This window comes from Cygnus atratus, chromosome 6 (genome assembly GCF_013377495.2).
Source record: "Cygnus atratus isolate AKBS03 ecotype Queensland, Australia chromosome 6, CAtr_DNAZoo_HiC_assembly, whole genome shotgun sequence".
NCBI lineage: Eukaryota > Metazoa > Chordata > Aves > Anseriformes > Anatidae > Cygnus > Cygnus atratus.
This window is the reverse complement of record NC_066367.1, coordinates 29,292,581-29,578,836: the sequence shown is the minus strand read 5'-3', so window position 1 is coordinate 29,578,836 and position 286,256 is coordinate 29,292,581. Positions and strand designations below refer to the sequence as shown.

At 47.2% G+C, this 286,256-nt stretch overlaps 4 protein-coding genes and 2 long non-coding RNA genes across 15 annotated transcripts; 1 reads left to right on the top strand and 5 right to left on the bottom strand.

The window, feature by feature from the left end:
• Window positions 1-102,094: 102,094 nt before the first annotated feature.
• Window positions 102,095-117,097, bottom strand: LOC126913357 (uncharacterized). Its single transcript, XR_007708506.1, has 3 exons — window positions 117,013-117,097; window positions 105,727-105,806; window positions 102,095-102,204 (listed from the first exon to the last, which is right to left on the bottom strand). It is a non-coding gene; the product is annotated as an uncharacterized LOC126913357 (long non-coding RNA).
• Window positions 117,098-119,915: 2,818 nt separating this feature from the next.
• IGFBP5 (insulin like growth factor binding protein 5) lies at window positions 119,916-142,238 on the top strand. The gene is made up of 4 exons (XM_035565692.2): window positions 119,916-120,246; window positions 137,307-137,533; window positions 137,670-137,789; window positions 138,160-142,238. Exons 1-4 carry the CDS (start codon window positions 119,916-119,918, stop codon window positions 138,289-138,291), a joined length of 810 nt encoding a protein of 269 aa, XP_035421585.1. The 3' UTR covers window positions 138,292-142,238.
• A 3,256-nt stretch (window positions 142,239-145,494) lies between these two features.
• On the bottom strand, window positions 145,495-200,272 carry IGFBP2 (insulin like growth factor binding protein 2). 2 transcript variants are annotated; one of them, XM_035565681.2, is made up of 4 exons: window positions 199,840-200,272; window positions 149,608-149,831; window positions 148,327-148,467; window positions 145,495-146,780 (listed from the first exon to the last, which is right to left on the bottom strand). In XM_035565681.2, the coding sequence occupies exons 1-4, from the start codon at window positions 200,255-200,257 to the stop codon at window positions 146,613-146,615; spliced, it is 951 nt and encodes a 316-aa protein (XP_035421574.1). In that variant the 5' UTR covers window positions 200,258-200,272; the 3' UTR covers window positions 145,495-146,612. The 2 variants fall into 2 exon arrangements, with proteins under 2 accessions (XP_035421574.1, XP_050567345.1); XM_050711388.1 differs by lacking the exon at window positions 199,840-200,272 and adding an exon at window positions 198,891-199,075.
• A 548-nt stretch (window positions 200,273-200,820) lies between these two features.
• Window positions 200,821-227,133, bottom strand: LOC118257571 (uncharacterized). 4 transcript variants are annotated; one of them, XR_007708444.1, is made up of 8 exons: window positions 227,019-227,133; window positions 226,483-226,640; window positions 212,176-212,718; window positions 210,583-210,702; window positions 208,621-208,740; window positions 208,063-208,209; window positions 202,726-206,699; window positions 200,823-202,152 (listed from the first exon to the last, which is right to left on the bottom strand). It is a non-coding gene; the product is annotated as an uncharacterized LOC118257571 (long non-coding RNA). The 4 variants fall into 4 exon arrangements; XR_004781631.2 differs by lacking the exon at window positions 227,019-227,133 and having other exon boundaries at window positions 200,821-202,152; window positions 226,483-227,000; XR_004781632.2 differs by lacking the exons at window positions 208,621-208,740; window positions 227,019-227,133 and having other exon boundaries at window positions 200,821-202,152; window positions 226,483-227,000.
• Window positions 227,134-228,408: 1,275 nt separating this feature from the next.
• On the bottom strand, window positions 228,409-233,458 carry RPL37A (ribosomal protein L37a). 3 transcript variants are annotated; one of them, XR_007708442.1, is made up of 5 exons: window positions 233,292-233,458; window positions 232,697-232,825; window positions 231,413-231,495; window positions 230,049-230,188; window positions 228,409-228,894 (listed from the first exon to the last, which is right to left on the bottom strand). XR_007708442.1 is itself a non-coding variant. In XM_035565661.2 (4 exons), the coding sequence occupies exons 1-4, from the start codon at window positions 233,292-233,294 to the stop codon at window positions 230,125-230,127; spliced, it is 279 nt and encodes a 92-aa protein (XP_035421554.1). In that variant the 5' UTR covers window positions 233,295-233,458; the 3' UTR covers window positions 230,033-230,124. The 3 variants fall into 3 exon arrangements, 1 of the variants encoding a protein (XP_035421554.1); XR_004781628.2 differs by having other exon boundaries at window positions 228,409-228,841; XM_035565661.2 differs by lacking the exon at window positions 228,409-228,894 and having other exon boundaries at window positions 230,033-230,188.
• A 3,820-nt stretch (window positions 233,459-237,278) lies between these two features.
• On the bottom strand, window positions 237,279-272,497 carry SMARCAL1 (SWI/SNF related, matrix associated, actin dependent regulator of chromatin, subfamily a like 1). Of its 4 annotated transcripts, XM_050711679.1 has the most exons (18): window positions 272,398-272,497; window positions 270,607-271,564; window positions 269,874-269,924; window positions 267,907-268,167; window positions 267,699-267,749; window positions 263,751-263,934; window positions 262,556-262,706; window positions 259,581-259,739; window positions 257,766-257,831; window positions 250,405-250,545; window positions 245,353-245,571; window positions 244,467-244,537; window positions 242,130-242,232; window positions 240,851-241,033; window positions 240,293-240,393; window positions 238,829-238,925; window positions 238,130-238,356; window positions 237,279-238,036 (listed from the first exon to the last, which is right to left on the bottom strand). In XM_050711679.1, the coding sequence occupies exons 2-17, from the start codon at window positions 271,475-271,477 to the stop codon at window positions 238,144-238,146; spliced, it is 2,922 nt and encodes a 973-aa protein (XP_050567636.1). In that variant the 5' UTR covers window positions 271,478-271,564; window positions 272,398-272,497; the 3' UTR covers window positions 237,279-238,036; window positions 238,130-238,143. The 4 variants fall into 4 exon arrangements, with proteins under 4 accessions (XP_050567636.1, XP_035428543.1, XP_050567637.1 ...); XM_035572650.2 differs by having other exon boundaries at window positions 237,279-238,356; window positions 270,607-271,887; window positions 272,398-272,467; XM_050711680.1 differs by lacking the exon at window positions 272,398-272,497 and adding an exon at window positions 272,166-272,309 and having other exon boundaries at window positions 237,279-238,356; window positions 270,607-271,887.
• Window positions 272,498-286,256: the final 13,759 nt, after the last annotated feature.

Here is a 286,256-nt window from a genome sequence, read left to right as displayed (position 1 = left end):
TTCTGGTTTTGAGAAAGGCTTGGGCAGCTGCTCTTATTAAGATGCACAAGACATCCTGGGCCCATCTACAACTAGAGAGCTGTGACCTTAAAAATAGTTTTCTGAAACAGAAAGATGCAGGAAGAAGGGGGGAGGTGGCCAACTTCACCTTCTGAGCTTCATCATAGCAGCCTTGCAGCAAAACCTCTGACATTATTACTGACTAGTCATTATTAGCTGGACAGAAGTGCAGTATGCAGCAGGCTCAGCCCATGGGAACAGCCTGTGTATGGGATGTGCTCTGCACCTGACTATTTCAGAATGAGATTCGACAGCACTGGAGTTAAAATACCTTTTATATGCCTCTCACAGGGTGACTTACTTTTTGTTGGGTGCCCTCCCCCTGTTATTTTCATCCCTTCAGTTTCACAGCTGGAGTCACATTCATCACAAGTCATATATATAGGCCAGGACAGGCCATAAGGTCTCATTTCAAGCCTCCACAGTGGCATCACAACCCACTTTCCTTTCTGAAAAGATCAGTTTAAAATGCCTTGAAACCACAGAAAGGGACAAACTAAGAGATGAGCTTGCTGCACCCCTGGCTGTTTGGCTTGCTGCCTCGGGGGAGCCAGGGGTGCGGTTACAGTTCAAACTAGGACGGGCTCTTTTTCCCTTTCCCTTTTTTCTGGTCCCTTTAAAGCACTACCTGAACCCATAACCTGAGGAGCAAGGGACGGTCATCAATGCTATAGCAGAGGATCAGAGTGTGGGATGCTGTATTGTGTCTTCTCTTCTTATGTCCCTAGCTAGACACAGAAAATGAGAAAAGAGCCACACCAAAAGTGAGAAAATGAATCAAAACTCATATTCCCTGCTGCAAAGGAAAGCAGATGGTGAGAAAAGTTTAAACTTGGAAATATGTTTACACTTTTTTTTTTTTTAAGACTCTGTGATTCCTATGTCTGCTAGATACTCCTGAAGACATCAGTGCACGGCTGTGCACTGATAAACTTTATTGCACCATCTTGTTGAAACTGTTTCTAAAAATGTGCATCTCTGTAAGTAAGAAGATTGTACGCTAACTGCCCATAAAGGTAACTAAAGTAACTCTGAGGCAATTATTCCAGTGAAGCTCAAGGGCAGGATGAATATTTCAGAACAAGCCCTAGAGCACTGTTGAAAAGTGGCAGTTGTGAAACCAAAACTGATCACCCGTAAGAGGTGCCTAAGGGTGGTGTTCAGAAGGCCATCTGGCTTGCACAGAGTGCTCCTGCCAGTAGTCTCTAGTCTGAATCAAGCCTCAGCAACTGTGACATTGCAGAATGATACTTTGGAAAGAGTTAAGTGAGGCAGGAAATGTGGAAGATTTGGGGTGGGAAAGGAATTACTAAAAGATTAATTGCAAGCTCTCCCTGGGCTTTGGACCTAACCCAATGATCTGTTCCTTCCTCAGAACATTTGGTTGAGAATTTGAGGCTGAAAATGAGTGTTGGTAATATCTTTGCAGATGACCTTTCACTGTTACAGGCTACAGTGACTCTTTATTGGCAGTCTCTAAACCAAGATTTGGCTCTACTATTACTTGCCTCCTTGCAAAACTTGCTGTCGCCTAAAGTCTTTGGCAGAAGATATGAAAGATGCTTTACAAAATAAAGCAGAAGGGGGTTCCCACTGCTACTAGAGAGAGGTTGTTGCTAGCTCAGCATTAGCCTTTGTAATGTGCTTTCACACGAGGTATGTTACCCTTCTGGCAGCACCTCCAGGCCTGACTTTTCTCCTTTGTCTTCATGTGGGTCTGGGATAGGGGTTGCTCAGGGAAAGGTTCTCACAGTTTCCAGCAGAAAAGCTGCCTCCACACCATGACCCCCCATTCCAGTGGCTGTTTGGAGCTCACTCCCAAGTGATCCTGTACTCTTAAGATCGGTAACCCCTGCTGCGTGGATGTCACCTGAAATCATCTTTTCTCTTTGTTGTTTCTGAATTACTCCATTGACCTATGGATTTGATTTTTAATGCTTTTGTTCAAAGCAGGATAACTCTGTTCTAATCATATGAACAGAAAAGCATAAAATGTGTATGTGTGAACCATGGCCTCTTGTGGGATGTGGATGAGCAAAAGGCTCAGACAGTGACAGAGCACAGAGGTGTTCATCATAGTTGAAGCACAAAGGAAGGGTGCTAATGTGCAGGTACTTCACCAGAATGACTAAAACATTTGTCTTAAGGACCTTTCCTGAAGGTCATCTTTGTTCTTAAAAAAAAAAATAGGACTGGGAGTAAAGATTTTGAGGTACTGATTTTTGCTTTGCATCTGACTTTCAGCCTTTGAAATCTTGCACTATATTGTCCCTCCGCGGTAATTTGTGACGATGCCAGCAGGTACATTGATTTATCATTAACAGATTACTCTGCTTGAGACCTATACTTCACACCAAAAGACAAAACCCTTCAAAGTCTCTGTCACTTAGGGAAAAGCTACCCTTATTTGCTCTGCATTTGAGGATCATGGTAACCCTAAGCAAGCCATGTGTGCCTGGCAACCTGCAAAGATTTCCCATTTGCCACTTTCTTTTTCTTCTCCAGTTCCTCTACCCTACTCTGCTCTACAGCCAAGGATCAAGCTCCCTGTCCTATACTGGCAAGTTCCCAGACTTTTCCATAATCACAATCTTTCTGGCTCCAACATGAACTTTGAGGCAACGGCACGAACTTCCTTGCACCAACACAAGCCAGCCCAGACCAACACAGACAATGAAGACAATGCCAGGCCATAAATCCCTCCACCCCTAGAAAAAGCTTAACTTCTGAAATTCTCTGAGCTCCTTGACCTTTTGCTGTCCAAATTTTGAACTGAAAACTGAGGTCACGGGCTGCCTCAAACATTAGGCCTTTTCAATCATATTACACATTTAACAAATACTAATAAAAATCACCAATCTAGTTAATTAAGCAGCCCCAAACTCTTTGGACACAAGGGCACTACAAAATCGTACTTTCCAGTTTGTTCAGCAACACAATGCAACCAATATTGTTAAAACTCTTACAATATATATATTTTTAGTGTGAAATAAGGTGCTGTAAGGGTTTGTTTGTTTCAGAATTACAAAGTTTCATTAGGTATGTACAGGACAGAACATGAATGGCTTGCACATTTGCCCAGTCAGATTGCTGACACGTATCTCCAAGTTTCCCAAGCTTATAAATAGCATCTTCGTGGTATTGTACTGCCTTACTGGTCTTACACCACAAGCTTAGACATTTGGAGGCTTGCATGCTGTCAGTTACACTACAGTTCGTCCAATGCTCAGATGTATAGTATCAACATTCCCAGGCTGGTCCCCAACCATCCCAGGACCACATCCAGGAACCATGATATTATGTATAACTTCTGCTGTAAAGCCTCTGTCATAAGCAGGAGCTAATAGCTGGTGAGTTGAGACACTTCTAAAGCTTTCAGCACATATTTCTCAGCAGTCTTCAGCTCTTCTTAGCATCTGCTTCTTGAGGATCTCATGGCATTTGATGCATCAAGCTGTTTAACACCTATTTCGACACATCAGCAAGCTTAGCCCTGTGTTTCAAATAAGCAGGGTGAACCAATAGAAAGGAATACAAACACAGTCACTTTGCATTGGTTGCACATGGAACTGTTTCACAAACTACTGTTCTTGCAAAGTCCCCTTTTTGCCTGATGTCCCATCAACTCTTCTGGTCAGTTTTCTGGACTAACCCTACCAATGATTCCAAAACTTTGTATTTAAGAGCTTGTGGATGGGTAGGATCTCCTTCTTTGAAGGATTTTAATGATAGCTTTCAGGATGTTCTTCAAGTCTGACTCTCACTTGGGCCAATTCCTCACAAACGTAACTGTTATTTCCATTTCTTGTCTACATAGATTAAGAGTATGGGGAGGCATTGACACCAGCTTAGGGAAACAAACTGACCATATGTTTTCTGATCACATTGCTAAGTTGTGTCTTTTCTGGAGTTATTTCTGTTGTCACGACATTACATATTTTTGTCCTTAAAAAATAAGTTTTTTGAGAAGATCTGGCAAAACAGTTGCGGACTGTGTGAGATACAGAGAAATGTGTGATGCCCAAGATGGCTTCTGCTCTGTGAAAAGTAGAGTTGCATTGCCTGCTTCTGCACTTTCAGCACAGTGAAGGAAAATGCTGCCCCTTTTGATATTGCTAAACTGCCTCAAATTGGGATCCTTAGGACTGAATTAGAAAGACATTTCTCTCACTTTTCCTGATATGCACTTTGGGAAAGAAATGTTAATTTCTGAGCAATCTGCCCCAAATTTTCCATGGGACGCAGTATGTTTTGGCATGGCATTCTTTGGATTATTTAGTTCTATACCTTGTCAGCCTCTCTCTCAGCTGGAAAAAAAAGTCTGTAAAAGCTACTGCTTCTTTACCTTAAGGCCAAGTCTTGAAGTGTTAAAGCACAACTCCTAGTAACATGGATTACAATAAAATCCGAGTTCCTTTAGTTCACTTTCACCGCCAGTTTATAACATTGGGACCAAAAAGGTTGTTTTGCAAAATTAAAGAGGATCAAGTGTCCAGTAAACTTTTTAATACCATGTGAAATTTGAAAGTCTTAACAGCAGAGGCTTAGTTGTAGTGTCTATCAAGGCTTGGGCATTTAATGAGTTGCATTTTATGAGTCTGTTTTTCTTGGGGGCAATAAAAGGATATATGAAGGGGTCAAAGTTAGGCAACTAGTACAACATACCTTGCCAGGGTCTGTCTAGAACTTTCCCAAGGGAAGGATGGGTTAGGTCTGCAGCCATGGAGTGTCCTGGGTGATTTTTAAAGGCCTTTGAAAAGAAGAGGGCACTATAGACATTTTTGTTGAAGTGGAGGTAGAGGGGCGGCAGAGACAGACATTGGCAGGCATCTGCATCCTGTACGGTTCAGTGCACAAATGCAATTACAAAGCAAATTGCATGTGCCTGGCTCTGATGATGTGGTCCCCACTCCTTTTATCTCATGACTTTTGTTTCTTATTTTTTTCCCATAAAGCGTAAGTATGTGACATGAGACCAAAACTTGTCTAGCTATTCTCTTGACTGCCATATGAACTTCCAATTATCTAATTGTTGGTTTGTATTAATATCATTGCAGTTATTACAGAGAAATCTCTGCTCTAGAGACCTCATCTATGACAGCTGAAGTGGAAGTGTCCCAGAAACCAAAGGCAGGTCAATCAATTCCTAAGTTGGTTCTGATCAGTCCATACTGAAGCTAAATTCCCACAGAATGCATTTTCTTCATTAATTCTCACCTGAAATCTTTCCTGATACAGTGTTTCCTCAGATAGATGTTTCCAAAATGTATTTGTACAGGGCTGAGAGACAGAAGTAAAGAACATGACAGCAGCCTGTCAAAAAGCAACTTCTTTTTCATCTACCTCCTGACTGCAGGATATACTTCTGTAACACCTGAGAAATCTTTAACCCCTTTTTGTTGTTCTTCACTTTTGGGAAGGGGAAAGCTCACCATTTTCTGTATTATTAAGTAAAACCAATGTGTTTTCCATATTTTGTTTATTATTAAAATTGAAACTCTTGGAAATAACTGCAATGTGGATATGCAGAAAGTCATGCAAAAAAATTGTAGTCATTCCAGACTCCCTTCTCCTTTGGTCAGCATGCCACATCTTCTGCACAGTCGTGTATTGAAATACATATCTGGGTCCACATATTACCCATGCTATCTCCATCCCCAATGACTTTAGACCTGCACTGGATAAACATCATTATGCCATCAAGTTTATTCATTACTGACTCTTGGCAGCAGCCTCACAGTCCTGTGGGTAGTGGAGAATGTGTATCTGGGTCTGAGCAGTGGCCCTTCACTCCTCGGGGAACAGCCCTTGTCGCTCTTAACCTAGGCTGTGCTTTGTCTAGCAGCGGATGCTACAAGAGTGCCTCCCAGCTACCAGTGGGTGGGTGATGACTAACTAGGACATCTCCCTTTTTCCAGGGCCAGCTCCTCCTCACCAGTGATGAACCCGCTGTGCTGGGGCTGCTGCCCCCGGCATTCCCTGCCTCTCCAGCTCGAAGCAGCTGGGCTTTGCCAAACCCCAGATTCATGCGGTTTGGCACCCTCTGTTCATCAGGAGCAGGAGCTCCATCCAACACATACTGCTGCATACAAGTCAAGCAACAGCCGCAGCAAGGACTGGGCCAGAAGCTGGCCCACAAGCTCCTTTTTAAGCTTTGGGAGGTGGGTTAGTAGCCGCAGGGACAGGGTGACGGGAATGCTGTGTGCTGGGATAAATAACGAGCCAAACATTTGGCTGAAAAGGAAGGGAGGCAGCGGGAGTTTTACAAGCTGCAAGGGAGGTAAGGAAGAGGCTAATAGAACAGCTATGATGTATTTTAAATACTTATTTCTCTAAAAATATGTCCCCTCCCCCTTCTCCTGTTTGCAGACCTGGTTTTCAAGGCCAGAGTGATAACCCCTGTGGTGCCTGCTATTAAGAAGATAGTGCATAGGCTTTTGTTCAGCCCTCAGCACGAACCAGAGGCAAGTGTGTGTGGGAACACAGAGGGACATGACTTGGGGGAAAAGAGCAGCTGCTTGAATTGTCCTTCTGAGCTACTTCTGCCAAGACATGGTGCAACATCTTATTTTTATTGTCATTGCTACCATCCATCACAACAAGTCCGCTTACGCTTGTTAAACATCATCTGCCCAGCCTAAGGATGTGAGAGAGGTAACATTGGGTTCGTGTTGGTCCCCAGGGACTTAGCCACAGCATGTCCCCAGCAGCTTCCAGGGATCCTGCAGCCCTTCTGGGAACCATAACTTCCCCTCCAAACACCCATGTGGCCAAGGCTGGGGTGGGGAAGAGCCAGCACTGGTGGAAGGAGGTAGGGGTGGGAAGAAGGGATTTGCAATGCTCACACACCCCGAGCAAGCCAGAGCTTTCTCAGCAGCAGAAAGAGCCAGCTTTCGCCTCCGCCCTGGCCCAGCGAGGCTATGGGAAGCACAGCCAGCTTGTTTCCTGTAAACAGGCTGCTGTTCCCAAAGCCATGGCAGTAAGACAAGCCACTGAAACACAAGCGAGTCCAAGATTGGGACAGGTGCCACTGTTGGTGATGGACTGAAAGGCTTCACGTCTCCCATCCTCCTACAGTGCTCTCCTTCCCCCACACTTTCATCTTCTTTGCTGTCCCCTTTAGCTGTCCTCCTTTCTTCTCTCGTCCAACCTATTCAGTTTCCAGGTCTTAGTATAAGAGGGACCTTTCCAGTTGCAACCTTATGGTAAAGCCATGGGCATTGTCATTTCTTTATATCCCTTGTGGGCTACTCCTGGCCAACATTCAGGACCTCTATGATATGACAGATAAACTTGTTTCAGCCTTTTCCTAGTACTTCTCCGTTTTGAGGGATAGGGCAGAGGGTTACGTGGCTGTACGTATGTCATTCTAGGATGAAACTGGGCAAATAAATTCTCTTCTGAGCAATATTTTTTAAAAAGAATCTAAGATATCACCACAAAAGACAAACCAAACCCTCCTGCACATCCATTTCTCCAGCTTCTACTACCTGCTTTAGTCTGACAATGAACTGTGGCTGTATCAAACCAAAGCTATTACTGTGGTAAGTATCCATCTGGTCCCACATCCTGCTCCTAACTAGGCAGCAACAAGAGGTTGGGGACCACTAGCCACTTGTTAGCTCTTAACACGTGATATAGTCCATCACAACTTCTTATCTCACTCCCAGCTGAAAACTGGGAAGCTGAACAAAGTGATAATGGTCTTTGACACTAGCTGTGGACTGCAGTTTAGGCACTTCTGTTTTAAAAGACAGGCAGATTGCCAATTCTTGTGGTAGCTGGTGTTTCCCATTAAACCTCATCTCCTGAGATCCTTACTGCTACCATATAACCTCTGTTTTCCTTTCTTTATAAATCATGTATTCACACAGATATCAGAATTTTTGAGAAAATCCTGGTGATGTGAACAGAAGTAATTCAAATATCAAAGTGCAGAAAAATATATCTTGAATAGCCTTATTTCAAAGTTGATTTCTTTTTTTCTATCAAATCTTGTAATTTTTGCTTGTCTGCCTCATGACTATTTATCACTTATTACTTGGTAACATTAGGGAAATGATGAGCTGGCAAAAACTTTGGTGAATTCCTCAAAATAAAGACATGGCGCCTTTGTCTTCCACTGAAACATAAATTCAGGATACCCAGTAACATTGCATTCTGTAGCTGCACAATGCTGGACAAAATGTTTAAGCCAGACAATGGCAAGGTGTAGGGAAAAAAATAAAATAGCTTCAGTTTTTTGTCTGCTAAGAAGGTGGATTTTTTTTGGGGGGTGGGGGTTAAAATTCACTGAGTATTGAGTTTTAACCTTGTTCTATACGCACACAGTTTGTCCTCTTTTCTTGCTTAAAAAAACAGGGCACTAGTGAGAAAATGAATACAAGGAAAAAATGAGGAAAAAAAAAAAAAAGGGAAATTTCTGCTTGTTCTATCGATTACACGTGTGTGTGCTGTGTGTGACTACCAGTTCTTGAATCATGCTTTCTCTCCCTGGACTACATGGGCCTCCAAGGTCATGAAGAAGAACGTGTCACCTCCAGAGGCCTTCTCTGTCCTGCCTATTTGCTGTTGCTGAGGAGAATGAGGAAGGGCTCTGTCACCATGGTAATGCGGAGTTGTACCTGTTTTGGAAAATATATAAGCGCCTACAACTAAATCTTTCCAAGTCAAAGCCTGCCATGATAAGCTTAGTTCTCTCCCTCTGATGACAGATATTGAGTGTAAAAGACATTTCATTACAACTATGAGAGAAAAACCTGATCAGAGCATGGCCAAAAGGCACTCCCTGGGGTAAGCTGTGCAGAGGTCAGTGAGTAGCAACCAAAACACACTCTAACTCAGTAAAGGCCATGAAACCCTTCCCTGAGCTGTGGGTGGGTCACTGCAAGGTGCAGTTTTTTTAAGTTCAAGCCTGAATCCTTCAGAGGTGGAAAGTGCAGCTGTCAAAAATGAGAGCAGTGGGAAAATGCAAAGGTGCAGAGCCAGCCTGTTGTCAGCAGTGATGCCACCCAAGGTAAACCTTGCCCTGAGAGCAGAGGATCACCCCTTCTGGAGAGGAAACATTGAGGAAGGACATGCAGAAAGCCTTGGAAGCCTGCAGAAAAACCCCAAAGTATAAGATGGTGAGAGGGCTATCCCTTACTACAGCTGAAGAAAGAGTATAGCCAGGATGGGTTTCTCTTGGACATATCACATTCAGTCTTGCTTCAGAGGGAGTTCTAGAGTTCTAGAGAAGCTATCACCTTCCTTCCTATCTTCTTATTTTCACGTGGTATGAATCTGGGGACATCCCTCAACTTTGATTCTTCTTTCTTTGAAAGGATACTTCTTATCCAGTGCCTTGTAGATCCTCCAGGTATCTCTTTGCTTTGCCTTTCAGCAGGGATTACACAGGATGGCACAGGTTGATCTGGCATCTGCACTGAATACAGTAAATTGTGAGCGTCCTTTAACATGTTTTATTCCAAAAGGAAACTGGGGTTGGTCTCCCAGAGGATTTCCAGGACCCTCACTGGATGACAAACTTGGTGTCATATCGTGTGTGACTGAATTTACTGACATTTACTTTATATTCTTCTGGAAAGTTTTGCTAGGAGGAGGCTGCTTTACTGTCTGTCCCTGTGGAATTTGTTCTACACTAGTTCTGAAGTTTTAAAGTTTATGTTTGTTTGCTTGTTTGTTTGTTGTTGATTTATTTGTTTGTTCGTTTACTTATTGTAACCCTGAAAGGAGATGACCCTTTGCAGGAGGAATGACAGTTCTGTTTGTTTGTTTGTTTTAATTTTGAATGCCACAGTCCACCACTGAAAACACCCTGTATTCAGGCACTGTGAATCCAAAACCAAAACCCAGGACTGGGCAAGATCCACATGTGATATGGGCCTCTGAGATTGAAAATAAACAGCCAGAAATTTGGCTGGAAGTAGAAGCCCTCCCTTCTGCCTTCTTTCCATGAGTGGCTAAGCAAGACAAAGCTGGCTTGATGCACAGAAGCTGCTGATTCTCAAAGCAGTACTGTCAAGGTGGGGTGTTGAGGAGGAGCGATAATGCCTATTCACGCACCGCCTTTTAAAGTATTTAGAGTTCCTTTCATACCTTTTCTGCTTTTTGCCATGAGACAGAGCAGATCCTCTTTACAGGATGCTCTACAGCTAGCTAGCACGTAATGAAAACTGTTACCGGCTCTGGAGCAGCTCAGTATAAGCTAATCTAATAAACAAATTATTCAAGGTCATCCCAACAACACCTCTGAAAAGCACCACAAAGTAACCTCTGTCACTCTTTCTGCATCTCTGAAATGCAATCAAGAGCATCATGAGAGCTGTAACGTACAGGCCATGAGAAAACACGTGTCTGGATCATCACAGTTAAAAGCTTGAGTAAGAACTAAAAGATTTGGCCTTTGAAAGGCACACTGGCTCTGGTTTGGAATGGCTTCATCTCTAAGTAAGAATTGCCCGTGTCTGGCAGTATGTAGAAATGTACACAACTGACTGGCAAAATAGCAGGAAATGACTCTGTTTGAAAATTAGACCATAAATTTAGATATAGCTGTTTTGATCCTGGCACAATTAGTTACAAGTAAATATATGCATTTTTTGCAAAGATCATGAAACAGAGAGAGAGAGAGAGAGAGAGAGGAGCAATAGGGTTTTATAGAGTAAACTAAACAGAGAGATGCCAGTGTGTGTATCAAACATTTCAAGTCATTAGTGCTCCAGCCTATTGACAGCTGCCTCCTGATGTACTCAGTACAACCAGGTGGAAGGGACTCTAGAGACTTAAATCCTTTCTCTGTCTCTGGCTCAGACTTGTCACTGTCCCTTCAGCTGTCCTTGCCCTTGGCAATTCTCCTACCTTTCATCTGCTTAAAGGGCAATATCTGGGGCAAGGGCAGGGGCAGCCAAAGCTATCTCCATGACCAGAAAGCTAGATGTCAAGAACAGGTTGTCTCTGCTGCTGAAGATCAGGGAGGCAATTTCTGGTGCAACCACAGAGTTGCAAAGGCTTAGAGCAGTGACTGAAAGCAATCCAGACTTGAGAAAGGAGTAGGAGCAGTCCTAGGCTTCATATGCACAGGCTAACAGGGGTTAAGTGTCTGTAACTAACTGGCCCAGGAACGAATGCCCTAACTAGCAATGCACAAATCCCAATACCACAAGAACATGGCGATCCGGGCTGAACAAAGCCAGTAGTGCAACTCTGCTCTGCTCCGCTCCACCCACTCTGCTCGATCTGTAAAGCCCCCTCATCAGCCGTCTGGTTACTTCTTAGCAGAAGCACTGCAGCAGGTTAGCAAAGTCCGGGCATGTTATTACAGCTGGAAAGGAACTTCCTGAGAGAGTTTCTCCTTTTGGTTGAATGTAGCTGGACAAGCTGAGCTGAGGGAATCCTCCTTTATAGCCTCTGCATCCCCAGGCTGAATGCCACAACAGGAAAGCAAAGGACCACTTAAGAAAATGTCCCACATCTGGGAGGGGACTTGGCAGAGTAAATGTTTCCTAAGGTTTGATTCCAGAAATCTGGTTAAAGTGAAGCCCTGGAAAAAATATCCAGGTCTGCTGATCTGCATCATGAAAAGGTGGCTTGTGTCACCCAGAAGGGTGGGGAAGGCAGAGGAAGAGCCCAGAACATGATTCACTTGGCACTATTCTCATTTCCTCTGGTGTACTGTCACTAAAACCTGAGCAGCAGGCAGGGTTGTATCCCTACCTCTGGTCTTCTGTCATGCATGCACTTCAGGAGCAATACATGCCTGGCCTGCTGCAGTGCATCCTACGGTGGAGGATGATGGAGCTGCACTGGTTCACAGAAAGGAAAGACCAAGCCCGGCAGCTGCTAGAAAGTGTAATTCAGAGTCCAGTTTCTAAGAAATGGCTTGCAAGGAAAAGTAAAGAAACAGCAAAATTGCTGGGAGAATCTAGCTACACAGAATACTATTTCTTCCATTCACTTTTAGTGAAAATACTGTGGTTAGACTCTGCAAACAGAACATTTCTAGCAGCCACATGCAGATAGGTCCTTGTTTTTCTGTCCTGTCTACCTACCAGTATAGCCCTATGTAGCTCTTTGGCTCTGTAGAGAAAGCCTGAAATTCCAAATTAGACCCTCACAAAGTAACTGTCTCATACTTAGATTGCGTTTAGACATTTACGCCTGTGCAATGCAAATAGTACCAAATGAGCAATAATATTTGTAAGACAAGCATTTATAAGACAACGGCCAAGAATTACGGCAGTGGAAAGAGCTTCACAATCCCATTGTAGAAAGCAAAACATTTTACCCTCTTAGAGAGACTGTCTTTCTTCATTGATGTTCACGTCATACCCATCTTAAATAGACCCAGAAATACTAGAGGAAAATAGGAAAAGAACATAGCATCAGAGCTGAGGTCAACATCTGGATGGACTTAGGCTTCACAAAGGAATTCACTGACTCATTGGCACATGTGAGGACTGTCATCTCCTCTGCAACATTTAATCTTTAATCATGAGAGCCCATCAGAGTAAGGCTTGGCTTTCAGGAATATTAATGGAATAATAATGCTATGAAAAGGAAAGAAAAAGAAAAGAAAAAAAAAGGCAAGTAACTGAACAGTTCCAAAAAACGCCAGTATGACTCCCTCCCTACATACACACACATACATATACACACACAAGGAGAAAGTAGCCAAAAGACTGACGCTGAAATCTAAAAAAGTTCCCCACTGAATGTTTGAACAGGAATGGGATAGGAGTCCCATCTGTGCTCTGATCCCACCTGACCTTCAGAGGCTCCACCAGTGATGTCAAAGGTTTGTGGGGTGACAGAGATCTCCCTGTGACCTTGGTGGGGTGTGATACAGACCCTCCTGGCAGGAAATCCACACCTGCAAGTCCCTACTGCTCCAGGGGAGTGGTGCTCAACCTGGGGAGAGGGAAGAAAGAGGAAATAGAGTAAGAGATGCTGGGCAGGGCTTTCCTGTCACAATTGTTTGGAAGGACATGAGCCATAATGTCACCTCTCGACAAAATGTACCTCAGATGTGTTGCTAAGGGCAGAACACTTTCCGTCATACACTCAGTCCACCCCTCTCCCACCTCATCAGAGAACTCCAGAGCCAACTGAGACCACCAGCTGGTAGATCTATGTCCAGGCATGGTCACTAACCTGGGCCGCATCCTTGCCTTGCCACTCCTTGGAGACCTTTGTCCATGGATGGACCCCCACTGGCCAAGGATGCTGGGGAAGGACATAGAGCTAGTGTGCTGTCCCAAGCATCTGGGCCTACTGTCCTGTTCTCCTTCAGATTAGGAACAAATTCCTGAACTTTTTGAGGTTCAGAAATCACAGGCAATGACAGGAAATGATGGGAAACTTATTTGCTTCTGCCTACTCAGCTGATGTTCTTCTTCATTAGCTTCACTGCTTGTGATCAGGAGGATTTGGAAACAGGCCTGCTTTGGTTATCCTATTGCACTGACATCATGATCTGCAAGGCCACAAACCATATTCCTCAGAGAGCTAAGGAATTTCCAGTGGCAGTTCCTTCAAAGCAGGGAGGACAGTGGCTGCTCAGGTGTCCCCTGTTTCATATGGGAAAGGCCTTGGTAGAGGAAGAAATTTAGATTCTGACTTAACTTTGCATGATCAGCTGCTTCCCCAAGCTGGTGTTTTGCTTAGCAGGTCATGAACTGTCGCTATCCTGCTCTAACTGTATGTTGTTACATGAACTTGAAAGCCATTCTCTAGGCAGCTAATGATGGCCTTTCCTGGACAAGGGTAATTAATGCAGCAGTGAGTTTCAAGTGTTTGTATTGTGCACAATAATCAGCTGAATAACAGATTAACAGCTAAAAAAATTCCAGCAACTAGGGAGATAATTTTGTTTTCAGACTGTGGTTGAATGGCTACTCTAAGACAAGCCTCAACCATTTGCTTCTTCATTTTCAGTAATTCCTCTCAGTTCTGGATGACACAGAACATCTTTGTGTGCAGCCAACATAACGGTCTCTGAGATTACATTCTAGGGACACCCTCCAAAAAAATATATATTTATATATAAATAAAATTTTAAAAGAAAACAAAATGCATCCAGGCCTGTTTATTGCAAGTTGATTATGTCAGGCTGCTCCTATGCCAAGCTCTTCCCAGAAAGCAGAATTATTTGTCATGCAACTGATGTGGCAGCTTGTTTCTACACTGTTTCTACATGGCAGAGAAGGCTGGGTCTCAATATATCACTCGCCTCCTGTAGTGGTACTTCTTGCTCCCTGTGGAAGAAAAGGTAGGAAAGCAAGGATGAGAAACATTCTCCTTAGTCAGAAAGCTGAAAAGGGCATTGATGGCAATAGTTAATTGTCCAGGCATAATGCTCTCAAGAGCCATGCTCTAGAACTGAAGATTTCTTGGTACATAAGAGAGGATGTCAGTAAGGGTTTCTGTTTGCCTAAATGTGATAATTTATTAGTTTAACCGGGTAGTCAAAGTTACCTCTTCAGGCAACAGAGAGACATGTATTTTCAGAATATATTTGACCTATATTGGTCTACCTTAGAAAACCTGTCTACAAATTCAGCTGAGTGTTTAACGAGCCCTATAAACATCTGCTTCACCACCAGTTATTCTATACTATATTGTAGGAGTACACATGAATGTTTCCAGATTGCTCCTATGTCATCAGAGGTAGTTTGGGGATGAACACCTGGTACAAATTGATAGTTAAGGCCTGTGTTTTTGTGGAACTCTTCCTCATTCCCCCATATTCCCCACCCAACTATGAGCTGTTATCATAAAAGTTTTAAAGATGACAGTTTGACAGCCTTCAGCCACCTAAAATATCCTGGACACTTTACGGCTGTGGCCAATATGATCATTCCAATTTTAATGTTGGCTCCACAGTGAGAATCTTAAACTCATATTTTCCCCTCAAAGATGCATCGTCCTTGAGCCAAAAAGAGTTTTCCATGGCTGGTCACAAGATGGTCCCTGAAGCACTATGGTTCCACCCGGATTTCTCAAAAAGTCTCATCCCGTGACAGCCTTTCCACCACTTAGCCTGAAAGAACCGTACCTCCTGCCCTTCTCCTCATTCTCCCTTGCCTCCTTTTTTGTCTCCTGCCTCTGACTCTCTGCCTCCGCTGGGAGCATCCCCTGCTGCGTTGCTCCCAATATCGCCTGGATCTCACCATTGCAGCTTTCAAGGTATCTGTAAGGGGGTGGCAGCCTCCAGGCAGAGCTGCCTGTTTCTCTGATGTTGCTCTGTATCAGATGGTGAGCTGACATATATCTGGCCTATCCTGAGAGGCCAGCAATTATGACATATAAAGGTCATGGAGTGTTTGTGATGCAAAAGAATATGGAACAATTTTGCCATATATGGAAATAACCATATTTGGCCACTTGGCTTTCCAACACAGTAGAAACTGTTTCATGATCAGCATTTGGCTGTGATATAAGAATTTTTACTTCCATCTCAGAATCCATGAACTTAGACTCAAGGCTAAAAAAAAAAAATTTACCACTGGGATTTTACTTTAGGGTTTTCCCTGGCTTGGGGAGTGAACAAAGATGCTGAAATTGAGTTTTGTGATCTTCAGAACAGTGGTGAAGCTTAGCATCCAAAGCCCACCCGTGTAATGTTGTCTTCTGCAAGGCCCATCTCTTATAACCAGCTTTGACAGTGAAAGGGAAAAACAAACCAAACCAACCAACCAATCAAAACCAACAACAACAACAAAACAACAACACAGAGAAACAGGGAATTTTGTCAAGGGCAGGAAACACAGATTTGTAATTGGTTTCTACTAATGAGTTTGCTTTCATTCCAAAATTCTCTCCCATTAAAGCACTGATGCCTGCCATGTAAGAATTAAATGTCAGGAAAACCAAACCACCCTGTTGCTACATGAGTATTTTCTTCTGCTTTCTTGTTGAAGTGACATATGAATACTGTGAAGTTACTTCCATTGTGCAACTGATGCATTGTTATGCCACATAGCAGGATGGAGCTGACCCTAGAAACTCCCAACACACAATAAATTGAGATCCTCTCTTGGAAATGACGCTAGCAGTATGCATCGCAGTAATGATAGCCTTTGGGCCTTGTTCTGGAGTCATAGGGAGTTTATGAGATGTTATATTCTCCCATTTCCTCCCTGCTGAAACTTCCCTGGGAAGGTCTTTCAGCATCAGGATGTGTCACTTCCAAAAGGAAGTTTGGGCAGAGTCCATGGCAAAAAATCAGACTACTAGGTAGGCAGGAGGATGCAACCCAGAGCTGGAGCTGTTCCCAGGCCCGTTCCCCTGCTCTGATTTCCAGAACTAGCTGTTCAAAAACCCTGAGCCCCAGAAACAGCTTCGATTAATTTAGACACTTTGGTTGGCCTTTATACATCAAATACAAATTCTATGCAGTCATATTGTTCTGAGCAGTAAAACATCTTAAAAAGAGGACTCAGAATCTGGCCAGGAAATACTGAAGTAAGTACTAAAACCAAACCCAACATTTCAGACAGCAGAAAGATTCTGGCATTTAACATAAAAGATGTAGCAAGCATAATCTGTTACAACCCAAAAGCCTACACCAGGATGTGGACACCATAGTGATGATTTCATAACAGTAGATAAAGAAATAATAGACCTTGTTTTTCCGTCATATCCAGAAAATCAGAAGAGCACAGTCACTTAATGAATACATCTTTTTATTAATTGCAGGTCAAATACATGGTATGATTATTACTAGTTATTACTTTCAGTATCTTTATCAATGACACCATGACAAAGATTCACAACTAACAATTATCTACTGATTATAACAAGTTTAATGCATATAACAGTTAATGCCATTGAGTTCTTAATACTAACTATAACTAATTTAGTAACTACATTTATGTTACTCTTGCCACAACAGATATTGTGATATTGTGGACAGATAGATCCTTTACTAGCACAAGAAAGAGTTCCCAAAAATAGCTGGAAAGAAAAACATAAAGCAGTAATAGTCCTCATGGAAGTTCAGTTACAATACACCAGTAACCAAATAAAGGTATTTTGTGTAGAACACGGAGCAAGAGGGCTTTAAGGCAGCTGAGAGATCATGATGAAAGTTTGTAGAAGTTTGGGGGGAGTTTCTCCCAGGCAGTAGGATCAGAGTGAGACAAGGAGCAAAGACATTTCTAGATCTGTTAAGTAGAAGCAGAATGAAGGCAGTACCTTAGATAACCACAAAGCTACAAGAAGCTGAACGCAAGCGCAACGTCACATAGTGGGAATGCATTGATTGCAGTCACAAAATTATTCTACAACAAATATTAAAACTGCATGTGTATGATCAGGCATCATTTTTTCATGTTTAACAAGTTCCGGGTTTTTGTTTGTTTGTTTGTTTTGTTTTTTTCCTTACATGAAGGCTACTAGTAAAATAGATAGATAGATAGATAGATAGATAGATAAGCAAGCAGTTAGGTCATATGATTCAGCCAGCCTGAGGTGCAACTTTTTGAAAAAAAATTGTCTATGATATTGCATTGTGCCCAAACTAATACCTAGTCCCACAGCATATGAACATTTGTGAAATTAGATCCCAATGCCTCGGTTTAACATAAGAACCCCAATATGCTGAAGAACATCTACTGACACATCAAATCACTCTATCACCTTTTCCAAATAAGAGAGAAGATTAATTGGGAATGAGATTTTGACTGCTCCCACAAAATGTACAGAAGCAGACTTATTTGGAATAGCAAAGCAACTGGAGACAGATGCCAGTTCTTCCCAAATCCTTCCTTTGTTTATTAGTGCAAATTTGAGAGACTGCCACTGAAGAGGGGACATATGAATGATCTGAGCAGACAATGCACCAGACCTGGTTGTATTTTGTCCTTAAAACTGCATTGCTGAGGTGTGTCCCACAGTTATTAGACGTGTAGTGAAACTTCAGGTCTCTATCAACATAAAGCAAGTCAGTTCTCTGATAACTTGCTTGTAAATCAGGAGCCAGTTCCTTGCTGTCAACAAATATCTAGTACACACAGCTACAAAACAGACATGAGAACACAGGCAACCCTCTAGCATCTGGGCTCTCTGGTTTTCCTCAGCATTGTGATTTGTGCCATTAAGCTACTTCTCTTGTACAATTGACCCAATGGGCCAAGTTCTTCTTTTGCCTTTTCCCAGTTGAGGCAAAGAAATACATGAGGGATAAGTTTGTTCCTAACCACCACACTTTTTCTTTTTTTTTTCTTTTTTTCCCCTTTGTTTATAATCTTGAGGGCCGTCATAAGAGAAGTTTAATAATGTCTAAAGGTTTTTACGCTTCACTGAAAGATAGCAATGCACTTCTTAGGCATTTTGTCCAGAGTAACTCTATGCAAATATCTCCCTTGACAACAGTATAGAGTCATTCTTTTAAAATCATCACTTGTGGTTTTTCTTTAGTGTGTTTATTTTACTGCTAAAGAGGGTTCCTCATGAATAAAAAGTGCACTTGTTCTGTAAAAAAATGTAGATAGACTGATAGATCTTTTATAGAAAGAGCACCTACTTTAAAACAAGGACAGAAATTTGCTTTTTTTGCAGTCAGAAAGTGTTTTCTCATTGACTTTCACACTCCTGTTTCATTTTCAAGGCTACTCAAAAAGTACGCATGGTTAAGTGTACCTTGCTGGCCATGATTGAGGATGTAAACCAGTAGAAATCCATAAACTGGAAATACGTCCTCACTGTTTGCTGATAATAGTCTCAAAATGGATAGGACATAAGTATCCACTGTGCAAGAAAATGAAGTCAGGTACTTGCAGTTGTAGTGACTGACACTGCTAACAGGTACATGCATAAAGCATTTTAATGAATTCAAGGATCAAAATCTATCAAAAAGGCTTTGATACCATTTCTGGCTTGGGTAGTCCAGCCAGGGGGAGTATGGTTAGCCATGTGTTTTGTTTTGTGTGTTAGTAGCCATGAAGCAGATGATGTGATTGATGACTGTCAAGCTAATGCAGAGGTGGATATCTGTAGACAGGTCTTTAAGGGACAAACCCAAAGAACTCCTTGGGACTTGCCTTATTGTGAAGATCTTATGACTTAGGCACTGAAGACTCCCACCTCACACCTGCCACAGACTCTGTGATGACCCTGGACATTGTCAAACTATTTCTGCTCCCCGCTTCTTTCCCTCTCCTCTATTATCTTTGCATGTATCTGCCTAGGGTCATCCTCTCTTCATTGCAAATTGCTCCTCTTAGTTTGTACAGCATAGGACTCCCTCCACGTGACCTAGCCAAGCCTTCAAGTTAGGAGTATGGTCACCATAGGTACCAGAGATGTCTGGGTGAGGAGAGGGGCACACCCAGTTCAGAACTTCAGAGCTGCTGAGCCACTTTTTCTCCTTGTGCCTAGAGGGAAACTGATGTTCCTGCACTCTGCTCTTGGGAATGCCAAGGACCGGCTGAATTGTTAAACTCTCGTTCTGGAGGGAACTGTATTCCACTCCTTTTGTTTTGATGCCTCTTAGCAAAGCCAATAATGACATTCTCAGAAGCTGGGGTGGAAAAGATCTACTGTCCCCACACACATGCTATATGAAAAGTGATTATTTCTTACTGAAAAGGACAAGGAGAGTCAATGTCTCTCTCCTTAGGGATTGTCATGAGCAGAAATTCACTCTGTGGTCTTTCAAAAATCACCACACACTGTGTACCTCCACTCTCCAGCTTCAGCCAGGGCTGGCCCTCTTTCTTGGCTTCAGCTATGGCCTTAAAACCATTCCTTAGCCCAAAATATTTCTATTTGTTTTGTATTTAGACACATGTTTCTAGGATATAAAGCCTTCTGAGGGGGCCATATCTTTTATTTTGATGGTAGGGCAACTTTTTGGAGTCCCTGGTTGTTTATCCTTGTTTACCTTCTGATAGCTGTGTTTCCTGGATAGCTGCCATGTGTTTTTCCTTTCTAGTTAATCTTACGGCAATGATCCTGGCCTTCAACAGATACAGAGTGTTTGTCCTCCTTGTATTCAATGGACTTCTAAAACATAAATGCTTTTTTCATGTGTTTCTGGGTACATCAGCATTCAGAAATCAAACTCCTTTATGAGTAGCAATCACATCCAGCACTTCACATTTTCAAACCTCTAGAGACACATGAATTTGTGCTCTCTCTGCCTCGCAAGGTAATAAAGTTTACAAACGACTCTCCACACTTTCAGGGAAAAAAAAAAAGGGGGATGAGAAATGAAAAGCTCCACGTTGTAGGAGAAAAAACTCATCATATATACAGGTAACCCAGCAAAGGTTCCAAGGAACCTTTCTAGCAGAGGTAACATTTCATAGCAGGAAACCCTGGCTTCATGCTGGAGCACAGCATGGATTTGATCCTTCGTCTGCTTATTTTTTTCCTCAAGGTGCATGTTACTGACTTGGGAACTTGGGAACCTCACTGATGTTTTTTAGCTCTGGAGCTCTTTTTTTTTTTTTTTTTTTTTTTTTTTTTTTGTGTGTGTGTGTGTGCTGTTTTGGTCCCACAAAGTACTCTAGGAATGCTGTTAACTGAGCAAGACTTTTCCCTGACATCAGCACTCAGCAATGTTGAGTTGAAAAAGCGACAGACCATGGCATCTTATTGTATTTGTCTGAGATAGGATTCAATATGAAGAATTGACACATTGTTTCAATGTCTACACACCAGTTAACTATTAATGAATTCACAGCCAATAAAATATACTCTCTGGGTAATAACCGGTCAACAGTTAAACTAGTAGTTAAGTTTGGAAAAAAGTTTATGATCAATCCCCTGTTGCCACAACCTTACATGTTCTGGAACATTCAATTTTTGGCCTGAAACATCCCAGCAATTTTAGGGGGCAAAATCAAATTTTACATGTGCAGGGAAAAGAATACAGCTTCCCCAAAAATCAGCTTTAATATTTTCGAGCCAGTGCTAAAAGAAATATGCAACAGTTTGTGAATAAAGTTTGCCAGGGTAGGTATTTTTTTTCCAAGAAATAATTACTGTTGCTTTTTGAGGAAAGAACATGTATGGCTATCCCAAAGTTAGAAACACTGGGGAAAAAAAAAAAAAAAAACATGCTGAGAATTTATTTTTTTATTCTCTTTTTCTTACATGTATTACTATTGGGACATTTCTGGGAGAAATTTTCCTATGCCCATTAATGAGATGAACAGTTCTCAAGATGGCTTTGTCAAACTCCGCTGTTCACAAGTTTTATTTACATGACTGCACTGCAAGTCTTCAAACTCGATTGCTTGGGAATCTCACTGGGACCTTAAAAAGAAACTAGGTTTGAATAAACTTGGTGGAGTTATAAACCAACTTCAGAGTTATCAACAATACACACACACAGATATATGTATCACAGCATTAAGCATTCACTTGCAGTCTTCAAACACTTAAAATGTTAATACTGCCACAGTTGGCATCACACTTCATGTCTAAATGCCTTAAAGATGCACAAAACCAAACAGCCAAACCAATAAAACTCCCACAGTTCTTAGCTCAGTAGTTTTAAAACGACTCATATTTCAGCAAAGGACCCAAAACCATCTCAAAGTGAAATCACAGCTCTCAGAATCTGGTCCTTTTCTGACCTAGTGCTCCCTTTCCACACACAAATCTCTTACCCAGTAAAGGCACACATACTACCTGGTGGGGTGGCACAGGAGTGGGTACAAAGCAGCTTAATGGGCTGGCTAGAAAGCTATGATATGGAGGGGGTAGAAACACAGTTTCTCCTGTGTTGGAGCTTTCCATACACTAATACAGAGTGACTTGATTTTGTTTATGGTGTGGGACCCGGATTGCCCACAAAGTTCTTTTTCATGGGATGCATTTTCTCAGTCCCCCCTCATTAAAGTAAATCTGATTACATTTCAGACTCATTTTTTAAAGAGAGGGGAGCTAGCAAGGGGAGCTGGAACCACACACTTAGATAATTTCCATTCAAATCCAGCACAGTGGTCCTCTCAGCCAAGTTGCACTTAGAGGAAGGAGACAGCAGGGGAAAATGTTGTGCTATTCTTTGGTGGCCTTCATCGGGTGGATGAAGCATGACCAATCATCCATAACCTGACAAGGCCTTGGAAAAAGCAGAATCGCGCCTACATCACGTATACCTCCGATGCGAGGACAATACGGGGTACTGTTGTGGGCTGCAGGGGTGGAAAGGAAGAGCATTTAAAGTTGTAGTAACAAGGAGAAATTATAATCTTGAGGGGGAGTAGGGGCTGTCTGGCAGAGGACATCAGAAGAAGCTGGAGGGGTGGGTGAGGTGTCTCGTCCCCTCCCTGTCCCAGCCCCCATCCTACCCGAGACATTTCAACATTAGTTGTCCAAGCAGCAAGCTCTTTTCTGTGACGGGGAAGAAAGAAATTGATTGTGCTTTTAAAAGCTACTTGGAGCCCACAAAAGGTGCATTGTTTCAAAATGGGTTGAGGGGGCTGGGTGCTTTGGGGGGAAAGAGCTGAACTTATACCATCATTTCGTCTAATTATGCCTGATGTTATTCCTGTTGTCATGTGGGTTACTACAAAGCCAACTGCCAGCTTGTGTCCCTGAGAGCAAAGACTAAACTGTTACGCTTACAAGGACACGAGGCTTGCTCTCCTCTCCCTCCTCCCTCTGCCACACTACCGCAGGCGCTGGCTCCTCCTTGGGATACCCACATTGTGAAGAGATGTCGGGAAACAAGTGTGGGGGCAGAAACTACCTAGGAGATACCAGTCATTTCTGCTAGTAAGGACACAACCACCAGACTTATCCTGTAAAACTCCAGGGACATGCTAAAAGATGTCCAGCTAGTGACCTGGATGGTGTCCTTGCCATCTCTTTGGACAGTCATGGGATATCCTGAGTTGGAAGCAACCCACAAGGATCATCGAGTCCAACTCCTGACTCCAAATGCATTTGCCATGTCTGATTCGCAGTCCAGACAACACTGAGGTTGATCCTGAAGCACACTGTCCTGTCACTTCATCTAGGTTTCTTCTCAGAGACGGCTGTCTTTGACAGAAGGGAAGATGGAGGCCACCTGGTTGTTGCATATTGCCATCAAGGAAAGGCACAGGCCCCAGGCCAAAACAGAGCAGACCACAAAAGCAGAGCAGTAACAGCTATCACCAGTAAAAAACCTCCATCAATAAGGTCCACCTCTGTACCTGAAGGCCACCTCTGGCGGGTCAGTGACTTGCCTGTGTCTTGCTTGCTCTTCTCATCAAGGTGGGGCACCTCACTGACTTTCTAAGAGACCCTCTGGTGTGTTTAGAAAACAAGCAGCTCTGGGCCGCCCCTGAGCAGGCTCTTAGACACACATGCATGCACACTCCTGCCACTCTGGTTCAGCTTGGCCCAGTGAGAGTGTATCCCAAAGGGTGCTAGAGGTGACAGTGGGCTTCCAGCTCTGCCCCTGGATTTACGCCAGCAGAAGTCAAAATAAACGTGGTTGGAACCTGATTCTTTGGCAGACCCCACCAACTCAGGCAGGGTCATGCCAAATAGCTGGGAATGGGTGAATCTGAGTCACAGGACACAAACAATAAGCCAAAAGCCTAACACAGTGTTGAAGGCTGCTTAGCAAAGCTTTTGTTTGCTTTCTCTGCAACTCTCCTAGGTTGTACACCCTGCCCTCTGCTGTCATCTTAGCCTTACAGGATGCACCATTTCGTCACTGACATGGAGTGGACATTCAGCAGAGAAACACGTGTGTTTCTTCAGTGCTGGTGCAAAATCTCTTGGTCCTGAGGCACTAAGGCACACTGTAAGCCTTGCCAAGAACTTCCTAAGCCCTACTGGTTCAGGCAGGTTTTTACAATATTCTTCTCCTGTTTGCACATCTCAAAATAAATTAATTAATAAAATAATAACAATTTAAAAAAGATCTGATGGGAAATTAGCTTGGGAAAATAAACTTACTTGTTTAAGGAGGCCATGCAAGGGATTCTTTTAATTTTGAGGAAAACTGATTTATAAAAACACATCACCTGCCCCTGTCCCAGTCTCATCTGAGCACTTTCTGCTGTACTGCACAGAACATCCTTCATGTGACCGTTCTCCCACACTTAAACACTGTTCTGCTTTGGTTTGCTTTTAATATGCAGGGACACACGTTGCCATACACCTATGCTAGAGATGGCAAAGCCAAAAACCAGATGCTTACCTCTAAAAGCCGTCCTTGTTTTACATTCACCAACCTCAAATACTCCTCCCCCCTCATCCACTTGCTCCTTTCTTTATTACACTGAATTACAGTGAAGGACTTGGAAGAGAAAGCGGGTCTTGGAGCTGACTTGGAAGCTATCTGACCTGGTTTCTGTAGATCAGACATACTGACCTTCAAAGCTAGACTGTAGGGCTCACCTTCACCTTCAGCATTCCCAGCTCCAGCAAATGACTGTTGGGACAGACATGCTGGAAGCTGTAACAATAGCTGTATTGATGGGAGGGAAGATTTTATTGTAAGTTGGATTTAGGAATGAGTAATTATGCAAACAAGCAATTAACTAAAATAAATATGAATGGCTTCCTCTTGGGGGATGCTTTTAGTTTGACTTGTAGCAGGATCAGAGGCAGGAGATTTCTGAGGGCTGAATCAAGCCTTTAAAACAAAGATAATGGAGGCATTGGCAATGAGGGGAAAAATACTGCTCTGTCTCTCTTATGCATCATTAAATGCTATGTGCATATGTCTGCAACAGGGCTGCTGTAATTTACAGAATCAGGAAATACATTAAAATACCAAAGATTTGAGGCCAGGTAAGGCCCGCTTTATTGACCTACCATCTGCTGAGCAGCATCATTCTATTTATTCTTATAAATTTCATTGATGCAAAACAGGACTCTTTTTTTTTTTTTCCTTTTTTTTTGGTGGTGGTGGCTGTTTTCTGATTTCTTTCTGACCTCAGAAGGCAGGGTGTAGGATGGTTGTAAGACAGCTGAATACTGCAATATTGTTGCATGTCTTAGAGCTTCAGCTAGCTCAGTTCATCAGACAAGACACTTTGGAAATCCAAATGTTTCTGAGGTCAGCCTTCTCCTTCTGTAGTGCATCACCACCTTGTTTACAAGGCCTGTTCTGCCCCTTGCTCCTGAGCTGATGGAAGGCAGCTGGGCTGAGAAACCAGTGCCAGATTTCAGGAAGAAAGAGAGACCTTCCTGGAAGAGAAAAGGCAGCCCTGCAAGTTTCTGACTGGGAGAGGAAGTAGTGGCAGAAAACGTACATCACCTTTCCCTATTCAGGGTCATTTCAGCAAAAAGGGCTGGATCCAGGCTTCCCTTTGGGAACATCATGCAGATGAGCCCACAGAGAGGAATTTGCTGGAGATGCAATTTGAGTTCCAAATTGACAAGAAGGAAAAAAAAGATTGTCCCTCCTGCCCCTTCCCCATTACCTCCAAGATTCGACTTCAACATTTTGGAAAAAAAAAGGGTTCCCAAATGACTTCAACTTTGTGTTCCCAAATAATTCCCTTCATTTTGAAATTCACCAGTCTTTTTTGAAGGTAACATTAAAAATAATAATAATAATAATCCGAAATTAAAATAGGTTGTTTCATTTCAGGTTAAAGGATTATTCTGTAGAACAGAAACAATTCTCTTCCCTATTATTTAGGTCAGATGCTAGGCTGAACCATTTGTTGTTTGCAAGTCCTTTTGTTATCAGCTCAGTACTCGAATCTCATCCCCTGGAGTCAGGTGATTATGTTGGAAGCTTTGGTTGCTTTTGACATTTCTAGACCTTGTGGTTTGGAAGCAGATCTTGAAAATGTGTTTTAAGTGTAATGAATGCTGTGGTGTCTGCCTGAGCCTCATCTGGAAAACAAAAGATTCATGTAGTTTCATCTGTTCCAAGTTTATCAGGCCAGTGTTAACTCCAAGGCTCACTGCTGAGGCTCTGGCAACATCACCTATGGAGAGCTTGCATAGGCCTAGATGCTTTTATTCAAACTGAGTAGTACCTAGGTTATCCCCTCAGATGACCCACTAGGGTAAGCCAGAAGGAAAAACCTACTTGACACGGATAAGGATAAGGTTCTTCCTCTGTCTAATAGGATACCAAGACTATTTATTTCCTGTCCCCTTCAATGATTTGCATTCAATCTTCTTGTTCACAGGCAATATCAATGAACATTAATTACCATTCAGTTCAGACCCCAAAAAAAGAAGAAAAAACACTGAACAAGAACATTTGTGTTTCATGAGGCTGCAATGGAGATGGGGTAAAGGCCAGTCTGTGCTAGAGCTACAGTCATGCAGGAGACTCATTTACAGTATGGCCATCCGCAATGGTAAAGTCAAAAAAGAACCATGTTCAGTCTGAGCCAGTACCTGGTCCAGGGCCAAGACCATTTCCTCTTTGGCCATGGTATTTACACCCATCAGCAATCTGGAGGTTTATCAAGACTCTGCCACTGCTTCTCTCAACCAATTTACAGTTATTCATGAAGCCATGGCAACTTGACTGTGAGTCTGAGCCCTTCACTGTCACTTGGCCAAGCTGGGCAGATTTCGTTTTCTCAATTGCAGCTCAGAAACCAAGCTAGCTCAGCCACCTCTGGTCATTTTGGTCATCCTTCCCCTGAACTGCCTCCACTTTGTCTCTCTCTTCCTGGCAATGACAGGCAAAATCAAGCTGTCTTCTCACCACTCTTTCAAAACAACAAATTAACTAGAAAGAGGTCTTCTCTCCCAAGGACAGAGGCTGCTGTTTAGGATTTCTGAGCTCCCTGCTCTCCCACAGACTCAATGTCAGGCCTTGGACAATTAAAATCCACCCCTGGTGCCTCAGGTCCAACTGTCAAAGGACAATTGCAATCCTTTTTTCTAATTTGCATTACTGTTAGAGTGGATAATGAAAAGCCACATGAGCTCCTCACTGAAACAAGAACATGATTTTTTGTTTGTTTGTTTGTTTTCTATCAATGCTTCCTAAACAGAGAAGTCTGTCACAATTCAGGGTGTCACCCATTTGTAGTGCTCTTCACTGGAACTCTCTGCTACCACCTCATGCACATACATTGCAGCCAGCTCTACAGAGCTCTTTGTTTCTCATTTGGACCCTCAAACCCTTCCCTGGCAGGTCTCATCAAGCCTTTCCCCCATTTGACTAAGTTTATTTATCCCTCTGCTACATGCTCAGCTCTTCCTGAGTTTGTCTCTCCTTTCTAGTCCATTCCTTTTTCCCCTGTAGTTCCCATCATCCCATGCAAGGCATTTAATGAAGAGCACAGTGCTCACATGCTTTCTTCAAAGCACCTCACTCAGTTCAGACAGGGAGCTAATGATTTCCCAGGGCAGTGCCATGGGCTTCTGCACCGTCTCTGCTGACACAGCATCTCCAAAAATTCCCTAAGAGAACCTGTCCTCCTCCTTTTGACAGAAGAGTGGGTCAGAAACCTTTCTGCTGAGGGGTCTTTCTGAGGTTTGCAATCTCTGGATGTTCAGGGGAAGGATGAAAAAAGGAAAATGAAGAGAGCCAAGAAAGCCAGAGCAGCTGCAGAGGCTGCTGCTGAACAAGGAGACGGTGGCTTGGCACACCCATTGAATGCACCAGAGGTGAGGCTAGAAGGCAGAAAGGCATTGGGGGGTGGGAGAAGAGAGGAACAGATTTAAAGGAGAGGGCAAGGGCAGATGAGGTCAGAAATGATGGAAGGAGGGGAAATGTTGAGGTGGGAAGAGTTGATGTAAGAGGAGGAAAGCAGGTGAATGGGCCACAGGAGACTAAGAGGACTGGAGAAATGAGGCTGTGCAGAAGGGAAACATTTCCTGGACATCTTCCTAATGGTTGCAGGAGGGATGGAGGGGGAAGGAGCCCCAGTCTGTTCTCTGACCTCTGAAATTACACAGCCTTCAAGGATATTTTGTGCCATTTCTCCCTGATGTGAAGAGGATGCCAACAGCTCCAGGTGAGCAACCCAGACCACCCTCTGAAACTTGCTGCAGAAGGAGACTTTCATTATCCCATTCTCCTATGCTAAAAGATTAAGGGAATGATCCAGGCCACTAGCAGCACCTAGATTAGGAATTATAAATTAACCCACCTGAGGGTCCCATGTCCTTGTCTCAGACAAAATGAACCAGACACAGAGAACATACCTCTTCCAGACACATAGAAAGAGAATGCATTGAACCGCTGCACATAACTTCAGAGCTGCTAAGAAATATCCCTGGGAAGTAACTTCTGAACTGCATCAGGCATTTTTCTGCCCCCCAAATGCCTAAAGAATAACAGCATCCCAGACAAAAAGCAAGAGGGCAGCTGTCTGAGGTGGCAGTGTATGCTTTGCAAGATGTGCTTGGGAGAGGCAGGGCTGCTGACAGGGCATGGCGAGGGACCCCCAGGACCCATCCTGCATACAGAGAGTGGTCCTCAGCCTTCAGGCCCACCTTTTACAGAAGCAAAAGAGCATTCTGGATTCACAGCAAGCAGCAGCTCCAGGGCACTAGATTAGGAACCATCACAGCTCTGGCGAGCAGCTGGGTACCTTCTGCTGCAGGTCTCTGAAGCAGGGACAGAGTCTGTCCCCCACCCTATCCCTCAGCATGCTGCGCCAAGAGAGGGCAAAGTCTGAAAGGAAAAGCAGTATCTTTAATTAAAACAGGCCCTATGTGACTTCATCACTGCACAATTCCTACTGCCTCTGCCCCATAGAGCTTCTAGCAGATCATCTGCTGGGGGTGAGCAGAGGAGAGCTGCAGCCCTGGCCTGCCAATTGTGTGCAAAATGTAGGCGGTTTTACTCCGGGGACCAAAACATCAGCGAAAGTGCAAGTGAATCTGGTTACTGGAAAGCCAGGACGCAATGCACATTTCTAATGTTTCAGGGGATGATGCTGTCCTAAAGATGATAGGATAGCACGCCAGCTGCTGGCCTTGCAGCACTTGGAAAGAAGCTGGGGACAAAGTTCCTGTTTATGCAGAAGTGACTGAGTAACTAGCAATTTTGGGAAGGGAGCATAACACACTCCTAAAGAGCAGTCTTCCACTGGGAGGTTTTCAGTTTGTGGTCAGTCGTTGCAGTGTGAGATTCATAAGCTGCCATCCAACATGCCTCAGGCCCGGGTCATGGCTGAGCAGCTCAGAGAAAGTCCACCAGAAACAGCAGGGAATCTGGTTCCTGGCAAATGGGAAGCAGATTTGGGACAGGGAGGTGACATGAATGGGGAGTCACACAACAGGCTTGCAGACATAGGAGTCGAACGTCACCTAGTGAGAAAGACACTCTAAGGCTGGACATGTCACCGGGAGCAAACAGTGGGGGAAGGAGCTTTCTGCCATGAGCTCTGGACCCCAGCCAGTCGCGTGCTGCTACCCAGAACATTGTGCTTTTTCTCTGTCCTCCTGATAGATGCAAAATCTGGTCATTTCTCTATCATCTCACAGCTTGCTGTTGTGGTGTTTGCTGTCCAACCCAGGGGCTGAGGGGAGCAGGAACTGCCCATGTTGTTGAATGAAAAGGGAGGGGATGAGCCCATGTTCACTTCACCAAGGATCTCAATACTCAGCAGGTTTGGAGGCCAGACTCGACCACAGAGACATCAGAATTTGGAGGTCCTGCTAGACCAGGCAGGTGAGACGCTGCTCTGGCTGTCCCCTCATGCTCAGCAATACTGTCTGTGATGAGCCCTGTGGAGTGTCACCCATAGCCCCCATGCAGGCTGAGATCCTGCAAGAGGGGTGCTGTCTGAGCAGGCCTCTCCTGGGGCTGCTGGAGGACGTGGGGCTCTCTGTGAAGGCACCCTGGGGAGCCAGGAGCCCCCTCACAAGCAGTGCTCAGACAAGGATCTGGCAGCATTCAGGGCCCAGTGGGTAGGGAATACGGTGGTGAGGAAGGATGCCTGCTGAAAAGGGGGGATGCTTGCAGTGCAAAGGTAATTAGTCTTTTGCTGATGCAAAACTATCTCCTCCCCACACTCAGGACTCCTTCATTCCTCATCCACCTCATTTTATCACTTGCGTGACAAGCTCCAGGCACAGGGTGTTGCTACCTCTTCCAGGTGCATCTCTGCCCTCCTCTGCAATTCACTTATCAAAGCAAGAAAATGTTTGGCTTAAGTTTCCATTTGTGCTGAGACAAAGCAGAGGGGACTCAGTGGTACTCTCAGAGGACAAGTCTCATTTTTGTAAGTGGCAGGCTGCTGTCACCAGGTGATGCTGTAGCTGCAGTGCCCCTTAGCCTTGCTGCAGTCAGGATCTCATTCACGTTTTTTTCCTTTTCTGTGGAACTTCAAGGCAAAGCTGAAAGATACCCCAAAGCCTTGGTTCCCAGAGTGTCAAATCCCTGTTACAACAAATGACAAATTTTAAAAAGTTTAAAAACAAAACAAGCAGACAAACAAAACACAACAAAATACAGCTCAACAAAGTAAACAAAACAACAACAAGAAAGAAACAACTCATCCCAAAGCTCCACGCTTGAGCACTGCTAAAGTGCAGGAGGGGCTGGCAAGTAATTAAAAGGAAAGAGACAACTCTCTGTGGGTTGCACTACACTTAGGTGCTGGGAAGTCTGGGTGGGAAAGCAAGCACGGACTCTCAGAAGAGAGAGCTGCTGGTACAGTGGTTACTTGAAGTCTAAGTATCTAAAAAGAAAAAAAAAAGTCAATTAAAAAAGAAAAAAGGAGTTCTGATGGTTTGTCCAACTCCACCAGTTTACAGCTTTCCTACATTTGCCCTGGAAACTTGCCAGGCAGTGTACAGTGAACATAAAACATTGCAGGCTTGTGACTGCTTCCCTTTGCTTTTTCAAGTTCCAAAGTCAGAGACGGGACTTTTTTTTTCTTTTTTCCTTTTCTACTTATTTTTCCCAAAGGGCAGAGACAAAGCTATTCCTCATGTGAAGAAGCTGAGCTCCTGAAAGGATCTGAGCCTTTGCGTGCCTGGCTTTACATGTCCCCCTTGCTCGGCTCCGAGAAGTGCTCTGCTCTAAAAGAATAGCGTGGTGTGAGATGCCTATAAATGGAAGATGAAATTGTTACTACTAAGCCTGGGCCCTGCCAAGGCAAACAAGTGTAGGGCAAACTGTGTGTGCAAAGGAAGGGAGCTGAGAAAACTCGAAGTCAGCTGAATCATAGCTTCACTTTAATTTTAACATCACTTAAAACTACATAAACACAGCCATCTTATTAATAACAAAACTAGCCCCTCAGTAGAGCTGTTGTTTGGAAAGCCAAGCCCGTGCGCACGGGTACAATGGGAAGAATGCTGCAGGAGAGACGTGCCTTCCAAAGCTGTGTTTTAAATTTAAAATAGTTGGGATGTCTGAGATGCAACAGCTTTACAGGAGCCATGAATAGCATTTGATGTCTCTGCTGTGGTTCACCAGGGTCCCTACCTCCGCAGGGCCAGCAGTTTGTCACGGCCGGTGCAACAAAAGAGAGCACACTGCGGGCAGCTGCTACCTGCCAAGGTGGGGCACAGCCCCACCTGAATGGGAAAACACTCCCAAATCCCGGATGCTGCTCAGCCTGGTGTTCTGCTTTCTCAGTGTAGGATGATGCATGAGAACTCTTGCATTGTCCTCATGTCAGGCTTTGCAAGAGCTGTCAGTACGAGCTTGAAGGAGAAAATTGTGTGCACACATTTTTAAAGCATACACACCCACACTGCTCATGCAGAAGTTGACAGGGTGCAGCAGTGTAAATCCCTGGTGCATTTCTCCACCTACCACCTTGACTTGCCAGTGAGATTTCTGTGGGATATTGGGATTGTGCAGAAGTGAGCATGCTCCAGGGGTGCACTGGTGCAAATGCATATGGCTCAGTCCTGTGCTCTGTCTGACGTTTAGTGAAAGGGCTAAAATACCATTCGCTAATTAGGCGGTGAAAGTGATAAAGTTACAGGAACAATCTGCAGGGGTTTTGAGATGCTCCATAGCAGACTGCAGAGCAGAGCAAAACATTTTTACTGTTGTCTACCAGGAATGATTTGGTATCAGTGGTGATCTGATAATCTCAGGGTGAGGAGTGAAAACACACTGGTAAGAGGCTTGCTCTTTATTACTTCTGACATTTTATAAAGTCAGGCTGGCTCAGCAGCTCCCCTAATATATAGCCCCTAAAGCAGAGATGCAATTCCTAACGCTTTCCTAATGAAACTCCCCTGACTTCCATGGCCTTGTGTTAAGACCGAATTTGGCCCCATCAGCAAAGCACATTTGGATTTCCAAACTGCAAACTGCCTCTTGATTCCAGAGGGACTTGAAAAACTCCCAGAGCACTGGAGTGCAGCAGTGAGATTTATGCTTTTCCCTGACTTTTCACTACTCACTAATATGTTTGTAGGGCCAAAGTAAAGCCAGATCTGGCATTCTCCACTCCCAGTTTCTCTACTACCCAGGGAACTAAATGACAGTGTAGACTGAAACAGTAATGCTTTAAGCCCTAAAAGAGCTTTTCTGGGGTACTTGCACAGCCTGTGGAAAGAATGTATACATAGATATTTGGAATATGAGGGCTCAGCTCTTTATCTTTCCTGTCTGCAGACCCACTGATGACACAGGTTCCTGTGCAGAGGCAGAGAAGTGAAGCCAAAATAAAGCTTCTTCTGTTATTTGTTTGTAGGAAAGTAGCACCTCTAGGCTTGGTTGTGTTGGGTACTATTTGTACCCACTGCCCAAACCAGTCCCAACACTGGAAAAAGGTGACTGCTAAACAGATAAGACAAGCAAGTGAAAGGAGGAAAGAGGCACAGGGAAAGTTTTAGAGAGCCAGAGCAGCCCAGCACAGGCTCAGGGTTTCTCAGCAGCATGGGAAAGAGGGGCTTTGCTGCTCCTTCTTTTGCCTGGGGATTAGTGGATGTGGGGGCTACATGTCCACCAGCCTTAACCATGGCCCCTGATCTCCCTTCAGTTTTCAGCTCCCTCCTGCTGCCTTCCAAGCACGGGTCTCCCATGCACCCCTCAAAAGCCAGTTGAGGTTGCTCCAGTGAAATTTCCCTGGCCTCCCTGTTGATCATCTTGCATCTTCTTTTCTTGGTGGCAGGGCTGGCTTAAAGCTCTCAATCACTACCACCATCGCACTCAGAGGTCTCACATTCTTTCAGCCCCAATGGTTAGAAGAAATCATAAAGTCTGAGTCCTGCTGTTAGCAGCAGCCACATTCCCACAACCCCTCTTGTGAGTGTATCAAGAAAGAAAGATGCTTTAGATGCTTGTGACAGGGCATTGGAGCAAGGAATTGCAGTAGAGCAGTATTTCTCATCCAGTTGTCCATGAGGCACTGTTAGATGAAGGGCTGTGAAATGATTGTAAATTATTAATTATACTAATTCATGTTCTCGCATACAAACATGCAGCCAAATGGGGAAAACAATAAGAGGAACATGCAGGTAATCATCTTCTTTTTAGTAAGCTGTAAATGAAAATTGTTGTGGTCACATTAGCATTTGTCATATTGCCAAAGATTAAAAAGCTCAAAATGAGCAGATCTCTGGAGGCTTTTCTCAGTTCCATTTTTATGACTTTATAATCTGAAAATGACTTTGTCTGTGGGTTTTGTTGTTGTTGCTTGTTTTTTGTTTTTAACTTTTGTATTACTGTTTTCCATCTATTCACATTGTCTAGATGCATTCATGGGCAGCCTGTACCCAGCTGTTCCTGTGCCAACATTGTAGGACAGTTAAATAGCTCTCTTTCCTCCCCAGAATTTAGTCCCCTGATGTATCTGTGGCAGTGAATCCTACCCTTTTCAGCCTTCATTTCACTAAATTCAACCAGCTAAGCCTTTCCCATCACTGTCCCCCAACACAAGCACACTCTTCTCCAGGCTGTTCCAGGACCCCTCCTCCACACTTCCTATTGCTTTAACGTTGGTAGGATTATGGTTGTCCCACCAAGATTTGCTGCTCAGAAAATACTGTCTAGGGGAAAGCTATTAGCTGTAGTTGGATACAGAATAAATTAGGAATTGATGGAAAGAGGAACACCACTATAACACCATTTTCTGGTAGCAGAACTGGCTGCAAAATGGGTGCTATTGCCAGCACAATTTTTCTGTGCTTTGCACTGTAGCTCAATAGTTCAGATAGATAATCAAGGCTACTAACCAATTAATTTGTTTATCTATTCATGGTTGGTACTTCTCACCATAGTTTGCCCAGACCCCTGACTTCAAACTGGATCACAGCACCCCACTCTACCAAGACAGATGAGCTGTCCTGCAAACATTGCAGCCAGTATGAACCTGCTGCCCTTGGGCTCTGCATTCTCCCCAATGACCTTTTTTGAGGTCAAATCCTAGTTTCCCGCCTTCTTTTCCAGGTGCCTTCTGGCTAGTGGCACAAACTGCTGAGGCACCCACCTTTATCCCAGATGACATTATCCCTTGTGAGGCCATAAACTTCAGTCCTCTCTGAGCCACCAAACAGGAGTCAGGGTATGAAGAAAGGCTTGCTTTGCTCTGAGGACAAGGTAAGGATGGGCCACTGCTTGTTGAACACAGAGAGCAAACATCCTGCTCCTATCTAGCTGAGGAACAGCAGTAGCTGTGAAGAAAGAGAAGAGAAACAGACTGAGTAGTGAAAAGTCATCATGTACTAAAAAAATTTGTAGCTGTATTTAAAGAGAAAGGGGAGCCTTATACTCCTGGAAGGATTTTATTGTTTGCATTTGTAAGACACCAGGCATTTTTAATGATGTGTTAATGACCATATTCTATTCAGATGAGATTCATCACACTGCCCTTTCTCTATTTAAAAATTTAACATCTCATATTAGTTGGCCATTTAGGATCCCTCTCTCCTGAAGAGCAGGAGATCTGTCTCTCTCCAAGAATACTCTACAACTGAGGGATGCACTGACATCCAGAGCTGTCAGCCTCTTTCTGTGGGCTGTAGCAGCACATCCAAGCTCCAACCCAGCTGTGCCTCACAATTGTCCCTTCAACAACAGCCACCCACCCCTGCCATGGCCAAGGATTTGAAAAACCTAAGTTGAATTGCCCCAGAGGTAGATGCCAAGTCAAAATTCGATGATAGGAATCCCATTGTTTACTCTGGTGAACAATGGACACACATAGTCCCACAGGATCAGAAACACCCCCTGACTGCATGTCACATATTATTCTCCCTACCCGTTAAGATTCACATATTTGCAACCGCCATTAAGCTTAGAAAAATAACATATGGGACTTCCTTGCTCTGTAAATTGCCTTCCTCCCCTCCCTCCAAAAGAAATGCTGCTGAACAAGTCCACACACTGTTGACCTGGGCCAGACCGAAAGGGCTGATTAAGGGCAAATGTCTGTGGGCACTTGTTGATGTGTGAACCAAGACTTCCCAAAGGGCCTGGTGGTGTAACCAGCTCGCTGGTGCTAAAAGGACTATCCCATGTGAAATCATACTCATTTCACTCTCTGCTACATGGTGCAGTCAAAATTGGCAACCACCATAATCCTGAGTCATCACTGAAGATGTCAGTCTTTATTTAAGGTAATTTGAGGAAGGACTGCAAGCATTGGCTGCTATGACTATTGTCTGTTTTCAGTTCTTCAGCCCTCAATGAAGATGATTATAGAAAGGCAGAGCTAAACCAGGAGACCTGGCCCTGCCGTCACAGATATTTGTATCATACAACGCCATTCACTGATTGATGCAGTTCATGGCATCATTTTTTTACAGGTGCTGTACCAATGGTGGATGTACTTCAGACATCTTCCCCTCCGCTGCTTAGAAACACTCTTCTAATTTACAGTTTCTAAGTTTATTCATGTATCATTCTGAAACCCTTTTTTTTTTTTTTTTTTTAACTCTTAAGCTCTATATAAGTAACCCCCCTAGTCTGGATAGCTTATTAGTCAGGCACAAGTTGCTCCCCGCTTTGAGAACCCCAGACTTTGGCACAAATCAGATCACAGCTAATTGCATTCTCTGTGTTTCGCAGGGAAGGAAAGTGGGCTGTGTGGCTCAGATACTGCTGTGACCTGAGTGCTGTGCTGGAAGACACATTTTCTGTAACAGCCGTTTTATCTGCAGCATTAGTCAGAGCTGACTTTTCTCTGTCCTTTGTCCCGGGGCTCTGGTTTTTGGCACCACCTGACATTTGACTCAAGAATCAGTCAGTATTTCCATAATGATTAACCCACTGGTTGTAAGCATCCATAGTCTGGTGTTAAATATGGGAATACTTTGATTTCACAGATGCCAAGTGACCGTTGCTAACCAAATAAAAACGTGTCTTGAAAGCCACCCTCCAGGGCACCCTCTGTGCTCCAGGGAGGCCTCATGAAACAATCAGGAGAGCTCTTTCTTTTGGATGGCTTACACAGCACTTCCAATACAATAATGGCAGTTCAGAGCCAAATGGGTGACTGGACTCATCAGTAATTTCAAGGAAAGAAATATTTTAAAAATTAAGAAATTTTGGCACTGGAAAAATCTGAAGGAAATGACATTTTTGTGGGGGGAATTTAGTTTCTTGAAATACAAAGTTGTGTTCAACTTTAAGCCATTTTCTGTCCCTTTTGAAGCTAATTTGCTTCTCCAGAAATGCCAAAGCTTTCATTTTTAGCTCCTCTGGAAGACTTGGGACTTATTTATTTTTTATCTTCTGAATGTTTTCAGAAGAGAATGCAGAGCCAGAAAGTCATTACAAAGAAACAAATGAGAAAATAACAAAATGCCTGATTACATAATGAAGCATTTCAGGTTTTATTCTGTTGCAACCCCTCAAAAATTTGACAGATTTTGAGATTTCTCTTTCTCCTTATTTTTTTTTTGTTAGAGAAATTTTCATTTGGGAAGTGTTGCTGGGAGCTAACCAGAGGTGCTCTCTGGATTACCAGTGTAGCAGGGTAGCCTGTTTCTGTGGAAAGACAGGGAGCTGGGAAACGTCTCTCTATCTCATTTTAATTAATTTGTGTCTCTTCCTTTGCACTCAGGCAGCCAGTAAGAACTTAAAGACCAGCAAAATACAAATACTTCAGCATAAGAATTGATAAGGGTATGAATTCTTTATCTATAGTGCCTTGCATCCTGTAAGGAGTGGAACAAGCTCTTTTCTTCCATAATTGATTGTTGTTGACTTACGTGAGTCACTGCATGGAGTGTGACGGAGTAAAACTTTCCTAGTGTCCTGAAAGTCATGGAGAAACTCTGAGAAGAGCATGGAGAAACTCTGCGAAGAGCATGCATTCGTAACCAGTTTAATTGGGAGAGGAAAGAATATGGTTCCTAGGTTGAGAGCACTAAAGGGAGGAAGAGTCTGCTGGGAGACAGCAAAAAAGCAGGTCAGAATATGGACCTGCCACTCGGGTGATGCAACTCTGACCTGGAATGACCGCATGGACGGGTCCAGGAGATCACGGGATGTTTGTAAAATAGATCTTCTCTCTTGTGTAAGCAAGAGGATAAAATTATCCTGGCAGCAGCTGTTGTTTCCCAGAATGAGGATCAAGGCTGGCTGTTTTTCCTGCAGAATTCAAGACATCAGGCTTTCCTATCCCCATGATCCTGCGGTTGCTGTCCTGTGCAAGTGGTCTCAAACACGCAGACATACACATTTCTCTCTGATACAGTATTCTCGCCAGCGTGGCATAAGGTTCCTCTTAACATTTCACACCACGTAAATCTGCTTCCTTACTCATTTCTGCAACATGAAAAGCAGGAGAAGGAAGAATGGGGAATGCAGAGAAAAAAAAAAAAAAAAGAAAAAAAAAAGGAAAACAGAAGAAAAAAACAGAGTCAGCCAAGGAGTTTTGGCAATATAGTACCATTTTGTAGCATCTCCAGGGCTTGAGCAACACATAGGATTGAAGCTGCTTTACAGAGTTAGAAGTTAGACCCCATTTCCAGTCCTCAGAGAGGATGTGGACCTTCACAAAGCCCCCGTTGAGATGTGTGCTCAGCCGGTGTGGTAAGGACAGGACCCACAGGTGAGGATAGGATGGCAGGCAGTCATCATTCAGCTGGGCAGGGGAGGGAGCAGAGTGGCTGGAGGAGATGTCTCACCCCGTGACACCTGACAAGCCAGCATCGCCGTGGAAGATAAGAGAGCCGGAGATGTGCAGCGTTCCACTTTGACAGGCTGTGGGCGTCTTTGGGGCTCGTTGGCTGGCCCACGCAGCCCCTGCAACATCATGTCTGTAAGTCAGATGTGAGCTCAGCAAAGGTAAAGCACCCTTTCACCGCTCCATGAAATCTCACTGCTCCCTCTTCCCCCTCCAAAGGAGTCCGCAGACTTGAGATTTTATTTTCCTGGGCAAAGGGGGGGGCAGGGGGGTGAGTAAAGGATTTGCTTTGTTACTGGCAGCGCTCACCAACCAAGCGTGGGCCTGCATCTGCTGCTGAGATAAATCAGAGGAGATGGCAGGGTGGTCGGGCGAGCATTTGGCCTGGAGCTTTAACAGAGCATTTAATTTACAAGCAGGGGGAAGGTTTAATATTTCTGTCCCTCTGTAAATATGCGGCACCCCCCCACCTGTCTCCTGGGCACTTGGTCTAACCGCCACCAGCAGAGGAACAGAGCCCAGACTGATTTTGCAGGGCACTGCAGCCGAGCACGGATGTTGAGCAGAAGCATTTGGCACTACAATATTGCAGTAACGGACCCCGATATCAGCGGCTGAGGAGCAAGCGAACACCTGGCCAGCTATGGTGCATTTATTGTTATATAAAAGTTTCTTCAGAAAGAGGTGTGCAACCAGATGCTGTCTGTGGCAGGTAAGATGCAGAAAGTTTCCAGTTTCAGTATCTCTATCAAGACCTGGCTCCCAGAGCATGCTGTCCCCATCACTCGTTCGTGGATGTGTCCCTTCGTGTCCCATCCTCAGGGCTCTGTCCTGACCACACGTCCTGATGTCTTCCCATGCTGTAGCCCTGGCAGGATTTGGCTCCGGCAGGCTCAAGAAGGAGAGCATCACATCCGTCCTATCAATAATTTCATGTTTCAGTGGCTTGGGGATTTCTCCAGTGTCTGGGGCAGCGTCTCCTGGGTTGTGACTCACGGTGGGTGAGAGCAGAGGAGAGCCAGGGTGTCTGTCAATAGTGGGAAAGCCTTGCCTCCCTCTTCCTGCACTTGCCTGTTGAGCTTTGGGAAATAGTGCCCCAGAGTACTCCGCGGCTGGCTGGATTATCAAAGATCTTCATCTGAGATCTTTTCACACGGTGCAAAGTGTCAGCTGCTGAGCATCTAACCTGATATTGAAGGGCACATTGCATTACAGCCTCTGAAACAGCTTTGTTTTAAAAGTGCTGTCTTTTGTCTGCTACTCTTCAACTTTCCATCTCTTTTTACCTTCGCTGGGGCTGCTCTCTGCTTCCTTTTTCAGCCCTTATTTTTCTTCTCCTGATCAACAGTTTCCCTCTCTGTGACATGGTTGTGGTTTCACATCATTGAACCTAAATTTTAGGTGTCTGCCCTAAATTGTCCTAAATCTAAACTCCCCTGGCTGATGAAGAAGGAGACACTGAAAAACAAATCTTCCCTGCTCATTTTGATTTATTATTTTTTTTGGTTGGGCTGGCAGAAATCTTTTCCTGAAGTTTCCAGTATCTCTCTAGCAGATGTAGAGCAAGTCTTATTTATATGTCACCCACTTTTTAGGTAGCCAGAATATAGTGAGACGACTCCTGCCTCTATTTTCAGAGAACTAAAAGGGAAACTTTCTCTTGTAGCTTCCTGGTGGCCTTTTTAAATAAACATAAACACATGGAACGCTTTAGGGGTTTTTCCTTTTGAAGAACAAAGAGGTTGATATGACTAGACTATTAGGAAGGTTTAATGTTGATACCAAAGTAGTGTTTTCCACCTTTAGTTCACATCAAACTGTTGTTTGCTTCATCCCTACAACAGTTCATACATAACAACATGGGGGTGGCCTGCCACCTCCAGATGTGACAGATGTTGTCTTGCTTAGTCTACAGGAGCTAGACAGGAGGCTTTCATAGTGAAAGCCATGAGTTTTCAGTGTTTCTTCCCCAAATCATCTTCTCTCTACCACCTGGGACCCTCAATACAACCAGGAGCCTTGTGCAAGGTCTCACCAGTGGATTAGACTGGCATTTCTCATCGCCAACACCCCTTGAATGCTTTTAAAGCATAGTATCCATGGGAATCATTTCACCTAGGACTTGATTACAAATACTCCACAACAGGATGAGACTCTTGTTTCTGGCAGAGATTTACTGTGTGGCCAATGGATCAGTGAAAGATGGTTCTGTTCAGCCAGGCACCACTGCGTCTTCATTGCCCTCCTTGCGTGCTGGAGGGATCATGTCTTTTTAACAGCTTTCAGGAACACATAACTCTAAAGGGAGGGAAAGGAAGAATATTGCTTCCAGTTTAGGCCAGTATTAAATCCACATTTCTGAGACCAAGTATTCAAAAGCATGAGTTCTTCTGCAGAAATCAGGAATTAAACTTTACAGCATAAAGGGTCATTTAACATGAAGAAGTATGAAAGGGATAGGTTTTGATTTCAAGTCTTTCAGACCTTTAAATGTAAGTCTCTAACTGTATAGGCCAATTCCAGAAGTTAAAGAGCTTTATTATTCTCAGCAAACTCTGAGATGATATGCAGCCATCTGACTCCAAGAGCAGTGCTCTGAGGAAAAACACCTGTAATTTGTCAGGGTGGGCTGGGGGGCAATTTTAATGAAGAAATTTGATGAAAGGATTCAATTCTTCCATTCTCCTCCTCTCCCCATCCCAAACCTGGAGGTGAAAATGCGAATGCAGATCAATTTAAATCATAGCTTCAGGCTATGGGGTTTTGGCCCTCTCAGTGCTTACTGTTAATATCAAAGCATGAAGAGTTCTACATGTGGAGCAAGATTTCTTTTTTAACCAAGCTAACACCCTTTTCTTTGACTGTAGCTACAGAGCAACAGAGATGTGGCAGAGCTGGGTGGAGAGATGGATATCCCTGGCTCTTTTCGCTGTCTCTTCCTCACCACCACCACTGACCACCTCCCCTGAATCACCAGGGCCGGCAGCTCTGCAATCACCTTCAAACACAACTTCCTCAGATTGGCCTGGGTCACTTTTTGGAGCACTTAACCAGCAGTTGAGCTGGTGGGTTGGGAAGGGAATAGAGATGAACAGCTGGAGAGTAATAACTTTCTAAGGGGATCAGCTGCCACTGGAACAGCACATCTGATCGCAGCTTTACTGCCAAGCATCTGTTTTCCTCCTGCCTCCTGATGTGGTCCAGCTTCTTTGCTCTGACTCTGCTCCCTTTCATTTTGGTGACTGTGTTTCTCCAATCCTTATGCATCCTCCTGGGTACAGAAATGGCTCAGCAACTCCTTGTCAGTGCAATTGAGAATTGCCCCCCATCCCCTTGGGTGCTGTTCTGCCTAACAACGTCATGTCAAACTGGCTTAATCAAGCTCTCCTGAAACAGTCAGATCTCTGGGGAGTCCAAATTTGTATATTTTCATAGGCGGAGTAATATCACACAGAGTATTGAATGACAGTTAAAAACCACATCTGGATCTTGCTCTATTATAATACATCCATAGCCCCAAGGGGAAGCAGTGTGGTTTAGTGATTCATGAAACCTGGATTTTATTCCCAGCTCCTCCACTGCCTCCTTGGGTGACCTTAACTAAGTTTTTTTCACTGTCCCGTGTTTCCGTTTTGCCATCTGTGAACATGAGGGTCAGTGATGCTACCTCCTGCCCAAAGGCCCTCGACATCTTCTGAAGACAAGTGCCAAGTATTACTGCTCAGCCTCACATACCATCTTCACTTGGGCTTTCATTACAGCAGGCAGTGTGCTCCATGCCATTTCTCCCCATGCACACACAGGTTCCCCACACGTAGGTGCACCTCTGTGGGCTCTGTGAGGCTCCTAAATATTTTTCCTCTGCCTCCACAACTGGCCATGCCCAACATAGCCAGAGCTGTGATCCCATGCCTGCTGTATGAGACTCAAAAGCAGAAGGGAAGGCAGATCATGGAGCAGCATCTGGGGACTGTGACATCTAGCGTGTCCTCCTAGGAAGCACCATGTTCAGTGGCAGTCCTGTCATCTCACCAGCTGTGACAGACATATTTCATGGCCTGACATACTAGTTTGCCTCTTTGTGTTGACAGAGAGTTCTGTGCAAATTGAACCTCCCAGTCTCTCTTCTTACATGAAAAGAAAATCTCTGGGAGAAAAATAAAATTAAATTAAATTAAAAAAAAAAAAAAAGAAAAACAGTGATTATGACATAAAAAAAATGTGTCCCTTGGAGATGGTCAGCACAAAGTAGTGTTTGTCCCTCTGTGTGGTATATAGCTCATCTAACTGTAACCTACTGAGACACAAACAGTTAAGCTCCTAAAGAGCACAAAGTGACAAGGCCGTCTTTTCCTTTGAGAAATATTCCCATATTTCCCAGGTTACAACCCACTAGATAACAACCTTGAGCTGCATGTTATCACGGCTGAGATTTCCCACCGCAGCAACATACAGGATACTTTTTTGGTTTACTACCCACCCCCCCCAAAAAAAAAAAAATGCATACAGCTAAATAAAGTGAAGGTTCACAGTTCTGACAAAGCCTTTCAGTGGGAATCTGGGACGCTTTTCAAGTGTTACCGACTGCTTTATTTTCCCATGGCTCTTTCCAAGATAATAATTGCTCCACAGATGTTTCCCTCAGGACAGTGAGATGTTCAGGTACTGGGGCGAAAGCTGAGGCTTTGAGCTATCATTCACAAGGCTACTGTTACCTGCTGTGTTCTTGCGGAGTGCAGCCTTTTCCCATCACAGAATTTCTTAGGCATCTGGTTTATCAGAAATGTTGTAAATTTGAGCCCTCTGGCTAACTGTGCCTGATTTATGTGAATGGCGCGGTTGTATCTGTATGCAACACGAATAAGAAAAAGGAAGACACTTTATTTCTGCCACACACAGTAACTTGCACATGCCCAAATACACGACTCTGAAATATGTTACTCAGCACTTTGGGAAATCACGGCTGCTAGATATCCATGAAGGTTTGTGTTCCAGCTTTCAGCACAATCCCAACTTCTGAATAGGTCCTGCAAAACTAAAAATGCAATGCTTTGTTTGACTTTTCCACATTGCATGTGCCTTTCTCTATCCTCCAACTTGCAGAAGTCATGTGGACTCTGCTTTTTTTTGAGGATGGAGTACCACCTTAGGGAGACAGGACTTCATGCCACAGTGTCACAATGAAGATGGTAGTTATCACTCTTCCTAGTTGTGCTGCCACTTCTTCCTCCTTCATTTAAAAATAGGTCCCATTAAACAAGTGACTCAGGCCTTGAGAACAACTATCCCCTCGTGTGGTAATTTAAGGTCTATAAAAGTCAGCCCCACGGGCACTTACTGAGTCACAAAACCAGTGTGGACAATGTTTATGACTGTTTTTGGTGGGTATGATTACACAAACTCACGTGAGGGGAAGAACAGCTTCCGTTTGTGGTGCAAACCCTGAGCATCTGGCTGCTAGCCTTTGTCTTGGTGGGCCACCAGGGGAGAATATTGGATGTGCTCACAGCAGTCCTGCTACCTGAGGTATGGGTTAACCAAGACACAGGGATGGTAAGTTCAGGTACCAAGTCAAATACAAAAGCAGCAAAACAACACTGAAAGTGCAGCACATACAGACCTAATGCAAATCAAAGGAAGGGCTGCTTCATATCCCATCAAACACAAAAATCATCCATTCTGAGGAACTGATAGCACAAAACTGCATCCCTCTTTCTTCTGAATCTGCTCACAATACTGGTTTTACCCGGCTTGAAAAGACCTAGGCCAGAGCTGCAAACTACCAGTGTTTCTCTGTAGGAGCAGGGAATGGGACTAGCCTCCCTTTCCCCTCACCTACCCTGTCCAGAAAATGTGACAACCTAATAGCTCCTCCTAACAACCTGACCAGGAGGTCATTCAGATAACTGAGAACATGGTGCATAGAAAGATCTCTTTCTTCCCTTCCCACATAGCAGCCTTTACACAGGGCCTATGAAATTACAAGGAATACCTTGCAGTCTTCCCTCTGCTGCTGTAGGTCCGGCCAACCCATGTGTCACATGCTTCCAGACACAACAGAGGTTCTCTTTTCTCTGCAAATGTAGGGGAGAGGAAAGGACTGAGAATCCCTGAATACAGCTGCAAAACTTGGCTTTGACTTTGTTGGGCAGAATATTGAGCACTATGGAGGTCTGGCCAGACAGGGATTTGTGTGGAGTTAAAAGAAAAATGTACTCCGCCCAACATTTCTCTCTTAAACTGGTCTTTCTTTGCTTCTTTCCTATATAACAATGGAAGAAGTATTTTCTGCCTAGTCACATTCACACACACACACTCATACAAACCAGCCTGGAAAAGAAGCCAGATATATCACTTGGGATCCTATCCAACAGTCTCCTAGAAATAGAAAGCCAACAAGAAAAAACACTTGGTCACTGCCAGACTCCAGTGCCTCTGTCTGAGCTGAGCTCCTTGGAGCCAGAGCGGTCACTGTAATGTCAGGACATTGGCTTTCATCAAAGCTGTGTTCGTTGCAAGGAGCCCTGCTTGGGAAAGGCAGCCAGCCCCACAGACAATCAGAGGGGGTGATCTTTGATCTTCAAAGCTTCCTGAGAGCCTGCGTGGTATTGAGGGCCTGTGCCACTGCCTGATTTTGGCTATGAGCGGCAATGCTCTTACAACGTAGAAACTCACAGGAATTGTTTTCCATGTAAACTTCTTTTGCCAGAAACTCAGGACTGTGACTTCACTCGAGTATTGCTGCTATAGCCTGAATAGACAGAGGGCGCAGGACAAAGCTGGATTTGGAACCAATTTTTTTCTGAAGGACAAACAGGCCAAAAACCTAATAACACTATGTTTGTCCCCTGATGCACTTGGATGCAGATTGGAGTAGTAGTTTGAGGGACCTCTTTAAACTTTGGACAAGCCACATTCCTGCAGAAGCTGCCCAAACTCACCCTACTGGGCTACCCCACAATGGCATCTACTTTATGAGAAAGCAAAACACCCTCCTTCCTTCCCCATTGCACAATCCTGCAGGGGAGAGAGAAAGCAGGAGGATCACCTCCCTACAATCAGCTAATTAATTAGCACATGCCTGGGTGTAATGCTTTCAGCAAATCCCTGTCTGTTTGCTAATTAGTATCATTAGCTGGTGCCCCAGGGAACTGGCTTTGATTATCCTTCTCTTACTGATTATACAGGAACAACAGGCAAGTACTTTTATTGGTCATAAAATTATTTCAACTCTTCTAAAAGCCCATCTACAGCCTTTAGCTCTCTGACCTGCTGTGCTGATGAGTCATCTCTTCACTGTCTGAAAAGGATTGCTTCTTATTAGCTAACACCTGTCTTAGACAACCAGGCACACAGGCACAGAAAGAAGAAAGAAGAAAAAAAAAAAAAACAACTTCCACCACCTGTCTTTTATGCTTTGTTTGGAGATTTACGTATTATTTTAGGCCTAGTCTAAGAGAGAAGGCATATTTGCTTGGGTCATCCTGTAAGAAGCAACTCCCTACCCCAGATTCCTCGGTGACTCCTGACCGAGCTGTGTAAGAAGTTAGGTTCATCACTTTATTTTATTATCTGTGGATACTTTTCACCTGCACCCCTCAGATCTCCAACAGCAACACCTGGATGTCTGGGATCTCCAAGCTCCATGGAGGAAGAGAAAGAACTGAGTATCTCCTGCAAAACATCCATGATCAATCAGAAGTTCCCTCTGTAGATGTAGATCTGTTCACTTGTCTCTGGATTACTAAGCATAATGGGCACCAAATAAATAATAAAACTTTTCTTTAAGCAGGATATATGTTATAGAGGTTCACTAGGTAAGCTGGGATGTCACCACTCTTAGCCTGGTCCTTCCCTTTCCACCTGGAGGGGCTAAGCATTACAAAAGACAAAGGCTCCATGCAACTGGTATACTCCCCACTGAGTCTGAATTTCTTTCCACAGTTATCCTGCCATACCTATATATGTTTCCCCTGTTGACTGCCCACAGAATCTTCCAGTAATTTCAGTTTTGCTAGCAGAAGTCACATTTCAAGCCCATGTGCTCAAACATTTTGTAAAACCAAACATTTATCTCTAGGTATGAAGACACTCATGCATTTATGCGCACTTTCCTTCAAACTGGAACTTGAAGCTTGGGAAAACAGATATAATTATCTGTGTCACTCAGCTTGAGATAAAACTTGATAAAACCTACATTCAAATAAGGTGCCAATCAAATGAATGCAAAATAACCATGAACCATTCTCTCTTCATGGCTAGATTAATAGGATGAATTAATAACTGCAAATTACTTAGGTCAAAGGAGAATTTCTGTAGTAGTGATGGACACTCTTAAACAATCATGAGGAACTCTTTCACCCCTCTGTAGGCAATCTTCTTTTGTGCCAGAACACGGAGAGTGGTGGAATGAGAAAATGGGACTTGCAAGAAGAAACTAATAATGTCATAGAAAGAAAGAAAGAAAAAAAAGAGAAGTGGATGGGGGAAAAAAAATGGCAAAGGCAAGGGCATAACTGTCCCAGGTCTGACAGATAAATGTGAAAGGGGTTGGTCTGTAGTTGAGTGCCCTTTTTGCTGCAAGATAGAACTGAAAATAGCTGATAGTAAATGCAGAAGAAAATGAAATGCAAGCAGACATTTTCAGCTCTCCAAGATTAGTCCACCATACGCATTTATAGTGTTTGGTAGGGACAAGAGAGGAGAAGAGAGACACTAAAATCCTAGAAGTGCTTTTCAACCCACAGAAACAGGAACGTTGTCCAAGGAGCTGAAAAAAACAATAGATCAGTATATTGCCAAACTACGCAAAATGGCTGACTTATGCAATTATCAGAGCCTCTATCACCAAGCAGAACAATATGCCCAAATTGAAAAGGAATGTTAGAAGGACATGGGAAGACTCAACTGAACCAGTCTTATGCCAGTTTCAAAATCAGGGCTGGAAGGAAGCCGGGAATACATAGTACAAGACAAAAATTTACAAATGTTCTCATTCATCTTCCTGTCAAGCAAAGCGGGCACCCAGAGCAAAGGCCCAGATGCCTTTTGGGTAAGGAGTTCTTCAGACAAGCTGACCTGCCACCCTATGTAGCCTAGTACGCAGATGAGGTATAAGCTGGAGCGTCATCCTGCTCAGTTTCTCAAGAGCATGTTGTGGAACAGGAGCCAGGATCCAGGAAACCAAGACTGATGAAACTGCCTGACCTTCTCACAACGCCCATTACAAGACAAAACAATGAAAAACCTCAGCCAGCAGTTACTGGGCAAAGAAACCCCATTTCATATCATCTACATTCATAGTTTATCCAGGAATTGCTTTTGGGTCATGTTCGACCAGATCATTGCTACTGTCAGGCAAAAGATGAATTTTCTAATTTTAATAAATTAAATTATAATAAATTCAATTTTAAAATTGCTAACACACTCTCACAGAAAGAAGCAAAACCCAACAAAGATATTAGGTCAACCATTCTTAAATTTCTATTTGCAGCCTTGGTAGCAGCCACAATGACCAGTGTTAATACACACATATCTAATATACCCCTCTGTGCTACCAGTTTTAGATCTGTTAGAGCCTGCAGCAAAGGAGTAGCAGTGGAAAAGGACAGTAAGGTATTTAAAGAACGTAGCCTACTCTGAATGAAAAGCTGAATCTTAGGACTACTGCACAGATCCCCTGTCAGGATCCAATTATTTCCTCAGAATAAATCAAGTTCCTAGGAGGAAGAGACATCAGTAGAAATCATAAATCCGTGTTTGTGTAACAAGCAGGTTAGTGGCCATGGGCTTCACTGAAGCCAAACAACAAGAACTGGGTAAGAGCAGAAGCTACACTCTCATCATACAAATAAATAAATAAATAAATAAAATAAAAAAAAATTAAAAAAAAATCGAAGGGAGGCTCCTTGTGTAGACCCTGCTACTTGTGCTCACTCTTATTCAACCATACCTGGGCATTTCTATAAAGCAGATATTTGGCTAGGCATCTGCTCTTCTGCTCAGTAAATATCAAATAGATGCCAGAACATACCTTACCCATCAGAAAATCAAATCGAGAACAGACTCCTGTGGTCAGAAGACAAATGTTCATTCAATCACCAGCCCACTTGTGCAGTGTTATGGTGGCAGAATACTCTTTGAAATTCTACTTCCTAAGAGCACGTGAGCTAACACTATCCTTCCTGTCTGATCTAAGCTGTAGTTCTGTGGATTTTAAGATCATTGCTAGCACATTAGCTACCTGAGCAGGACATGGCATTTGAGATTCATTTTACTCTCTCTTATAAATGAGACTGTTTAAATGGATTGTCATACAACCAGGAGGGATTGTGCAATGCTGAAGTATAGGGAGTGAAGAGTGCTTTAGTCTCCAAACATTCTTATTGTGGAAGGACCTGTGCTGCACTCAGCCATGACTTGGTCCTCCCTCTTCCTGTGCTGGGAAAAAATGTACGTAATGTACCTGACCTGACCCAATGTACCTGGTTCTCTTTAGCTGAAGACTTGCTCGGGTCCCAAAACACAGAATGGTAAAACTGCAAGAAGTTTCACAACACAATAACGACTCACTGTCCTTATCATCACCTGCCCCGGCTGCCTTGCTCATGTGGCCCGACCAATTTCTGAACAAAAGCTGATTTGTCTGGGATGCAGCTATTTTTAAGAACATGTACCAACCGATTGCTCACAAAGCCTTCATTATTTAAGTCTGCAGTGAGGGCTTTGCAGATGTGAAAATGCTTTTATATGTTGCACACAGCCATGAGCCTGTATATTTTCTCTTTTTGTTTTGAGAAGAAAAGTTGGAACAAAGATAAGCAGTACTAAACCAGAGTCCCTTTTTCTTGCTGGTAATCCTATTGGACCCAGTCCAATTCTGTGTCACTGTGTAACTCTTTCCTCTCTCACAGTGTTTGCATCCATATCCTTCCTCTCCATATTTCCTTGAAGAAAAACTGTATGCTCTGCTAGTATTTGAGATGTAAATAGAAGCCCTGGTTGGCATCATCTTTTCCTATATTTCAGGTTCTTCTTAAATTATGTGAGTCATATATTTCATAAACCAGTTCCTGCTCCATCCAACCATAAGCTTCTAGGCCAATGGAAGTGTCATCCTTCTGCTGTAATAGGGAAATCAGCAGTTGCTCTTTGAGTACAAAGTAATGGTGTACCCAGGCTGTTAAGAAAGGGTATTTTTGTCTTTAGGGCAGTTTTTTATTTTTTCAGAGCAGTTGAAGTACTTCAGCTCTGGGAAATAAAATTGGTCTTATTCTTTGTAGTTTCGATATTCCTATCATAAAATCTCTTATAAAAATGTTACATTTTTCATAAATGTGACACCTAAAAATTTACTTTCTAACCAGAAAATGGTAACCTTATTAAAAACGTATCTTGAAGTAGACAATCATCAAAATCCACGTGTGTGCATGGAGTATTTTTCTTTCCGTGCATTGTTATTTTACGAGAGAAAAGATGTTTCCTTGGGAAATTTCCAAACTACCTTTACCTTACTATATTGTCTGTTTGTATAGTATCTGAACACTGGTTCCCTAAAATTGGTAGCAATAAACATTTGTTTAGGTTCGAATTCTCCGGTCACTTATATCCTGCATGTCTCTGGAACAAGATGATAGGTCAATGCAGAATGACAGTAAGGCTCTATGGATCAGTGGTAGGCTCATACTTTTCTGATCAGATCAGTCCCCCTCACCTGTGCTGGGTAGATGAGGATCTGTTGGACCTATGCATTCTTCGTGGAAGACAAGTTTTCTCTGAGGCTTTGTTTTTAAGAGCATGTAGCAACCAATTCCTCACAAAGAAACTGTTCTTTAATTCTTCAAGAGGCTTTGCAGAAATGAAAATGCTTTTATATTTTGCATGAAGCCAAGAGCCCGTATATATCTGTCTTTGTTTTCAGAGGGAAACAGAACACAGAGAGCATGAGTAAATCAAAGTCATTTATTTATTTATTTATTTATTTTTTAAGCTTGCCAGCCCTCTTTGGTCTGATCCAGACTCTTGAGTAACTGTTTTCCCTGTTCTCTGAACAGCCATGCAAAGCCATAAGGTTATGTTTGCACAGTTTGTGGTGGTTCAGTTGATTTGGTGGTTGGGTTCCAAACACAGTGGCAATGAGAGGAAAGATCACACAGACAGCAAGAGCTAGTCCCTCCTAACATACCTGTCATGAAACTGGGCCCCCAAACTTGCTGTTCTTCTTTGGAGACTGCCGCTAAACTGCAATGAAATCGTATCAAGAATGAATGGAGGGGATTGTTTTATAGATTGTGTCCATCTTGCCAGTGGGATGACAAAGTCTAGATAGAATCCTGGGATAGTTTAAATGACAAATGTCCACTGATGCAGCTATGTAAACACCACAGGAAATGTGTCAGGCGATAACACTGCCCAACATTTCCATTTTTAAACATTTCATTTTTTAAGTTGAAAAAACTTATAGAGACCATGAATTTAGGAGCAGAGAGGCCATCCTAGCCCTGACCCATAGTGCTCCACTGGTTATGGCTGGGAGAAATAAATTCCCTAACAGCATGGGAGAGCACTGTGTTGAATCTGGAGCCTCTCTTTCCCCCTAGAAAAAGAGGTTCTTAACTGAGAACCCTGGCGTCTCACAGAGGATTTGCTGCAGACCTAGCTGCCATGCCCATTCAATGACTCATTTGAAAACAACCATTTTCTGAAAGTCTTTGTTTATGGATATTTGAGCAAATAAATGTCAGCTCCTCCTCTCTGGTTATTAATGATACAGTTGCTTGGCTCTGCCTGCAAAAATTCTGCATCCTTATCTGGTGCCTCATCTCAGACACAAACTGAATGACTGAGATAAGCCATGTGCATCTCCTGTACTTCAGCGTCATCAGCAACAGCTAATCTCTGGGATCACCAACCAAACTCTACCTTCAGGAGATCCGTGGGGGTGGATATTGTAACAAGAGCTATCATCTCTTCATGTCCAGATATCCTCCTGGCATCCATGGGAAGGGGGTAGCACAGCCTTGTCAAAGAAAAACAGGACTAAGGTGACCTTTGTGGGAGTGGTCTAGACAACCAACCTGGTAGTCAGCTCAAGAAACTAAGAACATTCTGATTCTTCTTTCTTTTCACATCATAATTTTCATAGAGGTTTGCATACAGATCACTGAAGATTCTGGTACAAGAGCAGTATAGCAAAGCAGGTTGGATTTTTTATTTTTTATAATGTAGAAAAATGCAGTTCATCACAACTTAAACCGTTAAAAAGAAAGAGTTAGAACTATTTAATTTTGCTTTAAAAGCCATAATTGGAGAAGCATATGTTCTATTTTTTTAATTCAAAATTAAAATTCCATTTTAAACTGTAAACTGTAGAACAATTTTATTTAAATCTTAAAATCTAAGCAAAGCATTTCAAAAATCTGATTTGTTACAGTTTGTCAATCCAAAGAAATTGTTCATGTTTGACATCTTTCTCAACAATTCAAGAGAAGAAAAATGAATAAAATGTTCAAAGATCTCAAAAAAAAATCCATAAAGGAAAAGTTTCTTTCATCAACTTATATTTGTCTATCAAGGGCAAACGAACTGTTTTGACTTTACCTCATAAGTGCACTGACAGTAATGGAAAAATAGACTACAGTAACACTGTAACTTCTAAGTCATTCATTTTGTCTCTGTCTCATTTTCAGGCAATTTAATTTTTTTAAAAGGGCATGATTGATATCTGTAATAACTTAATCTTTAATTTTATTCATGCACTTGTACCAGCCACCACCATTTCTCTCCCTTACACCTTTCATCTCTTATGAGGTGGAATCCAGCTGCTCATTCTCTAATGTAAGCCCCTGATTAGCTTCTTTCTACACTTGCAGTTACTGTAGCAAAGAGGCATGAAAATGATTTTATTGTTTTTGGAGCCAGAGACCTGGATTGTCCTTTATTTCCTAGCTCTCTTAAGCTAGGATACTGCAGTCTCAACCATGATTGGTCCCAAAATGCTCATGAAACTTCCTATAGTCCATGTTTCCAGACAGAACTAAGGATTGTCTTTCATCTGAGATACTCTAACAGACTTATTGCCAAATTGTCTGAGTGTCTCATAGTCTTCCCTGTATTTATTTTCCCAGCATTTCTGGGAAAACTCTGTTAGGAATCAGACAGATTAAGGCTCTCCTTGAGCCCAGATTTTTCTTAGGTACCTGACACTTGTTCAAGCGGAAAACTCCCACTCATTTCAAATGAAAGTAAAGCTGTCAAGTACACTGGGAGGCCACAGATACAGCCACTTAATTATGGCAGCTTAGCAAGTTACCACCTCTTCCTCTGAGGTTTAAGGTAACCCCTTCCACTTCATGGTTAGGTCCTGGTCAAATATTCACAAGTGCACCAACTGATGAGCAATGGCATCACTCTCTCAGCACATGTAGCCGCACTCTCGTATTAAAGTTTATGAACTTTTTAAATGTAAGGAACATGTAATTGTTCAGAAATAATACATATATATATATATATCCATAGGCCTGTTCATGTAGTTTTACTGTTTGGTTTTCATCCCAGCCCATTAGAAATAAGACAAGACTTCGTGTTTTTTTACCACCTTTATTTTCTCAGGTTTTGCTTCCTCATTTGCATGTATGGGAATGCACATTCCAGCTGGGGAACAGTGTATTCATCTTGATTTTAATTCTCAGACATTTTGAGGTTACTTTCTGATGGATAAGTTTTCAAACATTCTTCTAAATGACTTATCTGGGGTCACATGCCAGCAGGACTTACTCCTGCATCAGTTTTTGATAGAGGCTATACTAACATCTTCAGGACTGAAACAGCTTTCCCAACATTGCTCTCACAACATTTATGCTGGTTATTCCCACAGCTGAAACTGTGGTGCACCTTAGAAATAATTTGTGATAACAGCTAAAAACGTAAAAATAAAGGGAACCCACCTCACTTTTGCAAACAGATTAGGAATTGTGACAAAAATTGACAGTGTCTCAGAGCTGATAGGATATTCTCATTTGAGCTAGCTTTGATTCTGTCTCTAAATCATGTTCCTCTTCAGACTGAGGTTGTTACAGAAAGGTGTATGGGTTCCATCTGCCTCTGTTCCTCAGCTAAAGTAGTAATGACCTTTGGCAAAGGAGCAAGCTAATGGGCTATGGGCAATAACTCCAAGGTGTAAATGAGGCAGGTAAATATGCCTGGCTTAATTAGCTCAGAGCTTGCTCACAGTTTCAGTGTAGACCCAAAATAAGATAAACCCAATAGTCAGTGATAGGAACTTAACTCTGTTATTCTGCTATCTACAAAGGCAGGCAGATATTAGATAGATAGACAGATAGATAGATAGAACAGCCTGAAGTCATTTTAGTGATAAATCTATTTATTTCGCTGTATTTATATGGGATAATCTTCTTGGCTGAAAAATGCCCTCAAAAGAAGTCCCTGCGGCGTCAGTTTGCACAAACAAAGGCAAAGCAGCAACAAATAAATAATTCCATTGTGCATGTTGCATAGGACATGAAACACAAGGCAAGCATTTTGCCCCTGGAATATTTCCAGAAAAATCTTACCAGAGGCAATTTTGAAGGAGATACTCCACGTTTGTTTGGGGATCTGTGTGCACATGCCATTATTCTGAAGGCAAAAGAAATTCATTTGTGAAGCTGCACCATGAAACGCAAAGAAGTTGGTGTAAGATCAGTTCCAGAGTCATGTGCTTGGGTTCACTTATTTGCTAAATCTGGGTAATCTTTATTTTTTAAGGCTATGTTTATTTGGATGGGAATAGATATGGAGGGTGGGGAAAAACAAAAGGTGGGGAAAAACAAAAGTTAGGGAAAAAATAAGCTCATTTTCTGGGGAATCTGTTTCAATGTATTTACAAAGAACAGCCTTTGTGCAGTGGAAAAATTTTTGGAAAAAAAAATCCAAGCAGAAGATTAAGGGCAAGGGAAGGGTCACACTTTTCTGAATCATCTGTTATCATCAGAGACAAGATACTGATTGAGCTGAGCCCTGGCATGTTCTTGTCTACCCTCTTTAATACTCCTGTCACAACAGTATTTTAGGTTTCTGGCCAAAGATTTCTTCTCTAGCTATTGACCTGTCTGTTATCCAGCAGGACCTGAAACAAGATAGTCAGGGAGACACTGTCTTGAAACACAGGCAGGAGCCATTTGCTTAAGCATAACCCATTTTAGACTTCCTAGGGTATCGTCAGCATCCTCAGGGACCTTTCAGGTATGGGTCAGGACCTATGAGAAACAATCTCCACCCACCTCATTCTGCATCATCCAACAGAGGTCAGGTGGGGCACTCCACCATTCCTGAAAATCCCACACTAATCTTAGTCCTGCACAAATCTTAAATGTAGTGCTTTCACCACCAGAAACACAGCTTCATGAAAAACAAAAGTCCTCCCAGACTGATGCCCCCGTCATTCCCTGGCCTTTCTGGTGTTATGCCATTTGCCCATCCATCTTCTGTATCTAGAAGAGTCTGTGAAAGTCTTCTGTCACCAAGCAGTGCCACTGGGGGTGTGTGTGTTGTGTGCAATCTCTGTGGTCCCAGCATCATCCTCTAGACCTCAAATCTGCTGCATCCAGAGTCCAATGGCAAGCTGGCTCCCCACACATCTGTTCACACAGCAGCCTTGAGAAGACAGGATCAAGGCAGGTTTGGGCTTATGGACATCTGAGTACAAATGCAGCCACTGGATCAGAGGACCTACACCCACCTGAAGATACGGGCTGTTGGATGGAGACTACCTTCCCATTTCATATTCCAATACTTTCCCACAGGCAGAGGTTCAGAGCAGTCCCATCTCAAGAAGCAAGTGTGAATACCCTGGGCCACCTGGCCTTCAAGAGGTTCAGCTAATTCATTTGTTTTACCATGTAAATAAGCTTTCATCAGACTCTTCATCATCTTGTTTAAACACAAGGCTGGTGAAACCCATATCCCTTTTAACACATTATTCATTCTGTTCCTTTCCTTTTTAAAATTCCTCACCGGTGCTCAAATACCAGAAGTCAGTGTCATTGTCAGATGTGTCATTTAAGTCCCAATAAATCATTATTAATGCCAGTGTTGTTTAGAAACACAGCTATTAATAGAGTGCTCCAGTGGAAATGCAGAGAGGCAGCCAAGCCAGAGGTGATGGGTGAGCTGGCATCACCTCCTTTTTGCCAACAGGGACTCCCCCTCCACCACCTGAGATGGCCAGTGGACAATGAGACAAGGGGAATGTCCCACCTGCCTGGTAAAGGCAAACCCCTGCACTGGCCCATAGCAAGCTGAGCCTTCCAAGGGAGATAGACTGTGTCACAGGGAAATACATAAAAAATCAACATTTAACTCAAAACTGGAAGCGATGGTTCACAACAGCAAGACTGTGCTGTACCCAACCGCCTTTCATTAGCAGCTGGCTCAGAGAGGTATTTCGACATCTCATGGCAGACTGGACCTTCTCTCATCCCCATGTGGGAGTGCTCACTCCCCCGTGCACATCGATGTTGTGATGAGTCAAGGCAACTTTGATGGATAGATGTTTGAATTAGCTGGGTAGCACACGCCGACTAGCAAAGCACATGGAGACCTAGTGTTTATTTTTCACATACAGCAGCATAAATCCTAAGCAACCATCCCTCCCCCAATGGGGAGCAGCCTGGCTCTCAATGCACACCATACCTCTCCATCCCACCTGCTCCTGTGCCAGAGCTGGCTTTCTAGCTTTGCTGTCTAGCCCACAAGGCTGGCTGAGGACCCTCATGCAAGGGGTCTGGAGAGTGCCTGTGTAGAGAGGCAGAGGTGCTGACTGGAGAGACATGGCAGGGAAGGGGGAAGAGTCTGTTGGTAGTCTTGTTGAGCACCCAGAAGGCTCACAGCTCAAAAAAGTAAAGCCTTACCTCTGAATTGTAAGAAGTTGCTGCTGTTTTTGCCATCGGACACCACACTCATGAGAATAAATCCTTGGGAGTAAGATTGCCTGGGAATACAGACCCCTCCCTGCCCCTTTGCTGATTAAATGAAGATGCCCCAAACCAAGCTCCCATCACACTCTTTGTCCTTTGCCAGGTGAATTTCATTATGAGACACCACCAGGGAGCCTGGACTGCTTCTGGCTTTTGTGTCTTTCTTTCCCAAAACACTGTCTTTTCAAATTGCTTCCCCTACAGAGAGCAACCCGAGGCAGACCAGTTCTAAGGAGCTCCCTTCAGGAGACATTTGCTACAAGCCTGTGGGAGCATGCAGGAGAAGACCAGACAATAATTTGTCTGCAGTCATGGGCCATGCATGGGCAGCTGAGGAAAGGTGTGATTAGGGCAATGGGAAATAAGCCTCTGATCTTCTGTAAGCACATCTCAGAGAACGTGCATGTGTGTGTGTGTTTTGGCAGGGGCGAAGGAGGATGAAGGGCAAGTCTCGCAGCTGCAGGTATCAACGAAGATAGTGAGATATTTCCCGTCTCGCTCTTCCCCAAATCCATCACTGTAAATAGCTTGGCTTGCTTCCTCCTCCTCTTCTTTTTTATGCTTTCTAAGACTCTGCAACTCACATGAAAACATGCAGCCTTAATTGGCATTGTCAATTCCAGCTGACAGATCTCCCGTAAAACACACCCAGCAATAAAAAGTGTAATGCCCTAACCCTCCCCTACAACGAAGTTCAATTAAAGTGAGACAAGGAAGACTCCAATGGATGGCTGTAGGCAGACTGCAATTTGCTAGATTTATGAAAAAATGTAGCAATCGTGCCAATACTTTGATGAGGACCACTTTGTGCTAACGAAATGAGGTGGTATTTACTCACCGGAAAACATTAAATCCTGCTGAACTAATGGGTGGGTTTTAAGGCTGCCCTAGGTGCTTCATCATGAAATCCAACCTGTTGTGATTTACCAGCAAACATTCAACTCCTACCCACTCTCCTGATCCTCATGCACTCCTGATAGTTTGCTTTCCTTCCCCTTTCCAGCACTGCACAGCTTGGGACTCTGCATGCACTTTCTCTCTCCCACACAGCTTCACAAAGACTTGCTGACGTTTATGTAGAAAAGCCTTCATTGATCCAGGTTGAAGAGAAGAAGTGGGGGATGTGAGAAGGAGCACCTCCCTCTACCCAGCCATTTCTATCCTATGGTCTGATGGGGATCTTTAAGGACTGATTCAGCTTGGGGCTGTGCCCCAAGACTTCAGCCCCTCCAACGAGAGCCTCAGGTGGGAGGTAAGATGAAAACACAAACTGTTCCCCTAACCTCTTGACCCCATGGTATTTCAACCCACCCAAGTCTCCTATTTCACCTGCCAAATTCACTGCGGGCGATACATTTACCTTTAGGATAAATACAACCCACCTTGGGGATCCAGGCATTTACTGGATCCTTTTGCCCCAACATTTTTATGTAGGAGTGAGGTGACTTTTGGGTTGTTTGCTGCACAGTTTCTGGGGAGGTTTGCCCACTTCATGTGCAGTCACACCACCTCCCCTGCCCGCTCCTTGCCCACAAGCTACTACTGCAGCATGTGGAGGTTACAGAGGAGCAGAGTTAATGGTGTCGTGGCCACACGTAGAGAGGAGGGGAGCAGGCCAATGCTGGGCGAGGAAGGTGGAGTGATAATGCAGCAACTCTCTGGAGCCTTCCCAAGGGAAACCACAACCAGATGTGCTTGTGGTGTTGCAGCGGGACCTTGGGGAGAGAGTTAATGGGGACCCTTTGATCTTTGTCTCCAAGGCAGGCTGAGTGAGGTGGCCAGGTTTGCTCAGCAGGTGGGAGGTGGAGGAGGAAAGGACAAGATGTATCCTGAAGGCTAGTGGCAGCAGACTCCCCCCATGCCCTCTGGCAGTGGGCTGAGAAGTGAGGCAGCAACTGAGGTGTGAGGGGGGAGATAGGAAGGCCATGGGAATTGTCCTAAATCCTTGAATTTGTGTTTTGTCATCAGCAACTCCTGCAAGAAGAAGTGAGGGCCCAGCTGGTGGCAGGAGTGGTCCCTGAGGAGGCAGTGCCAGCAAACACTGCTCGCCAGCACCCAAAGCCAAGGCTTCTGAAGCAACGTGGGTGCGATTTTGGCAGCGAGAGTGAGTGAGATGCTCCTCCTGCTTCCCCGCTGCCTCGCTTCTTGGGTGGCCATTTCCCCGGGGCAGAAAGGGAGTGCGAAATGCTGCGCAATCGGGCGGGAGAGCAAGGGTCAGGTGGGGGACAGGAGGAAAGGGCAAGGAGGGCCGCAGGAGGAGATCAGGATCCTATCCCCACCACCCCCTTGTCTTCATGCGGCTCGCCAAGGGCCAGCTTCCTTCCCCTCCCTGCTCCTGCTCCCACAGAGTCCCTCAGGGCTCGGTGCTCGCAGCCGCTGCTTTCCAGCCCTCCGCGTGGGCTGGGACATGGCCCGAGTCACAGGTTGAGGCCCATGGGGCTGAGCGCCTGCACGCGCTCCTTTGTGCAGAGCAGCGGTGAGGGGAGGGGAAGGTCGGTGCCAACTTTTCCCAGGCTTTGCACTGTGCCTCTCCCCGCCGGGAGCTGTGCAGGGAGGAGGAGAGGTAGGCAGCCAGGAACGCAGGCTATGAGCACAGGGGGAGGCGGAGGAGGTGGCTGCCTGGGACAGGGATGCTGGCTTGTGCTGTGGGGCTCAGTGGTGATAGAGCAGTGTGGGATGCCAGAGACGGAGTGCCTGTGGGGGAAGCTTGTACTGTCTGGCGCTGCTTGGATGTTCCCTCATCTCTGATAGAAACAACTGAATTTGCGAACTTGTTTCCCACAAGAAAGGCCCTCAGTGTTCACAAGGGAACAGATTAGGGATTGTCCTAAATCCTCACGGTGGCCAGGGCAGCAGGGAAAGCCAAGTACCAAATGATTTCCTTGGAATGCAACAAATCTCACAGTGCGATAAGAGTAAAAATAGCTTTCTCTCCACCCTCCCTCCGACCTCAGGCCCAGCACCTTGCAGGATATTCTTGCTGGCCAAGTGCTTTACAGCAAGAGAAAAGCAGAAGGGAAGCCTAAAGAGCACCAGGGTAGATAGGTCTGAAGAGATGTGTGTAGGGTAGTGGGCTGAGCTGAAGAGGTTTTCATCTCCATCCTCTCTGTCCTGAAAATGGTCGGTGTTGCCTACAGAGTATGTAGACCTGCCACCAGACTGACATCCAAAGATGAATGCAAAGATACCTGAGCGGTGTCTGCAAACTGCTGTAAAAATCCCACCACAACTTTACACTCAGTTCCCAGTTTAGAAGTTAGGCCTTGGCCCATGAGAGCTAGAAGTACAACTTTAAAAAATGCAAGATTTTTTTTTTTTTTACATGACTTGCATGTGATTGTTGCAGCTCATGTATGTTTAAAACCTTTTCTCTAGGTATAAAAGTTACACACATCACCAGCAGGGCACCACAAGAGATGGTAATGCTGATTGAATGAAGGAAACTCTTCTGTCCTAATTATTGCACTGCAAATGAGTCAGGAAGGTCTGAAGGGTATTATTTGTTAGAGAAACAGCCTGAACAGCCTTAACTCCTGATTGCTGAAGGAAAGGAAAGATCTCCCTGGGGTTACCACAAGACATTCAAGCAGTTGTTCTCCTTGTGGTCTTTAATCCTTCCATCCCAGATAGTCTTATGTTGGTATCATCAACCATGATGGGGATTATTAATCCTCATCACAGCACAGAACAGCAGGCTGGTCTCTGTAGTGAAAAACTTCACAGTATAAGACAAAACGGTCCTAAAGATCATGGGCAGATGCAGCAGCATGAAGCAGCCATGAAAACTACAATGCAATGATCACCTTTTAACTCCCCACTCTTCAGGGGAGCCGGTGCACTGCACAGACTGTGATCCACCCCAGAAGCTGTTGAATTTCAATTGAAAGGTAAAATTTCAGCCCTCAAGGGTGAAATTCCCATTGACCATCACACAGCTATTACAATCCATGATTCCTGATAGCAGCGATGGTGGGTTTTAGATTAATTTGCCGTCATTTCATCATTTACACTAAATGCCATGGTTCTTTGATAAACATTTCAGGCCTTTTTCCAAACAATTTTTTCCATTTGGAGCTGATGAAAACAGGCTGTCAGCACTCCCGGTAGAAACACCCTGCTCGCAGCAACAGTTGCTGTCTGGCCTAGTGGTCTTCCTGGAGAAAGTCCAAGTGGGAAGGCAGTCCAGAGGCTCCATTCCTTGAGCTGGTGGGGCTGAAGGAAGGCGACCACTATTTCTAGAAGATGATGATGCTCTTTCCCTCTGAGTAACTTAGGGGACAACAAAGAGTTATCTTCCTGAGCCTGCTGGCTCACTCAAACATGAGGAGGATCAGGGCAGACCCCAGCACTGAGTGAAAGGAACTATTTTCTCAGGGCAAAGCACAACTTGTCTTATATGTGTTGGTGCTAGCTGCCTCTCTCCGGTGAGCTCTCCAGCATCTTCTCCCTTCCTTCTTCCTTGCTAGTCTGCAGAGAGGAGATGACACGCTGGGGCACAGGACTCCAGATCACTGGGGGATTCCTTATGGGTGCTGTCCTCCAGATGCTCTTACTCCCAGTACTCTCCCAGCAGAGATGAATGCAGACCTCTTTTCAGTCTGAGAGAAGTCTAGACCTGGACCCAAACATTTTACCACTAGAGTCAATCTCTACCTACAGGAGGTCATCAAACCTAGAGTTATGTCCAAATTCTGTTTTCAGAGACTGCATCATTCTAAGGTAGGGCACATGGGACCTGCTGACCCCAAGACTGAGATGACAGTTGGAAAGAAGTCCCTAAGAGGCAGCTGCAGGCCTGGTAGGGCAACCCAGATTTAAGAAGGCAAGCATAACCATTCCCTGGAGTTCCGCATGGCTCCTGCCCATAAAGGGTCCTGCAACATCTTTCATCTGTGCTTCCAAATTTTGTCCTTAAGAGTTGAGTTCACTATTGCAATACTAAAAGGAAAATTGTAACCAGATCATAAAGCAGGAGGGAAAGGATGACAGTCTGTATATTGAGTTATGAGAGTCCAGCAGTTTCTTTTTAGAGTATTTATTAGGCTATTGTCCAAAGAGTCCTTCACTGTTTATGACAGACCATAAATACCATCTGTCTCCCCCTCTCCACCTCCCCAAACAGTTAGCTGTTCTCTGCTGCAATGCTGTTTGCAGGTCATCTTGATAACCTGCCCCACAGGAGGAAGTGACAAAAATAGATCTCCCTGCTTAAAAAAATTTCTTTATTTGCACTAAGTGCTGATATTTTGCCACTATTGATGTAATCAAACACCACGTTGATAGCGTGTGAAAAGTCTAAAATAAAGACTCCCTTAATCTGGAAATCAGCACCTGGAAGTGTGTAATCAAGGATAGCTGAAGTGGGGGGAGAATGAAGCTTGTATCCAGTATACTGAGGCATTGTTAAAGACATCCAGCTTTGCTGAGGGCCAGTGACATCGATAGAAGATAGTTGCTCTATAGAGAGATAATTAAAACACAGTTTTTTCCTGGCTATGCTCCCTTTTCTCATCTGGACTTCTACTCTAGGTGAATTTTAGGCCTTTTGTTGAACCTCTGTTGCTCAACAGAGGCTGCTGTATCTCCAAAAATGTCAGAAGCACCTGCAGTGTATAGTCAGATTAATTAGACAATGTATGAGGAGCTCTCCATGGATTAGGTAAATATGATACAGTCACAGAGGCATCTACAGAAGTCCTGAAGTTTCTGGGGAACTATTACACACGAATGCCATACTCAAAACTACTTGAATTTGGTAGCACTTTTTAGCCTCACACTGCGAGAAAGAGAATTCATAGATAAAAACAGCTTGTATGTAAAAGTTGAAGTTAGATATGTCCTGGCCAGAAACAAAGTCCAAATGTTCAGTCAAAAGTATGATTTATCCCTGAAGCAATCAAATTCTAGCTGATGGCACAACCCCGAGCACTAGAAATATTTTGGTGAGGATGAGTTGTTGTTGTTGTTGTTGTTTTTTTCTAACTGATACACTGATTGAAAGGGAAACCTTCAAGTCTCAGTGTTGCAGAACTGAACAATTAGAGGCATCTCTTCCAACTTTATAATCAGTGAATCCAAGACAGTCCAAGAACATCTACCTGGGATCATATAGAAGGTCAGCAGTAGACAGCTTAAGTATCCAGTTAAAGGAGATCTGCTCTTTAATGTTAACTAATCCCAGTGGACCGCTGACAAATGAGGCTATTTAAAGAACTATTTACTGTCATTATTCCAAACTGAAGAACAAATTGTTCTGAAAATTCAGAATTACTTCACAACTGATCAGAGCTGAGGAAAAAGACAGAAAAGGTCAGATGACATATTGTGAACTAGTTTCCCTTCTGTGAAACTGTCTAATCAACTTGACTTAATTATAGAACACAGTCCCCTCTGAGCAAAGACTGTAATGTAGAGAAATCTGTGGGTAATTTGGATACAAAAAAAAAAAAAAAAGACTCACAGAAATCCCTGATGTCCCCATATTGTTTGCATGGAGACTAAGTTGTTCCATACACGCAATTCCTTGTTTAGATTGTTTGCTGCCATCCTCAAGAGAAGATATTGTGGTGGAAGGGGAGAATGAGCTAACATATTCTAAACCATTCCTTAGCCTCTTAGCTTCATGTCACGGTAAGTAATGAGTTTGGTACTACATCATGGCAATGTTATGACAGAAAGCAAAGCCCTTCTGACCTCAAATTAATCCTGTCTTCTCTGAGAGCTTTGTTTCAGGCTTCACTGGGGACATGTGTGTGTAACTTTAGATGATATCTGAAGGCATTTCAGATGTTAGCCAAAAATGTGCTTTATATTTATGCTGCATTTTGTTGCGCCTTTCCTTCCAAAATAATCAGGGGGAAGGAGGTGAAATCTCAGGTGGAAAATCCCTTGAGATCCCCCGATCCACAGAGTAAAATACTGAAAAACAATTATCAAAAATGTCACAACTGCATGACCTGTATCTGCTGAAATGTAGAGAGATATGTTCAGGGTTATTGTAGCCACTTAAACTGGAGGCAGAAAGTCAAGACAGCCACACATTGCAGGAAATAGCTGACTATCTCAGATCAAACAGAGGAGAAGAAGCCAATTTATGCATCTAGATCGTGGAAATTAGGAAAAAAAAAACCTGTGGAGTATATAGACCAAGTTTGTATTGTGTTAAAGACTATGGAAAAGTTCCTGTGCTGTTTCACAGCAGAAAAATCTCCAGCCTCCATTTGGTCTACAAAATATCTTAGCCTATTTAGTGTTAGCCAGATTCTGTCAATCATCCTTCCCTTCCACCCATATTGTTTCTGTCTCTCTCAGGATGCCTGAGATATTTGGCCATTATTTGGCCAGTGAGTAGTAAATGCCTGGTTTATTTTAAAATTTGTTCCATCTAGTTTCAACTTTAAGTGAAGGTGGAGGAAGCAGGATACTTAAGGGAGAGTTTCTTGGCATACCACAGGACAATTCATGCATTCAGTTTTCTAGCACCAGAAAAAAAATTATAAAAAAAAAAAAAAAAAGAAAAAAAGAGAGGACTAGAAACTCCTTGAGCTCCTCCTCATTGGATTCACACACCTATCCTCTCATCTGTCAAAGAAGGGCAGGACTTGACAATATTCCTCACTTTTTATTTGCTTTCTGCGTTATGGAAAGCATGGATTTAGAGCAACCCAATGCTTTTGGGGTAAGCAGGTCTGTTCTGGGAGGTGGGAGACAAGGAGTTAATGCTGAGCAGCACCAAAGCTGCAGCTGTATCCAGGAATGACTGGACTCTCCAGGGGCAAGACTGGAATAGCTGACTTGAATAGGTAATTTTCTCAGCATCCCATAAAAGAGGTGGGCCAGATTGTTGAAAGGTTTTCTAATTTGATTGGGTGGAGGAAGAAGTTTTGGTCTTTGGGCTCTGCAAAACCATCTTTGGGTTGCTATCCAGACTAGGCTGGAGAAAACTTTTTAACTTTTGGTGTCATGTGATAACTTTGATGTGTTTTCTTTGGTAGTTCCAGTTGAGTGTGTTTCAGTGGTTATGGTGAGGGAGCAGTAGATCGAAATACAAGGAGCCATAAGACAACTAGCCAATTGTACTTCTTTTTTTGTAGTCTGGATGGACAGAAAATGAGAGGTTTGAGACCTGTGGTGATAAGTTCAGGGCTAGCTTTCACCTGAAGTTTTGTTAATGGAGATAGAAGTTCCCCAAGGACTTGCAAACTGAGACTGTCTTCCATGCTCTTGGCTGTCTTCAGATTCCTCATGTAACTAAGGAGAAAAGCATAAATTTCAACAAGGGAAATTGTTTATATGTTTTTCCCCCCTTTGTCTGAGACTGTTTCGTATGTTTTCTTCTCTGCTGCTTGCTGGGAAGAGTTGAATTCTTATAGGCTGTTCAAATATCGCTGTGTTAAATAGCTTGGCCTGTAGTCTCCAGTCCTGTCCATGCAAGGGTCCAGCTCTACCTCACCTCAGGCAAACAAATTAGGATCCTGCTAGCTTTCAGCTCCCTCTACAGTTAACAAAAAGAGAAACTATCTGAGGGTTACACAGGTGACCCGAGACCTGAATCACAGCTTGAAGACCCTGGTCTGTCTCCATTGACTAAACAGAGAGCTTACCTTGTCTGTGTTCCTAACCTAGGCAGCTCAGATACTAGCTGAAATTTGTGGGGAATCATGGTGTAAGGGGTATAAGTGAGCAAGGTTTAGATGAGAGAGGAAATACTTCTGCCAAAACAGTGAGATGTACTGAGAAAACTGGAAAAGGACTTCTGTCACTGCTTAGGGCCCAAGAGGAGGGAGAACATTTGTCAAACATATTGTCTCCTTTTGCTGCAAGAGTGGAGGTAAGTGGAGACATATGAAGAGAGAGAACGGGTAACGGGGGAAAAAGTAGCAGAGGATGGTACTCAGCTTTAAAGTAATTTGTGGGGCTCTATCTCAACCTAACGATGAGAAAATGAGGACCAACAATGACTCGTGTTAATGTTTTTCACAAACTGCTACAATCCCTGCTAACGAAGAATTACCCCCTCCAGCAAGGGACTGCATATCAGGCATCTGGGCTGTCCCTACCGTTAATGTGCCCATGGTTAATATTGCCTTCTTTCACCTTTGTCCTTTACTTTCCTTGCTCTGTCATCCCACCAATTGAACAAGTGCTTTAGTGCACGGTGGACAAGGTATTTCTGGAGTGTTTAGAGGTGCTGATTTATGAGGGGAGATATAATGTTAAGGTCCTGGAACTCATGATCATTTACCTGAATTTTGGCAAGATTAGTCTTCATGCTTCCTGGTTCCTGCTTGTGTGCTGCCTTCCTTAATTTCCTCCACAAATCTTACAGACTGCGGTATTTCCTACACAGAACCAGTTTGTACTACTGCTGTTTTCCTTTAGGCAGCCATCAGGTGGCTGTTTCAGTAGCAACATTTCTCCTAGGTCCATGAAGAGTGTGCCTGGCAAAAATATTAGTCAGTTGTGACTTCAGATGACTTGATAGTGAATACTGTTTGCATCATAAACTGTATTATTCTATAATATTTGGGCATTTCTCTTGCTTCCTTCAGGAGGCTAGTCCTTTTAGACAAGCAGATTGTGCAGTTGAATAGAATTTGGCTTAGTTTGCTTTCATTTTTTCTTTTTTTCTCATTGTTGTGTTTGGGCTGCAATTTTTACTGTCTAGCTTTCAGAAGACCGGTTAAACTGATCCTCTTCCACTACTCTCTTCACATACTTTCCTGAGGTACCTCTTCCCAATGGTCCAACAAAGAGGTATGACATGAGCCAAGCAGCACAGACATAGCCAGCCAACTGCAGGAGAATGAGAAAGTGCTGAAAAAGGAACAGGACAGGGGGAGCAGGAGCTGACCCAGTCTGGCAAAAGTTTAGATTTATTTTATGTCCTTTATTAGGAGATCTGAAGGTGGCAAATTGGCAAATCTGTGGTGAAACTGGGAGGGGGGAAAAAACGAGAGAGAGTTTACCTGAGCCAGCAGAGGGCATTTCTCCAGGCTAGGGGACAAATAGCTTTGCTATGTCCCAAGGAAGAGAGTTTTGTTCTCCAGCTCAGGGTTTTTTTCTGTGGTTATAATGGAGGATTTGCATCTATGGCGCAGTTGCCCTTAAATCTTCCATCAGAAATTAAACACATTAAAAAGTATTAATTTAATTTCACTGGCACAGTGTTGATCCAAGAGCTTGCTGGCAGCCCACTTCGCTCTCTGTGACGTTTCTGTGGTCAGAAGCAACAACCAACAGCAGCCGCAGGCAAGCGGGTCCCAGCAACCCAGGAGTGGGATTTCACTAAGGAGTGCCATGGCTCAGTGCATGGGTGTCTCACCTCCTTTCTATTTGAAGCAGAAGAGTCAAGAGAAACAGCCAGCTAGCTAATCACCACCACAGCCTATTGGGAAGATAGGAATAATTATTTAAACCAGTCTTGAATTACTCATTGGCGTGCATTTAATTAACAAATTCCGTTTATTCCTGTAACTATTGTGCAACAATTAGTGGGTGTTAAATTGAGCTCTTCTGCCGGCAATTTCAGTGGTGTAATTTTGCCAAGATGTATCTGTTTTGCCTGCAGTGCCTGGTGCCACAGAGAACAGTCTGGAGGTGGTCAGAGCATTTTGACTAAATTTACTTTTGTTGAAATGTACCATTCATGTAAAGCCTGGGGCATTTTTGTGGACAAGACAAAGCAATTTTAAGCAAGTTTCTCTGGCCAGATTTCTGAACTCTGATATCTTCTGGTCACCTCAGACAAGAGAGAAGCAAACGTCTGACTAAAAGCATCAAGCTGAAAACAGATGTTCTAACACAATTCTGCCTCTCACATGTGTGATTTTTTTAATTTTTTATTTTTTTAATGCTGATCCTGCTCCAGGGCGGACCAAAAAAAAATTTCAAAACCTTGAAAGATTTTGCAAAGCTGAATTGTCTTCCTCTGGCAATGCAAGCACACCCGCCCCAGGCACGGAAATGCTCCTCAGCCCCGGAGGAGTGCAGGCCTCTGCCTCTCACTACTGCACCCAGTGGCAAGGACATTGTGAGAATTTGAAGCCATGGCACTGGGGGTCTCCTCTACAAGCAAATCCTGAAGAATTCAATTGCCATGACATGCTGCTCCCTTCCTGATATACGGAGTTGCCAGGAGCTGACATCTTTCTGCACGTTGGTGCAGTAGCCTGGACAGACATCTCTCTCCACTGTGATACTAGATATGTTCCTGAATCTGGAAGCAACAACTTGGGTCTAAAACAACCTCACCTACCAAAAGGGAGTCTGACACGAAGCTTTTTGCTACATGCTGGGCTTTGGTTGTCCTATTTAAAATTCAGTATCCTAGCTTCTGTTGCATTCGGGGATCCCAGAGGCCATACACAAATGTGACTATGTAAGCCTGAACCCAAAGCAAGAACTGAGAATTGAACACAACTGAGGTGTTTCCTTTTATTCATCAGTTTCTCTCTTGGCCAGGTTGAGTCTAATGTAGTTTACACAGGTTCATACTGATCTTATATTGATTGTCACCAAGAGACCTCGGCTGTTCCGAGGGCCCTATTTTTCCAGTGTGGAATGGTCGTAGGAAGTTTGTCAGACATTTAGGATACTTGCTGCTTCTCCCTTTGTCCATCCTCACTCTCTTCCACTCATTTTTATGCCTCTCCTATAAATAAAGAGCAGCTTGAGATACCCAAAGTGTTGCTTAAAAAAGAGGTGGGGGGAGCATGCTGGGGGGGAATGGGCCATTATAGAAAAGGCCAGGTGCTTGGCATGTCCCCAGCTTGTGAAGGTGGGAGCTGTCAAGTCTGAAAAATATCAGTGTGGGAGATATAAATAAAAGCTTTAAAGCCAGGGTTTTAGAAAGTCATCTTTAAATGCTGCATAATTTATAGCCTGCTGCAGAGAGAAAAGTGCGTGAGCTCTCAAAGCTGAGCTAACCCATTCTCTGCTCCCTCCATAGTTGAGCTGTTCATATGTATGTGGTGGGGTGTATGCTGGGCATCCAAAATTTCAGATTTTTACCTGCCAGTACTTCCTTCTACAGGCCTACCTTGGTCACTGTGGTTAGGTCCATTTCATCTCCTGGTGTCTCAGTTCTCCTCCTGTGAACTGGAAATAAATATCATTGGCCTCATTGCAAATAAATAAAGTAATTAATTAAAAATGAAAATAAAAAATGATGTCATGATTGGGGATGCTGAAGGTAGGTAGGACAGTGTGGACAGACAGCAATAAAATCAGCAATAAACAAGCAAGCTCCACCTGTGTTTCTATACAAGTGATTTACTTTCACTGACTCAACTTCTGTTTAAAACAGGGATTATCCTAAAAGGTTGAGAAACTTCTTTCAATAGCAGCTACAAAATGCTTTCCTCTAGCAGAACAAAGCTATGGGATAGGCAGGGGGTAAAGGTCTGCCCCAACAAGGGCCAAAACTGCTGCCAAGCTGGCATTTACAACAATGATTTCATCCAGCCCTGAAAGTGCAGTCACCTCTAGGACGTAAGAGCAGCTGTGCTATCGCCATCCAACAATAATAAACAACGGGAAGCAGAACGGGCTTTCAAGGCAGCTGAGTCTCCCGAGAGGATCTAGCCCACCACATTATCACTGCTCCCTCCTTCTCCCCAGCTGGATAGAAGTCTGGAAATAATGAATCCTAAAATAAAATAAAATAAAGTATGTGGTGTCTGAGTTTTAGTATTAATTCAAATAGCCGTAGTGCTGATGCTTTCCCCAAAAGATGGTCACAGGTATGCACAGCTGCCCGTTTCACCACCTTGGGGGTTGCTTCTGTGGTGATGCAGTAGGACCATTGCCACCTCTCTGGTCTCTCTCACCTTGCTTCTCCCCAGACATCTGCATCCAAGCCTCGACTTGTTTGGAGCCTGCTGAGCTGGTGAGATTTGACAGGATCTCACCACCCAAAGTGCCGTGGCTTGAGGCTATAGATTTAAGCAGAAGCATTAAGCACCCTGCTCTTTAACTCATTTCTAATCCATTTATTTAAACTTCAGAGTGGTTTTAAAGCACAAGAATCAAAGGCGAGAGCAATTTAGAGTTTTCCAGCCCGGCTCTGAGATCTGACCTCTGCACGTATCCTGGCTGCCTTTAAAAGTGCACCGGCATAAAAGCACAGTTTGTGACAAAGCATCTGGAAGGATTAAAAACTTTCTGGGATGGAATATGCTTCTGTCAAGGACCTCTTTCCTATCTCAACTCCGTTGCCAAAAAAGATCTTTCCTCAGGGGGCTTCTAACCCGCTTGAGGGATTTAGAGAAGAATTGCTGAGAAGAGCATATAGCAATTTGATTAAGGGATAAATGTGAGAGGGAGGGGGGTAAGGGCTAGAAGGGAGAAACAGGATTAAAAAGAAAATAAAAGAAGTGGGAAGTAACTGAGCTGAATGAGTCCGTGTAAGGCAAGGTCTGTGGAAGCATTTTGGAGTCCAGCCTTTGGGGGCAGTTTTTCTTCCTGGTACGCCAGATGTCCTTCAGCAGTGCAAAAAACCTCAAACCAAGCAGTTCTCAGGGAAGGTGGCAATGGGAAGGATGGAGCTGCTGAGACAGAGTGGAGGAAAAGCAGGAGAGCAAAGGATTTTTGGAGAAGGGTTTCAAGCCCTAGTGTGGGCTGTTCACACTGCCTGCCTGATTATGCTGCCTCTTTGGACAATGCTTGGGAAATCGTTACCTGATCCCTCCCACATTTGTTTACAAAGACAATCCGCGTCAATTAATCCCTGCTTCATTTCTTCTCATTCTGTCTGGACAGTTGCTGTGAAGTAAGTGGTAACCAATCTCCTAGCCCATGGAGTCAGTCTGGCTTCTTATTTCCTTATTCATTAAAGCAGACACCTTAGAAAGGCTGGAAAATATTACCAAAGCCCAGGAGACTCAATCTTCAGAATAAGGAACCAGTCTTTCAGCCTTGGAGGCGACGTGAGTCTGGGACACAAGACAGAGCTGGGTATGAAAACAGGCCCTTCATCTGAGGAACAAGCAGTCTCTGGACACGATGTTGTTTTCTTGGTTTGTTTGAGGTTTTTGTTTTTGGGGTTGTGGGATTTTCTTTTTTCTTCTTCACTTTCTGCTTCTTCACCCTTGCACTGTGAATTGGCCTGACATTAGAAACTGATGTGAAATGAAGAAGCTGCCTGCTAGGGCGGTTTCTTCACTCTTCATGATCCCTCCTGCATGCCAGCTCTCCCGCTGTGTTATTACAAGTGTATTTCTGTACACCACTATGCTAGGTGATGTACAGATTCAGACTGAAAGAGAAAAAAAAAAAAGAAACACTGGACAAACAAACTGTTTGCTCATGTAGTACTACTGATGCCTGGTTTCCCACTGATTTGTTTCTGGTGATTAATGAAGACCTCTGTTTGAAACTTTTCTGTTCTCAGGACTCTAATTTAAACACATGAACTTGTGCTAACATTAATTTCTCCATATCTCTTGGTGCATATTTTTCCTTAGATCTCAGAAAATCTCTGAGATCTCTATTACTTGGCCTACATGTTCGACTGTTGCTTGGAGAGGAACAGATTGGCACATACAAAGACAGACAATACAATTGCTCAAGACTAGTTAGTTTCCTTAGGAAGTTCGGTGAAAAAGATCCTTCCCAAGAATTACAGATGAGTCCTACCAAAGAAATGTTATTACCTTGCAGCCAAAAATGCTGCAAGAGTTTGGGGCCCTTGTGGTCTGAGTTAAGAGATGACCAGTTGAAGCAGATGGACAGGCCAGGGAGCTCAGCTGAACGATCAGACAATTTCAAGCTTAGTCAGCTCAAGCAATGCCAACAGGCACTTGAACGACTTTTTGTCCTATGGCTACACTGCTTGCCAGCTAATGAGGCTTGGAAGGCATCTACCCCACGTCTCTGCTAGGGTCAGAAAGTTTTAGGTCAGCTTGTTCAGGCATGAACTGGAATGGAGAGGACATTTCACTCTGTTGGATGGATGCCCCAGCTCAGCTTCCCTGTATTGAGTTGCATTTTGGAGAGCACATCCCTGCTGCAATCTGGTAGTGGCTGTGGAAGTTACACTTCAAGTAGCTTTATTCTTAAGAGGAATATCGGTGCAATGTAAGGAGATTAAGGTCGGAGCCCAGGCTGTAAAGTGGACCAGAAAATTTGGCAGATATACTGCAAAGTAGAATCCCAACAAGTTTGATTCAGTTACAGGTCTGCTCGACTTGAGCTGCAATCCTGTCTTTAGATGCAGAGCAGTTGTATCCTCAGAGAGGAAGGATTTCCACGCCATGACAACTGTGCTGCATAAGGTGCCACCTCTGAGTCTGATGGCTGAAACAAAGAAGAGAGAAGCACCAAACTGCTCTAGGCCATATAGCTATCAGATGGAACAAGGAAGCCAAAGACCACGAAAACATGCCTTATGGTGACAACTGCCCCAGTGAGGAGTCTCCCTAAAGAAACAAGAAAAAATGCACTGTTTTTTTGGTGTATTATTAACACAATGGAGATGAGACCTGGAGTGAAGACTAGCTGGCACAAAAAACTAGAGAGGTAATTCTAATTGGCCTCCACTGTTTCTTGTTTCTACACTCTCAGCTGGTTAACGTGTTTCTAAAGCACCTGTGATTGTCATATGTAGCCAGCTGTTGCAAACTGCAGTGATTTTAGTGTATCATAGGAAGACAGGAACAGACAACCCATGTCAGACTGGGTTCCTCTTTTCCATAACACCATTGCTGACAGCAGCTAATAGCAGATGTCAAGGGGAAAGATTATGAACAGGGTGAATAGGGAGTGTTTCATTCTTCCTACAGTCTGCAGCTTCAGGACTTTCAGAGCTGGAGGTGAGGGTTTTCTGCTTGAATAGCTGTCAGTGCTTTTTTTCTGGCTGCTCTTTGCCTTTGAGATCCTGATTCAGTGCAGTGAGGGACCACTGCAGTGATTAACTGGCCTATGAATATTACCTCATATCAAAAAATAACGAGGTTTCTGGTTGTATCTCACATGGAATAAATTTACCTATATGTTGCCTACACAAATCCCTCTCTTTTAGATATCTAGCATGTCCACCACTAATGAATCTCCATGTCACCAACCAGAAAATAACAATATACCAAAAACTTTTAGGATACTGGTGACATAACTATATTTACTCTTCCCTTTGTTTTGGCTCCATTCCCACTCTTTTCCCCAGCTTATGCTATTAAAGGGACACTGTTTTTGTTTTTGTTTTTGGTTTTGTTTTTTTTCCTGACAATTTGGGTTGAAAGCCTTCAGTCATACATAACATTACCTTTCCACCTTCTCTTTTGTCAGTCATGAGATTAAGTCCCTTGAGAATAACCTTCCAGGAGTCACTTAACACATTTGCTTTTTGTGGGGAGAGTTAAAGAGAACTTTATATCACTCTTGGCCTATGTCCTAATTCTTAGAACGAGGCCTGAGTATTACATAACTTTTGGCAAACACTTTGTTTCGGGTGATGGGTTTTGGTGGGGACTCTTGACTTGACATTGACAGTCAACAAAAACAGATCTGCTTCTGTCTATGATTTTTCCTCTTAGAATAGAAGGCGGGGGGGGGGGGGGGGAGGGAAGGGAAGGGAAGGGAAGGGAAGGGAAGGGAAGGGAAGGGAAGGGAAGGGAAGGGAAGGGAAGGGAAGGGAAAATGGAAAAAGGTCATTACTTACCTGTGCTGAAGAAAATACACAGCCAACCAAAGGAGACTGAAATGACACAGTGCAGGTGTAATTGTAAACGGCTGTAGAAAATATAATCTCTTGTGAAGAATTCCCAGGGCACTGCCTCCATTTCTCAGTTCCCAAGCCTACCTGCAACACAGATAAGTAAACCAAGAAAAGATCACTTACTAGTAAAGCTTTCCCCTCCCTCCCTCCCATAGCTAGCTCATTCCTGTTGAACATGTTCACTGACTTAGCCAATTTGTCTCTATTGTCTGTCTGTTGTTTGGCTAATTCACCTATGGAAAATGGGAGGTATCAAATGCTGTTCAACAGAAACTTGAAACTGAGCCTAAGTGCAAGGTAGGTATTGTATCTGCTTGTCACTTACAAACACAAAACCCTCTCCCGTCCTTTCTTTCTTGGTCACTCTTGGTTTGCTGAGGACTTGTAGTGTTAACTGTTCATGCTCAAGACTTAGTCTTTCAAATAGGTAACGTAACGAGGACTCTCTGGGGTAAGAGGGGAGAAAGTTACCCAGAGCCAGCAGGATCTAAAATGATACAACTCATTATCAGATATTCTGATTTCAAGACACCCACTGCCACAGTCTTCACACTGGATTTTGTCAGAACCACCATGCATCTCGTTCTTGAACACAAATATATTGACTTGTCCCCTGTAAGTTTTTGGCTGCCCCTGCCTTATGTGGTCTGATGGTGCTTGATAGTTAGTAATCCAGTCCAAGCCTGAACCACACATAGATGGGCTTCCCTGACCTCTCCTGTGGTCCTACTATAGTGGTCTGATTAGTCCCAAGCCATATGTGGTTCCCACCATCAATTTCTGTGGGTCCCTGGAAGAATTCTTTTAATAGCAACCCAGTCCTTGGGGTTTCTCAAACCTTGACTGGATAAAGCTGGGCTGAAAAATGTCTTTTTTTTTTAATTTTAATTGTGTTTTTGTTTTCTTTTCCCATGGAAAATATTGAGATTTTACCAAACAATGAAAATGTTTGGCCAAGAGCCCTCCATTTCAGTTCAGAAATGCTCCCTCGTGGGAGTTGTAGCTGGTATGCTTTGTGTCCCTGTCCTTCCCTGTGAGCTGACATTCCTGGCTTGCCCACATCTCTCATGATGCAGCATCATCCCCTCTCTTGCAGAGACAATGCCATGCACCATGGAAGTCATATCACCATGGTGCTTTGTGAGAAACACGGTTTGCATGGCAAGCCATGCAAATCCATAAGAGCAGGATGGGGTCACAAAGCTCTTCAGTGACAGCCTCTAGGAGACACTGTCCAAAGATTTCCCAGTTGAATCCCCACGCCTCTTGCCACACTCTGAAGCCTTGTTGAGAGACTGGTTGTAACTTGACACAAAGCATTTTTTCTTTTATTAAAAGGCAAATTTTCCACTGAAAAAAAATATTCTAATGGAAAATTTCTAGTAGTCCCAGAAGAATTTTTTTCCAACCTTCTTTGCATTACAGTTTACCAATTTAATCTCACTTTTGTTGGACTTCTTCTCTGTTGTCTCTGCTTAATCTCTGATAACAGAGGAAGAGCTCCCTTTCAAACAAATGTGAGACCGGAAGAAGCTGACATACATTACTAACAACATATGGAAGAGTTCGTACCTTTCTAAATGGACAGATTTACAAGGTGAGCTCTCATAAGCCCCTGAAGAGAGGAAGATGTTTCCCTGTCTTTTGTATGTATTAGCAATGAAACAAAAATCCTTTCAGATCTAAATCCAGCAAATAACGATCTCTTCTTTCATTATGTTTTTTTTTACAAAGGTTTTTGAACCTCAGTATCCCACTTAACTCGTTTGGTTTTTTCTTTCTTTTTAACTCATTTCAGGCTGGTGAAAGGTGCCAAACTGCCGAAGCTAGATCTCGTTCCATTCTCCCCCTCCTCTTTCTCTCTCTCTCCTTCTGTCTTTTTCGCTCCAGAAACAATAGAAAAGTTCCATGTTGTAGCCACAGATCCCCACTGACTGGATAGCTCAGAAGCTACTGAACACTTTTATTTTACAACCTGTGCCACAAAAGACAACATCAACATTGCTTACTAAGGTAGGAAGCCTATTCATCCAGGCTTGCAAGACCTTTCTTCTCACCAGACCACCAAGTAGCAACTTCTACTCACTCTCCAATGTTTTTTGTGCAGGGCAGGACTGAAAGGGAGTGACACTCAGGTTTAGAATTCAGGACACTGAGCTGAGCTACATAGCATCCTGCAAACTTCTATTTCTTTCTGTTCTTCTCCCTTAAGTTAGGGGTGCGTGCATACTCTTTTGTCTGAATTGATGCTGCAGTAACTGCTAATTGCCCAGTGGCACTTTTGCTGTGGATGTGCTCTAGATCAGCTGTATTTCAGCCTGGAAAGGGGGATAAGGGGCATGTTTATATCCTTGCAGGTGGGAAAATGCAGTAGACAGCATATTCTATTCCAGGCTAGCTGTACAGTTCATCTCCAGATCCCAGGTTCCCCCATTAAAACCTACCCCCTGCCCCAGGGAACAGCCTGGCAAGCTCTTCTGACCCGACAGCACTGGCAGCTGTTTGGCAGCTTCTGAAGTGGATCCAATCTGGTATGAGTTTGCTACACTTTCATTTTGTCTATGTCTTCCAAACAAATAACCGAGTCCAGAATCCCAAGCTGTGTTTTGCAATGGAAATGCTTCAACGTCTGGGAATTGCTTCTGCTGCAGGGAAGATATAGAGCACTGTTAACTGTTTAAAGGGTCAGTGAAGAAGGGAAGGTAGTCTCAAGTATATGGGCCAAACACTTGCCTTCAGGACTTCTTAATGAATGCCATGTGGTGAGGAAATCTGGTGAAACCAAGGGAGCCTGGAGATGTCTGCCTCACTGGGTCAATGTGCTCAGAATTATTGGGCCAGCATTTTCCTGTTAATTCCTGAGCTCTTCCATGAATCTTCTTTTACTATCAGAACTCTAATTGCAAACACTATATAGTACACTATACTGTAACTGTACCAAACTGTACTGTTAAGTACAGTTCCACCGACTAATGTTCCACATCAATCCCATTCCACAGCCTTGAAGGCAACCAGCACAAACTGGGAATTATCTCGTTTGCAGAGAGATATAACTTCTTGTGTTTAACACAACTAGACATGATGCGAGGAGCAGCAGAAAGGAGAACTCAGCAGAGTTCAAGACTGCATCACTTAGTGATGTACACAGATGCTTTTCTGTTCCTGACATTCCCATACAATCCAAGGCAAGAAAATGAATCAAATAACAGCTGACTCAAACATTCACTTAAAGCTGGAAAATAGTCGGGGTAGTATGGCTGTAGGAAGGCCAGTTTTTCATTCTTGTTTGTACAGTGCTTGACAGAAGAAAAATTAGGAGAGAAGAAATTCTTATCTTCTACCCAGAGGTCTCTAGAGCCTTTGATTCCCTTTGCAATGGCCTCAGAGCATCCACATGATCAGACATCATGGATTATATTACACTGTAGCTGCGAATGGATAGTCTCAAAACCTGCAGGCAAATATGGTTGCCTTATTTTAGAGTTGAAGTACGGGAATGGAAAGAGACTGGGCATCCTGCCCCACTCCACGTAAGAAATCAGCAATAATACCAGATATGGAATCCCTGACCTTGCTTTATTCCCACTACTGCTCCTCCAACCCCATCACTGCTTAACAGAACATTCCTTTCTAAAAACTATTTAAAAGCAAAGTTAAATTATTTTTTGCAACCCCTTCTTAGGATTTCTTCTGTCTCCCCATGAGAAATCCTAACTGGATAGTTAAGAAAAACTACAAATCCATCACGATTTCCACTTCATTAAATTGCATATGTCTTGATCACAGAACTAATCACAGTTCATTTCATCTCCCATTCCTTCCTTATGTTACTTCAGTGCAGCAACAGGGGGGCTGATCCTAAGTCGCACAATTTCCTGAGGAAGTAACGTCAGTTCAGGATGTGTGTACCTTTAAACCAACATTTGCCCAAATACAGAGAGATGACAGATCATCTCAGCGCAGCATCTCTACTTTTCCTGCCAGACTAAGTTTTATTCAACTTTCCAGCTGCTCTGACTCAGGTCAATGACTTGCCAAAGGTCAAAAGCTGAGTCAGGATCTTGGAAAACCTAGAATCCTGCTGGCTCCCAGCTCAGCTTGGACCATATAAACCCTCTAGATCACCCCCCCACACCCCCTTCACTTTCATCAATCTCTCCAATCCCGGAGAAAACAGCTTTCTTCTTGGAAGAGGTAATAACCTTTCCAAGCCCCTAACTGAGCAGAATGGGCACAGCTGTGCTGGAACACACCTGTGCTTTTTCTAGCCAAGTACCCTGCAAGTATCTTGAGAGTGGCTGATGTCAAGCAAGTTCAGAAGTAAAAAAATCTCTTAACCGGCTCATTTGCAAGATACTTAATCCCTAAGGCACAACCAGCTTGGTTCTCTTTCCATTCACAGCTCTCCCCAGAGCACTGCCCTACCCTAAGCTACATCCAGCCCCCAGAAATTCCTCCTGGCTCAGAACTGCAACACTTCTCTCATGACAGCACTGGAAGGCAGAGGCCTGGGTCATATTTTCCTCCTTTTTTGGGCATACCCCTCTCTCCCCATCCTTGCTGCAGCTCTGCCCTGACCACAGTGCAGGGCATTCTGCAGCTACATCACAGTTCTGGCCTAAGCTACAATCCCAGCTGGTGGTGGGATGGCACTGGCTTGCAGCCCATGGACTGACAGACATTGGATGGGACTCATCTGATGGGGTGCTGACAGACCCATCTCAATTAATCTTGTTAAGTGTTCTCTACAGCCCACTGGATGTAACCAGTGGAGTCAGTGGAGAAATGGGCACGGATCGCCACATCCAAAAGTAACTGTCTACATTCATACAGATTAATTGTACTTTGAAAGTGCCCATTTCTCCTCCCTAAAAGGGAGCTGGAGGGACTAGTTTCAATGGCATCCTTTACGTCACAGAAAGCTAAAATAAAGCTGGGTAAGTCCTTTATTGCATCTAACTGAATCAAGGGGAGGGCAGATTTTTTCCCATGCAAAATCCTCCACTTCTTCCTCTTTCTCTGCATTCACCTCCTCATTGCATTGGAGCAGTGAACAGTCTAAGATTTTGTTTATCTCATGCTGTCTAGGAGAATTCGGTCAACACCTACTCACTACTAACTCTCATCTCCCAGCAACTGCCATGTTTGCTCACAGAATGACTTCTATTTGATGCTAATTTTCTTCACTTAGAAGGTTGTTATTCCAGAAACCATGTAAAATGTCTCAAGAGCAGAGGTGGGATCCTCCCTCTCAGCAGCAGTCTTGCCATTAGGTTGGGTTGTCCCAGACATGAGCCCTACCTAAATAACCTGGAGTTCACTCATGGTTTCTTTGAAAACACACTATTGGTACAGGAAGAAGAACAGAAGGAAGCCCCAGTCAAGCTCAAGAGGTACAAGACAGTGATGATTCATCAGGAGACCAAGAAATCAGGAATCCTTGCTCCCAAATAGCTGCCAATTAATTTTAAAACATTTTCATAGGAAAGCATGACAAATAAAAGCAGAGGAAAAGCAAAGAACCCATGGTGTAAAATTTGTTTGGTCTGTGTTGTGCCAAGTCACCAGAGAAAGCTTGGTTTGAACTTGGTTTGGGGAACTTTTGCATTTTTAAAACAAATGCATACAATCAGCTCTCCTCAACAGGCACATTTGTGCCCACGACTGACTGTCTGGTGGCTTTGCCAAGTCTTTGGGATGATCAGATCAGAGGGAGGTGCCTCTTGAGGAAAGAATTTCGTAAAGGAAGATCTGAACACTATCTGTTTTAACATATTCAAAATGGTATCTCTCCTACTTTTAAGTTTTTTTTTCCCTGCACAGATTGCAGAGCATCTGGCAAAGTTGATCAAGAGCATTACTGTCAGAGGAGAACCTTGATGGGGAAATTGAGGCACAGGCTTACTGGGGTATGCTCTACCCTGGAGGTTGGTGTCAGAGCTGGGAAGATACTCCAACGCCTTTCACCCTTGTGAGTAGCAATAGCCAAAATTTCCTCAGTGTTTCTTCCATGGAATACCTCCAAATGGAGTCCTCATAGCAAAGCTGGACTAATATCCCAAAATAAGTGCAGATACCCTCAATGGAGTCTGTAATTATTCTCTTTGCTGCCTGGCTGCCCTCTCTCCTGCCTTCCCTCCGGGCCTGGACACCTGTGTTGTACTGTGATTGCCTCCTCGTTTATGGCAAACAAGTCTGGATTCTCCCACTGTATATTTTTAAGGCATTTTGAAGAAATCTGTTTTCTTTTTTCTCTCTTTTTGCCTTGGCGTGTGTTTTTAATTGGATCCACTGCTGCTTTCTCCCTGCTTGCTAATGCTTTTCTTTGGGGAAGCGCAAGTTTTTAACAGCCCTGCAAATACTCACTCCCCCTTGCCAAGCCAACTCCATTTCTTGGGGATAACCTGGCTCTGACCTACTTGTCAGTTATACAACAAATGCTACGCTTTCAGATTAGTCTACTACTGTTCAGATCCATAGCACTTAGCCATAATTTGTACACCTGCAGGAGAGTGGCGGAAAGTCACGCTTGGCAGCTGGTTTCTGCAGGAAGGCTGTGTGCTTGCCCCCGGGGAAATCACCCACTGATATTCCAACAGTACCGACATTCAGAAATGCCTCTCCTTGGTGCTCCGCTGTCCTTCCATACCCCCCCTGCAACGTTTTTTTCTGCAGTGCCTCAAGCCTTAAGTCAGGCACCGGTGTGTCAAGGATTTCATCTTTTTCAGTTTCTCGCCGGTACCATTTGCTTCGAGGAACATTCCTGTGGTTGCTGCCAGGCTGCTTTCCAGAGGAAAAGATTCAGGTGGCTTCGTTCCCTTTGTCTTTGCCAAACGTTTACATTCCTGCTGACACCGCATGATGGAAGTGTCACACACGGGAGCGCTGGCAGGAGAGCCTGGCCTCTGGTCCCTGGCCTTAGCTACATGGCACGGGGCATGGAGCAACTGAGAAATGAGTGATTTTTGTGGCTTCAGTTAGGAGACCCGACCAGTTCATTTTATACAGATGACTGGGTGCTAATTAGCAACACTTTTGCAGGCTGGATTGGCTGCCCAAAGGTAGAGGATTCTTTGATTCATTAACGATTGTAGTGATTAACTAAATTCCCTTTCTATCCTCTGGTCAGAGCTTCAGGATCTTGCCTTCAGTACAGATTGCACTGAAGACAGTTGAGGACAAATTTGGTGGCTCTTTCCACACAGCTCTGAGAAAAGTTTGCTGGAGCACATGCAGCACCTTCCACCTCGCACCCATCCTCAGGAGAAAGGACAGACATGCCCTGAAGGCCTCCCTTGGCTAAATTAATGTCCTTGCCACAGGGACAGAGATGCAAATTTCCACCCAGGCCCCCTAGTACCCAAGATAGGTTTGGTCTTGTCAGTTTTGATATCTTTGTGTTTTGTAGTTCAGTGCCTGTGGTCCGAGCAGGGCATCCCTGAAATTTCAAGAGCAGGTTTGGCAATCTCATCCACACCTCTGAACTAACCCCCTGCCACGTGTACCGTGATTTAAGGTACAGTAGGGGGGGAGGTAGCAAGCTAAAAGAAAAGAATCACAGGTTATACCTGTGATCAGCAGCCTCCAGAGCTTTCTACCCATTGAAACCAGATCTGCAAGGAGCACTTCCAGGCCTCCGCAACATTGCCTGGCCTGTCGGATCAAGAAAGAGTGGTTGCCATGACACCACAAACCATATTTCTCAGGCTGAGATGTGCCAGGATTTCAAACAGATGTGGCAGTGCAAACAAGAAGCCCCCTTGGGAGCGTGCCAGGAGGCTCAGACAATGCAGCCCCATCCAAAGATGGAGAGAAGCCACGCAGTGCGGCCTGTACATGTACTTTCTGGCCTGCCTAGCAGCCGAGCCCAGAGCAACGCAGCAAACAGTGGTACTGGAAAGGTTTGAAAGAAAATTGCTGAGTTGGGAACTCTGCTGAAATAGCACCTGCCTTTTTTTTTTTTTTTTTTTTTTTAAATCTGCCTTCTTTTCTTTCCCTCTCTCTCATTTTTTTTTTCTTTTAGGGCCACGTTTATAGCTTTTTGCTGCTTGGAAAAGCTAACCCCAGGCCTGTTTGGCATTTGCTCTTGGCCTGAGCCTTCACATGAAGATCCTCTGTAAATAGGTTAATGTTGGTTTCATTTCCACTCTGAAAGCAAGAAGGGATCCTTCTGTTTCAGTAATGCTTTCTTCTCTGGCTGTAACGGAGAGGGTTGGAAGGGGGCAGGAGGGGTTTTTTGGCTGGAAACACCACTGGACAGATTGGAGAGGTTCTGCGGGAACAGGTTGGCTTTGTCAAACCCTTCGCCTGAAAGCAAGGTTTCCCAGGGAAATGTGCCAGCTCATCTTTCACATCGAAAGGTCAGAAACCCACTTCCAGGGAATTTGGACATTACGAGGTTTCACTCAGAGGTGGAATGAATTATTTTTATTAGAAGTGGGTTTTTCAAAGAGAGAGAATATCTCTCCTTAGACTAACTAGGAGAGTTAGAAAAACAGATGCGCTTTCAGGCTCACTGGCCCTTCTTTGGGTCTGAAACCGAAGTGCACCATTTTCAGCTGCACACAGGTGGGAAACACTTGTTCCTGGTCTAACTTCTCTATGTCAGCTGCTTAGACAGTTTGAGCAAAGAGCAATCAGCCTCTGGTGGAGGCAGGGAAGAGATGTCAGAAAGGAGAGAGGTTATGAGGTTAATGTTGTGAAACAAAGAGAAGTACAGGTAGCTGGAGAAATACAGGAAAGTTGTGTCTGATGAATCCATACTTTTTATCTAAAGTTTTTGTATCCCTCTTTTTTTTTTTCTTAATTATTCTTTTGCTCTTGCAGCAATTCTGGAACATTTCTGGCTGCAGGTATCCTAGGGGCTAGCTCCTATCCTACACCAGCATTGAAGAGCAACAAACCTGCTGCTCTGGGAGAAGGCAGGAAAACTCTGGTGTACAAAAAATCTCCTGACCCTGACTCTTCTCTATTCCCAGCCCTTTTCTTACCCACTGTGGGAGCCTGGTAGCAGGACAAGGAGAAATTTAGCTCCATCAAAATGTCAGTTGACATATCTATATGACGAAGTGAAAAACAAGTGTCCCCTCGGATGGCCCAGTTCTGCTACTGGTGGTGCACAGAGGAAAAGGTCACTTGTATTTGAATAAAGGTGAATGTCTGGAGAGAGCAGGCAGAGGCCCTCTTTGCTCTCACGCATTTTGATCCCCAGGCAGTTCCAGGCACTGAGCTCCCCTCTGAACTCCCAGGACTAATGCAATCACTAGATCTCTGCTTATTTTATTGGGAGATAAATCATGAGAACGAATCATGGACTACAGACCTCTTCCCTGCATTTCTGCAGGTGTGTGGGCAGCTGAGGGCATGACAAAGGATGAAGGAATGGTGCACGGTTGTGGGAGACCTGCTCCCAAACAAGGATGGTCAGTCTGGGGAAGCTCAAAGGAGCATGAATGAAAGCGCCGTGGTGTTTTTTCACATTACACGCACTTTCCATGGGAGGTTCCTTTGCCACTGAATGTTGAGGAGGCCAGAAGCAGGAAAGGGGAGGATTTACTGAGGATCATGCCTATGAAACACAGTGGTCTACAGGGCAGACTTCTCAGGAAGGAGCAGATTAATAGGAGTTGGGAGGTCCCAGCTAGAGGATGGATAGTGCTGCAACTGTCTTACTTAACGCTTTTTCCCCAGGCAGTTTGCCACTGACCACATTAGAAGAGCACCTGCTCAGCTGGACAGACCTGCAGAGGACATCTCTTCTCTGACAAAACACTTGGTAATTGGAGTCCCACTAGCACAGGCAAAGGAGGAAGCAAAATGACTGCTAGTAGGCTGCATTCAATACATGCGAGTATCTTTCTGCAGTGAATCTGAAACCTTTTAGGAGGAAACTCATCAAAATGAGAATTAAAACATTTGGGAAACTCAGGCAGGACCCATCCAGCACTGTCTGAACCCAAGGAACTCACACAGCACAGAGATTTCACTAGCAAGAACGGGAGAAAGTGAGTGACAGGTCTTACAAAGAGCAGCCTGAAATTCTCTCCCAGGGAATAAATATCACGTTTACCAGTGCTGTCAGCACCCAGTGCCCAGTTCTGCACTGCAGCAGTGCACCTGCAGATGAGTTCCTGCTGTATTTGCCCTCGGTCCTTCTCTCTTTCTTTAGCTAAGCAAGGTAGGAAGGGCCTTATTTATCTATTTAGTTATTTATTTGACTTACTGCACGTAAATCAATTCCTCTGTTGCCGTCCTGGCAGGGTGTCAGCAAGTGGGAGAATGCGTGGGAGCGGAGGCTTCTGAATGGTTGCACAGAACAATTCCCTGCCTCCTTCCTGGCGCGGAAAAACGGTTTCCCAGCACTGGGTTTCCATATTGTGCTGCTGGAAGAAACAGAGCCAGGCATGCTCTCTCTGGGCCTGATCTTATCTAAAAACGCTCCCATCGCTGTATTGCGTAGGTATGGGATGGCTGTGGAGAACCCTATTTTGGCAGTCTTCAGCAAGCTGTATGGGAGCTCTGATTTTCACATACCCTGCAGCTCATTTTGTCTCCTTTACATCTCAGCTTTTCTCTCCCTTTGATCTGAGAGACACAGAGCTTCCTCCTTTATTGCCTTGTTAGGTTTCAGGCCCTGGAGGATTTATGATCATTGAGTCATGATCATACAGAATCTGATTCAAAGTCAGAGAGACCTCTTCCATCTGCCCTCCCTGAGCAGTAGGTTTCCAACCTGAACCTGACCCGGGAAAGAGAAGAAAAGTGACACAAGGAATATCAGAACAGAATCTGAAATTGCACAGCAGGGAGGAAGATAATTTGTGTGAGAATAACCTTTTGTACCTAAATCCAAAAGGCAATTAGTCACCAAAACTCACAGTGGGCCAGAGCCACAGAGACTGGACTCAGAGCTGGCTCAAAACTCTCTTCTCCCTTCACTAAAGTGAAGTCACTGTTATTTCTAAAGCTGGGCTCCCAATTGAATCAGTTTTGCAACAGTGTTCAACCTGGGAAACCTTTATCTAAAGCCATGAACTTCTTCCATTGAAACCAAGCAATGAGGACATTGGTTAAATGGATTTTCCCTGCTCTCTCTTATCTCCTCATGGCAAGAGCCGGGTGCCAGTAATATTCCTCAGTAAAGCCAGTGGTCTGGGAAATATGGGAAAGTGAAAAGAAGCTGCCTGAGATACATGTTGCAATGTGCTCCTCTTTTCCTTTCCTTTATGCAGATTTCTTCACTTTCTTTCTGCTCCTGCATGCCTTCCTCACCCTCAAGCTACATCACTAAACCGACCATAAAAGCCTTGTGGCTTAAAAGCCTGGGGAGGAATCCATGGGACATACATCAGCAGGGCTTTCTGATCAGCTGGAAAGAATATGGCAAGATTTTTCCCCAGACCCTTCTCCATACTGCTTTGGTGCAGCTGAGCGAAGATCGGGGCTGCAGGTATCCAGCAAAGCAGTGTTGGTGCAGATGTGCAACCACTGAGTAAGGGTCCTGTGGCTTAGCTGAGATGTGACAGGTTTCAGACATGGTTCTGCCCCTTCCTAGCAAACCTACCTTCTGAACAGCAAATTGGCAGACACACCAGGTTGGCTGGACCCCAGGCCTTCCTGGATCCCTTCCCTGACTTCTCATCATGCATGTTTTAAATTACTGTTTAAATCAAAGATGTCAGTGATTCAGGCCAAAGGGTTTTGCTGAGAGGTAATCTCATACTTTTTCTCTGGCATCCTTCCTTGTGCTGATCCCAGCACCAAAGCCTCAGGGATCATGAGGGGGCTGGAGGGGCTGCCGTTCCTTGCTGCATAGTCCACTTCCTTGGAGGACCAGAACATTTCACCTAACATTTCCTTCTATGAGAAGGACATGGGACAAAAATTACTCATGAGATCTCCATTGTTTATTGACACATTGCAAGTGTTTTGGGGTTTGTGTGCTTTTATTTGGTTGTTTCTTCTACAAAGGAGCTGCATTTGTTCCAGGCACTTGGGAAGAGTTTGGGGTGGGTGTATGCAATGGTGTGAATGCTGTAGGGACAATTCTCAGAGAAAATTTAATTTTGCAGGGGTTTGGCTCCAGTGACCCAGCTGAATTGGTGTTCCTCTCCCTGGAACGAGGTTACCTCCTGCTGACGTGTTGCTGCATGGGGATGCACCCACGCCCTACCAGCGGTCTCACATGTGAGCTGAAAAAGAAGTTCAGAGTCACTGAAGACTAGGAGTATATTAGAGAACAGCTCAGCTCCTCTAAACTGGGACTGTGGGACCTAAATGAGAGAGAAGGAATCTAATAGCTGCTGCCAAACTCTGCAGGAGAGGGGAAATTCCTCTCTAAGCATAGTAGATATTAATGCATACCCCAGCAAAGACAGCATATCCCAACAGGGACACTACCATCGGTGATATTTGAACACAGAGGAATAGTCTCTCCTGATTTGGAAGGTGTTTCTGTAATTATCTGCAGTGCTGAATTCCCCAGTTTGGTGAATTCCTGTCATCTCCCCATCATTTCTCAGCCACAGCAATGCTGACACCAAGATGCCTCTGGTAGGCTGTCTGGCATGTCAGATTGGTATTGCATCCTGCTCTAGGTCCACGCACGAGCTGGCTGAGTGGGATCTGGGGGGCTAATCATGCTGTAGATTTGCCCTTAGACTGATGGATATAGGTAAAATGTCTATGTCAGATACTTGCTTTGACAGAGCTCTAACTAATCTTCAGCTTTGCCCAAGAAGTTCTCTGTGGGAGCTTATTTCTGCTTTACCCTAAGCCTGCCCTTCTCTATTTACCTGTGTTTCTCAAGCTCCTCCTCTTTTCTCTCCCTTACAGCACATCTCCCTATCTCAGGCTCTACTGTTCAGCTGTAATTTTGCTAGACCTCAGAGGCCTTTCTATAAAAGCCCAATAAAATGTGATCATGGCTTTATAAAGTGCATCAGCATGAAAAAGTGAAAGCCATAAACTCATCTCCAGCCACAAAGTCTCTGCACACAGACAGGAGTGAGGTTCCTGGAGATAGTTGAAGGGGCACGAACTATTTTATTTCCACCTCTGGCAAAAATCTTCAGTCTCAGCACCTGAGCAGAGACCGCTGGATCCCTTCTATAGCATCCTTCCCCCAGCTCCTATTTGGCTATAGTGCAGCTCCATTAGTCTCCAGGCTTGTACACTCACCAGTCTCTTCCAGGGATTTCTTCCAGGGATTTGTATATAGACCAATCTTGTCTTGCTTATTTTTTTATTTATCTTTTTTTTGCTGTCTTAAGGCCTGGACAACTGCATCTCACCATCAGGAGCAAGGAAGTCCCCAGTAGATGGGAAGGATATGTAACCTGCTTATGTCCTTTGACACCTGATTGCTTCTCCTCTGTTCTCTAAATACTGAATCCAAACTGACTTAGCCTTGTACTGCAAGTCATGTCCTGTTCTTGAACAGCTGACAGACAGACTGGAGAACATAGACATAAAACTGATCATCCTGCTTGCTTGTTTTCCTTCTTTCTTTCTTTCTCTCTCTCTCTTTTTTTTTGAATTTTTTCTTTCTTTTTTCTTTCTTTTTTTAAGTAAATATGGATGTCAGTATAGTTCTCAGCTGGATTCTTAATACACATTTTTTCTTTAAAAACAACAAAAAAGAATATTTTCATGCACTTGTCTCATATCTGTCTTCTGTGGTCAGTCCACACTTTCCCTGGCATCCTAGGAACTTTCATGGAAATAGTCTGGTGAACATTAAAACCACTCTGGTTCTGTGAGATTCCCATGGATAGATACTGTCCAAGGTTTCTTACAACTCTGATTTTTTTATGCCATCTGCTCAGACATGTGGCTGGGACAACAGCAATATTGAAAATGACTAGAAATTCTTTCTCTTTCAGCTAGAAATGCAACAGAAGAGGACATTCACATCACAGGGTTATCTGCCCTTTCTGAATTTCTAAACATAGTTACTCCCATCCAAAATGACATCACAACCACCCCCACACCTCAGTAAAAGTTTAGTAGCAAAGTACTACTGGACAGATGGATCATGTTATTAAAGATTTATCTGTGTAACAAAATAGGCATTACACATCATTCTCTGGAAACTATTAAAATTAAGTATTAGACCCAACTTTACATAATTTTTTTTAAGTTTCAAATTTGGAGCCAAAGAACTAGGCAAACTAGAGAACCAAGCCCAAATATCTCCTAGTTTGAGAGAAGGTTGGAAAGAGACATGAACCCACAATCACTGATGATTTTTAATCATTTGTCCTAGGTAAGGACACACTGTCTCCTTTATGAAGTAGAATCTGGGTGGTTTGGGAGGCCAATCCAAATTTATCCATTATTTTTCTAGCTTAGCCTACAGTGTTTCTGAGATTAAGTTCTTGGTATTTTCTGCCTTCTAGAACAAGAGAGTTCATGCAAAGCCCTCTCAGCAGTTACACATAAAAAGGAAGAGCTTGTTTTCAGTTTTATGCTCAGGAGGAAGCCAGAATACTAAACCTAGTTATGGTGAGAAAATGTTGCTCTTCAGCTCTGGCAGTCTGACTGAAGTCCACCAGGACAACAAGGGAGTCTTGTTCTTTTCCCACCTTTTTTTTGTCCTGTCCATGTTTCTCAGTTTTCTTGAAACAAGGAATTCTAATACCCAACTCCATTTAGTCTTTGTCATCTCTGTTGAGGTGGCCAATATTGTCAATGGCCAAAGGGCAACATGATCCATTTTCTGTTCCCCTTGGGTATCTATTCCATGAGAGAAGTGACATGGCCAAGAGTAAAACACACAGATACTCCAAGAAGTTTATCTCCAGGGTTCACAGCAATTCAATCAACTGCATATGTGATTAACCCCATTATGAACGCTGTCTAGGAGAAGATCCCTGGAGAAATGTCTTTGTACAAGGAGAGTATCAAGGTCTACAATTTTTGCCTGACATCCTTCTCCCTGTATGATCATATACCTCCAGTTCCCTGTGCTACCAGTCTTTGGACCCATTTCACATCTCCTTCTCCCAAGAAAGAAATGAACTAATGAGATGATAATTAAACTAGAGGTAATAACTAATGAATGAGCAGAAATTAAATTTGTGTGAGGAAGGAGAGATCTTCATGTAGTGAAGAACTAAGGGAAGATTAGCTCCACAGTAGAGGTGACCTCAGAGCTTCTGCACAAGTTTTTTGAGGGAAACAAAAGACTTGAAAACTACAGAAGCAGGGCTTAGTCCCTGTTTTGAGGCCTCTCCCTGCAAAAACATAAACACCCCACACCTCCATACTTTGATGAGTTAGATTTGTGGAGGAGAAGCTCAGGTTTTATTTTGTACCATCTCTGTTTGAAGGGTTCAGCCATGGGCTAACCCCCATGCCCTGTAACATTTCAGAGAAATCAGGGAAGACAGACAGATGGAAACACGGGGATGGAGGGAAGCTGATTTATATGCAGCTGAAATACAGCCGTGGGGCTGCTGCCAACCCATATAGATGTGGTGGCAACACAAACAGAGACACACAGAACAGCCTGTGCAAATATAAACACTGCCACACGTGATGAGGGTTCACCAAGTTCATGCAAACACCAGGGAAGGAAAAGAAAAAAGAGACTTAACTAGGGAAGCAAGTGTAAAGATTATGTCAGGCACAGGAGTTCTGCTAAACAAGACAACAAAACAAAACTAGGCAAAACAAAAAGTGCTCTTTCTCTTGTTCTGCAGAAAAGCATGCTTAGATAACAGAAATTTGTAACAGATTTAAAGGATACAAGCCTATCATCTGGTGTCATCAGGGGATATTCTTAACACTCCTGTGTATAATAGTTGTTATTAGCAATCAGTTTTCCTCTCCTGTCTTGATCTCTTGGCTGGTAGTTCATTAAATCATATGTCTCAGATTGATCATTACACTTCTTTCTCTGTCAGTTCAGGACTGTTTCCAAATGCAGATAGCTCCTTACAGAACTCTGCCCTGGCACTGGCTGCTCCAGGAAACTGGCATTTCTTCTCTAGCTTTCCCATGTGAATCTAGATCAAGTCCAGCAGAGACTAGAAGTCATCATCCTGTTAGAAGGGGCTTGCATGGAATGAATTTGTGGATCTGTGTATAGTCCCTAGAGGTTAAGAATTGCAGGGTAGAAACCACTGAAGTAATTATTGCTGACTGCCATCCTAGGACAGAAGGGACATGGAAACTAAACACTCAGCCTTAGCTGAGGATGTCTCCTCCACCACCATGAAGTCCTGCTGGCCGCAGATGTAATAACAAACCGTATTCTTGCTTTGGGGTATCATATTGCAGAGATGCCAGTACAGCATTTTTTATCAGCACCAAACTGCAGAAAGCACTGGATTCCAGATAGTTTGTTTTCCAGGACGGTGTGCTTTTCTTTCACAGCAACAGCACTTCCAGCACTTCTCCTATTGCACATACCCCATCTTTTCACACCCCGATGTCCCTCTCACATCTGTCTCTTTGCTGCCATCCTTTGGCAGCCTCCAGGTACAAATAGAGAACAGAGTCACTGAATGCCATCTGTGAAACCTTCAAATATCCCCATCAAAAGCTAAGCACTCAACAAACAAAGCTGTGGTGTCTTACCAAGGGCCCACAGGGACACCGCAATTTCCTCTGGGCTGAGAGATTAGATGGTTAGAGCACAGGACTGTAAGCCAGAAGGCTCCCATCCAAGCCCAGCCACTGAGTCAAAGTCCATAACCACCTACAGGCCCTAGCCAAATACAGCTGTAAGCAGAAAGTTATATCCATGAGACTGATGAGACACAGTGTCCTCTTGTTTATTGCTGTCCATAATATTGGCCTGAGCAGGCCACATTGGTTAGTTAAAAATGGTTGAGATATCCTTGAACAACGTTCCTTGCCATTTCAAAACCCTGAGCTGTAGAGCCACTGTTGGCTGTTGGCTCATCCTTTGTCCACCCGCAGAAGTCAGCTTCCTAGATGTGGAGAATATCCCAAACTGCCACTGTTCCCGTCTTACCTCCTTCACAGAGTGGTTCTCCTGTACAGAAGAAGGGGGACAAGACTAGGAAGCTGAAGTTTCACCTCTTTTGCATCTTATAGTTTCTAGTTTCTATGGAATCTTTTTAGCCATACTGGGATAGATGCATGTTCATAATTTGCATTTTTTATCCCAGTTGGATGAGGCTGTGTTGGACTCTCTCTCAGATACTAATCAACTTGCTTGCAATAATAACAATAACAATGCATGCTGTTTCAAGATCTCAGGCTATCATAGTGATTGCCTTCAGATTCTCACTTTCTTGAAGATCCTTTCCTTTTCCTTCAGTTTCTTAAATTCTGCGAGTCTTTCTCAACAGTTGTTAGGCACTGGTGTTACCTCATCTGCTAGATGACAGTGCCTTTTGCTCTCCAGACAGATTGAGAAATGAAAATGAAGTGACTATTGCTTTTTGCATCATATTTTTGATAAGGGGACTGGAGCAAACTCTAAAATATAGCAGCACAAAAGTCATTTGTCTTTTCAGAAATGCAGCAAAATGTCTCCACATCTGTTTACATTCTCCAGTTCTACATCTCATCTCCACAGGGACTGAGCAACTCTGCTTGGTCTCGCGTTGAAGTCTGGATATTAGTTCTGACTCCTTGGGAAGGCTGTACAACCCAAAGCACAGTTCTTTTGGATACACCCCTATTCCAGCAAGATCACATTTCACTTTTTTTGCATTTATAAAGTTCTCTCTGTAGTGTGAAGGAGGTTCAGTTGACAGCCCTGGAAATGGAGGTCCTCTGCTTAACCATAGTGGATGCACTGTAAATTTCACCACTCCACCCACTGGCAACAAGACCTTAACTTGGAACATCAGCAAAAGGAAGAGCAAACAAAGTTCACTCTCCATGATCAAAAGCGAGCTCTTCTGCTGTTACAATTAATAGAAGTGTCAATTTTGAAGCAAAGGCAGATCAGGGCAAGTGTCGCTGACCCTCTTGGAATTAGATACCATCTGTTCTTCTTCCATTAATAATCAGTTCCAAACATTTGCATTTCACCAGCTTTCTTTGGTTCCAGCCAGGAACCCTGCTAGCAATGATTCAGACTTGCTCCCAAACCAATCACCAGCACCAACCTCAGCTCATGCAGCACTTTGAAGATCTGGACAGCTGATAAGAATCCGTATTTCTCTTGGTTACCCTGCACATACCACCCAGCTCTCACCATTCCGCAGCTCAGCTGGAATGAACAGCCAAGCCAAGACTGCTGTGATGCATTGGGCATGCAGGAGGGCCAGCAGTGTGCTTGACAGCAACCATGGTTTCAAATTAACAAAACACAGCCAGAAAAAAAAAAAAAGAAAAAGAAAAAAAAAGTTAAAAAACAAATTAAGAATGAAAATCAACTTCTATATAAAAGTTTTCCATCTGGGATTTCCTTTGCCAAGAAATATCTTTGTGATTTAGACTGACCCAGCAATGCAATTATGCCCAGTTCAGGGAAAAAAAAAAAAAAAAAGAAAAGTAGGAAAACAAAAAGGCGGATAGGACAGAGGATTTTTTTTAATGAAGCAGTGAAACTCTGAAATTTCTGTTCAAATATTATCTGTTCAAATTCAAACGTGGTCAATAGCATGGAAAGTTCTCTGAAAATTCTCTGGTCCCTTAATCATGGTAAAACGTAATTTCAGAGTCGGCTAGTGCTTCCCTCACAGTATCACTAACGTAGCTGATACCCTTGTTGGAATACAGACAACACTGAACATGTATTTGGAAAGCAAGTAAATTGTTCTTAGTGTTCCATAGCCCACTTTTTACATTTTCAGACAACTTCTTTCATATTTTGTCCCCAAATTCCTCAAAGGAGCTCCCTGTGAATATCTACAAAGATACCATGTTACCTTCCTTGAAATTCATCCTTAACAGTTCCTTTTTTTATAACATGGAAGGCAATCTCAGCCTATGTCTCTGATACCCTGAGATAGGTGATCAATACGTTTCATTGCTCCCATTTTTCAGTATCTCAGTATGCATTCTTCTGTCCCCTCTCTTTTTGTTTATATAGTTTATGGAGCAATCTAGTGTTGGTTTATGAGGAATAAGATGGGGAAGACCAGGTGGGGGAAAGGTTACGAGCGATTGTATTTTCCCCAGAAATGACCTTTAAAAGGCATTAGTGTTGGCCCTGGAGCTACAGGTCAGTGAAAGGAAACCTTTGGTCACTCACATCACTGATCTTTTTAGTATAGTTGTGTCACACGAATAAAGCATGAAAGAAGGTGAAATCTGAAGGGGGACTCTGAACTGTCCTCGTACTGTATAACTCCAGGCCTATTCTGTCCTGACTAATTAAAACCCATTGGATCTAACTGTTTCTCAGACCTAGATTCATTGGTTCAGTAATCAGAAAATACTGAGGACTGTTGTGTGGTATTTACAGATGTCATTGATTTCATGAGCTCTTGTAAACATCCCTGCCACTTAAAGTGCATGTAGCATGTTGAGAATATATTGACCATATACTTTCACGGTCAGTACCTTTTTAGCAGAAATGAAATTGTATTTAAGACCCTTCGGCTGGCTGTGATGAATTGGCTTCCATCATAAAAAGTGAAATACTTTAATGAGAGCTTTCTTTATGAGTCTAGCTGTCAGCTGTGGGGGTGTCATCACACTGCAACCTTCCAGTTCTTTCCTTCTAAGATGAATCAAAGGTGGCTGGACACCTATAATAATAATTAATTACAAAGACAGCTGCTGGAGACAGCAGAGAAGAAGCAAGCAAGAAAGAATGAGAGAGCAAGCAAGCAAGCAAGATGGAGAAGCTTAACTACAAGATACAATTTGCCTAGACTACAAATTGTTTGCACACCAGATGTCTGTATGGTTCAGGCTGACAGCACTGCAGAGGGTGGGAAGTTCAGCACTGCCCAGAGCCAAATAGAAGAGAAATAAATAAAACAAAAACAAGACTGACTTTGCTGTTTATTTCCTCTCACCCTGCTTCACCAGTAAAAATTGGGTCTTTCCAATGAACATACCATACACTAACACTTTCCCTTGCAAACATGTGTTTGGAGTCCTCTTCAGAATTTGGCCAGACCAACTAAAAAATTGATTTTAATTCATTAGGCTGAGGGAGTTGCAAAATGCATTTCTTTAATTAGTTTACCAGTTTGAGAGTGAAGGATTTGAGTAAAGAAACATAATGATATCAGTTCTGTGATATTTGAACAGGCTTATTTATATTCCTCACCTTATATTTTTTTCTTTTTCCACCCATCTTCCTTTCTTCACCTCTCCCCCTTCCCCCAACCTTCCTTGTTTCTTTCTTGTTTCTTGCCAAGTCCATCACATACCTGGGGTCAACTAGACAGTTCTGCAGATGGGTTGACGGTACTGTGAAGCAGTCATCATGAGATGTTCCTGTCTGGCCTACAGATGGAAGACTCATAAACACTTGATACACCCAGTCCCCAATTACTGTTTAACAGCTTTTCTACTGGAAAGTCAAAAACTTCCCCAGGCAATGCAAGGAGTTGCCATATGTTCAGGATACTAATAGCCCCTCCAAAAACTCATTTGTTTTTAGGCTAGAAGAAAAAATGACATTCTTTTCTCCCTTCTATGTTTTTGGTGGTTGAGAAAGGATTCATCTCTATGGGTTGTTCTGTGGGTATTGGCAGGCTTTGCCAATTGGGTGTGTGTGAGTGTGAATCATGCTTTTTGTCTTAAGTCACACAGATTGACTGCATTCAGAATATTCTATGTCAGTATCTTCTGTCCCTGATGGTACCTCATCACAGCTCCTCAGAGGCACCACCACTTAATCTGCCTGAGTCAGAGCACAGTGTTTCTGAAAGAGTCGTATATATACCCCTGTAAAAACTAAGTGGAGGAAAAAGGCTGCTCCACACCTCCAAAGCTTTCCTCAGCCCAGCAAAGAGCAATGGATCTCTTTGAAGCCTGTCTTGAAGTCAGAGATAATTAGGAACCCCCTTTTCCCAGTGCAATTCCAAGTGTGAGCTTAGGACATAGGACATCCTCCCATGCCAGAAGAGAAAATTCCAGGGCAATTCCTCCATGTGTGAGGCTTAAAAGTGTTAAAATATCCCAACGGAAGAATAAGTCTTCTTGAATTCCTTTGGCTAACCAGAAACAGAGAGGGTCAAATATCTATCAGGTGCTGCAAGGAGCCAGGAGCATGATAAAATACACTTTTATCTTTATTTCTTCATTAAATGCTAGGAACCAAACACCTTGACACTGTCTGATGGCACCCTAAAGTTGGAGGGCTTAAGCAAAGACTACATCGGCCTGTGATGGTGGAGGATTCCAGCTTGCATTTCATAGGAAAAAGCCCATTAGCTTTGGTTGTCTGGCTGAATTACTGCAGAGAAATTGCATTCTTGTTCCTGAATCCTTTTTGTGGTTTGAGATTGACAGAGCATCGTCCCTTGCACACCAGGAGTACTTGAGTGGTGTTGTTGCATGCCACCTTCCGTTCCAGCTATAGTTATATTTTTTGTGTATTTTGTATTTAAATCCCTGAGGAAACTATAAAAAGTTTTGCAGACCTCAGTGAAAGCAAACAAGCTTCTCAGTGAGACAGAAATGAGGTGTGCTGAGAAGAGAACACCTCTAAAGGGAAATTCAAAGAGTTATTCCCTGAGATTTGTGCCAAATTACTTTGTAGCCTCAGGGTCTTGGTGACCAACAGAGACTACATCACTCTATTAGGAAAAGGCTAAAGAACATGACTGAAAGTGCTAAAATGCCATTGTGTTCACAGTGTCACTCCCTGACCTCAAACATAGTTTGAATCACCAGCCCTCAGAAAATATATAATATAAACAAAAAAAAAACTAGAGCCTAAACATGGAAAGATGTCCAAATAGAAAAGACATAGAAATAAGCCTTCTGATGTAGGTTGTAAACAAATAAATTGTTAGAGAGGAATATAAAACTGTGTTTGAATCATGGCAGTCCCCCATGACCTCATCATACTCCCAGAATGAGGGACTTCAACCTCCTTCTGAAGCACATGTCTAGTTTGAAATATGTGAGCTGTTCCTGTAACATCTTCATGGGAATTCCTTGGATTACTCATTAGGTTTAAATCTTGGCACCTGCAATAGGATGTTGCTGATTCAATACTCAGGTTTGAAGAATAGCCAGTGGACAGGACTGCCCCACTCACTGCAGCAGGGCTCCATGGACAGCAAAGCAGCACTTATGATTTCCAGTCCCAAATCAGCAACTGACTCATCCCACCTTCATTCTTGGAAGCCTTTGTGTCTTCATACCAGTGCCTGGTTTTCCTTCAGATCAGTTGAATCTCTATGACATTGGAACCAGTATGTATAACCTGGGGGTGTCTGTCTCTGCCCTTTCCTGAAGAGCATTTTAGGCTCATGAATAAGTTTCTGTCTAGCTGTGCTATATTAAGTAATCTAAAAGCCTGCAGACGGTCCAGACCCCACAGTGATCCCCATTATTAATATGAGGAATATTTCTACAGAGAAACTATGTACTTGTATCCAGAAGAGCTTAACACATGCTGTAGAAAGTTACATAAAAGTTGGTTTTGATGAGAACTTTCCATATGCAAACTGCCTTTAAAATCTTGGTTTCATAAAAGGCTGTGTCATCTCCAAAAAAATAAAAATGCTGAAACATTAGCATTAAAAAGACAGAATTCCTGGAAATCTGTTTCTTCTTCTGTTAGTTGCAAAGGAAAGAAGAAAATAGTCTGCTTTGGTAATTCTTTTGTCTTCAATACAAGACAAAGGCCTTGGGGTCCTCTGCAGTGTTGTCAAGTACTTCTTATTGTTACTTGCATGGGGAAAACAACTTTTGTATCTTCCAAAATGTAGTGCAGGAGAATATTTATGTAATAAATCAGATGCTAAGGCTGGAGGGACTCACTCTTATCTGCACTGAGGTTCATCTCACCAGCTTCAGCCAGTTATAAATTAGGATCCTAAATCAAGCAACTGTCTAGATCCTTCAGTTAATGAAGAAAAAAATACATTTCCAACCTGGAATACCCTCCACCTCTGGGACGGGTTGGGATAAATATGCCATAGAGATACACATCTTTCTCCATTGCCTAAACTGGGGTCTATACAGCTTGCAAATACCTGAATATTAGACAGTTTAAAACTAGATGAGTTCAATCCCATGTTCAGACCGAATTCCGGTGTAACATTACCCATAGCATTCCCTAGATGAATTCATTCATTTAAAACAGCTCTATATTTGCAATCCTTTCCCACATTTCCAAAGACAAGAACTACACATATGTTTGTGAGAGAAAGAGGATGAGAGAGAGGAAGGACCCACTATGGCCTCTCTTAATCCTGCTTTATCAAGTATTATATGCCTGATTATATGAGATGCACAACACTTCTACATCCTTATTAAAGTGCTCCTTTTCTGAATAGGCAGACCTCATTGCCAAGTGTTACCAACGTTACTACTTCCTGTTTTCATGGTCTTGAACTTCCCACTTTGATGAGACTAAATGATTGTTTTGGGTTTTGGTTTATACATTGCAAAAAAATACAGACCACTAAGTTAGTCCTTCTTAACCTTGGAAGTCATAGGTGACTGACCCTGGACCAGCTCCTTTCTCACCATTTTATCCTGCTTTCAGAACTGCTTCGTTGCTCCCTGATAAGTCTGTGCTAGACCCCTGCAGGACAGCAGAGCAATTTTACTGTTTCCTAATGTAATATTTTTCCCCTCACAGCCTACCACCAGGTTGGTGGATTCCCTTGTTTCATGCTACCACAACAGCAGTCTTCTCTCCTTCCTGCATCTGTCCCTGTTGCTCTTCGTGGGAGTTCTGGGGACTTTCCCATCCTGTTTCACTTCATTCGGTCACAAAACAACGACCCCTCCAAAGCTTCATTTACTAAATGTGTTATGTAAGATTCAGCCTTGTGGGTTTCCACCGGAGCAAGGAGAAAACAGAAGTCCTCTGTGGAAGCAGAAACACCAGCTTTTTCTCTCAGGGTGCCCTAGGAGGGGGCTTTGGCCTCCTCATTTCCAAGTGACTTCAGAGTTTAATCTTACCTGGGTTTACAGAACAGGAGGAAGGTACTTAAAAATGTCATAAGTACTGACAGTATGAAAAAGAAATCATTTCAGTGCTAACTGCCCAGCTAACAGCCAGGGTATAGCTGGGGGTACTACCAGCAAATATCTTCTGGCTGCCGCTCACCAATAATATGACAGATGATCCTAAGGCAGATGCCAGGGAGCTGCAAGATTGTATAAGGACATGAAAGCAGCTGTGCTGGGTCTAACCTCATGACCATCTAGCCCAGCAGACTGTGGAAAGTAAGAACAGGACAAATATATGTGCTGTTTCCCCCAGGACTGCCTAAACATGTTTACTCTCTGCATATATATTAACCCTCAGTTAATTTCTTCTTCACGAACTCATCCAGTCTCCTTTGTAAGTTTGTCCTGCACCATGACACCCCCAAGCCTCCTTTGGCTGGTCCTGGCCTTGCCTCCCCAGCTCTATTTGCTGCTCACCTCATGGGTGCCACCTCGGTCCCCTGGCACCCCCATGGGTGGCTCTGGGTCCCCTTTCACCCGTACCTCTGACATACAGCAGCTGTGACCAGCGAGCAGGGACCTCTGCGGTGAAAGAGTTAAAGCTCAGCTCCTCGGCCAGTATACTCCAGTGCTCCAGCCTCACTTTTGCAGGGCTAATACTCCACACATGTTCTGCACCAGACAGGTATGCAAGACAAGATAGCAATCAGCTGACACATTTCAGAGCTGCAAACAGGCTGGGAGTGCTGTTCTCTGAGACCTCCTCACACGTATGGGAGAGGAGCCGCCGAGCACGAAGGAAGAAGACGGCTCAGCGTGTTGGAGCACAATGCCTGGTCCTGCTTCTGTTCTGCATGAGTGGGGAGGAAGTGAGAAAGCTTTCTTAAGGCTTTCCTAACTGAAAGTGCGTGAATAGCTGAGGCTGGGGAAGAAGTTGCCCCCTGCCAACACACACAATTGTTTCTTCTATCCGTATCTCCCTGGGGCAACTGAATTTCTGGTTAAGCCCAGTGCTGAGTCACTCAGGTATAAATTCGAACCAATATGAAAACCTTCCTCCTTGACAGCAATCCAAAAAAGCACAAATGAGCAGAAGAGATTGAAAAAAAAGAAGCTAGGAATGTGACAGGGCTGACGTCCCTGGAGAAGGTCCTGCAGGAGGTATCTCAGCACCTTCTCTCTACAACAGCCTGCCCTGGCAAAATCAGAGCTGCTCCTTGCCTGACGCCCCTGACATGCAACAACAAACCCAAAACGATTCATGCTTCTTCCTGCGAGATGTCAAGCAACCCTCCGCTCCCACTTACTTTAGGAGATTGCAGAGAGCCTTGCACCTGGCAGGATTAGGTCTTTTGGGTCTTGGAGGGAAGATCCAGTTTTATGGCTGGAGATGAATGACAGCCATCTGAGCCGTTGTCACATGCTATGATGGGTGGCAGGGCTGCTCTCTGAGCTGTTCTGGCCAATTTTTACAATGGTGCCATTATCCATCAGCCATCTGGCAGGCGTAGCCTCTATTTTTTCTGCACTAGCCCTGTGTTGGCAGATGTTAGGTGGATAGGGAGGTTGGCGGGGATAATGGAGATTTGACATCTCATCCCTTTTCCCCTTTACTAACATTCCTTTGGCTTCTAAGTCTGACTAACCAGCAATGGGAGAAGACTGTTATCAGATAAGTTCTTTGCAAGGACACCGGGTCACGTGTTTTTCATCCTTTTCTTTTAAGACTTCAATGGAAACATGCAAGTGCATTTCCCAGGAGTCAGCAAGCCTGTTCAGTAAAGCAACTGGGGGAAATTCTGGGTTTGGTTTTGTTGTTTGTAGGAAGGTGGAAATGACGCATCCTCCAAAATATCCTTGGGGTTCACTGGTATTCTTGCTTATAAAAACTCTCATGAGTGTCAAGGCAATGCAGAGGGTGTCATGCAAAGGTAAAGCAGACGGTGGATGAAGATTTTCCACAGGTTATGGTTTCACAGGTTTCATATTCAGGCTGCTGGTGTGGAGCTGGGCTGCCCCACAGACCCATTTCCTAGGGTGCATCCCCCCACCAAAAAGGGCCCGTTGGCCTCAGCTGACGATGCTGATCGCTGCTATTCATTATTTTAAAACTCAAAGCAGGGATTAAGGTCCCATTGTTCTCAGCACTGGATTAACAGCACAAGGATGAGACCAGCTCTGGTAACCAAACCCAGCACGAGAGGGGCTCCCTGACAGCCAGCCCCTCCGCTGGGTGGTCTCTCCTGGGGAGACCGGGCTGGAGCGGCCGGCATTTCTCCAAGCAGCCAAGTGCTAAAAGCAAAAGGAGAAACGAGCAAGCAGAGGAGCTGCCCGAGGCACTCACCCGCACCGTGGAGGCTCTGGGCGCTGCAGAGCCGTGCTCCTCTCCAAGCGGGCTCGGTGGCTTTTGCCAAGGGCAGACTCATCGAGAAGCTTGTCCAAAGACAGCGTGTCTCACTCTCCGAGTTTAACGTGACGCCTTTTGGTCTCTGCAATTCCCCTAGCACCTCTCAAAGGCGCATGGATTTGATTTTGGCAGCCGTTCAGTAGGCCACATGTTCAGCTGATCTGGATGATGTGATTGTTTTTGGGAGGACTTTCCAGGAACATTAAAATTGCCTGGAGGATGTGTGTAGCTGGCTGGAGCAGGCTGGTCTGAAAGCAGAAACCCATCCAACTGTGACGAGTCCCGGTCCCAGGTGCAGCCCGTTGGTCGTATCGTTTCTTCAGCAGGGTGTGCCTCCGCGTCCCGCCAGGACAGACAGACACTTGACACAAACCCACCCCGGGAATGGCAGCTGAAAGGGGACGCTCTGGCCCTGCATGAGACGCGTGAGTCCTGATATTGTTCCATATTATCTGGCAAGAGAGGAAGAAGGGGAGGGAGGCCTGCAAGAACAGCCCGGAACCTGGATTCGTGGCCTGAGCATAGGCCTGCAGCGGTGTTTGTCGGCTTGCCTGAGGTGTGAGTGAGGCAGTGCGGGGATGTTGGTCCTGGTGCCTGTCCTCACTGCTGCCCTCCTGGTACCTGTCTACATTGCTGCCCTCCTCCAGCAGGGTTTCAGGCCTCAGAAACACGTCCCTGCCACAGCTGCTTCGGAGAGGTGGCAGAGAGAGCTGGTGAGCTGCACACCGCAGCACTCACAAGAGCCCAGAGGGAAGAAAACGAGGATTTTTTGGAATAAGCTGGAGGTGAGGACAATTATGTGATGGTCCTTGGATTGAGGTGCAGGGCTCTGTTCCAGCAGAAGGAGCTTGTGCCTGAAGCTCAGCCCAAGGAGCTGTCATGAGCAGGAATGGTTAGCTCCTGGGGACAGTGCAACAGCCAGTATCATACAGGCTACCAGTGACCAGAGGCACCAGGTCCACTGGTCTGGCAGTAGCACACTCGGATCAGACTGCTCCTTGTAGCAGGGGGTGAAGGAGATAATGAAATACAGAGATTTCCACTGTCACGCTTTGCTGATAACATGCCAGAAATAGGACTTAGTTTTAGGATAGTTTTTCTGTCCTAAGGAATAAGGAAAAAAAAAAAAAAAAGCAGGAAGTACTGTGACAGCTTCTCTAGATATGACGGAAAGACAGATTTTAAAACACTTGTTGTTGACTAGCAAGATTTAAAATGACCAGCAAGATGAGGGTTTCTAAGTAGGGCCACCAGAGTAAAATGAGCACAATCCATGCCCTGACTGCCTGAGCCTTCATCGCAGGGTCAGGCTTTTCTTCAAGTCTTCTCCTCAGCCAGCTCCCTCCTGGCCATCTCTCAGCATTTGTGGTCCTGTTTGACTGGCCACCTCCCAAAGGCCAAAAAAACAAACCTTTCAGCAAAGAAATCCTGAGCTTAGACAGGGTTACCTTTTGCAGGAGTCTTTTGTAATGCAAACCTTTGCACACAAACACTCATGGCTCTCAAAACCTCCTTGGAGGCTCATCACATTTCTTCCTTATTTGTAATGGGCTTCAGCAAAACTCATTGTCCATCAAATCCATGGGTCCAAGATCATGTAGTAGGAATCCTGGAGCGTGTGTGAAAGCAATTGCATTTTGCTATTGGAGTGTTAGATAAAATGCAAATTAGCTGCCGTTCTTGTAAGTTATGTGGTACCAAGCTTTACTGTGCTTTCCTCTTTGCCCTTGTGTTATATACAAGCATGCAGGAAGGATGGCCTCTCCTTCACATCTGGGGATGCTGAGAGCTCAGCCAGGCAGCAAGATTTGTCCGGGCCCTTCTGTTTATAATAGCTTACAAATCTCATCACTTACTTAAAAACTATGAATCACACATGCACACTGCTAAATCACTCGGCTCCACATGTTTGGGGGAACCCAGCAAGTCTAAGCACAGCACAGAAACCCGACAGAGAAATGGACATCAGAGTGAGGTACGAAAAAAGGACCGACAGTCTTGGGGGAGTTAGCCCTTGTACAGCCAGAAATCTGTTTGAAATTGTCTCAGGTAGGAGCTGCAGCCCATTTCCTTACAAGTCTTCTGTAGAGAGCTGTCAGCTTCTCTTTCTCTATGTTATCTTGTGCTGCTTCTGGTGCCCCAGGCTCTGGCACCACCAAAACTCAGGAGCACTTCAAGTCTTAAGCACCAGTTCCTCCTCCAAAGGGCTGTCACAACTGAGCTGCCTGCCTCTTGTATCGATACCTGATGGCAAGAAATGTTTTTCTGTTGTTGGTGGTGGTGGTTTTTTTTTGTTGTTTTGTTTTGTTTTGTTTTTGTTTTTGTTTTTTTTATTACTACCAATTACAGCAAAGCAAAATGAATTACTTGTCACAGGTTTGGGTTACAATAAAGTGTCTGATGCTGGGTCTCTCAAGTAAGTTAATAGCTCAGCCTGGAGAACAACCTGACTGCGAGAGGTAGCAGCCAGCTGGAAGGCTGCAAATAGCCTAGTAAAATGGCAAGGTCAGCAGTCAGTACCTTTTCCCTGTTGCTTGTGTATCTCATACTAAAGAGAGGTGACAGCCTTTGGTCATTTTATGAGCTTTAATCACAAACAGTGCACTCAACATGAGAGCCCAGCCTCCCATAGGTTGGCATATTCTGCTGCAGTCTCATAGAGCACCACACAGAAAAAAAATAAAAATAAAAATCAGCACAAGTGTTTCTGTGCACAGCAGGACATCTGTCACAGGGTTCAGCCACCTTCAGGTAGATCCAGCCCCTGAAAAACACAAGTGGGATATTTGTACCCAGGTCTGAGCATGACCTTAGGCAGGAGGAGATGTGAATGCTGGAAGGAAGGTTTTGGAGCAAGCACCAAGATCAGTGCAGTACACAAGATCAGTGTGTGTGCAGGTGGCTGCAATGGGCCTGGACTCCAGGCACTACTGGAAACAAAAAGCATCCAAACCTGGGCTTGTCTCATGCAATCACCCAGCCCTCAGTGCAGGAAACCATTATTTTCTATGGCTGCTCCCTTTCTGTTCCTCTTTCAAAGCGTGCTGCTGGTTGAGGAGCTCAGCTTTGCACCGTTGGGGTCAAAGCCTGAAAGATAATGCAAGACAGAAACAACACACTGTGCAACTGTCTACTAGGCACATCTGGATGTAGTGTAAACCTCTCCTCTTTGTCAATATAATACTATGCATTAATTTCTCCCTCTGAGAAAAGCAAAAATAGTTCAGATCTGAGCAACAACAACAACAACAACAAAACCAGTGATTAGTGATGCAGAAATGTTGTTATAAAAGGAGACCATGCAAAATGTGGATTGGTTTGGATAAAACAGGTGAAACATGCAACTCTGTCTTAAACAGAATTCAAAGCCCCCTTGGACAAAGTTTTTTCCAGAGATGATTCCTAGGGGAAGGAAAAGAGAAGCACTGAACTGCAGGATTAATGCTCACGATGGAGGTTACCCCTCCTAAATATAACCCCAAAAGTCACTGTCTTCAGTTTCAATGGGCTTCCCAGCGCCTAGTCTCCTGTCTTGGTCACCAGGATGTGGTAGATGTGACAGCTTCTCCTGTTCTCCTGTTCTGAGCAAATATTCCCTCCCACAATCATGATCATACCAATATACCTCCTAATTTTCCCCACCACCTTCTTCCTCACCATCCCTCCTGCTTTGCCTGGCATAGCATTACCCATGTGGGTCTGGCCACACTCGTCCAGCTGTAAGCATCCCATACATTTTTCCTGCTGCCTTGCCAACTGCAGTAGGTAGGTTTCACAAGAAGCTGACACCAGCTCCTCCTCTACTCCCAAAGTCCACATCTAGTGGATTATGTGAAAGCACAGATGGCTGTGCACCTTGTGCTAACTGGGGATTGTTCCTTTTTATCTGGTCACTGAGGCTTGTCCTGCACTTCTCTTTGATTTCAGAGGTTTTTGTGTGAAGCTGCCAGGCAGAACTGAAGGGCTGGTCAACAAGACTTTCATGAATGCCCTAAAGTGCATGACCTGCCAGGCGGCCTGTAGCTGTGCAAACACACTTGTGGCTTTTCAAGGCTCTTACCCTATCTGTACAGGGCAGCAGGGCTATGCAGGATGTACAGAAATGTGACCCAAGGAGTCTCTGATCCCCAGGACAAGGCAAAAAGTGGATGTAGAGTAGGGGTGGCTATGTTTCTCCTACTAGTTCACCCCCTCTGACAAGTATCTGACTATCAAGGGTGAGTAAGCCCAGCATGTGCTACAGGCCAGTGCACAATGAGTTTTTATCACCCATTTCTCAGACCTATATAACACTCATGCGCCATTCTGCTTTGCTCTGCTGGGGGGAATGCACAGGAAGGCATCTGCTCATAGTAGCTTATGCCTCCCCTAAGTGTCTCTCCATCAGAGCCTGCCAATGCCTGTAAAGCATGGCCCAGTAAGTTGTACACAGAGACGTGACCCCATTTGGGAACCTCTGAATGGCCTTTTCAGGCTTCTCCAACTCCTTTCTCCCTGCTCTGCTTCCCTCCCTTCCTAAACCACTTCACCTCTTTCTGCTTAAAGCAGCCAGAAGCGCAGAGGGGAGTGAATGGTGGGCAGAAGGAAGGGCCACTGCACATTAGCCAGGGGCCAGAAAGACAAGCATGGATGTTACAGGTGTTGCAGAAGAGCTTGCTTGCAAATGTGGGGAGAAGAGAGTCCTCCCAAAGCCATCAGTGTCACGGTGATGGAGCAGGGAGCAGGGAGGAAGAGAAGATACCAAAGCAATGAGGTGCCCCAGCTGTGCAGGAGGAACTGATGTTGCTGAACATCAGCCCCCTCACACGTCAAACTCTTAGCAAGAAGCAGGCTTCACAAGCTCTGCAGCTCACCTGGCCATGCCCTGTAACGCAGCGTGGTTCATCCCACCACCTCCGCTCCCCTCATGAACTCAATCTGCCAGCGGTTTGTAGGAGGGCTGAGCTGACAGCATGATTCTTTCCTACATTAGCTTTTATAGGGAAAGTAACCCTTTGCTATGACATCCAACACCTAATAAAAAGTTGCCTCAAAGAGACTTCTGACAGCCTTCCCCAGGACCTCACATCGCAGTCACATGTGGGCACAAACCCTTCTGGTGGCAGGGGCAATGCTCAAGCAGGTGGAGCTGTGGGTGAACATTTCCCAGCGTGGGAACATCTCTGACAGAGAAATGACCTGTCTGGCTGCAAAATGTCATACAGGCATTCCTTGGATGGCTGCGACCAAACCTCCACCTACTTGGAATGAGTGAGGCAAGCGAGCAGACCTTTGCCTCGGCTGTCGAGTAGTATCTCAGCAGGGGAGCCCTCCTTCGCCCTCCCCACAAGCATCCAGGCATCATTAGCATCACTAGTGTGTGGAAGTCCTCATCAAGGACATGACCTCATTGTTTCTGCGGCTGTACAAATGTAGCTAAAAGATGGTCTCTGCCCCCAAGGAGCCCATAACCGTGTAAAAAGCTGCACGGGGAACACAGTCTGATTGAAAGAGAGTGTAGAGGAATAATAAGATAATACGGTAATATGTCCTTGGCCTGTATCCCTTTCCTTAGTGTGTTACTCTCTTGACCCTGATGATGTGATGTCTCATTTACAGTCCTGGAAATGCAGGCCATATATATCCCCGTAACTAAGAGATCGGGGACCGTGCTCCGCAGTCTGACTGGCACAAGCCAGCTCAGCTTGGCTTGCAGCTGAATTCCCTTCCCTTCCCTCCTCCATGCTGCAGTAGTCACCTTCACAAGCCTTACAGGGAACAGTCCCTGGCACATGCTGTGCCCCAAGCCAAGCCCAGAAAACACAGGTGTGAGCTGGCCAAGTAAAAGTCAATGTCTATTATCCCCACCATATGAGGCTAAGAAGTTGAGACGCCTTGCCTATGGCCACGGGAAAGGTCAGTGTTAGAGACCAGGCTGTCTTTTCCAAGGGTCAGACCAGGAGGGAAAGACTTTCCAGGTTAGGATCAGCCTTTATTGTATATCTGTTGCTTTTTTAGCACATCATTCAGAATTTGTTATCACCTCAAGTTCAACTTTGTAAGAGAGCCGAAGCACATAAATCCTCACTTGCAGAGCTGCAAGCGCTTGTGGGTCTGGCCAAGCTGCAAGAAATACCAGCTGTGCATGCGAACAGCCACTGCCACACACCAGGAAGCCTTTTCTGCAAACAAAAATGCTTTCTCGACCAGTACATGGCTGGTGCTGCATGCAGTGCCCTGGCAAACACAGCCTGCAGCAAGTTACAGCAGTGTTCAGCAGAGGCCATTTTGGCATGGGGTGCTTTAGGAGGCTCGAGTTAGCTCCAGCTGAGCCCCAGATGTTCAGCCACAGCTCCTGATCCTGCACTAACTACTGAGCTGGACAGCACTCATACCAAATCTTCACCAGCAGTGGCTTTGGCCACCCTCGAGCTCGAGGTTAGTGGTGCTTATCCCCAGTGCCGTGACTCGCACTATAGGGAATTTGGGCCTGGGAGCCCTGGATAGCACAGGGATCCCATGGATCATTTCTCCTTTGAATTAGGAGGCAGCATTTGTCACACTGCCTTTAGGCATTATAATTAGCAACTTGAAGCTACGAGATCCCTTTGCCTAGATGTGAGGCTTTACCGTGTGTGGCTGCAATGGCAGGAATGTCACGCTGCCTGCTCGCGCTTCTGTCATTTCTTGCTGCTGCTGCTGGGGAATATCTGTAGGGAGAGAGAGGGGAAGGGATTTATTTTTTGGGTGATATAAAGTGAGTGGGGAACAGTGAGAAGAGAACTGCTGATTTGACCTTGAGCGCTGGGAGAAAGCATAACACACAGCCTGTATGAAGTTTCCTCTTGAAGAAAAATAATAATAATAATAATAAAAATCTTTTTGTTCCTTTACCAGAGAAGACTATAAAAATCTGCTCCTGCAAAGCTGAAGTGGATTTCACAGCCAAAGCGAGGTCATGCAGAAACTGTTGCCAGGTCAAGTTTTCACTTTGAACATTTTCACAGTTAAAGGAGGATCCAGGACATGTAAGAAAAAACAGCCCCAGACTTTCCACTTTAAACTGCTTCTTGCTTGAACTATAAGGTGCAAAGAAGACATCAGGATGGGGGGGAGGGAATTGGAGTGGCAGGGTTTGGGTGATTTGTTTATCTAGAAAATCTCTGCATCTGCTCTTTTCAGTGAAGTTCCCATTGCTTTTTTTTGCTTTTTTTTTTTTCTCCATTTTCCAGCTGTGTAGCACAAAGCACAGGCAGGTCAACAGTCTTGCTGAAGATCACAGACTGAGTCAGTGGCTCTGGAGAGATCAGAGCCAGGACCCCACTGTGTGCCAGCTCTTTGTGTTTCCCTCTGGTTTTGAAATTCGTTTCAAGCCCAGGTGCTAAAACAAGGTGAAGCAGGACAAATTCCAGACTGCGGCTTTGGCGGAGGCTTCTGAAGGATAAAATGCCACCACGACAGTGTGACACTCGGAAGTAGGGGCATTTCTGCATCTGCCACTCCATGACTTTGCAATAGCTTCACAACACGCTGGCGCGTTGCAACCAAAACTGACAACACTGCGGGGTCCTCAGAGTTGTAACATTTCCACATGTTTCATGAAAACTGGTGACCAGGTAGAGGAGAGCGCCTGAAATGAAGTACCCGCTGTAGGATAGAGGGACTCAGCCACCAGCAAAGCCACCTGAGAAAGGGGTGCTGCAAACCAGAGGCTGTGGCTGCAGCTGCACAAGCAAATTAAACAGGACAGGGGCTCAAGCACCAGCACGTGCCTGCCCATGCTATTTAACTGCTTAGCACCCCCGTCACGGCTGTCATAACGTCTTGCAGTCCTTAGGGTGGGCACCACACCAGAAGGGGACATGTCCACACATAAGGCGGGTGACATCCCCCTGGACTGGACAGCAGCACGAGCCTTTATAGGGTCAGAGCTGTGTCATTGGGAGTTCCTTTTTTTTTCCTGATTGGACGCATAGCGTGTTAAAATTGATCTCTGTCTTTACCCCAAAAATATGGTGTCTTTGTGCTAATGTTAATCAAAGATTGGGCTATAAGTTTCAATAGAAGAAAGGACTGGGAAAAAAAATAATTAAAATAAAATAAAATAAAATAAAATAAAATAAAAAGATTTTATTTAGCTGTTTTGGTGTTTTGGAAAAAAAAAAAAGTGTGTGTGTATGTGTATATATATATACATGTGACTATTTTGCCAGCAGTGGATCTTGGTTTGTTATTGTAGGGTCCCTTGAAAACAAGGGCTGGCAAAGGTGAAAGTAATTTGCAATCCTTGAGCTACATTGATTAATTGTGGCCAATTTGTGCAGCGATAGTGGGGTCTTTTAACAGGAGGTCACCCAAGGGTACGAGGCTGAAGAGGGTAGATTATTAGTGGAGGGCTGCTGGTTAACAGCAGCCATGGAGCTGTTTATGAGCAGGGGGCTCAGCTGGTATGAACAGGATATTCATGAACGCTGCACGACAAAATGGTTCGTTGTTGTGGTCATGCGCTCTGGGCTGCTAATATTCGTGGGTGCACTTGTGTGGGCATGTTCAGTTTATTTAGAAAATAAGGGCATTGAAGCACTTGTTTTCTGAAGCGGGGGGGGGGGGGGGGGGAAGCACAGAGCAAGAGTGATTCCAACTGTGCAAATATTGAAGAGAAAGAAAGGAGAACATCTCATTCTCCTTTTCACAAGTTTTTAAATGACAAAGCAAAAGACGTGAAATGCTGGGCAGAACCACGCTTGCCATTGCCTGGGGTCCCCAGCACAGCAGAAGGCTGCTAAACCAATAATCTTGCTTCCCTGACCTTGCAGCCTTCTAACAAATCCTTTCTGCTTTAGCAGGATTTGTTTCAGAGAACTCGGCTGTGTAATCTGGTACTCTGGTAATGTCCTCATTTAACAGATTCGAGGCAAAATCCTGCTCGTAGCTCCACTGGCGTGGTCCCACTGTTTTTGGTGCGGCTGCTCTGGCTGAGAGCAGAGCATGACATTTTTCCCATTAATCTCATTCCGCCTTGCTATTGTGTTTCATTTTACAGTGCCCTGGAAACCGGGAAACCTGTATGTCTTCGCCCATTTGATGTACAGGAAATGTATTCGCTTAACTAATCTGTTCCCTCCACAGAGGGTTGTGTTTGGGTTTTTTGTTTGTTTTTTTTTCTTCTTCTTTGTTTGTTTGTTTGTTTTTTTCTTTTCCTGAGCCTCACAATGCTTATGGAAACTGGTTATGGTAGAGGGGAAAAAGATTAGTGTTGGTACTCGGCAGCCACATGTATCCTGCTCAGTTAAAACTGTGTCCAGGACGCTCCAGGAACAGAAGTCCTCATTCCAAACTTTGTCCACAGCCACTCTCCAGCTACACTTTCAGCTACAAGAGCAGCCTTTCTGGCTCACCCAGCAGCTGGAATGGATGCAGGCATGAGCAAGCCTAAGCCATCCCATGCAAGCTGCAGCTGTACCCAGGTGGCCGCAGCCATCCACCCCTGCCCGGCCTTGGAAGCCAAGCAGCCCTTGGCCAAAGGGCTCCTGAGCCTGCTGGAAAAGCCATGCAGTCCGAGGCACAAAAGTCGGACTCTTTTGGAAGAAGGACTGAAGGCTTTAGCCCTGAGGGCACTGGAGCAGTCACCATTCAGTCAAGTGTCCTGGAAAGGACAGCATTTCTCAGCATCCAACAAAAGTCCCAGATCCCTCACGCCTGTCTTCAACCATGAAGAAGCGCGACAGGTACGTTCAGCCAGACAGCCAACTTTTAGGTATGTACGGAGAGCTGGGGTGGAGTCTCCAAGCATGGTTTGTCAGGGCATATAGGCTACAATACTGACTTGGAAGAGTGTGAGTAAAGTCAAGGATGAGGTGGTGGAAGGATGGAGATGGGACCCCTCCGACATCTAGCACCACTGCACTTGAAATATGTTCAGATTTAGGATGCTTCCTGTGGGCTGCAAGACATACAGTGCAAGCCTGGAAAACTCTGCCCACTCTTTGAAAACCTGAGACTATAAGAGGCAGACAAAGGGGGCTTAAAGGAAAAGATGGGAAATCAAGCCACATGTGGTATTCATGGGGACCTCAGAAAAACATCAAGGATTTGGCAGCAAGTAGTGGCTTTGGGCAGAGCTAGAGCAGAGAGAATAGCTACAGGAGCCAGTCACCTGGGAAAGCAGCTACAGTAAAGTTTATATTGGATCAGGCTGTCCTGAGGGATTTCTGCAGGAAGATTGAGGAGGCTGCTGAAAACTCTGGAAAAAGCATGCAAATGGGCCATAAAAATGAAGGCAAGTGGGAGGCATGATTTTTTTTCCTTTGGCTGAAATTTATTCATTTTGTTCATAGATTAAGTTCTTGTCCTTCTGAGGAAGAATCCATCATGCTGGTATATGAATGTCTGCAGTGTTGGTGCCATTGCCAGGATGCTCATTTGCTTGTGCAGCTTCCTAATGTGACATGTCAGCACCAAGAAAGAGCTCTCCAGCTCGCTCATGCTGCTGGAAAGGAAAAACCCCACTCCTCTTCCTAACTCTTGCAACTTGCCTGCTCCTCATGACACTGTGTTCTTTTACGTCTACCCTGTTAAGCTGCTGCTCATTCCTCTTGAGCCTATATTCCTCTGATGCCTTTTTTGCATATACTTGTTCATCCCCAGGCTCTCATCTGAAATGCAAGTTAGCTGTCCTAGAGGAAGCCCAGTGTCTAAGGGCATCATTCACACCAGACTCGTTCCAGACAGGCGGATGGTGACCAAAGGGCCATGCATCCCAGCAAGACATGAGACCCATTGCTATGGAGAAGCTCTCCTGGAATTTCCTATCATAGGAGGGCTCAGTTTCCTTGCCCTGTTCCCGTTATTGTCCTCTTGCCAAGCAGCCCACAGTTGGCTGGCATTTTCCCGAAACCATTGCGAGCAGTGCCTTCAAAGACGCGACGTCACATGTGCCGGAGCATGCCTCTGGTCTGAGTGAGTTCCTGTCAGCCTGACGCACGGGGGGAATACTCAATTGATTCCTGATGCGCTTACATGCATCACGACACGGAGATGTCGCCCACTGGCACGAGCGTGTTGAGTCACCGCATTTCCCCGGGCTGCAGAAGTGCAGGAATCGTAACCATTTCCCAGCACAGCTCCGTGAGGGTGCTGGCTCTGGCCAAGGCGCTTGTGTTCTCTGCTTAACCTCCCGATGGCTTTTCCGAGGAGTCAGCATCAACCCAGTGCACAGGCATCTGCCTTTCCCTCTCTCTCTGAGCCTAACGTGAAATATCTGTAAATGAAAAAAATATATATACTTTATATATATATATATAATTCATATGTGCCCTTTATATATATATATATATATATATATTAGTAAATATAATTTTATATATATATATGTTTTAATACCACATTTTTAGTATTTCTTTTAATACTGAGGGAAACAATGATTTATGGGTTTTCAAACAAGGTTTTATGGGCCACTCTCAACACTTCGGGCCAGTGTGTCCCAGGGGCCATTTGTCAGAGGGCACACAGAGGTTGGGAAGGTGGCAAAGACTTGCTGGATCGTCCGTGAGCAATGCTCAGCTCCACCGGGGGGCCAGAAGGGCAGAAACGGGAGTGGGGATGTTTCCGAGCGAAAGCAAAGTGCAAGGCAAAGGACGTCTTGTTCACAGGGTGGAAATGTCTCCCTTCACCAACCAGGTGAGGGAGTTGAGGTAGCAGCCTGCTAGCAGATCCCACAGCTCTTGACCTCTGCGCTTTTGCTACTACAGCAGAAGTGGGGCAACAGTTTGGGAGCGCTGCTGCAAGCCATTTGTCAGGAGTGCAGGAGAAATCTGTCCTTGGCTTACGAACACCACACATGGCTCAGCACTTTGATGACTGCAGCTGCCTGCGTTAAGGGAGCCGGCAACTGGAGAGTGGAAAAGGATGCTGGAAAAGGGGAGGAGGGAAGGCTGTTGGTCCTGGATGGACAGACAGATAATTACTGCCTTTAGGATCCCGGGGGACGGGTAAATTGTAAGAGAAGCTGTAATATGCCATAAAATGAATATCTCTTGTTGAGGCCGTGATTTGTCACAGCCAGGAGAGTTATGAATTTTAGTTCAAGAGTCAGTATTATTTTAGCTTACCCTTGAGGATCAGCATTCACAGGCTGGAGATGAAGTGGATGTTGTATAAAAATGTTTCCCCACTGGTAAGTGGGTGTTTGTGCTCTTCACCGAGTAGTCTGTGTGATATGCAGTTTCTGGGAAGGCATTTGGTGTAAGGGATGAAATATATCACATTCCAGGTGAGAATATGTGGGATCCAAAGCTTTTGATGGGTCTGAAGTGGAACAGCTCTGAAAACACAGATAACTGGGTCACTGTCAAAATGTGTTATTTTAATGCCTTTGAGGTTTTGCTTCTGATGAGTATTTACATCCCCACACCTCTGTCTTGGGACAAGAGAGGGGGGTTTCAAGTAGGAACTGTCAAGCAGAGGCAAGGAGAGGAGATGATAAGTTGCACTGTGGTGCTAGAGAGAGACTTGTTAGGGATCCCAGCACTGCAGGAGACTGGGGAGGATGGTGGCCTCAGAAAGTCATCAGGAGAAGGGGCTGGTTGGAAGAGACCTTGATGCTTTTTGACGTCTCTGCTCTCTTCCCTAGTCGCTACACCCCTCTGGATAAATCAGCAATGGTCTGACACGCCAGGGCTGCTCGAAATCTCTGTGGTTGAGCATTAGACCCATCCATGCAAGGGCAAATTCCTGGGAGACTTGAATGAAGGCAACCTCAGCCCATGACCAGGTGGTGGTGTACCTTAATTCTTCTTTGTCTTGGACAACAGCTTTAGACAGTTACCCCCAGTCCTCAGAGGAGAAGGCAAACTGGCAAGCTGAGCTGGGACCCATTCATCGGAGCAAGCTTTGCCGCTGAGTGGGTGAAACCATTCACCCTCATTATCCTCTCCAGCCTGCTGGGGATGGAGGCATCCCAGCATCAGCTGCGAGTCTTGTTCTAGAGGAAAGGCAAAGACGAGATGCACACACAGGTTCCCCCGCAAGAGCTGATCCTCCTGCATGTCAGCAGTGTAACCGTCCGGAACAGTGTAATTATTGTAAACGTAATTAATAGCGATCTGGGAAGATTATAACTTTCTCTCTCCTCCACTTTTTTTTTTTTAACTTTTTTTTTACTTTTTTCCCCAAAAACTTTCTGGTTGTGCTTTTTTTGGCAACCCCAAAATAGTAATTCGATGCAAATGCTGGCCACAAATCCAATGGAGCTTGATAGGCTTTAAACGAGGGGAGGGGGACAGGCGGGGGTGATTGCTTTAATAACTGTTCTTGGAAAAAGGCCACTGATGTGTTTTCATTACTCAGAAGAAGAAGAAAGCCAGAAAGAAAACAAGTGGCAGGACAGCCATTAGAAAATAACTCTGAATAATTATAGAGTGGGGGCAAGGGGAAGTCCAGGGAATTACTTCAGGGATATAATCATGAGCCCACATCCAGGCCAGTTACTGGCGGCTAAGAAGAGGATGTATCCAAGCAGCGTTTGTGGGCCCCTCTGGTTTGGGTCCGTCTCCATCAAGTCTTGCATGAGCCTACGTCCCCATCACAGAAGCTGTTGTCCCCACCGTCTCAGCAGGACGCCAAAAGACTACACGTATTCCTGACCTTACAGTGCTCTGCAGACCTTCAGGGATGAGGCTTCGGGTGAGTTTCTGGGATGGGATGGAGACAGGATATTTTTCTTTCACAACATGGAGGCTGAGGCCCCCATGAAGCCTCAGCCTGGATTAAATTGGTGAGGATCTCACCTGTCCTTTGAGTGGCACAACTTTAATAAAGGAGGCTATACACAGACCTCTGATCACACAGCAGGAGATTCTGCAAGAAATCAAGGTGCGCTAACTGAAGGGAGAAGAAAGGAAGGAGTTTTCCCTAGTCAGAAGGAATATAAAAAGGCACTGGCAGTTCTTCCCATCCCCAAAACCCCAAGTATTTTGGATGTCCCCAGGGAACCTCTGCAGCACTTCAGCAGAAAAGGCAGCCTGGTTTCTGAGCTCTCCTCAGAGCCCAGCTGGAAAGGTCACGTCTCCTCACCTTTAGGAAGCCTCCAAACCATCCATAGCCTCTCCTCACAATGGTGCAGCTAGATATCCACCCCAGGGCTCTCTATGAAAATTACACCTCTTCAGGAGTGAGCAGACACAGCAGGCTTGGAGGGAGCTGATGGTCACAGTCAGGAGTCATCTCCTGCAGATAAACCACCGCTTATCACAAGTTCATGGGGCCAGGCAGCAGGTACATGATCATGGAGGCAAAGTGCCTCCCCACATCACAGTGAGCATACCTGTAAGAAACCTCTGTTTGCTTGGTCAATTCCAAGCATGCTTGCTTCCCTAAACCCTTTTCCTAATGCTCCCAGCAAAATGTGCAATGCTTTACAGGGGACAAAAGGAAAGCCCTTCAGAGGATGCTTGCTTCTTCCAGGAGACGCCCCTCTCCCCCCAGGGAAACAATCTGACTTATTTATGAGCCACCCATCACCGTGGCATCAGCAAGGTTTCTAAAGCTCCTTACTTTATGCCAGAGAGACATGGCAACCCTCTGTATTTCACTGCATCACAAGGCAAATAACTAGACAATACCTCCAGAAGCCAGCAGGCTGGGGCATCTGTTCAAGTTTCCCAGAGACCATCTGAATTTATACTTTTCCTTTTATTTATGCCATTTTTTTTCTACTGGTTATTGATGATGTTTCTCATTTGTTTTTATTAGATGCAGGTGTTTTCTGCCCTTCAGCTGGGAGCACTTTCTCTTTTCAGCCAATTCCAGCTCTACTTTGTGCCTCGGTCACCTTTTGACTGTGATACTGGAGAGGCAGAGAAAGGGAGAGGAAAAAAAAAAAAAAGGAGAGCAGGAGAGATACCGATTTTTGCTGCCTCAGCAGATGTGTGTTAAAGTGTTTTAGTGATTCAGCCAGTGCGCCTGCCTGAGGCCAAAGGAGAGGCATTGTCTGAATCTAAAACAATTAATAACAAAAAAAGAATGTGGGCAGCACGGAGCGGGGGAAGGTGGAGGTGGAAAGCGAGCGAATCATGGGGATATTTTGAGCTTGCCGAGCACCTCGAGAAGAAGATTCCCAACCGCTTTCGAAGGCAGCTGTCTGAACCCACCCGGTTCCCTCTGATATACAGGAGCCTCACCGGCCCTGTGGCAGACAGGGGAAGATGAAGCTGCTTTTGCAACTCCTCCCCGGCCCTCCCGAGCCTCTGGAACTAGGCCAGCCTCCTCCCCAGAGACAAACTGCGCTGCCCTGACATCCCAAGCAAGCACAACCGCGTACACAGGTCCGTGCCTGCGGGGCTGGGAGGGGGAAAATGGCCCCACGTGTGTGCCTGGGGGACACCGAGCCACTTGCCCACGCTCAAGGACCCCGCTCAGGCCCTTCGAGCAAGGCAAAGGCCTCAGCTCTCTGCACCGGCCGGGAAGGCGCAAAGGGGAACCTCTGCTGTCTGCTCGTGATGAAACATCTGTCTTTTCCCTGTTAGCAAAAGAAACTAATTTCGTCTGTGCTCAGGCAAGAGGAATTTGTCCCCTGAGCAAGTTCTGCCTCTATCGTTTAAATATCCAGTACAGGCTTTAAGCTCTGGCTCTTGCAAAAGGGCCTTGCGATGCGCAGGAGCTGATGTCCCCCACACCTTGCAAGGTGACTCGGGTAGCAATGGGAGATGGAGGCACCCCAGTCACCAGGCATCGCTGGAAATCTTGGCAGCCGAGCCTTGATAACGTGAAACGGAGCCAACGCAGGCACGCAGAACACCCAGGCGCTGATCTGGTGAGGGGAGACTCCATTCCTACATGCGGTTTAAAATTGATACCCCCATGAGGCATGTTAGAAAGCAAAACATTGATGCTGTCTTCACTGGAAGCATCGGTTGCTTTGTTTTTTTAATGACACAGAAAGCTGCCTGCAAAGAGATAATTTCATTCAGCCTAGCCCTTGCTGGATGTGGAAGGAAGTCCTTGGAGGTGACTCCAACGAATCCAGTATGCCACCTAGCCCTCGCTAGCTCTACTACACCCACCGCTGCAGCGCGGGCTGCTCGCGCCTGCTGGAAAGGGGCTCCTGGCGTGAAGCTGTGAACACCTCTTGGGGTTAGCATTGCAGGGATGGAGGCACCATCCAAGAGAAGGACAAACATCTTGGGAAGGAATCCGATTTTACTCCCGATTCTCAACCCAGTCTCCATGTGAAGTGAAGTAGCATGTTGGTGTCTGCACTGCCTGCTGTTGCCCATCTTCCCTTTTTGTGCTTCTCCCCCAGGCTTGCCCCATCAGTTCCGCTTTTGTCACTTGTCATTTTGCCCTCTGGGATTTTTTGCACTAAGGATGAAATATCGGCTCTTTTCGTAATGATGCTTGAGGCACCTGATTTCACAACCTGTTGGTGTTTTTTAATACTTGCACATGAAAAAAAAAAATCTCCTGTATAAGCATTATTTTCCTACAGATCTATACCAACTGGACAGTGGTTTTGGAGGGAGAAGAAAAAAAAAATCTCATTCATGTATCTGTGATTCAGCCCTTAATCTTTCTAGATTGCCTGAACTTGTTTGATGTTCTGAGTGCCTCCAAAACACACAGATTAGCCCAAACTGATTAAAGCACATGTTTCATCTTCATTATCATGCCCAGGAAAGTCAGTGCTTTTGCACATTACAGAGAGTATCATAATGAAGTGTGACGTATCTGAGATATAAAGAATGGTAACTCTTTTCCAAATGACTACTTCTCTTTTTTTTTTTTCCTTTTTTCTTTTTTTCCAAGAAGGAGCCATATGTAACAAATAGAGCCTATAGCAATGAAGTATATTAACAGACTCTAACAGAAACCTTGGTTTCCTCTTGTTCATTCCCCCAAAATAAGAAAGCATGTCTTTTAAACATAAAACATCATTGTGATCTCCCCTGGAAGAGAAAAAGCCAGGAGAAATGAGATCTTCATGAGCTGTGGGCTCTGCTACAGCTCGTGACCAGCCGTACACTGCCCCATTGCTGTCTTTTGTTCCCAGGGCAGTGGGTTTTTTTTGGAGCATCAGCACAAATGTCAAGAAGCGAGCCCTTGTGAGGAGCATGATGGCACACACCAAGCGTTCATCTGCAACTCCATCCCTACTCGTGGGCTCAGGAGTATGGATCCTCATGGTTAAGGCCACTTAAATATTTTGGCAGAAAACCTGTTATCAGGGCACGTCTCATGGCTAAAACTTTACCTTCCCCTGGTTGAGCGTCTGACAGAGTTTCCAGGTGCACTGTGATGGATAAAGGTCCCGACACAGCCTCTCAGCTCAGCGTAGGAGGGAAGCGAGGGTGGCCTCAGGACAACTTCACACCACTTGGATGTGGCCTGCTCTGAAAGCCCGGGAGACAGCTCCCAGGCAGCCCGAAATTAGGGCAGCTTCCCTGGGGCTGCCTCGCAGGATCCCTGCCCCGTAGCGATCCAACCGTGCCCAATTCTCCTGTGCCAGGGCTTGCAGCTGGGCTGCATGGAGGCAGCTCCCTACACGCCTCGCCGCTTTGTGTCCTGCAGGCTGGAGTGGGAGGGAAACCTCCCCGCCACCCCTCTCCATACTCTTGCAGTCTCCGCAGCAGAAATTATTTGGGAAACTCTGTTTCTTACAGGGTGGCAGAGAGAAAAAGGAAAGCCAACTCTCTCCTGCCCTGTCACAAAGTGACAAAAAAAAAATCTCCAAATCTCCAGGTGAGAAGTGCTCCTCTGCCCGGTGCTATTTTCTGCAAGGCACCCAGTCAGACCAGCAGCAGAGCCTCATAAAAATCAGCAGCAGGATGCAATTAATATGCTGTAAAAGTCATAAGTGTCAACTGGAGAAACCATTTAATAATGCTTCTAGATAAAATCCAAAGGGGTTGCTTTTCTTACCTTAGGGGTGCCTATTTTGTAGCAGTTAACTGGGATCTAAGCAGAGGTTCAGGTATGATCAAATAAAACCTCTGGAAAACCTGCTGGCTGAGAGAAAGAGAAAAAAAAAGCTCAGAAATGTGGCCTTTTTTGAAAAGAGGGGGGTCAAAAAAGGACGGCAGGGAGCTGATCCTTACTCCAGAGCTCCCGTGGGGTAGGAAGGCAGTAAAACAAGGAACACCTGAGATGTGCAAAAAAAAAAAAAAAGTCTTAAGCGGGGAAATTTTGGTGAAGAAAGAGTTAACGTTTTTAAGCAAGCACCCATCCTCTTACCATAGATAAGGGTGCATTCTAGTGGCAAAATCCATGCAATGCAGCTGCATAGCTGCCTGATCTAAAAAGAAACCTGGGGAATATGAGGCTCTGGAGGAGCGTGTGCATGTGTGGAAGGGGGGGTGACTTGAATTGCCCGTGAACCTCACCCAGAATTGCCTGATGCCTTCCAGTTTCCCTGGTAGATAACCGTGGGCTTGTGCTGGGGAGCGATCTCCCAGCCGCTCCTCCAGGTGTAACATCCCTGCGCACAGCTGCCTGGGCTGGCCACGGGGCTGCACGAGGCAATTTTGGAGATTCCCTTTGCCACGCTTCCAGCTTCCCCACTCCTAGCAATGAATGAGCACTGAGGGAGGCAAGTGCAAAGGACCAGGGCCCGGAGAGCTGTAACGCTGAGGAATGCAGCGGTGGAACAAAAGGCAGCAAACCGCAAGCTGTCCAGGACAGAGGATGAGCACTGCAAAGTCTTTTTTTATTTTATTTTTAAACTTCTCCCCCCCACACACACTTTTGTGCAGGGCAAGAGGCAGAAGAAGAATGAGCTAAAACGTGCAAATTGGACTTCGCATGGCAAAATTCCCCTTGTTTTCTGGCATGCCCTGAGCAACAGCGAACTTTTCCAAAGAGGAATCTAACACAGTTCTTACAAGCAGCCCAGCCCGCCCTCCTGCTCCCTGTCCGGACGCGTTAACCCTTGCTGTTTGGGGGTGTCAGGGGCACAGCCTGGCACTGGGAAAAGCCCCCTGCCTTTTCACCCCTCGCCCAGGCTGGGGTGGGTGGGAGAGGAGAGCTGGGCACGCCGCACACACAAAGGCTCCTCCTGGGAGCAGGGTGGGCGAGAGCAGCTCCCTGGCACCCACCCAGCCATCTCCCTGCCAATCTCACCTTTGGAGCTGATGGTGGGGTGCACGCACCCGGTCCCCCTTCGCCGAGGGTCCCCAGCCACCCGGGCAGGGGACGGGGGGTCTCCACCCCAAGCGAGACTGAGAGCAGCAGGATCAGGCCCTGCTAATGCACCCCCCTCTTCCCTCCCCAAACTCAGCACTCTGACCTCTCCCTCCCAGGCTCCCCGCAGCCCAAACTGCCTCGCAACCCAATTGCAACCACTTTTCTCCTTCTATCCTTTTTTTTTTTTTTTTTTTTAAACCGTGAAGATCTCAACTTTTTTTTTCTTTTTTTTTTTTCTCTTCCCCTGTCTCTCCCCTCCCCATCCTCGCCTTCCCCTTCCCCCTCCTCCTCCCCTTGTCTCTCCTCATAATATTATCCTTGATCACTGCCCGGGGTTTGAAGCCCAGAAGTCAGAAGCTGCGCACCCCACCCCCACCGGCTCGAGTGTGCACTGATAGGGCCCTGGCTGCTGGCACCCAGTCAAGCTGAGGTGTCATTGGGATCTCAAATTGCAGCTAGGGGCTGGCAGGCAGCCAGGGGCAGTCTATTTAAAAGACAGCCTGTTCTGCAGTATTCAGTCTCTTTAGAAACTTCTCCAGGGGAAAAGTGTTGGGAGATCTACAAAGTGGATTTTTTTTTTTTCCTCTTTTCTCATTTTTTTTTCCCCCTTCCTTCCCCCCCGTTTTTACCGCTCCTCTGCAGACTTTGCAAGCAACCACTCTAATTTTGCAGAAAACTTTTTTCTTTTTCTTTTTTGCCCTTTTTTTTTTGTTTGTTTGCCTTTTTGGGGGGCTTTTTTTCCCACTGTTTTATTATTATTATTATTTTTTTTTTTGCCTTTGCAAATCTTGGAAGAGGAAAGCGGGAGGTTGAACAGAGCCGATCGAAACACAACTTTGCTTCATACCAAGCTTCCCAGCAGCTCGCTGCGCCGGGAGAGACTTTTTCTCCTCCTGCAGAAGAAAGGGGGAGGGAAGGGGAGCTTCGCATCCCCTCTTCCTTCTCCTGCGGGGCTTTCTTCTTTTTTATTATTATTATTTTTATTATTATTATTTTTCTCCTGACTGCTTTGATGCAATAAGAGCAGGACACTGGTTTTCAAGGAACTTTGCTCCCTTCCCAACCTGCCTCCTCCCAGCCCTTTGGGAAGAGTGTGCGTGTGCGTGTGAGTGAGTGCGTGAAGTCGCCGTCCCCCCCCCCCCCCGCTCCCCCCGCAACCTGTGGGCTGCAGCCCCCCGTGCAGCCCCCGCACGCTTCTCTCCCTTTCCCCCCCCCCCTCCCCTCCCTTCCCCCCCCCCTCTCTTTTTTGCGCTCCCGCAGATCGCGGTGAGAATCCCCCCTTTCGAGGCGAAAAGAAAAAAAAAAAAGAAAAGAAAAGAAAAAAAAAAAAAGGCCGGCAGGAGGAGAAAAAGCAAGAAAGACAAAAAGCCCCAAAGCAAACCTAGCCGCCCCCCCCCCCCCCCCTCCCGCAGCCAAAAGCAAAGCGGGAGGCTCCCGCACCCCGCCAATAACCCCCAGCCTGGGGCGCCGGCAAGCGGGGGCTGCGCTTTCCGCCCTTTTTCTTTTTTGAACTCGCCGATTTTTTCCCCCACCCCCACCCCCGACCCCACAACACCCCCCTCCGAGCCCCCCGGAGGGGGCCCAAGCGGGTAAGCGAGCTCCGCCCGCCCCCGCTCCCCGTCCCGCAGCATCCCCCCGGCGCGATGCTGCTGCGGCTCCTGGTGCTGCTGGGCGCCTGCCCGGGGCTGTCGCGGTGCCTGGGCTCCTTCGTGCAGTGCGAGCCTTGCGACGGCAAAGCGCTGTCCCTCTGCCCTCCGCCTCCCCTGGGCTGCGAGCTGGTGAAGGAGCCGGGCTGCGGCTGCTGCCTCACCTGCGCCCTGCCCGCCGGGCAGCCCTGCGGCGTCTACACCGAGCGCTGCGCCCGGGGGCTCCGCTGCCTCCCCCGGCAGGGCGAGGAGAAGCCGCTGCACGCCCTGCTCCACGGCACCGCCGTCTGCCTGAGCGAGAAGAGCTACCGCGAGCAAGCCAAGGCCGGTGAGTGCCCCGCAGCCGGCCGCCTCCTTCGCCGCCCCCCTCCCGGCTCCCTTTCCTCCTTTCCGTCTCTCTCTCTCTTTTTTTTTTTTTTTTTTTTTTTCCCCCCAGTCCCGGGTGCGTTTCCCTGCCCCGCCGCCTGCTTTTTCCGCCTTGCCGCCTCCCTCCCCAGCTCTCCGCTTGCTTTTCCTCTCCCCCCCCCCCCCCCCCACTCCCCTCGGGCTCTTTTTTTCCCTGCCCCCGCTCCCCCAGCTCGCCGGCTGCGTTTTGCAGCGGTCCAGGTGCTCTTCCGCGCCCCCGCTTGCTTTTCCTCCCCGCCGGCTGCTTTTCCATCTTTCGGCCCCGCTTTTCCGTCCCCGGCTGCTCTTCCGTTTCCCCTCCCCCCGTTCGCTTTTCTGCCTTTCCGGCTGCTCTTCCATTCCCCTCCGCCACCACCAGCTGCTTGTCCATCTTCCCAGCTACTTTTCTGTCTTTCCACCTGACTTCTCCCTCACGCACACACCCACCCCGGCTGCTTTTCCATCCTTCCAGCTATTTCCCCCTTCCTTCCTCTCCCTGCCCCTCCACCCACTGCTTTTCCAAGCCCCCATCTTTCCAGCTGCTTCTCCACCGCCACCACTTCCCCTGGCTGCTCTGCCACCCCCCTATTGCTTTCCCACTTTTCCAGCTGCCCCTCCACCTGCCCGGCTGCTTTGCCATCTCTGCGGCTGCCCTTCCATCCCCTCAGCTGCCCACCCATGCCCCCCACAGCTTCTCCAGTCTTTCTTCCCATCCGTGCCCCGGCTGAACCTCCCGTTGCATCATCTCACACCCCCCCATCCATCCCCTCTGGGTTGTCCCATCCCCGACACAGGGGTTTTCTTCCCCCACCTCCCAGAAACTTGTTCCTAGTCCCAGCTGCATCGCGGTCCTTCTCCAGTTGCATCCTTTACATCTCTCCTGCATCCCCATCCTCACCCTCTCCAGGACCCCCTTTCTCTCCGCTTTGCTCTGGGGCTCAAGCTGGGCTCTGCACTTGAGATGAAAGGGTCCTTCTGGGCAGGGCACCTGCCCCATCCCCAAAACCTTCAGCTCCCCCCGGGTTTATCGCTCAGCCTCCCTCCTTCTTGTGGCCGCGGCCGCCTGCTCCTCCTAGCTGCCTGCTGCTGGACCTCTTTGTTGGGCAACGGGTTTTAGCGCTGGGAGGTGAGGAGAGCAGGTGCATTAGGAGCAGGGAGTCTGTGGATGCAGAAACGAATGGCGGTGTCGCTGACAGTCAGACAGAAGGCATTAAAAGCCAGCACGAGGGCTGGCGCGGTAGCAGCAGCGCTAAGCCAAGCTTCTGAACTGCTTGCACCTTGCACGTGACAAAAGCACGGCAGAAAGCGCTCCTTCGCTTGGCCGCTCGGTTAACTCCCACTTCTGGGTCCTGTGGCTGGGACAGGGACAGGTCCCCTCTGCTCCTCCAAAAGCTTCTGTCCTTCTGCCATGGCATGCAGGGGAGGCAGGGGGGGGTCTGCAAGTCCAGGGGACCTAGGAAAGCACTTTGGAAAAAAAAAAAAAAAGAAAACAGAACCAAGCTCACCCCCCCCCCCCCCCCCCACTTTTTTGGTTCAGGAAAATGTCATTTTAGCTTGTTAGCAAGCTCCTGCTTATACCGGCGCAATGGGAATCCGTTTCTCCTTTCCAGCACCTAATAAATCCTGGTGCTTTTATTATTTTTCCCCTTTGCTGCTTGCAGGCAGCGGTCATGCTGTTGCGCTCCATCCTTCAGAGCAAAACCAATTTCTGTGGGCACGTATATACATTGACGTACAACTTTCCCCCCTCCAAATGACCGAAACTGTCTGGCCTCCCCTAAAAGTGGCCAGAAACAGCAAAACAGAGCTGGGCCTTCTGCAAGGGAGCTGGATGGGGTGAGGGCTGGGTGGGGAGGTGCGTGGGGTGCGTGGGGAGCAGAGGGGGAAGCCGGGAGCTGCTGCCCCGTGCGGGAGCCCAGGAAGCCGTGCACGAAGCCGCTGACGGCCGAGCTATGCGAAGTATCCCCGAGCGCGTCATCCGCCGTGTTTATTTACCCTGCGCGTGTGCGTGTGTGTTCGGGAGGCAGGCGGTGTGGCCAGGAGGTGAAGCCGTGCAGGCAAAAGGCAGCAGCAGCTGCGAGAGTGGGGCTGAGCCTTGCACCCATAGGCAGGGTGCCTCGTGTGAACCGAAGGCACCCCCAAAAAGCTTTGTGTCTTGGCTCCCGGTGTGAATCTCCTTTCCTTCCACCTGCCTCGCTCTGCCCAAGGAGCCTGGTCCTTTAGCAGGTGCTCTGCTTGCAAACTCCGGCTGGTCGCCTCGTAACGTCGCTGCTTTTAGTTAGCTTGGGTTGGGGAGCACCCTTTGAGTGAACAAGGAGAGGAATAGGGAAGAGGCTGCAGGTTTGTTGCAAAAGCAACCCCCGGCACCACCTGCAGTTGCCGTTCAGGCTCCCTGAGCGCCGCAGGGGGCTCTTTTCAGTGGGTTTTGTTTGCAGGTGGGAGATGAGCCCTGGTAGGGAAGGCTTCTGCAGGAAGCCGCAGCAGACCAGCAGGCTTCTCCCGAGCTTTGCGCGATTGAAAAAAAAAAAAAAAAGAAAAAAAAAGAAATAAAAATAAATCAAGAATTCCTGAGGATGGGAGAGGGAAAAAACGCTCTTGGCATTCAACTGGTAGTGTGTGAGAACAAAGTATATTTTCATAGGCGTGTTACTAAGCAACGGGGCAAGGAAAGAAATGAAGTTTGACTTGAACTTTCTGGCCTCTGCCAGTTTGGCCAGCAGTGCAGGGACTGTGTGCTGGGAAGCTGGCCTGGCCCTCCGATCTATCAATGACCAAAATTGGCCCTGAGCTGCGAACCGCTGAGAAAGAATCAGCACTCTGCGAAATCAACTCTGGGACAGTGGTGAGGACCAGATCAAACTGCATTTCTATCTATTTCTGCACTTGTGCTGGCTGAGCTGAAAATCACAGATGCTTTCCTCCTTATAGCCGAGGTGGAAAGGCAGCAAGAATATTGCAGGAGCTCGGCGCTGGGAGGCCGGGCTTGGCTGTGCTGCAGACCAGATGTTTCGCGTGGGGACAGGATGCTCCTGGGCACCGTGCCTCAGTTTCCTCTTCTGTAAGCTGGGCACGGCAGTGCTGAGAAACGCTAGGGCTCCTGCGCAGGATGTGCTCCTGGCTGGAGAAGAGGTCGGAAATGAAAGCAAATGTGGGATTAAAGGGCTTTGGTAAGGCTCGTTTTAAGTAGGCAGTGACAGGATGGTCCCTGTAGTCCTTGCTGGCACAACAGTCAGACACCATCCTTTACCGAAAGCCAAACACCGCTGCTGTAATTGACATTCCTGGTTAAAAAAAAAAAAAAAAAACATGAATGAGCTTCATTTATGGCACAAGCTTCAGGATTCTGGGTTTTCTCTGTTTCGGTTAAGTTTTGTTTGAAACACACCGCGTCTTTCCATTTTCGCTGCCCCGTGCTCCCGCCAGACTTCCTCCTGCTGACACAGCAAGGTCAGGCCGAGCGCCGGGGAGCGCGGGGCACAGATCGCAGCCCGCCGCCCTGAAACAGCTCGTGGAAAAACAAAGGTTGTCAAATATTTCCTTCTCCTCTCTCGTTCCTTCTCTCTTTCTAGAAAGCGAGCGAGACTTGGCAAGTTTCCCCACGAAACCGTGCGCCAACGATAACCAGGAGGGGAAGGGAGGGGGGTGCGCAGAATTAGCGCTAAGAAAATCATCTTTGCTGCGTCAGCTGGAAGCAGGCGGCGGAGGAGAGCTGTGGAGCCCAGGTTTCCTGCAGCTCCTGTTGGGTGCAGTCCTTCATCCCGCCCCAACACATTCCCCCCAACCCTGCTTCTCCTTCCAGTGCTCTTCCCCTCCCCGCCCAGCGATGCAGAATGCGGGCACGGGGTTTTGGGGACACGCAGCAGCAGCTGTGGGCTTGGGGAAGGAGCCGTGCGGTGCTGAGCACCGGGTCTTTTGTGCAGAGCTGCTCCCGAGCTGTCAAGGCAAAAGCTAGTATCAACAGGCCTGCAAAGCCTCCTATCTGAAACAGGAAAAACCCCATTTTTCTTTTGATCTGAAGTTTCAGCAACAATAACAATATATTAAAAAAAAAAAAAAAAAAGAGAGAGAGAGAAGGTGAAATCCATCAGGTGCCAGCAAGAAAGCTGGGTTTCTGCGGTGTGCGTGTACGGGGGAGGGAGGGATGGGGTGGTTCAAACAGGAAAGGAGGGGCCTTGGCTGGAACGACTTTTCAGCAGCCTGGTTTCTAAGGAAGGAGCAAGAATATTAAGTAGTTGATCCAAATGAAATTCCTGCCTGGTGCCAGCAGAGTTCACCGGAGCAAAGACGTGGCTTTGTGCGTGCATGCGTGCGTGCCTGCGCGAGTGATGGAGCGGCTCCAAGCTCCCGCGCACGTCTGTCAGCCTGGACCCGCTCCCAGCGAGCCCGCCTGGAGCTGTACCACCGCCTGCAGCACTGGGGCTGGCCTTACATGGCAGCCTCCGCAGATACGAGGGATGCTGGAGGGAGGCCGCGTGCCTCCTCCCATCAGTGCTCGAGCACCAGCATCCTGTGCCCGGCACACGTTTGGCACACGCGTGTTGGTCGGGCAGGGAGGAGGAGAGGCAGCGAGCGGCTGTGCCTGCGAGCACAGCACGGTGCTCTGCTTCCTCCTAACGTCGGCTGCGAGCTTTGCTCGCTGCACTGAGCAACTTCGCCTGCTCCTCGGTTGTGAGCGCCCGTCCTCAATGCAAGGAGCAGCAGCAAGAGCTGATTTAGCAGTGGTGGCTCCCAGTGCTCCTCACCCAAACCGGGAAGCCTGTGAGCACAGGGAAGGGGCAGGACAAGCTGCTGAGAACTGTCGTAGCTCGTTTCACCTGTGCTAACTCACAGGGCAGATAAAATGATCCACAGTATGGCAGATCCTGCCTGTATTTTTTTCCTCAGCAAAGTAGTGCACATTCAGGGGCGGACATAAATGAAAGTGGGATTTGGCTGGAGCACACCTGCCCCTCTACGTGGGCTGCTGAGCAGCAGGGTTGTTGTGTGCAGGGAAGATATCCCTGTGAGCATACACACACGTGTACCCATGTTCACACACCCACACATGCCTGCACAAACATTTAATGTGTGGAAACACACTCACAAAGCATTTTTGTCTCTGGGGGCAGAATGGTTTCCAGGCAGCACGCATAAATTGCTCTGGTTCTGCTTACGACTGGCACAGGGGGTATTTGGCCATAAAGATCAGATATCGGCGTACAGAGAGCAACCTACCTGTTCCTCCCACCGAGGGCTGAGAGATGAGATGCAGCAGGTGAGCATATCAAACAACGGGAGGTAAAGGAGGAGATAGAGGCCAGATAGTCCCCCCAGCCAGCTGCGTGGATCTGAGCTCACACGCCGTGTTTGGACGTGGGTTGTGCTTTCTGGATGGATGAAGTCTATGTTAAATACCCCGAGAGCCTGAGCAACTGGAGACTCCCCAGCGAAGGTGTGGACAGGCTGTGGCTTGCTGAGGGCAGTGCAGCCACCTCCTGCCCCTCGACAGGGCTGGAGGATCCATGCAGGGGGCAGTGGTGCCTGGTGGAGGAGATGGAGCCAAGGGCACAGACATGGCTGGGAGTCTGCAAGCTTCTCTTTGCCAAGGCAGCAGCACGTGGCCTTTGGGGAAGTGGGAAAAAGGACCTGAGCTGAGAAAAGGTGGCATTTTGGTGATGTGGCGAGCTGAAGACAGGAGAAATAACCTGAGAAGGAGGAAGCAGCAGGACCTGAAGACATGGTGCATGCAGAGGTCAGAGATGATCCAGAGGGTTTGGCCTGGGTGAACTCCTTGGCAGCCTTCATAATAACCACCTAGTCATTTGTAAGGATTTTTTTTAACAGGTAGAAAAGATTGGTATCATCCATTTATCCTCAGAATAAGTGTAGCAAAAAGTATGAGGATGCTCTGCTGCAAAGAGGGGAGGGCAGGTAACCTGTCAGGCTGGAGAAAGCCTCCAAGCTGGGTGTCCCCAGGGCTGCTATATGTTGCAGAGCAGGGTGGCAGCCATGCCATGCTCCCAGGCCCCAGGATGCCACTGGAGAAGGCCAGGCACGGGTCATGCTCCGTGTGTCAGCCCATCCGGGAAGGGTCGTGTCGCATCTGGTGATGAAGGAGTGAAATCCCCTGTCCTCTCCCCTCCGCTCCTGCACCAGACGCTCTCTTTCTATTCCTTCAGCTGTGTAGCCAAGGCAACTCTCAGCAAGATGTTGTTTTTGAAGTGGCTCTTTGATGCTAGTGATCTAAGGGGACCCCTTAGTGTTTATGTCAATCCACCGGTTCGCAGTTAATCCCAGCAGGAGCCAGCGTAATGTGTTTGCAGAAATTTGGGACTCTCTATGGTTTGATGTGGGCAAATTTGCTCTCAAGGAAGCCATTTCTCAGCATGTTCTGGTGGATCTGCTGTCTGCTTATGATGTTTCCAGGATACGTATGTGAACTGCCCATCAGTCCATGTCACAGAGCTGCCAGCTTCTGGCTGGGACACCACACCTGCCTCATGCTACAGCCTGAAGGAAGGTCCAAGCCTCCCTCGGCTGCACATCACTCCCTATTAACCAGGCGGGTCTTGATCCTGAAAGGTGCTGAGTGCCTTTTCTCCAGGGATTGAGACCCAGAGCACCATAGGCCTTCAGGCACCTAATCCCCTCCTTGCGGGCCAGCTAATTCAGTCCTCGAAGGACTGTGAGGCAGAAAGCCCAGAGATGCTGTTGGCTTCACTAGGATTGGAAAGCACTTAGCAGCTGCCTGCCTTGAGGGCTGTTATTGCAGAGTTTGGTTTGTTTGCTTGTTGGATGGACACAGCTGGTTCACTGATGGAGATAATTGTTATGTTGATGGAGATTGCTGGTCTGGTTGCTATTTAAGGGCAAGAAGGTAATCCTGTCAGATACTTAAGGAAATGATCCCCCAGCTAAACTCGAGAGGGAATGTATCTTAAAGGTAACTTTAGGGGCAAAGTTGACTAATAGTCATATTTCTTTTTTTGTGGAAAACCAATAGAAATATTTTCTTTTTCCAAATTCAGATGGGATTTGTCCTCTGAAAACAATTAAATCAACAGACCCTTTCGTTATTCATGCTTAAGAAATCAGATGTTATGCATTGGACTAATGATGAAAATCTAGTAATTAAGACAGTGAACAACCATGGAACCTGGCTTTCACTTTTTAATTTAAATGAAATGCAGGAAAAGAGGAAAAATGTTTTACTAGAAAGTCTCATTACGGTGTGCTAGTCATAAAAGACATATTTGGCTGTGTCAGTCACTTTCATTTGTGGCTTCAGCTTTCCTGAAGAAATGGCAGAAATGGGTGAAATTTTACCGCATCATTTCATAAGCATTTCAGTATTCAGTTATTTTGTTTTGTAGCAACAGGGACAGCTTGAGGTTGTGGAAAAAAACAGTGAAATGCAACAGGGAATTAATTCTGGAAATGCTCAGGACCTGTTGCAAAGAGCGATCCATTGTTTTTCTTGGAGTTTCAGACCCCAAAATGGAGGTCTGTACATTTTGCTGCATAAAGGGACTGTTGATGCTTTTTAACATTTCAAAGCATCTTTACATCCTGCTGGACCAAAGGGAATCAGGTGGTGTATGCCCCACTGCAGTGTAGGGGGGGAAATGGCTAGGAGAGACTAGAGTCAGTGTTTCAGATCAGGCTTGGGCAAGTTTCTGCTTAACAATATTGTCAGAGTGTGAACATTAAACTTCTGGTACTTTTATGTGGTACTACTTAAGTGGACTGAGGGATTAAGAAACGGCTGGGCCTACTCAGGCCTACTCTACTTTCTGACAGAAGGAGCCACTGAGAAAGCAGAAGGGAGGCCTGAGGGCAGAGGTGGAAATCTCATCACTGCGAGCTTGTAAAAGTTAGGCTGGACAGTGCATGTGACGGTGTGTCATCTGGTGCTGACACAGAGATGAGCAATGGATGATCTCACAGATCTTTTCCATCTGGTTTAAGGCAGAGCTGTGAAAGTCAGGCCGAAGGCCTAGAAATTAATCCAGGCTAGGCTGGAGGTTGCAGTCACAGCTGTACGTGTGAAATATTTGTGGTGTTTGGCCAGTTCTTGTTCAGCACCTGACACAGGTGCATCTCCAGACTCCACGTGATGTGCTTTCATCTCTTTCTAGAGGGAGGCAAAAGGTTTGGCTTTCTTGGCTCTTTCAGATATTGGTTGCTGTTGGGTCTGACAGAGACCATCGTTACCATAAGCGGGGATGGACCTTGTGATGGAGACCACTGCTCCCCAGTGCAACCAGCCTCTCCCAGGCTCCGTTCCCAGTTGTTAAGAGCTCTGCTCAGTGTGAAACAAACAAGTTCAAAACCCTGAGAAGAGATGACCTGAAAAAAAGTCTCACTATGTCCTTAGGAAGTAAGGAGGTGTGATGGGTTGGAAGAAAACCCTAATAGCAGATGCTTTTTCAGGTTATCTCTTCTCAGCTGGTAGCCAGATGAGCAGTTCAGACCCTTTTGTTTTCACTGAGAAGACGTGAAAGCATGTTTGTTTTCCACGAGGGGCTTCCTTTCTTTTTGCCACAGCTAAACCTCATAGAGAAACTGTCAGTAAACGATTCAATAATGTCTGTCAGGAGCTACTCCAGATTTTCCTCACTTGTACCATCAGTTAGACAGAGACAGTCAGGCAATTTTCTTCCCTGGGTTTCCTTCTTTGTTCTTTTCTGCTCTTAGTTGGCAGCACGGTAGCTTTTTTGACGCCTTTACTAGAACCAATGGAATCTGCCACTAGGGTGGATTTGTTGGAAAACATGCAAGACTAAGAAAGACTGAATGATTTCATCCTTTTCAGGAAGGAAAAATATGTCTTGGTCACTATGATATTGAAAGTTGATTTATTTACATTTCTCTGAGTTGTTCTTCAGTTCAGCTCTCAGCTTCTTCTGCAGCTTCAGCATATGGAATGGGGAACATCTGTAGTCTCCAGATGATGTGAAGGAAATATGTTTTATCTTCCTATCATCAGTGCATCAGCTACAGGAGCTTCTTGATGTAAATCTAATCCTGAAATACTTCCTTCCTCTCCACTTGCCAGTTCAGTTCCCTGGAAGATAACTTTGTTCAGGAAATGTCAGGGTGATCCAAGCAGCTATCTAGAAAAAGAATGCCTGCAGTTTTGCAAGATGGGGCACATCATCATCATTTCATTGAGATGGATGGATATTTGTTCATTTTTAATACAAGGGAGAGACCCAGAAGTTTCCTAGCTCTTTTACTGGTTAGGTATCTTGGGTTCCATCTCACCAGAAATGGCTGTTGCTGGGAACCCCAAGCCTCTGGTCACACTGCCCAGAGTCTCACCCTGACTTCGTGTGCCCTGTATAAACATCGCAAACTCTCAAGCCTGTGTTGAGAACTAACCTCATACAGATTTGGGAGCTATCGGGAGAGAAAGAACCAAGTCAGACTTCACCTCTTTGTCAGTCCCAGTTCTTGCTTGTACATCCCAGGTCGCAAACAGCCAAACTCACTGGTAGATGCCAAGGCCTGGCTCCTCCAGCACAGCATGGACACTTGGAGCCTGATGAACTAACAGCCAGCAGCACTTAGGGAAGGAGATTTTGTCATGGTGCTACCCATATCTAAACCTGATTTTCTCTTTGTTCTGGAGAGTTGCTCCGAGGTAGTTTTATTCTGTGGCTGCAGTAAGGAACGCCAGCTTAGGAAAGTATCATTTGGCACACAGCTATGCTTCCAGCTCCCATAACTTTACCTCTCCCACCTCCACAGCATTTGCTGGCAGTGCGGAGAAGCGGTGCTGACCCAGAGATTCATTCCTACAGATAGGCCCTGTACTTCCGCAGCAGACCTAAACATGAGTTGGTTCCCTTGAGAGCTCCTTCCCACATGCTGAGCTGCATTTCTCCCCCATCCAGCTTTGTGTGAAGACGCAAGGTCATCAGGACAATGATCTCCCTTTCTCATGCATCATATGTGAACCTGGGGGCAGCCCAAGCACCTGATATTCACGCTCTGCAGGTGAGCCCTGGCTGATGCAGCAGAATCTGCATCCACAGGTTTCTGCTGAGGAGACATTAATCTCCTGAGAAAGAGCTGGTCTTCCAGACTACTTCAGCAAAGGCCAAACACTAACTTAAGAGACAAAGGCCTCAGCACAGAACATCTTTTTGCCATCTGTCTTCACTCTCCATGGTTCTTCAGGTGTTCCTGAGCAGCTCCTAAGCACCCTGCTGGGTCTCAGCTTGATAAAATGGAGATAAGTCGTAGCCTAGGGTTGAGCACTTCTAGCTCTTTGGCTGCTTTTCCATCTCTTCCCTGAGCTTGGTCCCGTCAGTCCGTGGCCTTGTCTTAAAAATTGTCTCTGTGGGACAAGAGAGTGAGGTTCCAGAAACATTCACCATGCTGTCATAGGGATTTAAGGTACTGGGGTATCCCAGAACTCTTTTTCCAAAAGCTCCTGTGGCTTTTGGGCTGTGGTCTGTGGATTGTTTGGACTTGTTTCTTTTATCCTGGATAGGGGACTGGCCATGGTGGGGCAGAGTGGATTTTTTTTGTGGGCACTTCACAGTGCTTTAACAGCTAAAGACTTCCTTGCAGCAGTCTGCAAATCACAAAGGCAATTTGCTTATTGTGACAACTGTTGGGCAAATTCCCAGTGAAGGAAATAGAGTCTGGGTTTTCTTACCAGTGCACCTGTGTATGTAAGACAGTTTGGCACAGCTTCCCATGACAGCTACGTCACGGTCTACAGGGAGACCAGTACTGAAGAGGTGGTGGGATTTACCTTTCTTAGCTTCAGCCTATGTGAGACCACAGGAGTCACAGGAAAAGAGACTGGGGTCTCCAGAGATATGTCCTTCCACTCTAAAATCAACATCTAAGCCAAATGACGGGGCTGGTTGCAGTTTGGAGGGTGCAGTATCTCCACAGTGACCTAGACATGGAGTTTAGCCATCCCAAATCCTCCGTGTTAGGTCCATCGTAAATGCCTGTTGCGCATTTTGGGGATTTGGGGGAGGCGAGGTGGCCATCAGCAGAGGTCGTCCCTTCCAAGCAGGGCTGCTGCTTTCCAGCCCATCTCAGTGTGTGGCGCCTCCTCCCAGTCTCTCATCGCCTGCGAGCATCACCAGCGCGCTCCCACGCCGGCCCACCGCTGAATCCCCACCAAAGCACAAAAGTTCGTCGAAAGTCCAAGGCGCCTTGCAGCTGGCTCTCCCGTAGCCAACGCCCCGGGCTAGCAGAGGGACCGGCTGCAGCCTGCGTCCCTGGCCCTGGCTGCTCCTCCTGAGGCTGGACGGCCGCCGCAGATGCCTGACATCAGCGCCTGACTTCACCGGGGCGGTGGTCCGCGGCACTGACCCCAGTCCCGGGCATCACGCCGCAGCCGGCTCCGTGCCCACTCCAGCGGGGTTGGGGGTCGTTTGCCGTCACGCTGGGGGTTGTGCCTGCAATAGGAATGTAAGCAAGCTTTTCTTTGTTAGGGCAGTGAATGGGCTGATCCCCGCAGCCCCTGGGGAGCTCAGGAATGCTTTTGCTCAGTTGTGCTCTCCAGCTGCCAAAGGGCGCGAGCTGAGATGACCCTCCCGGTCCCTGCCTGCCTGTCGGGAATGCAAACACTGTCCCCGTGTGCTGACCAGCAGGGAGGGAGTTTTGCTTTCCTGACGTGGTCACAGGTGCAAGTGCAGGCTGGGGAGGAACTTGCCTGCCTGTCCCAGGAGGTTTCGGTGAGGGTCAGGCATGTCCCCTCCTCTGGAGTGGGAACAAGAGGGGCAAATGCACAGATTTTTTTTTTCCTAGGCAGAGACCTAAACCCAGACTTGCTGCATAAGACCCAATCTGAAGAAAAATAGGTACATCTCTAACATGAGCTGCAAGTGCTAAAGCTATTTTCAGGGGCAGCACTGACGTTCCTCCTCTCCCAGCCACAGGCAGCTGCTTCATGCTGCCCAGCAAGAACCGGTAGCAAAAAAGGATGCGGAGGAAAAAGAAAGGCACTCTGGCAGGTGCAGGGCAGCAGAAGACAGGCACTGACTTCAGCGTTGCCTTTGCCTGCACGTGCGTACAAAGTCCAGCAGGAAGATGTAAGACACCAATGTGGGGCTCGTCAGATTGTGGAGGTGCAATAGGGAGGAGGCTGCAGCTGTCTGTGCCAGGGAGATGTTATGGGTGAAGCCAGCAGGGAGTGTCTGGATCTGGTCCTGATTAGTGCTTTGTGGTTCCTATCAATGGGAACTGCAGAAAAAGCCCTTCCTCTGTCCCCCAGCCTTTCCCATACATTTTCCCTTTTCCAGCTCCAGCATTGCCTGTGTAGATGCCCGATCCCAGAACATTGTCCAGAAAGAAAGGCCAGGGTGTCAAAGATCACCCAGCCAAATTCAGAAAACACTACGTTGTTGTATGCAGTGAAGGGACAGAAACCAGGATCCTTGAAAGACAGCTGCCACCAGGGACCCAAATCCCATTAGGAAAGCAGGGTGTGGGGTCATGCATGATGAAGTCCTTCCCTTCGTGGGAACACTGGGAGGTGGCACTCTGTCCTGGGGGTAAATCCTCCATGGTGTAAGAAGCCATGTTTCAGCCCTGGGTAATGCAAGCCTTAATTCCCATCTCACAATGAGCCCCTCAGAGGGCCCAGTCTGGGGGCAGAAGGACTGAGCGACTTCCCAAGCTCTCCACCAGTGACATTTGCTGTCATTCCCATGCTAGAGGTTTAATTGAGATCCCCGTTATGTCTTTCCCTAACACCTTCCTGCTCAAACGGTGTATTATGTTAGTGCTCATGCTGTAAATAATAATAATCATGATAATAATCAAGCAGGCTGTTGAGCAAGATCAGAGGCAGTGGTTGTGCTTGTTCTCCTGAGGTGCACATGGCTTTTTTTTCCCGTTTTTTGAACAGGACAGCAAGTCCTGTAGCAGCGGTCTGTGGATGTAACGAGCACGGATCATTAGCAGCAGCAAATAGGTACTTTTCCTACCTTCCTGCCAGAAACCGATGGAAATTTGTTACGAAAATTCAAGCCTCCCAGTCATTTGGAAAACGCTTCCTGCAACGCGAGCGAGCGGGGAGGTGTCGTTCCCACACACCCACGTGCACACGCGCGCACCCTGTGCGGTGCCCAAAAGCCTCCGGAGCATGAAAGCACGCGGGCTGGGTTTGGGGCCAGGTGCAGGGAGGTGCACAGGCTGTTCTGCGCGGTGACTGTCGAGGACAGCGGGAGAAATTTGTGGTTTCCCTGTCACTGGTATTTTGCTTTATACTGGCAGGGTGGAAATGGCTCCTGGAGGGAAGGACCTGCTAGGGAGCTCATCCCAGCCAGCTCCAGCGTTAAGCCCTCATCCCCTGGGGCAGGGGACAGCCCACACCCAGCTAAGGGTATTTTCTGCCTCCCAGGGCTGATGGGAGCCTGCATAAATTAGGACAGCTGCTGCTGGCCCGACTGGTGTTGGGGACCTGCAAGCTGGTCTCCAGGTGCTCTCCAGTCTTTCCCTGGGTCTCCCATGGGCACCACAGTGCCAGGACCAGAATTGAAGTCATGGGGTGGCTCTGAGTTGAGTTCAGTCTCCTGCCTTGGCCATAGGGTCTCCAGCCCCTTGAGATTCCTACAGCCCAAGTCCCACCTCTCGGCTAGCCAGCATCCTCAGCTTGGCCACCAGCGTCACTCTTCTGTGTGGCCATCGGGTCTGGGACATCTGCTGAGAAGTTGACATCTCTCCAGTTGTGGGGAGAAGGGGTGGCGATGTGAGACTCACCCACCTCCTGCTGCCCGTTGGCCGTGCCCTGTGCCCGGGGCTGAAATTGGGAGATTTCAGATGCTCTGCCTCTGCAAACAGCCGCCTGCCTGAAACCCAAGCACCAGGTTGGCAAGGCGGATGGGAGTTGGCTCTGACTGTAGGCGGGAATGGGCTGTGCATCGGGCCAGATCCTGACAGCGAGGGAGGAGATACTCCAGCCTCCTTCCTGAGTCTCAGACAGGCACAATTAGGGCTCATTCGGGGAAATTGGGCGTTCCTCCCGCCAGCGTCTCCTTGGGAGCAGACACGCAGCGGTGCCAACGCCGCCTGCCACGAGCCAGCCGCGGGTGGCAGATGGAGGCTGAGGAATGAGCTGGTGGGTGAGGATGGGTGTGGGGGCTTTGGAGATGCTGACACGGTCCCGGTTGCATGGGCTGGCTGCGGGTTGATGTGGGTGAGATGGCTGAGGGAGAAGGTGAGGACTGGGGGCAGCTGGTGCTGCTGCTGTGGCTCTGCCTGTCCCGTCGCGTTGGTACCATCATGGTCTCTCACCACCTGCCCAGAGCTCGTCAGTAGTTCGTATGTCAGAGACCTCTGCCCTTCCCTTTGTCTAAATTGGCTCGTTAGAGTCAATTTAGAGTCACAGGTGCATGAGCAGGGACTGCTTCAGCCTCCTCGCTGTAGGAAATTAGGCTAAAAATCACCGGAGGGTGGAGGAAAGGGATCCATGGAGTTCTCACCAGAAGATAAAGATCTAAACCAGACACTGTGGCTGCCTCCGTGGCTGGCTGGGCATCGCAATACAGCAGCCGGGACAAGGCTGTGTAGCCCCAACCCTTTCTCCTCCTGCACCAGCCGGTCCCTCGGCTCACCCCGAGGTGTCCCACCGCAGCCAGCCCTCGGTGCATTGCTGCTGAGCGTGGGCCTGTGCGTGTCAGGGAGGGCGAAGGGCAGCTCCTCCAAGCGCTTCTTCAGCTCTGCAGGAAGAGCTGGAGTCGGGCAAGAGCTGGGCAGCTTTCAGTACCCACCAGCCCTTGGCTCCCTCTGCAGAGCATCGTGCTCCTGTGCTTCCCACCTGCCCTTGCCGAAAGGGCTCCACGTTAGTCCCTGGCTCGCAGCCCGCCCTGGCTTGCTGGCAGCCTGCAGGAAGCAGAGGAACAAGGTGTTTGCACAGGCTCGAGTTGCTGGCCATATGAGCGGACTGAGCCGCTGCAAACACCCACTGCACCACGAGTCCAGGGGACTGGACACACTGTGCTGTTTTTCCGAATCCTCGCTGCCGTGTCCCGTTCGTTTGTTGTTGTTGGTTTTTTTTATTTTATTTGTTTTTTTTTTTCAGGGCTGCCCAGGTAGCTGCGCCTCTCTTATTTGTTATTACATAGGTAATGAGCTGCATGCTGTCGTGTTAGGGCAGGCTGTGAATCCTCCCCTCCTGTAGCTGCTATAGGGCAGCCCAGGGAGATGCCCCAGCAGTCGGTGCCGGAGGGGGCTCAAAGGACAGAGGTGGCAGCAGTGTCAGGGCTGTGGAAGGACTTGTTCACTGCAGTTGTCTCTGGTCTGCTTTCAGACCTTGGATTGCAGCAGCATCTTGTGGCAAAGCACGAACTTCTACTGCACCCCGTACATTCCCGATGTAATCAATCTCTTCCCTATCCCATGCCCATCATCCTCTTATAATAGAGGAGTGACTTTGAATCCAGCAGCAAGGCAAAAATACAGGCACATGAGTGTCACAGGGCAAAATGGCAAGAGGATCCCGTCCTGGAGAGACGTGCAAGTCCCAGGGATGATGCATGGAGTCATTTATGTGGCTTCTGGAAGTTAGGAGGGTGCTGAGTCTGGGATGCTGATCCACCTCTGTTCTCGTGGAAGGAGAAAAAAAACAGGGGGGGAGGAGGGAAGGAGGATTGTTTAAATAAATAAGTGTCCACGGAAAACTTAGCAGCTTTTGTTAGCAGCTTTTGAAAGTGGGGACCTAGTGACCAGCCTGTCCCCTCTGCTACTTATAGGGCCACCCACTGCACGTGCCAGGATGGTGCTGCCATCAACCCCCAAGCGGGTGTCCCCTACCGGGTGTCCCCTGCCAGATGTCCCCTGCGCACCACTCTGCAACCTGGTGGGGCAAAGCCGTCTGCAGGGACGCTCCTGTCTGCCTTGTTTCAGCCCCCCGGTATTTGTCCTCCTGCTGTGGTGGCTTCTCCCATGCCTGCCTGCTGGCCCCAGCACAAATCTGGCAGCATCAGCACCGGTCCCCTGGGAACCAGGGGCTGTGAGACCAGCAACCTCAGGAGCTAAACCGTATTCAAATTTAGTCCAGAAATAGCCCTTTTTCACTCTGGTGGCTGCACTAAAGGTCACAAGTCAGCTAAGTTTAGCCTGTCACCAGCTCTCCTATATATAACCGTGCAGGGCTCCTGACTGCATCCTGCCTGTGCAGGTCACGCTGGGGCGATGCCAGGCGGTGCACAGGGCCATGGGCAGAGCCTAAATGTGCTCCTCCCTTGCCTGCGGTGCCACTGGCGGCAGCTGTAGTCAGGCAGCACCGCTCTGAGGCATTGCCACAGGCTTTGCCAGGGGATCAGGGCTGGGGGAGCCCCATGAGCGTGGCTGCAGGCTGAGGACCTTGGTGATCGCAGCGCCTGTCAGTGTTCAGCATCATGGCCAAAGTGTCTACCCAGCCATGTGGCGGCTTTGCTGTGTGATAGTCCTGGGCCTTGGCGTCATCTCGTCTTTGAGCGTGCCTGGCTTTTGCTCTTGCATCTGCAAGGTGGGGTGGGATGGGAGTTAGTCGCTTAATCCTCCTGCCATTGCTGAAGAGAGTCTTCTCTGCCACGTTTTGTGTCCCCTCTGGTCCTGTCTGGGTGTGGGATCACCCTCCCACCAGTCTCTCTCCTCTGACACCCTGCAAACGGTGGCGACCCCCAGCTGCTCCGTGCTCACAGACACCTTCCTGGGGCCACACAAAAGCCACAAGTCCCACACAGTAGGATAAAGCCAGGACTGTAGGCAGGAGCTGGAGCAGTGTTTTCAAGGAGAACATCCTTGGGCATGAGGGCTGGTCTCACCTCACACAGCTGGGCTGTAGCTCTGCTAAAGCCTCTTCTTCCTGCTGGCCCCTTGAGGGTTATACCAGGAGCGAGACCTGGGGCTTTCCCAGAAGGGACCTGGAGGACAGATACATTTCCATGGCCCTTCTTTGGTCCTTCGTGCCCTTCCTACCCGGTGCAAAGATGTCCTCTGGGATCAAACAAGCAATCCCCAGTCAGCCGCTGGAGACCTGATGGTCTGGTGTCCTTTCCCCTCCAGAACGGGAGTCCCGTGAACATGAGGAGCCGACCACGTCGGAGATGACAGAGGAGACCTACCCGCCCAAGGCCTACCGGCCCAAGCACGGGCGCCTCTCCGAGCTCAAAGCTGAGGCTCTGAAGAAGGACCGCCGGAAGAAGCTGACCCTGGCCAAGTTTGTGGGCATGGCGGAGAACACGGCACATCCCCGCGTCGTCATCCCTGAGCTCCGGCAAGAGTTTGAGCTGGTGGGTGCTGTCCCTTTCCGTGGGAGGACTTGGTGACCACGGGAGGGGGTACGGGGGGGGGGACCTGGGGACATTCGCAGCTCAAGGCTCACCGCAGGGTGCTCCCCACCTGACGTACTCCGTTTTCTCCTCGCAGGGCCCTTGCCGCAGGCACATGGAGGCCTCCCTGCAGGAGCTGAAGAGCAGCCAGCGGATGGTCCCCCGTGCCGTCCACCTCCCCAACTGCGACCGAAAGGGCTTCTACAAAAGGAAGCAGGTAAGAGCCCTGTGGAGGCAGGGATGCCCCTCACCCGGGAGGCTTTCCTCAGCCGCCATCCCAGGTGGAACAACAGATGGAGGTTTCTTCCTCCACCAGGCTGGTGGGGAAGCTGCTGGGAGCCTCTCCAGGCATGGTTGGTGCTCGGTGGCCTTGTCGGTGGCTCTGAGCATGGTCCAGCCTGAGATGAGCATCCTGAAGCAGCTGGGAGGGGAGAAGGAAAAGGAAAGCTCTGGGCTGGGGGAGCAGTGGGGATGGAGGTGCTGGGGTAAAAGTGGCAAAGCGCAGGGCTGAGCCTCAGCCCCAGCGCGAGGGGGGCAGCAGAGGCTGGTGACAAGCTCCTGATCTTTGCCCTTCGGTGTCTCCCCAGTGCAAGCCCTCCCGAGGCCGGAAGCGTGGGCTGTGTTGGTGCGTGGACAAATACGGCATGAAGCTGCCGGGGACTGACTACCTGAGCGGAGACCTGCAGTGTCACGCGTTCGACAGCAGCAATGTGGAGTGAAGTCGCATCCCCTCCCTCCGCCCCATCACCACCCACCCAGGCTCCCTCCCACCCTCCCCTCCACACCTCCCCACACCCCGGGACTCCGATTCCTTTCATCTCATGTAAGAAGAAAAAAAAGAGAGGAAAAGAAAAAAGAGAAAGAAAGGCACAGAAAATAAAAATATAAATAAGGGATAAGGAAAAGGAGAATGAAAAGAAAAAAGAGAAGTTAAGAAAGGACAAGGAAAAAGAAAAGCAGGAAAAAAAAGAAGAAAAAGATAAAGAAAAAAGAAAGACAAGACAAGACAAGACAAGAAAAGAAAAGAAAAGAAAAGAAAAGAAAAATTGAAAAGAAAGAAAACGAAAATGGAAAAGAAAAGAAAGAAGAAAGAAGAAAAGAGAAAAACAAACCCTGAAGAAACTGAGGACTCGGAATCTACAGCAGCGTTTTGACAGCAAGGACTCAGCAAGGAAAGGACAGAGCCAGAGACAAGCCAGCTTCGGCCGCTCCGCCATCCCGCACCTCTCCCTGCACCACCCACGCCCCCCTGCTGCTGAGCAGAGCCCATGCCAATGTAGGAAGCTCTCCGAGTTGGCGATTTTCTAATTGGGGTTGTGGGTGGGGTGAATTTTTCATTTTTTTTTTAATTCTTTCTGGATTAGCTAGTCATTTTCTAAAGGGTCTGGAGAGAAAAGCTTGCGGCCACCAGCGTCTCCACTCCTTGCTCCGTTCTTCTGGAGTTTCCTCCCTGCATCGCCGGGATGCACTCGAGTCTATCTGATCTCCGTCCCAAACGACCGCCCCGATCCAGGCAGATTTGAACCATTCTGGGAGGAAGAGGAGGAGGAGGAAGAGGAGGAGCGGGACTGCTGCGCACCTGGAGATGTACCGGGGAGGGACACACAAGCTCCTGCAACGGCACGAATATGCCCCGCAATATTCGTGGACTTCAAAAAGAAACACTCCAGAAGGGAGACATATCCTTCTCAGTGCAGTTCCTCTTGACTGGGAGGTCAGAAATCCGAGTTTTGGACGAGTGAGACTCCAAACGTCACCCATCCGTGTGTGGAAGCATTTGTCATGTGCGTGCACACAGACATGACTTCTCCTTGCAAAACGTGCCTGGAAACCTGCAATTTGAAGGCTTCACTGTAAGCAAGGGGAGAGCTGCTGGACCGAACAGGGAGCAGAGCTACGGAGGTGCCCCGAGGCCCCACCAACACCAAGGGCTGCGTCCGAGCCGGCTCTGCAGATGCTCCACCACTCCCCAGAGCGAAGCAGGCATACATGGGGACGGGGGGACCGGGGACAAAACCCTTCACCACCCTTTGCTGCCACAGCGAAGACCAACTATGGAGGTTTTTTTTAATTATTTTTTTTTCATTATTTTTGTTTTCACAGCCAAAAAAAAAAATAGTTTGCTCCAGGGGGGAAAAAGACTTTATTTCGTCTTGGGTTTTTGTTAAGGCTGGTTTATAGCCTTTCCCAGGGTTAGGAAAACACCAGTCTCCATCGTTTCACACTGAGGACACTGCTCATGTCTGCCATGGCTGACTCCCTCCGCCATCTCCCCACCCTGCAGTGAGATCCTGCAACAGGTCCTCACACTTCACCCAGGAACCACGTCCTCATTCAGTGACAGAGGCCACCGCGAAATGGAGACCCACTGCCTCAGGCATGCTTGGACAGCTGTCAGCTGCCTTCCTGACTATTTTGTTGTGTCTTTTTTTTTTTTTTTTTTTTTTTAATTTTCCACATTGGATTTTGGGACTCATTTCCCCATGACAAGGGTCTCCGCGACTGCTGCGCTGGGAAATCCTGCAGCAAAGGGAAGGAGAAGGAGCTGTGGGGTCTGGGCATTGCAGCCCCGGCACTCAAAAACGCACCTGGAGCCATCCAAAGGATGAGGCCAGTCTTTGGGGGAGGATGCAGCCAATGCATCCCCCAAAGCTGGTCTGAGACTCTTGGGGCTGGACAGGGAGGAAGAGGGGGCCCAAGCACCAGTGGGGCCAGGATAGGAGGGACTCAGCACCAGCTCTGGTGAAGGCTCCTCTCCGTCACTGGTTGGGTGCCTTCATAGTGTCCCAGGGGACGGCATCCCCACCACCACCACAAGCAGGCATCCTGCAAGGATGCTTTGCCCTAATGAGGGCAGGACTGGCTGGCCCCCAAGTTTTGCCAATAGACTTCCACGGAGACCCAGTGGGGCATGTTTGGAGCTGGGGGTGGAGTGCCTTCCTTTGCTGAAAAGAAGGGGGGAACGAGGGTGGGTGAGGAGGGGCACCAAATGCAGATCTCTTTCCGTCCATGAAAAAGAAAAAAAAGAGGAGGAGTTAGGCAACCCCCGTGGTGCTGGAGGGGAGCTGGGGCTGGGGAGGGCCCCCTTGGCTCTGTGGGGCTGATGGAGCAGGGTTGGATTGAGCAGGATGGGGGGGTGAACAGGATGGTGAAGGGGGGGTGGAGGGGTGGCAGGATGGAGGGGGAGCCCGTGCCAACCCCCAGGGCCACAGGCACTGTCACCGCTGTCTCCCATCTCCTCCACTTGCCAGTCCCCGTGCAAAACCTCCCGACTGTTATAGGCCAGTACCACCTTCCCCAGTACCCCCCCCTCCCTCCCTCCCTCCTCCCTCTCGTTCTTGCTTTTTTGTTTTTGTTCATTTTGTTTGTTTTGTTGTTTGATTTCCCAAAACTTGAAAGCCTTTGGCTGCAGAGAAAGGAGCCGTGCTGCCCAGGGATAGGCAGAATGGGAGCGGGCAGAGGGATGGCAGCTCCCCACGGGATGTCTATTTTGGAGAACTCAGTTCCCAGGGGACACAGACCAGCCTGGTGGTGGCCTTATGATGCAGCCACCACCGTGACACTGGGAGGGGGACGGAGGAGGACTCCCTGTCCTCCCCATACAAAGTGGGTCCCAGCTGTGGCCCCACGAGCTCCAAAAATCCATCGGGCGGTGATGAAGTGCTGCCGTTCTCAGCGGGCAGGTGGAGGGACCCGCTTTGCCTTTGGGGTGGGAAAACCAGAAGGGGTGGATGCGGGAGCCAGGCGAGCGGCACAGGGACCGAGGCGCACGGGGAGGTGCCGGCCATTTCACGCACCAGCGGCCGCAGGGTGAGAGGAAAAGGCTGGAGCAGGGGTGAGGACAGCCCTTGGACCACATCTCCCAGGGGAGATGTTCAGCAGCTGGGTTACCCCTTGTCTGTACTGCAGTGGCCTTCGAAAACCACTAGTACAAGAGCATTTTGCACTATTTCTCTGCTCCCTCTCTCTCTTCCTCCTTCTCTTTTTCTCCCCTTTCCCCGTGAAAACTTTGTTGTTGGTTTTTTTTTTTTTCCTTATTTTTTTTGTGTTGTTGTTACTGATTTTTTTCCCAAACGGAGCATTGTATATTTAACAACAGACAGCTCACCTCGCTTCCAGACCGCTGTCCTGGCCCTGGCGAGGAGCCCTGCGCACCGTGCCCGGTCCCCAGCCCCGCCAGCCGCCCGCCACTGCCACTGGGACAGACGTCACCGTGCACGTCACCCACCGTCACCCACACTAGTTCACACACCAGATTCCGAGTTTCCTGCCTGGTCTTTTTTTTTTTTTTTTTTTTTTTTTTTTTTTATCTTTAAGCAATACTCACTACACATTTTACGGTAGCTTTTTATAGCTTTACATACATACGGTAGCTCTGTTGTTTCGTTTTGTTCTGTTTTTGTTGTGTTTTTTTTTTTCCAGTAAACAAGAAATACTCATAATCTTACTGGTGGGAAAAAAAAAAAGCAGTTTGTGAAAAACTGACAATGGAAGAAGAGCTTAATGCTCTGTTTAGCATTTTGTACTTAAAAAAAAAAATCTCACATTTTATTAAAAAGTGAAGATTGCTGTATACTATTTATTCAACTTATAATTTATGTTACTCTTTGATCTTTGTCTTTTCTCATGACAAAGCATTTATTTAATAAAGTTATGCATTCAGTTAGCTTGTGCCTGACCCTCGTGGAGCGTCTGTGTGCCGGCCCTGCCCTCAGCACACTGTGCCCGGGGAGGCTCAGCCAGCCCCGCAGGGTGCTGCGGGAGGTCCAGGGCAGGGCTGGCGTGGTGGCAAGGGTTTAGGAGAGCTTTAGACTCCAGAGCAATCTGCTAAGGCAGCAGTAAAATTGCAAGGTTGAGCTTCGAGCAGGTTCTGCCAGGTTATTTGGCGAGAGAGAGTGGTGCCGGTGATGCTGAGCTCCCAGCTGCTACCCCAAACAGATCCACAGTTTGGGCCACAGTGTTTGAGCCTCAAAAAGCCACGGGCGAGGGGAAATCCTGCCCCAACACTTCAACATGCAGGAGCATCCCCAACCCATCCCTGCAGAGCAGCCTAGCCCAGCCAGGACGTGTTCTCCAGAGACCTCATTGTAGCTCTCAGTGCCCCTTCCCACCACCGCTGTCCTTACCAATGCCAGATCCAGCCTCCCCTCCACCCACACCACCCTTCATCCTCCCACACACCCGCCTTATGCCCTCCATCCACCCCAGCTGCCAGCATCGCCCCACGCGCCCACAGAAGGGCAGGACACAGAAACGTCCCCTTCCTCCCCCAGATGAGGACTGTCAGTCGCCAGGGGCGTGCCGAAACACGTCCCCCCATCCTTGTCTACACCACGCGGGGCTGGCTCTGCCTCCTGCTCACCCCAAAGCCCCTGGGGGGCCAAACCAGGCTGTGGGGTCACCCCACAGCGCTGTGCACCCCACAGCGCAGGAGGCAGCCGGCACCAGGCGGCGCGCTGAGCCCGCCTGTGCTGCTTGCGCTGCTCGTGCTGCTGGGCAGGGAGGCGCTGCTGCTGCAGCTGTCGGGCATGCAGGCACTGAAAGCGGGCTTTCCACCCCAAAAGCGAGGGTACTACCCCTCCCCCCAAGCTCACGGGTCAGTAATTCATATTCCTACCACCGAGATACGGCTATAGGCAGGTAGAGAATAGCTATAGCTACACCTACTGTCTCAGTATGTTGCTTACATTAAATATTATTTGTATTATCCTAGCGTATAATGTATGCTGTACTAGGACTGCAGTTTGCCAGTGCAGACAGCTTTGTGTGCACACCAGACCCCGCGGGGCTTCCCCTGATACCTAAGTGCTGCCGGCTCTGTCCTTGCAACCCGACCTCCCACCCCATCACCCAAAACACACAAAGCTGGGCAAGAAGAAACCCCAAAGCCCAGACCCAAGCTGTGACAGCCAGCAGAAACGTGCATGCATACACGCACACCCTTGAGGACATGTCACAACGCTGGGGAAATCTAACCAGAAGCTCTTTGCTCCCCTTGCCACACAGTAGACCCTCTGCCCCTTTGCAAGTAGCCACCAGTGCTGGGCTGAGGGCTCCTCTCCCCTCCCAGCTCTCAGTCTAGGTACAAAGCCACCCCCAGCCCCTGCACAGGACAGCAGCCCCAGGCATGGCTGGGCTCTGGGCTCCTTTGCCACCCCCCCAGCCCTCTTTGGGCAGGGTGCTCTGCCTGCCCCCCACCCCATGCCTTTTCTGGGTGCTCCCCCCCAAGCTGCCCAGCTAAACACAGGATTTGGCTGCCAAAATCCCTCTGGGGACAAAGCCTGGCTGTGCACCCCAGGCCCAGCAGGGCCAAGGCCCACCAGGCCCGCCCACAGCACGTTCCTCACAAGGCCCCTGGTTAACCCCAGCCACATGGGGCCTTGCCCTCAATGCTGCAATTTTAACTGAATATAGCATGGTTTGTTGTTATTCTTTGTTTTGTGGTGGTGTCCCAAGCGCTGTGCTTTGGCCAGGGGAGTTTTCTCCAAGCAGCGCTCTGCCCAGCCCAGAAACTCTTCACACAGCGGGCAGAGGAGACCAAAACCATCAAGACCTGGATGATCCATGGAGAACAGGTCCATCTGCTGGCTAACCAACAGCATGGTCAGACACAAGCACCAACTAAAACACTGCGGCTGGGAAAGCCGGGAGGAGCAGAGCTCCCTCACCCTTACAGTCTTTGGCCAAATATCTGCCAAGACCCCAAAGCAGCGCCCGCACTGGGCAGAGGGACCCTCCCGCAGAGCTCTGCGAGCATGAGGCTGGTCAGGGTGCTCACGCTATCCCCTCCCCACCAAACCAAGTGTGACAAAACCACCCACCCTTTTCCACCAAACCTGGCTGCCATCAGGCAGGGAAACGGTCTCCGCACATGTGCTGGCCAGATGCTGACTTGAGAGGACTCGAAGGCACGGTTGCATTTTGCAGAACCACAAAAAAACACCGCATGCAGCAGGACCAGAGGGGGGATGGGGGTGACACCAGCTCTTCCCTGCTCATACAACTGGGACCAGTAAGGATGAAAGCCAAACTCCCAGTGTCATTTGTTGGGCCCAGCATTTACAACACCCCCAGGGCAAAAGCTAAACAGGCCCAAATTTGTGTGTGATGCTGCAGGCAAGAAAACATGCTCTATTAATAGAGGGGAGTGGGGAAGGCGGGGGGGGGGGAAGATGACAGTTTTCTGGCATCCCATTTAATTTATTCCAACTTTATGCAGCTCAGCTTTTCCAAAAGAGAAAAGAAAAACAAAAGAAAACTTCCTGACTCCTAAACAAAACAAAAAGTACAAACTGCAGCTGAGAGCCAGCATGCACAAGGTTTACATGAAAAAGCAGAACACCCTTGGCTGTTAACAGAAAACAGGTAGCATCATTTTTACAGTTACTTGGCTTTGCATGCAGGTGCGTTCCTCCCTCAGACGTTCTTGCTCCCTCTCACACATCTCCATCGCTTTCCCACCACAGCCCCAAGGTCTTTTCCTTTTCTCCTCCACTGATACTTCCAAACTCCCGCAAGGACACAAGGGGTTTAATATACACAGACCATCCATGCTCTTTCCACTTCAGATGTGAAACATAGGGACAGGAAGGAAGAAAAAAATAGCAACAAATCCCAGTGCTCCCTTTCCTGCAAAGTTTGGGGCTTTTTGCTTTTCCTTACCCAGCTTCAAGCCCCCAGATGAGGGATATCAGCAGGAGGACTCCACTGTGGTGTTTCTCCAGAAGCTCCAAGGACAGCACAGTGACAGCACCAGCCCCTCAACCCCTCTGTTAGCAATGCCCACCCCAGCCCTGCCCAAGGTCCTGCAAAAAGCTCTAAGACAATTTGCTTGCTTTTAATGTAAGGAGAAGGATGTTTGCAATTGCTTTGCAAAGGGTAGCCATATTAAAAAGGGGAGGAAAAAAATAAAATCTCCTTGCTTAGGCGACGGGGAAGTTATTTATTCTCAGCGTCGGTGTGTTCTGTACAGAAAGAAATCAACAGGTGAAGTAATGGCAGAGACACATCGGTCCTCAGAGCGGCATGTCCAGTGCAAAACCTCTCAGAGTGCCTGCAATTGCTTGGCTTTAACCTATACAAACGTGTACGTGGGCAGACGGGTGCGTGTGTGTCCTGGCCTTTACAAAGCATGATATATACTGTACTTACAAAAAAAAAGTGTGTGCTGAATAGCAAATGCTCACTCCTGTCCCAAGCGAAAATGGAGGGACAAGAGCAGCTGCTGGGAGTGCAGGTTTTAGATGAGTTTTTCCTATCTAGAAAGAAAGAAAGAGAGAAAGAGAGACACTCCCTGGCTGGTTATCCTAAATCTACACAGGCATCCTTCCACCCAGCCCCGGCAAGTTCACTTTAGCTCCCTCAGCTTAAGCCGACCCTAAGAAATACTGGGCAACAGCCCTCCAAACCCCTCAGAAAACCAAGCGTTCAGCTCTGCAGTCACCCAGAGGCCCCATCCTCCTGGACCAGCAGGGCTGGCTGCAGCTAGGGGTGGTTTTGGGGGGACTGTCTTGTTTCTATCCCCTGGTGATGCCCCCTTGGGGGACGCATCCCCATTGCGCTGGCATGTTCCAGCTGGGAAGGGGGGCTTTCCTCCTTCCCTCCCTCCCACACCGCATCCCACGCCAGGACCAACAGGACACGAGAAGCAGTATTTACAGTCTTTGGTCTCGGGGGAGGGAGGGATGGAGGGGGAAGTGGGATTTTTTTGTTGTTGTTTATTTATTTTTTTTTTCCCCCTCCCCTCCATGGCAAAGGGTTTTGCCTGTGGAAGGTGCCGCAAAGCAGCAGGGAGGGCAGGGCCACAGGGCGAGGAGCAAAAAAGACCGGTTCTCTGGCTGACATTGGGCAAAAGACTATAGGAAAGCAGTCCCTTCTCCTTGCAACTCCCCCACCGCCCTTCCCCTCCCTCCCCAGGAGCCGGGCAGCAGGAGGGCAGAACGCGGGACCCAACCCTGGTCTCTTCCAGAGCCTAAAGAGACACGCTGAAAACCATGTACAAATCCAGCACCAGGGCCACGGCGAGCAGGATCACGTCCGTCTACTGGCTCCGCAGGGCGTGTGCTCCCCGGTCCTCCTGCTCGTGGGCTGTGTAGAAGAGGTGGCACTCGGGGTCCCCACGGATGGTGGGCGCACCCTGGATCACCTTCCCGTGGATGGGGTCCACACACCAGCACTCGCCACGCTGCCCGTTCACCGACATCTTGCACTGCAGCGAGAGGGATGGGGCAGACGTCAGCTGAAGAAATACATGGAGAAGACCACCCCCATCACCCCTGTGGTTTCTCCGGAGGTTCAGCACAGATGGTTTGGATTTAAGCAAGATTTAGGGGTGCTGTGCAAGGTCTGTGCTGCAGCAGCATCACTGCTCTGGTGACCTGGCTGAGGGCTGGACCTCTTCCCCAGACCATGCTTGGGACCAACGAGCTGATTTCAGTGAACTATGAGGACAAACACCCCCCCCGATGCATCCCCTGCTTTCAGCCATAGATGAAAGCACCCACAGAGTCAATAATTCCCCAGGGAAAGAGGGATTAAATATAATGACAGAGGGCCTCCATAAGCTTCATATTACCTGCAATTGGGCCAAACGTAACAGCTAGGCCCCATGGACAGACTCAACCATGTTTGGGAACAGGGTCCCAATCTGTCCCCATACAGAGGCAGGGACCACAGTGCGCCTGGACCTGGACTCTGTCCACCAAAGCGTGCTCTGGTTAGAGCAAAATTTCTTGCCCTAACAGCTATCACCCACCCCTTACGCTGGCAGGGCTGCAGCACCTTGTGCCTGGTGCTCATCCCTCCATCCCCAAGGGACACATCCCTGAACAAGGCACAGCAGGAATAAGCCCCCACAGCAGAGGTGAATCCAACAGGCCAGGCTCTGCATGCGCTCTGCAAAGCTGAATTCCAGCCACTTTCTGCAGCTGGACTGAGGTCAAAACACAGCCTTGTTCAGGGGGATAAAAAGCAGGAAAAGAGGTAGAAAAAGCAGCCCCAGCATGAGAGTGCACCCAGGCACCCTCCATCTCATTCTAGCCCACAGGAGGTGGGAGCAGCCAGGAATGCTTTTGTTGGCATCCAATTTCCAGCAAAGGAAAAGGAGCTGACACTCAGATCTAGAAACTAGATGAAGAAAAAAACTGGGAACAGACTCATGCTTGCCCTGTTTGCCCTCAACCAGACCAGGTTTTTGTCCCTTCTTTTTCTGTACCTATGGTCAATGTGTAACATCTGCATACTGCAGAAAGAGAAGGGACAGAGGAAGATTATCTCAAAGCATCCTGCTCTTTTTTAATGCTTTTAAAAAAAAGTGTTCCTGATCAAGGGTTGGAAGTAGTCCTTAAAAAAGGCTTAGCCATGAAAACAGCAGGCCATTTGATTCCTCCAAGGGATCAGCTCCGCACAGCCAGAAGGGCTGCTTGCACCATTGATGCAGGTCAGCCCTGGACCAGCTGGTGTTTTGCTGCCAAAGAGAGATTTCTCCTGTCTGCAGACTCTCCTGCAGCATCTGATGCTCTCCTAGAGTCTGTGACTGTTCCTCACACTGCAGACGTCAAACATCTGGCTCTGAATCAGGCTCCCAGAGGCTTTGTGGCACCACAGCATCTTACAGAGCTGCCCCAGCCCATCTTCCAGGGCCCCTGGGACCTGCTCCCTGCCCCAGGAGCAGAGGAGGATTTCTATGCGGTGCTGAGCAGAGGGATGCCACTAGGAGCACAGCTGGACCTAGGGCTCCAGCTCTCCCCACTTGCCTGCTTGAGATTGTACAAGCCATGCTTGTCGCAGTTGGGGATGTGGAGGGAGTAGAGGTGCTCCAGGGGACCTCGCTCATCCGGCAGCCGCATGGTGGAGATGCGTTCCAGGACCTGATCCAGCTCCTGCTGACAAGGGGTCTGAAAAGAGCCGAGAAAACAGAAAGACAAATAATCCATGTAATCCCAAATCCGTGTAATGCGACCATTCACAGCATCTTATCCTCAAATCTTCATGTGGCCAAGAGCCAACCCAACACCTGATTGCAGGCCTTGAAGGCACAATGGAAAAGCCTCAGAGATGCTTCCACAGCAGCCCTGAGCCTGGGCTCACAGCTGAGGCAGCTCCGCTACGTTACACCTGGTGTTAGCCACGGCAAGTCTGCACCTGCCTGGTTCTGCTTTATGTTGTTCCCCCCATCCTCCCAGCAGCAGTAACAGCATGGGGACTCCCTAAAATGATGATACCCCCACCATGCCGTGGAGCCACGTCTGTCCCACAGAAATCACCCACTTAAGCTAAATTTGACCCAAGGGCTACAGGAGCGAGTTCTATCTGGGGTAGCACAGGGAGCGCACATTGGGGAGACTGGGCCACGAACATGCCTTTTCCTTGGAGATAAGGGCTCAAAGCTCCTCTCTGCCCCTGTACTCCCCACATATAAATGTCTTATGTTTATAGAGAAGTATTACAGACCTTTTGGGGTGGCTTTCCAGCCCTATGCCACCTAGTTGCCTTGACCGAGCTGCCCACTAGAGGGAAACCATGGCCAAGAACCGGAGGGCGGCAGGACAAGAACAGGACACTGGGCACTGTCCTGCTGCATGACAGCCCCACAACACACTCTCGGGGGCCTCCCTCAACCCACACTGGGGCTGTCCTGCAGCAGGCAGAACCCCCCACCGCAAATCCCTGGGGGCTGCTTAGGGAAAAAGGGTGTGCAAAGGCCAGGCTGCAGGCAAAGGGCATGCTCACGCCCCTGCAGGGGCTGGTGCTGAGCCAGCGGGACCCCCCTTCTCCAGCCCTGCTGTCAGAGGGTGAAGCTGCAATGAAAATAACGCCTCCTCGCCAGCACATCAAAGTTCATCAGATGGTGTGTTCAACCCCAGCTTCAGGCCAAAACAAACGTTTGCTTTTCTTTCTTTTTTTTCCCCCCCTCTCTTTTTCTCTTTCTTTAAAAGGCAGCTGCAAATGTCACTTTCGTGTTCAGCATCTCTCCCTGCGAGCCCCTGTTAGATCCCCATGCCCCCACCTCCCCCTCACACACTCCCTCCTCTCACCCTGCCCGTCGGCATCCGCGACTTCTTCGAGTCCTCGTGGTTGTGATGGGGCTTGCCCACTTTGCCCATCTGCCGCTGCTGCTCATTCACCTTCTCCCTCATAACCGCCAGCTCCTTCATGCCCGTTTTCATGGGTTTCCTGCCCCCAGCTCCGCTCAGGATCCCTGGGGTGCCATCCACGTGATTCTCGGCAAGGATGCTCTCGGACCGGTCATCGCCATTGTCTGTAGGAGAGAGGGCAGAGAAGGAAAGGGTCAAGCTCAGCCAGGCACTCTCTCACATGTTCATCCCATCCTGGATCGCTTTCAAGCATGGACGGTTACCAAACCATAAAATCTTTGCATGCAAAAATTTTAAATTGCGTTAGCCCTTTCATCTGGAAGGTGAGAATAGATCCTTTCATTCTGGAGTTATTACCACACGAAAAGACAGTTTAGAAAGCAGGGGAAATCGCTGCTGCTGGAGAAGTTCTTTCTGGTTTTTCTTTGACCTTCTAAATTACTTCCCGAAGAATGTAATTTTCCCATCAGAAGTCCAGTTGAGTTAGTGATGCCAAGTGTACTTCAGCTCCAAAACTTAAAAACCACAGTGATTAGTAACAATACCTTGAGTCCATCTATCATCCCCCAGAGTATCTCCAGGAATACTTGCTCAATATTAATGTGCTAAAATAAATTCTCAGGACTGCTTTCAAAAATACCTTTCCTCTTTTTTTTATGGCCACCCTAATTTCCCTCAGAGATCCTGCCATTTCAGTGATTGTCCTTGCCGTATCGTCTTTCACATTGTCATATGGTGCATTACTCACCCAGCTGCTAGCACGCAGCCTACCTACTTCTGTGTTTGGCCACTTCTCACTGCGGAACCACCCCACATGTCCTGGGCCTGACTCTGCCACTGCTGCAAGCCACAAGACCCCTACCTAATTCAGCCCTACCTAATTCAGCCATTTCAAATCTCTTTGCAGAAAAGCTGGGATAAACACCAGGCTTTTCCCACCTCCTCCGTTCTCTGCTTTGTGCATTTCCCCACTTTGCTGGGCACTGTTTCTGTAGGCGATCCTTGCCAAAGTAGGACACAATGATGGCAATGCTGCAGTCCCTTTGGACTCTGCAGTGGAGACAGACCTCTAATCCTCCCATTTGCTCCAGCAGGTGACAGCTCGGTCTCCTCCTTGGTGCCTGGCAGTACTCGTGGTCTGACCTGGCTGAGATACAGAGAAACCTGAGCAACCACATCTAACACTGAAGCTGGATTTAACATTTGAGCTAGCCCTGCTCTGAGCAGGGGCTTGGACCAAGACTTCCAGAGGTCCTTTCCAGCCCAAATTATGATTCAACTTATGTATGCACGCCACCTTCTCATAGCAACAACCCAAGCTAATATGCGTCTGCATATAAGAGCTCTTCAGCAGCTTGACAGGTAGTATGGCAGTGACAGACCAGGCCCTTTTGGTCCTACAGGGGTGACGAGCACCAAGTTTCATAGCATACCAAGGAGAACTGTAGCACCCAGCCTCCAAGCATCAGCAACACAGTCCAGACTGTCTCTGACACCTCTGATTTCAGCTTTCCAGCACCCCAGACGCTTGTATGAAGTCACATTAAACTGTGAATGACAGGGCACACAATACTTTAGTCCATGTAACAAGGCTTAATTTATGGTCCTGCCCTGCTTTTTGAAGACCAAGCAGCCAGAGCACGTTAAAATTTTAACATTTCCTTCTTTTTAGGAGGTGCATCATGTTTTGACAGGACGTAACTGTACCATCTTGACACAGAGTGGAAAATCATAATAGGAAGTGTTTTATTTCTACCACAGCTTCCCAAGCTCTTTTCCGCAGGTATTATGACCCCAGGGTCCCACAAGGGAAATTGCAAGAAAAGTTTTGTCTACAATTACTCAGTAAATGTGCAGCTGCCTACAGACTGATGGCAGAAGAACAGCCCAAGAAGGCTGGATGACAGACCAACCCCAACGTCCCATCCACAACAGACCACCAGCATCTGCTTGGGGACCTGTGTCAGAAGGACTATTCCCAATCTGTACTGGAGAGCAGCAGCAACAACCCTTCTGTGCTGGAGACGGCATTTAAAAGGATTTAAAAAACGATTTACAAAGCCACCAGTGGACCCATCCTTCTTGGATTTGTCCAATATCCTTTTGAACTTCCTCCCAATTTTGGCCCCAGATCTCCCAGTACTGGGATCGTCCCACTTCCCAGAAATACTAAATGTGTTTGGTTTGCAGGTTTTTAGCTGCTTAGGTAGTGACTGAAAAGCAAACATGGGGCAAAACCAATCTGGCAAAGTCCACAACTTTCCTCAATACTGGTTCCAGACAAGAATTTGGATGAGGCTTGATAGCCAGATGGGCGAGCTCAAAGTCTGGGCTGCTGCCTGGCGATTGCTGCCTTGGCTATCATCCGAGGAGCAGGGCAAGGAACATTTTGAGCAAGAATCTTCTGTTTATCCACCAGTCTCCCCATTAATTAGAAACACATAGCGAGAAGAGAAGGCCATGAGGCCGCCCTTCAGACAGGATCAAATGAAAAAGCACCGTGCAGAAGATGGGCAAGGCCTGCCAGGCGCTGACTCGCAACAAGCTGCTTAGGAGGTTTTCAGCCTTCCAATGTCTTTTGTTCTCTCCTCAGTGACCCCACGAAGTGACCAACACCACGAGAAGAGCAGCAGCAAGGCAGTGTTTTGGACACATTGCGGTCCCCTGCTCCATTCAGAAAACCGATGGTGTACAGCGACCGAGAAGCAGCGTGCTGAACGCAGTGCCTTCCCTGATCAGCTCTCGCTCCTTCATCCCTCCAACTAAAATATATAGACATCTGCCCAAATAAGCACTGCTCTAGTAAATCAAGGCAAGCTGGTAAGCCTCTTGTCGGCTGATTCATTCACAAAACCTGCTTCTGATAATATTTTCGCTCATTTTTCTCACTTTCCAATGCTAACAAATGTCAGCCCAAAGAAAACCCCTGATGGGAGCAGAGCGTGCAAGCCCATGTGCACGAACACACCCAGGGACGGGAGAGGTTGGTCTTGGCTCCTCGAGCACCCTCACAGGAACAAACCTGGAGCCAAGGCCAGAAAGGTCCAGCTGCTATCAACTGCGAGTTTTCCTCCACACCGCTGAGATGGGTTGATCTACCTTGGGCAGACTCCAGAGCCCCCAGCACAGCTTTTCCCTCTCTCAAAGCCTGTGCTGCTCCTTAGGAGGAGTCCTCCTGGGCTGAGGCTTTCAGAGACGGCTAAATCGAAATCAAGAAGTGCCTCCCATTTTGTCCTCCCCACTTCTTGCAACTTCATGCAAGCCAACAACCAGGACATCCCCCCTTCCCAGCAGCTGGGGAAGGCGACAGGACAGGAGACTGGGCCCACCTGTCCTTCATGAAATGAGGCCCAGCCTTGGTAGGCCTCCTTTCAAAGATCTAAGAGGAGCCTGGCTGCCATGGCAAGAGCAGAGACATTGAGCCTTGAGGCTGGGAGAACGAAGAGCCAAACGATGCTTTTTACAGCCAAATAACCAAGAGAAGCGAGTTGTACATGCTTGCTTACGACTATCTATGAACCAATTCAGCCACCCACCAACCCCACCAGCATGGGATGGGCAGGCATGAGATCGCCTAAGATACACAAGCCTAATCCATTTGTCATCCTGGCAGACGCCCTTTTGCTGACCAATTTCAATTTGCGCTAAATATATCCATGAACAGAGTGGTGCCGAACTCCAAAACAATTATGTTTTATAGCTCTTCCCTTTTCCTATGGCATGTGGAAAACATCTCCTGTGCTATTTTGGATCAAAAGGTAGAGCACGCTGTGCAGGGAGGGAGCGGTGAGGCAGGAATCAAAGCAGATAGCCCAAGTTCTCCTGAACACCGACACGGAGCCCATGAAACACCTCTCTCCGCGCCAAGAAAATGATTTCCTTATGGCTTTTTTCAAGAAAAATTCCCATTGGCTTCAATGGGGCGAGGACTTGGCTGAGGAGGAAGCTTATCCAAAAGGCCATCAGCTAATGTCTGTAGCCAGCCATGCAGCCTCGCCAACATTTTCAGAAGCGGCTACTAATTTCCAGCACTAAAATTTTCAGGAATCTGATTCAAGACCTCCAGGTACTCCCACCGAGACGGCGGAGGAACAGAGGGGCTTAAAAAGGACCTGCTGGTTCCTGAGAACAAAGGAGAAAGAAGCCCCATGCACAGACAGGCAGCTGCCTGACATTAAAGGCACATCTTCATCCCTTTGGAGAGCCCTGAAGCGTATGTGGGCTGTAGGACAGGACCCAGCCAGCCGCACTCACTGCTGCATGGCGGGGAGCAGATGCCATGCCAAGGACCACATCACCCTCGCCAGCGCCGCCCTCCCTCTGCACTTGCTGTCCTCCAGCAACAGCTTGCTCAGGAGTTTCACATGCATTCACTTATCCATTCAGGGTGTTTACACAGCATCCAAGTGCTGATTGTGGTCTCAAATCCACAGAAAGTTTTGTCCAAGTGGCCTTCAACACTCTGCTCACAGCCCCCTCAGCCTCAAGGCCTGGATGCTCCCCGGGCTCGCATTTCCCTGCCACAGCCACCCCTCTCCATCTGAAGAGAAAGAGCTTTACAGTCCATTAATGACCCCGGAGAGGGAAGTGTTCTTCCTGGGACACAGACAGACAGACTTTAAGGAGTTCTGCTTCCCATCCCAGCTGCCAGGAGCCCAGCCCTTGTCCTGCACAGCCTGAGAGCAGACAGAGCCTATAAGCCTGACCCTTACCATGCACCACAGCCAGAGAATGACTCGCAGGAAGGTGGGGAAGGAGCAGACAAACCCTGACTGCAGCCCCGGTGACCTCTGCTTCATCCCTCTGCAAAGTGCAAAGCAGTTCTAGGAGAGCTCTGGGCAAAGGTTCCTGTGCAATAGCTCTGGTGTGGGTGTTGTTGACCTGGAGCTCGGATACCTCAGGAAACGTTTGCCAGCAGGGATTATATCGGCGTTGCAATTTCCTTGCGGCAGGAGCTGCCAAGAACAAAGTCCCCCCCCAGGCCTCTGGCCCACCCTAACCCAAAAAGGACCCATGTCTGTCACTACTGCTGCCAGAATACAAAGCGCCGCAGTGGCACAGCATCCAGCAGGGCTCAGCTGACAGCAGGGGGGGGGCAGGGACTTTGGGGCACCACTGCACAGCCCAGCCCCGCACATAAGTGAGCCAGGCTGGATGTGACTCTCCAGAAGCAGAATAAACCAAAGCAGCCGCTCAAGTTTCACTCTTTGCAGTCAAAAAAAAAAAAAAAAGAGACTGGAAAATGCCACAGAGGGAGTGCAAGTAATGGGCAACGTAGGAGAAGGGAGGCAGAAGGGATGTAGGGCAGAAAAAAAGCCTTCCCACCCCAGGACATCTCTCACAGAGACCACCTGTGGATGCTCAGGGAAGAAGAAACAGCACAGTTATGGAGCAATCCCTCCCCAGATGTCCCCCCAACAATGAGCAGCTCAGGAGCTTCCTGAGCCAAAGGACACATCCAGACCAGGTTTAACAGCCGTCACACCTAGATGGGAGGAATCCCCTGTTTCGGGTTTGACTACAGGAATCCCACCTAAATACCTCCCTCCTGGTTCCCTCTCCCCAGCCCCGCGGCCTGTTGCGCTAAGCCTCATCCAGCCCTGCAGAGCCGGCACTTAAGCACTTCAGTTGGCTGCAGAGGAGAGCAACCAGGGGTGCCCATGCCACCCAGCTTTCAGAAGGGCCGGTCTCCAAAATCCCTCAGAAGGGTGGGCCTCTGCAGGACACAGAGCTGAGAGCCGGAGATCAGCTTGGAGCATCTCTCCATCCCTGGGGTTATTTCACTCAGCCAAGGTGCTCACTAACGGTGAGGTAGAAGAGGAAATTCCTACTTTGTTCTACAAGAGATGGCTTTACCTCCACTATAAGCTGTCCACAAAGCACCTAGAGCTCCCCTGGGGCTCTCCAAACTCCCTTTATTTTTTTGCCATCCGATCTTTTCAGTCCATCTCTCGCAGAAGGGAACACTATGTCCTGCCCAGGGCTTGCTTCACAAGCTCCTGTCCCTGCCCCGAGCTGCTAGCACCAAGGGGTGATCCAAGGGGCACCCAGTGCCTTCCTTTGGCTCAGCTGTCTCGCAGGAAATGCTTTATGCTCCTGCAAAGTGCCAGGACATTGACGCAGGGCAACGCAGCCTCCAGCAGTCACTTAACTCTTTTCTCTGCTGCTTCTTGGTAGCTGCAAGGAACAGCTTTCCCTCCTCCAGCCCTCTGGGTCCAAAGCTGGGAAAAAAAAAATACACACCTAATGCACAGTGCCCTGCAGCATGCAGGCGCCCCATCACACCCAGACTCCTCCAGCACACCAGAGCAAGCACCGAAGTGATGCTGAGACAGAACTGATCGCAGATGAGGAAGAAGAGGGACTGAAATGTCCCTTCCCCTGGGCTTTATTTCAAATTGCCTTTTTTTTTTTTTAAATCATGTTTGTAGACTGGTTTCCCAAGGATACAGGACTTGTGCAATAACACAGCCTGCCCCTATGTGTTTCTGCATGTGCATGTGTTTGCATGACTGCCTATTAGTCCTCCTCCACCTCCCAATATATCTACAAACACGTCAGCAAATACCAACTAAATCTCAAACGGGAACCCGAATTCTCAAAAATAGTAAGTTTCCACCATTTCATGGAAATGTGCAGCCAGGCTGAAGAGAGATGAAATAGCAAGGTTTGTTTTGTTAGCTTTCTTTCCAACTGATTCAGCTGATGGGCTATGTAGCACATCACCGGCCTGCTCTGTGTGGGCCCAGCAGAGCACAAACCATCGCTGGGGAAGGTCTGCTCCGGCCCTCCTCCTGCCAACAGCCAGCTCACAAATGTTATTTGTGACATCCTGCTCTCTCCCATGCCAGTCATTTGCTTTGTGCTAAGAATGATAAGGGAAAAAGCTGTTTGGGTCGCTGAAAAAATGCTTCTCCAGTCCTCTCATTCACCCAATGTCCACTCGCAATCCCATTTTTCTCTCCTCCACTTCTTCCCACAAGCGTGGAACTGCAGAGCTGCAATCATCCTCCTCAAAGGTGCTTACAGCCGAGATGCCCCAGACACCTAAATGCCAAGGCAGAAGAACCAGAGGGTCTCAGCTCACGGCCGATGACAGTGGTTTTGTCCCTACCTTTGCCACACAGTGAGACACCTAGGGTGAGCTGACTTGCCCCATCTCCACCTCCATCCTGCAGTACAGGGAATTCACTCGCTGTTTTCCCAGGATGCTGCTAAGACACTGGTCCCAAAAGTGGCAAATACCACGTTTTGATGTTTTCCAAGGCTCCTGTTCAGCAGCACATGCACAATTTCAACACATGTGAAGGCAGCTGGCTAAGGGGAAGAAACATTAATATGTTTGAAAGGTTTTGCTGAGTGAGGCTCTCCGAGCTCCCTGCCACCATAAAAGCATTCCCCTTTGTTAACGAGCCGTATCTCAGCCCTTTCAACACACTTCTCTGATTAGCCCTCCGCAAAGCTGCAACCTTCCCAACAGAACCAAGCGAATTAACTCAAAAACACTTTAAGCTTCAATTAATTGCACTGCAGCTTCCCTGTTTGACCTTGCCTGTAAAATCCCTAGGGTAGCTACTTCTTAGTCATTAGGGGCTTCTGCCTGAATGAACCGAGCTGTTAACGTCACCAGGCCAAGTCTCTGCCTTCCATCCCCTGTCACTCGCCTGTATCCCTGTGGTCTTCAGTGCCTCGGCCACCCTAAAAAGCCTGCACCAACTTCCATTATAAGCTCAGCCCCTAAATCCTCAGTTCCTATGAATTTCCAAAGTGAAATAAGACCACAAAACCACCTCATTTACCTCCTAGAGGCTTCACTGCTGTGTTCAGATTTCCTTTATTTTCCCAGTTTGTTAGGAAACACAGGATCAGCTGAGCCCAAGCCCAATGAGGTTTTTGCTTCACATAGTCTGGACAACATGAGCGCTCCTCTCTGCAGCCTATGTGATGGTGCCCCCAAGTTAATTATTATCTAAGTGACCTCGGTTTGGCAGCAGGATGCTGCACCTCTCTTTACTGCAGGAGAACAGCTGCTGGCAGTCACAGAAGCTTCAAGTCCTAATGAGGGCAATTCCCAGGTATGAAGCTCCGCAGCTTGGCCAGAAGGAAGAAGAGATGCCCTGGGGGCTTGGGAAGGGATGATGGACTAATGATCTGGTGGACACACAATCGTGAACAGCCCAAACTCACTCTGAACTTTTCTGCCTCCCTCACATTTTTGGAGAGAATGTAACATACAGGACTCATTCAGACTTGTCCCATTTCGAGACGATTGCCCTTCTAGGTTCAGGCAGCAACAAGTAGGCGACAGTTAGCTGGGGATAGGCACCAAGGAAAGATATGCTACCAGACGAATTGCTCATATCTGCCCACCAGGGTCTTCCAACACATGTAGCACGCCTCTTGGATAGGGTGCTTTAACCAAATACAAGGCATCCTCTTCCAAATGGAGGTGGCCAAGTGAAACTTTTGGGTCCTTCTCACAGAGGTTTGGGAGATGGTCCAGTGCTCATTTCTGGCCACAAAAGCACTCCCTCTGCAGGCAAGCAGTGCCCTCCACCTGTTCCAACTCCTCAGGGATGGCTTAGTTCAACAGAAAGGTGTCCTCTGACGCTGGAAACCCAATTGTGCCCTTTGGTGCCCAACCACAGCTCCCACCAAGACCAACAGCTAGCGCAGAAGCGGCTCTGGACAGCGTACGGCCAGAGGAACCTACAACAGCATTCCCATGTGCCTTCTGGGAAGGCTACACGCAGGGGTGCCAGAAATCTGACCTTCCGCTCTGCAGAAAGGTAGAAAAGCTTGAAAATCAGGAAGAAAAACAAGTGAAAAAAAAGACAAACCTCAAAAGGTCAGAGCAGTGCCCCACCCTGCCTGCCAGAGCCATCTCTCGTCTATCTCCGGTGCAGCTCCACTCCCTTCTCAGCCACATTGGCTTCTCTAGTTATTATGACTATTGCATGCAAATGGAATGAACTTCAGCCATTTGTATTACTAGTTTTTAAATAACATCTCACTTTTCCACAGTCAGTTTTCCAGACAGCGGCTCGGTCCAGGGCTCCCCTCACCACCCACCCAAATCTCATTGCGCATTTCCTCAAAGTCTGCCTTTTCAAAACACGCTATTATTATGGTAATTCCTTTCTACCTTCTCCTCAGAAACCCTGCCAGACCCCAGCTGCAATTACCACCAGTGTCACCTCGAGGTCTGCCGGACTTACTGTCCCCATGCAACCCCCTGGCTGAACACCAGCTCTCAAAGCCAACCCTACGTTGGATTTTTCCCCAGGAACCTGCATTCCCCAGAGGGGAAGCACAACTGCCTCCAAATAAAAGCGGAGCGCTGAATTGTAGGTGGAAAGGCAGCATCTGTCATATTTTAGTCGCAAGTCTCTTCTGCCCACCAGCAGCTCCCAGCTGTCTCTGGCACTCTCAGACATCAGCCTCCCCTCCTCGTGGGGGCCACCACAGGCTTGTCGAACCCCACATTTAAGCCCCAGGTTGAGGTGTTCAGATTGTGTTTGGTCAAACGAGGAAAAAGCCACAACAACTTTGCAATTATTTCAGGTCATGTCAAAACACTTTGTTCATCTCAGATGGAGTTCCTGGAACAATAATTCACTCTGTTTGGCAGTCACTTTGCTGGATTTCCTTAACCCTTGTTTTATGCTTCTCCCAGGTAGGAACAGAGCTAAATTTTACCCTTGCAGTAAAGAACACCACAAGGTGGATTGACCCTGATCTTGATCATGCATTTATCATTTACAGAAACCAGGCAACTGCCACTCTTTAGGCATGAAGTCCTCACTGATGGGAAACCACTGTTCAAACAAACAGGAGCTCTGCCAAAATAAAGAGTTGCCGATTTGTCCCACTGCTGAATGACACCCAGGGACATGCAGGAATTTGACGAAGGGCTCAGACTCACAGATATGCTACCAGAAGGCAGCAATTTACTGCAGATCAACTGATCTGTAATAGCAGCTTATGGCACACAACGGCCACGCGCATGCTTGTTGCCTTTACGGTCCTTCGTTGACTTCCAGCCTTCAAAGCCTACAGCGCAAGCAGATCAATGTCATTTGGCTTTCAGAAGGGGAAATTTCCTCCCACACAGGTGGGAGGAATAAGCGCAAGGCAGCCCTGCCTGCCACATCGCTCTGCTGTGTCACTGCTTTGGTCTCCTGCCTTTGTAAGAGAAGGGGGCTGGATCTCGCTCCATTTCCAAACGATGCTGTATTTTGGGCCACCCATGAAGTTGCCCAAGCTCCAACCTCAGGAGTACGCAGACTCCCGCTGAGCAAGAGGCAGGAAGAGAGAGTCATAAAATTGCGGTCAAGGAAGGAAGAAAAGAAAGGGGAAGATCAGTCGGCTGCGTTCTCAAGGAGGAGGGAGGCATCCCGACACCTAAAATGCAGACCACCACAGAACAGCGATGGAGACAGATGCGATAAAGCAGCTGGACCACCGGAAGGGAAGCTCTGACGTGCGGCGGTCAGCATGCTGCTCACAGAGCCCCAGATGTTATCCCACATGCATCCAGCTGGCATGCTCAGCACCAAGCGCCCCGGCACGTTTGCTGTGCACCTGATCCAGGCAGCACCCCTCACCCTGCAATCCTGCTCAGCTCCACCGCAGCCTTCCCATCAGTTGATGCTGAAAGGATCTGGCTACTGCCTACAGGAGAAGTAGGCTTGGAAGACACCCAGACTTGTGGCAAAGAGCCCTTTTAGGGGACAAGCTGTTTGTATGGGTGGTACCCCACTGATGGCAAGCCATCCACGTCTGTGTTAACACACCAAATCGGTAAAATACTGAGCTTCCACAAGAAAATGCTAGGCGATCCTCTGGCTTCAAGATGGATGGACATTCTCCGTTCACCTCAAAATGCCAGACGGCTTCGGCTAGCTTCTGTCATAGCGATGTTTAAGGGCCTCTCCAAACCAGCCTTGCACATGGTCTAAGCATGGACCAGACGAGTCGCTTCCCCCCACACAAACACCCCAAAACCCAGACGGCTGCTCAGCAGTGGGTGTTGCTCACTTGCATTGCAGGTATTACACAGCACGTGAACAAGTCCTACCTGTCCTTCATTCATCTCCTTACAGCCTAAAACACCCTCTTACTTCCTGCTCCATCCCCAAATTTGGGGTGAAAATGTGGCAGTCATTCAAAGGCATGCAACTCCCCAGGCACAGGGCTTGGGGAAAGAGCACACCAAGGGGGGCACTGCAGCGTCTGGGGAGCAGCGAGGTGAGAGGCTGTCATTAGCTCAGTTGCCCCAGTGCGCTGTCATTAACCCCTCAGCCCCCCAGCACCCACCAAGGGCTTTCAGCAGCTCCAAAACCAAAATCACTGCGCTGCTCCCCATCAGAAAAAGCACGGGCGCACACATCCGCCTCCACCGCGCTCAGTCCATAAAGCTCCGCTTCATCGAAGCCACTGTTGCCACATCTGTTAGTGCTTTAGAGCACGTACATCTGGTTCGATTGAGCACTTGACTTTATTGCTGCTTTATCTCCATTTTCTGAACAGGCCTTGAGGAGAGCGCTTGGGACATTTGTTTTCCGTTTTTACTTTTTAAATTTTTCTCCCCACAGAAATCCCACCTGAAACAGGAACAAAAAGCCCTGTTGCAGTCACTCACATTGCTGGGGCTGCTTTTAGTGAAGCCTCCCCCCAGCACGATGAACCCCATCCCTAATATCCTGGTGTACATACTTCAACACCATGGAGCCTTGATGCAATCTCCCCGTAGCGTTCCTCTGCCCTGCAAAAAATTGGCGGGAGGTGTTACAGTACAAGCCAGGGAGAAAAAGAAAAGAAAAAAGGTCTTGCTGCCCCTGCCACCTCCAAAACTTTGCCTCTGCCAAGTTGCAACAAACAGGAAAAGCAGAATCAAAACACAGCCCCCACATCCCTCTCCATCCATGCAGCTCAGGCTGCACTGCTGCCAGCTACCGCTCACAAACAATTACGCTGTGAGCCTCCTCAGGCACATCCTTCCAGGTGGCCTGAACAGCAGAAAAGCCCAGCTCAGGAAGCCTGCATCCAATACATGGGGTGCTTGAAATCCTTTCCAGGAAGCGCAAAGGTCCTTCGTGCCCCTTTGCCAGCTCCTGTGCTGGAAGATGCTGGCTTCTGCCGCTGAGGAGCAGCAGCCAGGCACGCAGGGGCTGGGAACAGAGATGAGTACTGGCTGCAAAGCTGGCAGTTTTCCCACTAAGCCACCCCAGATGCTTCCCAGGAGAAGAACACGGCTGGGCCCTCCTGCAGGAAGGAATCGGGGCACCACCGCTGGGCGGTGGCATCCTCCCAAGGACCTGTGCCCAGCATCTTCCCACGGTTTTCTGGCCACGATGTGTCTGGCACGGGCAGGTACCAGCCCTGTCTCTGAACCCTGGCTCTGACACTGCCCCAGTCATGTCCCCCAGCACATCCCTCCAACCATCAGCTGCTTGCCCTCCCTCCCACCCACCCAGAGCCCTGTTCAGCCAGCACCGCTCTGATCTCTCCCTGTAAGCTCCAGCTTTCAACTCTCCTGGAGGAAGCAGGCGTCTGTGTCCTCCTGCCTGCTCCCCGTCCTACCAGAGTAAGATATTAAAAGCACTGCCAGCCTTCCCAATGCCACGTTCCAGTTTGATTTCATGCTGCGGTACTGAGTTCAATCATCTTTTATCCCTGCTGCCTGCTACCTTTTCTCAGATGTCTAAGCACAAAAGCCACCCCTGAAGCAAGCAAAAAAGCAAGGCACATTAGCAGCAGCTGAACGAGCTCCTCTGGTCCTTCCTGCCCCAGTCCAACAAGACTTCAGGCCCAGGAGAATAAACAACTGAACAGGAGAGCTAAAGGGGTCACAAGGTAATTAAGCTCTGCACTTGCTATCCCGGTGTGGGTGTTGCTGTGTGCTTGAGAGTTACTTGGATGCGCTGGATTGTAAAACAGACCCATCTTCTGGAGTTCTTCTGGGCTCCTTGGGAGGAGGATACAAGCAAGTTACAACTTCTAAACCTCTCCCATCCCCTTCCCTTCATCCAGCAAGGCTCATGCAGACAAAGCAAGGACATCTTTCTCAACAGAAAATCCCTCTCTTGCTTTCCAGGTGAATCCTGCTGAGCACTACCCATGGAAAGACCAAACCAAGTCATCTGCACAAGGATACCCTGTCTTCTAAAGATGGGGAAGAGGAGAATTCAGACACTACAGTACACAAAAAGCAAAGATCTGCCACCAGACTGCTTCTCCTCGGCCCAAGGCCCATGTGTCCCATGAGACAGGGTTTTCACACAACCCAGCACTGAACCGCCTTCAACAGAGCATGGCAGAGCGGGGAGGCTGCTGCGATGCTCATCGGTGAGAGAGGGAGCACGGCTGGGGCTGCTCCTTCTACAGACACCGAGCAGGTCCCAAGCCCTAGCACAAGCTGACCACGACCGAGGCTGTCCGTGCAGACCCCTCCAGCTGCACACAGCTTGCTTAAGGCCCCAGCACATGGCTGCTCTTCGTGTCTCCCTGCCAAGGCACCAGCGTGCTCTTCCAGCATGTGATCACCACCAGCAGCTACAGCTGCGGTCAGCAGCAGATGGTGGGGGAAGTGTAAGGACTGATCCTTTCCTCTGCTTCTGAAAAAAAAACAAAAAAAAATTGATGGTCTGGGGACTTCCCAAGCCAGAGGCCATACGTGGATCTTCATATTTCATAGCCTCCCATCCTCTATGTGTTTCTCTACTTCCTTTCAGGAGCCATTTATACCAAGAACATTTGATCCCCTGGACACGCTGCCTGATCTTTTTCATGGGATGCTCGATGAAACAAAAGCAGTGACCTCCTTGTTCCTCCCACTATTCGCGACCTTACAACACGCTCTCAGCCCACAAGAACAAGCCAACAGAAAGACCCAAACACCCAGGGACAAGTCTTCACGTTGTTGAAACAGGTTTTGAAGACCCTTTCATCAGGAGGTGACCTTCAGAAAGCAATGGGCACCTGCTGCGTGTCACACAGGTCTCTCTCGCACCTCTGAAATCAGCTGTAGCCCTCCCAAGGGGCTGGGAGCCAGGACACCTCTTCTTTAAAGAGAAAGAAAAATGCCCGGCCTTTTCACAAGTACAGAAGGCTTTGGCACAAGCCAAGGGCACAGGAACAAAGCCAAAGCACATGGAAAACAGCAGCAGCTCTTACTGCTGCCTAATTTGAGAGCTGGGACACCGCCCCGGAGCGAGCTCGCGGGGGATTTATCGCAAGCTCCCGACGATCTCTGCAGGACAGCCCAGCATTTCAGGACACCCTTCCAGGGCCATCCCATCGCTGCCCTGACAACCCCAACCCACCAGCACCCACCCTTGTCACGGGCTGCTCTTCCTCAAAAGCCTGCAAAGCACCTTGGCTGGGCCCCAACGAAAGCACCTTCTAATGGGATTTTTCAGGTTTCAAGGATATCAGTGTCTGGCACAGGCTGAAGTAATTAAGACAACATCCAACAGACGATCTGGCATTAATTAACTAGCTATTTACCACTGCAAACATTACGAATCCCACTTTCTAGTCCTGCACCAAAACACTCGCTTTTTTCTTAACTGCTTTCTCCGTCGCCCCATCCCTGCCTTTCCCAAAGTCCCAAAGCACAGCCATGGCCTCTCTGCCGATTCTCCTCTGCCAGGGCCGTGCTTTGCCTCACCAAATAAACAGCGATGATCACGGCCAGGCTGAAGCTGGAAGGCTTGCTGAGGGTTAAAGGGAAAACGTGTTGCTCTTGGCAAACGGACAAACCGAGTTTTCACTGAACAGTCCTCAAGATGGACAGCCTCAGCCATATGTGCTCACAAGCATCATGTTTGCATTTTGGACTCTTCCTCTTGAGTACAGGGTAAGAAAAATCCTCAGGATGACCTCTTTTTTTTTTTTTAAACCAGCTTCACTGAGTTGGTCCCTATGCAGGTATGGGACTGTTCAACATCAAGTTCTTCCAAACCAGAGACACCCCGAAGCTGTGACAGCCGAGGTGGAGGCTCCCCACCCCCCCTCATTGCCGCATCTCCCTCCTGCACCGCTTCGGAAACGTGCCTGGAGGAGCAGCAAGCAGGCAGCCCTGGAGGGAAGGTTTTGGAGTATGTGAGGAACAGCTGGTGGCATTTCACACCTGCAGCAGCGGTAATGCAAATTCTGCTGGGGGAGAGCATTTAGAGATGGGATTTGTTACCAACGGCAGCAGAGCTGGCGGGTCCAGTTTCACCAGGAACAAACTGGGTCCTCCACCCTGGGTCTCATCGCCCAGCACACGAAGAACAAGGGCTCGGTGAGTCACTAGCCATGGCTGCTGTTTCCGTGCACACATTACATACAGATCAAGCTGCGTAATGCATCTCTTCTGGACACAGCAAGTGAATTATCGGAGTACTTCCACTCTCTCCACATCAAGTACCAGCAGCAGGTACGCCTCACCTCTCTCTGAGGGAGAAACGCGGAGCATCTTCCGATCCTAAAGAGCTCCAAAGCAGCAAAATGCCTCCAGCGCATCCAGTGTTTGGGTCACCTCCAGTAAAGCTGCATCATCACTGCTCCCAGTGCCCACAGCCTCTCTGGAGATGCACGGGAAGACTTGAGATCAGTGGGGTAAGACTCTGCCTCTTGATGTCCACAAAAGATTACGTAAATTGGTAGGGCAGCATAAATACTTAAGGGAGTGTAAGAGGAGAGAATAATGGAAACTGCTAATCAATAATAAAAGCAAAAGTGAATAAAACCCATAGAGAAAACTCTTCACAAGCTTATTCATGCCTAAAGTGCAATTATAATGGAGCGCTACTGATAAAAGCAGGATAAATTGGTCAGAGGATAAAAAAGCAACCAGGGAAAATTTTAGTTCTCCTATAATTAAGTATATAAAGACTAGAAAGAAATTAATGACTCTTGCAAATACACAACTGTTACTGAGATGAAAACTATTTACTGGATGAGACATACCTGGACAATACAGCTAATTAGTCACTGGCACCATTTACAGGAGGGTTGTGATGGCCTCTCCTGTTGTCATTCATTTTCAAGCTTCCAAGATTTTCAAGGACATCTTTCTTCACGCCTTAAGGCTGTAGCAAATGCACCCGAGAGTACCAGAGCTGGATGCATCCACAAGACCGACCTGATGTTGCATGGGCTGACCCCTGAACTGAGTAACTCCATGGAAGAAAAAGACAGTGCTCAGATCAGACCTGCTACGGTGGAGCAGGGCATGGGATGGAGGTCTCCAGATGCAGGTTCCTCACAAAAGTGGCCTTGATCCATTGCCACAGCTGATGAGGTTAGCATAAATCCTTAAATCAGACAGGAAACGAGGCAGTGCTGATACAACACAACAGCCCCAAACAGACGAAGGAACAAACTCTTAATAGAGCATCAGGTGGTGGAAAGTGTGAGAAGTTATCAGAGAAGTCATGCAGGCAAATTAACTGGAAAATGGCAGAAGGCTGATGAATATTTGGCTCCAAAACAGCCATCAGCTTCCCTGGGATGTTCCCAGAATGAAACTGTAGAATGAGCCATAAATAGTCTGAAGCGCATCTTGCTCCTTTACCCCAAAGGCAGAAGAGCCACACTGGGGGAGCTCAGAGGTAGGGAAAAGCAAATGCCTAAAATCTAACCCTCACTGAGTCACAGGAATAAATCATTCCAAAGCAATCTACAGAGGACCGCTATAAGCTGGGGAAGAGCCTTCAGGAAGCCTTCGAAGCATGTGATGCGTCTCAACTTCTTTCCTGCCAGCTTTTATTTCATTTGCAATTAAAGTATCAGAGATGCCAGCTATCCTTTCCCCTGCTGGGAGCTGGGGACCTCCAAGGATGTACCCAATAACTCCTCTCGAGCAACTAATTCACTATCAAGGCTTCCTAAACCTTACCACATTATCTAGTTATTGGCATTGTACAAGAGCTTTGTTTAGAAAATTTTCCCTTCTTTCCCCACTGCAAATATTCGCTTTCTGAGCGCTTGCAATTTCTCCATTCCCTAAGTCCCGTTGCTTTGAAAGTTTAAGGTCACAAAGTACAGATTTCCTCATTTCTGTTTCCCCCAAAGCTGGAGAGATTTGGGTTTGCTACAGGGCAAACCCTAGAGCCTACAGAAAACAAACACATAGTACACTTGTGTTATCCTGAAATGCTGAGCAATAAAATCTCAGTAAATACATACATGGAAACTTGCTTTAGGTCAGACTATGTCACACTGCTTGGTTTGCTACTATTAGAAAAAAAATCTTTTAAAAAAAGAAAATAGGAGTCCTGCACCCAGAAAACAGTATTGAAAAAGGCAGAAAAAGTCTCTGCATTTCCATTTCCTTTCAAAATTCAGTACAGCAACTTCTTGCAAAACAGGAACATTGCTTTAGTGTAGATCCAACTGTACTTTGAACCAGACCCTAAATTCTGTGAGCGATTTTATTTTGCATTTAGTGGATAAATATTGACCTTTATCAACCCCCTCTCCCCGACAAAAGCTCCTTTTGCCAAGCCGGAGGAGCGTTAGCATGGCAAGGTCAGCACTACATTTCCCTGTGCGCTGCAAAACTAAGGAGAGCACAAGAGAACTAAAATAACTGTGCCTTGTTTAAGGGGAAAAAAAACAAAACCTCCCTAGTGTTGGTGCAGAGGTGTCCCAAGGCACTGGGGATCTGTCTGTGCCATCAGCCACGTGGTACCTCCCAATGTGGGAACGGGAAAGCCGCTGCCCTGCCCTTGCGGTGCCAGCTGGAGAAGATGTCCTAGAAGAGCGTTCCAGCCAGCAGAAGTTTGAGACGGGATATCATTAGGGCCGAGTTATGGCATGCTGTCCTCATGCCAGCACTCCTCTCTAGCTCGCTGTGCTCTTTTCTCTCCCTGTCTTTGTTTTCCTCCCATATCATGAGGGAGCAGCCAAGCCCTCCCCATTGCACATGCTCTGGCTCCCCTGGAGCTCTTCCGTGCACCTGCGCCGGCCCACAGCCATTCTTTTTTCAAGCTCATGACTGCAGCTAAGGGCTCGCCAGCTGCTTTCGGAGGGGTTAATGCTTCCCTCGCCCCACAGGAGGCTCCTCTACAGATTTGGGTGAGACTGGATTTGGCAAACCAGAACCCAAGTGACTGTCCGCCCTCACCCTGGAATCAATTAAAATGCTCTGGTCTTACTGATCTACTGACGGATCCCGCTAACACGCGTCCTGTTCATCAGTCTCTGGTCTGGTCTTTTACTGCACACCTCAGCACTCCGTGCGATTGCATTCTATCCCACTTTGGACCTTGTCACCCCTCCAGATCACTTACCCTGAAGAGTTTTCCTGAACTTTCTCTTTCCGTGACAACAATCCCAATTCAGTGCAATCAAGCAGTCAAGTCCTTCATACCTACTATTTGCACCAGGGCCATCACTGGAAACCCACTGCCAGGTCCAACTGAAGTCTTACCCCTGGGGTCCCCTGCAGCCAGCAGCCCTGCAGCCAAGCCCCACCATCCCCTCACAAGCTTCTGTCACTCCCTCACCCACCACTTCTCAAACTGACTCCCCCTGGCTCCATTTTAAGGACTATCTCATGCACATTTGTATCTACTGCTCTCCCAGAGATCACTCAGACCTGACACATTGCAATGCTTTTTTATTTTTAAATGAAACATCAGTTACTGAAGTATTGGCTCAGCCTGGCACGATCTGCCTCTGCTTGGCTCCCAGGGTACTCCATCTGCTCAGCACTTACCTTCAAGTCCTTCATTACTCTTTCTTCCAGATCTGTTACAAGACCAGTCATCCATTAATCTGTCTGATTAACAGCTCTATATTTGTTTGACTCACTCCCCCGCCTTTGGGGAGCCTAAATACTGGGTCCTTGTCTGCTACTTACACCATGACCTACGAATTTGTACTCATGACACAGCAATTTTTTTTTGCATCTGTCCCTTTATAAAGTTCCTGGCCTCTGCTCTCCTACCAATTTCAATCAAGCTAGCCCTTTGATTTCTGTTTTTCCCATCAGTTTTTAAGGTTTCCATGTCCTCATCCCCTCCGACTGTACTGAAAACTGAGGCAATGGTTGGTTCATGTTGGAGCCATACCTAGATCATCTTTAATCTCCAGTTGGTCTTCACTGCACAGCGGATTCAAGTCTTTTTATTTATATAGCTGAGAAACCTGTTGCTATTTGTTTTAATTTCCTTTGCCAGGCTTAACGCAGCTTGACTTTTGGCAATTCTCGTTTTATCCCTACCCCTCCTGACCTCTAAGACATTGCTTTTTCGCCCGATTAGTCTTTTTTTCCATTCCTTACAGACACTCTGCTCGGTCCCAACTATCCTTTTTAAGGTGGCTATTCACTAGCCTCAGCCTGGAGCCCTTTCCTACCAAGTTCTCCCCTTTTCCTTGGGATCCCTGGTCCAGAGAGTTTCCACACCTCTGAACTACAGGAAGGCTCTGCGTCCTCCACACTCAAGTTCCCATGCTTCCCTGCCCAGATGACTTCACCAGCCAGATTTTTTCATTTTTCAAAGTTTGCCCTTTCAAAGACAAGTATCCTAGTTCCAGACCTACTTTTGTTTAGGCTTCCATTTAATTTAAAAAGGAATCCATTTTATGAGCACTAAGTCCAAGATTCCTCTGTACAACAAGGCCCTTCTGTAACATCAACACTAGTTACCAAAACAAAACCTAAAATAGCACCTCCATTTGCTGGTGCTGTTACTATTTAATGAAAAAATCCGGGCTATTACATCCAGGAATATCTGTTTTACCTTATTAATACAATGTGTTTGCCAATGTGTATTCCTAGATATAAAGATACATACCTAAGCTCCCACAGCAATATTATTTTGGAAACATTTATCTTTCTAGTAACATTACAGAGGTCTATCCATACCACCTCTGCTACGCCTCATTTCACAAGCTGCAGCTCTTTATCTATCCTCCCATGGCTATTTCCCCAAGGTGCTTAAATGAACTGCCATCTCCCTAGGTATTTTGTGAATACCTCCAAGTGGTCCTATCACCAGGATGTTTCTCCAAAAACAGTCAGGCCGTCACGGGCACAGTTGTACCAGTTCAGACCACAGACCCACTCAGCCTGGTCTCCCGCAAGTGGCCCAAAGCGGGTGCTGATGGAAGACTACAAGCAGGGCTGCACGCAACACTTGCACTGCATGCCTCTAGACTGCTATGGCCAGGACCACAACATTTCCAGTCCACACGGTCTACATGCTGGTGTCACTCACTCTGGGACCCCTGACTCCTCATCACAGACACCCAGGCCCTGCTCCTTTCTGAGGATAGTATTAAATGAGGGGGGGGGGGGGGGGGGGGGGGGGGAGTCACACATGACCAGACAAAATCACCACCACAAAAGCCCTTCGCTGAAAGCTGTTAGATAATTTACATCTTTACTACTTGTGTCCACCTTCAATCTGTTTGAGCAAAAGTCAGGCAAGTTGTGAGGGGCTGTGAATGGATTTGTCACGGAAGTCACAAGCTCCGGCGTGTTTCTTCATCAAAACTAACGTTACACAAAAAGGCAAAATGCAAATAAAAGGATGAATTAGACTAAGACAAAAATGAATTCTGGTAGACAAGAGATTCCCAGTGCACACTTTGTTACCGATGACAAGACCAAAGAGCTTTGCTTTCAGTACTGCCTTTGTTTCTGCTCCCACTCCAATTTTTGTGTGCTGTGTTTCACAGTAAAGTCCTTGGAAGCAGCTAACACAGCTCCAGCCACAGTCTGCTTAAGGTAGCTTACACTGATGCAATATAGCTGACTTCAGGGGAGTCAACCCTGACATCATGAAGGTCCCATAAACAGTTTTGGGGCCAAGTTCACAAGCTGGGAGTCAAGAGAACTGGATTCAAGCCCTCCTATCTTGTTCCACCCCCCTCCACCCCCATGAGACCTTGAGGAAGTCACTCTATCCCACAGTATAAAAAAGGATCATTAAATTCCCATCCTTGACAGAATGACTGCTAAGATCAAGCCAGCAGACACAAGGAAGTCCTTGTAACTATGGCAAGGACAGCCACATAGCCATACCAGATATTTAGCTTCAAGTCCCTTGCTCCAATACTGTGCTTTTTAGTACCATATAAATAATTCCTTTTTTTTTTTGGCCTCTTATCTCCAAACATACAGGTTGGATAAAAAGGAGAGAAAGAAACCTTTTTTTTTTTCCCCATCAGCCCTGCAAAAGCTGGAGCTGCTTTGTGAAACCTGAGAGGAAAAGAACTATGGCAATTACCTCACCTGCCTCACTCCGAGGATTGCCTCTTCACAAGAAGCCTCACGCACTGCAGCTGCCCAAACCAAGACAACCCCAGGCATTAACACTGAGCTGCGTGTCTGACTTGCTTTTTATCTCAGGCAATGCAGATTAAGCAAAGCTGACCCCATGCAAAACCCCAGGAGAGGCAGCTGCCTCTGCCCACCTGCGGCACCAAACACACCTCATGGTATCACCTCATTACCTGCTGAAAAACTGTTCTTGCTTGGCACCAGGCACTGTGATTACTGAACGTGGCTGAGGTTAGGCACTCCTCAAACTCAGGACTTTCAGGAAAAATTTGGGTGCGCCTCTTCCTCCCATGCAAGAAGATTCAGCAATTCTGCAAAAAGTGATTTGCATTTTCCCAACCCAGTTGTTTCTCATATCAAAGGGGTGTACGTGCCAAAACGTACGTGAGCCTAGGCACATAAGAGGTAACAGTAGTCTCCAACTTGCCCTTAAGAAAAGTCAGGCAATAATCAGCTCTTTACACTCGTGGGGAGAAAGTTGCTCCCAGGTGGTGAGCGGCTTCAGAGACCAAGGTTTGATCCTGCAAGAACCTTAAGACCCTAGGAGCGAAGGTCAGACTCCACCTCCTAGAAGAGATAAATCTCATTCTACCTCTGAGTCAGGTGAGCCAGTCAAATACTGTTATCATCACTGAAGATGACCACTTTGACCTGAGGTCCCCTCAGGACAACGGGGGTCCCAGCGTATAATTTGCTGAACAAACCCATTTAGAGATAATCTTGTCTCCCAAAGCCTTCTTCATCAAAGAAGAAAAACAGTCAGGCCTCTAGGGATACACAGCTCTTCCCTTATCTCATTGCCTCATGGCTGGATTAGCTAATAAGGGTCCTTCAGGTTCAGGTCCTGAAACTGGCCTCCTCAAGTCCACCTGCTCCTGCCAAACCCCCAGGGGCCCGGCTGACTCAAGGGCCGTGTTATGGAAAAGGCCTCCAGCCCAGAGCCTTCGCTCTCCTCGAATGCACCAAGATTTCGAAGCACGCCGAAAACAACACTGTGCTGTCTCGGGGCTTATAATAGAGCAGACAGGCAAGCTGGAGCAACCGAGGGTCATCTGTTCAAGATCATGCAGGCATCGGTGGCTGCGCTAGGAATCGAGTCCCGTGCTCCCGACTCCAGCCCTTGTTTTTTCCACAATGGATAGCGTAATCCCAGGGTGAGGCAACTCCACTTGCGCAAGCCCGGACTGGCTGCTCCTCTCACCATAAGGAATGCTCTTGCCTGCTCTCCATTGTACGGTCTCGATGGTCACGGGTTTGGAAGGAGGACAAGGCAGAGACGAAGGAACAATACAGCGGTATAGAAAGGCAGCCTGATCGCTCTTGTTGCCCTACCTCCTCAGCTGGTTACAATCTCTTCCACAAAATGAAATAACAAGAAGATGACTAATGACTGGAAGATGAGTGTCTTGCTGAAGCAATGCAGCAGGGCAAAGGACTCTTGCCAAGGGCAATGGAGAATCTTATTTCATTGCTTCCATGAAGACAGCAGCCATCCACCTACCTCACTAGATCCATCACGCCTTCAAGAGGCCACCGCAATGAAAAATAACCCTCATCTTCCACTGAAGGCACTGATTAATGCCTCTAAATCACCTTAGTTGCTCTGAACTCCTTTTCCTTTAATGAGCTCAGCTAGGTCTATGCTATTCCACCACAGCTGTTCACAAGCACCTATCAGAGATCTCAAGTGCCCAGGGAAAAGATCATGAACAGGATCAGCCAGGAAATCCCCAGATGGCCTAAGGGGAGGGAAAAAAAAAAGGTTGCAACCACATGATGCAATCCCTTGAACTTAAGTAAACCTGTCCTGACCAGTTCTCATCCAGCCTAATTTCTTCCCAGGGCAAATGAATTTCTTCCTGGGACAGCTGTTTGTTCACGTACAGATAGATGTCCAGAGGCAGCTACCTCTATGTTTCTGTTGCCTTGTCTCCACCACTTAAGCTGCAACTTCAATTATATCTAAACTTATTTCACTCCCTGTTTTGAGCAACAGCAGCTCTCATTTCAGCTAAGGACACTCTTTCCCCTCTTCCCTGTTTTCTTTGATTCCCCCCAGGTTTTCACATCTGGGAGCAAGCCTTCACACTCCCTTTCCTGGGAACAAGGTTAATTTGTGACCTTGTCCTTCCTTCTGCTCTCGTGGCAAATAAGCACCAGCCCAAACCCATTGCATACTGATGATTCCCACCTGGAAGACCCTCCAGGAGCTAGAGAAGTTTCTTGAACACCTTACTCTGAAGATGAGGGTTGTGCTGAGCTGCACGATCAACAAGTGCCTGAAGAAAGGGAACTGGACTCAGGCAGCAGCAACAGCTCTCAGAAGAGGAAAGAAAAGGTTTGAGAAGGCAGAAAGGAACAATTGCATTAAAATATCCAGATCTTTCCAGAATACTCACAGGGGGGTAAAAAAAAAAAAAAAAAAAAGCCAGTTTTGGCAGCTCCCCTGCCCAAAATGACAATGTACTGGTGTGTCCTCCAGAGAGCAGAACCAAGGAGGCCAGCAGTCCAGGGGGCTGGCATAGAGGAATGCTTCCCATGCAGTCCTTTGACGTCAAATTCAAAGTATTAAAAAGGGTCTCATCTCTGCCAATTTTCACAAAATGAGCAACAAATAGTTCAACTGGCTTCAAAGATTATTACACCGGGCATGCAATGGAATTACTGAAACATAGGGAATGTCACCACTTGTTTGTTTAAAAATCAGGCTGAAAAAACATGGCTATTTTTGTTTTTTAGAAGACCTGACTCCCACAGTCAGTCTGGAAAGACTGATAAGAAACTACACATTGACTTACCACCAAATCTTTCATTCCTGAGCATTATCCAACGTGGCACAGAGGAGCTTAGAGTCAAGGTGGGCTGGAAAAACTCCTGTTTCTGAGCAGCATCCACGTGCCACTGTGGCTGGACAAGGCAAAGAAATAAAAACTATTTTCCAAGTCCAACCAATAGCATGAGACAAGCCAGTGAGCCTCCAATGAAGGTCTCCCATCTAAGAGACCTAACATCCACAGAAATGGGATAACACAAATCCCATTTCATGTTATTTGTGGTCCACACGACTCCACTTCCAGTCCCCCACTTTAGCTCCTCGCCCTCACCGTTGAGGGCATGACCTTCAGGAGGGGAGCAGAGATGGTGCTCACCCAGGAACAAGCTCCAGAGAGCCCCGAAGGCAGAGATCCCTGCAACGGGAGTCTCAGCAAGTCATCTCTCACAGTTAGAAATGCTGACTAATTAGAAACATCTTTAAATCCCCAACTGGGGAGATGCCTGAAAAAAGCCAAAACATAATAATAATAATGATGATGATATTTGTAACTGCTGTTACTTGTTATCTTCTCAAGATGTTGACAGCAGCTCTTAGCAAGCATACACCAGTGAATAGCTTACATGCACTAATTCTCTCTTAAAAAGCACATATTTAACCCTCAAAGAGCACTTTTCCATCCCACATGAAACCTTAGGGATTGCCAAAATGATTTAAAATCTCAGCAAACAAGAGCTCTTGGAGGTGATAATCAAACCCCTCTTGCCCACATGTGACTTATAAGGTCTATGTTTCTCATGTTCTACAGTTTCCAGCTGGGAAACATCAGCAAGCCATCGATTGCCCCTTACATACAGATGAACAGGTAATTAGTAAAATGACCTAATTAACATTAACACACCAGAGTGACAGATCTAACAAAGCTTGACTTTTTAGGGTTTTCTGTTTTGTTTTTCCTAGTGCAGCTCTTTCCTGAGACCGTGCTCAAGAGATTGTTGGTTCTCCGATACCGGCTAAGTTTTGGCTACAACCCATCCGGAGACATGTACGAGGCGCAGTCCCACCACCCAGCAACCGTTTTCACAAAAGCTGTAGGAAACCAGTATCTTAGAGCTCGATCCCTCCAGTCAATGTTCTGGTTCAAAAGTTTTCAGGGTAGCCATAGAGACGAGGATAATCCACACGTGCCCGCACACAAGGCTCATTTGGAAGAAAGCCAGGCTCAAAATGGGACAGCCAGTACGCTGCTTTAAAACAAGAAATAGAAGTCTTTGCTGAGCACAAGAGCTAAACAATGATCACGTTTGCACTTCATTGCTCAGATGCCCTCCTTATAGATTTAAAATGGCATGGCAGAACAGGGACATTCATAGGGAAGGATTTGCTCTTCAACTGTAATCAGACACTGAGTGCTCAGGATGCACAAAGCGTGCGTGCACGTGATGGCGAGCAGACAGCATGGGATCAAAAACATGAAACTTGGGGGTTTTAAGGGGTGGGGGAGAGGCAAAGAACAGGCACAGTGCGCCCAGCTCTGCAAAACTCATGCACACACAAGCAGGGCAACCACAAGTACTGCCCTGGGGAAGCAGAAAGGCGGCTGCTCACCTCACAAAGCCTGGGGACAAGGCTTGCTCACTGCCTGCACCCAGCTGCAGCGATAGCAAGGAGATGTTGTCCCAGCACAGGCAGATGCTGATAGAGCAGCATCCTGGGGAAGGGGCAGAGATCAACAGCCCAGCACACAAGAATGGTTTTTTTTTTTTGTTTGTTGTTTTTTTTTTAAACCAAAAACACCATCCAGGGGCTGTTCCCACCTCTCCAGGACCCCTGCACCTCTCATGTGCAGGAAGTCCAGGGACAAGGCTGGATCGAGCAGGAAGAAGTAAGGTTGAACTGACTTTTGGAAAAAAAAAAAAAAAGCTTTAGTACCCAAATTAAATACAGCAGGTCAGTGAGACCCTGCCACTGGCTGGGGTATGGGCTAACTCAGCACAAAGGAGGAATTCAGGTGCACCTTCTCCAGGTGAGACACCGCCTGACTCCAACTAACCTTGTTTGCAAGGAGCAATATTTGCCCCCGTGATGTGTCACCCAAGAGACCAAACTAGTTCACAACTCAAGTACTCTTGCAAGATTTGTTCTCCTCGGGTCAGAACAATTTGAGGAACATTGTCAAGGCTCACATACCTAAGAAAAACACATCCCATCCCCAGCCCAAGCCCCTCAAAAACGAGCAAGAAAGGAAAAAGCTGCGTCAGGCTGGAGGACACAGCACAGGGATGCAGGCACCGGCACGTCCACAGCCCCAGGGAGGGGCGGGGGCTGAACCACAGCCCAGGGCTGCTGCTCAGCAGCTGGGGCTCGAGCACTTGTTGCAGCAGGAGGAATTAGTAAGAGGCATGGGAAACGTGGGGGGGTGTCGTATTCAAGGCCCAAGCTGCTACAAAGAGAGAAGCAAAAGCAGTCTGGGGAAAGGTTTAGTTGGCTTTCTTCTGTTTTCTTTTTAGTTCTGACTCTCGATCACAGCCCCAGGAAGTGTGCACCCATCTGAGGTCTCCATGTGCCACCACCTCGGTGCATCTCCAAAGATGGAACACCCTGAAAACAAAAAGGACAAACCAAATTTTATTATTTTCCCTCCTTGAGCTTTTAGGGAGTCGGAGGAAAACACTTCCATGAATGGCAACAGCTAGCTTTATTACCTACCATTCCCTCCACTGATCCTTGCAAAGTACTGAATGGGAGGAGCAGGATGAAAAAAATCCCTGTTGCCCCATCCCCTGGCAGTTCAGCTGTTTTGCATCACCACCATGAATCAGCCTGCGTGCATGTGGGCACTGCCCATGCTGACGGGCATCGCCTGCAGCTCAGACCCTGCTCTCCTCTTGGAGGAGCACGAGGAGGGACGATGGCCATCAGGTGCTCCCACGGCAGCGCAGCGTGGCCAGGAGAAATCATTTTTTTCCAGGACAATGCTACAGCAGTGCAAGCAAACCACTCCATCCGGTGTCTGAAACTGCTTGAGTAAGATAAAACACCAAGCTCAGCCATCGCCCATCGGAGCCAGCATTACTGCAGCAAAGGTCCTGAGCTTTCCCCAGTACCTTTGCTCTGCAGCCACGTTCAGGTTACGACTCCGAAGGACCACAGACCTCAGCCTCTGAGGTTTCCTCCTGCAAGGAATGCAAACAGCTGAGAAATGCTAGCGGCTTTCCCACACGGATCCAGAGAGGGAAGCCGAGACACCAGGCAACCGCAGCCTTTCAGGAAAGAATTCGTGCTGAAAAATGACGGCTCTCCCTCCTGGCGGGCGTAACCTTACACTGGGAGGGACTCTCGACCTGCAGCCGCGCCGCAGGCACTTGCTCCAAGCAGAGATCCCAGTGCACGAGGGCTGCCGGATCGGGACTGTACATACGTGTTAGGGCTTTTTCTAACGCACATCGGTCAGTGGAGGGACGCAGCAGGAGCCCGGTTGGGCCGGTGGACAAAGTGGGGGTAGGGGAGAAACTGTGACAAATTGAAAACGCAACATGGATTGCGTAACTGCCCAATTCCTTTCAAGCCAAAAGGGATTCCTGTAAAAGAGGTAGTTTGCTGCAGTCCCTCGGCTCTGCTTAATGAAAGGACCCCCAGACAGGTTTGGTTGGATTTTTTTTTTTCCCTCTCTCCTTAAAAAAGACCTCCTTATAGCCCTGTTGCAATCTGTAGGATGCAACTGAGCTTCCATACTTCGGTTCCCACAGCTCTCCCCCTGCCAAACGGGTGACACTGGAGACAGATTTCCCCACGCTGGCTGGGCGAGGAATTTGTTCAAAACGGCAAAGACGCTCATTCCCTTCTGCTGGAGACAAATTAATGAAAACAATGCAAGATATTCATAGGGGAGGAGGGAAAATCTGCTGACAAATATTTTCTCTAAAACATGAAGTGAGGTTTATTAGAATGTGGGATCATCTCCCAGCAAGAAAGAAAAATTGGTGAAATGAAGGGAAAAGCAGGGGAAAGAGTCACAGCAGCAGGATCGACTCAAGTTACGGAGTGGCATTCACAAAACCTATGGAAGCCTCAAGTTATAGGAAGGAAACCTGGAACATCAATGCACAGGAGGGTCCCAACGCTGTGCAGTACCAGCAGCCACTCCAAACCCTGCCAAAATGCTGACAGCATCCTCCCAGTGACAGAAAAAAAAAAAAAAAGAAAACCCTCCTCAAGGGCAGCAAATCCCTAGGGGGGACCAGGGGGAGCCTGAGCATTTTACCTGGTTTGAGAAGGAAATCAGGTGTGAGAGGAAGGGGATGGAGGCCACCCCTGAACTTTTTTTGGTGCAACAAGTGTGTTGTTTCCCAAAAGGATAGCCAGCCATGGCAGAAATAGTGCAACTCATCTTGGTCACTAGCACCCATGTGGATGTTCTGATGTCTCATATGGTAGTTGAGCCCACACTGCAGCCTGTCCCTCCAAACAGACACTAACAGGGCCTCTCTCCTCTACCTGACCAGGTATTTCCACCAAACTTTCAGGGAGGAAGTGATCAGACCTCAGCACCACCCCACTGGCACAGAGCTGGTCAATGGATTCAAAAGCTTTGCCGAAATCAGGCTGACAAAATGTTATTCTCTTCAGCGGGATCTTTAGGAGCTAACCCCACTGAGTTTGGAGCTCCTTGAATTCCACATCACACCGTTTGCCTAAAATGCAGATCCCCAGCTCCCTGCCAAGCCCTCCGAACCCGTTGGCCTTGAGGCCAGGTCCGCAGACTACTCTGCAAGTCCTTCCCCTCTCCTGGGCAGCCCCAGCTTCTCCTCCTTGCCCCAGAACTCCGACCCCACAACTGGTTATTTTCTACCTACCTCCACTCCTGCCCCAGTTCCCCTTCCTCCCTTTTCTTGCTTCCCACATGAACACCATGAGCCCTAACTCCCCTCCTGGCCAACCTCTGACCCCATTTGGTCCAGGAGGGCACAGATGCCTACCCTGAGCTCCACGAGTAGATGTGAGGACCAGAAGATGGGATGGGATGGCAGGTCAGGCAGTTTGGAGACTGCTGCCCATTGGGAAGGTGGCAGAGCCCCAAACTCATTGTCCCCGCTTGTGTCCCCGTTTAGGGGAAGGGACACCTGAAGGCAGCTCAGGACCATCTCCTTCCCACAGCCCAATCCCCAGCACAAGCGCTGACTCAGGCGTGAGCAACACCCGCGCGATGGCATTGCGTGCCCTGGGCACCCAGACAGCCCTCAGCATCAGCCGGGAACGTGCTCTGCCCCAGTGAATCACACACCAGCCCCGGCAAGTCCTTTCATGACACATCAGTCACCAGAGGGGAAAAAAATTACAGGCACACAAAGTAATTAGAGGTGTAACCCTCTCCCCTCCCTCTGTGCAGGCTTAATGCTCCCTTTGTCCAGGCATGTTTGCCTTGCTAAGTCGTGCCTCGGGACAGCTTTCTTGACAGAAAACAAAGGTTAATTAAAAAAAAAAAGCACAAAGAAATCCCTCGTTAAAATGGCCACCCTCTCGGCATGGCTCTCTACCCAACCTGGTCCTTCCTGGAAGCTGAGCACCGACCCATGGCCATCACCCCTGCAAGGAAGCCAAATTACACGCAGCCAGCTCGGGGCTGACTCCGGCAATGGAAATCAGACAGGGGAGCAGACCTGAGGTGCAGCAAGGTGCAAAGCCAGTGGTGGTTACCTGCCCCACGCGCCGAGATCCCAGCCTGACTGTTCATCTTCCCTCTAATTAAAGCCTCGGTGGCACACATCACCTGTGACCTACTGCAACTCTGCCACCGACGGCTCTTGGGACAAGCAAAGAGACTCTGCTCCCATCCCGCCGCACCTAGGCGGCTGAAACCACAGCAAACCTGGCTTCCAGGTGCTTCGCCTCCACGATGGAGGTCTGTTACAGCACAGACTTGTTGAACACAGGTAAAGCCTGCTTCAGACCTGCTGTCTGCAAGTGCACAAACACCTCTCCCACGTACTCATCCCATTCACCTGGGACGCGCACAAGCACCTCTGATCCTGTTAGCCAGAAGTGGTGAAAGCACACGCACACGTGTATGCACACCAGCCAGCTCATTAAAGCTAATTAAACAGTCTTCCACAGGGAGTTTTGAAATGCATATACAGCAATTTCTGCACATTGCTTTCTTCAGCCCTCTGGATGTGTGAGCATGATTACTCACACCACATGAAAAATACGGCTAATATGAAACTTCAGGGAGCTGCCACGCTTGCACATTAATGGAGGTGTGCTGTGATTTAATCAGATTCTTCCTGCTCAGAGACAAATATGGTGGCAGCAGTACAGGGGAAGAACATCCAATGCTCAGATTTCTGTCCAAGCCTGAATCAAAGGAATTGATAATTTGGAATTGCAGGATCTTTTTGCTGGCAGCTTTTGGTGAATTCTGCAAACCAAGATGTCATCAGGGTAAGGTGTGGAGCCAACACACATGTAAGCAACACCATCAGCACCAAGATGACCACGGAGCAGAAGTACAAAGGATTGAATTGATGGGCTCAAGCAAAGAAAAAACAAAAGACAAAAATCACACCTTCATGAGCTTCCAGTATAGGAAAATTGTAGCCTCAGACCCGATAAATGATGCAAAGGAAACCTGAGCAGGGACACTGGCAGCCTGGCCACACTCAAGGAGCAGCTCCATTTGATGGGAACCACAGAGCCATCAGCCTCAGGAGCTCACAGAGCCAGTGCTAAGGCACCAGCCCTCCTGCAAGGGCACAAGGGGACTACCCCAAACCCAGCCACATCAATACAGGGAGACACTTCAGTTGGCACGCGTGTACAGATACATGTCTGTCTGTACATGTGATCTCACTAATTTCACAACATACACTCCAAAAACAGGAACACATACATTAAAGCCACATACCATGACTGTATAATGAGGAAACTTCGCTAATCTTTCACAGATACACTTTGGGTCAAATTCAACTGCAGACACAGATGATGGAAAGGCTTCCATTGACTTTTTTGTAGTTGGTCATCATGTAGATGCACTCAGGGCACAGCTAGTTAACTGTAAGGCTGGTATGTTCAGTGAATCTGCAAGCTTGGCTAGTGAAGCCAAAGGGCTTGCAGTTTCCATAAATCAAGCTACTTCCAGATTTATTTATTTTTTTTACCATTGCTCTTTCAGGTCTTAAAGAAAAAAAACATACACCAGGTTCCTACACTGAAATAGAAAATAATGAAATACAAGGGACTAAAACAACCGTCATTCATATGGATGACATCTGCAGCACTTTTTTTTTTTTTGCTGGTTGTCTAACCTATATTCCTACAGTTCACAGTAATAAGTAGGTCAAAATATGCAGGACAAGTATCCAGCCACAGTTAGTGCACACAGCTGCACTGACCAAGCCGTTCAAGTTTCATGATTACTCCAGTGATACAGTTTTGACAAACCCTACAGTTTTAATTTAAAAGGCACCAGAAATCAACTGCGAACCACAGCATATAAAGCTAGAGAAGAGCTTAGCTGTCAAAACGAGACAGGAGAAACCATTTTCATCAATAAGATCTTTCAAGAGAAGACTTCAAGATTTCAGCAAAATGATACACAATAAGTGTAGTTAAAGGAAACTGTAGTTGAACAAAACTAAAAACAGCTTTCCACAGTTTTTCCTGTTGACCCTACATTAGATGACTTTCCTGTGTGGCTCATTACCAGAGCCAATAATGACATTTTCAACTTTTTTTGCTGTAACCTAAAGCTTTCAGACCAAATTGGGGAAACTTTAAGAGAATCTGTAAAGCTTGAGAAACAACACAACCAAAGACTTTGCTTTATTACAGAGTTGGCTTTGCAAAAGCGTTGCTTCATCCAGAAAACTTAATAAAGATTTAAAAAGGTATTTATTCTGACTACTGGAAAATACAGATGTTAGTCCTAGATTATATCCTGTGAGAAACAAAAGCTATGGGAGGGGGAAACTTAAAGCGCTGGAGTCACAACAGCTTTTTCACAGAGACAGCGAGAAGCAACTTGAATATAAATAAGTGTCCAAAATAGGTCAGCACTCTTTTCTTGGCCACCAAAGTTTGATACTTTTCACTCAGAGTTAGCCTGGATGGTGGAGGCACACACACAGCACTGCGAGATCCGTGGGGATGCAGGAGAGCCCATCAGCAACTGGCAGCATTGGGCAAGACCCAGTCCTGCAACAAATCCCATACAGATGGGTTGGGGCTCTCCACACATTGGGCTAGGAGGTGCAGAGTTTAAAAAATAAAAACACAACATTTCTAGAGCATAGAGCAGCAGCAAGTCTGCTGGTCAAGCCCCAGCAGCATCCCTGCCTCGCACAGCTTGTTTACCACCAATAAAAAGCCCATTAATTGCACAATGCATCTGTTAAAAATAACTCCAAAAAGTCATTACTGGTAAATTAGTAAGACATCAGGAGATGCAGACGCCTCCACGTGGTGTTATGGAAACCGCAGAGGAGGCAGGCTTCCCTCAGGAGCTTTCCCTGAGGGAGACAGGGCTGGGGATTTCTCTCCTTTTGAGAGGACACAGCTAATTTGAAGGGCTCAGGCCCAAAATACAGCCATCACCTCGCCAACGAGCCCAGGGTTTCTGGTTAAGCAACGTCCAGAGAAGGTAAACTCATCGGGCTGACATGACGCCGGTTCCTGAAGGACCAGCCAGGTTGCAAGGCCCCTTCGCCCAGGGGTGGCTGCCAAATCTTCGCGGCCCAGCTCAGGTAAAGAGGCCACAACAAGTGCTGGAGCGGCAGCGTCCCCCCGCAGGCTGCCCACGGACCCCGCTGAGGAAGGAGCCCACGAGGGCACACGGCTCAGATCTTGCAGATGGTGCCTCTCAGGTTGCTGCCCCCAGACTTGCACAGCTTAGGGGCTGCTCCAAAACTGACCCAGGGGTCACTGCCCAAGCCCCACTGACTGAAACAGAACCAGGATCCCTTCTGGTTCACAAGGTGCTAAGAGGGGACCTCAAAAGCAGCTGCAGATACACAGGGTGGTGATTCAGCCTGACCCTTTCACAAGAGGAAACCTTCCCTCCCCACGCCCTCGCAGGACAGCAAGTACATTTTTCAGACGTGCACGGTATCCTCCAGGCTTGTAAGAATGAACACGGGGTCACGCAAACAGGTGAGCAAGCGCTGTGGTATATCCTGGCAAGAAACACAAACATTGGGCTTCAGAAATGAAAGCATTCATCAGCACAGCGTCCACACCACCTGCATTGCTGCTGCCACAAAGAAACCTCCCACAGAGCCCCAAATACCGAAAATCCCCAGACCTGAGGATGACAGTCGGTAAAACACACCCAGTGGACTCGCACATGGAGAAAAGGGAGGAAGAGCTCTCCTGCAGCCTCCCCACCACAAAGAAGAAACAAGCTAACACCCGCTGACTCCCTATTTAACTCTTAAATTCAGGTAGGACTTGATGGAGACAACAGAAGGATAAAAACTACACCCAAATTAGCAGCTGGTGCTTGTGCCCGGATGGTGAGGATGCTCAGCTGCTTCAGCCGAGATTGTCTCCAGCTGGAAAGGGGTGAGAGCAGCTTCCCTGGTGGGGTCTCTATTTCTGGAACTGCCGCTGCTGTTTTAAAGCCGCCCTCAGGGACAGCTGTCCCACTGCAGGCAGCCCGTTCCACAACGAGTCACCTGTAGCACCAGCGAGGTTACACCAAGCAAAAGTTTCATCTGCTGAGGTCCCTCCCACATTTCTTCTTTAACAAACAGCAAAGGGGCTCCTTCCAAGGGAATCACGGAAAGGCAGCGTGCTTCAGCACGTGGGGCTACCTCTCGGCAAGCTGCAGCAGAGCTCTGCTGGACCACTCGCTGCAGGGAGACCAGGAATTGAACTCGATGATCCCTGTGGGTCCCTTCCAACTCAGGATATTCTATAATTCTGTATATTCTATGATTCTCCTCAGCCACACAAGGCGGCAGGGACAGCTCACGCCAGAATACCACCACCTCCAGCCCCGCTGCAGTTGCATATGCCCACCTCAATTTAACTAGGTAGCACGTTGAGAAACCCAATCTAAGCTAACTCCAGCTTGAGGATGCTTAAACCAGATCCAAAGCGTGACGGGATGGTGACCCGCTCTGGTCTCGCCCCTGCTACATCTACTGTGTCCAAAACATTTTGGAGGCAGAGGGCGGGAGGGACGACTCCGCTCCAGCAGATTTCAGGCTGGATCGAGTATCGTATTGCCCGCACCGCTGTAACGCGACGCCGGCGTAGGGCAGCCCGCCAGCATAAACACCGTATCGGGTGCTCTGGCTGCGCCGACAGCAATGCAACCGTGTCCTGGGGCCGGATCCAGGCCCGGCAGACACGTGCATCTCCGGTGCCGATGGCCGCAGAGACGCAGCTCGGGTCTGCCCGCGGCGGTGGGCGTGGGGCAGGCAGCGGAGCAAGCCCCATAGAGGAGATCTGCGTGGCTGGCGAGTGCCTGAGCTCCTGGGAACGGCCCTTTTACTGGGCTCCAGATGCTGTGGAGTGATTGCTTATATGAAGGCGGGGGAGGCCTCTTTACTGTTTCTCATTTCCTCCTTTTTTTTTGCTTTTTTTTCTCCCTCCCCCCCCCCCCACTCTGATTTCCTGGTTTTGTTCAGAAGCACAAGAGAGTCATTCATCATTTTTCTTCGAGCACAAGGAGCGCTCTCACCTCCCCCTCACCCCGAAATCCCTCCCCACCAGAACAGGGCAGGCGTTCGCCGGCCAAAAAGGCTCGCAGCGGGGAAGGCAAAGCTCCCCGGTTCCTCCAAAGAGCTCGGCACAAAGGGCCACTTTCTCAGCCGGGTTCAGTGGGTGCCAGCCCCGAAAGGGTGAAGGCCAAAACTCAATGACAGCAGAAACGCTAGGTCAGAAAACGGATATCGGCAGCAGAGGAAAGCAATTTGCACCGGTTTGAATTACAGGAGATGCAAAGCAGAGGGTAATTTGCATGCTGAGGAGACAGACAGTGCCCCAGGTAACAGGAATAAAGACCGAGGAGATGCAGGGCCGCTGCCTCGGCAGCCCTCCTGCCAACCCAAACCGGGGCAGTTCCCGTGCAGGGTTGCCTCCCAGCCTCTGGAAGGGGATGGGCAGAGGTGCAAGAGCAGCCCGGGTGCAGGATTTGCACGTGGCGCCAAGCCACCCACCCCAGCTTTGGGATGGGCTTTCAGGAATCCCTCGTTTATTTGGTAGGAGGGAGAGAAAAGAGATGACTACAGGTGTACCCATCCGGAGGGTCAACGACAGCCCCAGGAAAACCTTTTCATACAGCCTGAACGTGACGTTCAAGTCCCACTGGTGTTCACCATCATGCTGCCCTCTCCATAGCTTTTGATGGCCTTCTCCTTGCCCTGCTCTTGGAGGGGGGGAGCCAGGACTAAAACATCTCATCTCAGTAAAGCTGCAACAAAAGGAGACGCAAACAGAAAAAAATCAAGGTAGTTAAAATGCTTGCACACATTTTTATAAAGCCACTCTGAGTTTGCACAGAAACCAGGACTGTGCAAATATGTGGCAGCTGTATGGGGCCTTTTGGCTTGGCTGATGACCTGGAAGAAAGAAAAGCGGAAATAAAACTGGACATACAGAATACGTTCTGGGCTTTTGTTTTGTTTGGTAGGTCGAAAAGGTCTGCTTATGGTCAAGCATGAGGCTTCCTTTTGGTGTTTTTAGAAGGAAAAGAAATAGAAGACCATGGTCAGTAACAGGGCTGGTGGGATGGAGGGAGCCTAAGTACCAGCAGTTCCACCGAGGAGGTACACTTGTGGCACAACTTCAGCAAAAACTGGAAAAACAATACAAATAAAAGCTACCAAATGGCTACAGCATTCAGGTGCATGGTCTGGCGACTGGATTTGGTGGACTTCCATGACCTCAAGTATCATCATTTGGAAAGACCACAGAGTTTGAATGGGGGACCTAAGACAGACAGCGTTTACGTCTTGGGCAAAGGAAAAGCTGGTGGTTGGCTATTTAGGGCCATTTTTGAGAGTATGGCGGATCTTCCCTTTCTTTAGATATGGGAGCTCTTTTTTTTTTTTTGCTTCTGGTCTCCCTTGACTTCTTTGCAAGCTTTTAATGTTCCTTTGGGCTCCCAAAGAGTAACCCCAATATCTCGAAGTTACTTGAATAAAAACTGAGATTTAGCTTATTTTTTTTTAGCTTTGTGGGGTTTTTTTGTGTTTTTTTTTTTTTGTGTGTGTGTGTGTGTTTTTTTCTTTTATGTCAGCCAAACTAAAATGATCAGCCCCAGCCACCACACACCAACGTAGGACCCAACGCATGGACCCCACCACACTGCAGACCCGGAGCTGTCGCCTCCCCAGCTCCCAAGCGTGCGGCCGCAGCTCTCTCCTCCCAACCCTCCCACCCCGCCGGGACGGACCCTGCCGGCTGCTTTCTGTGCTCTCTGCAGGTCTGAGCAGGTCTCCACCGAGCCAGACGGGTCCAAATGAGCCTGCCAGCACCTGGGTGAAAATATGCAAAGTGAACCCGAGAGTGGGCGCAGGGGGAGAAGGTGAGGCTGGCAGAAACGCAGAGAGAGGAAGAGAGCACAGTACTTTATAGCAGAAAGAAAATAAACTTGCTGACCAAAAAAAGATGCAATGGGAAGAATGTACAAGGCTGTAGGGACAAAAACAGCAGCTAACAACGAAGGCAAGGGGGGACTGGGGTGAACACGTTGATCAGCATGGGTATAACGGTGTGTCTCCCTCTCGGCACCAAGGAGATCCCCGAGGGCCCCCAGAAGCCTTCGGCAAACAGGGACCAAGTTCTTGGCTCACCCACCAGGCTCTCATCCCACAGAAGACCAGGTTTCTGCTGTTGGAAAGATCATCAAAATAAATTCCAAAAAATCCCCGGGGATTTTGCATTGGAGGTTTTCGGAGGTTTCTTCACCCCGGCATGTTCAAACTAGGCAGCACATGCCATGTGTGGCACCACCGTGGTTTCTGTAGTGTTCAACAGCGGAGCACCTCGCAGGCTGTTTTAGTCTAAGAAATGTGGATGCAGAAGGGATGAGAGCAGCCCAAAACTGAGACGAGCTCCAAAATGAGGCCGCCGTACCCTATTCCAGCTACAGCCCTGCACTAGGGCCAGCAGAAGCCCTGCACGTTTTTTTCAGAAAGAAGCCAGGCAGTGAAAAGCCCGCAGCGGGAGCATTTTCCTTTCAGGCTGACCCGAGCCGTCCTGCATACCCGCAGCGAGGGCACGGCCACGGGCAGCCAGCTCGCCCGCTCCAGGAGGGGAAAGGGGAAGTTAATTTTCGCAGTCAAAAGAAAATAGGGAGTTCTGTTCCGACGGCAGGAACGTAGCCGTGACATTTAGTCACTTGCTATTTCTGCTTCCCGGGTACGTCCCTCCACACAAGAGAGACAGGAGTCCTCCAGGCGGCCCCACAGAATGTGTTTGCCCAAACTTCGGTGTCTAAACCCGCACCGAGGTCCCTGCGTGAGGGCAGGGTTTTGGGGGGAGGTCAGGCTCCTCTGCTCGGTGCCCGGGCAAAGCAGGCTGCCTCTGAACAGATGCATGGAAAAAGGGCGAACCTGCAGCTCTGGCCTAGGGCTGCCCGGGGTCTGACTCACCAGCCCAAAACAGCAAACCCAGCCACGCCACAAGCCGGGGCACGACAGCAGCACTGCACCGCATTAGTGCAGGTTCAGCAATGAGGAGACCAATGCTCTCCTGCTCTGAAGTGCTGCCGTTCACCACCGCCGCCATGGGAAAACCCGCATTTGCTCCATTTTTGGCTGCGACAGCCCGCGATCCTACTTCGCACGCTATCGTGGCAATGCTCTTGCAACAAAACCAGCACCCCCAGCCCAAATTCCAGCTCTCCGATCAGGACACCACCTCGTCCCTGATGTCCCCATCCCTCTTGCCCTGCCTGGAGGCTCAGGCTGTGGCTGTTTGCCCTCCAGGCACCGTGCATGCCTGCAGGGTTGGAGAGAAAAAAGGTGCAGCCGGCTCGAGGTAACTCCCGTGCAGGGCAAACTGCAAGCTCCAAGCCTTGCACAACAAGCCCAGGTCCCGGCGTCAGGCGGCCAGCCCAGCCCAACCCAGCCCTGCCCCGCTCCTGCTGCTGACACTGCTCAGCCCACGGCTGCAGGGATTTCCAAGGCACAGCCCAGTCTGCTGCCCGCTCACAGGGACGCCTTCCTCGCCCCGCCGATTGCAGATGCTTTCCGCCATGCAGATCATTAACGGCTTTTTCATGGAGAAATTTGGGGAATTCCTCCCATTAAAAATATCTCCTAAATCTGATGGCATCCACAATGGACTGCTTCGAGAGAAAAGCTGCAAGAGCTTACTGCAGAAAATATAATTTTTTATGGCAGTGGACAGTCCAGAGTGGATTGTAAATACTCCCACAGGAGCATTCACACACTCAACACATAGCCCAATGACAGACTTGAACATGGGTAGTGATGACGGGACACAAGCAAGATGCATAATTCAGCTGCCTAAAATGCAGCCTCATCATGGGATGCCATGAACGGGTTATGCATTCAGGCAACTATCCCCACATGGGCAGAGAAAAAAAAAAAAAAGAAAAGAACTGGGGGAAAAAAAAAAAAAAAAGGGAAAAAAAAAAAAGCAGAGTCGGTTAAATATTTATAGGGGGCCTCTGTATTTCAGAGGGGAACAGATTTTATGTCAGCTGGAAGATTTTGGCTCTGCCTGGGCAGATCACCGCTAGGGGAAAGGACACCTCCTGGATGGGACCTCCCTTCTCACCACGGCTGCTGCTCCCAGACACATGAAGCGATGAGAGATGACAGCAGGTAGCAAACTGGATTTGTAAGAGCAACTCCAGATTGGTCTTATGCATGGAGATCTTCCTACCCAACGCCTCAAGACACAGCAGTCACGTACACGGCTGAGGGTTTGCTCGCTTCCCCAGCACTTGAAGCCCCGCTGCTGGAAGTCAGGAGGGTAACTCAAGGCAAGGCTCACCCCATACTCACCCTTTCCATGAATTCCCAACTTACTGGCCACCACCTAAGGCAGGATTATGGGCCTGATGGACCTTTGGCCAGCCTGGTCTGCTGCCAGGTCATATCTGCACTGCCCAAACATTTTCAGCACGGTCCGAATTCGCAAAGGTCTGTTTCAGGACACGAAGGGCCAGCCCAATGGCCAGGGGTTAAGGTAACAAATCCTTGAAATCAGACTGATAAAAAGACAGAATAAACACAAAACAGGGGTAAGCAATGACTGAAATCAATAACAATCATTACTAGAAAGTCGGAAGCTGTCCAAGCAGCTGAGATTAGAAGAAAGCTCTCTGCATTATCAATTTTTTTACTCTTTTCTAACAGGCAAATTTTGTTAAAGCTGAAAGATTTGTGATTAATCCGTTGTCAACTCAGCTGGCCTTAGTCCTTGTAGGATGAGAGTCATAGTTCCCAAGAGGCCTGAGCACAAACCAAGCCACTTTCCGTACGGTGAGACCTGCCGGAACCTGATCACCTCCCTGGTCAGTTTTGCCATGTTCAGCTCCAAAACAGGAGGAAAAAAAAAGCAAGTAAGTCAAGCCCTGGTCCACAAAGGTGGAGCTGCTCAGCTCCACCTTTAGATTCAAATGGAGAACCCCCTGTCCATACACAAGTATCTGAAGCAATATTCATAAAGCAAACACTGGAATGACCAGCAAGCAGGGCTCAGGATATCAGTGCTTCTAAGAAAGAGATTCAAATAAAACTGAGCACACTGAGTCCACTGAGTACATTTGTTTAAAAAGCTACATGAAACGTGGTAAGTATTTACAGACAGACTCCCCACAAACGTAAGCAAGGGAAAGTTATCAGCTCTGGGCTCCCAAAATATTTACTTAGTCCACAGTTATTCTGGCTACTCTTGAGTAGCTCTTTCCAAAGTCACGTGCTGTCATTTTGATGGCATTCCCTTGACCAAAACTCAACCGCAGAGGACCCTTTCCCATGGGTGTTTCCAAGCACTTTCCTACCACAGATACAAACAGGGTCCTTGCAAGGCAGGAACAGCACTATGGAAACTCATCACAGAGGTGGGAGACAGCAGAAGGTGCACAGCCTCCACCATAAAACATCCAAGGGTCAGATGTGAATGCTACATAAAACTGAAACTGCAGGAGTAATTAAAAAACCTAGTTGAATGGTGTAAGCTGAGCAGGGGCCAAGAGGCTGAGAGAAGACACCCTTGTAGAGCAGGCTGGGGCATTTTAGTGGCTGCAATTGATCTAAAACTTGGGTTCAGATCTCATCTGGCCAAAAGCCACAGCTTCAGAAGCACGTCTGGTGGAGGATGTCGGTGTACTCTGCACATTTCCTGACAAAGGCTTGGGATACCAGTTCTTATTTTTAGTACTATTTTCATTTCTTCAAGTAATGAGTTCAGTGTTTCAGGCAGCCCTGGAGGAGCAGGAAGGACATGTCCTGTAATAAAACTAATTAATTCATGTGGAATTTCTAGCCATTATTATGAAAGTGGCCAAATTCCTCACTCCTGAAAAGCTGCCAAAATAGCCATTAATCTGGCTGTGGTCATGAGCAGGATTCCTGTGGCCTCCTTCAACGCTCGACTGGCCCCCAGGACAGAGACTGCAGAAACCCAAGCGGATGTTGTGATTTCCTCGCACCGACTCCCACAGCCCGAGCTTTACTAAATAGGACCATTGCCTTACAGGGCTCCGTGCCAAATTCCTCCCGGTGCCCCCAGACCAGACATGCCTCAGTCATGTGCACAAAGGTCGAGACCTGCCAGACCTCCAAAATCAAGCAGTTTGACAGCATTAAAAGCCCTGCAGACCAACCACTTCCACCCACCCAGCCCTGGTCATGCTCTCAATGACAGGTGCCCTGAAGGGAGCAGGGTACCGAATTTCTCCTGGACAAACTAAAAAATGTATTCCTACAGCTCCACTGGGCCTGCTAGGAGCCTGAGGTTTTTGGGTCCCATCTGCAGTCAGTGGGAAGCCAGGCTCCTCCACAGAGAAATTTCAGGCAAGAATCCCATCGACCGAAATCCCTCAATAATGCACAAGAATTAATGGAATCTGTCTTGCTCCCTGTGAGCTGGGGGTGACAGGGTCTGTGGGGTCTGGCAAGGAAAAAAAGCATGGAATAAACTTATTTCAGTCACTAAAATCAACAACAACAACAAAATGACTCAGAATACCCACAGGGAGCCAATCTATTGTGTAAGAAGGCACCATTTTGCCATAGTCTTTTTTTTTCCCAAAAAATTCTGGACTGGTCTTTAAATTTAGTGATGGGTTAGAGGGTTAGCCTCAAATAATACCTCTGGTGCTGTCCCACCATCCAGTCCCAAGAATAGCCAGGGTCACTGAACACCACCAGGAACCCAGATTTTCTGCCTCAAATGTCCTGTATAACAGACTGGTGCGATTTCTAACAGTTTAAACAAAATCCTCCCCAAACCACCTCTGCACAGGATATGGAGGCAGGTTTGTTCACCATGGATAAAGGAGAAGGTCCCCTACTATGTCCACGCATTGCTTCAGGCCTCCTGATCCCAGTGTCCACCATGGCAGATGATTTATCATTCACACCACAGTTGGATCAAGATGGTACAGCACTGATTTCCCGGCCACTTTGTCAATCTGGTTCATATTATGTTCAGATGAAGGGAAAGGACCCTCTACACATCAAGGATTGTATCAAACTCATGGCCCTTGGTTAGTGGTAAGTATTGTGCCAGAAAGAAAAGGCTCTTGGAGCTCAATAGTGCAGACAAGGAGAAGGTTCTACCACAGGACCGTTGTTCTTGACCAGTCTGACTACGAGGTGCCTTGCCAGAGCCTCGGATGGATGCTGGAGCAGTTGTTCCAACCTTCAGAAAGCAGTGGTGAGACTCGTTGCAGTGTTATCACTCAGCATCTTCCTCTCACTAGTTCAACTGCAAAGCTAGAAGAGCAAAGCGGCTGCTGTGCGGAAGGCGAATTGCAGCAGCCCTGACGAGTGTCCCCAAGAAACAAGACAAGATTCACTCAGGTAACTGGAATTTACCTTTGGCAAAGGCTCTGCAAGGCGAGTGAGGAGGACCAGAAGGAACAGAAAAGCACCGTGGAAAGCCACAGGGCTGTTGGGTTAGCCTCACCGCCAACAGAAATGCCACTGTGGCCAACCACCCTGACCTTACAACCCACACGGCCTACCCTTCTGGTGGCCGAGACCCAGAGGACACAAACCAAGGCACTTCAGGGAGCTCCCAACCCAGCCACCGAGGTTCATCTCCCAGCTGCTGAGCTGGATTGACCACAGTATCATCAGCTCCACAGCCTGGCCATAGGTATGGGCCACAGCCCCACCACGAGCCCAACAGCGCAGGAAGACGAGGGCCCCACTCCGGCCACCCCTCCTGCTCCTCCTCCTCATGCGAAACCTGAGTTCCTCTCCCCGTTTCTGCTTGCTTTTGAAGTGCCAGATGAAACGGCAGCAGATGGAGGCGAGCAGCCCGCTCGCCGAACGCATCGAGAGACGAGCGTTTCCACATGGGCTGCGTGGGAGGCCTGCCATTGCTCTGGCTGCAAACCCCGCGCCTCCCTCCAGCTCAGCTCACAGCTGAACCGCGCACCTCGCCCCCAGCGCCGCAGACAAACCCTCGCGAATTCAAACAGAAAATCACCCCCAAGCAATTTTCCAGATGAAAAAAAAAAAAAAAAGATTAAAAAAAAAGTCAAATTCCAGCCAGTTTTTCTGCTTTTTGCCTTCACTGGGACCACTTAGGGTCTGTACTGCTCCCCTTCAGAATAAAATTTGGGAATTCTGAAATACAGAGCTCTGCCTCCAGGAGACAGGCCACACTGGAGGACACACACGTCCTCACTGGAGGCACCGAAAAGGACACCAAAAACCACAAAAATGCTTTCCACAACTCACTTCACCCACCAGTCCCCCCAAGACCGAAAAGCAAACATTCCTGGGACACAGACATCAGATGCCCACCCCTTCCTAGTTTTAAAACAGCAAGAGGAAAACATGGGAAGGTTATCAGAAAACCTGATCACCAAGCCAAGAGAAGCCACTAGCATGGACTGGGTCTTTTAGTACTAACCAGAAGAGCTGAGAACATACTGCCCTGACTGAAGTCTGAAAACCAAGATCTTCCAGGGAAATTTGCTGTGGTCTCGATCAGAAGTACTGGGCATTGCTTAATGAATTTTCCCTGCACTGTAGGGCTTTGGGACTCTCCCACAGAAGATGTCATGCAAGTGATTGCAACAGCACTTCAATGCTGTAGGTACGCTGCATCACCTGGCTATAAGGACAAGATGCAAGGAGGCACAGCAACTCCTCTCAAAAATCGCCTCCAGACAGTAAGGTGGTGGAGATATTATTAATTTCAAGGGCAGAGCATTAAAAATCCCCTCATACCACCTGAGCTGTTCTATCTGCAGAAAATTGTAAGGAAAAGCACGGATTTCAACACAGTCCAATTCCCACCAGCGCTTTGTGTCACTCTCAATTACAGCCCAGAATGAAATACCAAGAAATCGTTCCTCGCGGCCGGCAGAATTAATGGGATCTTTGACTACAGAGAGCACCAGGCAGTGAACTTGTTCCCTTACCAGCCAAGAGGCACAGTGCGGCTTTCTTCAGAATAAAAGCTGCAATGTCAAAAGATAGATTAAGGCTTATAAAAGTGACCTGATGTTTTTCCGTATTCCAGACCATAAGAAAGGCATGTGATTACTGACCCTTTCCTTTCTAAAACAATTTCTTTCTATCACAAGCTGACGCAGCAAGAGATTTTTATCTTCCCACTGCTATCTAGCTAAATACGTGGAGGGCAGAACACCAACTACAACACAGTTCTGCAGTTAGAACAACGGAGCCCAGGCTGTCAAACGTTGAGCTGCTGTAAGGCTGCAATAAGTACGCTCTAACCCCTTTTTCCCTTCAGCCTTCACCCCGGATAAGCACCGTGCCACGTTCGCGTGTAATGAGATGTCAGCTCGTGTGTTTAATGAGGGCACGCTTGGCCAGCTCATGAATGTCGAATGCCTCCCAGCTTGCTGGTGGCGGCTGCTGAAGGTGGGCAGAGATGTTTCAGCCAGAGGTTCGGTCTTCTGAAGGTAGTTTATCTTTGTGGTAACCTTGATAGGATGGAACGTTCAATCTAGATTTTTGGCTGGAGGAAAACAAGTGGGGCTAGATTCACTAAGCGCCTGCAGTCGTTGTTCTGCCCTCCAAGCCCACAGCTCCTCAGCTCGGGATGGCTGTGGGACAGCAGGAAAACGTGGGCTCGAATGCCCTCTGCCCAGAAGGGGACTGGCCGGATGCCCCACACAGGCACACTGGTGCCATCTCCCCAGCGAGCACCTACACAAAGCTGCCCCGTGCCCGGTGGGACAGCTCCAGCAGGACGGACACGGACTCCAAGCACACGTTGGAGGAGCTGCAGACATCCTGACGCCAAGGGTTGCCCTGCTCCCCCTTTTCCTGTACCCCAGGGCCAGAGCTTGGGCTCCTACCATGCCCCTTGCATCAGTACTCAGCTGATCCCATACAGAAAGGATTCAGGGAGCTAAACCAGCAGAATACTCATCCTGCCAGAAAAGTGAAGATTTTGTTGGTTAATGCCTCATCACGGCCCGCTCAGGGAGCAGACAAGGACCAAGACCCACATGACAGAGCACAGGGATGTACACTGGGACAGGGAGGGAGTGGGGCATGACTGCCGTGAGAGCAGCTCGGCGGGGATGAAAGGCAGCCAAGAAAAACCTGCACGGCATGCCAGGACCCAAAGCCTGGGTCTCTCTTCTCTCCCAGGTGCAATCCCAGAACATGCACCATTTTTATCCTCCAAATCCCCTGGCCCACTCTGCACATGTGAGCCATCATGGTGTTGCATGCCACATCACAAAGGAACAGGCACAACGGACTAAGGTGGCTTTCTCAGCGAGACTAATGCCATCTGGTAACGCCTCAATCTTCCACTAAGGACACACATGCCTCTCTGGCAGATGCAAACAGTCAGCAACACCATGATGGAAAGCAGAGCCCGATGTGTTCAATATGTGCTGTTAAAGGACACCCTCCAAAGCGGCTACACGCATGCTGATTTGGGCAGCACCTTCCCATGGAAGAGGGAGGAACATCTGGAAACTCAGTACACGCCTGAGCTCGGTCCTCCTCGTTTAACAGAAACGCTTTAAAAGCATCTTCACAGGTTACCGTGCCCTTCATCTTACTCTGCTGGCCTCAAACAAAAGACCTTCCCCAAAGGAATCGGAGACCCAGGAGGGAGCTGGGCTGTAACCATGCCCAGAAAGCTGGAGTAGCCCAATCCATGCAGAAATGCACACAGGCCTCAGGGCAACTATTGCTCCTCTTAGCCCCTTCATGCTGAACACGTGCCCTGGAAGAACAGGCACAGAAGTGCTGCCGGCCACCGGACAAAACCCTGTCCTCCCAAACCCGGTTGTGTCTGTGGGCAACGATGCCACCAGCTCATCGGTCGGACACATCAACCCCAGCTAATGCTGCAGCCAGGTCTAGCCCAGAGCCAAACACAAATACACCTCTCGCATTCCAGTTTTTGCTGCTTTGCCTCCTGAATTGTTTATCTCGGCTCAATTCCTGGATGTGGATAAAACAAACGACATGGACTTTCTCACAGACGGGGCTTCTCGCTCTTCCCTTGACGAATACCACGCTCAGCGAGCATGAGCCTGAAACCCAGAGGAAAGGAAACAACTGCAAAGGGCAAGAAGGAAACAGATCATTTGCCAAGGGACAGCATGAAAACACATTTCTCCTTTGGGCCAGAGCCTTGAAATCCTCCCAGACTCCCCCTTCCCTCCAGACCATTTTCACACCACTATCACCCCCACCACAGCAAACGCCAGTGGGCCTGGGCCTTGGGGGAGCATCATTTTCAAGAAGCTGCTCCATAAGGTGTTATTTATTATCTTCATACTTAAAGATGACAACCGGCCCAGGACCTGATGGGGTTAGTCCTTGACCAGACACAGCTGCTGCAGAAGAGCTTGGAAACCTGGTCCATCTACTGGCAAAGCCCCAGAAGCAACAAGGACAGACGAGCTGTATGCTTTTTCATTCACCTATCATCCTCAGAGCTGTTATTAATTGCATTTCACTTGTAATAACTTCTTCCACAACAAAGAGCTCTGCAGCCCTTCAGTTTAGCCGGGGCAGAGCTGCAGCAGCGGCTGCAGGGATATTAACACAGCAGACTGGCTTCTTGCAGCTCTTTTCTCTGATGTCCTGTAACGCCCAAGCTTGCACAAGCCGGGCTGAATGCCTGGTTGCGGCGCCCGTCATGAACTTCTCCCATGCCCGTGCGCTTCCACCCCAAAAGGTGCCTGGCGCGGAGCAAGGGGGATGCTCCCAGAAGGGCTCTCCTCTGCATCTCACCTGCTTTTAGCAATACAGCAAATTCACAGCCTCTGAGGCTCTGTCAGACCTGGTCACACCAGCTGAGGGGGCAGAAGCTGTGGGGGCAGAAGAACAGACACACACACACGCACGTGCAGATGACGACAAATGCTTCGTTTCCCTAGAAAAGCTGGAGAGAAGCAGAAGTCTTCCTGGCAATTCAGTGGACGTGAAAAATGTAGTCATAGCATTGCTGGCATGGTTTTCAAGTTGCTGTTAAAATTCCACTTATATTATGCTACCTCCAGCCTCAGAGTCTTCTGTGTTTTGGAGCAATACATTAAACTGTCTTTTAGCAGCTGCCTGCCAAGGGGAAATGGAGGTTTTGACATTTGACCCATAAGGAAGGATGTGTGGCATTTGGGGCTACCCAAATAAGGATTTTAGCTGGATGTTAAACCGAGCTGCTCTTCTAACAGTTAACTATTTTGACGCTGTTTTTGTTCCATGGCAGTCCCTGACCAGGTGAAGGAGACAGCCCCAGCCCTGCAAATTCAAGCTTGCCTGCGGCCATGGTCTTCACCCAGCTGTCCTTCCATTTGGAAAGGTTGCCTTGAGTAGCATGGGCTGAAGAACACATTTGTTTTGATAAAAAGTGGGATTCTGAAGCAGAACACCGTAGCCAGCAGTGGGTTCAGAGGGGCATCTCACTCAATTAGTACAAATATCCCTACAACACAGTAAAACAGTACTACAAAGCCACCTGAACCGCACTGCCAAAGGGGTAAAAAATCCCTTAACTGGTCACTTTTGCAAAACTCTTCGAGAGACGAGTTTTAATCCTAGGGCATTGTCTCCATCAGGAGAAAACAGATGTTCTTCAGCTATCCTCTAACTCGGGCAAGACACTTTGGGCCATCTGCTGACACTGCAAAGCTCTGCCCTGCTTCACCTCCCAGCACAGCTCCCACTGTTTGCCCTGGAGCAGCACCAGCGCCCCGCTGAGCCTTCAGCCAGGTCAGGTCACTGATCCGACAGAAAAATCACCGACTTGTTTCTTGGGGCTGGCTCTCTGCAGGGCTGACAGCATGAGACTGGGTATCCCGTGGTACCCGAAACGCCTCTCAAAGCTGGCCCTGTGTCCAGCTCCTCTTGGGTCTTGGGCCACCCCAGACCTGCTTAGCCAGAAGATGACTATCGGGGACAGGGACACGAGTGCTAACATGACGTACAGGCCGTCCTCACTCTGTTCCACGTGCCCAGTCCGTTCTCAGCCTTAAAATGGTGCACAGACCTCCCTGCCGTGCTGAAGGAATAAATAAATACACTGGAGACTGGCATGAGAGCTTCGCGCACAATAACAACCCTCTGTCCCGTGTGCAGGCGGCTTCAGTCAGCAGCATGTAAAGTTTGTTACACGATGACCTGAAATAAACTGTAAAACAGTGTGGTCCAGTGGCATCAGAACTATTTCAGAGGCCCTGATCCCTGGAGGTGCTGAGCCTCCATCTCGCTGCCTCCATCAGCGGGAGTTCGTGCCCCCGGCTCCCCGAGGAGGTAGAGGTTCTCAGCCTGATTTCCACAGACTGCTGCTATTTTGTTCCAACATTCCCAACATCTTCAAAATACCCAAAGCCTCTTGTGCAATGAGCAACATCCCCTGCTTCCTAGCTACATGGTGGTTTATGTTACTTTCCGCCTACAACCATTTCAGGATTGGCTTTACAGACCTAAGTGAAAGACTAAACAATGCTGGAGCCACAGCAGGAGAATTTGCAGAGTTTTATTCCTTGTTTCATTTGGGCAATCCTTCTGCCTCTCATCAGGGACAAAAAAACTTGCCAACCTCTTAATTTAGGAATAGCACGAGCTCTGCATTCCAGTCCTCAATCAGCCAAAGGAGCCTTTTCAAGCTGGAAATGGGAAAAAAGGGCAAATACCTTTAAGCACATTTGAAAAAAAAAAAAAGAAGGCTCAACACCTGCCTTTTGCAGGCAAAAACCTGCTCTCGGGGCACTCGTGAAACAAGCTTGACATCAGCATTTGAAAGGGAATTCCAATCCCTGCGCTTCGGGTGCCAGACTGCTTTCCCTGTCACTGCTTTGAACGAAAAGCAAACTCTCCCTGGTATATATTTTGCAGGCATGCTGCAGATGGAAGCAGAGATGTGAGCCTGAACAGAAGAGCATCAAGTGAAGCTGGCGGATCGGGGTTTTGTTTTTGTTGTGGGTTGTTTTCTTTTTTTTTTTCTCTTTTTCTTTTGTAATGGCTACAACAACCTGTTAAAAGTTTTGTAATCTGAAGAGAGCAAACCCTTTTCTGGATGTCCAAGCTCCTCTGCCAAGACGTGCTCGACTGTGAATATTCCAGCTGCATGTTTCACATCACGCTGGTTAAAGATGTGCCAGTATTTTTATTATTCACCCCCTATGGACATTACAGAGCACCACATACATTAAAGTGTTCTTAAACTGCGCTATTTATATATGAGTGTGTGCGTGTTACATACACACAGAGATATGGTCAAATAAATCACATGCATTGTAAAGGAGTAAGGGTAGTAAAATCAAGCAAAACATCCAGTGAAGTAATGTAAAAATTCTGGAAAAAAAAAGACTATAAAAGCAAAAAAGCAGCGTTAACTCAGAAAATCACCTCTTAACCCATCTCTGCAGTGTTCCCCACTCCCCCCCCCCCCCAGCCTCTTCCAAAAGCACAAGCCTGAAGTCAGCGCCAGATTCCTTAAATCTAAATGCCCTTGGCTTCTTCTGGAGAGTGTAAAATTCACTCCCTTGACACCCACATTCTGTAGCCGAGCAGGATTTCACATCCGCGTGCTCTCCGGGCTCCCGGCTCTCTGCAGCCGGGCAGAGGAGGGGGACAGCAGCGGGGACCGCAGCGGCCGCACTCACTGCAGCGAAGCAGCAGCTTGCGACATGCAAAGTTCCCTGCGCCGCTGGTTTTTCTTTATCCCTCCCTCTCTGTCTCTCCCTCTCGATCAGCGAGAGCCGAGGCGCTCACAAACCCATGCATCGGCATCCCCGGGAGAGCTGCCTCCCGCAGCAATCGCAGCAACAGGTCAGGAGCCTGTAGCGTCCCGTCCTTCGGGATGCTCCGCTTCTCCCCGGCACCCAGTGCCCGGGCTGGGGGGGGGCCAAAGAGGGCCTCAACCTCTGCGGTGGGCTCCGTCGGGCAGCTGGCCATGGGGCCGGGGGTCCCCACAACGCAGCCCCCCAGCCAGCCCTTTCCCACCGGGCAGTGCACGGTCCGCTACCTTCGGGGCGTCGGTCACCCTTTGGGGTGCTTTCAGTCCCCCACCAAGCCCAGATGTGCACCTCCACCTCCCCCTGCTCCCCGAAGGGCTCCCCCTCAGCTGCATCTCCCCACGCTTCCCCCTAAATCCGCCACTGTGGCTTTTTTCTCCATAGAAACCCCAACCTCCGCCCCGGCCCCTAGGCATCCCCCACAACCCTGGCTGCCAGCGGGTCCCCCCGCTTTATTACCCCCCCACCCTCGGGCTCCCCATACAGAAGAACCCCCCCTCCCCGCCTTCTGCACCCCCCAGGGCTAGCTACGACCCCAACCCCCCTCCCCCCCCGCCTTCCAGGGGCTGCCCTCCGGCTCCTTCCCCTCACCCCTCCGTCCTCCCCCGGCTCCCCTCTCCCCGGCGGGGACCCCCCCCTGCCCTTCCCGGCCCCCCCGCGCCCCACCAGGTCCCGGGGGAGGATGGGGGGGGCGCTCCGGGGGCTCACCTGCGGGCCGCTCGGCGCTGGCCCCGTACTCGGCGGCGTCCCTGCGGCGGGCGCAGGTGCCCTGCCCTTGCACCAGGGCTTGCAGGGGCAGCTCGGCGCCGGGGTCGGGGTAGCAGCGCAAGCCGGCGGCGCAGCGCGGCGTGTAAACGCCGCACGCTTCGGCCTCCAAGCGGGCGCACACCGGGCAGCAACCGCAACCCGGTTCCCTCACCAGCTCCGGGCAGGGCGGCCGGGAAGCCGGGGGGCAGGCGGCCAGGCGCTCGGCCGTGCAGGGCGGGCAGCGGAACAGCACCTCGGGCAGCGCCGGCCCCGCCAGCGCCAGCGCCGCCGCCGCCGCCGCCAGCAGCAGCCGCGGCCACGGGGCCCGAGCCGCGCCGCCGCCGCCGCCGCCGCCACCACCGAGCCCGCCGAGCGCCATGGCGGGACTGAGGGCGCGGCGGGGCCGGCAGGTGGACGGACGCGCGCCGCTCGGCCCCCCCCGGCGGCGCGGCTCGGCACGGCTCGGCGCGGCGAGGGGAGAGGGGAGAGAGGGGAGAGAGGGGAGCCGAGCGGTGCGGAGCGGGGCCGGGCGCCGGCGGGGACGCGCAGGGTCCTAGAGCCGGCCCGCGGAGCTGCGCGCACGGCTTTTGGGGGGGGGGGGGGGGAGGGAAGGGGGTGGGGGGTGGAGGGCGTCGGGGTGCTGGAGGCCCCGTGGGGTGCGGGCAGGCGGAGTGGGGAGCCGGGCCCGGATTGGGGTGCTGGCCCCGAAATGGGGTGCTGGACCCCAGAGTGGGATGCTGGCCTCCAGACTGGGATGGTGGCCCCAAACTGGGATGCTGGCTCCCAGAGAGGGATGCTGACCCCCGGACTGGGATGCTCAACCCCAAACTGGGATGCTGACCCTCAGGTCGGGATGCTCAGCCCCAAACTGAGATGCTCACTCCCAAACTGGGATGCCGACCCCCAGACAGGGGTGCTTACCCCAAACTGGGATGCTTATCCCCAGACTGGGATGCTGACCCTCGGACTGGGATGTCACCCCCAAACTGAGATGCTGACCCCCAGACTGGGACGCTGGCCCCCAGAGTGGGATGCTCAGCCCCAAACTGGGATGCTCACCCCCAAACTGGGATGCTCACCCCCAAACTGGGATGCTGACCCCCCCGCTGAGGTGCTCACCCCCAAACTGGGATGCTGACCCTCAGATTGGGATGCTCACCTCAAGACTGGGATGCTGGCCCCCAAACTGGGATGCAGACCCCCAAACTGGGATGCTCACCCCCAAACTGGGATGATCAGCCCCCCCACTGAAGGCATCAAGGGCGTTATCCCGCTGGAAATTGTCCCCAGAGAGATGGGAAGGGGGCTCACCCTCATCCCGCTGCCCCCCAGCCACATCGTGCACCCAGCTACGTGTTTCAGGCCAAGCCTGACCATGGGGATAAAACCTGCACCTACGTGCTGTCCTCCCCAGTGCTTCCCTGGGGATGCGCAAAGGATGCTGTCTGTGTTTGGGGTTTTGGTGTGAAATCCCCATGTTGAACCCCAGCACGCACCCCTCCTTGCTGCCCCATTGCTCGGTACACCCAGAGCTTTTTCAGTACACGGGGTATCACGCAGATGTGACTGACTTCTTCATTAGTTAAAAATGTTAATAGCAAAGCCAAGGGAACGCGACCGGGCTAATGAGGCTGGAAACCTCTGTTAACGTCGTCGTGGGATTATATGGTTAAAGTCGGGCGCTGAGAGACGGAGCTCCCTCACCCGCGGGAATGCCGGCTTTGTGGCACTTAGCGTTAGCATTTTCTGCTGCAGGTTTGCTGGTGTTTGGGTTTTTCTTTTCAAATTAAGGAGAACGCAAAGTGCAGCTGCTTATGCCTCTCATGCAACACAACGCTCGGCACGGGATTACTCATGGCCTTGGAGTTTTATAACACATTTGTTTGCGGGAGCCATGAGCCCAGAGAGGAACGGCGGTCTGCGGCATCTGGCACGCTGCAAAACCCACGGTGTGCGTCCCGGCACCTAGCACACGTTCCCATCCCACTCCCCAAGAAATAACTCAGGTTTTACAAGGGTTTAATCAGGCAGGGTCCCTTTCTCTGACCACCCATCACGCGTCTGCTATGTTGTTATGAAAGAGCTGCCAGCTCGCTTTGTTTGTTAAATCCTACAGCCGCATCTTTGCACCTCGTGGTGATTTTAGCCATCCTGGTGTCACTTCTGGAGGAACCTGGTCACTTTTGGGGTCCCCGCAGCAGCAGCATCTGGTTACAGCACTCGCTGCTCGGAATGCAAGGGACTCCAAAACTCCAAGCCAACAAAAACATTGCCCTGAAATTAGAAGCAAATAATGAAGATATTTTTGTTTTGCTTCATCACTTCGTGTTACAAAATCCCCTTTTGCATGACAGAACCAGAATTTTCGCCTGAGTGACTCAAGAAAGTCCCTTTAAAAGTCCCTAAAAAAGAAAGAAAGAAGAGAAGAGAAGAGAAGAGAAGAGAAGAGAAGAGAAGAGAAGAGAAGAGAAGAGAAGAGAAGAGAAGAGAAGAGAAGAGAAGAGAAGAGAAGAGAAGAGAAGAGAAGAGAAGAGAAGAGAAGGAAAGGAAAGGAAAGGAAAGGAAAGGAAAGGAAAGGAAAGGAAAGGAAAGGAAAGGAAAGGAAAGGAAAGGAAAGGAAAGGAAAGGAAAGGAAGAAAAAAAGACCAGCGCAGACTTTGCATTTGTTACTCCTACAAATCTACAAATCTCAGGGTGGGAAAATGGGATGCACAGCACACAGCAGCCCCTCAAAGCCTCCCTTTAGCACGGGTTTGCGAGCAGATGTTCCATAGACAAGGGAGCGAGTTATTCTCGCTGCACACTCACGACTTCTCGGGGGGGGGGGGGGGGGGAGGCTCTCCGTACCTTTTTTATGATCTGCCGTTGACTTCACTAATGACTCACATTTGGTTCCAATGAGATATTTTCATATGACTAATGAATCTATATTTGGAGGCGTAAGAGGGTTTGGCTAATTATCTGTTGCAGTCAGTTAAATATTCCAAGTATTCAAAGTAGGTTTTCTTCCAGTGGCAAGCGCTGTGCCCTCGTGCTCTCTGTGCTGCTGGGGCTGTAAAAGCAGCCCGGCACTTTGACTCGTACCAGGCTGACATCTGGGTTTCTGCGTGTGTAAGCACAAGAGACGGCCTGAACTTAATTACAAAGTGAACCGATCCCGCATTTTTTAGGTGGCCGGCAGGTCATTCCCCAAGGGAGGATTTAAACCCGCTTCTTCAGCAGGCGCTTGATGCTTGCGAGGCCCGTTTCGCTGGGGCGCTTGCTGGCGTGCCATTAATAACTCCTGGCAGGGGCAGATGCCCGATAAGCACCCTGCTGTCGGCTGCTGGTGCACAGATGGGTTTTCCCAAGGGAGAGCTTGGAGCCGGCGAGGGAAGGGCAGGGAGAGAGCCGAGGGGGAGGGAAGGGGCTTCCCGAATTGCAGCAGGACCTTGCACGTAAGGATCCTGCGGGGAAAGAAACGTGCAGCTCCGATGAAGGAACCAGCCGGCCTTCCCTCTTCGTAGCCTCCATCGTAGGTGCCGAGGCTGCCCCGTGGTTTTTTATCGCCACCGCTTTCTTTGTGCAGCGGCGCCGGTGCAAGCGCGGCGGGGCAGATGCTGCTCGTGTTCTCCCACCAGAGACCTCGCTGCCGAGCTCCTCAGCCGGAGGAGAACAATAAAGAAGATTTTACAGCTGTTGTGCTTGTGGGGGGAGGCGAGGAGAAAACAGCTTGAGTGCCCATGGCCGGCTATAATTTCTCCAGTGGGTCTTTGCTGACAGTTTTAGGATTAACAAGTGAGCTCTGTTCCCAGGCATTTACCCCTCTGCATAAGCTGGCCTGTTTGTTCTCAAGGGTTTATTTTACCCTACAAAATATGGCATTGCCAAACAGATGTAGGCTTGTTCCTAGAAAGGCAAGTTATAACTGAAGCCGCATCTCACAGAGGCTTTAGCCCTCGGGATTGTTTGTAAATGCTACAGTATTCCTCTGACCCTTTTCAGGGCAGTTTTTTCCCACAGACGTGCTGGTCGGGTCTTTTATGGCTCTGTCCTTTGTCAAGGATGAATTAAGAAAAATAAACTCGCAAACACAAAGTGGAGGCCCAGCCCGGAGATCCTCTTGCTCCCAACCATTAAGAAGTATTTTACAGCGCTGGGTGGGGGAAAAAAGAAAACAATGTGTCCTCCTGCATTTTTCTCTCCCTCATTTTTAGCTCTAGGGGTAAGGGAAAAAAAAATAAGAAGAGGAAAATAGAAAAAAAGAGTCTTGGTATTTTTGGAGGCCTCCCGTTCAAGAGGCTGACACAAAGCACTTTCTGTCGAGTGCTGCAAAAAGCCTCCTGCCTCCCAGAGCTGCCCAGGAGAGGGGCAGGTGATGAGGAAGGGAAGGCGGTGAGGAGGAAGGCTGCGGGGATGTACTCTGGTGCTCAGTGGTCAGCCTCTCGCTTTCTCCCCAGAGATTTGGCAAACTGGCCATGAGCAAAGGGGAAGAGGTTTGCAGAGCACCGTGGGCTGGGGTTCAACACACACCCACAGCAAAGCGCAGCCCATCTGCGTCCTGTCGGCCCCACGGCCCCTCCTTCCCCAAACTGCTCTCCCCAGGTGCCTCATCCTGGGCAGAGTTCAGATGTCAGCAGAAGGGTCAATTATAGGCCAGTCCCTTTACATGGAGCCTATCTAAGATGTCTTTAGAGCAGCCCTAAACTCATTATCTGTGAGCCTGAGCCAGTAATTATGAATGCTTTGGCCTGGGCTCGTTTGTTTAGGTTTCTGTAGCACTGATTAGAGATCAGCAGGCTTAAAGTTCGTGGGAGGGCACGGAGCCATGGTGGTGGCTCCAAGCCGTGGTGTTGCCCAGTAGCCGAACCTCTCGCTCATCCCTAAGCATCCCTCCAAGATGCCAGCATTAGTCTCAAGGGTAAAAAGCAGCTTGAAACCAAGCAGCTGACCAGGAGGAGGTGATGCAGAAAGGATTAAATACTGACCTAGGGCAGTCAGGCACCGTGACTCAGGTTACAGGGACAACAAAACAAGAGCAGAAAGGATTTGTGTGGGCAATGTCCCCGACTTCAGCCGGTACTGGTTAATTGCTTTTGAGAGAGGACCCGGTGAAGATGAAGGAGATGAAGCTGAGGGAGGGGAAGGAATATCTTTCAGCTCAATGAGAGGCAGCAGCACAGCTTTGCAGAAATATTCCTGCTTTAATCAAATCTCTATCTGAAGTGGGTGGATAAAGGACCCTGAGGTGGTGTGAGAGCCACCACATTGCTTACACCTCCAGCCACAGACTCCCGGCCTGCTCCTTCTCCTCCATGAGGATTTAGGTCAAATCTGACGAATCTGAGAATCCAAAGATCCCTTTGACGTTTATGTTGACAGGCTTTCCCCTGTGTCTGGTACCCCTTGAGCAGGGCAGTGGGGTGAAAGCATTTCAAAGCACACGTAGATGCTCAAGAATTTTATTAGCAGCATCAGCCAACATTTCCACTTGCTTTGTATTTGCTGTTGGAAAAGTAATAACAACTCTGGAGAATCTACTCAGGAGAGAAAACAGCTCTTTCCTCGGCACCATGCTGCGATGCTGCTTTGTGTAACAACACTGCACGCGGGAGCGGAGCAGAAAGGGGCTGCAGCCCTGTGAGGAGCCGGGATTGCTGACACAAGCCCACGGAAAGTGCTACAATGGAACAGGATGAAGGCAAAGGAAAGAGTGGTGCGAGTACGTAGCAAGAAAAGACTCCAGCTGCTGGTCTCTAGCTGCCTGTGTCAAAGCCTCCTAGGGGAAGTAATTTTATTTGCCTCATGGGACGAATAAAACAAGCACTGGAAAAAATACAGGGAACAGCCTCATATTGGCAGGGGACAAGACAGACCATTCAGATCTCAGCCCGGAGCACAGAGCTCTCCGAGGGCAATGGAAATATTTGAAGGTGCACCAAAATTTACCCCTAACACAAAGGAAACCCCACGCCCTTGCAGTCTGCTGGCTGTTGGGAAGCAGCAGCTGTTCCTGGACCAGGGAACACAGGGGGCCATGCTGCCTTTGGCCCCGTATCTGTTTCTAAAGCAAGAACTTCCCCAGTGTCCTGGTAGTGCGTTCACACCTCTCTCAGGTCTGAGACTCTTCTGGAGATGGGGCTGGCACACAGGGAGATGCAGCCAGGAGCAGTGGACGCAGCGCTTGCAGGTCCCCAGCTCCCCTGGTCTCAGACAGGCCCTGTCCCACCTCTGCTCAGGGATGGGGGCAGCTCCCACTCGTGGGGCACCTTGGAGCAGCGCCAGCTTTGCCCTTCTGCCTCCAGACACAGCCCTGGCCCTCCTCAGCAACAGCACAGCAGAAAGGCAGGGACCAGGCCTGTGTGAAAGCGCTTCTGTTAGCTGCCTGGTAGCTCCTCAGGAAGGATGAACGTCCCCTGGTGAGCATCACGGCCCCTCGACTGATAACGGTGCTCAGCTAAGAACCTGGCACAAAGACGCAGGACCTCAGCTGAGGGGATTCGATGGTGGGCTTCAAAGCACACCACCTGTGGGAGGAGGTGAGCTGGAGGCACACTGAGGTAAAGCTGTGAGGCCTCCCGTGTTGGTGCGGCCCTGCTGAGACCTGGAGCCCGGCTGGTGGGTTCCCCCAGCAGGACACTCCTGTGGCAGCCAGTCTCTGCGTTTCTTTGGCACGTTTATAAATTTATACACAAGCAGCAGTATGCAGCCCACAGGCAGGACCCCTGCTGGGATCTTCTGCCCAAGCACCACTGCTTGTTCCTGGCTTGTAGCTCTGGACCTTGCTGGTTCCTCTTACACACATGGAGCCGGGCTAACGAGCTCGCCTCTTCCTTGCCAGCCTGCCAAAGAAAATGTATGACAGAAATAACAAGGGTGAGTCCCCTCTGCCCAAGGCTGTGTACTCCTTCCACACCAAGGAGAGGTTCGCTGGTGACCCTGCAACCAGCACCTCCTGAGGCCTCCCACCACAACCAAGCAGGTGCTGTACAAAGTAGAGGGCTGCGCTGGAGACCACCAGAGAGGTTCCCTTCAGAGCTGGAAAATGTTGCCCACAGCCTTGTCCAGTCCAGTTTTGAATATCTCCAGGGATGGAGATCCCACAGCCTCTGTGGGATTAACCACTCTCCCTGTGAATTATGCCCTTTATACCTAGTCAGAACTTCCCTTGCAGCAGCCCGTGTCTTTTGCTTCTCATCCTTTCGTGGTGCCTCTCTGAGAAGAAACCTGCTCCATCCCCTCTGAACCCTCCCTTGAGAGACCCAAGTACAGCAATCAGCTCTGGCTCTGTCTTTTTCAGGTTGAACAAACCCAGCCCTCAGCCTCTCCTCATCACTTGCTGTCACATGTTAGTAATTAACTGAAAAATTTGTATCCTTTTATTTCAGATTCTGGTGTCTCACTCCACAGTAGAGCACAATTTTAGGTTTATAGCTCTGTGTTTATTTCCAAGGAAATTTTACTAGCCTGATGTACAAAAGCTACTTAAACCTTAAAATGAAGTCATCTCTGCTGCAGAATACAGCTCGCTAATTAACCCTTCACAAAAACATCTCAGCTTAGGTCCTAAAGGACGAGCACTGGTGTAGCCCATTGCAAGGTTAAAGGGCTCGTGAGGAGATACCGGGAAGGATCCCGAGCATGGGTTTGCATGGACATCAGAGCTGCCTGAGCCAAGTTCCATCACATTGCTTTGAAAGCGATCGGATGTTAAAAATGAGGCTGCTCCCACTCAAATAAACTAAATTTGGATTTTAAGTGCAGCCCCGCTCTGCAAAGCAGCTCTATAAAAATGTCATTGCGGGACTTCCTGTTTATTGTCTCTCGCAGGCTCCAAATGAAACCCGTTCCACTAAAAAGAGACCTTTTCTAACGAGCCATCTGCAAATGCAGGTTCTCCTCCTTCATCCACAGCTCTGAAACAAAGGCTCCAAGTCCACCTCCCCAGACCCTGTGCAATACCCTGGCTTTTGGGATATCCACCTAGCCAGAATCAGCTAATCAGCTTTCTTGCTCTGTGCTGGCTCCATCCTTCTCCAGTGTCCGTCTGTCCCGTGGGTCAGTCTGTCCCTGCAGCACTGTGCTGGGGCTGCACAGGACTATGGGAACAGCCAAGAGCAAATGTGGCCTTTAGCTTAGGCAATAGATGGGTTACTCTCTTTGTACCTACTAGAACAGCTGTGAGATGGAGTAAAACCTACTTACCTTCATTGCAGGCATTGGGATTTTGCAAAAACCCCTAAGAGAGCCAGGAGTCTGGACACGACAGGCATGTAATAGCAGATGAGTACACGGTTTCCTCTGGCATTGTCGACTCTCCAAGCCTGCAGCACGTACAGCCCAATTCTGAACCTTTAAAGGAAGCAAATGCATAACAACTGGTGCTCTTCTTCCGCAGCATCTTTTGAGAGTTGAACCACGTTTTAAATAACTTTGAAGATGCACACCAGTAATTTGTCCTGAGAACAAAAAGAGATCACTCCCCTCCCCAAAAGCCAGAAATATCTGCTTTATTTCAAATTTGCAGGTTTTTTGTTGTTGTTGTTGTTTTAATTTAGTTAAATCTGATGAATCCCCACAGCCAGGTATGAGAGTGAGCAATGCACATCCCCAGAAAGCAGGGAACAGGGCTAGGCTCCTGTCCTGCAGCACATGGGACCATATACCTGCCAGCTGGAGCAGTAACAGGTAACAGTTGCATGTAGGGATGCACTACAGCTATAAAAGAGCAGCAGGAACAGTTTGAGCAATGTTTGTGCACACCTTGGGTGGATCTGCTCCTTCTTATAGCTGGCAGGCTGGGGAAATTGCAGCTTTTCCAGGGAATCTGCCTTCAAGATCCAAGCCCTTGCGCTCCAGAGTGGACCAGGCAAGAAGGAGATGCTTCATCAGAAACAAAAATAACACAGAAACATACTTCTTGCATCTAACCGCACTCGTAAGGGTGGATAATAGCTGAAAAGTTTGAATATAAAACTGTGCCAGTACAGCAACACAGCAAAGAATAAATGCTGGTGTTACTGGGCTGGAGAAATGACAAGATGCAGCTGGGTAGAGAGGGGGAAAAAAAGAGTTTGGATAAGCAGATCTCATCTGCTGGAAGCCCAAAACGGTCCCAAAGGATGTTTCCCGGCAGTTTGCTGGGTTTGCTGGTGTGGGCCTGATGCGAGCAGCGCCGGAGGGACTGCAGGGACGGGATTGCTCTCTTAGCTCGCTTGCCCTCTGCCGGATGCCAGGGGCTCAGCGAGCCGGGTCCAACATCCAGAGCACCCGGGTTAAAGTCGGCTCCTGGACCTTGCAGCACCACATTTCTGCAGGGCTGCATGCACTGGTAGCTGCAAGGCGAGGGTGTAGGGAAAAATTGAACACATGAGGTATGGCAAAGCTAGAAACTGCAATGGATGTAGAAAGCTGTGGAGGGTAAGTTAAAAAAAAAAAAAAACAACTCTTTGTCTTGCCACTTGTAATCCTCTGAATTGCACAGCATCAAAATGAGACAAGATTTTTCTAGTCAAGGTTCTCAAGATTTGGGGATCTATCTTCCTAAAGGAGTTTAGGGCTGCTTTCTAATGTAGGCCAGGCAATGCTAGCAGAGAGAGGCTCAGTGGAAGGGGCACGAAAGTGCCATCTCAGCAAAGCCCAGCCATGGACTCCCCGCTTCCTCCTGCGATGCCCAGCAAGAAGCCAGCCTTCCAGCAGGTAGGGCAGTGTTCACACCAGAATAACCAGGAGGTGCCAGGGAGGATGGGAAGCCCAGCATCAGTATGGGGCCAGTGGAGCTCCCAGCCACAGTGGGTTTGACTGGAGCAGCACTACTAAGGGCACATTGCAGTGGCTCAATACAGTGTCACAGGGAGAGATGGGCAGCAGCTCTCAGCTAGCTCGCACCTTCATCAGGGTGTTTGGCCTTGCCCAGGTGCCTGTCCCATGCTGCACCGTGCCCTGGGGACATGCCTCTGCTGGGGAAGGCAAACAGAGGAGCGACAAGGGCACAGCTGGTGCGATGGGAAGATAATGCAGCTTTCAAACTGGTGGATCTGAGGCACTGCTCCAGTGATGGACAGACAGCCAGAGCCTGAGCTCCTTGGCAGGTCTTTTGAACCAGAGCAGGTCCAAGCTCTGGGTATCTCAGCCAGTTTTCAAACCCACTCTTAAACAAGCAGTGTGGATGTCACAGCTAGCCTGAGGCTGCCACAGCCTAGTGTGAGCCCAGGAAGCCTCTGAGGGCTGTGCTGCACACTGGGACAGTAAGGCCACTGTCCCTGTGACTGCAGTAAGCTGTCCCCAGAGCAGTGCAGCTCTGCTGGTGTAACTGCGCTGGGGACTTCAGTGAGCCCAGCTAGAGCCACTCAGAAATCACATCACCCCCCACCCCTGACCCACATAGCTCTGCGGGTAAAAGTCTGTAGCACTGCTCTGGCCAGAGATATTAGACATAACAAATGTATTTTTAAAACAAGGGGGAGGAACATTTTTCAGGCCTAGGGGGTAGAGGATGTTGGCTTGAACTGCAGGAGAAAGTTCAAGGTCAAATCCTCCTGCATGCAAACCAGCTCCTGCGGCAATGCTTTGCAGCAGTGCCAAGTATCAGCCCTAGTCTAACATCTTCCACACAAGTATCGCTCTGCTCTGGGCACACAAATGCTTCTAAAGAAATCAGGCTGTAAATCAGCTCTGCTCTTGGCTAATAAAGTCCTCAAGGCAAGGACAGTCTCTAAATATTACCTGAAAGCCAGGTGGTGCTGCCTTTCTCACACCATGTGGGTGCCACTGCCCCGTGCTTCTCAATCAGGATCCCAGCGAAGACCGGGATTCATAATTCTTATCACCACCTCTCTTCCAAGACTGGGACAGATGGATGGACAAGCAGATCATGCATCAGTAAAATGGATCACATGTAGAGTATCTCTGGCTTCAAAGAGGTCTTCTTCCCACTAGGAAGGCAACCTAAAAGAGCCTGGACCATTCTCAAGGGACACCTATCCCAAACCCCTTTCCCCAGCAGCGATTGCCTGAAGCCTTGCTGTTTTTAACAATTGTCCTAACGAACCAAGTGGCTACTTTGTCAGCTTGAGCTCCAGTCAGTTGACAAAAACAAGAGCTAAAAACAGACTCTGGTCCTATCTGGGGCCTCACTGCAAACAGCTGTAGTTTTACAAGCTGTTTTTCTTGTTTTCTAAGCATTTTGCTCTCCTCCTTGTTGGAAGAGAGGCAAGCAGTTGACTGTAGGGAAGGGAGTGATGAAGCCCACCCTGTTCACGATGTCTGCTTGATCTCACTCATGTCCCCCAGCCTGAGCCACAGCAGGTCCCTGGTACAGCAGATTAATGTCCTTGCGTACAGCAGATTTATCACTGTACCCCCAGGCAAGGTGTTCCTTCACTTTTATTACAGCAAACTGTTTTCAGAAGAAATGCTGCATCAGGAAATTAACTATGCTACAGACGCTAAAAAATGTGGCTCGTGTTGTTTAAAGCTCTCAGCATGGCCATTTTTCTTCCCTACTCCTTTTCGGTTCCTTGTCACCCTTAAAAAACATCGAGAAAGGGATGTAATTAAGGCCCTGTACCTTTGTCCTGAGGTCTTTACCTCAGCCAAATCCTCAGCAGAATATTTGTCACGTGCCTGCCCCGAAGGCCATTTCGGCAGCCACCTGTGACTGCCAAGTGCTCTCCCTAACCTCAGTCCTGCCCGTGCTCCTCGCTGTGCCGGGGTCCCGTGTGCTTCCCGAAGGGTCGGGGAGCGTGCCCAGGCTGCGTGGCAGCCCTGTGGCAGGGCTGAGCAGAGCCCCGAGCCGCCGGCCGCGGGGGGAGGCTCCGCGCATCCAGCTGGAAGAGGCCGTCAGGGCCACGGCCTGCCAGAGTCAACACTAACCCTGACCTTCAACTACGAGCAAGAAAAACCCGTAACACACGCCTTGCCACGAACAGCTGTGCCTGCGCCGTGGCCAGGTGAAATTACTGTAACAGGCTGCTAATTGGCCTCTCGCTGAAACTGGGCCAGAGGCAGCGGTGCTGGGGAAGATGCAGCGCAGAGAGGGCATCGGTTGTCCTCCCTGGCACATCCTCCACCAGGGCAGCTCCTGCCCAGGAGACCACTTGTGAACCATCTGGGCTCGCAGTGGGTCACCTCCAGGCCTCCCAGCTCAGCCGGGGTCATCCCAACTCCAGAGAGTCCTTCACCCCAGCACTGCTTGGAGGAGAAACGACAGCCTGAGCCGCCCCGTCCTTCACATAGGGCCCTGCTCTTGCCACCTGGCTGCCCACAGAGACCCTCCTGGCTGGCTTTCAGGAGCAGATCCTTCCCTTTGTGGCTCACCTTGCCCCACAGCCACGGATGTCCTTCTGCTGGTGCCCAGTGGTTAGAGAACTTCGCCTGGTGCCAGGTTCTCCTCCGCTGCCTGGCTGTACTCTGGGACATGTTGGCTTTGCATCCAGATTTTTAAAATATTTTGCTTTGTGGTTTTTCATGCAGCGCTCAAGATATTTTGCAAAAGGCACCTTATAAATTGACTCAATGAATACACATAAAACACCGGGTTTAATCCTTCCTTTCACATTCTTCCTCTCATTACTAAAATGTCCCCAACATACCGACCCCCTCCCCACCTTGTATTTAGGCCAGACCAGGCCAACTTAAAATACTTTTGGCTTCTACAGGAAGACTGGAAAATGACTATTTTATTTCAAGGAAGCTTGTTTTGGACTGAAATCAGGGCTTGTAAACGACTGAAGCAAAGAATGGCTGTAAGGACTCTCACATCAGGTGCACTAAATAACAACAGTGTATTGTTGGTTTTATGCCAAGCAGTCCAGTACCAGGTGAGGCCTCCTCTCACTAACTCTTCTTCATTGGGGCAACCTGAATGGGAAAAAAGAGATATATTAAAAAAAATAATAATAAATAAATAAATAAATAAATAAAGAGCAATTACTCAGGAACAGAAAAGCTAAAGGAGACCCAGCCCTGGGTTGAGCAGTGTGGGTGCAGCCTCAGGGGCAGAAAGGACCTTCCCACACCAAGAATGGGACTGTTTCCCTTGTATGGGTCAAAAAAGTGCAAGACTTCATTGAGTTACTCCTAAAAGCTGGGTTCAGCTCTCCAAAAAACAGGCCAGATGGGCACTAGTTTGGAATTAACTTTAGAGGAAGATCCATCAAACCTGTTTTGGTTTTCTCACCACCATGGTGTTTGTATCATAGCCGAAACCAGAGGTGCTCAGCTGTTCAACAACTCTCTGCACTCACCATCCTCCAGCTCACATCCTCCCCTTGCAGCCCAGCTCTGCTAAGCACCAGCGGGTCATTTCCATGGCTGCTGAGCACTAGAGAAATAATGGAAAAGCACCAAGGAAAAGCAGTGCAGATGAAACATGATGGTGGCAGTTCAGCCTGTGCTGGCCCATGCTTTGCATGCCTGGATTTCCTCCAGCAGCTGAGAGATGGGGAGAGAGGGGAGTATTGGAAGGCATTTTGTACATCACCAAGTTATATCTGAGCATTCAGGATCCTCTCTGCCACCAGATGACAGAGTCTCATCTGAAAAAAAGAGCTTTGGTACCTCCATCACATCCATAGGGCACAGTGAGAGACTCATGCAGTCCACAGGGGCCAGGGGGCACCTACATCTGACAGGGCTCAGAGTGGCCCCTGGGTGATAAACCTCAGAGGATAATAAACAGCACAAGGCTCATAATGGGGTCTCATCAGCCAAGAGGTCAGAGCAGCCAAGAGACCACATCAGCTCAGATTTTGTTCCTAGAGCCCTAATCCTGCAGTGTAACTTTAAAATATTCCTTTAAGGATCACAATGTTCTGGGCAAAGAGACCTTTGGGACCTCTTGGGTAAACGTGGGCATTTCTTGTATTCATTACCAGCCTCTGGCTGCATTAATACCTTAGCTATTTCATCACAGGCCTCTCATGCTTGTTAATATGTCTTTTGGACTCATTTCAGCCCACAAGCCTCCCAGTTCCACAGTTTTGCTGAGCAGCTTTGTCCTTTTTCAGAAGGAGCTGAGAGCTGTGGTCTGGAGGTTAAAGCCCTGGAGACCTGTGTATGTGACAGCCTGGCCTCTATCCCTGGCTCATTGCAGCCCGGGCACCCCTTTTACCCTTTCCATCCCTCTGAACCCCTTGGAGAACACCCACCAGCAGCAGGGTGACCTGGCCCTGGTGTTTGTGGGATAAGGAATTACATGTGAACGGATGCATTTGTGTTCATCTGACCTTCTCACTCCTTCGCTGGCAGCCCAAAACACCATCGCAGCAGTGAGGCCAGGCACAACGAGGGCTCAGCCAGCCCTGTCTGACACCTGTGAAGCTTTAGTGTAAGGCTCTAAGGGCAGAGAGATTGGACTGCTTTGTCCATTAAAACAAACAAACAAAAAGTATAAACCCTGCTTTTGACACAGTCTTAACCATTTGAAGATGGCTATAGGCTTAAATGGAGTTTTGTCCTCAAGGTCAGGAAGGGGAAAAGACATAAAGGTGCTTGTCATGGGATTTGTTTACATTTTTTTTTATTGGGAATAGTTCACTCCACGGGTCAGGGAGAGCCCACAAGTAAAGCCAACAGCAGTGAACCCAAGCCCACACGCCTGGGGAAAACCAGGCCCTGAGAGGTGTGCCCAGAGGTGACCCCTGATGCCCTCTGGGGGAGGAAGATGCACAGAGCAGTTGAGGACCAGAGTCCAGTCCTTGCTCCACGTGCTCCTGGCAGCTTCCCTGCCTGTCTCCCAGGACAGCCCTCCCCACCTCCTTTCCCTTAGAGCCGTAGAAGGACCGGAGCCTTTGCACAAACTGGGGTCGCACACGGTGCAATGGAATCCCCCGGGGGCCAAAACCCCAAGACTCGATCACAGGAGTGTGCAGCTAAAGGAGTCTGGCCAGCTCGGCTGTGGCACCATCACCCAGCTATACAAGTGGGACCTTCCAAGCAGCTGGCTTTGGTGCCACCTAAGCACAGAGATGATGTTCCTCTCTAGGGCTTTTAACAGTGGTTTAATGAGCAATTAGCCAAGCTGGCTGGGAAGAATTATTATTAAAATGTTGTTGCTCTTCCTGATAAAACAAATGTTATTTTCATTGACCTACTTTGAATATATTTCTCAGGTTTAGGATGAACAAACAAATCATCCACAGTTTTCAGCAAAGACCTATACATTTATCTTAAAATAAATAAATAAATAAATAAATAACCGTGGGTTGTTTTTGTGTTGTTGTTTGGGTTTCTTTTTTTTTTTTTTTGTCATTTTCCCATGAAAAAACTAGGAAAAAAAATCATCAGAAAGAGACGTGCCTTGCTGAAATGCTCGATTTCACAAAAAGGACTGGTTTTCATCCTAGATAAACAATTCCTGTGAGAAATTTAGAAGCATGTCAGTTGAGATAGTTCATATGGGTTCAGTTCCACAGGAGCTACTGGATCTGAAATTCTTATCCTGTCACACTCTGAAACTGTCAGTAAGGGAACCTGCATCCTCTAACCAGGTGACTAAACAAGATTGACACGTCTTTGCTCTTTTCATTATAGTCAGGGGTTTGTTGCTGCTGTTGAAGGCCTTAATTTGCAGAATTCAACAGCTTTACAATTCCCCCACGCCTTCTGTTCACTAATTACATCAATGAAAGGAATGCATTTGATTTATATCTAGCTGCATCGAATGATTGACACTCTTTAATAGGAACAATATAGTCAGCAATAAGAGAAATGTCACAGTGCTTCCCAGGATGACAATAAACTGGTAGATCTTAGAGATTTTAAAAGAGGAATAGGTAAATTAATTCAGATTGTTCCTCCTGGTGTCAAGCCTGAAGCTGATGCTTTACCAAATCTACCTTAGAAGTGAAAATCAGTGAGGAAATAAAAGATATGAACTTGTCACTTATCTTTCTGTTGCTTCGGACTGGATCTCAGACCACCTTCTGAAACACAGCTGGCTCCTTGGCATACACAAACTGCCCAGAGAGAAAGCCTTGAAGCAAGCCTTCCCCCATGGCCCTGCTTTCCTCTGCTCCCTTCGAGGGAGCAAGTACAGGTCTCTCCTCACTGAACTGCAGATGGTGACTTCAGTGTCCTTAACTTTGGGAAGAGGGGCATGGAAAGAGGAACTGTGGAGGGTATTGCCACTTCTGTAGGCCCAGTGACACCTCTCATGAGGCCAGAACTTTGCAAAACCTCAGATAAAGGTGATGAAGGTAAAGTGATTTATTGGCATCCAAAATACTCATCACCCTTCTTACCCCCACATTTAAGGGAAGGGCCAGAGGTGGCATTAGGCAGACAATGGCTAGCTCAGACGAGCTGTCTGACCATGCTTTTACACAGGCAAGCCCACAAAGCACCTGGATTTTCTTGCCTTTCTTTCCATAGATGATGTCGTGCTGGTCTGGCCCCTGCAAACATTTCCACGCTGATGGCTCTAGAAGCTTAATCCATTTGTGCTCAGAGGCAAAGCTGAGTAGCTGAGTCAGCACAAGCTCCAGTCCAGCCAGGAATGGGGAAAGGGGAGCCTGGCTTTTATCAGTGCCCTTTGCAGACACGTTTGTGGGGCTGAGTTTTGGAACTGGTGCTGGAGTGTACAGGAAAGAAAATGACTGAGAACAAAAGACGGAGGGAGGACAGGTTCAGAGATGTAACTTCAAGTCTGAGGGTATGTGGGAGACTCTCAGCCTGTCAGTGACGCAACCCCAGGGTCACTTGGCTGAGGCAACGTGTGCTTGTGGAGAAGAGAACTGGTAAAAACAGGGAGATCTTGAGCCTTCCAGCGAGAGACATAATGCAGTCCCTGGTATAGCAGCTGAAAATGGCCAAATTCAGCCTAGAAATCAGCTTAGCAGGAGGAATCACCTGTCAGCACAACTCACCAACAGATGTGCTGGTTTCTCCTTCAGTGGTGGTCAAGAACAGTGGATGGGCATTCCCCTGTGAGACCTGCTCTTGCTCTCCTGAAAACTCTTAGCACCGGGACTGTTCAGGAGACCAAGTGATCAGTGTCTATGTCACCTTACCTGAGCCACCCCTCAGCTAGCAGCTGTGGACAATTTGAGGTGATCAAGACCTTGGCCTCAAAATGAGGCCTACATTTCAGTGAAGGACTGCTCCAGCACTGTTTTCCAACCAGTGCAGCCCACTGGCCAGATACTTCTCTCCCTCATCCTAACCCCACAGCTCAGAAACCAGCCAGAAGAGACCAAAACGATCGTTCAGTCTGAACTCTTGCACAAAACAGACCACAGAGCCTGCCCCAGTAATGCCTGCATGGATACACTGCAGTCCTCTGGAGCCACTGGGAATACAGGGCTGGAAACAATAGCTTTGAAAGAGCAAATCAAACTTGTAAAAATAAAGGGGGGGGAGGTGGCGGCAATAAAAGTCGTGATGAGTCAAGGAGATAATTATGTGTGATAGCAGGGTTTCTTTGGCTGGGGACCAGCAAGAGGCACTGTCTGCATCCAGCCCCTTGGGATGAGGATGAGAGAGCAGTTTGTGCGGCTCTGAGAGAATTAGAAATATCCAGACAGGAGAAAGGTGAGGGAGAAGGCAGCAGTCTGAGATGGGGCTGGGCCTAATTCAGACACGCACAAGTCATTAAGCTAATGTCTCTTGGCTAATTACACACACAGAGTCATATCCTGCAAGGAAAACAGCGCAAGAAGCAGCCTCATGGAATGGGCACTAAACAAACGCATTAGGCAGGGGAGCAGTAATCCCTTTTTGATGCCAGCGGGGTGTGAGGCATTTCTCATCCCCAGGACTGCAGCCGTTCAGTCACGCTCAGCCCACGGAAATCCCACAGAAGCAAGAAGCTGCAAGAAGCTACAGGCCCCCCATCACCGCTTCACGTACAAAGACTCGGGGCAAAGAGGAAGAGATCTGGCTGGTGATATGTGCATGCTGTTAAACATACCTCCCTAAAAAGAGCTGAGAGCCCCTGGTTTAGATTTAGTAATAAGCCCCTGAAATGGGAGCAGAGGAAGGAGGCTGATATTTCTGGGTATTGTTTGCAGCTCTGTCTGTGTTTGCTCAGTGATTCAACACAGCGTTATTGGGGTTTTTAGATGGAGGCCATGAGTCACCCACAGAATTTCTTCCTTCCCTCTCTGGAAAATCCACAAGCCAGGAGGGTGAACATGGGGAATGGCATTTTTCTTGATGAAACCATTCAGCCTCACAGGTTTCCCTATCTCATCTGATGTCAGGTGTCTGTATATCTCAAGTTCCTCCAAGCAGGAATGGAGTATGCCCTCAGGGCTCAGTGCTGAGAAGTAGGACCTGCTGTTCTTCAAAGCCAAAACCAGAAGAGACCTCAGGAGGACAGTCTGCTTTCATACCTCCAAACAGCATCAGCTCTACCAGAGTCACTTCTGACAAGTGCTCGCCTCACCTCCAGCTTAAAAACTACCAGAGCTGACAATTTGAGCACCTCACTTCTCCACTACATGGCCATCCTCACTGCTGGGAAGTTGTTTCCTAACACAGAACTGTAGAATAACCGAAGCCGGAAAGGACCTCTGCAGGTGTCTGCTCCAACCCCGACTCAAAGTATGGCCAACCAACACCTAACTTGTATCTCCCTTGCTGCAGTTTCAATCATCACATCGTGTCGGCTCTGCCTTGGATACAGGGAATTGATGAGACCCCTTCTCCTTACAGCAACCTCTTGCATATTTAAAAAAAAAGCCCTTCCTTCTCCAGATCCTTCAGACTTTGCTCATAGGTCACGTTTTTGAGACTGCTGATCTTATATGCCTTATATCCCTCAAACAATTGCAAGTCTCCAGCCACACAGATCCTGGAACTGCCAACCTCATAAAGACTACTGGGAAAAGTTAGAAGCACGAGCCTCCACAGGCTTCCACCGTGGAGAAAAGAAGGCAGAGGAAAGGCAAGCAAAGCAGAAACAGCTCATCATACGCTCTGAACACCAGCCTTCCCTTGGGCCCCTTCCCCTCACATCTCCCATAACCTCAAGCACAAAGACACATAAAAATCCAAGTCCTCAGTTCAGCTGTTGATAGCTGTGGTACTTCTGGCTGTGCCAACAATGCTGCACGCCCCATTTCTTCCCCAGGGCTAGCAGCATAAAAGAGTGGAAAACCTAACTCACGAGACATTCTTGTTATTGTTTTCTAACAGGGCCGTGCTAAAAACCCTCAGCCCAGAGGAAAGCCCTTCTGTGCCATCAACAGGCCAAGCACACCCCTTGCCTCCAGCTGCTGACAGGCAAATGGGGAAGAGAGGCTCATGGACCAATGCTTTCTTCGATATCCAGAAAAATTAGGACCAGGCCACCCTTAGCTGTAGGCCCATGTGTGAATACCCTCTGCCCTGCAAATCCCTTAGCTGTGTCACCCCACACTCCTCCTGGCTCTGCTCTAGGAGCTCTGCTTTGCCATCCCTCCCTGCTTGCCCCATCCTGCAGAGCACGTACAGCCTCAAGCAAGAGAAAAACCCTCCTTGGACTTCTCTTTGAACCCAGTCCCACATTCTCTCCACATCCTCCCCTTCCCCAAATACACTTGCATTTTAGGGCTGAGAAACTCCAGTCAAAGAGAAGCAGCTTTAGGAGAGCAGGGCTTTGCATTGAAAGGGTCTTGCCGTTTTAACCAGAGTCTCCTGCCAGCGAACAGCACAGCCCTTGAACGCGCAAGGAATTTTGACCTCACATAGTGAAATTTCCTAGAACTTTAAACCTTTGTTGTTGTTGTTGTTGTTGTTGTCGTTTCTTTGGCTCTCTCTCGGTTTTCAATTTTCCACTTGGCAACCGTGTTGAAATGATGCAAGGAAGTAGCCACTGCTTAACTGCAAGTTATTAATTAGATGCCAGGGAGTCTGTGCGTGACTGCACGCAGGGCAAGGGGGGGTCCGTCCCCTGCATTACAAAATCAATTAACCAGATTGGTGTTGCTTTTCTGCCCAGAGATATAATTTAGTGGCACGTCTCCGTTTGCTTCAGAACCAATTCCTGAAAGAGAAGGTACTTGCACAGCCTACTGGGGAGGGGAGAGGGGAAGAAAAAAGCCCTCGGTGACCAAGGGCTGATCCTTCAGCTGTTGAAACTCTTTCCTAAGAGTCTCAATCTCTGTTAAAACAAACGCTAATTGTTCTTCGCTAGAAACAGTCTGAAGACGTGCTGCTGTAAAATACCAGTCTGACAAAATTGAGAAAGACTTCAGGCGCTCAGGGCTACCCAGCTCTCCAGGTTTTCCCAAGACTTACTGCCACCCCAGCGGGAGTTGACACCCCTCCACTGAGACAGCGTGTCTGGCCACACGCGCCCTCCCAGACTGCTGCCGCGCAATTGAAAGTAGATTTGCACAAGCCATGGCTGAAGGCGCTGCGGTTTTCGGTGTTGAACGTACACTTTGCCCTAGACACGTCTCTGCTCTGAGGATCTCATAGTTTAAATACCCAAGACCAGCAAACATCCCAGGGGGAATCTGTTCCAATGGGTAATTACCCTCATTGTTAAAAATTAACAACAAAACAATAATCGTAGACAGCTGGGCCTTTCGTGCCTTTTATAGCAACATTCCCATAGCTCTGCTAGAGACATTGTTTGGGATTTGTAAATAAATTTTCACCCCAATTCAGGATAAATCCTTAGCCGTCTATATCAGATGTTTTCCCAACAGGGAACGGCTGCTTCCCATGAGGCTCGAGCCATGACATATCTTCCTGGCATGCACATCCCAAAAGGTACGTCTAGGGTCTTTGATGCTTCGGAGAGATGAGTTCCAAGACAATGCTGGTGCACCCAGTGTTGCTGCAGCCCTCATTTTCTGCAAGGTTTAACCCATGGCGTTGGCCATCCTTGACACTGACAGAGGCTTGGGAGCCTTTGGTTGCATCCTTCCCTCTAAGTTCACTGGTAGCAGATGGCCCAGGGCAAAGGGAGGCTCAGGGACAAGTGTAAGAATGAGAAAACTTGCAGCCAGCTCCTCTTCAAGGGGGCAGGCACAGGTGGCCAGGAGATGGACTTAATTGCAAAGAAAAACAACCCCAGATTTTCCAAGCCAAGCTGATAACCCAGGAGAAGAATGACGGTGGCCTGACAAGAAGGGTGGAGGGAGGTTGGTTAGCCATAATGATGATGTGTACCCTACAAAATCAGAAGACCATATTTGGTTTAGAGTGCTCCTGAGTGCCAAATCCTGAGTGGTTTCAGGACTGTCATTTGGAGGCAGACCTCATCCGTCCCATGGTCACCTTGACTGTTAAAACTAGTACCGAGTTTTAGGTACTAGTTTTAAAACTAGTACCTAAAACACAGTACCTACTGAGCCAAGAGCACATCTAGAAAGCCTGGTTATCACCGTGGTAAGGATACTACATCAGGAAACCAACCTTTGACAGATCTCTCTCTCCTACCTTCGCTTGCCCCTATGTACTTGGCTGCAATTCCTTCTCCAGTGGCAGTAAAGTCAGAAAGGAGGAGGCAGACCACCTTTCTTTGGCCCTACATCATCCCAGGACTGTCAACTCTGCAAATCATGTGCTCTGCATCCTCAGAGCCCTTCCTTGCTCAAAGGACATGTGGTTGGGGGAACAAGGGGGTGGTTCACTCTCCTTTCTGCATGTAAAACTCCTCATGCAGCTTCCTGTGAACCCAGAGCTTCATCCTCACGTTTGGGTCCCTCACCCTTCTACCCCCCATAACAATTCATATTTCTGTATGCCTGGAAGTGCTAGCCAAGACCAAGGGCATGGGCTTGCGAGTGGCAAGAAGAAGCTGCCGTGGGTCCCCTAGACACAGTGGCCGATCACCACCACTCCACTGCTTGCTGAGAAAACAGAGCAGCAGGATGATACAACCCATCACATAGACCCTGTCTGGGTCAGCAGGAACAGCCAGTGCTCAGTCCCTGCCCTGAGAATCAGAAAGCCTCAGTAGTCCAGACTGAGAAACATCCCCAGGGAATCCGCTCCACTGGTTAATCACCATCGCTCTTAAAAATTAATAACAAAACAATAATAGTAGACAGCTGTGCTTTTCATGCCTTTTATAGCAACGTTCCCACAGCACAGTGAGGGACATCATTTGGGGTTCACAAACAACTTTTGGGCTGCATTTGGGCCTTCTTCTCTTTTTCCATGGCCTACCTCTCACCTGCTGGCCTCTGCTGACCAGAAGGCAGCCAGCCTGCTACTTCCACTGCAATAAAATCAACCAGACTGCAGAAAAGCACACGCACACACAGCAAGCTTGGTCCTAGCCTGAGTGAAGCTTAGCATTCCTTCACATTCTGGGTTGTGGAAAGAGTTGTTCAAACCAGGCTCATAGCAACCTTTTAGACGTCGTACTCTGAGTTATGTAAAATATTTTCCCTGCTTTGGTAGTTGGCAAACTTTGTTTTATAAGACAAATGGAATTTATTAATGCAAAATATTTATCAAGTCTTTGTATTTTTTTTTCCAAGGGAGTGGAGAGGTTGACCAGGAGTCTTTCATCTTTGTTGGCTTCTGAATATTAAAAATGCAGCTGATTTAGAGCAAGACCACAAGCCAGAGTCTCTTTCATTTCCACATAACCCCTTTTTCTGCAGGCAATAGCAAGCTCTCTCTTTGAGAAACGTGTCATCTTCCTGTGGTGACGGCGGGGAACACTCATGACACGTATTCTCAAAAACTTGGGTGATCTCCATCATCCAGGTGAGCAACAGAGGTTAAAGACAGACAGTAGGCAGGTTCCTCTGTGCTCAGTCCTCCAAAGATGAGCGAAGTGAGATGTTCTATGCCTCGAGGACCTTGCATCCCCCCAGGAGAATGTGCGTAAGGTGGGAACACAGAAGAAAGGGGGAGCAGCAAAAAAAGGGAGGACAGCACGTTGGCCAAACGAAGTAGTCTGATCCCCACTTACAACTACCCTGATCACCAATGTCTACCCTTTTGAAATAAAAGAAAAAGTAAGGCAACTGGCAGCTCTACCACCATGTCTACTGCCTTGGAGTCTGCAAGAGAGCAATGTTAAATAACCCATCTCTGCCTAAGGCCCAGATTGTAAAAGGCACCATCATCTTAAGCTGCCAAGCATTGCTTCCAGGATAATCAGATCACAAAGCACTTTCTTTAGGCTTCCGTATCTGCCTGATGGCCTATCATCCACCTTTTCTTTGACTGTTTTCTTCATTTTGATAGGCACCAGCATAGTCTTCACTGGAGGTTCATAAGGACAACCATGGCATATGTAACATTTTTGTCAGAGGTGGGTCCACTTTGGAATAAACATCTCTGCTTGTTATAGGAACTTGTATTTATTTTCTTCTTTTTCTTCATGCACAAAGAATAACAGTTTCAGCACGCTAAGGTTAAAATCAGTTGTTTAATGCCTGGATTATTTATTTGTTCCTCTTCTTCCCTTTCATGACTTGGGTCTGCTCTGCAATTAAGGTTTTAAATGTTCCTTTTAATCTCAAGTTCAATCCATTACAGTAAAAACGTTTTCAAATCCAACAACTTGAATGGAAACAGACATAGTTGTTAGAGACCGGGTTCCTATCTTTAGGCAATGTGGCCCCGCAGCTGGGATCACAGAATCAGAGAACGGCTGAGGTTGGAAGGGACCTCAGGAGGCCATCTCATCCAAACCCTGCTCAAGCAGGGGCATCTAGAGCAGATTTCCCAGGACTGTGTCCATGTGGCTTTTGAAGATCTCCAAGGAGGAGACTCCACAGCCTCTATGAGCAACCTGTGCCAGTGCTTCATCACCTGCCCAGCAAAGTGCTTCCTGGTGCTTAGACAGCACTTCTTGTGTTCCAGTTTGTGCACACTGTCTCTTGTAAATAATGGGATATCAGAGAATCCTGCTCTGTATCAAATCTTCTCCCTTCAAAGGTGAGGCCCAGTAGTAGGTGGTGGCTCAGAAGAACTTTATTGAGTGAAAAAGCCAATGGCCCTCTTAGTTCACCGCTTAGCATCTCCTGTGAAATAATATTTATTGGGAAGAGTTGGGTCTTCTCTTCACACTTTCAAAGAACTGGAGCTGTTCCAAAAATGCCTGAAGGGGAGAACAAAGCAGTGACTTGAAGGACGTTTGTCTCAGGGTGGCCAGGCCTGCAGAATACAATGTTCCTCTTACAATATTAGACTTAATCAAAGAAATGGAGAGAGGTCACAGAGCAAATTCCAGACTCCAAATTCACGAGTTATAAATAAGTATTCCCTGGTGTGGACAGAGGTCCCTTCGGAAAAGCCCAGTGAGTCAAGGCTGAAAATATTCCATTTTGGTGAACAAAATACAAAAGAGAAGTCATCGTTAACAAGAGAGCCAGAGGATCCATGAGAGGCAGTCCTCTTCATGCCAGGTAAACAGCCCCATGTTGCAGGAATGGGCCCAAATCAGAAAGCTCCAAGCAGAGAGAGCACGGAAAAGAAGCAACCGAGTGTAAAAGGGGGAAGTCATCACCTGGCCTGGACCACCCTTCCAGTCGCCTCGTATATGGTGTCTTCTGTGCCAAGGTCTGCTCTTGGCTGTCCACCCTCTGCCCACCTGGCTGTGACAGGATGGACACAGGCTCTGTGGCCCCACAACTCAGTCTCCTCTGCAGCAGCTTCCCCACATCCCCTTCTTGCCATGCTCTCGCCATGAAGAGTAGGTAGGACTCTGAACGTAGGGGTGTCTAACATCTTCAGCCTGAGCAGAAACACACGGTCCCAAAGTATATCCATTAGATGTCTGAAGGCCAGAAGAGGACATCTGAAGCAGAGCAAATTCCAGGGAATCTTTTACATCATCCACATTTCAAAAGCGCAGCCCAAAGCCTCTGCTGGTGCAACCTAGCAAGAACGTGCCTCTAATTGCACAAAAATAAGAAACCCAGGCCAGCTCTCCTTCCGCCACCACAGGGGCAAGGGGCAGCCGTGACAGTGCGCACCACAGCAGAGCTGGGGAGGAGGCCAGCTCTGGTTTGCCTTTCCTGCTGAGAAATCAGGTGCATCCCTCGGGTTGGGGCATGCTGCCAGCAGAGCCCTGGAGGTGCAGCCGGGTCTGAACATGCTTCTCCTTAGCTGTGCACATGGAAGCTCGGGAGCTTTCCCAGTGATGCTGTTCATGCTCTAGGTCAGGAGAGGAACAGGGATGCATAGCAGGAGGTGAGCAATACAGGACAAGAGAAGAAAAAGAGGTGGGTAAAGCTCAAGAGGAAGCCAACCCTTTGGTTCTCCAAATGCTGCTGCAAGACTGGCCCAGGTAGAGCTCAAAGGAATTTTGTGGCCTGACATTGATGGACGCCAGAGCCCGAGGAGGTTTCTTTTAGGCAGACATTGGGGTTTGGGCGATGCTGTGCTGGCTTCCCCCCCTTTTCTTTGCTTTTGTAGTTTGAGGTGTCGTAGCAGCACTGCCCTTTGCTTGGGCAGAGGGAGATGCTCAGGCCAGGCCTGAAGCTCTGTGCTGCAGCTCTGGGCATCAGCCCGGCTGCAGACACCAGCTCCAGCACCGCTTCTGCACCAGTATGCACATTGGGGGGAACAAAGAGGGAGCGGGCAAGCTCTTTCACTTGCTAATAGGCTACTGAAAGAAAGACATCAAATTTATGATTGCCATGCAAGGATATGGTCCGGCTTGCTAAAATCAGAGGGAAAAGCAAGACAGGGCAAGGGAGGAGAGGAAATGGATTGGGTTTTTCAGATGCACCCCAAAACCCACACAACTCATAGGAGCCCCAGGAGCCCGAGCAGGGCAGTGACACCAAGCTGCTGAACACCCAAAGAGAGTTTTTCTCAGCTCTGGTTAGAGAAACCCTTTCTTGCAGAGCTGCCACTGTTCATATGCTTGGAGCAACACTGTACAGAAAGGAGAAGGGCTGGTTTTGGGGGGGATGGGAGGGAGGAGCACAAGCCCTGTGCTGGGAAAGCCACACCGATGAGCTTGTTAACATTTGAAGAGACTGCCTGGCGTGATTCCTTACACAGATCCCTGCCAAGAATTTGCAAGAGGAAAGTATATTTAGCAATCCAAGGCATGCCAAAGCCTTGTCAAGAGAAAAAAACACTTTGAATATGTGGAATAGCAATTAGACATTTTCTAAGCAGCCATTTTCAAAATGCATCCAGGCATCTAATAAGGGCACCTGAGGCATATCCACAACCCCGCCACACTCCATGCCTCAAAAGACATCCGCTAAGGATCGAATACACAGAGCAAGGGCACGTTACCGATGGCAACTGCCCACTTGCAGAGCACTGGGGCTGGTCCTAAGCTTGTGATCCTCTGCCACCCTGAGCCACTGCGTGTTATTTCATAGCATCCTTTGAGGAATCATTTCTCCTAAAGCCGTGAGCCGTGCTGCACAGCCAGGGAACAGAGAGGTGCCGCCTGCCCAATTTGGTGAGAGCTGTGCCGCCAGCTCTATGATGCTTTGTGTCCCCAAAGGGAGCTGGTGAACCTCCAGGTGAGACGAGCAGCAGCTGGAAGCTGGGACAACACGTAAAAGCAGGTGGTGGCTTGCAGCCCGCGACAGTGGCCCTCACATCATACCCCAGCCCTGGTTGATTCTCTCGTTGGCCAATGTACTGAGCTGTAAAACCAGTAATAAACTTCATCGCTAAGCTCCTTTCTTGCTAGGGAGAGACCTAGATATGTCTTCCAGGACAGGGCATGTCTGCCCCAGGAAGGTCACTCACCTGCACTCGTTGCTCCTGATTCTGGAGCAACTGCTGTGAGTCTCCCTAGGGTGCAGCACGGAGAAAGAGACTTGGAGGAGCTGAGGAAGACAACGGGCACCTCTTGGTCTCACACAGGGATGAAGGCAGCCAAGCATGCAGTGAGGCCACGACCTTTGCTGTTCGTGGAAATGAGAAATCACACCAGGACGCGCTCCGTAAAAACGGTGCCCATCACTTTTAGCTGCCGTGCTCTCACACAAAGCCAGAAGGGAATGCCTGCCTGCGGGCTGAGTTCACGCCAGCTCCAAGTCACAGCTCGCAGGAGGGGTCACCAAACACCTGTGGCTGAGGCTTCTCATCCCCATGATTACCAGTCTCTACCAGTCTCTCATGTGCGATACAACGCCACAACATCCTCCTAGGACATACAGACGGTTTCGGCAGAGCAGCTTCAGAAATTCCTGCCCGTTGACCACACACCCCCCTTCCCAGCCTCCCCGCTCCCGTTATTCCTCCTCTTGGCGCAGAGCCCAGCTTCGGTCCAAAATCCTTACCCGGCTCTGTGCGAGGAGGGCGTGAAAAGCACGGGGCCGAGCAGCTCGGGGTGGGGGCGGACAGGTGAGCAGGGCCCCCCCCCCCCCCCACCCCGAGGCGGGCTGGGAAGGGGGGGGGACGGGACGGAGGCAGGCGCAGCCCCCAGCCGCAGCGCGGCAGTGGCGCCCGCTGGCCGCTCGCAGCATCGCCCCGACCGCAGCAGCCCTCGGCTTCGTGCCCTCGGCTTCTGGCTCTCGACTTCTTGCCCTCGCCACCTTCTTCCCTGCCCTCACGCCGAGGAAAGGCGCTGAGCCGGCAGCCCGGAGGCTCAGCGGCACGGAAAGTTCCTGCTCAGGGGACTAGGAGAGAGCCACGGAGCTCCTGGGAGGCAGGACCAGCTCAAACGCCAAACCCCGTCGTGATCTTGTCTTCCCCTTTTCTTCCACCCCTCCGCACATACGAATCCCCAGGGGAATTAACAGTTTTGTCAGCAGGAGTAGACATCACCTTTGGTAAGCTACCTGTGCCATCGCATAGGGATATCCAGGCAGTGAAGATGCTCTCTGCACCTGCTAATGAGCGGCTATTTCATGTCAGGTGGGAAGGCTTTAATCAAAACCACGTGCTTTAATCACGGTCTGGGCATTGACGAAGGGAGCGCAGACAGAGGGCAGTTGTATCACAACAACTAGAAACGAGAGAAAGGCACGGAATCGTACCCCAAGCACGCTGAATGGGGAGCAAAAGGCAAAACGCCGACCACCCACGCTTGCTTTTAGTGGCACCTCGTGAGCTGGTACCAGACCTTCCCACAACAGCTCTCACAGCCCGCTGCAAGCCCTCAGCTGGTTGTGGAGCTGGTTGTGGCAGGAGCATCCCCGCCAGCTTGCCCCTTCGTGCTGACGGTAGGGGCGGAGGAACTGCCCAAGAGCACAGGACACGTCCAGGCAGGGGAGAGGCTGTTCCAGGGGCTGCGCAGTACTTCCCTCCAGCAGAGGCACGGCAGTGACTTTCCTGAGCCGAGCCACATCCACCGCCCCCACCGCTGCAGGCTCCCGTGAAGCTTTGCTGCAGTAGAAGCGTCTCACGCAGGCCGCGGTGGAGTTTTGTGCCTCTTCCCCACCCTCACAGGGAAGGCACAAGAAAGCAGCATTTCCCCCTCCTCTTCTCAAACCCGCTGCCCGCAGTGCCTCCCTGCGGAAACAGCCGCAGAGCAACCCCCAGCCCCTCAGAGCCCCTCGGAGAGGCAGCGCCGTGCAACCACAGCAGAGTAACCTCTCCCCACGCACGCCCCGTGTTTTATCGGCGAAGGCTTTCATGTGATGAAGATGCAAAGCAAGCCATCAGCGCACAGCCATGGTTTCATCACAATTTTCTGAGAAAAGGACTCACATTTTAAACGCAGACACCTTAAGCAAAACGGAAAGCGTCTTTATTTTGATGCAAGTTAAACCACGTTGCCCTCGCTTGCTCTCCCCCAATGCTACGAGGCACGGCAGCGTGCAAGCCACCCCCATGGGAACGGAGACAGCTCACATGAAAAGAAAATTCGAGCTTGGAGGCGGCATCCCTAGGAGCTGGTTAGCACAGACCAGGACCAGCAGCAGCAGCACCCAGGGCAATCAGTCTGACTCAACTGACCCAGAGAAAGCTGCTGCAGACACGTTGCGCAGAAAAGCAGCAGCAGCAGCGAGTTCACCTGAGCTTTCTTAAACCCGCAGGGTTCCTTTGCCATTCTTCTCGTGTATCTTGTAGCAGGATTACAACGGCGTTCATCTCACATGTACACAAAGAAGCCATTTGCTCTGAGGGGGAGTCACCCATTGTCACCTCCATTGCAGCACTGGGTATGGAAATGCATGATTCTCCTTTAGTCAGGGAAGCTACAGCACTGAACTTTAAACAAAACACAGAGGAAACAGGTTCAGGGATGCCAAATTCAAACTTCTGAGTCGCATGAAGACTTTTTGCAGCTTGAGAAAGTGCTCCTATATAAGTCCTCTTCTGAATACAACTTGCAAAGACTTCGGGCTCATTAATGACATTGTCTTACTGCCCAAATACATTTAACGCTTAAGTTGGAGCAAGAGGACTCAAATATTCCTTACTATTTTTCTTTCAGCCGTTATCAAGGTTATTACTAAGACCTTTATTTTCTGACGTGTACTGTGAAGGACAAGGGAAGTGCTGCAGTGACCATAAAGCCCAGACAAAACCAAGCTCATAATCCTGAACCAAATCAAAACTCACCTGACAAATCAACTGTAAAAAAAAAAAAAAATGTTCCAGTATCCCAAGCTTGATCATCTGAAGAGATGATTTGGAAGCAATTATTAGCCTAAACAGTAGCTTTTCCTCCAAAACTGATGGTCCCAGGAGTTGGCTCAACATGAAAAAGCACTGTTGCAATCTAGAATGGACTGAAACTTGAACACACAGAGACGAGAGCCTTACCAGAACTAGGGAGAGCAAACCAACCACAGCATTTGTGCGCGCTGCTCTCGAGATCCGCACACAGCAGCAAACACCGCGGGCTGAGGTAAGCCATCATCTGCAGCTGGCTCTGGAAATTAGCAGCACCAGCCAGCAGCAGAGGATGACAGCTGCTCTTTATTCATTTCAGTCTCTGCCCCCAAGCCACGACGCTCTTCTCTCTCCTTGCGGCACATGCACAGCTCTCCCAAGTCCTCCTCAAAGACCAACAGGAAAAGGCAGGCTGATGTTCCACTTTCTCTCCTCTCCCTTTCCATCTGCCCACTCCTCCACTCAAGTATTTGCTCTGTGCTATGCCTTTAGGCACCGACATCAAGGGCACATCAAGATGTGCCAGGCCTAAGTTCTCCTCACTTTCACCTCAGTGCATTCAAGCAACAGAACCGGAGTATGCAATTACATGGAATAGAAAATTGTTTTTTAATGGCTTAAGCAGTAATGAGAGCTTTTCCACTACCGGATAGAAATACGAATGCCTCCATAGTTATACCAATAAATACAATGCAGCCAGACAGCACCTTCCATAGAAAGATGAACACGATTCCACTCCACATCACCTTTTTATTATTAAAGGGACAGATCTTGACAGCGGAGAAAACAAGCACGTTTCAGAAGGAGAGCAGGATGTAGCATCTACTGGTCCTTCAGTTCTTTCAGCCTTCTGATTGCCGATTTGACTGTCACTGCAGAGGTGGTGCTGAAAGAAGAAGCAGAGTCATTTGCACACTGCAGCACACCAACCCGCAACCAGTTATTTTTTGGACAAAGCACTAATCATTTCCAATAGTTCTCGCCCGACTGCACTGTCAACAGGAGGCTACCTCCACGCTGATTTTCCTGACAACAAAGCGTAGGCCCATGCCTACAGAAGCGCACGCAACTTCACAGCTCCATCTCAATCCCAATTATCCAGTCATCCATCAACTACGCGCGCAAGAGCGTGGGCTGAGTCCTAGCGACTGTCGTGTGGGGTAACCGCGTCCCCTACCAGAACGGGAGGGGGCAAGGAGAGTGAAGGCAGGGGGCATGCAAGGGCACCATCACAATAAAAACTGTAATGATTCAATTATTTTAGGGAAAAAAAAAAAAAAAGGAAATTTTCTTTGGAGTAAACCTGATTTCAACTCTTGCGCCTGTTTCTCTGAACTGGAAAGGCTACTGCAGTAACTACAAAAAGTGCTGCTTAAACTTCAAAATAAGAGGTAAGAGCGTCTTTCCACAACTACGCTATTTCTACAGCCAAAAGAACCAAGGGAGGAAAAATACCCCCCAGATCAAAGACAGTAATGTATTACAAGCTGTCAAAGATTATTTTTTTTTAAATAGATTGGAAGGAGAGCTGTCAGCTCTCAGCCATGCAGCCTGTTCCACCCAGAGAACAGCTGAATGGATCAGCCTTCACCTCTGCTCCTTTCCTTCCAACATCGCCAGACAACCGGCCCACTCAGAATACTTCGTACACGCAAGAACTATCGTTTGCATCTCCAGTAAGAGATGTTACTACAGCAGAGCCACAAGAGAGACCGCTTAGAAACAAACGTTTGCCTCCACATTTGCAGATGTTTGGATTTCTTTATTTCTAGTTTAGGAAAAGATGCAGAGATTGCTTTAAAAAAAAAAAACAAAAAAACTGCTTTGATAAAGTCCAGAGAGATTATGAAATTTTGGGAGGATGCACCAAAACCAGCAGTAACTTCACGGCTGAAATGCAGTATTGGCAAAAGCTGCACAACAGATACTGAAAAGAACAGCAAGTGCTTCACTGTCTGATCAAATTTTATCAACAAAATTGAGAAAAAACACATCACTAATTCAGTACAGATCTACTTAATGGTTAGCAGATTACAGTTAAATAATTTTTTTTAAAAATCCCTCAGTTATATGAAAACGAACACCGATAGAAACTTCTTCATTGCCTTACTTGTAAGTCCAGGCACCACCAGCAACTGTCTTCATGCAGGATCCACAGTGCCAGATACCAACAGCCTTCCTCTTCATTTTGGTCTGTACCAAAAGAGAAAAATTATGCACTCTCCAACAGCTGTAAAACCCACAAGAACTCGTGCTGCCATCCCAACAGCCAACTTCAGGTGAGTAGTGCAGCATCGCACCACAGCGCTGCCTGTAAGGCTGTGCTAAAACACACAAGGATCAGAGGTTTTCATCCTGATTCCTCAAAACAGAGTCCATCCGAAATATTTTTTTCTATTCGGGTATGGAGTAGAAAGGGGCTATTTCTAAATGCACCATCAAAAATTCAGCTTTTTAAAGGAGAAAAAAAATATTAAGGAGTTATACTGGTAATGAAAACCGATATTCTCAGCCGGTACTATGACCAACATAGCGCTGCTATTATTTGCCCTTTATGAACATCCCAGGATTGCTCTGAGCCAGCTGCCCTTTGAACAGCACCTAAGGAGTGGGCGCTTAACTCTTTTCACCTGGGGAAGTCGCCATCATCTTGCAAAGATGACAACGGGTTTGCCTGGACCTACACTGGACTTCGCTATTCAGATGAAGATACCAATGTTCTCACTTCACATACGAAAGTCATTAAGTAAAAAAAAAAAAAAACAAAATTTTTTTTTTACAGTTTTCTAGCCACTTAAAGATACCTACTTTGCAGGTATCAATGGGCAAAGAACAAGCTGCTGGGCCTCTCAAACTGTCAAAGCCAAATTCAAGTGAATTGTGCTTACACACATGAACAAGTAAGGCTCCTTCTTATCAGCAATCATTCCCCCTCCAGAGTTACAAAACACACACAGATGTAAGTAACCAAGTGCACTCAAAGTCGTAAGAGGGAAGAGTGAGGTCCCTTCCTCCCCAGGTATGCTGTAAAGTTAGTGAAGGAGAAAAGAAAATAAAAAAAAAAAAAAACAAAGTCATGCCTTAATTATCAGGATAACAGATGCGTTGTGTAAATTCTGCCAGGTCTTTTTATCAGATACCTACTATACAGTCTGGCAATATTACCATCCTCTGTAATGAAATAAAGATTTGTTTCCATTTAACTACCAACCGTGCATTCACCTGAAATGTCTACTAAGTCCTTTTATTTTATAAGGTAACCTAATGTTCACAAAAAATGATTCATTTTCCTTAAGCTAGTCAAGCAGAAAAAATCCGGAAGCAATACATTTCAATTCTAACACCAATAACAGGACGATTTTTAAGTACAGCTGCAGGAACCAAGGTGCCTCACCTTGCCACAGAAGGAGCAGGTATACTTGGCGTGCTGGCTAATTTCAATCTTCTTCACCATCTTCCTCAGGGACGCCCCGTACCGGGTACCGTATTTACCCACAATCCCCACCTTCTTGGTGCGCTTAGCCTGTCGGGAGGCAAAAACCACAGGATCAGGTCCAGTTTGACCCAGCTCACCGCCTTCCTCAGCGGCTCCTCCAACAACCGACACCCAAAGCGCTCAGCAGTCCCAACCACCGCGAGTCCCAGCGACCGAATCACCTCGTACCACCGCGGACACGGCGTTGTTTGGTTAAACCTCAGGGGCTTACGCTGCCACAACCCCCCCCCCCCCCCCCGACTCCCCCTGGGACAGGGCCGCCCCCCCCACCACGGCCTATTTGGGAGCCGTGCACCGCCAGCCCCGGGCCCGGCCTCCCCCCCCCCCGAGGCCTCCGCTCGCTGCTCCCCCAGCGCCTGCCCGCCGGAGCCCGCCCGGAGGCCACCCCCCGCCCTCATCGTTCCCCGCGCCATCCCCTGGCCGCGCCCCGCGGCCCCAGCGCGGCGGATGGCTGCGGATGGCTGCGGATGGCGGCCGCCCCGTCCCCGCTCACCATCTTCCTGCCCGGCGCCGCCGCGGAGAGAGAGAGGCGCACGGCGCATGCGCGGGGTGAAGCGGCGCCGCCGGAAGTGAGGAGCGAGGGCAGAGAGGCCGGGCCCGGCGGCGGGCTTGTCTGCACCGCGTGGGGGTGTGAACTCTATGGTGTCCCCTCCTGAGGTGGCTCAGGGGCGGCCCCGGCCCCGGCGAGGGGTACCCCGTAGTGCCCCTGCGGGGAGGCTGCAAGGAGCCCAGATTTGGGTTAAAAATGGAGTGCAGCAGCCCCGGCCGCACGGGGTGGGAGGGCTGGGGGTCACCTTCACCCCACAGAGGGCACAAAGGCAGCAGAGGCGCAGCGCTCGCCGCCACCCGCCTCAGTTAGTGTCGTTATTTCACAAAAACGAGCAGCAGGTAGCTGTCGGAATAAAGAGGATCAGCAAGCTAAGCTGCAGGTGTAAAAGGAAAAAAAATAAATAAATCAATGAGAACAGATTCTAACCTTAAGACACAGCAGCCCTAAAAAGCAGAGGTTTCAAAACGCCCAGCTCGCATGCCCGTACACCTGTGATTCCTTCACGCGCCACCCCATATCGGAATAAATGGCCCCAAACCTCGCTGCAGGTGGAGGGGGTTCCCCAAACCCCAGCAGTGCCCCCCAGCTCCCCGAGACACCCACGCTGCCCCCACCGAAGCACAAAGCACACAGCCCAGCGCAGGGAGGGATTTCTCAGCAGCCGTACGCAACGCAAACGCAGCCCGCTGCTGAGCTGCAGTGCTCCTAACAGGATTAACCACCCATTAACCTCCATTAGGAAATATAATCTGGTTAGCCTGAGAGCTTTTTAATGCTCCAAGCCAGCTGCAATCCCTCACAGCCCCGAGGAGGGAGCCCAGGCGGCTGAGCCCACCTGCTGAAACCATGCCCAGGCACTTTTTGCAGGTGCATTTCTCTGCCTGCCCCCCGGCCATAGGGCTGGAGGCACAGAGGTGTGGGTGGTGCCTCTGCTGAGGGGCGAGTGGTTTGTTCTGGCAGTTTGAACACTCACATTTTGAATTCCCTCTCCCGTGCTGAGATCCCCGTTTGTCCCCGCATACTCTCCTCCAGTTTGCACGAGTCTTCCTGGGCAGCGGTGGGACACAGCGGTGCTCCAGATGGGGGCTCAGCAGGGCTTCAGGCAACAGCGTTTATATCTCCCCCTGCTGAGTCCAAGTCTCATTCAACACATCCTAGGCATATATTTGCCCTTTTCAGAACCTCATCATTATGATGACTCACGGGATACATCTTCAGTACCAATGTATTAAAATATATATATATAATAAAAAGTTCCTTTTGCTGCTTTGTGACTATTTGGTTAGAAAATAAAAATAAAAGACAGCACACCCAGCACTGAAGACTGAGGACTGCTCTCCAGTCTGTATTTACAGAGTTAAGCGTGGCTGTGACAATACCGTCCACGGTCATATCCTTCACCTGCAGTTATTACAGACAGCTCTGCCAACAACAAAATGCAACCCTCTCACACTACAGCCTCTTCCAGCACTGCCAAAATAAACGCATATTTCCAAGTGACTGGGAAATGGATGGGTGCGGACAGGCCAGTAGAGCTCCCAGAGCTTTGCCTTGTCAGCCTACCACCTTGCCTCTTCGGCACGTCCCAGGCTGTACAGCTTCACATACTGATGTAGTAGTTCAAACTGCTCCTTTTCATTGCGCAAGTACCTGTTGTCTCTCGTTGGGCATCCTTCCTGAAAATGTCACCCCAGTAAAATGCTCCAAGTTCCAAGCTCAGCTCCACTGCAGTAGCAGAAAGGCTGCAGTTCTGAGTCTGAATCTGGAAGGGCTTTCAGTGTATCCAAATACACACAAAGTTACCTGATAATTGTGGTTGCTCTAGTAGCGTCTCTTCCTTGTCTAGAAGGGTGGTCAGCATGTTTGTCACTTCCATTTGTACTGACAGCATGAAGACATTCGGCTACATTAGGTCAGGTAGGAAGGAAACAAGTCTTCCTTAAAAAGCTCCCAAGGAAATACAGAAAACAAAACAAGCGGTAAGAACCATAGAAGACATCCTACTGAAAAGGTGAAGGCTGTAGGCCCAGAAGAAGCCCCAGGTTTCACAGACCTTGCCATGTTTCATTCCATCTACATTACCGGGATTTAAAAATCAAGGCTATAGTGTCTTTGATGGGCAAATGTAAAGTACTGCACACTCCTGAGCCTGCCTGTAGGTCTCACTGGCAACCTGCACACTACCTTGTACAGATTCTCATCAGCAAGCCTTGGAGGTCCTGTCGAAGCCACCTGGCAGCATCCCAACCACCTCCTCATCATATTAACGACAGACTAATGGTGTAATTGGGCTAAGGCACACACAATTTTTCCAATCCCTTGATGTAATGACTAAAAGCACTTCACTTCAAGATTCTTCTCCCTTTTTTTTTTTTTATCTAGTACAGTTAAAGTGAATCTCAAGTGTACTTGAAGAGCCTTTGTAACTCTACAGCAATCCAGCTGAGATTTTATGGGTCCTAACAAAGAAAGAGTGCACCTAGCATTCTTCTAACAGGGCTGGGACTTATCAATATATGGGTAAGATAAATTGAGTTTATGAGAAGCAGAATTCTCCAAGGGTACTCTCAGCAGATTTCAGAAAAATACTGTTTTGAAGTAGCTATAGCTTTACGAGGAGGAAGAGAATTACTCCAATAGGAGATGACATTATGGGTACACAAATAATGTCTTCCATTTGTTTTTCAGCAGGCAGATGGCAACATTTCTCACCCCTTACTCAGAACAACCTTCTCTGCAAGTAGAAAGATCATGTGTCCTAGAAACAGATTAAATACTCCACATTCAAGAAGGAAGCCATTTAAAAGTGTTTAGAAGTGTGTATTTATCTCCTGGCCAACTGTTGGCACAAGAGAAATGATGTTTAGCTCTCACTCTCAAATCCAGAGACAAAACACTTCCCACAGCTGGCCAGTCACGCGATCTCTGGTCCTCTGCCTCTTCACTTGTACACACATCAAAGCACCTTTTGCAGTCATGAATGAAAAGCAAATCTCTACCCAGCACAATTGCAAACGCAGCCTGTAGGGCATTTCCATGACGACACTTGCTGAAAACGGGATAATCGAACCCTTTGAAGCAGGAAAAAAAATATCACACTATCAGCTTGATCTTGTAGCACAACCCTTTTTGTCCTCAACCACAGAAGAGAGGGCTTTTGGCCACTGTCTGCTATCCATCTGTACACAGTCAAGCATGCTGCCTGCACAGCACATTAGCTCCTGGCCTCCAGAAGCTAAATGTAAGCCTTTAGTTTGCTATTTCCCCACCCTTATCCCACAGATTATGGCTGTAAAATATATCTAACTGCTACCTCTGAAATTTTATCTTCTCCTGAACTCCCTGGTCACATTTGTACAACGCTAGCACGTTTCCAAGTATCTTCCAGTATTAGGATCAGAACTGGGAAAGACATGAATTCTTGATTACGTTACGCTGCACTGGCAACAATATTCACACACAAAAAGACAACCATGCAGCAACGCCTGAAAAGACAAGTCATGATAAATGGAAATTTGCCTTTATACCAAGCCCGCATTAAAAATGGCCTCTAGAATTTTTGTTGAGCCATCACAAACCAAAAGTATCACCACGTCAAGCAACAGTGCTGCTTTTGGCAGTCTCAATGTAACCTGCACAGAGCTGTAAGAGGAGTGAATAACAGGTCCTAACCACCCCGAATATCTCGGGCATTAGCTGTTGATTCACCTCTAAGCGAAGTATCATGGGAGCTTCCCTTTTGAAAGCTAATGTGTTTTAGAAGGCACAAAACAGAGCATCGCCAGACAAACCAAACCTTTTGGCCACTGTAAATTTAAAAAAGAAATCCGCCACACTAATACCCCCACTACATCATGTACTTCTCAAACTTAAGAACCAAATGGGAGACGAAATTCTAAAACAGAAAAGGCACCGGAAACTTGGGAAACATGAGTTAAAACAACTTTTTATTTAAACAATTCAACCCAGAATCAGCTTCCTACAAAAACAGGACAAAAGTCTGCACATCCTCCTCTCCTCACTCATCTGTGGAAATGAGTCTCAAGACTTAAAGAAAACACACACACACGTTCCCCTGAGCAACCAGTCTTAATCCCTGACAGCGAGTGCAGGCTTCACCCTCCACTGAAATGAGCACGTGCCATGGAGCAGGTCATTAGATGCAGAGGACGAGGCCAGAGATCAGAGTGCTCATGCAGACTTGTGCCTAACAGGCAACACACGCTAGCAGGCAGTTACACTACTTGGTTTCAAGCTATCAACTGCTCTGCAGAGACACAAAATCTGGGTCTCTCCCTCTCCCCCACCTCCAAAAAATGTTAAGATCTGTCTAGACCCCAGATCCCAGTTTCTTTTCTCCTCACTACTCAAGTGAATGCCAGAGACAGTTTGTGAGGGCCTGTGAAGTGACTCCTAAAAATACAGTCTCAGCTTCTTGGAGATGGAAGGCTCCGCAGTTGCTCGGGCACTAGTTCTCAGAACAGCTCTGCAATGTGGACAGCCAACAGTTACCTGCTTTATAAATAAAACAGCTATGGAAGATGACTTACTAAAACAAAGCAGCATGCTACTTGCCCATGGCCACTCAGTCATCAGAGGCAGGACTGCAAGACCTGCAGGCCGCCAGGTACGCACTACTCATCCGTCATGCTGTCAGACTGCCTTCTCATCCTTTGAGATGAAACACGCTGGAGATACAGAAAACAGTCTTTTATTTCTGAAAATTCAAAAATAATACTTGATTCCTTTTGGTTTTTTATATTAAAAAAACTGCTAGCCACCTTCTCTTTTTTTTTTATGTTACACTTTCAAAAAACTCCTCAATACGCCGCTTTTTGGGGGAACTCACTGAACACCCCTCTTCTTTTGTGTCTTGAAAGGCACTGCCAGAGTCAAACTCACAGCAAGCATCAGCTGCTTCCAAAAGCAAAAGTTCATCATCGTCATCTCTGCAATCAGAGAAGGTCCTCTGGAAAAGTTCATAGATGGTCTTCTGCTTTGGATCTGGCTGAGAAATTAGAACAGGCAGAGTCTGTATATGCATTGCCACATACAATGAAAGTAAGCAATAATCAAAGGGTAGTCCCATGGCCCTAGATACCTCACAGCTTTACCAGCCCATAAAGAATTCAAGCCCAAAGGGGATATGGCTATACTTGGGTGCTGGAATGCAGCAGGACTTCAGGCCTGGCTGAATCTGAACTCTATACAAAGTCACATGCCATTACTTCTCATCAACAAAAGGCAGACATGCAAGAGGCTGTGATGTCTTTAATGAGAAGGAAAGCAGGGTTGGGAACTCTCTGGAGAGTCCAAGTCAAGTTATCGATCCAGGGAGGAGCTGGAGAATCTGACCTTTGACATTAAAGGCAGAACAGGTGTGAGGTCAGACTGCCAATCACCTGCAAATCTAGAAATACACAATCCAAAATGCATTCAGCCTCTCCCAGGGACCTCTGCCATTCCTTCTGGTCAGTTACCTTAGGATAGTAATTGGTGGATTCGGCTGTACTGGAAAAGTTGGTTTCCGAAAGACCAGCTTCCCCCAGCACTTTTATTTTCTCTTGAATCATTGGCCTAGGAGAGAAACAGATATGATTGAAAGGAAGAAAATAACATGCCAGATTCCATGATCCATTGGGAAAGACACTGTCATTTACTATGTGTAGATGAAAAAAATATAACGGCGTATAAAGATGGCTTTTCTACCAAAGCTCATTAGCTCCTTAACCTGCCCTAGTATTGTTTATGACGACTGTATCCTGTTTTGGGATATCAATCAATCTAAGGAAGCATCAATCCAATTTAAATGAGAAACAAGAAGAGGATGTGATTTCAGGCTATAAATATTTGGAAGGGTCGCGTACCCAAGACAGAAAGTAGTTGACTGTGGCAACACTAACGGTATGAAGTCAGAACAAGAAGATGCAGGTAAAGGGAGCCATAATAGCCTGTTGTCCAAGGCAAGCAGTGGTGATCCTCATCAACAGACGCATCAGCATTTCTGGGGTACCTCCCAATGTACTGCAGGAGGAATAATCCATCACTGGCCCACGAGGTCTAGTGAGGTCCCAACTGCACCTCCACACTGGACACTTTGAAAGAGGCAAAGGCCACAGCACAACAACACGTTTACCAAATAGCCTTGTCTTTTTGTTCTTTTTCTTGCTTTTAAAACGGATGCTACTGTCCTTATTTGAAGAGCCATACTTCCCTCCAGTTAAGCATTAATGACTGCCTGGACAGCATTTCACAAATAAAGGCAGAATTACTGTCATTAAATTTCCGTGAAATGTGGGCGACACATTAGTTTCCAGATCCCTTCATTGTAGGGTTATAATTATTTGCCATCATGATATTCTGGGAACTGCACAAGTTCACTTACTCCATTCGCTCCTTTAAATGAGGTAATAAAGAAGTAATTTTGGACTTTAAATGAACCAGCTGGTAGATTATTTCTTTTCATCATTTGCAGGTCAGTTCCCTCGCAGCATTAAGGATTCCCCAGATCCTCCATTCCCCCAGGATGTCAGATTCTCCAGCCACAAGGACTGCTGCACACTGATAGCTCTTACTGCAGCCCACAAGGCTCAGACCCCGTTTCCCCAGAGTTGGGTCAGTAGCACTTCTTTAATCCATCAAAGGGCTCACTGAAGACCCAAGAGAGGAAAGCAACAGCGCAGTCCTCCTCTACAGCTCCCTGTCCGAGCACTCAAATGGACAGATTGCTCAGTGACTACTTTCATTCCTCCTCGCTTATCACCCACTTCATTATATCCACTGTGGCCAGGCCATGTCACCCACTCACAATTGGTTGGCAATTGCTGCTCCTCCCCTTGCAGGCAGTGGAGATCAGCACTAACATTAAGCAACTTGCATCACGTGTGACAGACTGAAAACAGCCAGTAGGAGAATCAAAGTGTCTCCCTCCACTTCCTGCCTACCATAAGAAGTCATCTGCTGTGCCTCTAGCCACCAGGTAGTGGATGTTAACAGAGCTGGTCTGTCCAATTCGATGTGCCCGATCTTCTGCTTGCATCAAAACCTTTATGTAAAAAAACATGACAAAGACAATTAATTGACAGCTGCAGTGTTTAAGAAATAACAAAAATGCTAGAGAACATATGTGGCTGAGATTAAGGGAAACAGATAAACAAGCTAGAAAAAAATCTACGCTCTTTGCTTGCAAACGAAACCAGGGGGTCAGCATTGATGATGGACCCGTTCAAATCTCGGCTGGGTGGGGGGAGCTGTTGAGAGCTTTGTCAAGTTACGAAACAGCGTGTTTCCCTTTCACAGTCTTCTCCAGCCAGCAAGCAGTATAACCAGCCACGCTGACTGGTTACAAGCCCAGGCAGCTGGTGGTGCACTGACAACTAGCCACCAGAGAGAGAAAGAGAGGAACCCTAGCGGATATCCCCTGCCCATCACATCTCCTCCCAAGAGCCAACATTTCTGCTCTCCAGGCAGCATCTAGCCCCTGACACTTCCAGGATACGTACCCCTGGATTCCAGAAGAGCTCTGCAAACACCACCAGGTCCGCAGCAGACAAAGTCAGGCCCATGTTTGCGGCAGTGAGGGACAGAACGGCCACCACCTGCTTCCCTGACAACTGGAACTTCTGGCACAGAGACTGCCGCTCAGCTGAAGACGTGGAGCCATCAATGCGGATATATTCAACACGCTGAGAAAAGGCAGAGAAAGAAGATAGTACTTAGCAGCCTTGTGTCCCCTTTCCTGTCGTCCCCTTCCATATTTTAGTGGATTCCGTTTCCCTTCCCCATGCCAGAACCAAGAAAGTTAAAAATGCAACTCTTGTCTTTTTAAAACCTTTCACCATTTTAAGGCACTGTAGCTCAGCGTGTCATGTACTTCCCCTCTGTCAACAGCATCTGCCTTGCTCCTCTGTCCATTGCTCCCACACTGATCCTGAGCAACAGGAAGGACAGCAACCAGCTGGCAACTCAGGTACAGTGGAAAGGCAAGCAGCTTAACAAAAAACAGAATATTATCTGCACGCTGATGTTACAACCTTTCCAGCCTCAAGTCTTCCTCTGTTTACAATGGAAGGAGATGGGATCTTACATATCTCAGCTGCTCCTCAGGAGAGGCATGATAAACTTGGATGATGCAGGGCTGTAATTCCTCACGGTCAAACCTCCTTGCTTTGCTGGAGAATGCTGCCACAGAGGCAAAGTCACCATTGCCACTGTGTTTATGGTTTGAAATATTAACTTAAACCATCCTTCACACTGCCCCAACGTGACCCAGAAGTCTTTAGTAACATCCACAGAAACCTCTCGTGAATAATGAGTGAAACACTTTTGAAGTCAGTGACAACTGCTCAGGTATAGCAGGTCCCCTTACAGTATGCCAGTTCAAAACCACCAGAGACCATAGACTCAAAGGAATGAAGCCAAAGCTGGGCTTGGGTTGTTACCTTCTCCATCTCTGAGGAAAGCCAGGAGGAAAAAGTAGAGAGAGCCACACAGCGTAACACTCCTCCAGGAATTCACAAGCTCCAGGGCAGATGATGGAGATCAGTAAAGAACACTGAATACAACAAAAGCCATTCAGCTAATACGAAGTGCATCCCATCCTGCACTCCCCCTGACAGCTCAGCTCCCTTGGTGAAGGGCACATTCAGAAGCACAGCAAGTAGAAATCATCTCTGCCCCTAACTTTAATAAACTAGCTGACCAGCCATAACTCTGGGGAGCTCTTAAGCAGCTGTGAAGCTGGAATAGTGATAAAGTTGAGAAAACTCAGTCGTTACTTACTTTCTTCTCCAGCTCTTCAACTATTGCATCCAGCATTATCTTGTGATGAGCAAACACCAGGAATTTATCTTTTCCGCTTTCTAGTAACTCCAAGATGTATTCTCTATATGAAAGAGGAAAAAAAAATGAATTATGTGCTGAGAGAATACAGACTTTGCCCAAAACAGATTTTAAAGAAACTTTTCATCCTACAAAAACTAGGAAATAGGTTAGCATAAAACGTTGCAGTAAAATGCAAGTAGCAAGTCAAGTCTCCTACAGATTGAAAAAGATATAACACGAAAATCGACTCATTTTTCTTCATCCCAGCTGGACAGCTGCCTACATTTGTACTTGTATATCACTGAGAATCAGTTTATTGTCTCCTACCTGAATCATGACACCCCAAACCAAGGAACAGGAATTGCCTGTACTTTTTGGCTAGTCCATCCACCCTTCTGTATTTCTGACTTTTGCACGATCACAATACATTAAACTAATCTGTACACAGTGTTTACTTAGGATTGTTTTTATTTTAGAACAATAAGTGTCTAAATGCATGCATCAGGGTATTGTAAAAACGTTTTTCTTGTAAGGGTTCATATTAATATTAACTACAGCTTAACAACCTATATACATCAGCTATTTCCAGGAACCATCCATATGCATATAGGCTAAGGACAAACGAAAGGCAACTAGATTCATTTCAAATCCAGTTAAACAGTGTTAATTAAATCAAAACGTCTGGCATTTGCCATCGACTTATCACATGCATACCAGCTGAGTACCAAACACATGTCTATCTAGTAACTTGTGATACAACTGGGTCAACTATAAACTAGAGCTCGAAAAACATCTAAAATCCTAAAATTTATAAGTAAATATAGCAACAGCCTTCAGAGTAGATTATAAAAATGCCTTCTTTTCTTTGGAATGGCAAAGTTGTTGCACGACCAGGAATACCAAGTTCTTTGCTAAATACAACACGGCTTAGGCCAGCAGCAACTGGCAGACAACACCAAGCAGGATTTCCAGCATCATACTAAGATGCATCAATGCTTTGCAGCCAGCTCCCTGGATTCTGTGATGTTCAGACCCCAGTTATAGAACATAATTTAAGAAAGAAATCTCGGAGTGGGATTGCTGGGTTTTAAAGTAAAACAAATATCAAAGTGAACATTCAGTGTAGCAAGCAGATGCCAACAAATCCCAATTATTTTATAGCTCACCCCCATATATCCAGTTACAAAGTGGTTAGTCATTTCAGTGACTCCGCAGAGCGGCAATGGAAACTGTCATCAAGGGTAAGGAAGGGGAGGCGCTAATGTTCATACGACAGCACCATTAGCTAGAGGGAACTGTACATCAGCACCTTGTAATATCTGATACTTTAAATGCTACTAAACCCTAGAAAAAAGTGGACTAGCTCCTACTTCTCAGTGCCTGCAGAGTCAAGTAAACAACACTTTATGGTTTTATATTCAGTTCACACTTGCAACTGAATATAAAAGGAAGAAACTCTACTAACTGTTCATTAACACAAAAGGAAGGAAGTCCTCTACAGAAACGAGAGCTGGGACTCTGAAGTGCAGTTCTGTGCCAAACAGACGGATTTTGCAGCAAGGTCTGAGATTGTGAAATCAGTGCACATTAGCTGGTCCTTGCATTCAGAGGGCTGTGGAAAAGTAAACTGTTTTCATGTTATTAGCATGCTTATTAAAAAGTCATGTTAAATGGCCTAAAGCAACTCCTTTGCAGTCCCAGCAAAAAGGCTAAGGATGAAAGGGCATGGAAAGTCACAGAAGGAAATTATTCCTACAGAAGACAGTTAAAAGCACATCTATGAGAGAAAACTTTTGCTACTGAGGTCCCATGTGAGCTCTGTGGAAGAGCCAAGAACTCCAGTAGCGGCTGTGACACCCTTAGAGAACAACGTAACTAAAGCTCACACCATCTCATAAGCTTTTTGGCTCAGGGCTCTTGCTGCAGTACTACTGCAGTATTTGTTTTCTCAAATTCTGTTGATACTTTTAGTTTCATTACTCCACCCCTCCTTAAATTGAAATAGGGTCTGGAGTAGGGAGCTTGATCCAAGTCCCAAACACCAAGTAATTTCAGACAGTTCAAATGACACAGTTTAGAACCATATCTGGAATGAAATCACAAGACTTGTTCAGCCTAGGAATTCTGAGAGAAGAAAATGTTTAGTGCATTGTAATTAAAATCAATTTTTTTTTTAAGCTGGCTTGAGGCTATGCTTCATGTCCCTGCACTGTTATCTCTAAGGCACCATTTTCCTGTTCTCAGCGGAAAAACACATTTTACTAGGCAAGAATGAACCAGTGACATGCAGCTTACACGACTGAGTGGATTTTAGCTTCTGCTGTTCTGTTGTAGAAGAGGAGAAGAGCTTCTTTCTCCTGTTGTTTCTGCAGAGGGAAAGAAAAATAAATTTGAGTCCAAGAAATGGCTTTTCTACCTTCTTGCTTACAGATTTGGAATGTCTGTTGCTGCCCATATACACTTTGCTAGCAAAAAAAAATCAGCCTAAAAACGTAAAACAAAAGGGGATTGGAGGGGGAAGCCTACACGCCACTGGGCATGGCAGATACTCACACTCCTACTTCTGACACCTCCATTCCTATCTCCCACTCAACTCCTACAAGTCGAATGACAAGCATAACACAAATGCAGTTTTAGTTGATAAAGCATTTCCCAACTAAAATGGCAAGGGAAAACTCCCAGGTTATTACAGAACTGTATTAAAAATCTAGGCATCTAGAAAATGCTTTTGCCATCCATAGAAGAAAAAATTGCAAAAATCCAGTCTTCACATTTTTGGCTACTGCTGTACTCTGCAACTCAGCTTCAACAAGGCTGTGTTTGTACACTGAATGGAATTATACGGCAAGACAGAAGAGTAAATAGAGTCAAAAGAGGTACATAAGGCAATTACAGGGGACTAACAAGAAGAAAGAGAGAATAAATGGTATTTGACACAAAGGGATAAAGCAGACCACTTAAAAGGAAAAAAAAGCAGATCTGTTTTGAGTTGTTTAAAACTGTGCCTTGAACAGTCTTCCACTGTGCCATCGCGTGGGGTGTGGCTCTGACTTTCCTTGGAACACAGGACACTGTTTCTCCACTGATGTTTTTAATTTGATTTAACAAAAAAAATCTCCTAATCTGAAAAATAAAGGCACCTGAAATACCAACGCTGCATCATGAAAATAGTTTGACTTACATTTCCATATCCTTTGGCCATCTTCTTTGCTTCAACTGCCAAGACAGCTTTGGTCTTTGCATTAATGCCTTCAGGAGACACCACAACCATTTTGCGTTGCTTTGCTGGAAGCTGGGAAAGCACATCTGATTTAAGACGTCGTATCATGATGGATTCTTCCAGTAAAATTTTCAGTTCAGCTAAATTGGATGATCCAGAGTAGTCCCAACCCCACGGCATCTGGGAAAGACCAAAGCAGTTATCAGCGGCAAACTTAGAAGAGACTGGCCCTCCTGGTCTGCAGGTGATTCAACAATGGAATAAACTTCCAGGGAAAATGGATAAAGAGAGAACTCAGTGATCAGTAGGAAGAGAGATTTGGTAAAATCGGTGGTAAAATAGAAGGGTACAAACCCACCCAACAAGAGAAGGCTACTTATCAAATTCTTTTTCTCCTATCTAGAAGTATTCAGGGAGGTGCAGGAAAGAGGCCTACAGAAGAAGGTAGAGATGCTTACTACAGCCCTGTGCCCTGGTATTCATCCTTACCCAGCACGGTGTTTCTGCTCTCCACCTGTAGCTTTGGGCAGGCCTGCAGAACTCACTGCAGTTCTGTGCACATGGATTTACCCCAGCTCTACGCTGAAAGACAAGCATCTGTAGCAGCATGAGGGCAGGCATCCTTAATGCAAATGCCTTCACAGAGATGTTACACTCGTCTGACACACCTAGTAAATGTTGAGGCAAAATCGCCTGCTTTCCACCATGACCCGTCTCTTGATCTGCTTCCTGCCATACTCAGGTTCTGCCATCATCATCTTTGGCTCAGACTCAAGCAGATCATAAATAAATGTTGGTCTAAAATACATCATTCAAAGCATTGTCTCCTCAAAGTATTATCACTTCTAAGCTCCTCTGAACAAACCCTTCATTTTCTCCACCTTGAAGCACTTGCCTCTGAACGTGCCCTGTTCAATTAACCCCAGCTCATCTCTTCTCCTCCTGGTAACCCCACAGCCTAGCGTTTGTTCTCTGGGAAAGAACAGCTAAGCCAGCAGCCAGTACACTTCCCAGTTCTTGAAATCTCTCTCAACAACCTGGTTTTGGACAGGAGACCAATAATGTTTTTAAAATGACTTAAAGGATAAAGAGCAATCTTTTCGCTGAAGTTTCACAACTAATATATGAAATACAGCTACGATAATACTGAAAGCCAAGTGGGGGGAAAATCTTCGTCACAGCTCTAACTCCAAGTCTTGGTAGCAGCATTACCAAAAAAAAAACACGTTCTGATCTTCAAACAATCCAAAGCAAGCAGCCCCTATACATTTATACCTATACACTCCTTGATGGCCTATAACAGAAATGTGGGGGGCCTCAGCACGAACCCCTCTGATCTGCTGCTCTGCTCTCGTTGTACCACCTTAATTGCTAAAATAAATTTAAGTGGAAAATAAAAATAATCTGTACTTCCTTTATTCGCCTTCCCCAAGAGAAGCTTGCTACAACATGGAATTTGAAGTAAAATAGGAAAAAGCTCTCAAGCATTCACCTCACCCTCTATCCTTCTGTAGAATGGAGGAGACCGAAAAATAAATCTTACCAGACACATGGTTAACCACTTCACTGACTGTCTGAACAGATAGTGCTTTGATGGAACAGGGATGAGAACATGCTATGAGACAGAACGAGGAGGAATCCAACAGGTCACAGGCAATTAAGACCACTATGGTATCTGGAAGCGAATAGTCCTACTTCATGTTGAGACTTAACAGGACAATCTGCAATTCTATGGCCATATTGTAGTGCTGCGAACCATCAGCTAACTACAGTTTCTGGCACCTATGGTCATCATTAAAACTCATTTGACTTAATCTACATAATGATGGTGCCTTCTGATTATCTGTAGTTGGTTCATTAAAGCTAGAAATAATTCAAAACCCTGATACAAAGCCAGACTGGGTCCCATAGAGTAGGGAATTTGGCTCTGAAAACAGCACAGCGGTGTATAGCTAGAGGTAATAAACCCACCTGGATCTAAGCCAGGCCCTCAAAAAGCCAACGTGGGTATTACTGCTCTGCTTCCCTGAAACCAGGAGTGCAATGCAGGTCCCTCAGGTCCACGAAAAGCTGCCTCGAGTCTAGCTGGGTTTATTAGCTTTAGGCATGTGCTGCATGAAAGCTGACAGGGCTGAGCCCCAGTCTCTTTGCCCCCTTTCCTGCCTATCTTCAGGCTTCGGACTCAGCAGAGCAGACGTGCCGAACCAGGAAGGACCTGGTGCTGCACCCAGTTTGATAAGCTCCCTGGTCACACTGCTCAGCGCTCTGGCAGGGAAGGAGCAGGAACCAACGCTGAGCAGGCTGCTGAGCAAGACCTGCTATGGGACCTGGACACCTTCCGCAGGCTCATTCTACTCACACAACCCATGTTATTCCACTTTCCCTTTCCCTAACAGACAAGCGATACGTATATTTTGCAGCCACGTAGCACAATTCGTTTCAGAAGAGTAACATCACTGTGACTGAAAGAACAGGGCAGAAACGGAGCCAATACCCTATCTACTGTCATGTTGAAGTATATCCAGGCAGAATCCCAGCAGCATGTTCTTTTAAGGTGACCGCGTCGCTGGAACAATTTGCAAACGGGGAAACATACTAGTTCTGTACTGCATCTAGGTAATGAGAATTATTTCTTGGAATTATTAAAATATATTTTAGCATGCGCTATGATGAAAAAAGAGAGAGAGAAAAAAGGACAATTATTTTGCCAAAATACACATCTGGCTTTGATCCATAACGTTCCAGAACAAATGCATCCAACTGTGATTTTCTTACCAAAGTGTTACAGCATCTTACATGAGTCAGTAAACTTATTACAGCGTTCGCAGAAGCTGCCAAACTCTTACAAATTCAGAGCATGTGCTCAGATAGAAATTATTTAATATTTGCCAACATCACCCAGTTTGAAAAATGAATTCACAGCATGTATTTTGGGAAACAGACTTGAGCTATTTTGTAAATAAGCAGGTGACATTTCACTTGCTGCATTTTTAAGAGTATAGATGCTGGGAGGTTGAACTGCAAAACGATAAACTTTTATTTTATATCCCTCCTAATCACATCTGCCAGATATCTGCAATTTTCTGTCATGAAATCTATTCTCTTCAAACAGAAAGTTGTCAGGTTTTGGTTTTAAATTGAACGGTTCAGGTTTGTCAGTTTTTCATTAATCTTCTAATGCAACCAGATTTATAATTAATACCAAAATATTTTTACAGAGTACCTTTCATCCTGACAGACCTCCAAAAGCTTTGCAAAACCTCTCTGGTTTTGTGCCACTCCACCCCACTTACAATGCTTTCATTCACTTTCAGGACAGAAGGAAGAACCTATTTGAATAACGCCAGCAAAAGTACCACAACAGTTCTTCAGAGAGCTTGTAACTCTTAACACAATCTCAGGTTAGAGCTGCAAAAACAAACCTGAGGGACACGCTGCAATCATGAGGGAAACACTACAATCATCAAAACACCTTTTAGTTTACTCAGAGCTGAGTGGATTTACAGCAACCTAATACGCAGCAGTCCTACTTTTAACTTCAAATACTACCCACATCTCTTCATTTCCAGCAGTCCCACTTCTGGTCTAAATAAGCAAATTCCTTCTAGGTTCACTGTATCATTTATTGCCATTAACTGCAGCAGAAGTCCCAGGTGAGCACTGAGAAGACCAGTAATGTTCAACTGTCTAGTAGAGGTGGGTCAAACAGAAAAACAAAATTGTACTAGAAACCCTGCAGAGGCTTTCAAGGGGAGCTGATACAGACTGTGACCTCCATGCTGAGTTTCATTGTAGGCTGAAAACTCATTTATACAGAATACATTGGTACAACCTGGATCGTGCAGAACAATTTTATTTCTTTTATCCAATTCCACATCTTACCTGAGGTCCATATGCCTTGTAATTGAAGCAACAGCAAGTCATGCAGAACTTTACCCTCAAAGGGTTTATGAAACTCCAAACCTATTTACACTCACAATTCACCCTCCCTTTTACTGCAGAAAACCAACAAGATTAAACTGCATCTTTTCATTTCCCTCTGAAAAGCACACTGGACACTGCTCAGACAGGAATCTCTCAGCAAAGATAATGAAACTCAGTAGAAATTGCAGCCTTCTCCCTCCCATCCAACTCCTACTATGGATGGAGAAATTAGAAGTTCCAATCCTCTGCCATGAAAGCAGAGCTTTGCTAACAGGAATGCTGTTATGTTCTCATACTCTCTCTCCCTATATATATGAAGTTGGTTTGGGTTGGAAGGGACCATAAAGATCATATATAATTCCAACTCCCCTGCCGTGGGCAGGGACACCTCCCACTACACCACATTGTTCAAAGCCCCATCCAACCTGACCTTGAACACTTCCAGGGATAAGAGAAGTACTCTTAGAAGTACTCCTAGAAGAGAAGAACACTTCCAGATAAGATAAATTAATTTATTTCCAAGGTTTGTTGGGCACCACATCCATTTCCTGAATTGGAAGAGGAGGAATACAGACTGTAAGTCTTAATTTTTTACCTAGCTGGAGGCAAGAAATCCAAAATCCTAAGCAACAGAGGCCTCACGTTGTTAAAACAGTCACTAAACCAGACCAGAGACTGTTTTTTAGCCAATTAGCCCAATCCTAGAGCTGCTTAAAAGGCCCACAGCCACTCTGCCCATTTAAAGCTGTCGGCAAGTTCTTGTCAGAACAGCTCCTTTCCCTACACTATGGCCAAGTTTGTTTTTAGCTTTTTATTTCTGTGCCCTTCCAGGGCAGATTTTGACAAGAAGCTTTACTGCCTCCATATCTCAGGCCCACGATTTATTTGCAGCACCTACCGTTTCTAAGGTTGAGAGCTTTCAAAATATTACTTTGGAGTACGACCTTCTCAAGAAGAGCACATAATATCATAGAGGGAAAGGAGGGAAAGAAAAAAACCACTCTACTTCAGTTTAAGAAAATAAAACAATAAAATAAAATGCTGTCTGAAGAGTCCCACTGTCACTTCCCCAGCGCCCCACCGAAGTACCTTCTTTGCATCACAGTAGCGGAGCCCGAAGGTGTGGAACTGCGGGAAGAAGTCTGGCTGGACAGCCGCGATCTGCATGTAGAGCTCCATAGGCCGGGACATGGCAGGGGTTCCCGAAAGTAAGATCACTCTCCTGGCCGCCTGGGAAAGCAAAGTGGAACATCCCTTATCATACAGCTCACAACAGTGGCAGCACCTGCTAAGAAGTCATCCCCGGCCCCAAAAGACAAGCCCAGAGCCATCGTTCAGTCACCCTAAATGGAAGGGCGTTTCACCTTCCAAAGACACCTCTGGCCTTCGCTGTCTGAAGGCACTCGCTGAAGGCTTAAAGCTTCCAGGAAGCGGGACAACCTGCAACATTTCTTATTCATCACCCACATGCTGGAAGGGAAGGGGACATCAATTTTTATGACAGCACTTTCCGAACTGGCATTTACGCACAAGGCACGTTGATACCTGACGCCTGGCACAACATTTCATTTGGCACCAGACGCCACAGGAGCGTGACACACACCCCTCTCAGGTACATCCTCACCTCCAGAATAAATCCTCTCGTAATAAACCTGCCACAGCAAGCCATAAACAGACCATCTTGCTCACAAAAGCAGAAGGCATCTAGGGAAGTAGGATTTTTCTTTTTTTTTTTTTTTCTTTTTAAGTTCTACTAGCAAGAAGAGATAGATGATGCTGCCTGAAGAAAGGTCAGAAGATGTCTATCTAGCAGCCATGGCCAAAGTCACATAAGAATACTGTAAAAAAAAAAAACAACAAAAAGCTTTGTATCTGATACGGGAGCGGGGTAGGCAAACCAAAAAAACCCCACAAATTATCTAAAGTAGGTGCTCCCAAAATTGAGGGAAAATTATACCACAAACAAATGCCTCCAAGATGCATTTCTAGCCTCTTATGTCCAGTATTATCTAATTCTATTATTAGATGTGAGAGATGAATTTCTACTGCTGTAAATTCACATATAGTAGTTAAATTACAAATGCCCTGTAATTTCCTGCATGGTTTAAAGCGGGTTCATTAAAATAACAAAGGGATTCTTGAGTGACATCTGTACCAACAGCTCATTCACATTTAAATGAAAAAGAAAATGAAATTCTTTTATCGTTTCACCGAGATCTACCAGTCACCCAAATCTATTCAGCTGATTCATCCACTCGCCAACCAAATCTGGTGGAAAAAGTTCACAGATCAGCTACCGGAAATTAATTTCAGGACTCTATCAGATATATATATATAGGTTGTAATGAAGGTGGGACTTGCCTTCCCCCTCCATCCCTATTAAACATATCCGAAGGAAATGCAGTCACCAAAAGGATCAGACAATTCCCACAAACATTTTAAAAAAGCAGGATATTTATCAAACTAAATAAGAGGAGGTGTCTAACCTTTAGACGTGTCAGAAGGTAAGTGTTAGTTCACACAAGACAAAGGTCCCTGCTCTACTCAAAGGAGGTAGGGGTGAGAGAACCCAAAGATTTCAGAGGCCATGAGGCAACAAAGTGATAAAACAGAAACTGGGTCAGTTTTCAAAATGAAGGTAACAGCGGAGGACAACCAAGCAAAACCTAGACAATACCCAGTGCTTTGCAGAAGCCTTTGAGGAGTTAACTGACACCACACTGAGAAATATTCTGTAACACATGACAAGCCAGTCCCACATCTTCAGGAATCCACCAAATCAAAACTTTTTCCTCCTGGAAAGCTTGCAGAAATGAACATATTGAGGTCAAGACAGAATGGGAGTGAACAGCACTGCTGGGACGCTTCCAAGCAACGTGCATTCAAAACAGACCCAGGACATACTAAATGTAACATAAAATCAACTGTGTTGGAAGGTCTTACACTATTCCCAAGGCTCCCCCTCCTTGGAGGGCACTCCTCAGGAGCTACGGAAGACAAGGTTGGAACACTAATTCTCCAGTAGTTAAAACAGCTGGGCTTCTTGCTCTTTCTCCAATCCCAAAATAGGCGCCAAAAGAGGGAATTATAAAGTTACGGGTTATCAGATTTTTAAACTTGTCCAATTGCTGCTTTTGTGTGCAAGGTATTTTTGAACAGAAATAGTATCTAGCCACTGGAAGCGCTTACTAAGGGTTGTGATACCTAATCCATAATCAACCATTTTAAAAAATCAAGATAAGTAAACAAACAAAAAACACCAAGAACAACCACCACCAAAAAAAAAAAAAGAAACAAAAGAGAGGTACTACCTAAGCAACAGCTGCTAAGAACATGCAGAAATTAATTCCAGAAGTAGAACATAGGTGGTCTGACTCATTATCCCAATAATTCCCTTCAGTTTTAAAATCCATGACAGAAGAAGCCTAAGAGAGGGAAAAAAAAATCCTAGGCAGAAAAGGTTTCAAGCATTGAAGACTTACTTAAATTCTGGATGAAGGAAATGGCTTTGACTCACGTTTCTTTTGCTACTGGCAACTCATTTTGAATAGATGCCAACAGAGATTTGCTCCTACAGAGAAGTCTCTGCTGATCACTGCTTATTCTTGTTTTCCGAGGAGCCTTCTGTGGTGTCAAAAGTGAGTGCTTACCCTCTTCCTTACAAGGTCTACCAGGACAATATGGATCAACAGCACAGAAAATATGAGCGCAGCGAGCAGCAAGGATTCTCCAGCAAAAACAGAACTGTCAGCAATTGATACGCATCTCCATTGACACTTCAGCTACCTGTTTGCGTTCAGGTATGAAGATAAATCTTCGACAGGAGCCCTCCTCTCTCTTGTGTCCCTGTGACTATTCTTACAGCTACTTTTTTATGAAACTGCTTAAAGGAACTCTGACAATGACTCGAAGAGGTGACACCTCTTCTGTAGCCCTCTTTTACCGAGTAACCTAAGACGATTGTGGCGTTACAGCATTACACTTGCACACACACAAAACACCAGCAAGAATTAATTCCACAGCTGTGATAACATTTACAAAAAATTACTTTTGAAAGTCAAAGGATAATTTATTAACCCTGATGGCACTTCCAAAACCCAGCACCCAACTGACTGGAAGGGGAGTGATTAGGGGGTGTTGGGGAGCGTTGTGCCACAAAGAAGTAAGTGAACATGCAAAGAGCCTCATTAACATACAATGACTGTCTCTCTTAAATGAATTTCACAGCATGAGCTCTGCCATATGCTAACAGGCTGACACGCCTTTTTTTTTTTAAAAAAAAAAAGTATGGCTGGTTCTGACTGCACAATTACTCGTGTCCCCAATTTTTGCTTACTTTGTCATTTTGAACTGCTTAGCATAAGAATGCATTATCCTGTGAAATGAAAAATCTGAGAGTGGCCATAATGTAATAGGGATAATACATAAAATAGAAGATTATTTGATAAAGGGAAAGGGTTGCAGCTGTTTTGGGGAGTCTATTTCTGTACTTGGGTCAGATAGTGCTCTGCATTTCATAAGATGATCCTAGAGTGGTCATTCCAAAAATATATAAGCCTTTCCCTATTCTTAAGTGACACCCAGAAAGAGAATGTGTGTCAAATAGTGATAAATGACTATGACTGAAGCAAATTACACTACCTCCCTGCTTCAAGACAGAAGGAAAATCGGAAGGTGAGAACAGATCTGGAGATGCCTCCACAGCTTCTCTGATCTCAAGATGAAGTTCTTCCTCTGAGCAGGTGGCAACAAGGAAATGCTTTTTTTAATCGAGTCCACATGGATTTGTAATGCTTGAAGAGAGCAGCTATTTATTTCCTCCAGGAAGATTTTTCTGTTCCCTCCTTACCTTCTACCTTCAGCATTGATCTAATTCTTTTTATTATTGTTAGGCATCTCTTTATTAAAACAAGCACAGAGTATCATATTCCAGCTACACAATGCATTTGGACTTCCGTAATAGAAGCAAAGACCTTTAACCCTCCACAGATCAGGACGTGTATCATGCTCTCAATCTGAGCAGCAGCTCAATATGAACAATTGCATGAGTAATATTACCCAAATGTTGTGGGGGGAACACATACGGAGAACAACAAAAATAAGCCCATTTTATGCCACTGGAATCTTTGATTAAATACGACTATATGTTTCTCAGTTTCTAATGCTGTTCTTCACTAAAAACTTAGTGTCATGCCTCAAAAAAAAAAAAACAAAACTCATCCATATTCCAGTGGAACCTTCCCCAGTTTCCACTGCTTTCTGATACTCCATGCAATTACAGAACAAAAACAACACAACACAACACTTTGGCTGGTTGAAGGATGTAGAATCCTTTTCACCCAAGTTCCCAAAAGATCCCTCTGCAGATCAGTGAAAAACTTCCATTTTGTTGTTTCTTCTTTCTCTTCTTTCCTTAGGGCTTTGGTGTTTTATGGATATTGGTAGCACGTATACTCCCTCTTCAATCCTCATGTCTCTGGGCCAGCGTGATCTTGAAAGGAACATGAAATGCATACAAAAAATGTAACACTATGGGAGGCAGACGTAGGACAGAGGTAAAGGGAACAAGTATCGACAGTATGCCCGGGAGAACTTAGTCCAAAGCATGAGACTAAGGAAGAGAGCAAGGTGAGAGGTAGGCCCTGCTACTGCTTGCCTACTGTCCCCAAGCAAAAAACTTTCCTGTATCTCCATCCGGGTAGCAACTAAGTATGTCATAAACGATATTGAATACTACACAAAGGTTTGTTTGGTGGGTTTTGTTGTGTTGTTTGCTTTTTTAAATATTTTTAAAATGTCTAGAAGTCCCCAATTGACAGACTTAGGCCGCGTGTTTAATACATGGCTCTGCTTGACAATTCCATACCATGCTTATCCTACAACATATTCAACAGAGCAGGGAAAGATAAATTATAACTGAGTGGTTAAAAATACCACTTCATTTTGAAAAATAATCAATGTCAGATATTAGAAGTAAAATGAGACTTTAAATGCTGTAACCATGGGTTAAATATGTCAAAGGTAGAGATTCAGCTTGGCTGTCTAACAAGGCAAATTCAAAATTAATACCCAAGGTAAGTCATCTTTATTATGAATGTATTGATTTAATATGGTTATTGTGCAGTTCTGTCTAAACTCCCACAACAATTTTTATATTTTACTTGTTATTCAAATGGAGAAGTCACAGGAACAGATTCTACCAAGATGAAAGGAATTCATTAAGAACCAATAGAAGGGACAGAAACATTTCAGGCACAGAAATATTTTAATTTAGATCTGTCCAGTGTCATTAGGGACTCATAAATCTTTGTAGCAAGTAAGGACAAAGGATCACATTTGTTTGCTTCTTTTCTGTCCCCAAAATTCAGCTCAAGGCTAAGCTTTCATGCTTAAGGATGTTGAGGACCTCATAGAAAATAAAGGTAACTAAGAATTTAAGAAATTTTAGAGTAGTATGCTGCCAACAAAAGTTAGATTACCTAGAAGGTAGACGAGGCATGAGCTGACTCCTCAGGTTCTTGTTACAGCACTGGTATGGCTTTGAACTGAGCCCTTAAGGTAGGGACTGATGTACAAGGCGCACTGTGCCTCTAAATAGCTTGCTTATGGATACAGCTTTTTGGGTCTCTTCTAAGAGACTCACTACTGCTCCTTTTAAATGTCAGGAAAGCAAGAGCAAGAATATTATCCTTAGTTCTTAAACTTCTAGCAACAGTAAACTGCAGCAACTTCATCAATTCCCCTAATGCAACAATTTTGAAGTATCGTGTAAGATACTGAAAATAATCCCATTTTTACCCCATTGACTATTTACTATACAGACAACAGGATAGCTTTTAAATCCAGTATTCAGGTCATGAAGGCTTGTCATATCTTGGTTGTTCTTTCAAATAAAACGTTGCTGTCATGTGCTGTGCCAGTAGCGAGTACAGCATCACTCACTGGTAGTTGAGGACAAAGCTGCCAAATGGACTAGTTTTAGAACAAAACACACGTTGGAAAGCAAGGAGGGCAGAGGAATGGCTATTACAGCAAATACTCACTCCAGAAGTTGTAGTCAGCAAATAGGAAAATGCAATTTATGCGAACACCTAGCAAGAAGTGCTCTCTAAAGGTTCTGGTCCTTTCTTACTGTATGCTGTTCATGGGTGAGAAAGCGCACAATGAGAACATGAAACTCATAACGCTTTCAGAAGGGTGAAATTCAGCTTTAAGAGCACAAGCTCTCAGTGCTGTAAGACCAGTGAGGTGATAGCATGGAACTGTACATTCTCAGTAAGATCATACAGACAATTAGCCATCATTTAACGGGTACCATCTTCCATATCTTATAGCCTGCAAATAATTTTGACGAGCTGATCCTTGCAAAGCTACAAGTAGGAAAGGATGAGAAAACTTTCTGAGCATTCTACCATGAGGTAAAAATTGTTATTTTTCCATCATTTTCAGACATCAAAACTTAACTACTGTACTTAAAACTGCTCGTAAAATTGGACCTCCTACTTAGTTTCCAAACATTAAAAGCCTCAAGTGATTTGAAAGCTAAGAGAAGACAAGAGTCAGGCCTATAGAGAGAACGATGAAGTTACCCAAGTACAACCACCTTTAGCCTGCCATTAAAAATCTTGCATATAAAAGTTGGTTGCTGTAAAGCCATCATAGATCAAACCTTCTCTTTATACACACTTACGGATAGCTGTTGAAAAAGAACTGCATTTATCTTGTTCTAACGTACAGACTGCAGTGCCTAGAAGCTACTGGTAACTTTAATCTCCTAGAGGCTACCAGGGACAATTTGATTCTTTGATTCAACAACAACAGGCAGATATTAAAATTTACATTTCTCCTGCTATCACATACTTCAATATTCCTTCCCTTCTGGGGGCCACTTGTCTTGCTAACCTCCCATTCTGCTGTTTCCTGCTGGTTAAATGCAAAGAACTAGTAGGAGCGCTCTTATATGCCAGCCACACAAATACATTGGAAGCTTGCAGTAACAAAGCAGAGGTCAAAACTAAAGCCAAGGACAGGACCTAGGTAACATCATTTTGATATACAGCAGCAATTTGAGTGCCAAGTAGTAAGTGATTATGATTTTACACTCAACAAGCTGCATTGATATGGCTATATTCTTTCTACTCTCCACTAATATATTCAGTAAATTTTGACATTCCCTTTTTCCCCCATCACCACAAAACATATCAGTGTCAGTACCACAATTAGATCAAGGGAGTTTCTGAAGTTCTTTCGTTAGGTTTTACCATCTAACATTTGTATTGAAATTAGTGGCTAAGATAGAGACAAATTTTGCTCTTGAATCAACAGTTACTTGGACATCCACTGGTGCAACAGCAGAATTCAGCTGCCGGCTCCTAAACTGGTATAAAGAGCAGCACATGTTTTGGGAGTCTGGCCTTAGCTGCCGGATGTTTGGCACACACCATACGTACCTTGAGTAGAGGCATGGCAGCTCGACATCGTGCAGTTTTTACGTTCTTTAGGTAATGAGATTCATCCTGAAACAGAACAGGCACTGAAATGAAGACAGCTCTGATCCACAGTCCAACTGCAGGATAAAGAACAAATTCCCAATATTCTCAGCTATCTAAAATATTACAAGCTTATCCTCCCAGAGGAAATTTCAAGCACTGAGATAGTCGCATCGAATTCTAAACATGAAGACAGCACGTGGAGTAGCAGGCTTCCCACATTCAAACCCACAGTTGCACGCAAATGGAATGGAAATCAAACGTTAGAGCCATGAATCTCAAATGATCCCAGGCAAGTGACCAGAGGCGGACGGAAACGGGAGGAGAAAGAGGAACATCATCTCCACCACTGATGCTCATTTGCCCCTGCGTGTCCTTTAAATGCAGCAAACATGGGAGGCCTACAGAGTGATACTTCCCTAACTGAAGGGTTAATGAAAACAACAAGGAAAAAAGAAATCTAATTAGGATCCAACTGCTCTGCTGATAGGGCTCACCAGGTGGATAATAGCCTCCTACTTGAGACATCACCCCCAAACAGGCTTCATTTCTTCTGCTATAGCAAAGCAGAACCTGGACACAAAATCTAATCGGCACCCTCCAAGGTACATTCTCATCTCTCCATGTCTGGATGAGCAAGCAACCATGCGTGTAAAGACAATACAACTGCTTAGCCTCCCAGGCACAGTCTTCTCCCTCCTGATTAACAAATAAGCTACATTATTGGCCCCAGTCAGCAAAGAATATCAGAAGTAAAAGCAGGGAAGCTCAGCACTCAGTAGAACTCCTAGCATCTGTAAAAACTTGCAGAGTGTCCATATCTGAACACACAGAAAGAACATTTGCCAGCTCAGGGCTGGTAAAAGGTTCCAATGTAGTAGCCCTAGAGCCTGAGTCCCTTTACTGAAAACAGCAGCCCACATAAGATAACAATCTGCATTTCCACCCTGAGAGTGGCTTGGGGGGAAAAGGGAAAAAAAAAAAAAAATCAATTCCCTCATGAGCAGTTTTGGTCTCCAACCACCTCCCCCCTCCCACCCCCCCAAACAACTCCCATATTCCCATCTGATGCTGAGAAACAAAAGGTCTGTTATGTTCCAAGGTTTATAATTCTGGGGACAGGTGCACCTGTTAACTGAAAGCTAGCCTGAGAACACGAAACACAGGAAGCTTTGTAGACACTTTTGGTCTTTATTTATCCAAGCTGGATTTGAAGCACTACGTGTTTTGAATTTTTACCAACTGAAATCTAGAAAAAATGCCTTTTACCATGACTCCTAGAAAGGTGAAAAAAAATGGATTTCAAACTAATGTACAAAAGCAGAGATACTTGTGACTGAAGAAAGCTTAATGCACGCTGTCAGTGGAACCCAAACAAGGGGAGGTTTTTTTGACGCTTTACCCACATAGGTGGTGTTGAGAGGTTATCTGGCTTACTTGATAAACACTGAAATCAACCTGAAGTCCACTTCCCTTAAAAAGATGCAACTCCAAGACTATTATACGGATGCAACACACCTTGCTCTCCGGCAAAGGACACGCCCAACCACAATGAAACCAAAGACGCACCTTAACCATTAAAACAGAAAATACAGCCTCAGGAATCAAAAAAGTTTCATAAAATCCTACTGCTCATGAGGAGAGCTGTGATCACAGCCACGATTACAAGACAGTTTCAGTCCTAAAAAAGCTCTGCCTCACTTCTCTGCAGTACCACACAAAGGATACACGACTTGCAACGTATAATTAACTTCAAAATTCCAGTGTACTACTTACAATAATAACTACTTGGAAAGTGCTCTTGAGTTGTTTGTCCATCTTGCTAAGGAGATCAAAGCTGATAATGTTAATCAAGCTCCCTGTTAGGTTGTCTTTGCCAGTCACGATGACGTTCGTGCTACCTGGACTCAAGGATGGCAGCCACCTGTGAAACGCCTGGAGGAGAAGAGAGTAATTTCATTCTGGTGCTCACATCCCCCGTCAGGATCACAAACCCCATCACAAATTATAACACGAATGCTTCGAACAAGGACTCACCCCACCCACCATCAGACACGAGCTGAGGGAACAGAAAGGGTCAGCAGCATTCCCATGGCAGCACTGCTAGTAATGGGAAGATCAAGAATAGCACCCGGGCTGTAAGGCCGAGCCCACCTTCCACAGCCAGGAAGGCTCAAAATTGAATTATTCTTGTTCCTTACTGAAAACAAAGTATGATCTGCAACAGAAATGGGTGCGACCTCCTGACGATATTACTTGCTATGTTCACAGACAGAGAATGCAATGAACGCTATCGACAGGCAAGTTTCTAGTTCTCCCAACTCAACAGGAAACTTAGGCTCTTCAGTACGAACTTCTGAGAGGTAAACATCTCTTACAACAGTAATGTTTACTCCACAATGACAATAAAGTATAACACATCCAGATCAACAAAAACTCTTCCACTAGCCCTGCTTCTTAAAAAGTATACCAGAAAAAAAAAAAAAAAAACAAACAATATAACAACAACAAAACAGGAAGAAAAGATCAAGCCAACACCACACCAGCTGCTCTATGACAGCAAATGAACTTCATGTGGTAATACTCGCTCAAAACAACCTCTTGAAATGCTCCACACCCCATAAGAAGACATCCTTCTGCAAACCCATCTGTTAGGTACTGAGCACCCGCCCCTTCCCTTGTAAACCTGACCCCAGGGACACCAATCTCCCTGCAACATTTGAGTCCTGATGACCTTGCACTGCAGAGGACTGGCTGGGGCTCCAGTAATCAGGACCTGGTCCCTACAGAAACGTATTCAAGCAGTGGTGATGGGAAACGTCGTCTCTGCCTCCAGGCCCTTCACTCGCAGAAATCCCCCAAGCCTCATTCTTCTCCTCCATTCAGCAACTACTTGTTGTAGTCAGAGGAGTCAAATACCAACAGCATGCGAGAAACTAACAACTGGCTATCACGCACCACCTATAAGCACCACAAGCAAAATATGCCGCCACATGGGCGAGGTTAGATTCCAGCCAAAAAACGCGTGGCTGATGCGACACAAAATTGAGCCAAAGGCTGAAGCAGTGGGAAGGTATCTAGAAGCTCCTACTGTACTGTTCTCTCCTTTTGTAAAGGTCACTTGCCTCATTCACACCATAAAAGCGATCCTATACTTGATGCTGAACTTGGCCCGTAAGAAGTACTTTGAAATTCCCCGAACAGAAGATCTGAATCTTAATTAAAAAAAAAAACAACAAAACAACGCTGAACTCCAAATGCATGCCTGCAGCACTTCTCACTGAAGAGTAACTTGCACCTTCTTGCTAGCTTCCTATTGCACCTCAAAATATTACGGCACTCAATGCCAAGAGCCCAGATAATCTAAAAATAAATCCTGCAGCTCTGAGACGAAGACAATTTCTGGCAATTCAGCTCCAGAGACACACCAAGAGTTTCCATGTTAAACACATCTGTGCAGAAGTGAACTGAGAAGGTTACAGACCGTAACAAACTTCACCGTCTTCCACCTTCTGCAACGCATTTTGCTTGGACTCAGGTATTTCACATACTCAAAGCCACACAGACAATTTTAAAGCAAACATCCTAGCAAACAGCTCGCACAGTGGCCTCCTGAGGAGTCACGAGGGCATAGGCAGAGCAAATCAAGCACTCAAGAAGAAAACCTTCATACTGCTTAAATCTCCTGGAGCAGGATGTAGGAGTTTAGCTGCAGGTACCAAGTACTTCAAGAACCCAGGCCCCAGAACACTCCCAGTGTCTCCAACAGGAGCCCTGAATCCAGGTTAGGTGTTGAATCACAAGTCCACAGGCCTTTGAAGTAAGTCCTTTTTCTTTCCCATCTGAAACATGATGAGCATTACTCCCTCGTTCAGATCTTTTTTTCTTGCCACCCAGTGTTTTGTTGCACTACTGGATGTGAAAACACAAGCCAAGATGCTCTAACAGCCAGATTACAGAACAACAAGAACAAAAAAAATGCAAGTAAATCCCCACCAATACATTTCTCATCACTGAAGCATCACAGGGAAGACTAAACTCCCACCCTCTCCGACTCAGACATAAAATTACCGACCTAAAACATCTGGCTTACATTTTTCTCCTGCAATGAACATCTCACTAGCCTATGGCAACCAAAGAGCCTCAGTCATGACAGTGATTTCTTTCAACAAATCACATTTCCCAACCACATGAGCTTTGTTGAGCTTCCGTTTCACGGTGATAAAGGGCTCAGAGGACTTAGCATCATACAGTGAACATGATGAAAGACACATTATGACAAATATTCGATGATGATGATAATGGGACCTCTTGAGAAGAAAGAAGAATAACAAGAAGCTCAGCATCTAAGTCCTGCTGTAAAGGAATTGAATACAACAGACGGTTGCTTCAATGCAACTACTGTCTTCGGCACTAGTGACTAAAATGCCTCCTTGGAGCTGGCTGACTTGCAGAAACAAAGTTAACAAAGGCCCACAGGACATTTTTTCCTCTAAATCTCCATCTTTTCAATAGATCAGCTGGACTGCAAGAAGAAAATCAGCCAGTAAAAGAAAGTAGGCTTGTATCATATGGCCAATGCCAATGCCAAGCAATTTCCCCCATCTTAAGTTTCTAAACAAGCACAGATTTTTACTTTCTTACCCTTAAAATACATCATCTTAAAATTTTAACTTGTACAGACTGCAACACAGAATAACCACCACACATGCCCTCTACTGGCCATCTACGTAATGTTAAACTCACAGTACCTCTGCCCACGTAAACCTCACAGAAGAAGGAGTCACCACCAGCAGGGGCCATTCCTTTCGGTAATAGGCAGCGATGCAGATCGCCTGGATAGTCTTGCCCAAGCCCATGTCATCCGCAAGAAGTACACGGCCATTTCTGAAAATCGCAAAACTGGGGGAAAAAAACTGAGTCAAGAAATGGGTTACCGTCTCTCCTGGTGTCCAAGATGAGCGCAACTCAACAACTGTCTAAATCAGATGAGAAGCACTTTCTAGAAAAATTGAGGAAAAAACAGAAAAAAATCCTTCTGCAGATTGTGGACGACACTACAGTGAGCACCAACTGCAGTAAATGTCTTTAGCCTGCTGCATGGTACCCAATAAACTGCAGGTGTTTTGTAGGATAAGCGTACAACGTGAATTGCCTGGAAGTAATCCGGGTTCTTCAGTAAACCCGGATCTTCTCAATTAGTTTTAACAGAAGTAAGCAGCTCACAAAATTCTTCTCCCAAAGCTTGGATGGTTCAGCCCAGACCTTAGAGACATTGATTTCATGCAAGAAGTAGATGTAAGACCTTACAATTATTTAAAGCACATTTTCCATGCTATTATTCATGTCTGTCTGGGTTAAGAAAATATTAACAACAATGCCATTTAAATAGCAGTAAATACAGACTTTCCTGGGTTGCATCTTGAATTCAGCAACTAATGGCTGTATGTGGCACAGAGAGGGACGTTTAAAATGTTCCTTCTACATACAGTTAGTCATTCCAAGCCTTTCATGACCAGAGTCCCATTTCCTGGCACTTTCCATGTACATTAGTATTTGGAGGGAAAAAAAAAAAGTCATTTGGATAAAAAAAAATGACCTTACAGAAAAATCATATGACAATTAGGCACATATTGAATCGTGGGAGAGAGATCAGAGATGTACCATTTGAACAGTTCTGTAAGACTAGCAAAATGATATTTTTGTCCTGACTCATGATGAAGAATTCTAGCTAGAAACGAATAGATGTGTCATTCAAAAAAAAAAAAAAAATCAAACAAAACAAACCACACCAAACAACCAGGAGCCCAGAGTGCCAGAGTGTGACAACCCAAGACACTGGAGAAATGTTGAGCCCTCTGTGGAAGAGAACGTGGCCTGGGCACCAATATAAAGCATACAATTCCAGGCAAGGACCAGCTCTAACAGCATGCAAAAAGGACCTACTTCACACCTTCCCGCTGAAAGGGCATGAGGCTTGTCACAATTTTAGAGTCCACTACTGAAAGGTCAGCATCGGGAAAGTCTGTCGTCGGTGACGTGGAGCTCTGTATTTGAGCAGCGAAGGTCTGTACTACTGCCTCGGGAAGTGGCTCCATTTGTACAGACGCGAGGCTCTGGAACATTTTCACTGCAAAGAGCAGAGCAGTTTATTATCAGACGAGGTGACATACACGTGACTTACGTTATTGACACAAGAGCACATCCCTTGACCTCATCTACGACATTATTTCCTACCCTGAAACAGCTCAAGAAAGCACTGCATCATGCGCAGGTGTTGGCCTGGCCTCTTCCCTGAAGTCTATTTCAGCACCACATGATGAATCACATCCCCTCCCCTTGTATTTAGACTTGATTATAAAAAACTGAAAGTCTGATGCCATCATTCAGAGATGATTGCTACTAAGACAGCTGGAGCTGGATTATTCACATTGAGGGCAGTTTAGGGCACATTTTACTCAGGAATAAAAGTATGGATTGGAACAAAAGAGCTCTTGAAGCCTAGAAAGCAAGAGCCCCTTGATCCTGACCTTGGGATTCTGCATTAAATTTCTCTGAGGTCTCTACCACCCCTGAGTACGCGATCAGGAGTGACCCGAGACAGTTAAAGAAGGTCATAGGAATCCTCAGCTTTGAAAACTCTTCTCCTCTTACCCAAATTCACACAGGTTCAGCTCTGACTAAAATGCACATCACCCCGCTTTCAGCATATTTGGGTAAGAAAACGGGCAGTGCCTCACGACTCAGAGACCCTACCCTCGTACCACGCTGTCAGTGGCACTCGGCCAGCCGTCCTTTAGGGGCCGACAGCAACTCCCTGCTCAGTCGGCGCGCGCCGTTCACCAGGACAGAAGTAGTCTGCAGGCCAGAACCAGCCCACAGGCAGCCACCTGAATCCCTCAACACTCCTCACGTTTGACTCACGAGGCCCCTTTCACAGCCTCCCTGTCCCATCCCAGAAGGAGAAAAGTAAGTCTTTTTAACCCAGCTGTGAGTTTCTATGAAAATAAATACCAGTTTCAAACATACAATGAGTAGGGACCAGGAAATCAGGCTCAGTAATCAATCTTTGGCCACAGACTGAGAAACAAAAGACACCTGTACACTAGGAGCACAAATGCATGTGCACGGATCCTTTCCTGTGAGGAGCCACTTTTACTTAGTGGCTTGTACAGGAAGTCAGGAAGACGTAAAAACAACCCTGTCTGCAAAAATGACCAGTGCTATGCACGCTGAAATAAGAACTCACTACACCGGCAGTAAATGCACCTCCAGAACCCCGTCAGGTATTCCCATTTCAGTTATCTGCAAGAGGAAAGCAGCATTATGGACCCCTGCCACATGAAGGGGGAAAGCAATTCGAAGGAATATACATATGAAAAGATTTCCATTTGTGGTTGGGCAATGGCCAAACTTTCTAAACTCTCCAGTTTAATTTATACTTCTTCAATAGCAGAAACTCTCTCCGCCCGAAGTAGAGCACAAGCTTGTTATTACACTCACAGACTGAGCTATGTGTTAGCATAATTGCTACAATTTGCTCACTGATAATTCTGTTGCTATTGTTCTGTACATGAGCTGGGAGAGTGATTAAGATATATCTGCCACCAGCATGATTCATCCAACAGACACTTTTTACTGAAGTGACCTTTATATAAAGATGACTGAGCAACTAGGCAAAGAGACATTAACCTCTACAAACAGTTCCAAACTAACAGATATCACTGCTGGAAATGGCAACCAGCCTTTTTAAAACCTTTTTTTTTTTTCCTGACGTAGGTAGATGAACAGGCACAAAGCTAATGCTGTTCCTCAGAAAGGCACATGCTACAGGAAGCCTCAAATGCCCTCACAAACTGCACCGCCCAAGAACATCTCTGGAGGTTTTTGGTTCAGGTTTTGGTGGCGGTGGTTTGGTTTGGTTTCGCTTTCTTTAAATCTGTGGTATTCTGGATCCTTCATGCAATGTGTAAACCTGCCAGCGTAGCAAAGAGAGTGACAGACCGGGAGATGATGCATTTGTTCTCACTACCTAGCTCCTGCTACGGGATCAGGCCCTTTGCACATACAAAAGATCTTTCAGCGAGCTGCGTGAGATCATCAGCTCTCACTGCAATTCACGTCTGTCAACATCCCAGTCCTGGAGTTTCAGAGCCTCCAACCAGGCGCACACAATTGTTTTCATGATTTGCCATTCCTACAAGGCCTCCCCATGTAGCTTCCAGCCCTACAACCATTGCTAACATTCCGAAGGCATGCATCATAGACACAGAGAGATAGTCATGAAGCATGCTTCAGTATCCCATGGAAGCACGAGCCTGCACTGGAAGAAAAACTACATGGAGCATTCCAGCTCTGAAATGCTCAGCCCTACACAACACGCTTTCTAAGGATGAGTGCAGAGCACCTTGCTTATCACCTTTCTGAAGCTTACCCCCATCAAATTCCACAGCCACATACCCTCCCATAAGTACCAAGGCAAACGCAGCAGGCCAACTGGAATGATAAATAACAATTATAATACTTAGGACTTGCATAATGCTATTCATCTCAAAGCACTCTATAAACTTCACTAAACATAAAAAAAACTAAGAAGCAGATGTGCTAGGAACATGCTGCTTAGACGGAATTGTTCTGCAAAGCGGCATCCATTAAAAAACAACAACAAAACCCACAACAACAGAGTTCTACATTTCAGTTCAGCCAGTCACAGTTCCACCCGCACAGCATGGGTGCACTAAGGCGGGAGTCTACCGGTCAACTTCTGCCAAGAAATGAACGCTGTAGCAACATCCTGTTCTTTGATTCCACTTGGGAGAAGAATAAATGGTGTTCTTGAAAAGATTTTTTTGGTAAGCTTTCTTTTAAGTATCTATCAACTAACACTGAAGCATTCTAGTAGGATATGAAATTCTGCATCAAGACGACTACTTCGAGCAGATCTGCACGCTTCTGCACGAGAAACAAGCAGCTCTTCTTGTTTGGCCAACAGTAAATACAGCTACGGGAGAAAGCTGAATTCTAACCTGCCTTGTACATCAGCTGGAAGCCTAACATCGTGTGACGTCTACAAAGACATTATTATTAACAGTAAAACGTATGCTGAACAAAACCAGCTAGAGTCAACACCCAGACTGTGCCCACACATGAACTGTTGTTACAGAAATCGTCAGCTGACTTGAAAACCTAGTGCTCTGACCTGAAAGACAAAATTTGCCGAGTGTGAAACAAAACAGCATGACACTGTGCACACTACTGGAATATTGTAGCTAACTAAGAGGAAGAACTGGAAGTAAAACAGCCTGGTAAGCTTTGCTCTGTGCTCTTTTCTGAGCAAGGGGTGGCTGTGCCAGTTTACAAATTGATACGTGCACAAGAGGGAGCAAAACATCAGGGGCAGGCTGGCGCTGAGGATTAGAGGAGCACACCTAAAAAGAGTCTGTAAGACAGAATTTCTGTGAGGACAAGAAGGCCTAGCAGCCACCAGGCCTACCTGTTCAAATATGGTAGGAGAAGAGAGGAATCTGTTCTCCTGCAGCTCCTTAGAGTTCAAGTAGAGCTGCTGTACGTAATAAGCAGGAAGACTTTTGTGACAGCAAATACAGACATATCCTCTAAGGAGCTGTACAGAAATTCAGCACAGAATCTTATAGAAGAGGGCCACCCTCCCAGCGGGCTGCCATGAATAATATACATATATAAAGTTTTGAGTCTGGGAAAAAAAAAAAAGTCTGACGAAAGGGGAAGATACCCATTTCATGGTTCGTTAGCCACTCATCTCCCCAGAGCAGAAAGGCTCAGTCCAAGAAATGAAGTTACAATTCATTTGCCACCCCTGAAAATAGCCTTAGCCAGAAAAAAAAAAAAAAAAAAAAAAAAAGAGCTGCAACTCACTCAGTTTGGGATAGTCCTCCAGCAAGAAATTCCACTTTCTGGTCTTCGCATCTGCAATAGTTATAACAAACACTGTCACAACTCTTAAAACAGACTGAATTCTCTGTCCGTAAGAACATGGCTATCCATCCATGCCTCTTCATTTCAGAATTGAATCCGCAGCGCTCCAAAAGCGGCCCAAACAACATCAAAATAATAACAGACTCACCGTAATTTCTAGAATTCATCTGTTTGAACACTCCAATAACTTCTGCAGAATACCCAATATCAACCTCAAACCGGAAGCGAGAGATCAGCACACACTTCCCTTTGACGAGGGCTGAGGGTTTCTTCCAGTTCTTGCACATCTTCAAGAGGGACATCACATCAACCCCACCGTCACTGAAACGAGAGCCTGATGCCAAGCCAACCACATTTTCTCCTTCCAGTGGTGCCAGAATCACTGAAGAAAGTCGATTTGCTGCTTCCACTAGGAAGAAAAACCATCAGATAACACGGAAAGAACAAAGGACACGGATAAACTAGATGCACAGGATGCTTTGGAAAAGGATGACGTGGATGACAAGCAAGCCAGACACCTTCACATTGAAAGGGAATGATTATGCCTTGCTTTAACTTGCAGGGACAAAGAATAGAGAGAGTGGTGGCACAAAGCGCACAGCGGGGGCACGGGGAGCATGTGAGAATAGGGGAACTAAGGCCCGTCCAGTATTGTCGCTGTGTTAGGCTTCTGCTATCAACAGTCCCAAAATGTGGCTTACTAGGCCAGTGCAGGCAACCTGCAGAACCACACTGAGCAGCAAATCGCACACAGTCACTACCCAGTATTTTCACTTAAGAAGCTGAAGGGACAGGGGTATGGTGATCAATATGTATGTGCCTGGAAAGGCTGGAAGGCGCTTCTGCAAACAGCAAAGGAGAAAGATCTAAGCACATCTGCCTCATGTTTCACGTGGACCTCTGATATACAACCTCATCTAGTAGGAATGCCCTATACTCGTAATACTCTAGGAAGGAATCTAGTCCAAAACCTCAAATCTCCTCTGTTACAATTTAAGTCCATCACCCTTTATTCTCACACATCTCGCAGCTAGACTTGTACTTCCCCCGGCCATCTGGGCGCCTATCTTACTGATTACTAGCAACCACCGCCGTCATGATGCCAGGGCATGGGGAGAGAAGGGACATATCATTTTCCAGCTGTTAGTCAAAGACCACGGCTAACAACGCTAACTAACAGCACATTTTTCCTTGTCTCTCTGCCAATCTATACCCATATGTTGTCTTTATTGCCATAGCTGAACTGTGATGGTTTAAGGAAAAAAAAAGCCCGACATGATTTAAAAAAAAAATAAAATTCTCTTCATTTGCAAGCTCCTTGGTGCAGAGACTCTGCTCTCATCTGTGCTTGACAAACTTCAAGTAAACCAGCAGCACTTAAATAATGAATGTGTGGCAACCCACATGGGAAACTAAAATACCAGCACTCATCTGTGGGTTTTTTCAAAGTGCTCAACACAGGCCCAATTCTGTTCCCACTGAAATCAATAGTGATTTATCACTGGCTTCAATACAACATGCTTTTGAAAAGCTTACCTGAACTGTTTGCCTCTGTCATCTCTCAATCTTTCCAGAACAAAATGACAGTAGAGAAAGAGATAAAACCATTCTTGCTATGTCAAAAAAGGCAACTTCATTTTCAGCCTCACTCAGAGCTTTAAAAAACTGAGTTTTTTCCTTTTCTGACACCCAAAATTAACAGGAAAAAACGTAAAAAATATATGTTTAACAAGAAAATACTTGAACAGACCTAGAAATTAAGCATTAGCCAGAGGAACACGCTCAGGTCTCCATACAGACTCATATGAAGTATCCACACAGCAGATATTTTCCCTATGATACGGCTTGTTGACTCCTAAGCAATTCAGCAAGTGCAGGATTAAGTCTATGCTTGGCATTTATACTACCCCAAAAATCAAGTTATTTCTAATATACTACACCATGTCAGAAAAATGTTATGAGCTAGAAGTCTAAAAGACAGGCATTATGTTTGAGTAGCACTGTTTCTTTTATTACTCCAGACAATAACAAAGCTAAATAACAATTATGGAAAGGTTGCAGGGGGGATGTTAAGACTTAGATCTTTTTTTATCATTCAGCAGTCCATTTACTTACTGAAACTGATGTAATCTTCCAGGCTGAAATTCCATTTTTTCATAGTAGGATCTAAAATAGGGCAGAATATGAGTCATTTAGGGTAGAATAAAGCGGTGCTATAAAACGTTCATGCCAGGCAAGATAGAATTCATTCTACTCATGCAAACTTCTTGATACACATCTGAAAAACAGCACGCACAGGCTTACAGCTACCTGACACCAAAAGAAAGCCATAGGGCACATCAATACTAAAGCAAGAAGAATGCATCAATCATTCACAGGCAGCAGCAACATATGGGGGGAAACAAAAGTAGAACGTAACAAATAAAGGCAGGGAGAAAAGATCAGAAGCAAGCTGAAAAGGTGGAAACTCCACTACCCTCAATAACCCAGTTAACAGAGCCAGCCCATCAATTCTGAACTACAGCTGAAGTGACCCATTTTCCATACTAATTCATGGATAACTTCCTTCGTTCCCAAAAGGCTCTGACCAGCAGCCGACACAAAGCTTATTAGAGCACTGTTCATAAAGCAAAAATTCTGATTTCCTGGCTCAATCCAAGCTCAAGATATTTACACCCAGAAATTCTTTCCAATTTCAGCTGCCTTTACTTTTGCAATTCCCCATTAATACCACATATTCCACCCCAACAGCAGCTGCACTAAGGGCATACAGCTACTGCGATTCCAGCTGATGCTGAAACTTCAATCCAACATAAAACAGATATGACAGCAACCAATCAATTCTTACCATAGCTTTTGCTTGGTATTTTCTTAAACACAGCAATGAGTTCAGCATTATACCCTATTTCAACCAGGAAACGGTCTTCCCCATATTTCACACATTTTCCTTTTGTAACGTTATTCGCCTTCTTGTGAGAGGCAGCTTCAAAAGTAGAGCCTGCACCAGCAGAGCTGGTCAGCTTCTGCACCTTACCACTGGCCTGAAAGGCACCGCCTCCCCCCTGGCTTTCTGTTGGTCTGCCTCTGTTTATCAGTGTTTCTGAATCACTTGGGGTGGCGCTGCTCGGTGCTGAAACATATTTTATGGCAGATTTGCTCCAACTTTGTAAATCTTTAATACCATCAGGGTGCCTGTTATCAATTAATTTAGGATGAGATGGTTCTGCAGGGTTTTTGGAAGCTGGGTAGCATGTGGGCTGCTGGAATGTACCATGATTAATTAAAGCTTGTTGTCCATGTTTCTGACCATCAGCATCTGAGTTTTGTTGATGGGAATAACTCAGAGAATTTGGGATCGTTGTAGGGAACTGCTTAATGCCACTTGCTTGCTTCGAGTCCTCTGAACAATTCTTTTGTTGCTCTCCATGTGAACCAGCCATCTGTTGGTTTGCAGAGTAATGATTATAATTTTTCTGAAGATAGCTCTTCTGCTCTGCAGGACTGTTCGGATTCTGTTGGTCTTGGCTAATGAACCTGACATGACTGTTTTCTTGCTTCAAGTTTCCCCAATTGCCTGGACTCTGTTCTTTCACCTGAGGTCCAGCAACCCCCACCTGTCCACCCCTCTGTGCTGCTAGCCTCTCTGCTCTCCTAGCCAAAGCCTTCTGGCGGTTCTCTTCGATTCTTTTCTTTTGCTCTTCTGTAAGGCCTGATGACATCTTCAACAATTCAGACAAACCTGAATCAAAACCGCATCAGTATTTAATCACAGAGGCACCTGCTTCTTTACAGGAGTGGAGGCCAGCCTACATAAGAAAACAGCAAAGAGAAACAGGAAGTTTCAACCCTGTCCCCAACAAAATTCTTATTGCACTGACAGCTCAGTATTATTTGTGGTTAGATATTACTGTAGCTGCTCCTACACAAAAATCTAGCTGTCAGACCAATGCTGAACCAGTATCAGTGAGCAAACGCTGATAACCACCTCTAGGGCTTTCCACACTAGTCCCACATAGACAAGAGGTATGGAAAAACTAGAAAACCTCCATTTCCTAACAGCTCTGAGCACCCTCTTCTGCAAGTCCTAGCAGTCACCAGTCCTGATAAAACTGCCAAGCATGGGGATAGTCTGTGAAGACAAAAACGCAAAGCAGTAAATCTCTGTGAGGTCTTATGAGGAAGCATTTTACATTTCTGGTACCTAACAACAACGACGGGACCACACCCCACCTTTCCCGCTCGTCTTCCAGTTCTTGGGCATCTCACGGCGCGGAGCAGATACAAACTGAGCAGCAAAGCGGGGAGGCAGCCCCTGCCTTGAGAAAGGCCCACCCACAGCCCAAGGGCTTTCTGCTGGCTGCACCAGGCTCCCACCACACGTCCCCTCACGCCCTGAGCCTTGCCCACCTCCTGCAGCGCCTGGCGAGGGGCTTTCTTCACCTTCTGCACAAAACGAGGCTCACTCCTTGCCCCCCCCTCTGCAAGCTGGGGGTCGCCCCGACCCCCTCGAGGCCCAGCTGCCGCCCCACGGGGAGCCGCCCCCGCGGCACTCCTCCATCCCGCAGCGGCCCCGCACCGCCCCGCTGCCTCCCCGCACCCGCAGGCCGCGGCCCTGCCCTCCCAGTGCCCGCACACCCACCGGCGGGCAGAGGCCGGCCACGGCGCCAAAGGGAGCGCAGCCATGCGGACTACAACTCCCAGGAGCCTCCGCGCTGGCCGCCCAGCGGCACCGGACAGGCAAGGGCGAGTGGCACGCCGGGAACTGAAATAAGGCGCGGGCCGCTGGGCACGCTGGGAAATGGAGTCTTCCCAGCCCGGCGCCATTTTAGGGGCGCTGGTGGGGTTCGCTGTTGGAGTAGGGACTGAAGGAGGCGTTAATCATGCTTTCTGTCCCTGTCCTCTGCCCGCATACGGGGTGTGGGGTTCTCGCTGCTAGCCATGGGCTGGGGCTTTGCCCCCTAGTAGCACCTAGCAGGGCTCTCTTACCAGCTGCCTTGTGGGCCTAGTGCACTGAGGCACGTGTCTGTTAAACGGCTGCAGAATTACAAATAGGAGTAATGCATAGGAAACAGTGATGCTGCCTTCATAATAATGTAATTAGTCATATTTGCATTAAAGTTCTGAATAAGTGTTTCCTTGGGTTTTTATTATACACGGGGTGTAATCACACATGAAGCCATCCCTCCTGGACAGCTGTAATCCTTTCATGTGTGGCCAGAGTGGCATTGGGGAAAAAAGGCAAGGAAACAGTCCTGGGAAGCGCTGTGACCCCCTTCCATCTCACACTGTCACTGCCCTTCCCAGCTGCAGGTCTGGAGCTGCCATCCCTGTCCCCAAATGCCATTTTCTCTCACCCAACAGATCCCTCGGTTGGGGACACAGAAGCCAGCTGGCTGTTTCACAGTTTATTTATTCATTCTTCTCTCTGGTAGTTAATTAAAAAAGGTTATCCTTAAATTGCTTCCTGATTAAGCAGCAGTGACTGTCATTAGTCAGGAGCTCGTCAGCCTGAGAAAAACAAGGCAGGCGGTGAGAGCGAGGTGCGACCTGACATACAGCACAGCCCTGGGAGTGCTGTTAGTCACCACGTGTACACACAGACCCTTGAAAACACACTTTTTTTTCTTTTTTTAATGGAACTGAGGAAATTCAGGTCCAGGATTTTGTCTCAGCTTCTCTTAGGAAGCAGGAAAATCTGTAAAAGTTTAATGTTTCTCCAGACTGCAGCACTGCATAGCATAGAGTGCAAGAAAAGGGTGCTCAGCCCCATTGTCTCCTCTCAAATCCTTTCTGTTTACTCTTTTCCCCCCTGCAAGTCAGCAGATTCCTGCTGGCTGCGTAGCAGAGAGAGAACAGAATGGATGAGAGACCTTTTTGTTCCTTCTTGTTACACTTTTAACTGCCCAAAACTAAACCAAATCCCAGTGCCACATATTGGCAAGAGTGAGGACACACACAGAGCATAAGCCTGCAAGTATTTCCAGCTACCTTTTCCCTTCCAGTAGCTATACAACTCCAGGTCTCAGGTGATGGCTCCTTATACTGTAGGAGATGAGGGGAAAAAAATACACTTGGGAAAAGTGGAGAAAAGCTGTTATTGGGGTCTGTCCGCAGCTCATGAGAACAATAAGAGCAGAGCATTGTTTGCAGAAAGGAGAAGAGCTCTTGGGTTGCACGGTCAGGCAGACAAACAGACAGACGTTAAAGCATTTGCTCCATATGGCACAACTTCAGCAAGGCACGAGGAACAGCTCAACCATGCAGAAAACAGGCCTACAAAATGAGAGGCTGTTTGCGAGCAGTTTGCTGGTAGCACTCCAGGTGTCCTTTCAGTCAGAACATGCTTCCAGCAGTGGCTTGGACTCACCCTCCATACACTGGGTCAGGGAGCAGGGATGCAGTAAGAAAATCCTGTGAGAACTGGTGGGTTAGCACACCCCAGCTCTGCTGGGGAAGAAATGGTTTGCTCACTTCTGAAGAAGCAATCCCATCAGGAAAATATCAGGGACCCAAGCCCCCAGAGCTGTTCTGGAATCTTACAGAGCATCCTCTGAGTGTTTTTGAGCTGTTCGTGGAGATCCTACCGCTGAATGTACTGTTGAGCATGTCCACTCTGCTCCACTTCTTTTCCAACACACCTTAATGGTTCTCCACATGGGCAGAGCTGTCCACCTTCTTCCTACAGTCTCTGCTGAGGCTGAACCGCACAGAGAGCCACTGTGTGCAAGACGATCCAGGAGGTGATTGGAAAAGTTCAGCCCACATGGATGGCCCTTGGATGCCCCAGCTTCTCAGAGGTGTTTGGAAGCCCACACTCAAGCTTGGAAACACAATGTCCAAACATGATAGTCTTCAAAAAGCTGGGAAGAGCTTGTAGTTGTTCCTTTTAAAAGAAATTAATTCCATGCCCATGAACGTTATCAGCTCCTTCCCAGCTAAAACCAGCCAAGTGACTGGACTGGGGACATGCAGGTCAGCTCTTCAGGGAAGGTCTCAGGGCAGGAGAGGCAGAGGAAGGCCCCTGGACTTGTAGAATTTCTGCTGGTTGGGGAAACCATTTTGTCTGGTTTGTCTGCTTTTAGCATCTGACCTGAACACTTTCTACAGCACCTGTCCTCTGGAGGCTGAGGGGATGTGTTTGGGGTCTTCAGCAGGCCCTGAGCTTCCTAGTGGGGTACTGGAGACCCAGGTTCAGAGTGCCAGAGGGTGCTCGGCCTGATGCTTAGGTTTTGGGCTGGACTTGGGCACAGTAGCTGCCCCCACACCCCCCTATACCAGTTCTCCTAGGGTTTCTGTTGTTAGACAGCTGTTGATCCCCTGTGTTTTCCCTCTGCTGCTGTACATAAAGCACCGTAGCTTGCCCATTTGACAGCCCAGCTGCTACCACAAGTTGACTCTGAATCAAGCAATTTCCCCGAGCATCTCTGTATCACCAAAGACAAAAATTTGAGTTTGCTGAATCCAGCTGCCATTAAAACCTTGATGGAATATTTCCAGAGGCTTTTCTGTGAGCTTTTCTAGCATGCAAAGGTTGCTCCCCTCCTCTGACTGCTAGCTCAGTGAAGACCACTTCTTTTTCCCCGCTCTTTGGCCACTCAGTACAAGGAAAATTAGTCACTGTCCACTCTTTTGAAGCAGCCTCTTTTATCTATGCAGCTTGTTCTTCCCTGGCACGCTGAAGCCTTTCTGCTCTTGTTTATAGTACAGCCCCTCCAACAGATTGCAGGGTCTCTTTTCTGCCTTCTGTCCTTCTTGGCTGGATTCCTTTCCACAGCTCCAGTCCAGAGCAATGGTCTGCACAGCACATGGCCTCCACTTTGCTGCCAGGCCACTGCCACACTCACATGGCTGCTGCAGGGCTGAGACGGCTCTTGATCTTTTATGTGATACAGCCCAGGTGTGGGGGACATTTCATTGGCACTCAGAACGAAGATTTAAAAGAGAAAAAAAAAAAAAAAAAGAGGAAAAAATCCTACATAAAGATGCAAACGGTGTTTCCAAAGCTACTGTGTTGCCAGCGCTTAACACAAGATGAGCTGTGATCCTGCTAGGGGAGGCACTGGCAATGTGGACTCTCTGATGTCCTATAGTATACTTGAGCTCAGGCCAGAGCATGTCCCTCTGCCCTACACAACTGCTTTATTTTTTTTCTTTATTTTTATTTTTTCCCCCAGACGCTGAACAGATCTTTATCATGGTGAAAGACAGCTGAACTGGCAGAAGGGTGCAAATGTAGAAGGGGAGACCCATGTGCACACAGAGAGTTTAATTGCATAAGCTTTATTTCCTTAGGAAACCAAGCTAAAGAAACAAAAGTTGCATTCCCAATTCTATTCTGGAGCTTAAATTACTGGCCTGGTTTTCAAGCTCAGAATAAGCAGCTAATCCTATCGCCTTACTATTGATGTGAGGCCAACTTTTGAGATCCTGTTTGTTAAAGCTAACTGCAGTTCTCTGCCTTTTCTCTTCCTGGTGCACAACAGACCCAGAGATACAGAGAAATCCTTTAAGCAGAATCATCAGAGGTCGTTAGTGGTAAATAATTAACTACCAATGTAATATTAATGGTCCTTTGCCCTTGCACAAGAGCAGCACATCTCCTTGGAAGATCTCAAAGCACATTTCAGACCAAGAGGACTTGGCGAAGAGGTTTTGACTTCTTTCGGATGCAAAGTCTGATGCCAAAGGGGTTTCCAAGAGAGACCCAGGGTTGTAGCACACTAGAGACTTTCCTAAAATCCCTGATACTACAGTGGATTCTGGTTCTGTTTACCCACATCTGCTGTGGCTTAGGAGCAACATATCACCACTGATTTACTGAGGAACATGGACTCAGCACAGGACTCTCTGCTACCTTAGTCTTCACTCAACCAATGATGCAAGAAGGTTGCTCTCATCTTAGAAACCTCCATGAATGCTATGCATGGAAAGTGAGCCAGAATCTGGCCTTGGCAAACTGCACACTTAAGGACACACTTAACCTGAAGTGTGTAATTAAGCTTGTTATTAAGCCTCCCCCTTCAACAGAGATATTTTCCTTTATATTGGGAGTCTCATCTGCTACAGAAGGGGGGAGTCACAAAGTGGTTTGTTTGTTATATTTTGTATAGCTGCCTGATCTAAAAAGAACTTGCTGTCAGCTGCATTATTTTGCTACCAGCTTGTCTCAGTGACTTCCACTGGGCTCCTTGGGATGGCAATTGTTGCACAACAGAAAGTGCTCTTGAAGTGTCAGGGCAGCATGCTCACAAGGTGCTGCTGCCGTCTCTGCCTGGGCGGTGCTATACATCTCTCATTATAAATAGCAAGGGTTGTGGGCACTGGGAACACACACGCCTTTATTTGTGGGGGTATTTCCCCATTTTGATCACAGTAAGAGTCGTGATAGCCAGATCTTGAGAAACAGCTACAAAGGTTCTGCTTAAAAGAATGTGACTACAGAAAGCAGATGCTCATCAAGTTAAATAAGGAATTTAATTAGCCTGCATTTTATCTTGTTTTCAGCAATATGATGACAAATCGCATCTTAATAAAATAACATTAGGGAGCAGCACAATTCCAGTGCTTCAGGAAATGAGAAGCAGTATAAGTTATAGGTCTGTTCCCACTGAAGAAGGCATTCTCATTCAGAAATCTGACATGATGTTAAGATGGATAATGTTTTAGCAAAATGGTCCTCTGGCATTTAGAAAGATTTACAGCCACTTCCAGCTTTAAAAGGCTGAATGTAGGGTGATAGGGGAGAAAGAAGTGGCATGAAGAACTCAAGGGACTGGTAGGGCAATTAATATTTTTTTATTCCTCCAGGAATGGAGGAATATGGCACAGGCATGCAGGGTTCTTTACAGGTAAATAAAAAGAGTTGTCCTTTCCTTTGTGGGGCTATAACTAAACACAGATATTGTACACTGTACAACGAGCAGCAGTTTTAGTTTTGTCATGTAGTCAGATATGTCCACATTCAATTACAAGCTCACATTTGATCGAGGAAATCAGTTTTGTGTAACATCATTAGCACAAGACTCACCCTGGGAAAGGTTCATGAAGGATCTATAGAAATTTCATTCAGGTCATGGCTTGAAGGCTGCAAAAGTTTGTCTAAGTGCAGCTGTAACTTCTGGGACTCAACAAACTAGCATTATTTGGAATATTTCTGTCAAGTAAAAAGGGTTACAAAATGCAAGAGTTACAACAATTAAAGATGACGACAATTAGTTTCATTATAAGAATACAGGAACTATGCATCCCATTCAGCATGGTTGCCTAACGAGTCCTTTCTTTTTCTCTCTACCTGGGAGCAGATGCATGTTTTAAGTAATAGCTTGTGGGATTAGGTTTTTAATTGTCCACTATGAAATGCACTGTTTGATCCTGCGTGGTATCTCGAGGCAATAGATTTCACTTCCTGATCATGTGTTGTAACAACATTTATTCCTGGTGGTCCATTTGACATTTTCCATCTTTCAGATTCTCTGGATGCTCCATAGATCTGGTACTAGGAAAGGAAGAGAGTGCATGTGTTGTCTGATTAGATCATGTCATGCGAGGGTACACATATACACAGTCAGTCCATGCATTAAGTTTATACATGTATGCAAATTTGTGTGTATATAAATACATATATATATATTTATTAATAGGGTCATTTTATGGTTTCATGACTTAATCTGTTAATCTGAGTTTATGCTGCTCTTGCTGATGACGGAAATCCTTCAGAGGTCATTGATGAATTGGGAGTCTTCTGCCAGTAACTTCTTGGTCTGAATTTGGGTTAGGTTGATGAGGTCTGCAAGCCCTTGCTCTCTGACAGCTGTTCACTGATGTATGTGAAATGAGTTTATGATTCCTGATACAGTTCCTAGAAAACAGACATTCATGCTGCAAAAAACACTTTTGTTATTTAGACCCTCACCAACACCGACTGGAGGGATGTTGACGACTCTGCTCATTGGTGTTGGGCAGCCTTGTATCAGATAACTGCATAAATATGTGTTGGGAGCAGGCCTCATCCTTTAACAGGCACCAAATTCCTTTTAAAATGGTCTTGCAGGAGCTAGATTTAAGACTGAGAGTGAAATGATAAGATTTTCCCTTCTGTCTATCAGTGGAAAATTTTTTGAAATGTATTGACCTGGAAAATCCAAGCTAAGAAGCAGCAGCTGGGTTTTCAGCAAGTCCCTCGCTTCTTTCCCTGTTGTCCATCTGGATTCATTGTAACACAGAGAAATCAAGCATTGCCTCAGAGGTCAAGTAAAGTTTGGAAATAGCCATCATTTCCATACAATTCTGCCAGGGTGGGTGGTGGTGCTGCCCCATGCTTTGAGGACAGTACTTGCCAGATACGAAGGGCTCAAGTCTGTAAGGAGTGGTGGGGTTGACTTTTCTCATTTGCAGAATTAGACCTTAAGCCCTCCTGGAGCAAATTGTGAAGCAATGCACAAATCAAATCAAGATGCTGACAGTGACTGCATCACAGCACAATATCACGCTGATAGAATTTGAGGCTAAAAGCACTGACATTCATGTCTAGCGATGTCTAATACATCATATGGTTGTAAAGTGACAACTGAGTCCTGGAGGACAAAGACTCACCCCCTGAAATGCCCCGCCAATATTTTCTACTCCACAAGCAAGTTAAAGATCAAGTCTTGAAAATCATTTGATGGAGTCTGAACTTGATCTCTTAACGGCAGAACAGGTAGTTCCCTCTGCATTTGCACATGCTGTCAGGTTTTATTTACGGTCATGACACCATGTGGTATTAATGATCCCCATGGATGCAACCAACTTTTTTATAGATTTTCCAAACTTTCACTAGTTACTTAATTGGTGCACAGTAATACAATAAATGGAATGTGTTCCTATAGGACTCTCATAGTTCAGACAAGCACCAGACTATTTGCAAACAGAATTAAAAACAAACAGGAGAAACATTTTCTGTTGTCCCTGCTTCATCCCCAATTTCAGCAACAAAGCTGATATATTGCCATGTACTGATCCCACTACCTGGGATTTGTCCAGGTTGAGAACTTATTAGTGCTCATTTGAGGGAAGGGAGAGAGAGAGAGAACACAGCTTGCATAAATCAGATTAAAGTATTGACAACTCCTAGGCAATGCTCATGCCAGGAACAGGCTCACTACATGACAATGCCACTGCTATAAAAGTAGTGCATTTTGAATGCGTGCCACTTTGCAAATACCTGCTGGGTCATGAGTTCCTGAGGCTTACTTCCTAGAAGAAAAAACGGTCTTCCTGGAAAAGACAAATACTCTAGGTGAAGATTATCTGAATGATTTAATAGGTGAGGGACTCAACAGCAACTGGACCTTGCTTTGCCTGTAGCTGATAGTTCAGACTCATCTTGGGTCAGAGAATATTAGAAATTGTTACAGTTGTTATGGACTACATGAAAAAAGAAGGTCTCGCCCTGGGCGAGGTACACAAAAGATTCCAGTACATATCATGATTAGCTTCAGCTGGCACATTAAGCAGGAAGGGCACAGTTAAATGCAAGCCTAGAAGAGCAAACTCCCGTCTCTCTTCTCAGTGTGGTTGCTGGATGTCAGGACCATGAAATATTAATAGTCAGTGTATGTTAAGTGTCCCCCTTTCTGCCTGGTCCACAGACAATGTGCATCTGTCTCTGCTTTCAGCCACAGAGCTCGACTCAAGCTGCAGACGCTGGTGCTTTTCGCCTGGGAGCCTTCGATGCACTCGGCAGCACAGCAGCTTTGCCACTGGTGTTTAGTCTGGGCTTGGCAGATGGCTCCAGCTTTGTGACTACCACTCTGGCATCTTGCATCAGCACTGAAAACACTCTGTTAATTTTAATTTACATTAGTTTATTTTTTTTTCCCACAAAGCAGAACACCAGCAAAGTGTTGGAGGTAGTGTGACATGACCAGAGCAGTGATGGAGAGCAGGGTGGTGTGAAGGAACCAGGAGAGCTACAACTGAATGTGGAGACTGGCTCTTCCCAGTATCCCATCCCCTTTCCTTCTCCCTCCTTCACACACACAAACACACACACAGGAATTTGAGCAGTGGCAGATGGGAAAAGAAAATAGATAAATAAAAGTGTCAGGAGGATGGATTGGTTTGCACTTGGTCTCCTCTCATCTCTCTGCATATATCTGCTGGTATGTAAAGATCACACAACCGAGGGACTCAGCACTGACCCAGAAAATTTGTACCACTTAAAATAAAAATGAATCAAGAAAATCCAAAAATATAGGGAAGGGGTGGTCATGGAAGAGAACAAAAGGAGATTGATTTTTGTTTCCATGTACATCAGGACTTGGGATTTCATCGGGACAGCAATTTTGTAAGAGCGCGTATTGCCAGTGCCACTGCTGGAGCAGCTCAGCCTCAGAGAAAAGACACCAGATGGGAGGGTTCTGCAGCTGAGATCCCCCATGGTTTTAATCTTTATCAGCCTAAATGAGGGCACCTCAAAGGACATCAGAGCTGGCCATGGGCAAGCTCAGCAGCAGAATCCCAACACGTGAAGGATCCAGACAAAGACACCCCATTTCCCTCTGCGAGCTCCCCTATATCAAGCACCCAAACCAGACCAGGGAGGAAGATGTACCTCAGGGTACTCTGGGCCAGTTCTGCTGTGGTTTTTCCTATTTTCCAATAAGCTCAGTGCCCGGAGGAAACAGGGCGATGGCTGGGAGCAGGGGAAACAACAGCCACCAGTTTCTCCAACGGGGCCACAGCAGCCTCGAGCGCTGGTCCCTCCTCCTCCAGGGGTAGGTGGGGAGATGTCAGGGCCATCCACGGGCTTCTGGGGCTGCTCTCCAGGCCCCCAGGCATGGCATGGGAGCCTCGCCCATGGCCACAAGCAGGTGCAGGGCTGGAGTGGGGTGATGCTTAAATTTGGCCTTGCCTTCTGCATGGAAACCTTAATTTTCAGAACATGCTGGAAACTTTTTTCCTACAGCACTCTCTATCCTCCAGGGCATCCTTTCCTCCTCTCATTGCTAGTTTCTACACAAATGCAGGATCTTTGGTGCTTAGTCACTCCACCGTTCCTGCTGTTTATTTCCTCCGACGGGCGTAATTCTCCGCTCGGGAGGCCTCTGCGAGTTGCTGTGGAGGAGCCGTGGGCCATTGTCATCCCGTTTCCAGGGGGCAATAAACAGCAGCAGTCAAACTTCCATGTAACAAAGATCGTGTGGTTATTCAGCTGTAAAAAAGAGGGAAGAAAAGCAGATATATATTGTGCATGTGTTTATTTGCACATCACGGAAAGATGTGCAAATTGCTCTCAGAGGAGAACCTTGCTATGAAGTAAAATAGGTCCCTACGTAGCACTTTGCTGCTGACTCAAATGAGTGGTTTTTTTTTCCTCTCTCTGTGCCTCAGTTTCTCTATAGAAATCAAAGGGCTTGTAGGTCTCCCCACATAGCTTAAGTGCTTTCAGGGCCAGGTGCTCAGTCATGCCCTTATACATGGTCAGAAAGGCAGGGATGTGACTTTGGGGGTGACACGGGGAGGGAAGTGTTTCTCAGGGCAACAGCATGTGTTTTCTCCCTCATCTTGAATGAGACCAAGTGTCTGTCTGGGAGGACGACCCAATGAAACTACATTAGTCTTAGAATGAAAGAGGCTGGTATTGGAGCCAGACAGCCACCACAGTGACCTGCATCTGACCTGAGGGATAAAAACCCACCAACTGAGACAGCTAAAGCCCCTTAGGAAAGAAAATCCCCTTCAACGGCAGGGAACTGCTGCCTGCACGGAGGCACTGGCTCAGAAGGAAGCACTTTTGAGGGGCTGAGAGACTGAATACCTCAGTCCTGTGTGGCCAAGGCATCAACTGCTGCATGACCCCTAGGGCCCAAGAGGATTTCCAGCCCATCAAGAGGGATGGTTCAGGCCTCTGCTCAGCACCTTCCCAGAGGTGTTCTGGCAACATTTATCCCTAAAATGTTCCCCCAGCCATAAAGTGTAATTATAAAACCCCTTAACTACATTAAACTTTATTCTAAATCAATTAATTATCTCAGCAAGAAAATGTATATGGTTTTGAAATCTCTCTTTAATTAACGCTAAGTCCGTTTGGGAGTGGTAAATCTGGGCCATCACTTGGAGGTAACATTTTGTCACTTGACGTGCTCCTGAAGACCTGGCAGAGTGAGTCACTGTGGTGCTCGAGCTCCCTTGTGAATGCTGTGTCTGGGCCACATGCAGGGCCAAGACCCCTCCTTTCACAGCAAGGTTTACATGCTGATGTACTCTTGTGGAGTCCCTCCTTAGAAATGTAAGGGTCAAAATTCAACTCCTGTTTCCACTGGTGTAAATCCATTAACTTTCCCCACTCACTGCTCTCTCATGTTTCTCTGCTTTCATCTCCAGCAGCACTCCATCTCCAACAGCCCTGTCTTTAAATCCATACTGTCCTCTTATCCCTACCTTATCTCTTCCTGATGGAGCCCTCAGTGCTTTCATTGACACTTGTCCTTTGTGCAAAGGTGTGGGAGAAATCACCAGGGTGAGTGATGCCAGCCTGTGAAACCATCACACGCTTATTAGTGACAGTTCTGAGCTTTCCTGTATTTCTGGTGCACATTGGAGCATATTCAGGGCAAAGCAGAGAGGCAACACAGTACCTTGGCAGGCTGTGGGTTAGCCCAGTATTTAGTACCTGGCATTTCCAAGCAGATCTGGAAACCTACTGACTGCTCCCGCTGTGAAAATGAGGTAGATTGGTGCACGTGGCGGGTGCTTCTTCTGCACCGGGAGAAACTATCATATCCTCCTACAATATTCTCCACTGTGTGCCTTTCTCTGACCTCCAGTGTCTCCCCCCTTCTCAAGACCCTATATGCAAAAAGGTCACTTAGGGGAGACCTAAAACAGTCCTCATGTCTGGACCTTGGGCTCTGCCAATGCAGAAACTCATCTCCTATTGATGAAACTAATAAGATTATCTGGCTTGTAAGTGACTTCACTGCCTTGCATTTACGCAGCATACGTGCATTTGCCTGCTGATCCAGAAACAAGCTGCTCTAGCTGAGGAAGTTATTTGGGCAGCCTAAGGTGTTAAAACCTAAGATATGGATTTGTAAGGCTTTGGGGAAACGGTGTCTAATGTTCAACCTATTCATTGTACTGAGGCAGAGCTGCAACTCAAGAGGGGTCCTGCCTCAGTACAGGATTCATCTCCAGGACATCCCAGCACCGTGTCACCACATGTGACACTTTGGTGCCAGGAATGGGTGCTTCCATCTGCCAACCTGATTGTGCAGGGCGCAGAGGGACCCACCATGGGAGAGATGCAGGGCAGCAGGCTGCATCCCAGACCTGGATGTAAATTTTACATCCTGTGGTTCTCCAGCATCCTGTGGGGAAGCAAACATGTAGCGCCATGCAAAGCAGTTCCCCTTTTTTGGTGGGAAGCTGAGACATCAGCAGCCTGGATGAGGCCTCTCCTTCTAGCCGAGCAGCAGTCGAGCTCTGGCTGCTTCCTCCAGGAGAGAGGCTCTGACCAGCAGAAATCCCCTGAGCCCCTGGCAGAGGTGAGACCTCAGGATTAAGCTTTGCTCTGTTCTTCCCCAGTGCACCTGGGGCTGGGGCTTCTTCAAGCTGTGGAGTGCAAACGGCCCAACAGCTTCTTCAGTTTCTCCCCAAAGGTTAAAGCCTCTCTGAGATGGATCTTTTGCTGAAAGACCCTCCTGAGGATAGACATTCAGTCTTCCCATACAAAGTTGCTTCTATTTCCTTAAGCTGAGTACGGCAGTTTTGTGCCACAGTAAAATCATGATGATCCTGTGGGGAATATCCTCGGTGCTCCTGTGATCGCGAATCCCGGTAGCTAAGCAAGCATCTGATGACATGCTAGAACCTATCAGTTCACCTTAATTTGGGGAGCACCATGTATCTCTCAGGATCAGTCCCTAATGGACCTGTTTAACAACATTATTTTCTCTCTTAATCCCATGTCAGACAAGCGAGAGCTAGTTCTAGGACTGTTGCATGTCACCAAAATAACTGATACATCTGAGAATGCAATTAGAGACTTGCAACAAATTTGAGTTGACTCAGGAGAGAGAGTAGTTGGAATACCCAAGGGACTTGTGATTCCTGTGATTATATGCTTTCTCTCTCTTTTTTTTTTTTTTTTAATGTCTAAAATTCCAGGTCCCTTTAGGTTTGGGATTTCATGACAATCAGTGCATTCCTAGATAGTTAAAACCACCCAGCATCTGGCTAAATGCCTTCTGAAACTATCCTGAAATGCAGCATCTATTGCAACTGCTCTGTTCAAGTTCTGACTAGTCATCCACAGGGACAAGAAATTCCCTTGGTAGTTGTTACCGTAGGACTTGATACCAGGAAAGCCCCATGCTTGCTGTTGCCTAGTCCTGAAGAGTAGTGCTCTGCCTTTTGCAGGTTTGAATTTGAAATCCTAAAGGAGGAAAAGTGGGGTCTGTCCCTATCAGCCCTTGTGTTGTGTCCTCACATACTTATGCACTATGACTAGCCTCAAGACTGCTTGCAGAGAAAACAAAGACCTAAACCCAAGGAAAAAGAGATGTGCAGTTGTGTTTCTTTGCTTGGGCTCCTGCTGCAGGGCATGGCTGATGTAAAAATAAATAAATAAAATTCCTTCTCTTCCCACAGCAGAGAGCAAGCTGCTGTGGAAGTAGAAAAATTTGCTGTGTATCAGCTCAGAGGCAGACCACGATCCTCACAGGAAGAGAACAAATGCAAGTTCAGTCACTGCTCAAGGAGAAAGCAATAGCACAGGGACTCTCCGAGAGCAGAGTGCCATGCTTTTTGCTGCAGCCCAAGGCAGCAGAGAGACCAAGGCACAGCACTCCAGAAATTATTTCTGATCTCCTTTGCGAAGATCATTCCAATCAATACATGGATTATTTCTGGATGCTTGGAGGATGCATAACCCCCCACCTGCTGAGCTCTGCTTCCCAGCAGCAGCATCCTTTGTGTCGGCATATTTGCAACTGCCCAGCAAGAAAGAAAGACCAAAGAAAATGTGACAGAGTCCCCTCCAGCCCCCATCTGTATCTGCCTACAAGCTTCGTCAACTGAGTTATGGTAATTACATCACTTGAGATCTATTTAATATCTCCATCTAGGAAAAAGAACCGGGAAGTCTGGCTGTGACAAGCAATCAGAGGGTACTCAGCTGATGAGCAGCTCCCCATCACTGAGAGAGCAGTAGGAACCTTCGATGGATTGGATTTAAGTAATGGTGTGCCAGAGGGATGGGGCCCACACCACGGCAATCAAAGCTCCCCTGCACCATTAAGGAGCTGTAAGTGGAGCAGGAAGCGCAGTGCAGCTATTGACCGAGTAGGTGGGCATGAAAATGGGTTTAGGTAACTGTTTGCTTCCCGAGAGATGGAAAACACAAAGGGATGTTTCTCTGGCAGCTCTCTGATCCTGGCTGTCCACATCAGCATTTGCATTGTTTGTCTCTCACGTAGTCACACACGATGACTGGTATGCTGTGTTCAGGCTGTA

Bases quoted from the DNA above. Each gene is read 5' to 3' on its own strand.
- IGFBP5 (XM_035565692.2), top strand. From the start codon at position 119,916: ATGCTGCTGCGGCTCCTGGTGCTGCTGGGCGCCTGCCCGGGGCTGTCG. The intron at 120,247-137,306 runs GTGAGTGCCCCG...TTTCCCCTCCAG, and splicing joins CCGCGAGCAAGCCAAGGCCG to AACGGGAGTCCCGTGAACAT. The intron at 137,534-137,669 runs GTGGGTGCTGTC...TTCTCCTCGCAG, and splicing joins TCCGGCAAGAGTTTGAGCTG to GGCCCTTGCCGCAGGCACAT.
- IGFBP2 (XM_035565681.2), bottom strand. From the start codon at position 200,257: ATGGCGCTCGGCGGGCTCGGTGGTGGCGGCGGCGGCGGCGGCGGCGCG. The intron at 149,832-199,839 runs GTGAGCCCCCGG...TCTCTCCTACAG, and splicing joins CAGCGCCGAGCGGCCCGCAG to ACAATGGCGATGACCGGTCC. The intron at 148,468-149,607 runs GTGAGAGGAGGG...GGCTCTTTTCAG, and splicing joins CGCGGATGCCGACGGGCAGG to ACCCCTTGTCAGCAGGAGCT.
- RPL37A (XM_035565661.2), bottom strand. The intron at 231,496-232,696 runs GTGAGGCACCTT...CTTTTGGTACAG, and splicing joins CCTGCTCCTTCTGTGGCAAG to ACCAAAATGAAGAGGAAGGC. The intron at 230,189-231,412 runs GTAAGGCAATGA...TTCTTCTTTCAG, and splicing joins GGTGGTGCCTGGACTTACAA to CACCACCTCTGCAGTGACAG.
- SMARCAL1 (XM_050711679.1), bottom strand. From the start codon at position 271,477: ATGTCATCAGGCCTTACAGAAGAGCAAAAGAAAAGAATCGAAGAGAAC. The intron at 259,740-262,555 runs GTACTGTGAGTT...CTTCTCCTCCAG, and splicing joins TGAGGTTTACGTGGGCAGAG to GCGTTTCACAGGTGGCTGCC. The intron at 241,034-242,129 runs GTAAGTAACGAC...GCCTTTTCTCAG, and splicing joins TTGAAGAGCTGGAGAAGAAA to CGTGTTGAATATATCCGCAT.